Raw genomic sequence first — 227,141 nt, forward strand, 5'->3', positions numbered from 1 at the left:
CTGCAATCTTTCAACTCTGGGATCCGCTCCGTTAAGATTTCTTTGGCTTGGACCTGAGACCCTGACCCAAACCGGGCGGAGACGTCCCTGGCAGAGCACTCTCAGCCGCTTCACGTCCTCGCCGGTCCAGTTTCTCACCAGACACGATGGAACATACCAGAAGCCGGCCGAGGCAGTGAGCTGAGAACAAGCACAGATGCGGCCAAGTTCAAGCCCACTGCGTGACCCCGCCGGACGGCGGCCGGGGCAGGACCCCGGCCCGCAAGGTCCCCCCAGGTGCTGCTAAACGAGCAGGGGTGACGACACAGGCCACACGGCCCCTCACGCCACCTCCCAGTGCCCGCCGCGGACCGCGTCAAGTCAGGACCCCGCGAAGGGCTGCGCAGAGGGCAGGGCCGGGCGCCCAGAGGGGCCGGCCGGGAGCGGAGGGCTCGCAGTGGGCTCCCTGCAGGGCCCTAGGGCCGGAACGGCCCGCTCACGAGCAGAGTGGCGGAACGCAGCGCCCAGCCTCCAGCGCCGCACGCTGACCGGGACCAGCAGAGTAGCGGCCTCACGGCGATCGCACGCGCGTCCGCCTGCCCGCCCTAGGCACGCCGTGCGGGGGCGCCTGGCCGGAGAAGCAGCCCGAGGCCCTCCGAGCGGGACTCGCAGTCCCGGCGGGCCCCGCGGCGCACCAGCGCCTCGACGCCGCTCGATGCAAGGCCTGCCGGGACTTGCAGTCCAGCGCCGGCGCCTCGATGCCGCCCGTCGCGCGGCCTGCCGGGACTTGTAGTCCGGCGCCCGCGGGTCCAGGGCGCGGGGTGGACAGCGGGACTCGGAGTCCCAGGGAGCCGCGCGCCGGCCACGACGACCTCGCCGCCCTCGTCGCCGCCGCCTCCGCTGCCCCTGGGGTTTCTCGGCTACCGCCGCCGCCGCCGCCGCTACGCGGGCCAGCCCGGGCGTTCCCGGGCGGACGGAGGCTGCGGGTGGGAGCCTTCGCGGGCGCTGCGGCGCGGGCCGGGGGAGGCCGGGATGGAGCCCCCCGGAGGTGGGCGCGCTGCCGGGCGGGGCCGCGCCCGGGCGGTTGGGGCCGGGCGGGGCGGGGGCCGGGGCCGGGGCCGGGGCCGGGCGGCGCTCCCGGGGCCCTGACTGCCGCCGTCCCCACAGGGGACTGACGCGAGCGCGCCGGGGTCGCCGACGGCCGGGCGGAGCGCGGCGCGGACCATGGCGCACCTGAGGGGATTTGCCAGCCAGGTGAGGAGGGGCGGCACGGCGGCGCGGTCGGGGGTCGTTCCGCCTCCCGGGTGTCCCCGCCGCGCTCCCCGCCCTCCGCTGTCGCGGCTGCGGAGGTGACCGTGCGGCCGCCCGTCGCGCCTGCTTCGCGCTTTCCCGCACCCGCAGGTGCCAACGCTTCGCCCAGGGCGCGGCGCGGGGCGAGCGCCGGCCGGACCGTGGCGAGGCGTGGACAGGAAGCGCGTCCGCCCGCGACGGGAGCCGGTCGGGGGAAGGCGGCGGCCGGGGTCCCTGCTTCGTCTTTGACGTTTGGGCCTGCAGGTTACGTGGCGAGGATGTCGAGAGAAAAACCTGCTCACCTGTTAGAAGCGCAGGAGCAGGGCTGGCGGGGGCGCGGAGAGGGGACCCCGAGGTGGGAGGCGTCGTTTGGCCTTTTCGGGGCCCCTTTGCCATCCCGCAGGGCTGACCAGGCTGGTGTGGCCCCCGGGCCCCGTGGGCAGGAACGGTGCGGAGGTGCGAGCTCAGGCCGCAGCTGGGGTGTCGGGGGGCTTCGGGCCTCTGTTGTGCGGCGTGAGCAGCAGACACGTTGGGGCAGAGGGCCCAGGCTGCGTGGCCTACCCCGCAGCCCCTCCCGAAGAGGACCCCTGTGTTCCTCTTCCCAGGGCGGTTGGGCGTGGGCTGTCCCTGGGCTGCAGTGGCAGGTCCTTGTCACGCTCTTGCTGCTCAGGCTGGCTGCCGTGGCGGTGGGCACACCAGGAGGGGCCTGGGGGCAGGGACTTGCACCTTGCCTGCTCAGCCCTGGCTCAGGGGCTGTGTCGGGCGCTGCGTTGGCCAGGCTGTCAGCGGAGTGAGGTGGTACCCAGAGATGCTGCTGGGCCTCTAGGTCTGTCTCGGGCCAGCCTCGAAGGCGGTGGACTGTAGAGTGACAGGAGGACGCCAGCTCAGGGCCTGAGCCAGAGCCGCTGAGCCACCAGGATGGGGCTGTGCCAGGCAGCCTGGGGGAACGCGTCTCCCCAAAGCCCTGGAGGTAGGTGATGAGCTCTCTGCGACAGGAGAGTGGCCGCCTGCCCGTCAGTGGTCTGAGGGCTGCTGTGTCCAGGACTTGGGCACCTGCTCCGGCGGGCTGGGCTCTCGTGGGCTCTCGCCCGCAGCACCCTGAGGGCAGTGGAGCAGGTGTGACGTGTCACACACCGTGAGTTTCCTGGCTTCTGTTTCTAGAACCTGGTCAGCAGGAGAGGAGAGGCTGGGGTAAACGCAGCTCGCCTGGCCCGTGCAGCCTGGGCAGGACCGGACTTTGTCCTTGCTGATCCTCAGCCTTGGCTTTGGGGTCTCCTGGCAGCAGGCTGGCCCTGAGCATCCCCTGGGCTCATCCATGGCCACAGGCCTTGGGACCCGTCTGCCAGTTCTGGCCACTTTGCCTTATGTGTCCAAGCCGGTTAACTGGGTTAGGGTGTGTGTGGTCTGCAGCTGGCCTGCCTGGGGCAGCTGCTCTGGCTGTCACCCCAGGCCTGGTTCGGGTGGATTAAGTGGCCGGCGCTGCCCTGTCCTTGCAGCCCCGCTGCTGTGTCTGCGCCGCCCGGGGCTCAGCTCCGCTGTCCTCAAGTTCCTGTCTCCCCAGAGCCTGGCTCCCAGCCGGGGTCAGGGACACTGTGAGGCGGTCTCGTAGGCCTGGGCCTGGGTGATCGCCCCTCCTGCCCTGTGGTTACAAACCCTGGAGAGGGTGCTCAGGCTCAGCTGAAACGTGGCGTGAGCCTAGAGCAGCACCCTGCGGGCCCAGCACCCATGACTGGTGCTCTGCTCCGGGGAGGAGGCGCTGAGCCCGCCCAGCCCTGGCTGCCCTCACCTGGGAGCTGGCCATGTTTTCTGGACTTGGTGAGAAGTGGGCACTGAGACACTGTCATGGGGGTGGTGCCCCTCCTGGTGCGGAGACTCGGCTGGGCTTGCCTTGGGGCCGCCGCCCGCAGTGCTGGCATCCCACGTGGGTGCCAGTTGGAGTCCTGGCTGCTCCACTTCGTATCCAGCTCCCTGCTATGGCCTGGGAAAGCAGTGGAGGATGGCGCAAGGGCTTGGAGACCGGAAGATGCTCCTGGCTTCCGGGTTTGGCCTGGCCCAGCACTGGCCGTTGTGGGCATTTGGGGAGTGAAGCTGCAGATCTCTGTCTCTCTCTAACTCTGCCTTTCAAATAAATAAAAATAAATCTTAAAAAAAAAAAAGGAAAATTCTGTCTTGATGACACTCAGGGCCTTAACCCCACTCCCACCTCTACAGGTTCCCCTGTGGGGCAGCAAGCCACTAGGATCCTGGGGTATGGGGGCTGCCCTTCACCCTCGGCCGGCCGTGTTTCTGAGGTTGGTCAGCGCTTGGTGGCTGGAGCATGGTGTTCTCAGGAGCCCAGGGTCTCTGGGCAGTGGCTGGGGGACACCCAGAGTGACCCTGGCCGTGGGAGGTGCTGTGATGATGCTCCTGGGGTGGCCCAGGCTCAAACTTAAGAGGGTGGTTTATGCCGAGGACCCCTCTGCCAGCCTCTGCGACCTGGGCTGCAGACCTGGCGCCTCCCCCACCAGAGCCTGGTGACCCTGACGTCTTGCCTGCTTAAACCCGAGGACCATGTGGTCAGCGTCTGTGGAGTTGGAGTACCTGGACTCAGGCTTCTGAGAAAGGCCAGTGCTGGACTCTGCTGGTGTGACCCTGGTTCCGGGGTGGGGAAGTCCTCCAGGGGCTGTGGCTGTGATGTAGGGTCTCATCACCACAGGTTGGGTTCTGTTGTTCTTAATAGATTGTATGAATATGTTTTTAGATCTATGAGTTTATTTGAAAGGCAGGGTTACAGAGAGAGGGGGAGAAACGGGGGTCTTCCGTCCTCTGGTTCACTCCCCAGATGGCTGCCATGCCTGGGGCTGGGCTAGGCTGAAGCCAGGAGGTGGAGCTCCATCCAGATCTCTTTCGGGGTGGCAGAGGCCCAAGCACTTGGGTCATCTTCCGCTGCTTTTCCAGGCACGTTGGCAGGGAGCTAGATCGGAATTGGAGTAGTCAGGACGGGAACCCGTGTTCATAGGGGATGCTGGCGTCACAGGCGATGGCTTAACCCGCTGCACCACAGAGCCAGGCCTTAGGTGGCATTTTGTAGGAATGGTTTTGGGGTGATAGAGTCCCTGCATCCCTGCCTGCCTCCTGGGGGTGCTGACCTGCTGGTATCTTGCACAGCTGTGGACATGGTCCCAGGTGCTCTGTGTCTTTCCCTGAGGAGCTGCTGCCTTACAAGGAGAGGGAATTGTAGTTTTCTGAACAAAAAAGGTAAAAGATAAAACCAGAAAAGGACTGCCCCGTGCCTGCTGCAGGTCCCTGAGGTGTGTCCCCCGGGGAGCCTCTGCCTGTCCAGCCCCTGACCGGCGTTGCCCACCCTGTCCCTTGGGCCCTGCAGCACCCCCGCGTGGACCCCGAGGAGCTGTTCACCAAGCTGGACCGCATCGGCAAGGGCTCGTTCGGGGAGGTGTACAAGGGCATCGACAACCACACCAAGGAGGTGGTGGCCATCAAGATCATCGACCTGGAGGAGGCGGAGGACGAGATCGAGGACATCCAGCAGGAGATCACCGTGCTCAGCCAGTGCGACAGCCCCTACATCACCCGCTACTTCGGCTCCTACCTGAAGGTGGCTGGGGGGCTTGGCGCCTGCCTGGAGCACTGGCCGTGTCTGCCAAGTGCTCCACGGGGTGCGCTGCCAGGGGAGCCAGGAGGCTGCTGGGGGCTTTTCCTGTTGGGGTTCCTCGGGGGGACAGCCCTGGCTGGCTCCTCCCCACTTGCGACTGGGAGGGGTCTGTGGACTCCACACCTGGGCCTGCTTCCCGGCCACAGCCAAGAGCTAATGGGTTTCTTTTCTTTATTTTTTAAGGCAGAAATCTTCTATCTGCTGGTTCACTCCCCAAGTGGCTACAGTGCCTGGGGCTGGCCTGGGCTGGGCCATGCCAAAGCCGGGAGCTCGGAGCTTTCTCTGGGTCTCCCACAAAGATGTGGGGGCCATCTTCTGCTGCTTGTCCGGCTGTGTTAGCAGGGAGCTGGGTTGGAAGTGGAGCAGCTGGCTGCACTTGAACTGGTTGCTCATGCGGGGTGCTGGCATTGCAGGCAGTGGCTTAACCTCCACTCCACAGTGCTGGTCCCAAGAGCTAATGGCTTTCTCTGTGTTCCAGAGCACCAAGCTCTGGATTATCATGGAGTACCTTGGTGGTGGCTCCGCACTGGACCTGGTAAGGTGTGGGCCCCAATAGTGGGCGGCTTGCTGTGGGGGGTGTCACAGCTCCCGTGGGCCTCCTCTCGGTGTTTTAATGGATTTGGTGTTCGGAGGGATCCTGGTCCCTGTCGAGGAGGGTGGCAGTGCGCCCAAGTGGGTGGTCCAGCTGGGCCCCGTCCCCTGCCAGGCTTTCAGTGAAGGTACAAGCAGGCTCGCCTGCCCTGGAGGGACCTGGAGCCTCAGATGTGCACAGGGCACCCCTCTTGGAGGGGCTGGAATCGAGGCCCCGGCCTTGTGGGGGTGGGGGAGCCGAGGCCCTGCTGTCCCGTCTTCCCGTGCAGCTGAAGCCCGGCCCCCTGGAAGAGACCTCCATCGCCACGATCCTGCGGGAGATCCTGAAGGGCTTGGACTACCTGCACTCGGAGCGCAAGATCCACCGGGACATCAAAGGTCCTGTGGGGGCCGGGCTGTGGGCATGCTGCCACGGGCCTGGGTGTGGGGGCCCTGTGGTCCTGCTGCCGTGGGGGGTGGGGGGTGGGGGCCGGGCTGTGGGCGTGCTGCCACGGGCCTGGGTGTGGGGGCCCTGTGGTCCTGCTGCCGTGGGGGGTGGGGGGTGGGGGTCGTGCTGTGGGCGTGCTGCCACGGGCCTGGGTGTGGGGGCCCTGTGGTCCTGCTGCCGTGGGGGGTGGGGGGTGGGGGTCGTGCTGTGGGCGTGCTGCCACGGGCCTGGGTGTGGGGGCCCTGTGGTCCTGCTGCCGTGGGGGGTGGGGGCCGGGCTGTGGCCATCTGGGGGCTCCATTTCCAGGAAGTGCTGTCAGTGGTGCAGCTCAGAGGGTTTGTGGGACCCCACCGTGTGGCCCCCTCCTCACTGTATGCGTGAGGCTGCACCTGCCATGGGAAGGACTTGTCCAGGCTGTGAGGATGCAGCCAGCCAAGCAAGGGGCTTCCTGGCCAGCTTGGGTCAGGTTCAGGATCAGGGTCAGCTCTGCAGGAGCCTGTGGGGTGCTGCTCTGGTGGCACATTGGGTAAGCCAGTACAGAGAGGGCCCTAGAGCTTAGGCTGGGCAGTTCAGGGTCGGCTTGCTGGGCTCTTGCTGGTCATGCCCTGGAGCCCATGTTGGCATGGGTTTGAGTGTGCCAAGGAGAGCTTAGGTACCTGGGAGGGGGTCCCTGGGTCAGGCAGCCACACGCAGGACTGCCTGGGGGCACTGGGAGCTGAGGCTGACGCGCCCCTGTCCTGTGTCGAGCAGCCGCCAACGTGCTGCTGTCTGAGCAGGGCGACGTGAAACTGGCGGACTTTGGGGTGGCCGGGCAGCTCACGGACACGCAGATCAAGAGGAACACGTTTGTGGGCACGCCCTTCTGGATGGCGCCCGAGGTCATCAAACAGTCTGCCTATGACTTCAAGGTGGGTGACAGCGGCCAGGGCTGTGGGTGCCGTGGCCTCCTCGGGGTGCCGCACGCAGCAGTGGTCCTTTTGGCACCCTGTGCAGGCCGACATCTGGTCCTTGGGAATCACAGCCATCGAACTTGCCAAGGGGGAGCCCCCGAACTCCGACCTGCACCCCATGCGAGTCCTGTTCCTGATCCCCAAGAACAACCCACCCACGCTGGAGGGTGCCCACAGCAAGCCCTTCAAGGAGTTCGTGGAGGCCTGCCTCAACAAGGACCCCCGCTTCGTAAGGCCCGCCTCACCCCCTGACCCAGGCAGGCTGTGGCCTGCGCAGCTCCCAGAATGGGGGGGTGTTCACCCAGGGGGCAGCAGGATTCAGAGGTGACTCCCAGCCTCGGTGCCCATCCTGTCGTGTGCGTGGCCTCCCTGGGGCAGCGCCCAGCCTGTCACGTGTGTGGCCTCCCCGGGGCAGCGCCCAGCCTGTCACGTGTGTGGCCTCCCCAGGGCAGCGCCCAGCCTGTCACGTGTGTGGCCTCCCCAGGGTAGCGCCCAGCCTGTCACATGTGTGGCCTCCCCAGGGCAGCGCCCAGCCTGTCACGTGTGTGGCTTCCCCGGGGCAGCGCCCAGCCTGTCGTGTGCGTGGCCTCCCCAGGGCAGCGCCCAGCCTGTCACGTGTGTGGCCTCCCCGGGGCAGCACCCAGCCTGTCACGTGTGTGGCCTCCCCAGGGCAGCGCCCAGCCTGTCACGTGTGTGGCCTCCCCAGGGTAGCGCCCAGCCTGTCACATGTGTGGCCTCCCCAGGGCAGCGCCCAGCCTGTCACGTGTGTGGCCTCCCCAGGGCAGCGCCCAGCCTGTCACATGTGTGGCCTCCCCAGGGCAGCACCCAGCCTGTCACATGTGTGGCCTCCCTGGGGCAGCGCCCAGCCTGTCGTGTGCGTGGCCTCCCCAGGGCAGCGCCCAGCCTGTCACGTGTGTGGCCTCCCCAGGGCAGCGCCCAGCCTGTCACGTGTGTGGCCTCCCCAGGGTAGCGCCCAGCCTGTCACATGTGTGGCCTCCCCGGGGCAGCGCCCAGCCTGTCACGTGTGTGGCCTCCCCAGGGCAGCGCCCAGCCTGTCACATGTGTGGCCTCCCCAGGGCAGCGCCCAGCCTGTCACGTGTGTGGCCTCCCCAGGGTAGCGCCCAGCCTGTCACATGTGTGGCCTCCCCGGGGCAGCGCCCAGCCTGTCGTGTGCGTGGCCTCCCCTGGGGCAGCGCCCAGCCTGTCACGTGCGTGGCCTCCCCAGGGCAGCGCCCAGCCTGTCATGTGTGTGGCCTCCCCAGGGCAGCGCCCAGCCTGTCACATGTGTGGCCTCCCCAGGGCAGCGCCCAGCCTGTCACGTGTGTGGCCTCCCCAGGGCAGCGCCCAGCCTGTCACGTGTGTGGCTTCCCCGGGGCAGCGCCCAGCCTGTCGTGTGCGTGGCCTCCCCAGGGCAGCGCCCAGCCTGTCACGTGTGTGGCCTCCCCAGGGCAGCGCCCAGCCTGTCACGTGTGTGGCCTCCCCAGGGTAGCGCCCAGCCTGTCACGTGTGTGGCCTCCCCGGGGCAGCGCCCAGCTGTCGTGTGCGTGGCCTCCCCGGGGCAGCGCCCAGCCCGTCGTGTGCGTGGCCTCCCCAGGGCAGCGCCCAGCTGTCGTGTGCGTGGCCTCCCCGGGGCAGCGCCCAGCCTGTCGTGTGTGTGCACACTGCCCAGGCGTGGCGGTGTCTGCTGACGGGTGTCCTCACCCTGATAGCGGCCCACGGCCAAGGAGCTGCTGAAGCACAAGTTCATCACGCGCTACACCAAGAAGACCTCCTTCCTCACCGAGCTCATTGACCGCTATAAGCGCTGGAAGTCGGAGGGTCACGGCGAGGAGTCCAGCTCCGAGGACTCGGACATGTAGGGGCCCTGGGCTCTCCGGCACGGGTGGGGTCCCCCCTCGAGGTTTAGTCCCCTGGACAAAGGATGGGACGCGTGGCATCGTCTGGGTGCTGCACCCTGGACAGGGCTCCCCCAGCATCAAGAGCCTCCCAGAAACTCAACCACGGGTCCTGGGGCCCTGGGGGATCCCGCCCTCCTTGTCCTTTCCAGTGACGGGGAGGCCGAGGATGGAGAGCAGGGCCCCGTCTGGACGTTCCCCCCGACGGTCCGGCCAAGCCCGCACAGCAAGCTGCACAAGGGGACCGCCCTGCACGGCTCACACAAGGTGCGTCCTGGCCCGGCCTGGGAGGCTGGGCCCACTCAGCTCCCGTGGGCAGCAGACATGGGCTGGGTGAAGACCCTCAACCTGGGGCCTGGACAAAGAGCTCAGGGCAGAGTGGGGGTCTGAGGCCCAGGGTGGTGCTGTGCTGAAGGCGTGGAGCCCTGGGTGGGGCCTGTTCAGAGTTGACCGAGCAGCACTGGTGAACAGGGCCCTCAGCTCAGGCCACTGTAGTGTGGAGCCAACTCCTGGTGTCTTCCGTGCCACTCCACACTGTCAAACGTGGAGGGTGACCTGCCCTGTGCCTTGGCTTCCCCTCACAGCCAGCGGAGCCAGTCAAGAGGCAGCCCAGGTCCCAGTGTCTGTCCACGCTCGTCCGGCCCGTGTTTGGAGAGGTGAGGGCAGGCTGGGCCTGTGACGTGGTTCCCCTGGCGGTCTCTCCTGTTAGACCTGTGGGCGGGGCTTCCTGGGGGGAAGGACGGGAACTGCAGCCTGCCAAGGGCCTCTGGCATCCCAGGCTGACATGAACAACTTGTTTCCTGTCATGCTTTTCCGCCAAGAGTAGACACCAGCTGATCCTTCTGTAGGGAGAAGGCGTGGTTGTGGGAGGGGCATCCCAGACAGGGGGCCCAGGGGCGACTCCTGGTGGCCAAGTGATGTGTGTCCGGGTCTGCATCAGTCCCTGGATGTGATGTAGCTGGGGGCCCCCTGCCCCGGGCTGGGGTGGAGGTCCAGGAACAGCACGGCCACCCTCGGGTGTGATAGCAGCACCTGCAGTCCAGGCAGAGGGTGGCTGCCAGCCCCAGCCTGTGTCCAGTTGCGGCATGGTGCTAAGGCCTGGCCGTGTGGCGCATTTGGGAGTTTGCCGATTCACTCCCCCAAACACCTGCAGTGGCCGGGTGTAGGATGTGCTGGGGCTGGGAGCTCAGGCCAGGTCTCCCACCTGGGCCCTCACCACTGCCTCCCAGGGTCTGCATTAGGAGGAAGCTGGGGTCAGAGGCACCTTCCTCACCGGGAGGCCGAATGCCCGGGGCTGCATGCTTCTAGACCTCATGGACGGAGGCCCTCTAGTCCCCGCTCAGAACCAAGGCCCCAGACTCTTCCCTAGAAAGCAGAGGAGAGATGGAGCCTTTTTCTTTTTTAAAAAAGATTTATTTGAAAGGCAGAGTTACAGAGAGGCAGAGGGAGGGAGGGAGGGAGGGAGGGAGGGAGAGTGAGAGAGAGGTCTTTCATCTGCTGGTTCACTCCCCAAATGGCTGCAATGGCCGGAGCTGGGCCAATCTGGAGCCAGGAGCTTCTTCCAGGTCTCCCACGTGGGTGCAGGGGCCCAAGCACTTGGGCCATCTGCTACTGCTTTCCCGGCCATAGCAGCGAGCTGGATCAGAAGTGGAGCAGCCGGGACTTGAACTGGCGCCCATATGGGATGCTGGCACTGCAGGCGGAGGCTTTACTATACCACAGCACTAGCCTTGGGGTTTGAGCCTTGTGATAGAAGGAGCAGTAGGTCCCCCTGGGCAGTGTGGGGTCACAGGGCCTTGTGTGGTGCCACTGGTCGGCTCCTGGAAGGCTCCCCTGCCCTGCCCTCTGGCTGAGCACTGGCATCGGGCGTGGCTGTGCTCTCAGCTCAGAGAGAAGCACTCGCAGAGTGGCGGGGGCGTGGGGGCCCTGGAGGAGCTGGAGAACGCCTTCAGCCTGGCGGAGGAGGCCTGCCCTGGCATCTCGGACAAGCTGGTGGTGCGCCTGGTGGAGCGTGTACAGAGGTGAGAGCCGGGGCCTGCCTTGCCGTCCCCTCCCTCTACCTGTGGCTTCAGGCTGTGCACGGAGCTTCTCCCCGTCCCCAGCCCGGTGCGGCAGCCGTGCCGTGTGCTGCCCGCTGCTCCACCTGTGCGGCTCAGTCTGGGGCGCAGCCCTGAATCCTCAGGAGTCCTCGTCCCCGGGACTGTGCAGGAAGAGACACCCCGCCCAGCCCGTGCAGGCGCGGGGGCCAGGCCGCATGGACGCCAACACCCGGAGGTCAGGCCGCGAGCAGTGACGGGCTTTTCCCGGCAGGTTCTCACACAGCAGAAACCACTTGCCCTCCACCCGCTGAGGCTGCTGTGCCCAGGGAGGAGACAAGCCGTCGTGCTTCTGTGCGCCTGCGAACTACGCTGACTCAGAAGCCCCCCGTGCTGTGTCGTGACTGCAAGGACACATCAGCCTGCAGGCCCCGCGCGCTGGGTCACGTCCCCTCCTGTCCCCCGACCTGGCTGAAGCTACAGCTGCTGGACTGAGCAGCCCTCTGGCCCCTGTGGAGTGACGAGATGCGGCCACCAGGCAGCTCTGCCGTCCCCTAGCAGGGGTGCCGGCCCGGGGGCCTCATGCTGCCAGATCAGGTACTGTCTGCCTGAGTTCTTGTGTCGTCAGGACGCTGTGTTTTTTTAAGAAAACTGAACTTTTCTTGTTTCCTTAAATAGTTTTCGTAGACTATTGAGAGGCACTGCCGCTTTCAATAAAGACTGACTTGGTGACACGCCCGGGTCATCGCAGCCACGGCTGCCGCCCAGCCTCCCTCCCGAAGCCACCTGTGGCCCGGTGCGGGGCAGAGCCAGGCGGAGGGCACGTGCCGGCTGGGATCGGCCGTTTATTTGTAGTCACGTGTGCGAGAGGAGTCCACGTCGGCTTCCAGTGGCTGAGCGGTGTGAGTGCCCGTGGGTTGGAGGCCATGGGGCACTCTGGGTTCTGCGCAGGCCCTGCCTCAACCAGGCCCAGGCTTGACGTGGGACTGAGTGGGCAGAACTCTCAGCCCCTCCCAGGGATAGAAGTCCCTGCCCCGTGGCCAGCAGGCCTGAGTGCAGTGCTTGTCGGAGGCCGGCTGGAGCTGGACTGTGGGGCTGCCTGCCCCAGGATTTGTCTGAGGCCAGTCCTCAACGGGAGCCCTGCCCTGGGGAGTGGACAGGGCGGGAGGGCCGTGCTGAGACGGGCATGTGCCTGTCCTCTAGGTGCCCCAGGGGGTTTTGGTGGGGCAGAGCCTCCCCAGAGGTGGCTGTGAGCTCCCCCCATGCTGTTGGTGCTCACTGTGACTCAGTGCGGTGGCCACCTCTCTGCAGGCGTCCTCGTCCAGGCAGGGTGCAGTCAGGCCTCCCTGCCCCCAGCTGGGCTGTCCTGCACGAGGCTTGGGGGTCTCCCGGGCGAGCTGCTGGCGCTCTCGATCACTTCCATCCACCTGCAGGAGGGTGGCCTCCCAAGTGACCCGAGGCACAAGGGCCGCGTCCCTCAGCCGCCCAGAAAACCCGCCTTCCGCTGCACGGATGGAAGTGGGCTCCTGGGCACCGCTCAGCCGGGGCTGCCCGCTGAGAAGTTACCTCTCAAACGTGTACTTGCTCTCGGCTCGGAAGAAGTAGACGTGGGACTTGAACTGGAGCTTGAAGACGTAGTCTTTGTGGATGCCATCGGCCTCCCTGGGGACACTCACGCTGTAGCCCAGGAGCGGGAGGCTGGCCAGAGGGTGGTCGTCCTGAGGGCAGCACGAGGCTCAGTCTGGAGGGCTGGGGGCCGGCCCCCTCCCTGTCCCCACTGCCCCCAGCCCTCCCTGTAAGAAGTCAGCGTGTGCAGAGGGCGGCAGCGTGGGGTGTGGGGCTGAGAGACGCCTCGAGCCCCTCCCCTTCACAGCCCCCACGTGCCCAGCAGGGCCTGTACCTGGTGAGTTTTGTAGAAGAACAGGCAGAAGTTCGTGACGACGACCCAGAGCTTCTGCCAGCCACTGCTGTTCTTGAACTTGCGCAGCAGGTACCCCGAGAGCTGGTTCTGCAGCAACAGCCAGAGCCACGCGTCGGCCCCCATCTGGTTGTGTCAGCAACCCCGAGAGTGCCACCGAGGGGCCCTGAGGCCCACTGTGCTGACGCGGAAGGCCGGTGACCGGGGCGGGAGGTGCAGGCCCCCCCCGCCTGGCGTCCACCCGCCGCAGCTGTCTGCTAGCACCCTGCTCTCGCGGGGAAGTCCTAGGGCAGGTCCAGAGGTGGCGCGTGGAGGCACCAGGCTGAAAGAAGCTAAGGTTCTTTGCAGCCAGATGGGTGGGCACGAGCTGGACGGCCGGGAGAGCCCAGCCTGGGGCAGCCTCTGCCGGGGCTTCCGAGGGAGAAACACGCCTTCCACCAGCGGCTGTCCGGGGAGAGCAGGCAGCGGCCCCCTCGGCTCAGCTCTGTCCCTGGGCCCCCCAGCACCAGCACGGGCGGAGGGGTGGTTGCTCACAGCAGCCGTACCTCCACGGCAGCGCTGTGGTCGGCTCTGGACACACTTGTGTTCCGGTACCAGCACACGTGCTCCGTGGTGTTGGCCCGGTGTGGGCTCCGCCCCTCCAGGGAGCCCTGAGCGCCCAGAGCTGCTGCTTGTGACTCGTGTTCCGCGGAGACCTCGTCAGGTGGCCCTGGGGGAAGGCGGCAGTTATTAACGCCAGTGGCAGGTGCCCGGGAGCTTGGGGGAGACACCCCTGCCCCCCAGGAGCTGCACGGCAGACTCGGTCGCTTCCTCCTCCAGTAGGGAATGAGGGCTCACGGGAGCTGAGCCGCTGACGAGTCCTGGAGCAGTGGGGGTCTCCTGGGAGGGGAGCCGGCCAGGACTCACGGCATGCTTGAGTGCACAGGGTGCCAGCCGGCAGCACCGGGGCCGTGTCGCCACCGCCGCTCTGGGCTGCTTGGATCGCAGCGTTGAGGTCCTGCATCCACTTGTCCTTTTCCAGCCGGGTGCTGTGGGGGAAGGGCAGGGCTGCTCTCCTGGCCTGGGGTGCCTGTGCCACCCGCGAGTCCAGGGGTCCACTGGGGTGAGTCATGGAGTGGAAGGCTGCGGAACAGGGTCCCTGCAGGGCGGCTGGCTGGCGGTTCACTTCCCGGTGGGAGGGGCTGCCTGTGTCTCCAGGGGGCACGGTACACAGGAGGCCGTCGTGCAAGTCCTCATAGGTCAGCCGACACCCCCACCCCCGAGGAGGCAGCTGCCCCTTGGGCTCGCAGTCCGACCTGATGTCCCTGTGAGGCTCACCCCAGCTTCCCAGCTCAGGAGGGACTCGGGGGGCCTCACCTGGCCGCCACCACGACTGTCTTCCGAGCCGCGTAGATGGTGAAGCAGTGTGGGCCCGGCCACTGGCTCTCGGCCTCCTCCACCTGCAGGCAGGAGCACAGGCCCACCTCAGGGACGGGGCAGCAGCTGGCAGGGGACCGACTACCAGCAACGCTAGGTGCGGCCGCTTGGAAGTCCTGTTCTGTCCAAGCCTGCAGCGCTATGAGGGAGGCTAGAGGAGGGGCTCTGGTGTCCCGGCCATGACAGCTGCCACCCAGGGGGTGAGCTGTGGGCCGGAGGGCACCGACTACTCACCGGGGGGTCCAGCACTATCAGCTGAAAATCAAGCAAAGGAGAAATATTGAGCATTTTCATGATGCAAGATGGAAACAGGTTATTTATAAACCTGATACCAACACCTAACAAAGTTAGGCTCCAACCTGAAGGCTGGAGTCAGCTGGGAGTGATTTGGGGACACTATCCCAAAGCGGAACAGCCCCATCCAGCCTGGAAGCCTAGAAGCTGTGCCCAGGTTCTAGGAGTGCTAGGGCTCTCAACACGAGGCTGGGGCGTGGCACTGGTCTGCAGGAAGCACCTGCGCCGAGATCCGCTCGGACACGCAGGGAAGCGGTTCCTGTGCTTGAGATAACCCCCTCAGGCCGCACCTTGGCTCCCCCTGGCTCCCCAGGACCCCACAGGATGGACAGTGCCCTCTGCCTGGCCCACAGGTGCCAGCTGGGCAGGAATGCCCAGCCAGCATGAGTGACAGCGTTCCCCTAAGGTCAACCGAAATCCCAGTAGTGTATTCAGAAAAAATTTGTTCACGTGACTCCCAAGTTTTCTTGGACAAGTTCAGTGGCCAGCAAAGGACGTCCCGGAGGCGGGCAGGTCGGACGGCATGTGTGTCTACACGGCTGCCACACAGCAAAACCCAGCAGTGAGACGTGCAGGATTTGACAGGAGGGGAGAGTGACTGGAGGAGGAAAAGTCACATTTCCAAATAACATCTATCAAAACTACGGGGCCAGCGCCGTGCTGCAGCGGGTTTGAGTCCCGGCTGCTCCACTTCCGATCCTGCTCAGCTCCCTGCTGTGGCCCAGGAAACCAGCAGAGGATCACCCGAGTGCTCGGGCCCCTTCTGGCTCCTGGCTTCGGCCTGGCCCAGCTCTGGCCGTTGCAGTCATCTGGGGAATGAAGCAGTGGATGGAAGACCTCTCTCTGCTTCTGCCTCTCTGTAACCTTGACTTGCAAATAAATACAATTTTTAAGAAGTAGCCATAAGTAGAATTCCAAACAAAGCTAAGTATAGGCAAGCCGACCTAGGTGACAGGATGGGCCGTGAAGAAAGTGTGCATGGATCTGGAACAGGAGGCACTGAGTTCATACAAAGGACAGGAAAACCCTGGAGAGAACGAGGGGGGTGCCTGCGCCTGAGCCCCAGCTCCGCTCCTGCTTCCAGCCTCCTGCTCACGCGTGCCCTGGGAGGCGGCAGTGATGGCCCCTGCACCCACGTGGGAGGCGCAGATGCAGCTCCTGGGCCCAGCCTGGCCCAGCCCTGGTTGTCGGCATGAGGGAGCCGGCAGATGGACGATCGTCCTGTCTTGCTCTGTTACCCTGCTATTCAAACAAATCTTAAGGTGGGCAGAGGTGACCACGGATGAATGCTCAGATGCCCTCGTGCCATTCTAGAATATTCTAGAACCACACGCACAGCCCAGCAGCACGGGGCCTGAACTCCATAAGGAAAAGCCAGATGCAAACGTAGGAAAAGAAAGTAGGCTGTGACCTACAAGGGCTGCCTAGGGTCTTCCGCCATGGAGAGCAGGGTGTGGCCCCTGAGTGGGAGGCACCGTGGCAGGAGGCAGGAGGCGGGGGGCCTCACCGACAGTCCCAGAATTGCTCTCTGCACAGCGCACCCTCCCCCAGCTGTGGGAGAGGCATGTCAGACCAGGTCCCCACAGCATCTGTGTGCCTGTGGCTCAGATCCCACCACAGGCTGGACTTCTCTCTTTAGGACAAAAAGACTTTGGAGAGAGGCCTCGTGTCTGAGACGCTGATGGGAGGAGGAACCGGGTCTGGCTCCCCATCCACTGCTTGTCCCTGCTGCCCGCGAGAAGACAGGACATGAGAAGAAGTTGGGCAAACAGCAAAGCGGACGCGGTGCTGGGACCAGGTTGCTGACTTGGTGCACTACCATCGGTCACTAGACGCACTGGCCACACAGGACAAGGGCTGATAAGCCAGAGCACACGGGAGGAAGGATTTACAGTCCTCAGAACACATGAAGGCATCACCAGCCTGGTGGCTGTGCCGTCCCAGGTGTGTCCATGTGGGACCGGGGCCGGTGTAACACGGGGCTTGTGAGAGTTGCTCACGTCCAGAATTCTGTTCCCAGGTGCAAGAGCAAATGGACATGATGCAGTGTACTGGGGCGCTGAGATCTCTCTGAGCTTGGGAGGGGACAGGCCTCATCCTGCCTGGTGACTGACAGCCGGAGATGGGGCAGAGACCAGGAGACAAACCAGAGAAGCCAGCAGGCGCATTCCACACGGTTTCCTTTGCACTGGAATTTGGATTTGCCACTGCAGGGCCTGTGTCACTCACCAGCATGCCACGGAGCGGAAGGAGGCCCCGTATCCGGAAGTGGCTGCTCCCGGTGACACCTTTGCTTGTATACAGCAACATATCTGAGAACTGAGAGGGAAGCTGTAGATCAGCAAACTAAAAACAGTGACAAACCTCAGTTTCTGAATCTATCGAACCAGCTGAGATGCCGGCAGGTGGCCGTCAGAGCTGTCCAGCCTGCTGCAGAGCTGTGGGAGGAGAGGACTCGGACTTCACTTTTGGGCCATTTTTGGCCAGAGGTGAGCAGCAGCCACAGGAAGCAGCTGGCTTGTCGGGCCTGGGGCTCCGCGGGTGCCGCCGGTGATGGCCTAGCTTGCGTGGTTCACTGTGGAGTATGTTCCTGGGCCCAGAGATCAGGGCACAGGCAAGGAGCTGACGACAGGGAGCCTGGTGGGAACAAGGCCCTGCTGAGTGAGCTAGGCCCCCCGGCTAGTGGGAAACCCTCCTGCAGCCACGGGACGCTGCTGCTTGTCCTGTGGACAGGTGTCCGGGATGCGGGATGAGGATGGAGCTGGGCAGAGCGGCTGCGTTCTGCCTCACACCTGGAAGCCCCGTGCACCAAGGCCTCAGGGGCTGGGGTGCGGAGAGGCCGGGGCCGCCAAGTGCCGGCTCCTGGGCAGAACGCCTGGGCGCGGAGAACCTACCAGGAAGAACATCCTCTGCTGTGGTCCCTTCCTGGTGAGCTCGTGGAGGCAGCCCTCGCGGATGAGCTCCTGGGAGACAGACAGACCCGCTGAGCGCCAGGGCCGCTGAACCCCACCTCCCGCTCAGAGGTGTGCCCCGGGACGGGCAGGAGGCAGAGAAGGCCCAGCGCCCGCTGGGACCAGACCTGGGTGTGGGAGCCCCTGTGCCCACATCTCAGCTCCTCCTAACAAGGACACAGCCTAACACATGTGTGGGTGCAGAGGAGGGGCCCCCAGGCCAGTGCGCTGAGGTCAAATGAAGGGCATTTGTGATAGAAACTGAGCATCTCCCCAGGAGAGATCTGGAGACAAGCCACGTATGGAGGCTGTGGAGTTAAAAGAAGAAACTTTAGAGGCCAGGGCGGGGTGCTGTGTGTGAGAGAGACTGCGGATGGTACAGGGCTTTGTTCTGGAGCAATGGAAACGTTCTGAATTAACAGCGATGATGGCTAACCCTGGGAATGCACCAAAAATCACTGAATTATACGCTTGAAAAAAGGCTTTTTTGTGGCCGGCACTGTGGCGTGGTGGGTAAAGTCACCTGCAGTGCCAGCTTCTCTGTGGGCGCCGGTTTGAGTCCCCGCTGCTCCACTTTGATCCAGCTCCCTGCTATTGCACCTGGGCTTAAATATTTGGGCCTCTACCCACACAGGAGACCCAGAAGAAGCTCCTGGCTCCTAGCTTCAGACTAGCCCAGCTCAAGCTGTCGCTGCTATTTGGGGAGTGAACCAGCAGATGAAAGACTGCTCTCTGTGTCTCTCCTTCTGTAACTCTGCCTTATAATAAATAAATAAATCCTTATTTAAAAAAAAGACTTTATTTGAAAGTCTGAGTGACAGAGAGGGAGAAGCAGAGACAAAGGTCTTCTATGCTCTGGTTCCCTCCCCAAATGGCCACAACAGCCAGGACTTCGTCAGGCCAAAGCCAGGAGCCTGGATCTCCATCTGGGTCTCCCATGTGGGTGCAGGGACCCAAGAACTTGGGCCATCTTCTGCTGCCTCCCAGGCACCTTAGCAGGGACCCGGCTCAACAGTGGAGCAGCCAGTGGTGGCTTGACCTGCTGAGCTGGCCACAGACTGGCCCCTGAATTATACACACTCCAAAAAGGTGAACTGTATGGGAATTTTTTTTCAATAAAAAAAAAAAAAAAAAAGACAGCCAGCTTAAAAAATTTCCCAAAGCCGCAGCACTCACCCTGCCCGGAGCGGCGAGGTTCTCCATGCCGACCAGGGCCCGCTGCAGCTCCACCAGCTTCTGCAGGTTCTGGAGCCGCGCCAGGCTGTGCTGGAGCGCCGCAGTCACCTCGGAGATGGCCTGGAGGGCGTCTGCGGGAGAGGGGCAGCCCTGCAGAGCCGCCCACCACCCACCGCCCACTGCCCACCGCCCGGGACGGCACGACCGGCTCACAGCGGGGTACGGGGCTGGGGGAGGAGGGGCCTGCACTTGACAGCAAATGCCTGCTTCACAGCAGGGTTGGCTTCAGACCCTCTGGGGTGAGGGTGGGGGCCCTGCTCCACCCCAGCAGGACTCCCCCTTCGGCTTCCACCTCCTGCAGCTGCACGAGGGCCTCACCTGGCACCAGGGTCCTCAGCTGCAGCCCTGGCAAGTCTGCCAGAGAGGGGGCGCCGCCCTCCCAGCACGCAGGGGTTAGCCAGGGAAGGGCATGCACTGGCCATCGCCCCCCACAACGCACACGAGTGACCCTTCACCCGGGGGTGCAGCTGCAGGTCCTGTCTGGGTGGTCCTGAGCCCCCAGCCCGGCCATCCCTCGGCCGCACAGGTGTCAGAGCCCTTCCTCTGCATGGTCCCCAGTGCCACCCTGTTCCCACGGCACAGGGCACTGCCTGTGGCTGGCCCTGGGGGCTGCTGCTGCCTCTGCACATCCCTGGGCCTGCCTGGTGCCCCCTTGGAGCTGCCTGAGGCCAACAGAGCAGGGCGAGGCCCGTGTGCTGTCCAGGGGCGTCCTGACCAACGTGAAAGATGCCAGTGCGGGGCCTCCCGCCTTTGTCTACTTCACACCTGCAGTGTTTGCCAAGTTCAGGTTCCCAGGGATGGGCCCCTTCCCAGAAGGCACGTCTGCACGCAGGGTAGGGCGGGGTCCTAGCAGGACGGGAGCCAGGGCTGACGGGGCTGTGTGCCCCAAGCGGCTGACAAAGAACTTGGTGAGCACAGCCTGCAGGAAAGCGCTGATGAGGGGCCTGACAGGCCGCGAGGCCCAGGGACCCCTCCAATGCCCTGTGTGCCCCAGGGGTGAGGCAGGCATGACTGGAACCTGGCCCGGTGCTGTCCGTCCAGCACACCCTCCTGCCAGCACTGTGCAGCAGGCACTACTGTGGCACTGGAATCACGGTCCAGGGCTGGCGTTGTGGCACAGCTGTGGCACTGGAATCACGGTCCAGGGCTGGCGTTGTGGCACAGCGGGTTAAGCCGCCACTGTGACGCTGGCTTCCCACAGGAGCACCGGCTCAAGTTCTTGCAGCTCCGCGTCCGGTCCAGCTGCTAATGTGGCCCAGTGCTTGGCCCCGGCACCCGTGTGGAGGCCACGACGGAGTTCCAGGCTCCTGTCTTCAGCCTGGGCCAACTTGGCTACTGTGGCCATTTGAGGAACGAATCTGCAACTAGAAGACTCTGTCTCTGCCCCTCTGTAACTCTGCCATTCAAATAAATAAAATACAATCTTTGTCTTTTGTCCTTTTCCTTTTTCGTAGATAGCACTGGCTTTTACTTAAAGCTGGTGACGCTTCTTACATTAAATTTTTACACATTTAGTTGCAAGGCAGAGTGAGAGAGAGAGAGGAGAGGGGGAGGGGGAGGGGGAGGGGGAGAGAGAGAGAGAGAGGGAGAGAGGGAGAGAGGGGGAGAGGGGGAGGGGGGGGAGAGAGAGAGAGAGAGAGAGAGGTCTTCCATCTGCTAGTTCACCGCTCACCCCCCCACCCCCCTTGGCTGCAACGGCCAGAGCCGGGCCAGGCTGAAGCCAGGAGCCAGGAGCTCCACCCTTGGTCTTCCTTGTGGGTGCAGGGGCCCAGGTACATCAGCAGGAAGATGGGTCGGGAGGCAGAGCAGCTGGGACTGGAGCTGGTGCTCTGATACAGGACGCCAGTCTCGCAGGCAGCAGCCTCACCCACGTGCCACAACATGGTGCCAAGGCTTGGAGAACGAAGTGGAAGGGAGCAGGGACCCTGTGTGACCATCTTGTCTCCGGCTTACACAAAGAACCCTGATGTACACACCCGTGCCCGTGGGCGGCAGTGAAAGAACCCTGATGTACACACCCGTGCCCGTGGACAGCAGTGAGCAGGGACTGCGGGGTGTGTTTTCAACTGCCACTTTTAATGACAGCGACGCATTCACTTGTAAAATCTGAGAGCAATTTTCTGAGCTAACTTTATGCTACAACCGGAAGACATATTTGTAGGCTAAACAGGCTCAGAGTTTATTCCTGTAACAGACAGGAAAAATGACCAAGTACGTCTGTGTCCGAATCTTCTACTGGGCCCCATGGCCCAGACATTTGTGTGTTTTAGAGCCAAGTCCTCCGGGACAGACGGCCTGGGACCTGCTCCCCCGGCCACGCCGACCCCTGCACCCCCAGTTGGGGAAGCCCTACTTCTAGCCACGTGGCTTCAAGCGCGGGGCTCGGCGTCACACTCACCGCGGCAGTCGGCGTAGTCGTGGTGCCCGGGCGGGTAGTGGCTGCACAGCCGGCGCAGCAGCAGGCGCAGGTGCACCAGGCGCTGGCTGGGCTTCAGCAGGAACGCGCTGAGCGGCAGGTAGCAGACCTTCTGCAGCTCGAACTCTCTGCACACGGCCTCCAGCCTCCGACAGCGCCGGGTGGCCTGCTCCAGCGCGGCCAGGACTTCATCGTGTCTCTGGAAGCAGCTGGTGAACTCCTGTGGGTTTGGGTGACACGTGGGACAGAGGGTCCGAGAACAGGAGTCCCAGTGTGGATTTCATGCCCCATCTGCCAGTCCTGGCAGGGACAACAGGGACGATGGCTGGGCCATGTGAGGTGGAGGCGTCCTGTCCCACCGGGCTGCACCCGACCTGCGTCTCCTTCCAGCCGGGGTGGTGGCAGCCCACCTAGCACTGGCCATCGGTACGTTCACCACGCACACATCTGTTGCCTCACTTGTGAGCAGACGGAGCTGTGAGGCCACCGCCCTCCCCGGGACACAGCGAGGGAGTGCAGGGCAGGGGTTGACAGGCCACGTGGAGCCCGGCCAGGGCTCAGGGCTCACTCCAGAAACTTCACCAGTCACAGAGGCGGTGCGACCATGCCCCCTCTATCACACGTCGGGTGTGGGGAGCAACTCGGACTAGACTGTTACTGGAATTAAGACTTATTCTATGCATCTGCTCTCCCACAATATGTCGCTGAGAAGGGAGTAACAACTTCTACGCAGCTGCCTCTCGCCAACTTGAGTGATGACCTGCAGGAGCTGATCCTGCTCCTGATTGGAGGAGAGCAGCGTACTTGGCATGTGGGTAGCAGAGTTGGGATTGGTGGAAGAGGACTATAAAGGAGGAGAGAGACAACATGCACCAGGAACACCTGAGGAACATCTGAGCAGCCCCCGAGAGAGCCGGCCGGCGGTGTGCCGCTCCCCCGTGGAAGTGGGGAAGGTGGCAGGGGGAACCGCCCTTCCACGGAGGTGGAAGGGACGGTAGCCAACCCGGGAAGAACCAGCAGCAAACCCGGGGAGGGCCGAGCAGACAAAAGAACAGCGCAGGGTCCTGTGTCGTTCCTCCACGAAGACAGGGAGCACACACGTGTGAGGTCTGAGTGCTGCGCACACTTGGCACACTAAGCAGGTCCCCACCTTCTAGGTGATATGAAATCAATTTGATTTAAGGCGATGCCCTGTGTGATACAAGACAGAGAAAACCCACTTCTGTGCGTTTCTCTTTGAAATGAGCACTGGTGGTTTTGGAAGAGGTAGAACTTTCTGTCTGACCTGGCTCAGAAATGAAACAAACAGTACAGGGCGGCAGTGGTGGTGCTCCCCAGTGGGGCAGCAGGCTGGGTGGAGGTGGCACACAAGGCTGGAGCAGCTGGCCAGGAGGGCCAGGACACCGTGCCCTGGGCTGTGCAGCATGAGGGGCAGGCAAGACCAAGACCCTGAATGGCGGACGCCTCGCCTGCACTGTGCAGTGGACTGCAGGGGCGCGAGGGAGGCACATCCCGCGGAAGAGCGTGGACCCCACAAGGGAGTGACCCAGCAGCCCCGTCCCCTCACAGCTGCCGCGGGAGCCTGTCCCGAGGCGAGGGCTGCGCCAGGGCCACCCTGCTCTGAGGAACTGAGGGGAACCCGAGGGTGGCCGTCTCAGGAACCCTTTCTGGGGTGACCCTGTGGTGGGCAGCGGTTCTGAGGAGAACTCAGTCCCGAGGGTACTCTGTTCTGGGGGGTACTCTGTTCTGGGGAGTACTCTGCTCTGAGGGGAACTTGTTCTGGGGGTACTGTGTTCTGGGGGGTACTCTGTTCTGAGGTTACTCTGTTCTGGGGGGTAGTCTGTTCTGGGGAGTACTCTGTTCTGAGGGGAACTTGTTCTTGGGGTACTGTGTTCTGAGGGGTACTGTGTTCTGGGAGTACTCTGTTCTGAGGGTACTCTGTTCTGGGGGGTAGTCTGTTCTGAGGGGTACTCTGTTTTGAGAGTACTCTTTTCTGGGGGGTACTCTGTTCTGAGGGGTACTGTGTTCTGGGGGAACTTGTTCTGGGGTACTCTGTTCTGGGAGTACTCTGTTCTGAGGGTATTCTGTTCTGGGGGGTACTCTGTTCTGAGGGTACTGTGTTCTTGGAGTACTCTGTTCTGGGGTACTCTGTTCTGAGAGTACTCTGTTCTGGGGGTACTCTGCTCTGAGGGTACTCTGTTCTGGGGTAAGCTGAGCTGGGGGTACTCTGTTAGAGGGTACTCTGTTCTGAGGGGTACTGTGTTCTGAGGGTACTGTGTTCTGGGAGTACTCTGTTCTGGGGTAAGCTGAGCTGGGGGGTACTCTGTTCTGAGGGGTACTGTGTTCTGAGGGTACTGTGTTCTCGGAGTACTCTGTTCTGGGGTAAGCTGAGCTGGGGGGTACTCTGTTAGAGGGTACTGTGTTCTGAGGGTACTGTGTTCTGGGAGTACTCTGTTCTGGGGCAAGCTGAGCTGGGGGTACTCTGTTAGAGGTACTCTGATCTGAGGGAGGCCTGTTGGAGGAGTCTGGGGGAGCCTGAGGGGAAACTGGGGGAGTCCTTCTGCGGGCTCTGTGGAGTCTGTGGGAGAGTCTGTGGGGTCTGAGGACTCCGGCTGGGGGAGTCTGGGGGAATGGAGGTTCTGGGGGGTCCGTGGGGAGTCTGGTTGAGTCTGGGGTCTCTGGGGTCCGGGGAGTCGGGGGATCTGGGGGAGTCCGAGTGGGGAGGCTGTCAGCCGAGCACTGCCCAGGGCAAGCTGCTCCCTGACGCTGGTGGGCAGTGGCAGGGCGTTCTGCGACCCTGCTAGAACGCTGTGGTGAGGGCAGCGGAGCCTGCTGTGGGCCCTATTCCGGGAGTGAACATGGCCGGGCTGCCACCACGCAGACCTGTCCTACCTTTAGCTGACGCATGTTCCTGAGCAAGATGTCCCCTATGCGCTGGTGGCCGCCTTTCCCGTGAGCACTGGAGGGTCCTTCCCTGGGGAAGAACAGCGGCTGACAACCTCCCCGAGGCTATGGCGAGCACCAGGTCACCAGGGCGTGACCTGCTCTGCTGGCCACACGGGGACAAGACGCTCTGGGGTGGATGACCCCATGTCATGGCCTTCACTTCAACAAAACAACTATTGCATGTCTGGCCATTCTCTAAAAAGCTGGTAACCAGGGCCGGCACTGTGGCATACCAGGTAAAGCCGCTGCCTGTGGCCCCGGCATCCCACATGGGTGCCAATTAGAGTCCTGGCTGCTCCACTCCAGCTCTCTGCTGTGGCCTGGGAAAGCAGTAGAAGATGGCTCAAGTCCTTGGGCCCTGCACCCGCGTGGGAGACCTGGAAGAAGCTCCTGGCTTCAGATTAGCCAGGCTCCAGCTACTGCGGCCATCTGGGGAGTGAGCAGGGATGGAAGACCTCCCTCTCTGGCTCTCTGTAACTAACTCTGCCTTTCAAATAAATAAATCTTTTTTAAGATTTATTTATTTATTTATTTTTTATTTTTATTTTTTTGATAGGCAGAGTGGACAGTGAGAGACAGAGAGACAGAGAGAAAGGTCTTCCTTTGCCGTTGGTTCACCCTCCAACGGCCACCGCAGCCGGCGTGCTGCGGCCAGCGCACCGCGCTGATCCAATGGCAGGAGCCAGGAGCCAGGTGCTTTTCCTGGTCTCCCATGGGGTGCAGGGCCCAAGCACCTGGGCCATCCTCCACTGCACTCCCTGGCCACAGCAGAGAGCTGGCCTGGAAGAGGGGCAACCGGGACAGAATCCGGCGCCCCAACTGGGACTAGAACCTGGTGTGCCGGCGCCGCTAGGCGGAGGATTAGCCTAGTGAGCCGCGGCGCCGGCCGAATAAATAAATCTTTAAAAGAACATGGAGACCACGGGGCAGGCGTCTGGCACAGCCGTTAGGACACTGCTGGGGAAGCCAGCATCCTCTCTCAGAGCACCTGGGACTGCGCCTCCCTTGGCTGTGGTCCAGTCTCCTGCTTCTGCACCCGTGAGGGCAGCAGGCGACGGCCCAAGTACTCGGGTCCCTGCCACTCCCACTGGGGACCCAGATGGGCTCCTGGCTTCAGCTGTGGCCTGGCCCAGCCCTGGCTGTCGCAGGCCATTTTGGGGAATGAACCATTGGATAGAAGATGCGTGTCTGCCTCTCTGCCTTTCAGGTAAATTTTAAAACAAGTTTTAGACAGAACAGGGTTCGCCTGCTTTTAACCTGCTCCTCTCATTTTCCCTCCTGGAACAGGAATAAAGGTGAATATAGGTTACTGCTACATTTACAGCTCTCCCTACGGGATTTAAAAATAGACTTCAGCGAATCCCGGCGCTTGTGCACTCCCTTCTGAGCCTGGAGGTCGGGCGCAGGGTACGGTGGTGTTACCAGAGCGCCAGCCGCTGCTCCACCTCTCGCAGGAAGGCCCTGTGGAACTCGTAGACCGGGTCGATGCTGGAGAAGAGCAGGGCCTTCAGGAATGCAGGCATGGCGTCCTCCTTGGCCAGGGCACTGCGGAACCACTGTGGGAGAAGACCAGAGACCACGCCCCCAGGGCCTGTGACAGGGCACCGGGCAGCCACCCTCAGGCCACCGCCTACCAGGATGGCTCAGTCAGCACCCTCGATTCTGAAATACAGTAAAATATTTCAATGTTGGAAGTGTCCCATGGACACAGTCTCAGCTTTACAGCCTCACAGAAACTGGGAACTCAGTGAGAGTCCGTGGAAAACGCATATTATGGAAAAACTGTGCATGGTTTCCAAAAACATCTTGCACCAAAATAAACTTATCCCTTAACTCCCCTTTGCACCAAGTTTTTGAAACGCCCTTAGGTATAGAAAAGACGCGCATCGGAGGCCCCATGCCCGCAGGGAGACCGTCCTCAGGACAGAGCCGTGCCCGCAGTTCCTACCACAGTGAGGACCTCCAGATCCTTCAGGTAGGTGCGCTCGGTGGCAAGGAGCTCCTTCACCATGAAATAGGCCTTGTCTTCCGGCAGGCGCTGGAAGAAGCAGAGGCGGCTGTGAGCCCGTGGCTGTGGACAGGGGGTGCCGAGGTTTGCACTGCCTTTTTTTTTAAGATTTATTTATTTGAGAGGCAGAGTTACAGAGAGAGGGAGGGAGAGACAGAGACAGAGACAGAGACAGAGACAGAGAGGTCTTTCATCCACTGGTTCACTCCCCAGATGGCCACAACGGCTGGAGCTAAGCCAATCTGGAGCCAGGAGCCAAGAGATTGCTCCAGGTCCCCCACCAGCGTGCAGGGGCCCAAGCACTTGGGCCATCTTCTACTGCTGTCCCAGCCCATTAGCAGGGAGCTGGATCAGAAGAGCAGCAGCTGGGACATGAATTGGTGCCCATATGGGATGCTGGCACTGCAGGCTGAGGCCTAGCCCACTACACCACGGCACCGGCCCCTAGTACTGCTTTTTTTTTTTTTTTTTTGAAAGATTTATTTATTTATTTGAAAGTCAGAGTTACAGAGAGAGAGAGAGAAGGAGAGGCAGAGAGAAAGAGAGGTCTTCCATCTGCTGGTTCACTCCAGTTGGCTGCAACAGCCAGTGCTGCAGCCATCCAAAGCCAGGAGCTTCTTCCGTGTCTCCCACGCGGGTGCAGGGGCCCAAGCACCCAGGCCATCTTGTACTACTTTCCCAGGTCATAGCAGAGAGCTGGATTGGAAGTGGAGCAGCCAGGACTCAAACCAGCATCCATATGGGATGCCGGCACTGCAGGTGCCACAGCGCCAGCCCCTAGGGTTTTCATCCCTAACTCCTGAAGGCATTTACTTTTGAGTAAGAACTGCCACAGTGAAGCCCGTGAGTTCCTCCCTCACATCTCTACTTCATGCTCTCATTTTGGAGAAAAGAACTATTGCCCAAATATCACTGGTCATGGGATGAAATCACCATTATGATTTCTCCCGCGGGTGATGCAACCAGCGGAGACAAGAGCTGAGTGTGCAACTGGACGCTGACTCAGGAGGGCGTGAAGATGACCCAACAGCCGACGTGAACGTGGGTCAGGCACTAGGGGCTGCTCCACCGCCTGGGTGTGTGGACTCTGCCCGCCCCCAGTGCAGCAATGGGCTCCTGAGGCTCCCCTGCCTCTGCCCCAGGCGCAGCACTCCTGGCCGTGGAGGTGCTGTGCCCTGTGCCACTCACCCGCCCCTCCAGCAGGTGCACATACCCACGGCACCTCTGACCCAGCACCTGGAGTAAGTGCATAGGCACGGGTCCCTGCCCCCAGGAGCTGGTGTCTTCCCATGTGGCACAGGCTCGGCTGCAGCTGGGGACAAGGCCAAGGCAGGGAAGCCTAAGGCAGAGCAGGGCAGGTTTGGAGGCCTGCAAGCTGGGGGCAGAGTGGGCCAGCAAACAGGTCAGAGGTCAACGGGCTGGAGCAGCAGTGGGGTGGTGATGGTGGAAAAGGGTGAGCCAGGTGACAGGGGGAAGGCAGGCCACGCTGACCTTCTGGGCCTACCCCACGGTGCCGCACTGCCCCGAGACCCCTGTAGCAGTCTGGTGGCCGGCGCTGGCTAGGGTGAGTGGGAGGGCGCGCGCTGCAGAGTCCTGGTGTGGCTGTGACGTGTGGGGAGCAGGGAGGACCGGCCACAGGGTGGGGCTCAGGAGGAGGTCCTGGGTGGCTGTGACATGTGGGGTGCAGGGAGGACCGGCCACAGGGTGGGGCTCAGGAGGAAGGGCAGGAGCCAGGCTGCCACCATGAGTCCGAGGGCTCCTGAGATGGACGACAACCGTGTGGGTTAGTTCAGGACAGCATGTGGGTGAACAGTGACAGCAGTGCACTCACAGGGTGCCCTGTACAGCTGGCCTGATGCCCATGCCTCCCTGGCCTCCTCCCAGGGGTCCCAGTCCTGTCCCCAGAGTCCCGCCTTCTTCCCAGTGGTGCAGCCCCACACTTTCCCATTTCTTCTTTTTGGGCTTCATGCAACTAAAACTCACTTTTCCAAATTCAGAATCAGTATCTCTTTAAAAAGTCTTATCTCGGGGCTGGCACCGTGGCTCACTTGGTTAATCCTCTGCCTGTGGCGCCAGCATCCCATATGGGCGCCGGTTCTAGTCCCGGTTGCTCCTCTTCCAGTCCAGCTCTCTGCTGTGGCCTGGGAAAGCAGTGGAGGATGGCCCAAGTGCTTGGGCCCTGCACCTGCATGGGAGACCGGGAAGAGGCTCCTGGCTCCTGGCTCCTGGCTCCGGATTGGAGCAGCTCTAGCTATTGCGGCCATTTGGGGAGTGAACCAGCGTAAGGAAGATCTTTCTCTCTGTCTCTTTCTCTCTCACTGTCTGTAACTCTACCTGTCAAATTAAAAAAAAAAAAAAGTGTCTTATCTCTGGGGCTGGCCACTGGCATCCCATATGGGCATTGGTTCAAGTCCTGGCTGCTCCACTTTGATCCAGCTCTCTGCTATGGTCTGGGAAAGCAGTGGAAAACAGCCCAAGTGCTTGGGCCCTTGTACCCATGTGGGAGACCCAGAAGAAGTTCCTGGCTCTTGGCTTTGGATCAGCCCAGCTCTGGCCATTGCGGCCATCTGGGGAGTGAACCAGCAGATGGAAGACTCCCCACCCCCAATCTGCCTCCCTGTAACTTTCAAAATAAATAAATCTTAAAAAAATTTTTAAGATGTCTTATCTCTATGTGAGCATGGCCTGTGCACAGGGTCTGGGCAGCACCAGCCACACCCCCGGAGGCCAGGGCTCTGGGCACTCATGCCCCAGAGGCAGCCCTGGGTCTGAGGAGTCCCGGTCAGGAGATGGTGTGTGGGGCCCAGATGCACAGAAACAGTATCCCACGGAGTCCCAGCTGGCTCCTTCAATATACTCTCACCACACAACCACTGCTAGAGAGCATTCTCTCCTAGTGGGGGGCTGGCACTGCGAGGCCAGCATCCAATATGGGTGCTGGTCCCGTTCCCAGCTACACCACTTCTGACCCAGATCCCTGCTGTGTCCTGGGAAACAACAGAAGATGGCCCAAATCCTTGGCCCTTGCAACCACGTGGGAGACATGGAGGAAGCTCCTGCAACTTGGCTTCGGCCTGGCCGAGCCCTGACTGTTGTGGCCGTCTGGGGAGTGAACCAGCAGATGGAAGATCTCTCTCTCTAACTCTTTCAAACAAATAAACAAATCTTAAAAAAAAAAAAAAAGAAAAGAAAGAAATAGAAAAGACCACCAGTGGTGGCAAACGAACACAAGGGAGGGGGCCTGGGGTGGAGCCCTGTCCCTCCAGACTCACGCAGTGAGCACCAGGTAGGCCAGGTGCTGGCCAGGGAGGGCGCACTCTTGACAGTCCTCAGTCCCCACATGACCCGAGACACTTCTGTCTCCAGGACACTGTTGGTCCTCACCAGCTCTGAGACAGGGCTGGCAGCTGAGTGCTTCTGTGGGCGGGGCTGGGGTTGGGCCACGCCCACCCCCCAGCACTTGAAGAGCACAGAGAGAGAGAGAGAGAGGCGAGCTTCTCTGTGGGCCAGGGGCTCACAGGGTCAGCACAGAGGGGGCTCTGGCGGGACCCAGGGTGGCAGTGATGAGGACAGGGTTGTCCCCGCTACCCTGGGAGCCTGCACGGAGACCTGGATATGCACAGCTGGGTTCTGAGGCGGAGGTGCTCCTGGGGAAAGGGGGCAGAAGCCACAGCAGAGGCCAGGGTCCCAGCAGGAGGGGGCTGGGGCCCAAGGATGCCACGGCAACCTCCACCTGCAGTGGACCGCTGCGGTCCACAGGGGCTGTCTCCCAGCCAGGCCACACTGTCAGCCTGGGTATCCTTGGGAGTGACAAGTTGTCACCCTACAGAGCCACTGAAACAATCAACTACTTGTAAGACAGAAAGTGACACATTTTAGTTCTAAAAATAGATTTCTTCTAAGCCATTTTTGCTTTGATTCTAAAGAAACAGTGAGCCCAGGGCCAGCACTGTGGTACAGGTACAGCAGGTGAGTCTGCTGCCTGCGATACGGGCGTCCCATACGAGCTCGGCTGGGCTGCTCACACACCAGCTCCCTGCTAATACATCCTGAGAAGGCAACGGAAGATGGCCCAGGCACGTGGGCCCCTGCCACCACAATGGGACCTGGGTGGGGCTCCAGGCTCCTGGCTTCAAGCTGGCCCAGCCCCAGCCACTGTGGCCACTTGAGGATTCAATCGGCAGATGGAAGCTCTCTATCCCATCTCTCCTCTTTCTGCAACTCAGTCTTTCGAAGAAATTGAACGTTAAAAAAATTTTAAAAAAGAAACAAAGCTAAACACACCACACTGTTACAAGTTTCCAAAATAAAGGCTATTTGCATAACTGTCTTGCTGCCCAGCGCCTCCGCAGGCCCAGCCTCCCCGAGCACCTGGCCTTGGCGCTGCTGGGCTGCAGGTGGGCTCAGGGGACCCGGGGCCTCCCACACAGGCAGAGGTGAATCAGTGCAGAGGCACCACCCCTGCTGAGGCCTCTGAGAGACCTCGGGGGCCCTGCCATCTGCACACACGGCCTGGACAGAATGTGCTTTCACCTGCTTGGGCCCCCAACACCCTTCTCCCTTCTGCTGGCTGCACAGGGACCCCCTCCCCCTCCCCTCTGTGGTCCCCCAGGGCCAGCACACCCGCTCCCGCCTCACACCTCAAACACTACAGACCCTGAGTCCTTGTGCACACATGCCCACCTCCCCCATGACGTGACAGCCTGCAGGCTGGCCCCGTGTCTGCTGGGCGGCTCTCTACCTCACTCCTGCTGGTCCCATCAACTGCCTCAACTCCCACCACAAACCCAGGCCCATGCCACCCACGCCCTCCCCTGTGTCTCCAACACCGGGCCCAGCCTCCCACCAGCAAACAGCCCCTAGCACCTGATTCTGTCCCAGTACCTGCTTGTGCAGAGTGGATGCTGGGCCACGCAGGGAGGGAAGAGCAGGGGAAGCTGCTCCCCCAGGGCATGGCTAGGGCCCCACCCCCGCATGCAGGGCCCAGGACCAGGGACACTGCTCTCTGCACAAAGGAACCCCAGGGGGAGGGGGAGGCTCTCGGAAGATTCTGCAGGGAGCACCCCAGATTCTCCTGTCTACCCAGGAGGCTTCCGGGGCAGCAGTGGCCCAAGAGCCCCTGGCCGGGCCTGCCCTGCTCCCCAGCCAGTGCTGCCCAGGGAGGAGGAGGTACCGGCAGAGTGCAGCACACGCTAGCAGCAGCCCCCACGGCGGGGCGAGGGCCCACCTTGTGCCTCGGCTCATCCTCGAAGTCCATTCTAGCTCCGGCGTCGCTAAGGACAGGGCTCAGGAGGGGGGACACGCTGTGCTCAGCGGGGCCCAGAGTCACCTCGAGCGTGGGGCTCAGGCTCAGCTGGCTCTTCCGGCTGGAGGGAGACGGCTGAGGGCTGTCCGCTGCAAGGCCTGGAAGTGAACGGGTGAGGCGGGTAGATGAGAAAGCCACGTCCCTCCAGCCTTCCAGGGCACCTGCCCCTCGCAGCTTCGCTGGGACCAGCCTCAGTCTGCGCCCCGCCCCAGCCTGCACACCTGCCCCAGACGTCACTGTCAGACCAGCGCCCGCTCACCTGAGCTCATCCGTGATCACACAGTGCTCAGTTCATGACCCTGCTTTCTAGTTCCTTGGGTTTTTCGTGAATGAGGATTTTATTTTGGTTTTCTAGAATGATGCCATGGTAAGTACTAAATACTCAAGTTTTTCCTTCTTTGCTTTTGAATAGAGAAGTCCCAGATCTGCAGTTAAGTCCAAGGCAGCCAGCTGTGATCACACAACAGTGAAGGAATGTCCTTGTTTTCAGTCCCAGAGGTCAACTAACCATTAAGTGCCACATTTTAGGTATCTTGATGGCAGTTTCAGTGGCGAAGTTTAACTGTGGCTTAAAAACTCCTCAACTTGGATGCACCCACTGTTTTAACCCCGAGACCACTGTCACCTCTGGCTCTGCCCAGTCGGCCTCAGAGTGCTGGGACACAGTGGAATATGCCACACCTTCCTCCCTGGAACCCATCTGCATGCAGCAGGGTTCTCTTGCACCAAAACTTGGTTTATTTAACCCAAAACACATCAGGGCAGGCAGATTCACGGAGGGCAGCTTCCGAGAGCTCCTTAGAGAACAAACGGTGCCACAGCTACTGGTTCACAGGGCCCAGTCCAGCTGCAAGCCAGGGGCAGGAAGGAGTCCTGATTTCAACACTGCCAAATCCCGGTGCTTGGAGAGGCTCCCTGGGAGGGAAGAGGTCAGCGCTCAGCATGTCTCCTGGAAGACATGGGAGTCGCAGGTGCCGAGACCTACCCAGCATCACCATGGGCGTCACGAGCAACCTGCTTATCGCAATATGCCTCTATTACATGTAAAGTATGGACAGTGACTTTAAAATCACACAAGACCCCTGCTTCTCCCTCCTCTCCAGCACACAGCGGCCGTGACTGCTCCGGGCCAGCTGAGGTGGGGGGCTCCTGCGAGAGGGACGTGTTGGAAGACGTGCCACACGGGGCTTGTACTCTGAAATCCTGTCCTTGTCACATAAAGAACATTTAGAGAACAGGCCACAGCTACCGAGGACGTATCCTCAGCTGTGTGGTGAGGGCGAGCTGCAGCTCACTCCGCACCTGTGTCCTCCCGTGCACGCACAGGGCCACGGCACCTCATGGTCTACACAGACCTTGCCAGAGCCCTGCCCGCATCTCCAACAGGCAGGAGGTAAAATGTGAGGGAAGCTGCCCCAGCCCGTGTGGGGGGTTCTGGGGCCCCCAGGGACCTCCCATTAAACAGCCCCTCCCTCAGCAACTCACAAAGCCAGGAGACCCTCCCTACAAGAGCTGTTCTGGGTTCTGTGGAGGTTGAAACTCACCACTTAGGCACTGTCGTTGTAAATACTTCCCACAAAATAATCAAATCACAATTCAGCGAGTGGACTATAAAGTACCAAAATTCACTGTAAACATTTCATCTCATTAAATCTGTTCTAGCAAACCTTGTAATCATACCTAGTATAAATTACAGAGCAGAGGCAGCAGGCACTTGGCCTAGCTGTGAAGACTCCCATGTTCCACACTGGAGAGCCTGGGTTTGATCCCAGGCCCCGCTCCTGACTCCGGCTTCCTGCTAATGCAGACCCTGGGAGGCAACAGGTGAGGACTCAGGTGGGAGATCCAAACCGAGTTCCCTGGTTCCTGGCTTTGGCCTGGCTCAGTCCTGGCTGTTGGAGGTATTCGGAGAATGAACCAGCAGAGGGGAGACCTCTCTGTTTCTCAAATAAAATTATGCAAACACAGATCCTACATGCTAAGTGCATAAACCTGTAGGGAGAAGTTCTTTCAACCAAGTGGCAGTAAGTATGTCACTGTTGCAATCAGGAGGCCATGGGGCAGGTCCACAGCCCGCAGTCCAAGCAGGGAGGCAGCTGGGGTGGGGGCTGTGCCTGGGAAATGCAGGCTCAGTGCTCCTCCGCCTTATGACATCCTTTTGATGTGGACAATGCACATGGAACACGTGGCTAAAAGGCACATACCTGCATAATTCTAAACATGCCAAGAACCAAGCTTTAGGAGCCCCAGCTGACGTCACGGTCCAAGTCCAAGGTCCTCTACTCATGCTGGGCAGAAGGAGCCGGGGCTGCTGAGCCACAAGTGGTCCCTCTGTGAGGGTCACTCACCTCCCACTCTGTCTTCCATCACCAAGATCATGTCCCTACTTGCTGACAGGTGAGTCTTCAATTTCCAGGACTATGATTTGAACTTGAGACGGTGGCCATGCTCACCGAGCAGTGGGCTTCCCTGCACAGACTGCCCCGAGAGGATGGCCTCAGAGATCAGAGATGCCAGCACCAAGTCTCATTCTGCCCACCAGCGTGAACCTGAGACGGGCGGCCCTCCGGGGGTGCTCTTCGGTCCTGAAACGTTCTCAGTGGTCCTCCCACGATTTCTCAAAGACCAGGGTGGTGCGCTCCGGCTTACCTTCGGACACTTTTTGTTCATCTTACTGGAGCGTGAAAGACGTTAAGAGACAAACGTGATGTTTGGGGAAGTTAACTTACTTTTATTTCATACCTTTAAATTCTTTTAAAAGTCTATAATCAATAATCCTTGAAAACATTTGCCTGGTCGGTTAAGCTTCTGCTTGTGATGCCAGGATCTACTACTGGAGTGCTAGTTTTCAAGTCCTGGCTGCTCCACTTCCAATCCAGCTTCCGCTAATGTGCCCAGGAAGGTAGCAGGTGTTGGCCCAAGTCCTTGGGTCCATGCGTGGGAGGCCTGGATGGAGTTCTGGCCCTCAGCTTCAGCTTGTTGCACATCTGGCTGTGGTGGCCATCTGGGGAGTGACCCAGCAGGTGGAAGATCTCTCCCCGCTCCCTCGACCCTGTCCCCTGTCCCCCACCCCCCCATGCTCTGCCTTTCAAATAAATGCATCTTTAAACATTTTTGCCTAATGGTGGAAGAAGAATCAGCCTCTGGCAAAGTCAGGGTGAGGCTAAGGCCGACCTGCGGAGGAGAGGCAAGAAACAAGTTCTGGCTGCACTGATGAACTATTCAGCCCAGGAGAGAAGGAAAAGTCAGACTGTCCACAGCCAGGCCAGGAGTCGGCAGAGAACGGCATCCACCTTCACGAGTGAAACTGGACGCCACAAACAACTTTTATGCATTTGCCTCCACAACCAGAGTGGAGGAGCAGGCGTCTGGCTCCGAGGCTCCCACATGGAAGCACTTGGGTCCTCTCTGTGGCTCCGGCTCCTGACTCCTCTGCTTCTTGTTGATGCCCTGGGAAGCTACGGTGATGGCCCAGGTTCTTGGGTCCCTGCACCCATCTGGGAGACCTGGATGGAGTTCTTGGCTCCTGGCGTCAGCCTGGCCCTGCCTCAGCTATTGTGGACATTTGAGGTGTGAACCAGTGGATGAGAGCTCTGTCTCAAAAAAAAAAAAAAAAAAAAAAAAAAAAAAAAAAAAAGTGGGAGGTAGAAAAACGGTATCAGTGCATTTCTTGCTGCGTGTTTGTGTGAAGCTCACCTCACTGGGAAGAACCAGAGGCAAGAGTGACAACGTGGCACCAAGTCCTCTGTCCTTAGTTGTGAGCTGGTGCCCCACAGGCAGCCTCCAAAGCTGGCTGCCACCAGAGCTCCGACATGCACAGCGCTCCTAACGGAGCACTGTTTTTGCCTTTGGTTCTGAATAGCTAAGACTTTTTCTCATTTCAAACAAGGGCATACTAGCCTAGGCACAAAGTGATGCCTCAGGCCACGTGTCCAGACTGGCCATCTGCCAGGTGCCCAGCTCCGCTATTCTACTGAAAACTGATGCATTTTCTCTAAGATTCTGAGAAGCACCTATGACTTAGGAACCTTCTTACTGGGGCAACAGAGGCCATGTCCCCAAAACAAACTATTCAAATGAACTGCAAGGCTGCTGGGTGCTGGGCCTAAGGCAGCCACAGATGTGGGCAGAGAAATGCTTTGAGCTTCCTGGGGTCAAGACTGCGCTGCTCAAGTCAACATGTCCCTCTGTGCAGTGAGTGCCGGGCACTGGGAGGAGGGCGTGAGGCTCGTGTGCCCACCGGGCTCAGGAGAACCTGCAGCTCTTCCTGGAGGTGCCATTGCCACAGCCCTCTGTGCCGTGGGGCGGGCCAGGTGGGCTCGCTGCTAGCTGGCTCCCACGCTGGTCACTGGTGCTGACCACTCTGCCTACTGGGTGCCAGGAGCCTAAAATCCCCAGTTGGTCACCCACTGCCCTCCCAGAGCTGATGGCATCAGCACCCAGACAGGAGTGAGAGGAGCAGTGTCCACTCGCACCCCAGCAGGGGGTCTCACTGGAGAGTGGTGGACAGCCCCACCCAGGCAGCAGGAAACCTGTTTTTGTCAAGCGGGAAGTTAAAGTTTCGAGCTGGAGTAAGGATCAGTCCAGAATCTGAGTGACCACCACATTCCAGGTCAGGAGGTCAGGGCCTTCTGTTCGTGTGCCCTCGTGGGTGCCCTGGCCACGCCTTCCTCCTGTTCAGAATCAAGAAGCCAGCAGGGCTGCTGGGGCCCCATCTACACTCAGCACTGTGCTCAAGATGGGCGAGGCCACACCACGCCCCTATGTCTGCCACCGCCACGCTGGCCACACAGACCACGGCTGGCGAGGGCAGAAAGCACTGGAACACAGCTGGGACTGCCTCCAGCGTCTGAAACCAGACACGCGTCACGGTGCCTGCTTGCTGCCAGGAGCCAGGGAGTGGAGACGCAGGAGACAGGAGCTCTTCCAGGGATGAACTGAACTTGCAAATGCGTAAGCAGAGGCAACAAAAGCTAAAAGGCTTCTTTTAAAATTGATAGTAAATATTTCCTTATTTTATTGAATAAACAATTAAAAATACTAAATTAGTACATATTTGCAAATTTATAAATGGCTATTTCAACGGAAAGCGATTGTAAGTACCACAAACCAGACAACAAGAGTGCCTCTTTAGAGAATCAACACATTCAAATGCATAGGAAGTCCCGCCCACTCTCCTTCCTGTCCCAGTGACTGCTAACACCCACGTACCAGATGGCCCCTCGGCACGGCTGCCAGTGCCCTCTGTACCCCAGGCGCTGCATCGCAGACTGACAGAAGCCAAGGACTTGAGAACAAATACGAGCATGCTCAGAGGACATGGACCTTCCTGTCTGTGATGGATTTTCCTCCTGACGTTCCAGGGCCTTGGGGAACACGTGAGCCTTGAAGACACACGGTATGGACTGGCACGTGACAGCTAGGGACACAGGTGCTTTGTGTGTCACCTGTGACAGTGACCACAGCATGTGTGCTGTGTCATCACTGCTCCTCAGGGCTGCGGGACACCAGGGCAACTTGTATTTAAAAAGTCTATTTATGTATTTGAAAGGCAGAGTTATAGAGAGACGGAGGGAGAGACAGAGAGAGGGAGAGAGCTCTTCCATTCGCTGGTCCGATCCCTAAACGGTCACAGTGGCTGGGGTTGGGCCAGGCTGAAGCCAGGAGCCTGGAACTCTGTACAGGTCTCTCACATGGTGCAGGGGCCCCACACACTCAGGCCATCCTCTGCTGCCCAGGGCATCAGCAGGGAGCCAGATGGGAAGTGGAACAGATGGGACTTGAACCGGTGCCCACACGAGATGCTGTGTGGCAGGTGGCAGCTTAAACCACTGCACACAGTGCTGGCCTGAGAGCTTTCCTTAACCACACAGAGACACCTGTAACCCAAAGCTATGGAAAACGACTCGGCTACCATGGCGGAATGACAACAAGACAGGCTTACGGCTTTTCCATGCCTGGCCCTCGATGATCAGTGCCGACGGGAGCAGGCACGCCTAATCCAGTTCCACAAAGAACACACTGTAGTCTGCTCCATCACGCCTTGCTGCTGCAACTGTCCTGGCGCTGGACAGGAAGCCTTCATAAACTCACTGAGAGACACCTGGGCTTCACAGCTGTGCGGACAGCCTGGGCCATGCGCGCCGTCCATGTTAACAGACAAGCCTGGCAACCGTGACGTGCCTCTGGGGAGGCCACTGGGTCAACAGACAGTATACTTTGGGTAGGCGGGCTCTGGACACCAGGGGCCTGGCCCCGTCTGCACGCCCCCGCCTCCCAGCTCTGCTGACCCTGGGTGTGTGGGGCAGCTCCAGGCGGGAGGCTCCGCCCGTGCCAGACCAGGGCTTCAGGTCAGACTCAGTGCTGGGAGCTGCTGGGACCACACGTGGAGAAAGGCGGTTTACGCAGGAGACCCAGTCCCTGGATCCTCTGGGGGGCTTCAAGGGGCAGGGACTCGGGAGAAAGCCGCTGTGGATTTTTAAATGCCTTGTTTCACCGTAAAGAGCAAGCACTCAGCTGTTCAACCTGGTGGTTGGCACCTGTGTGCCATACGGATAGGAGGCGGCAGGTGGTGATGTCCCAAGTGCTGAGAGACCTGGATGGAGTTCCGGGCTCCTGGCTTTGCCTGGCCCAGTCCCACGTGTCGTGAGCATCCGGGGAGTGAACCAGCAGACAGATGCGCTCTCTCAGTCTCAAACAGTAGTAACAATAACACTAAGAACTGTGAACACTCCAGAAAAGAAAAACTGCTCAGAATTTCTCCCGAGTGTGTCAGCACCTCAACCACACATCGCAAGGCTCCCACCTTCAGCAGTGCCGCCCAGAGACCTGAGACAGGCTTGTGGACAGGAGCTGGTGCAAGTGAGGGACCTTAGACTCTGCACAGCTGCTGCCTCTGCCCCAGCTCCTCACCATGGGGCCACGGCAGGTCCACGGCACGGAAGGGGAGGGGCTCCTCTACACGCAGTGGTGAGCAGGCTGCACCGGGGCAGGCTGTGGGAGCAGGTTTTCAGCACGCGATGACAGCGGCATTGCTAACTTGCCTGACAGCTCACGCGTGGGTCGGCTGAGAAGCAGCCCACGTTCCCACACGGACCTGGGCTGAAACCTCAGGGGCCAGCAGCAACCAAACCCCGAAACAAGCGGGAACGGCAGAGGCACAGGCGGCCTGTGGTGCACAACTTTCTAAATAACCAGAAAGCTAAAGTCCATGAACAAAACCCAAAACCAATCAAAACCTATTCTACAGGAGGCCCAGCAGAGGGTGGCTGAGAACAGGATTTACTCTGCATCTGCCCCTGTTCCCACAGCCCCCGCTCCCCCAGGGCTGGCCCAGAGCTGGCTCAGCCCAGACCTGACCTGCTGCCCGACACCGCACAGCGGCACACAGCCGGCAGCCTCCAGTGAAGGAGGGGCTGCCAGGAGCCCTCCTAGGAGAGACATCGGAAATGTCCCCGATGACCCAAACCTCGAGGCACCACACCAGGGTCACCATCGACTCCCCCCCAACACAGACATGGGCAGCTGACAGGGGAGCCATGCGCCTCAGGCGTATGGAGAAGGAGGTATCACTGAGCCACTGCAAGGCCAGCCGCGAGAACGCGAGTTAGGGCGACCAGACTTGGTGACACGCAACGTGCTTAACTACAGCCTCCTGCTGGAACCCAGCCAACACGCGGGGCTCCCCTGGGCAGAGAAGGTGGGCGCTTCCCGAGAGGGCAGAAGCCGCTTTCACAGAGCGTCTGGGAAGAACACGGTGCTGCAGTACCAGCTGGGTCCATCAGGCCAAACCTCGGGGGACAGGGCTGCGGGCAGACGTTTCTCACCTGCCCCTGTGCCACAAGGACCACAGTGTGTGGCAGACATGGAGGGCCACGTCTGCCCATCTGCTCACGTGGCTGCCTGCTGCCTGACTGAGCCAGTCTCAGGTGGCATCATGTGAAAAGGCGGCACCAGCTGCCTGACAGATTCACTGTTCCCAGTCCTCATCACCCTGGGGGGCCTTGGGGACGCATCACTGTGCATTGACAGCTGTGTTGTTGGTCAGAGGGACAGGGCCTCCGGCATGGAGCCTCCAGGGCCGGTGTCCACCAGCCATGTTGCCATGACCTCCCAGGGATGCCCGCCTCTGCTGTCCACTGCAGACAGCAGCTGCTGCCGTCCTGAGCGCGCCGTACATCTGCCTCTCCAAGGCTGCTGTCCACACAGCGACCTCTGGGTCCAGGAGACACTGAGACACTTCCGGGACCACAGCACACGGTGGCTGGGCCTGCACCTGCCTCTCCCAGCCTAGGTGCTGTGGGAGCCATGCAGAGCCCATGGGTGCGGTGGCTGGCAAATCAGGCCAAGTACCTGTGCCAGGTGATGGCAGTGCAGCTCACCCCGCAGCCAGCACTGTGTCCACCAAAGGTCACCATAGAACCAGAACATTCAAAATGGACAGCACCAGAGTTCATGTGAACCAAAGCACGTGCAAAAAACAAAAACAAAAACAAAAACAAAAACACCAAAAGGCCACGCAGACGAGTCCACCGTGGGGATGGTGGGATGCCCGCCTATGCCTGTCCAGCTACACTGGACCACAGCTCTCATTCTCTGACGTTGAGCCAGGGTCTGAGAGACTGAGGACGCCCCCTCCCTGCCTGAATGCACTCGCTGTCCACGTGCAGACCCTCAGCACTGAGCTCTGGCCCTGCAGTGGGGGCGGGGGCGTCCTGCAGGAGCCCCGCGGGGTCAGGATGGGCTTCTCTCTATCTGCTCTGCTGAAGTCAGATTTTTTATATTGTTCTGCAAATCGAAAGAGACTGGTTCTCCAGCTGCGTGTGCAAGGCGGCTGCTGAAGAACAGGCTCATGTCCAGGGGGGCCTCGGCCTCCGAGTCCCAGGAGTCAGCGTCGGCGCTGCTGGAGCCCTCAGCTGTCGTGGGGGGGTAGCTGAGCTGCTCTAACTGGTCGATGATGTCAGAGAACTGCAGGGCTGAGCTGGACTCGGAGCGCACTGAGCAGGCCGGGAAGTTGACCATGGAGCTGGCCTCAGACTGATTGGCGGAACTGGGTGTGTGCAGGGACAGCCCCCCGTGCAGTGGCACGTGACTGAGGGAGCTGGCCTCGGACCGGCTGAGCCTCAGCGAGCTTGTCTGTGACGGCCCCAGCAGCCTCTGCATCAGGCTGGCCTGGGCCTTCACCTCCAACAGCTCCGAGGTGCCCGAGGGCTCTGCACTGCCACTGAAGTCGCTCTCGTCCTCAAAGTCAAAGTGGTCATCTACGTCCATGTCCACTGCCTCAGTGGAGCACCTGTCTGGGCTGGACCGGGCAGACTCCAGGTGCTGGAAGGCATCTGGACCACACAAAGGTGGGGCCGCAGCGGGCACGGCAGGAGCCAATGAGCTATACGGGAAAGCGAAGGCCTCCGAGCCTCCCGCGAAGAAAGAGATGTCTGCGGGGTCGTCATCTATGAACTCCTCAGACACCTGCAGGGGGGTGCTCGTCAGGGTGCAGCCAGAGCCCACCCCAAGGCACAGCCGCCCCCCCCGGTGCTCCCCTGAAGAGGGGCACGAGCCCGCAGCCACGTCGCCCTCGGCACTGCCAGTTCTGTGAGCAGCTCTGCACACCCCGCCGGCCTGCCCCGTGTCAAGGTCGGCGACCCCAAGCCTCTGCCCGGCAGCACCGCCGGGACCACAGCTGCTTACAACGTGACAAAACCCGACACCTGGACCAGGCTGCAGTGCGGGGGGCCCCGGGGGCTGGGCCGATGGTGCATCCAGGCCGTGGGCCGCTGCTCCACAGCTCCTCTCTGCCGCGGGACTCCTGCCCTGGGGAGCCTGGGGATCCGCCAGGGCACTGCTGCCATCCGTGAGCTCAGGCTGGGCGGGAGGGGTGACGGGGGAGGTCGGGAGCCGGCCAAAGGAGGCGCTTGCTGAAGAGAGCGAGGCAGACGTCCTCACGCCCTCGGTGAACGAGATGCTCTGGGGATCACAGTTAAGAGAAGAAAACACGGAGTAAGCGGAATTCCGAGTCACGCGAGGAGCTCCAACGCCACACACGTCTCGGCTCTGGCAAGAGATACAGTGGATGGGACTTCCCTCCAGCACAGCTGACCAACTCGGACCGCCTCCTCTTATGGCCAGAAATGTCCGCAACAGAGCAAACACCCGAGAAGGCCCTGAGCTCACGGCTTGGCTGAGCGTGAGGCAGCTCCGCCTGTGGCTCGCCCAACGTGGGGACGCCGGTGTGATGGCAGCGGGACACACAGTCACCCCCAGGCACAGGGAACACAGGGCTGCTGCCTGGGATCTTCCTTGTCGATGTCAGTGCACAGGAACCCTGGGTTTTTCGAAAATGCTTGGTGAGATGAGGCTCATGAGGACAGGAAATGCTGGAGGGGCCGTGGGGAAAAAGTCCAACAGCCACGCTGCATCCTTGCTACCCCCGCCTGACCACCGCCCCTGCTCACGGGGATATGAAGCCACCCTTGCCACACACTGAGTGCCACTGCACAGAGACACAGGTACACGTGTGCTTGACTGCCACACGGCATCAGCTAGACCCACGTATGACCCATGTATGACCCACATATGGCCAAAGAGAACCAGGCCCTGCTCTGCAGCAGATTCGTGGGCAGCTGGCGTCTGTCACACCTCACATGAGTGACAGCAGCAGGTGCGATGGCAGAAGGCACAGCAACGTCTGTAAAGTTCATCTGTCCTCAAACGCCCACCCGAGCACATTTTCCTACTCATTCCATCACAGTCAGTGTTTTCCCATGGCTTCCAAAAAGCAGTGTAAGAACACTAAAAGCTGAAATGCACTTTCTAGACTCCATACTTTGATACTACATTAGAATTTTATAAAGGAAAATGAAAAAAAAAAAAAACACATTTCCTTTGGATTCCAGTTGATTTAACAAGGAATTTTTAAACAGGAAACACACCTAGGAGAGTTGAGAAAGACACATTAAAAGCCAGCTTGGGACACAGGAGCCTGAGGACAGGGCTGGGACCTCCACGCAATGCAATGTCCACCCAGGACACAGGCCAGCATCCTGATACCCTGGAGCAGCTGGAGCCACTGCATGAAGACGGCCGTATTCTGTGTAAGAGGAAGTCGGGGGCAGCATTTAGCTCAGCAGCTAAGATGCCCTTGTCCCACAGCAGACAGCCTGGGTGCCACCGATGGCTCTGCTCCCGACTCCAGCTTCCTGCCAACAAGCACCCTGGGGGGCAGCAGGTGATGGCCCAAGTACTTGGATCCCTGCCACCACAGGAGAAGTGGATTAACTTTTCAGCTCCTGGCTTTGGCCCAGCCCTGGCCATCATGGGCGCACAGAATAAATCAGCACGGGGCGCCCTGTCACAGTGGTGTGGAGCAGCTGAGGTGCCCCTCAGACGTTCCTGCCACCTCCCGGGCAGTGTCTGTGACTGCAGATGGCTTCGGTCATGCCAATCACTTTTCACTCTTTGCCTAATGGCAGGCATCTATTTGGCTATGGCACTCTCAACAAGTTTGGCTTTTAATGGTTACAAAGAATCGCAGGAAGGAATCGGCTGAAATGGAGCTGGCAAAGCCGCAGCATGGAGTGGCTACTCGGGACAGCCCGGGGCACTGCACACAGCACTGTGGGGTGCGCCTCAGTATGCAAAGGGTGCTCTGTCCTTAGGACTCTTCCTGGAACCAGGCCTCAAACTGAGTGACACAGCCCTGTGACAACACTGCCAGATGACTTCCCCGGAGAGCACACTCACCTGTCTCGGCAGGTCTGCAGTCAAAGCACGCACAGACACCCGTGTTGCACTGTGCCTTCTGCAAAACAGAGTGAACAGTGAGCGACCAGCTCTGCCTTCCCCACACCTGCCCCACAGCAGCGGGTACAGGATGCAGGCATGGAGAAAAACGCACAAAAAACATGGCCATGACTGAGGCAGCATTACAGAAAACAAGAATTCACACCAAAAACAGATGCCCCAAAGAGGCAGGTTATGTGCCCACAGAAACAGGGTAACCATTACTGTAAGCTAAGCTATACAGACTAGACACTAGATAGCAGTATTTATATATGTGTACAACAGCTGCCTAAAGATAGTACAAACCTACAGTTTTATGTATTAGTTAAAAGTAATATATTTTTTAAAAATCTCCAAAATGAGCACAATTATAAGCAAAGGAGCAGTGCTATCCAGCTGTCTGAAAGAAATATGCAGAGAATAAATGTAAAAACCTTGCAAACGCATTTTCTTTAAAAACCTGAAACTCAAGTGTCAAAGCACATGCGTGTGCATCCGGTGCCTTTTCCCTTGGTGGTTCACACGTGTGTGCCGTGAGGCCCCCGAGCTCACCTGTCGTACCGGGCTCTCCTCACCCCTCCGTCTCTAACGTAGTCCACGAGCTGCTTCTGAGTTCTCCCACTGCACAGGAAGATTCACATTTTTAGAGAAGAATCAGTGGCAATTCACAGCATTTATCTCTGAACATTCATTCATTTATTTGAGAGGCAGAGAAGCTGCAGTCAGAAGCAGAGCAGAGACCTGAAGCAGGCCCTGCAACGTGGGCGGTCAGCGCCCCAAATGCCGCCTTAAGCATTGTGCTCACAGACTGAAGACACAGGAAGTGAGGCCGCCCATCCTAACGAACGCGTGCACCTCAAAGGTTCACTCTGGACAGCTGACATTCCCAGTGCGGTTTTATGCTGTTGTGTGACTGTCTCTGGCCCGTGAGGTTCCAAGTACGGTTTTACGCGTGCTGTGTGACTGTCTCTGGCCTGTGAGATTCTGAGTACGGTTTTACGCGTGCTGTGTGACTGACTGTCTCTGGCCCGTGAGGTTCCGAGTACGGTTTTACGCGTGCTGTGTGACTGCTTTTGTCCGTGAGGTTCCGAGTACGGTTTTACGCGTGCTGTGTGACTGTCTCTGGCCCGTGAGGTTCCGAGTACGGTTTTGCGCGTGCTGTGTGACTGTCCCAGTGGCTACACTGTCTCAGAACTGCTCTCCTGCCTGTGAGGTTCTGAGTAGGTTTTATGCCTGTGGTCTGACTGTCTGTCCCCATGGCTATGCTGTCTTGGTGCTGCTCTCCTGCCCCACAGTGCAGAGGGAGCCCGGCGTGTCCCCACCTGTATCTGAAGGAGGAGCCCCGGGTGAAGAACACGGCTTTCGCTTTGGGCTTCGGCTGGTCAGCGAGCCTGAAAAAGGCGTGGTGCTCCACACAGAGCTTCCAGAAGCTCTTGCACTCGTCTCTGGTCCCCAGCAGGAACTCCAGCGTGTCCTGGTAGGGCCCCTGCAAACGAGGTCCCAGAATCCAGTGCGCACAAGAGGCAATTCCAAAATTAAGAATTAAGAAACATGTTTCTGAGAGTTGGTTACAAAGACTTCCTGCTCCATTTACTGGAGAAAAACCAAAGCATATCTGTTCATTGCGAAAGAGGAAAATGAAGACCCTGGTACTTGGACTGGGATCTAAGATCCAACCCCACAGGGTGCAGATGGGACTGCATGAACACGACTCTAATCAGCAGTGGGCAGGGTTCTCCTGCCCTGTCCTCTCAGAACCACCTCAGTGGGCACTGCTTTCACTCACAGAGGAAGAACGTGGCCCCGTATTTGCATTCTGTGGCTGCTTGGCCTGGAGTGAACCGGTGGTGGAAGACCCTCTGCTTCTCCACCTCCCCAACAAAAGAAAACAAACAGGCTTTCAAATATCAGGTAAAGGTTTTCTTCTGATTGGTCCAAGGGCTCAAATCCCCCATGACCCACAGAGTGTCTAAGTGAACACCGCACTGCACCTCTGTCTCTTTTAAGGATTGATTTATTTTCTTTCTTTTTTTTTTTTTTTTTTGGACAGGCAGAGTTAGTGAGAGAGAGACAGAGAGAAAGGTCTTCCTTCCATTGGTTCACCCCCCCAAAAGGCCGCTATGGCCAGTGCGCTGCGCCGATCCCAAGCCAGGAGCCAGGTGCTTCCTCCTGGTCTCCCATGCAGGTGCAGGGCCCAAGCACTTGGGCCCTCCTCCACTGCACTCCTGGGCCACAGCAAAGAGCTGGACTGGAAGAGGAACAACCGGGACTAGAACCTGGCGCCCATATGGGATGCCAGCGCCTCAGGCGGAGGATTAACCAAGTGAGCCATGGCACTGGCCCCTATTTATTTATTTTGAAGGCAGAGTTACAGAGAGGGAGGGACAGACAGAGCTTTCATTTGCTGATTCACTCCCCAAAAAGCTGTAATGGCCAGGGCAGGGCCAGGCTGAAGCCGGGAGCCTAGAACTCCACCTGGGTTTCCCACATGGGTACAGGGTCCCAAGGACTTGAGCCATCTTCCACTGCCTTCCTACATGCACTCACCAGGAGCTGGTTCAGAAGCAAAACAGCCAGGGCTCAAACTGGCACCCAGTGTTTGGGATGCCAGTGTTGTAGATGGTGGCTTAACCAGCTGCACCACAATGCTGGCCCCATATTGTCATCTCTTAAGCTCTCAACCATGGTAGCCTGGCTAATCTACTGAAAAAATTATTGACTTACTTGAGAGGCAGACAGAGAGAAAGGAAAGATTTGTCCCATCTGCTGGTTCACTCCTAAAATACCTACAAGAGCTGGCACAGGGACCCAGGAACTCAAGTCTCCCACGTGGGTGGCGGGAACTCAGTTACCCAAACCACCACTTCTACCTCCCAGGACCCAGGCCAGCAGGAAGCCAGAACCAGGAGCGGTGCCTGTGCTTGAACCCAGGCACAGACACGCACACATCACCTGTTACTCCTGGCTCCCTTTGTGCAACTGTATCAAGTAACAATTTGAACATTTCTGAACAGTTGTAGGACTGGGTTCTGTTCACTTTCACTCATTTCAGGGAAGTCACGGAATTATTTCTTCAATGACCAGCAACTGAAGAAAGGAATATTTATGTCCTGACTGCCAGGGCTCAGAGGTCAGTGCTGAACCTGAGGACGCCCTTAGCCTGTTGCCACTCAGCAAGGCTCCAGATCACTCAGGAGAGCATGGCTGCCCAGAGCAAAAACAGCGGACAGCCCATGGCTCTCGGTGCCTTTGGGCCCCGCCCTGCCCTGTGGACCCTGCGAGGTGGGGAGCGTCCTGGGGGAGCCGCTGAGCTGATGCCCACAGCCCCTCCACACCCACCTTGAGTCTGTCCCTAAGCTCGTGGACATGCAGATGCTGAAGAAACGTGCAGAGCAGGGTGAAGAAAGCTAGCATTGCTATTCGAGAACTGATTCTCGTATAACTTAAGCAATGTTCAAAATAACACTTACGTGAAGAAAACTAGCATTGCTATTCGAGAACTGATTCTCGCATAACCTAAGCAATGTTCAAAATAACACTTACGTGCACCTCTGGGTGGAGTTTGATGAGGAACCGCTTCCTCCTGAAGCTTAGTTTGCGAACCTTGGACCAGTTGAACGTGTTGATCTTGGTGGTGCCCTGCAGTCAGGGAGACAGATGCTCAGCAGTGCAGCTGCGCCTGGGTGCAGACCGCCAGCCCCACCTGGTGCCTCCCACCACCTCCAGAACCACCCCCAGCTGCAACATCCACACCCAACCGGCCGTCTGACTCAGAAAGGCAAGCTGCCTTCCTCGATAGGGCCTTATTATAAAACACTTTTTCTATATAGATTTATTTATTTATTTGAAAGGCAGAGTTACAGAGAGGCAGAGAGAGAGAGAGAGAGAAAGACAGAGAGACCATCTGCTGGTTCACTTCTCAAATGGCTGCAACAGGGGAGTTGCAAGATGGTGGCATAGCGACAGGGAGGTCTGCTCCAGGCCAGGCGAACTCAGCGGGACGAGGAGAAGGTGCACTCTCGGGGTTGGGGGAGGGTCCTGCGGAGCAGCGGAAATGGCCTGGACCTGGGTGGGAGGCCAGACGCCTGGACCTGAGTGGGAAGTGCACTCGCCTGGACCTGGGTGGAGGCCAGACGCCTGGACCTGGGGGGGAAGTGCACTCGCCTGGACCTGAGTGGGAGGCATAGACGCCTGGACCTGAGTGGGAGGCATAGACGCCTGGACCTGAGTGGGAAGTGCACTCGCCTGGACCTGAGTGGGAGGTGCGCTCGCCTGGACCTGAGTGGGAGGCCAGACCCCAGGACCTGGGTGGAGGCGCGGATGCGCAGCAACGAGCACAACACAACAAAGGACCCAGCGGCCCACTCCAGTGAGCGAGGTGAGGTCAGACTGCTCGGCCTGTGCCACTGCTGATACAGCAGGGGGGACAGCCTCGTGGACTGCATCGTCCTTGAGTCTGGCCCGGAATCCTCAGGGGAGCGGGGCAACTGCTCACCCAGAGGGCAGGAAAAACAAAAAAAGCAGCAGTGTCCCTCCCGCCACCAGCACCCTGCGGCCAGCCGTGCGGGGGCTGGCGCCATCTTGGATGTAAGAGGTAGCAGCTGCTCCAGAGCTGAGCTAGCAGGGACAGTCGGTTCCAGTCGATTGGTGGGGAAGGTCTCCACCGTGTCACAGGGCAGCAACACCAGCTCCCCTGCGCCCAGCCAGCAACAGGTGGGAAGGGGGAGCCATCCCCACTGAAGGGACTCGTGCACGCACCCAGCACAACTGTGGAAGCAGTAGGGCTGTGGCTGGCGGGTACTGTGCACACGTGTGATCCAGGGGCTTTACCAGAGGGAAAAAAATGCATTTCCCACTGACTTTGAGTCTGGCTGGGAGGATGAGGCTCCATCCCTCCAGGCAGAACACACATGGGCAGCGGCTCTGGGAACCCCTCAGTGACTCTGTGTACAGGACAGGCTAGTGGGGTGCAGTGGACCGTCTTGTACTCCTTGACCATGTGAGTCATGGTACTGAGACTGTGAAAACACTGACTGTGTGAGAGGGGACAGGTGTATGCAGCTGAGGTCTGGGCAAGCTCTGGGTGCAGAGCCACTTTCCTGGAACTCCTTGGTTGTCGGGGCAGCTTATTACAGCTGGAACCGTGCTCATGGTGAGGACTGCACAGACCATTTATGCAGTTCCTACAGTGTGGGGAGCAACTCGGACTAGACTAAGTTACTGGAATTAAGACTTATTCTATGCATCTGCTTTCCCACAATATGGCGCTGAGAAGGGAAACAGCTTCTACACAGCTGCCTCCAGTTCAACCAATAAACTGTAGGACCTGCTCCTGATTGGAGGAGAGCAGCGTACTCGGCGTGTGGGTAGCAGAGTTGGGATTGGTGGAAGAGGACTATAAAGGAGGAGAGAGACAACATGCACCAGGAACATCTAAGGGGAACACCTGAGGAACATCTGAGCAGCCCCCGAGAGAGCCGGCCGGCGGTGTGCCGCTCCCCTGCGGAAGTGGGGAATGTGGCCAGGGGGAACTGCCCTTCCACGGAGGTGGAAGGGACAGTAGCCAACCCGGGAAGAACCAGCAGCAAACCCGGGGAGGGCCGAGCAGACGAAAGAACAACGCAGGGTCCTGTGTCATTCCCCCACGAAGACGGGGAGCGACACTACAGAGGCACAGATGAGTGCTGAACACGCTGGGGACTAACACCAGGACATCACTCAGCTTGGAGGAGAGGAGGTGAGGGGTGACCACACCAACAGAGGTGACCATCCCCCTCCCTCCTGTTAACAAGAGATCTACCACGCCCAACCTGGGTGTCACCCTGGATACTCACCCCACCCTGAGCACGGACCAGAGCTCCCTGGCCACGCCCACCACACACCTCTCGGTATGCACTGAAGGCACAGACATTCCACTAAGCTACAGAGGCACAGCTCAAAGATAAGAGCCATCCGAGGAAAAAATGCAACTAATTCCACAAATGTCTAAAAATAAAGGAAGAAATTCAAGAAACAACAATAGGAAGACATCATGACCTCCCCGCAAAGGACACACGCCATTTCAGGATCAGAGTGTGGAGATGAAGAGCGTGATGAAGTGCCAGAAGGGGACTCAAATCTAATCACAGGGTCACAACAGCAAACAGGAGCAAACCCCCGATCCGCAGACCAGACCTGACACGAATGCATTTTTCCCCAAGAAATTGAGATTTTACAAACAAAAATGAAATATTAGAAATGAAGAATTCAATAGATCGAATCAAAAATGCAGTGAAAAGCCTTAACAACAGACTTCGTGAGGCAGAAGAAGCAATATCCAAGTTAGAAGATAAATCTCTGAAAATTTTACAGTCATACCAAAAAAAAAAAAAAAAAAAAAAAAAAACCAAAGAAATTAGAAAACTGAAAAACAAAGTCAGAGATTTACGGGATACTATTAAACAACCCAAAACATGGGTCTTAGGAGTTCATAAAGGCATGGATTAGAAGGCCTAATTATTGAAATAAATACAGAAAACTTTCCTAATTTGAAGAAAGGGACATTCAAATACAGGAAGCACACAGAACTCCTAACTGACATGACCATAAAGATCTTCACCACAGCACATTGTAGTGAAACTCTCCACAGTAAAACACAGAAAAGATTCTAAAATGTGCACAGGAGAAACGCCAGATTACTCTCAGAGGAGCTCCAATTAGACTCACAGCTGACTTCTCATCAGAAACCCTACAGGCTAAGAGACTGGTAAGATTTAGTCCAAGTTTTTAGAGAAAAAAAAACTGTCAACACAGAATACTGTACTGTGAAAAGCTCTCATTTATACATGAGTATGATCCCAACCACAACAGCAACATTCTCCTCAGATCTAGAAAAATTGATGCTAAAATTCCTAGGGAGGCCAGCGCCGCGGCTCACTAGGCTATCCTCCGCCTAGCGGCGCCGGCACACCGGGTTCTAGTCCCGGTCGGGGCGCCGGATTCTGTCCCGGTTGCCCCTCTTCCAGGCCAGCTCTCTGCTGTGGCCAGGGAGTGCAGTGGAGGATGGCCCAGGTGCTTGGGCCCTGTACCCCATGGGAGACCAGGAAAAGCACCTGGCTCCTGGCTCCTGCCATCGGATCAGCGCGGTGCGCCGGCCGCAGCGCGCCAGCTGCGGCGGCCATTGGAGGGTGAACCAACGGCAAAGGAAGACCTTTCTCTCTGTCTCTCTCTCACTGTCCACTCTGCCTGTCAAAAAATAAAATAAAATAAAATAAAATAAAATAAAATAAAATAAAAAAAATAAAAAAAATTCCTAGGGAAACACAGGAGATCCTTACTATCTAAAGTAGTCTTAAACAACAAAAACAAAGCCAGAGGATCATAGTACCAGATTTTTTAAAAAAAGATTTATGTATTTGAAAGGCAGAGTTACAGAAAGGCAAAGGCAGAGGCAGAGGCAGAGGCAGAGAGAGAGAGAGAGAAAGGGAGGTTTCCATCCTCTGGTTCACTCCCCAGATGGCTGCAATGGTTGGAGCTGCGCCGATCTGAGCTGAGCCAGGAGCCAGGGATGCCGGCACTGCAGGCGGCAGCTTTATCTGCTACACCACAGTGCCAGTCCCAGTTTGTATTGAAATCCGGTATTATGTGGGGCTGCACTGTGGCATAGCAGGTGAAGCTGCTGTGTACAGTGCCAGTATCTCATATGGACACCGGTTCGAGTCCCAGCTGCTCCACTTCTGATCCAGCTCTCTGCTATGGCTTGGGAAAGCAGCGGAAGATGGCCCAAGTCCTTGGGCCCCTGCACCTGTGTGGGAGACCTGGAAGAAGCTCCTAGATCGGTGCAGCTTCGGCCGTTGTGGCCATCTGGAGAGTGAACTAGTAGATGGAAGATGTGTCTCTCTCCCTCCCTCTCCCCCACTCAAATAAATAAATACATATATACATAAATATTTTTTAAAAGACCTCCTACAGGGCAATGATCATCAAATCAGCCTGGTACTGGCACAAAAACAGATGTGTAGACCAATGGAACAGAATAGAAACCCCAGAAGTCAATCCACACATCTACAACCAACTTATGTTTGACAAAGGAGCTAAAACCAATCCCTGGAGTGAGGACAGTCTCTTCACCAAACAGTGCTGGGAGAACTGGATTCCACGTGCAGGAGTATGGAACAGGACCCATTACACAAAACCCATTCAACACGGATCAAAGACCTAAATCTACTACCCTATACCATCAAATTACTAGGGATCATGGGGGACACTCTGCAAGACACTGGCACAGGCAAAGCCTTCGTGGAGAAGCCCCCAGAGGCACAGGCAGCCAAAGCCAACACGGACAAATGGGATTACATCAGGCTGAGAAGCTCCTGCATTGCAAAAGAAGCACTCAGCAAAGCGAAGAGGCAACCGACAGAATGGGAGAAAATATTTGCAAAGTGTGTAGCTGATAAAGGGTTAATATCCAGAATCTATAGAGTTCAAGAAACTCAACAACAAAACAAACAACCCAGTTATGAGAAATGGGCAGGGCTGGTTCTGTGGCTAGAGGGTTGGGCCATCGTCTGTAGTGCTGGCATCCTATATGGACGCTAGTTCAAGACCTGGCTGCTCCACTTCTGATCCAGCTCTCTGCTATGGCCTAGGAAAGCAGTAGAAGATGGTCCAAGTCCTTGGGCCCCTGCACATGTGTGGGAGAACCAGAAGAAGCTCTTGGCTCCTGGCTTCAGACTGGCACAGCTCTAGCCGTTGTGACCATTTGGGAGTGAACCAGTGGATGGAAGACCCCCCTCTCTCTGCCTCTGCCTCTCTGTAACTCTGCCTTTCAAATAAATAAATAAATAAATCTTAAAACAAAGAAATGGGCGAAGGACTTTGGACAGGCATTTTTCAAGAAAAGAAATTCAAATGGCAAACAGACACATGAAAAAATGTTCAGGATCACTAGCTGTCAGGGAAATGCAAATCAAAACCACAATGAGGTTTCACCTCCCTCCCTTTAGAACGGCTCTCAGACAGAAATCAACAAACAACAGATGCTGGCGAGCATGTGGGGGAAAGGTGTTCTAATCCACTGTGGGTGGGAATGCAAACTGGTGCAGCCACCGAGGAAGAGAGTACGGAGATAACACAGAAATCTGAACACAGACCTGCCAAATGAGCCGCCATCCCACTCCTGGGAATTTACCCAAAGGGAATGAAGTCAGCATCTGAAAGAGTGGTCTGCACCCCATGTTCACTGCAGCTCAATTTACAAGAGCTAAGATAGGGAATCCACCCAGATGTCCACCAACTGAAGGCTGGATAAATAAAATATGGCATATATACACTATGTAATACTACACGGCAGTTAAAAAATGAAAGAACTCCCGTCATTTGCAACAATATGGATGCAACTGCAAACCATCATACTTAGTGAAATAAGTCAGTCCCAAAAAGACAAATCCCATACATTCTCTCTGATCTATGGTAAGTGAGAGAGTCCCTAAAAGCTAATGTATAGGCGTGACATTGGCACTTCATGATGTGATGATTTTGAACAGCCCTTGTGTTGACTGTTGAGGGATAATTTTTTTACATTTATGTTCTACTATTTGTTTATCCTTCTACTTAGTGTAGGCTGCTGAGTATAAAGTTAACTGAAAATAGCTCTTTGTAAAAAATAGGAATGGGAATGGGAAAGGGATGAGGAAGAAGGGTGGGAGTATGAGTGGGAGGGAAGCAGGGTGGAAAGAATCACTATGTTCCTAAATTTGTATATATGAAATGCTTGAGGTTTGTATTGCTTAAAAAAAAGTAAAAAAAAAAAAGTAAAAACAAAGCAAAACAATTGGCCACAATGGCCAAAGCTGGGCCAATCTGAAGCTAGGAGCCACTTCTACATCTCCCATGCAGGTGCTACAGTCCAAGCACTTGGGCCATCTTCCACTGTTTTCTCAGACCATATCAGAGAATTGGATTGGAAGTGGAGCAGCTGGGATCTGAACTGGTGCCCACATGGGATGCCAGAACTGCAGGTGACAGCTATACCTGCTATGCCACAGGACCGGCCCCTAAAATACTCTTTTATCACTGTTAATATTACACATGTTTTAAAGCCCATCTTTGCAATGAGGGTGGTCTGAGGTGTGTACCTGGGAGTCAGACTTCTCACCAAAGGAAAGCTCCAGTGAACCCCAAGGTGTTAGACTGCAAAGGAGCTAAGGACAAGAACTCCTGGTTTCAGTGGATGCTGTCAGGGCCACCTTTATGTTTTTTTTTTGTTTTTTTTTTTAAAGATTTTATTTATTTTATTTGAGAGGTAGAGTTACACACAGTGAGCAGGAGAGATAGAGAGAAAGGTCTTCCTTCCATTGGTTCACTCCCCAAATGGCTGCAACAGCTGGAGCTGTGCCGATCTGAAGCCAGGAGTCAGGATCTTCTTCCAGGTCTCCCATGTTGGTGCAGGGGCTCAAGGATCTGGGCCATCCTCCTGTGGGGAGCAACTGGGAGCAACTCGGACTAGACTAAGTTACTGGAATTAAGACTTATTCTATGCATCTGCTCTCCCACAATATGGCGCTGGGAGAGAAGAAAACAGCTTCTACACAGCTGCCTACAGTTCAGCCAATAAACTGTAGGACTTGCTCCTGATTGGAGGAGAGCAGCGTACTCGGCGTGTGGGCAGCCGAGTTAGGATTGGCAGAGGAGGACTATAAAGGAGGAGAGAGACGGCATGCACCAGGAACATCTAAGAGGAACATCTAAGGGGAACACCTGTGCAGCCCCCAGAGAGCCGGCCGGTGGTGTGCCACTCCCCTGCGGAAGTTTGGAAAGTGGCCAGGGGGAACCGCCCTTCCATGGAGGTGGAAGGGACAGTAGCCAACCCGGGAAGAACCAGCAGCAAACCCGGGGAGGGCCGAGCAGACGAAAGAACAGCGCAGGGTCCTGTGTCGTTCCTCCACGAAGAGGGGGAGCGACACCTCCACTGTTTTCCCAGGCCATAGCAGAGAGCTGGACTGGAAGTGGAACAGCCAGGACTAGAACCATATGGAATGCTGGCACTGCAGATGGAAGATTAACCTACTGCACCATGGTGCTGGCCCCAACTTTATGTTTTTTAAAGAAAGATTTCTTTCTTTGAAAGGCAGAGTAGGGGCCAGCTCTGTGGCACAGTGGGTTAATGTCCTGGCCTGAAGCGCCGGAATCTCATATGGGCGCCGGTTCAAGACCCGGCTGCTCCTCTTCCAATCCAGCTCTCTGCTAAGGCCTGGGAAAGCAGTAGAAGATGGCCCAAGTCCTTGGGTCCCTGCACGCACGTGGGAGACCTGGAAGAAGCTCCTGGCTCCTGGCTTTGGATCGGCACAGCTCTAGCCGTTGCAGCCATTTGGGGAGTGAACCATTGGATGGAAGACTTCTCTCTGCTTCTCCTCTCTCTGTGTAACTGACTTTCAAATAAATAAAAAATATTTAAAAAGAAAAGAAAAGAAAAGAAAGGCAGAGCTAGAGAGACAGAGACAGAGTGAGATTTCCCATCTGCTGCTTCATTCTCAAATAGCCACAATCATCAGGGCTGGGCCAGGCTGAAGCCAGGAGCCAGGAGCTTCTTCCAGGTCTCTCACGTGGATTCAAGGGCCCAAGCACTTGTGCCATCTTCTGCTGCCTTCCCAGGTGCATTAGTAGGGAGCTGGATCAGAAGTGGATCAGCTGGGACTCGAACAAGCATTCCAATGTGGGGTGCTGGTATCACAGGCTTAACCAGCTGTGCCACAACACTGGCCCTTTGATAATGGTTTTGATTAAAAAAAAAAAAAAAAAAGCTGTGAGAAAGGCACAGAGATCAACAATGGTGCTGGAGCACCATTGCGTCTGTCTTTGCGGGGGGCTGGGAGCAGTGACAACCAAGGGCCTTGTTTCCAGACACTGCTCTCCCCTAAAAATGCCGGGGCCCTGCAAAAGCAGCACACGGCACAAAGTGAGCCTTGGACATCAGGTGGTGCAGGGACATAAACATGGGACACTCAGGAAACAGGATGCTCAGGACACAGGGACATTCAGTATACACAGGGGACGTTCCGTATACACGGGGGACACTCAGGACACAGGGGATGCTCAGTATACACGGGGAAAGCTCAGCACATGGGGGACACTCAGTATACACGGGAGACGTTCAGTATACACTGGGGACACTCAGTATACACGGGGGATGTTCAGTATACACTGGGGACACTCAGTATACACGGGGGATGTTCAGTATACACGGAGGACACTCAGGACACAGGGGATGCTCAGTATACACGGGGAAAGCTCAGCACATGGGGGACACTCAGTATACACGGGAGACGTTCAGTATACACTGGGGACACTCAGTATACATGGGGGATGTTCAGTATACACGGGGGACACTCAGGACACAGGGGATGCTCAGTATACACGGGGAAAGCTCAGCACATGGGGGACACTCAGTATACACGGGAGACGTTCAGTATACACTGGGGACACTCAGTATACACGGGGGATGTTCAGTATACACTGGGGACACTCAGGACACAGGGGGACGCTCAGCATACATGGAGGACACTCAGGACACAGGGGGACGCTCAGCATACATGGAGGACACTCAGGACACAGGGGGACGCTCAGCATACATGGAGGACACTCAGGACACAGGGGGACGCTCAGTATACACAGGGGACATTCAGTATACACTTGGGGATGCTCAGGGCACAGGGGATGCTTAGGACGCAGGGGACGTTCCGTATACACTGGGGACACTCAGGACACAGGGGATGTTCAGTATACACGGGGAAAGCTCAGCACATGGGGGACACTCAGTATACACGGGAGACATTCAGTATACACTGGGGACACTCAGGACACAGGGGGACGCTCAGCATACATGGAGGACACTCAGGACACAGGGGGACACTCAGTATACACGGGAGACGTTCAGTATACACTTGGGGATGCTCAGGGCACAGGGGATGCTTAGGACACAGGGGGGTGCGTAGGACACAGGGGGACGCTCAGTATACACGGAGGACACTCAGTATACACTAGAGACACTCAGGACATCATGCAGAAAGCTGGATTATAAGAGAGACAGGACTTGAATTCAGGTACTTTGATATGGGTGTCCCAACCAAAGTGGTTTTTTCACCATCAGGCCAAATGCCCAGCCCACACTTCTAATCTATTCTACAAACTCCATGGTGACGGCTGCAGTGCAACACAGTTCACACCCACAATGTGGAGGATGCTCCCCGGAGAGGCCAGAGTCATAGCTGCAGACTGTAAGGGGTACCATCACTCAGTGAGCGGTGAGTAGGTGCTCGTGGCATTGGCTGGCAGCCCTGGGGGTCAGTGGGCAGCCCTGGGGGAGCAGTGGTCAGTGCTGGGGTCGGTGGGCAGCCCTGGGGCAGCAGTGGTCAGTGCTGGGGTTGGCGGGCAGCCCTGGGGCAGCAGTGGTCAGTGCTGGGGTTGGCGGGCAGCCCTGGGGCAGCAGTGGTCAGTGCTGGGGTTGGCGGGCAGCCCTGGGGCAGCAGTGGTCAGTGCTGGGGTTGGCGGGCAGCCCTGGGGCAGCAGTAGTCAGTGCTGGGGTCGGTGGGCAGCCCTGGGGCAGCAGTGGTCAGTGCTGGGGTCGGCGGGCAGCCCTGGGGCAGCAGTGGTCAATGCTGGGGTTGGCGGGCAGCCCTGGGGCAGCAGTGGTCAGTGCTGGGGTCGGCGGGCAGTCCTGGGGGAGCAGTGGTCAGCGCTGGGGTCGGTGGGCAGCCCTGGGGCAGCAGTGGTCAGTGCTGGGGTTGGTGGGCAGCCCTGGGATGAGCAGACAGTCCTGGGGTCATTGGGCAGTGCTGGGGTTGGCGGGCAGCCCTGCAGGGGCAGCTGGCTCCCAGGCAGTAAGGATAATACTGCTGATGGACAACAGCATGCATCAGACCTGCTAAACTCACCTTCCAAACCAACTCTGCAGTCATCAGAAAGAAAACTGAGCAACACAGATAAAAACATCTCCGGCCATCGCCCCAGCCTACCTGGAACACGAGGATGCCCATGTGGGAGACAGCCAGGTTAATCTTGGTCCCCTCCTTGTCGGAGGCCCTGTGAAATCTGATGCCGTACAGCTCCAGCTTTCGGGCGATCTCCAGCACCTGGAAGTCCGACTCTGCAGGCGTCTGGCCCCTGCGAGGAGGCAGTTTTGAGAGTGTCACTAAGAACTTCAGGTTTCTGAATAAACACATTAGAGATGTGATCAGGGAACCTAAACAAAACAGAACCAACCAACAGCCCACCTGGGGGGCCTTGTGCTCGGGGGGATCACAGATGAGCACACAGGCCAGGGTCTCCATGCCTCCCAGCACTGCTCCCCACCGTGACAAGGTTACACGCAAGGTGCAGTAGAGCTGAATGTCAGATCAGAGGGAAGGCCAGGACGGCACTAGCATCTCACTAGGCTCATCTTCACAGCACCCTTCCTACCACTAGGATGCAGTTCTATAAGAGTGGAATCGTGATGTCCAATAAAAATACCACTGCCAAACACCTGATCTCATCCACATAAAGGTGTCTCATGGTCGACTGGCGGGAAATGCCAAGTAGCTGTGATCCTGCCACCACACAGCCAGGCCGGTGAGGCCACATGCAGCTGCTGCGGGTGCCATCTGGGGCTGTGCTGTCAGGGCACCGTGCCCAGCACAGGAGCCCACACTGGAACCTTCCACTGAGGAAGCTGTGCCTTCGTCTCATTATAATTCCTGAGCTGAAGAGCCGCAGGACCAATCCAACTGTCTGGGTTATGCTGTACCATTCTCTCACTAAAATTTACACTTTATGAACATGATACAGACACCATTAACTTGTGCTTTAATAAATCATCGCCACCACGGGCAATGGGGAATGATCAGGACATAGGAGAGCGCTCAGGTGGGGTAAAACCACTTTCCAAGAAGCCTTAATTTGAACTTTGCCTATTTTGGTATTATTATTATTTCAAGATTTATTTACTTACATGTAAGTAATATTTATAAGTGTATTTACATATATTTAGTTATAAATATGTATTGTTTATTTACTTATTTGAAAGACAGAGAGACAGAGTCTTCTATCTGCTGGTTCACTCCCTAAATGTCCACAACAGCCAGAGCCAGGCCATACTAAAACCAGGAGCCAGGAACTTCTGAGTCTCCCATGTGGGTGCAGGGCCAAGCACTTGGGCCATCCTCTGTTGCTTTCCAAGGCCATAGCAGGGAGCTGGATGGGAAGTGGAGCAGCTGGGACTTGAATTGGCGTCCATATTGAATGCCAGTGTGTGTGTTGCAGTTGGTGGCTTTTCCTGCTATGCCTCAATGCTGGCCTCTTTGCCTATTTTTAAAGCTACCAGTGAACATGTTTTATCTGAGAGAGAGACAGACAGACGTACAGAGGGAGGGAGGGGAAAAGTAAGCACTCACTGCTTGCCACCCACTGGTTCACTCTCCAAATGCCTACAACAGCCTGGGCTGGGCCAGGAGCCAGGAGCCCCATCCAGGTCTCCCATGTGGGTGCCAGCACCCGCTGTCTCCCAGGGTCCACACTGGCGGGAAGCAGGAATCAGGAGTGGAACTGGGAACCGAAAGCAGCACTCCAGTGTGGAATGTGGACATGTCATCCACTAGTCAAATGCTCACTCCTGAATGCTGTTTTTTTTTTTTTTTTTAAGATTTATTTTTTGATTTGAAAGAGTTACAGAGAGAGGAAGAGTCAGAGTCAGAGAGAAAGAGAGAAAGAGAGAGAGAGGGGGGTGGGGGGGGATCTTCCATCTCCTGGCTCATTTCCCAGATGGCCGCAGCAGTCAGCGCTGGGCCAGGCCAAAGTCAGCAGCCAGGACCTTTATTTGGGTCTCCCACGTGAGTGCAGGGGCCCCAACACTTGGGTCCTCCTTTGCTGCTTGTCCTAGACCATCAGCAGGGAGCTGGATCAGAAGTGGAGCAGTCGCGGCCGGCGCCGCGGCTCACTAGGCTAATCCTCCGCCTAGCGGCGCCGGCACACCGGGTTCTAGTCCCGGTCGGGGCGCCGGATTCTGTCCCGGTTGCCCCTCTTCCAGGCCAGCCCTCTGCTGTGGCCCGGGAGTGCAGTGGAGGATGGCCCAGGTGCTTGGGCCCTGCACCCCATGGGAGACCAGGAGAAGCACCTGGCTCCTGGCTCCTGCCATCGGATCAGCGCGGTGCGCCGGCCGCATCGCGCTGGCCGCGGCGGCCATTGGAGGGTGAACCAACGGCAAAGGAAGACCTTTCTCTCTGTCTCTCTCTCTCTCACTGTCCACTCTGCCTGTCAAAATAAATAAATAAATAAATAAAAAAAAAAAAAAAAAAAAAGAAGTGGAGCAGTCGGGACTCTGGTGTCTCAGGTGGTGGCTTAGCTCAGTATGCCACAATGCTGACCCCACATTTTTAGATTTTTGTTTTCTATCTTACCTGAAAGACAGTGTGACAGAAACACAGAGAAAGAGATCATCCACCTGCTTGTTCATTTGCCAAGTGTTTGCAAGGGTTGGGCCAGACAAAAGCCAGGAGCTCAGAACTCCATGCAGGTCTCCCACGTGGGTAGCAGGGACCTGAGCACTCGCCATCACTGCCGCCTCCCAGGGTGTGCACTGCTGGGAAGCTGGATCAGAAGTGGAGTGCCAGGACTTGTAGCAGGCACTCCCCTGTGGGATGTGGGTGTCATCTGAGCTCAGTACCAAACGTGCCCCTGAGCATTCTAGAGACAAAGTCCGATCCCTGCAGAGCCAGCAAACGCTCAGAGGAGCCACAAAACTGGTGCTAAAGGACCAGAAACTGTATTCCTCAGGAAACCCAGGACACACTTCAGAGAAAAAACAAAGCTGTTTGTGAGAAGAGCAAGGCAATGCGTATTTGTACGGCAGCTCTGTAAGCCCACTTACGCCAGTAAACGCCAGGCACCTCCAGTTTTGGACAGCCAACTTTCAAATTCTTTTCTGCAATGTCAAAGGAGTAGTAGATTCCAGGGAACACAGTGTACGATCCTGCTCAGTCAGGACAATGTTTCCATCTTGCTGGAAATTTGCACTTGGGGCTGGTGCTGTGATATAGCAGGTAAAGTCGCCCACCTGTGGCAATGGCTTCCCATTTGGGTGCCAGTTTGAGACTTGTCTGCTCCACTTCCGATCCAGCTCTCTGCTATGGCCTGGAAAGCAGTGAAAGATGGGGCAAGTGCTTGGGCCCCTCCCCACATGGGAGACCCAGAGGAAGCTCCTGGCTTCTGATCAGCTCAGCTCTGGCTGTTGTAGCCACTTGGGGAGTGAACCAGCAGATGAAGATTCATTCTCTCTCTCTCTCTCTCTCTTTCTCTCTCTAACTCTGCCTTTCAAACAAATAAATACATCTGTGAAAAAAGAAAGAAGAATTTACACTGGGGCCAGTGTTGTGGCTCAGGGAGAGAAGGCACCACCTGTGACACTGGCACCCCGTATCAGAGTGTCAGTCTGAGTTCTCGCTGCTCTGCTTCTGATCCAGGTCCCTGATAATGCACCTGCAAAAGCAGAGGAAGATGGCCCAAGAACTTGGGGCTCTGATACCCATGTGGGAGACCCAGAAGCAGCTCCTGGCTTCAGCCTGGTCTAGACCCAGCCGATGTGGCCCTATGGCATATGAACCAGTGGACGGAAGACCTCTCTCTCTGAGTTCCAAATAAAAAATGAATCTCGAGAAAACAAAAAACTACACACAGAATGTTTACAAGAAATAAAGGATGTGTAACCACTTTTGATGACTGCGCAGACAATGTCAGCACATTAGCACCGAGGGGTCAAAAGGCAGCTGAGCTCGCTGCTTCCCGGCTCAGGCAGAATCCAGTTTCACCCTGTATAAAGCAGATGCCTGCCTGTCAGAGCTTAGAACACACACACGCAGGAGCCACGCATGCACAACGCTCAGCACACCTGGACACCCAGGAACACACGTGAACACAGGGCAGGCGCCATGCTGTGCTGTCACTTCTTCACCTCACTGCAGCACATGCGCACCTGGGTTCTGCCTGGAAACCGCCCCCCCCCCCCCCCATGCTCCTGACTGCTCAGGCCCAGGGCTGCCTCCTCCTGAGCTCTCCCGGGTGTGATCCGAGCCACCCTCCTGGCTGCCAGGTCCATACTGCCTATGTGCCACTGCTCTGTCCAGCCTTCCAGACCCAACTGCCCAGGGGGATGGGGGAGGGCTATCCAGCCCCGCTCTGTTGTCTCAGCAGTGAGGGACTTGTCCCCATGCCTGGAACAAACCCTGCCAGCAACCATCTCTGCTGCGACAGGCACGTGGCTGAGGCACCCACATCTGTGGCTCAGCCTCGTGCGCAGCCCAGCCACGGCACTCTCCCTCATGGCTGCCAGTAGCATGCAGCAGCACCCAGGGCGCAGAAGCCAAACCACCAAGTGTGAGCACACGGCTGTAGCTCAGTGCCCCACGGCCCACCAGTGGATGCCGCTGGCTGTTCCTCCACGAGGTGTGGTGGCCTCCCTGGGAGGATGCCGGCCAGCACACCTGGGGACGCAGCAGCTCCCAGGCCTGCACCCTGGGCCGAGGTGGCAGCTGTGCACCTGCAGTGCACCGGGCAGACCCTGCAGGGGCCTCTCCCACGGCTGCCTGTGTTTCCACGCTGCTGAGCCACCGTGAGGAACGGCGTGCCAAGAGCACGTGGACACTTACGTGTGCTTCCGATGCAGTTCCAGAATCTTGTCGAGGCAGCGGCCCTGGCTGGGCAGGTACTCGCTGGCCTTCAGGTGCTCTCGGGCCAGGGTTTCGTCGCAATCTCCAATCTCAGCTGTGGTGAGAGGACACGGTCAGCCATTCCAGTTCTTAACTGAAGTGAACCACAAGCATCTGCACATGCAAATGCATACATGAGAAGTAAAAAAATCCTAAATCTGTAGTAAAACAGTCCTAGAAACTTTTTTGTACTTCATTTTTCCAAGTATTTTATGCTGTTAAAGGCAAATGCAGCAGCCAAAGATGACTCCTTTGACTCTCAACGCCAGGACTCTGATGTGCAGCGCCAGACAGCTGACCGCTGAGCCCCAAGTTCAATGTGAGAATTCATTATTTCTCTGAATCATGACTTACACAAAAATTGTTCAAGATTGGCCGGCGCCGCGGCTCACTAGGCTAATCCTCCGCCTTGCGGCGCCGGCACACCGGGTTCTAGTCCCGGTCGGGGCGCCGGATTCTGTCCCGGTTGCCCCTCTTCCAGGCCAGCTCTCTGCTGTGGCCAGGGAGTGCAGTGGAGGATGGCCCAAGTGCTTGGGCCCTGCACCCCATGGGAGACCAGGAAAAGCACCTGGCTCCTGGCTCCTGCCATTGGATCAGCGCGGTGCGCCGGCCGCAGCGCTCCGGCCGCAGCGGCCATTGGAGGGTGAACCAACTGCAAAGGAAGACCTTTCTCTCTGTCTCTCTCTCTCACTGTCCACTCTGCCTGTCAAAAAAAAAAAAAAAAAAAAAAAAAATTGTTCAAGATTATCCTAACCAGAGTAATGTATTTTCAATCATTTTTTCCTTCTAGACTTCTCAAATTTTTTTCTTTAAAAAAAATCTTTATTTTATTTGAAAGACAATTACAGAGAAGCAGAGCGAACCATCTGCTGGTTCACTCCCCAAACAGCTGCAATGCCCAGGTTGAGCCATGGCCAACGCCAGGAGCTCCAACCAGGTCTCCCATGTGGGAGGCAGAGGCCCAAGCACTTAGGCCTCCCTGGCAAACTAGCAGGGAGCCGAATCAGAAGTGGAGCACCAGGGACTCGAACCAGAGGTCATTTGGGATGCTGGTGTCACAGGTGGTGGCTGGTAACCCGTTGACTCCCAGAATTCTCCGATTTCTTGAGAAATCATGATTCTCTCTAATTTCAAGTTACAAGACAGCAGTGAAGCCCAGGAACCCTAAGCAATACACCTGTTACTTTTGTCTCACGCACAGTGCAGACACCTTCCCTGCTTGGAACCACTGCAGACGGGTGGCCCACAGGCCGCCCTGGCAGGGAGCGTGTCCACAGCACCGAGGACCTTCCTGCCACAGAGGGACTGTGCTGAGCAGGCCTGTCTGAGCGGCAGCTTCCAAAGTGAGACTGGGTCGGTCCCACTAAGCCACGCTGCACGACCGAGCCACCACTCCCAAGAAGGCACTGGCAAGGCCTGTGTCCACCTGAGACATCTTGGGCCAGAGGGAAAGAGACTGAAGACAAGCCCCGCCATGTGGGATGGTGAAGCTGCAAACTCTGCTGTCTGCTGAGGGCTGGGAACAGACCAAGGAAACCAGCAACGGCCGCACACTCACGGATCCCTCCTGTGCCGAGACTGCCTGCATGGCGCTCTCCTTGTCCAAGTTCTAGACATGAGATCTCCCTGGGAGCACCTGGCCCAGTCCAGTCCAGAAGCAACGTGCACGCCTCCCAGAGTATGCTGACGGCTGGCGGCTGTGCGAGGTCTGCCCCTCTCCCCTGGCCTCCACGAGCCCTCTCCTAGCTGTGCGTCCTCATGCACTTCTGAACCGCCTCCTGCTCCCCATAAGACACTGGGGAAACGCTTTCTATCTCCTAGTTAATGCTTACCAGCCAGGAGGGCTGTGACTGCCACTGAAGGAGGCCCCGTTCAGGCCAAGGTGGCACCCAGCTGCAGCTGTGCTGTGGGTACCGGCTCTCCCGGTGGAGACGACTGGCGGAGGAGCTCCATTTACACATGTACCCCTTCCCTGAGCAGGCACACCAACCACGTACACACACACTTTACACATGTACCCCTTCTCTGACCAAGCACGCCAACCACGTACACACACACTTCACACATGTACCCCTTCTCTGACCAAGCACGCCAACCACGTACACACACACTTTACACATGTACCCCTTCCCTGACCAAGCACACCAACCATGTACACACACACTTCACACATGTACCCCTTCTCTGACCAAGCACGCCAACCACGTACACACACACTTTACACATGTACCCCTTCCCTGACCAAGCACACCAACCATGTACACACACACTTCACACATGTACCCCTTCTCTGACCAAGCACACCAACCACGTACACACACACTTTACACATGTACCCCTTCCCTGACCAAGCACACCAACCACGTACACACACACTTTACACATGTACCCCTTCCCTGACCAAGCACACCAACCACGTACACACACACTTCACACATGTACCCCTTCCCTGACCAAGCACACCAACCATGTACACACACAGTTCACACATGTACCCCTTCCCTGAGCAGGCACACCAACCATGTACACACACACTTCACACATGTACCCCTTCCCTGACCAAGCACACCAACCACGTACACACACACTTTACACATGTACCCCTTCCCTGACCAAGCACACCAACCATGTACACACACACTTTACACATGTACCCCTTCCCTGACCAGGCACACCAACCACGTACACACACACTTTACACATGTACCCCTTCCCTGACCAGGCACACCAACCACGTACACACACACTTTACACATGTACCCCTTCCCTGAGCAGGCACACCAACCATGTACACACACACTTCACACATGTACCCCTTCCCTGACCAAGCACACCAACCACGTACACACACACTTTACACATGTACCCCTTCCCTGACCAAGCACACCAACCACGTACACACACACTTCACACATGTACCCCTTCCCTGACCAAGCACACCAACCATGTACACACACACTTTACACATGTACCCCTTCTCTGACCAAGCACACCAACCACGTACACACACACTTTACACATGTACCCCTTCCCTGAGCAGGCACACCAACCACGTACACACACACTTCACACATGTACCCCTTCCCTGACCAAGCACACCAACCATGTACACACACACTTTACACATGTACCCCTTCCCTGACCAAGCACACCAACCATGTACACACACACTTTACACATGTACCCCTTCCCTGACCAAGCACACCAACCACGTACACACACACTTTACACATGTACCCCTTCCCTGAGCAGGCACACCAACCACGTACACACACACTTTACACATGTACCCCTTCCCTGACCAAGCACACCAACCATGTACACACACACTTCACACATGTACCCCTTCCCTGACCAAGCACACCAACCATGTACACACACACTTTACACATGTACCCCTTCCCTGACCAAGCACACCAACCACGTACACACACACTTTACACATGTACCCCTTCCCTGACCAAGCACACCAACCATGTACACACACACTTCACACATGTACCCCTTCCCTGAGCAGGCACACCAACCACGTACGCACACACTTTACACATGTACCCCTTCCCTGAGCAGGCACACCAACCACGTACGCACACACTTCACACATGTACCCCTTCCCTGAGCAGGCACACCAACCACGTACGCACACACTTCACACATGTACCCCTTCCCTGAGCAGGCACACCAACCATGTACACACACTTTACACATGTACCCGTTCCCTGACCAAGCACACCAACCATGTACACACACTTTACACATGTACCCCTTCCCTGACCAAGCACACCAACCATGTACACACACTTTACACATGTACCCCTTCCCTGACCAAGCACACCAACCATGTACACACACACTTTACACATGTACCCCTTCCCTGAGCAGGCACACCAACCACGTACACACACACTTTACACATGTACCCGTTCCCTGAGCAGGCACACCAACCATGTACACACACTTTACACATGTACCCCTTCCCTGAGCAGGCACACCAACCACGTACACACACACTTTACACATGTACCCCTTCCCTGACCAAGCACACCAACCATGTACACACACTTTACACATGTACCCGTTCCCTGACCAAGCACACCAACCATGTACACACACACTTTACACATGTACCCCTTCCCTGAGCAGGCACACCAACCACGTACACACACTTTACACATGTACCCCTTCCCTGAGCAGGCACACCAACCATGTACACACACACTTCACACATGTACCACTTCCCTGAGCAGGCACACCAACCACGTACGCACACACTTTACACACACGCTCCTGGTCTCACCAGGCGCACCGACCGTGCACACGCATCAGTGGGCAACCCGAGCAGCCCCCTGGTGCTGGCGCAGGGGAGGAGGTACTAACACTGCAGAAGGTGGGATGTGAGGAGAGCTGCGGTGGTGTCGGCACAGACCAGACGCTCCTCCAGGAGGTCCCTCTTGAGCTGCAGGGCAAATAAGTACCTAGGAGGGGTCAGAACAAGCAAAGGTCAGCTCTGGAGGTTCTGCAGGTGTCTCTGCAGCCCAGCTAACGGTGGGCAAGTGCGAGGCCCTCAGGAAAGGGGCAGTCACAGAGGACCTTTTCCGCCAGTGGTCCCTCAGGTCAGGCGACCGAGTCAGCTCCTCAGAGCAGCCAGGAGAGGCTCGGGGCGAGCCATGCCAGGGAGCCCTGCAGTGCTGTGGGAGCCTGTTCTCTCCTGGGACTTGCTACACACAAAGCCACTCTCCATTTTGGATAAAACAACTTAAGATGTGGCTAGAATCTGAGAAACAGGCGCCTGGAGCACCCTGCTGAGTGTGCTCCGAGAACGAAGCTGACAATATTCATGTGTTCGCTGACTCTAACAAACGACCACTGAGCCTGCCGTGGCAGGGGCTGCTCCTGAGGCGGAAACACAACGGCCCTCAGCAGAACGGGCACTCACACAAGCTGTGAAAGTTCACTACATTCTCTTAGAACTGGAGACAGGCAAACCCTTCGACTCGGTGACGCCCCTTCTGTGAGCGTTTCCTGCTCCTGTGCAGCCTCTGCAGGACTGAGAGGGAGAAACTGGACGCAGCAGAGGTGCGCGCTGACAGGAGTGGTTCCAGCCGCACGTGCGGGCACGGGCATCCACAGCGCGCCGCCCAGTGGGGAACCGCCCAGACGCCGTGGGAGCGGACAGGGCCGGGAACGCTTCTTATTCTCCATAAAGAAACGCTTATCACAAACACGCAGTTTTTAAAAACTAAAAAAGGGACCCCTATGCATTAATGAGGGGGGGGGACAGAGAACCAAAACTGACCTCCTAGAGTTCATGCCAGAACTCAGACCCAGGACCCTGATGGAGCACTGTCTGCTACCCTCCAGCTGTAGGCCACAGACACACATCCCAGTAAACATCAGGAGCCGAGTAACTGCCACTCCCGAGACACCTCTGTGAGCTTTGGGGTCGGCTGGTCAGCCTGCAAGGACGGGGGGCTGAGCTGACGTGCTCCCGGCAGCTGGCAGTCCATGGCCTTGGAGAGGGGTGCTGGCGTGCTCACAGCATCTGTGAGCCCAGCTTCTGCCCCACTGTGCGCCACAGTCCCAAACTCACACCTGGCCTTGCCTTCTACCCTGCTTCTCTGTTCTTCATTATTTATAAACCTGATACACGCTCAAGGATTAAAAATGCAAGGGAAAAAAAACTTCACAATCGTGGCCTAGAAAAAACATCATTCCCTGTTGCTGCAAAGCCTGGCTCTACTACAAAGAGCATGAGATGGGCCGGCGGTGGAGCAGCAGGTTATGCCATAGTCTGCGGTGCTGGCATGCCATATGGGCGCCAGGTGGAGTCCTGGCTGCTCCACTTATGATCCAGCTCCCTGCTATGGCCTGGAAAAGCAGTGGAAGGTGGTCCAGGTGCTTGGGCCCCTGCACCCATGTGAGAGAGCTAGAAGAAACTCCTGGCTCCTGGCTTCGGCCTTGCCTAGCCCCGGCCATTGTGGCCATTTGGGGAATAAACCGGTGCATGGAAGATATCTTTAACTCTTTCAAATAAATAAAATATTTAAAAACAAAAATAAACAAAATAAAAAGCACAAGAGAAGCTTCCTGGCCTTTGCTGCTGGTGCTGGGGGACCTGGATGTGGGACGTTCCCAAGCACACATCTGTGCTCACGTAGAGAATGCTGGGTCAGCCCCTCCATTCACGAGAAGAGTGTGTACTTATCTGACAGACAGACTCAGACAGCAGGCGCTCCTGTCCACTACCTCACTCCTGGCAACGCCCACGAAGGCTGTGGCTGGCCAGGGCCACACCCAGGCACTCTGACGTGGGAGAGGTTTAACCGCCCCTTCCTTTCTTTCTCCTGTGGATTTCACCCTGACACAGCCATGGAGACTGGAAAGCAACCGCCGGCAGCACCGCCCACCCTCCACGGGCAGCAGCGCAGTCACGCAGAGTGCAGAGGCACCATCAGCACAGACACTGGACTTTAAAGAAGTGACCGTTTCCGGGCGGAGGTGGAGTGCTATGGACACCGTGATTGCACAGGGGCCTGCAGCCATTCTCCTGGCGGGGACACCAGGCTTGCCCGTCTTTGTGGGAGTCAGTCCAGGACTAGCCTTTACCTCGTGTACTCTTCTTGCAGCTGACCAGGGTCCGGTGGGAAAAACTTCACAGCCAGGCGAAGCACCGTGTTCTTTGGCCCTACAGGAAGAAAATTTCAGACTTCGTAAATCAGGGCCGTCTCTGATTCATTCTCTTTGCCCTGTGCTAGAGCAAATCTTCCCAGATGAGATGCTAAGGAAATGCCCAGGCTGTGGCCCTGAAGGTCGGCCATACACGGGCACACTCAGACAGACTTCAGATTTGCACAAAGCAGACAGTACTCAAGGAAACCTTAAAAACAAGTAGAAAATTGCACATTAAAATTTTAAAATATATTCCTGTTTACTTTTATTTTTTAAGGATTTAGTTATTTATTTGAAATGTAGAGTTTCAAGGTTGGGGGCAGAGGGAGAGAAGAGGAGGAGAGGGAGGGAGGGAGGGAAGGAGAGAAAGGGAGAAGGATAGGAGTAGGAGAGAGAAAAAGAAATTGTCCATCCGTTGGTTCACTCCCCAGATGTCTGCCACAGCCAGGACTGGGGCAGGTTGAATTCAGGAGCCTCTTCCAGTTCTCCCACATGGGTGCAGGGGCCTAGAGACTTGGGCCATCTTGCATTGCTTTCCCAGGCAATAGCAGGGAGCTGGATCGGGAGTGGAACAGCTAGGACAGGGACCAGCACCCTAGTGGGATGCCAGCAATGGAGGAGGCAGCTTAACCTGCTATACTACAACACCAGCCCCACTGTTTATATTTTAGGATTAGAAATGATCAGCAAAAAGTTAAGGAATTTGTGGTAGTAGTAATAGTAGTAGTAGTAAAAACATACTATTTTTGAAACCCTCATACACTTTAAAAAGCAAAATGCTATCCTTACTTACTATACTGACTGAAACAACTTCCACCACAAAGAAAATAGGAGCTCTCATGCCGTGGGCCAGGGCAGCCTAAACAGCCAGGGAATGTTAGTGCGTAACAGAGCAACCTCCAGCCTCTTCTCACCGTGTGGTGATTCAGACGAGTGGACTTTAGCCTGCAAAACTACTCCCAATAAGAACTAAAATACATTACCGTATGCTCTACTCCCCCAAATTTAATAAGGAAACTAACTTACTGGTGTTTTCATAATTACAGAACAGTACTATTAAAATGCTGCTTAAAAGAGGAATCTCATCATCAGGACTGAGCCTGCATACTTATTTTTGCATGTTGGTCAAAATTAAGAGGCCCTCCTACAGCGTATCCTGTTACTTCCAGGTCTGAGGCAAGTCACCTGGAACCATCTCAGGTAAACCTGTTGCTCGGGCCAGCGCTGTGGCATAGTGCCACGTGGGCACTGGTTCGAGTCCTGGCTGCTCCACTTCCAGCCCAGCTCCCTGCTAATGTGCCTGGGAAAGCAGTAGAAGATGGCCCAAGTGCGTAGGACTCTGTTCCAATGTGGGAGACCTGGAAGAAGCTCCTGGCTCCTGGCTTTATCTTGGCCCAGCTCTGGCTGTTGCGGCCATTTGGGGAGTGAACGAGCTGATCGAGATCTCTCTCTCTCTCTCTCTCTCTGTGCCCATGCCCCACACTGTATCTGCCGGAGGTGACGACTTCGCTGCTGTCCGCAGTGGTGGCAGTGAGCATGGGATATGCCTTGAACTCAGCCTCTCAGAACAAAGCTCCTGAGTGACCAGAGGCGGAAGGGTGAGCACGGACTTACTTCGCACTTGCCTGGCGAAGGGCTTCGTGGGCTCCAGCCAGATCTAAAGGGGGTGAACAGGAGAGATGAAGTCCGTTAAGCAGCGTCTCCAACAACAAGTGCAAAAATCACCCTCCTCTCCCACGAAAGTCTAATGCTGACACACCAACCACAGGAGAGGGCTTCTGCATAAAGGGGCCGCCCGTGTCTGTGGCAGACACCACTCGCCATGCCGGCACGGTGTCTGAACCAGCAGGCGGAAGCAGGGTTCTTTAAATCAGCTTCTTCGATAAATAAATTCAGTTTGCTCCAGGTCCACTTTCAGTGAGGACATGCAAGACGCACTCAAGGTTGTTTTTGCAACTCAGGAGGAAAGGGTGTGCTTGGTCACGTTCGAACCGACAGCAAGGTCTGGGCCGGGGGTGGAGGGCACGGTGACTCGGCCAGGGGTGGGGCAGCGTGGCGGTGGTGGTGAATCCAGGCGCAGCTCTGACGACAGAGGTGGTCTGGGCACACGAGCACCACAGTTCTCTCGACAGACGGACAGCCTGCTTCCAGAACCACCCAAGGCACATACCCAGCAGCACTGGACGCGCTGAAACTCTAACCCGAAGTAGTCGCTCTCTATCAGGTTCAAGCGCGTCCACACCTGGGTCAGCAAGGTCTGGCCGTCACACTTGGGCTGTAGGAGAGGACGAGAGAGGCACGGATTCACGAAAGCGGTGGCAGGGGCTGCTTCCCACCCACAAAGGCTTCACTCCGCCTTCCAGGGTGCAAGGATTCACAAATGGTCTCAAGGCAAGGAAATGAAACTGATACCAAAGGGCCAGCGCTACACAGTGCAACAGGTAAAGCTACCGCCTGCGACGCCAGCACCCCACATTGGCGCTGGTCAGTTCCCAGGGGTTCCACTTCCTCTCCAGATCCCTGCTAATGGTGTGGGAAAAGCAGCAATGCTAAGTATCTGGGCCCCTGCCACCCACATGGGAGACTGAGATGAAGCTCCTGGCTTCAGCCTGGCCCAGGCCTGGCTGCTGCAGACATCTGGGGAGTGAACCAGTGGATGGAAGACCTCTCTGTCTCTCCATCTAACTGACTTTTAAACAAATACACCTTTAAAAAAGACTCATACCAAAACAATGCTCAGTTTTATATTTTCACTCATATTTCTTTGTACTTTTAGACTACAGAAACTGCATTTAGTTTCAGTAAACATTTTATCAAATAATTCGAACATTTACTGAAAGGCCTGGTCTCTCAGCCACTGGTTTCATGACAGCTCAGTGAACCGTTATTTACAAACGTCTCCCAAGATCTCCCTACTGCCAGGGAGGAATACACGTATGTAATACATGATGTATGTATGTATACCACCATCTTTCCCACGATGCCGTTTAAAGATACCTGATTTTCAGTGTTTTTGACCTTACTCACCAAAACCATTTCCCACAGGCTCACTCTTAGAAGTGTGTATCAGTGCCCGTGACCCAGACCACTGCTCGTGAAGTCACCACAGCCCGTGACCCGGGCCACTGCTCACGATGTCACCACTGCCCGTGACCCGGGCCACTGCTCACGATGTCACCACTGTCCGTGACCCGGGCCACTGCTCACGATGTCACCACAGCCCGTGACCCGGGCCACTGCTCGTGAAGTCACCACTGCCCGTGACCCGGGCCACTGCTCACGATGTCACCACTGCCTGTGACCCGGGCCACTGCTCACGATGTCACCACAGCCCGTGACCCGGGCCACTGCTCACGATGTCACCACAGCCCGTGACCCGGGCCACTGCTCACGATGTCACCACAGCCCGTGACCCGGGCCACTGCTCACGATGTCACCACAGCCCGTGACCCGGGCCACTGCTCACGATGTCACCACAGCCCGTGACCCGGGCCACTGCTCACGATGTCACCACAGCCCGTGACCCGGGCCACTGCTCACGATGTCACCACAGCCCGTGACCCGGGCCACTGCTCACGATGTCACCACAGCCCGTGACCCGGGCCACTGCTCACGATGTCACCACAGCCCGTGACCCGGGCCACTGCTCATGATGTCACCACCAGCTTTGTTTTCGGGTCACTTATGCCTTTCACATGCCCTTTCTGCCCTCCCACATCTCCCGTTCTTAAAATTCCCTTTCTGCTGGAAAGCACAGGAATCCTGCACTGGCTCTCTCACTGGTGCTCAACAAGTGCACTGGATGCGCCCCGGACTTGGAAGGCCCAGAGCGCTGAAGCCACGGCTGCCGCCAGGACGTGAGGCCTTGTGCTCGGCAGCAGCTCCTGGGCGGTGCTTCCCGCACAGGCTGGGGGAGCAGCAGCAAGAACGCAACAAACGAAACAGCCCGCAGCTCCCAGCGCACGTCCTCCCCGAGCTCAGACACAAAGCACATTGTTGGAAACCCACAGCGATGAAGGCACACGAGACTCTGTCTGGATGGCATTGGGGCGGAAGTGAGGCCCACAAAGGCCTCCTTTATTCTCTGTCTGCAGGCTGTGGGCAGCTCCTTCACGGCTCTGTCCCTCCTGGGCCCACTTGCAGCTCCTCGCCCAGGCACAGCTGCTCCACGCCTTCCCTGGAACAAGCTGAGCCCAGCTTTCCTTTTAGAACAGCGCACTTGACGCCCAAAGCCACCGAGAAAACTCACAGGCCACAGAAGCGCAGGAAGTCACCTGGGCGTGGCAGGGCCTCCCCTCAGCCCCCCGGACTCCGGATGTCCTGCGCCGAGGCTGCGGTTCCACACTCGGAGCTCCTGCCCCACACAGGAGAAGGTGTGGCTGCATGCCTGTTCTCAGGCAAGAGAGCCACGGGGAGCTCCGCAGGCACCACGGTCATTTCCACCGCAAGACCCGGGCAACCCAGAGCTCACGGGTCTGTGTCCGTGTTCATTCTACAGCAGCTTCTCTTCCAGCTGCTCCAGGCAACTCAAGACCCCTGCGCTGGAGCCTGCTGGCAGGGCTGGCAGACAGCTCTTCGCCCAGAGGCTGCTCGCCCTGGCCAAGGGCTTTCCGTCGTCTTGCTGCCATGTGTGGGAGCAGCCCCGTACCAGCAACACCGTAGAGACTGCCTCCCTCATCACCCAGAGTCTGTGGCTTCTCGGGGTATGGTCTCTCTCTGACAATGTGCCTGGGAAGGCAGCAGTGACAGTCCAAGTACTTGGGACCCTGGCAGCTTCAGGCCATGGCTACCTAAAACCCCCCTTTTTTTTTTTTTTTTTTTGACAGGCAGAGTGGACAGTGAGAGAGAGAGAGAGAGAGAGAAAGGTCTTCCTTTGCCGTTGGTTCACCCTCCAATGGCCGCCGCAGCCGGCGCACTGCGCTGATCTGTCAGGAGCCAGGTGCTTCTCCTGGTCTCCCATGGGGTGGAGGGCCCAAGCACCTGGGCCATCCTCCACTGCACTCCCTGGCCACAGCAGAGAGCTGGCCTGGAAGAGGGGCAACCGGGACAGAATCCGGCGCCCCAACTGGGACTAGAACCCGGTGTGCCGGCGCCGCTAGGCGGAGGATTAGCCTAGTGACCCGTGGCGCCGGCCTAAAAAACCCTTTGTCTCTGGCCTCACTGCTACCTACTGTTTCTGTCTTTAAGTCCCCAGTGAATGCTCTGGGGACTGGCACTGGTGTAGCAGTTAAGCCACCGCCTGGGATGCCAGCATCCCCATGGGAGCGTCTGGGTTCAAGGCCCAGCTCTGCTCTTCACTCCGGCTTCTTCCTAAAGCACACTCTGTGAGGCAGCAGGTGGCCCAAGTACTTGGGTCCCTGTCACCCTTCTAGGAGATCCGGATTGAGTGCCCGGCTCTTGGTTTTGCCCTGGCCCAGCTCCAGCTGTTGTGGGAATTTGGGGAGTGAACCAGCAGATAGAAGCTCTGTACCTTTCAAATAATTAAATAAAAATTGTGACAGTTACACTCAGCAGTCCTGGGTTTGTTCCGTCATCCTCCGTGGATTCCTGTGCTTGGGCTGCTCCAGGGTGGTCTCTCTGAGGCCGGCAGTGCGTGGTACACACCCACCTGTTTCAGCAGTTTTCCCACTGAACCGGCTTTAGAAAAAGCAATTGGCCTGGAAGTGCAAGGGCCTACTTGGAGCCTCTCCAGTGTGTTCTGCTGATCTGCACACACGTGCATCTCCCCAGCACGGCCACACTGTGGCCATCTGTGCAGCTTGAAGGTCTGGTAAGGGACAGTGTCAAGCTCCCAACATGCTTCTCTTCCTGAGACTGTTCTTGGCTATCCTTTGCATTTCCACATAATCTGATCAGCTTATCAATTCATGCAAAACAGCCAGCCAAGATTCTGATGGGCGGCCGCATGTCAAGTCTAGCGGGCGAGGCGTGTTGCCACCTTAGCCTGTAGAGGGCGAGGCGTGTTGCCACCTTAGCCTGTAGAGGGCGTGGAGTGTTGCCACCTTAGCCTGTAGAGGGCGTGGAGTGTTGCCACCTTAACCTGGAGAGTTTGTGGAGTGTTGCCACCTTAACCTGTAGAAGGTGTGGCGTCTTGCCACCTTAACCTGTAGAGGGTGTGGTGTATTGCCACCTTAACATGTAGAGGAAGCTGGCGCCGTGGCTCACTAGGCTAATCCTCTACCTTGCGGCGCCGGCACACGGGGTTCTAGTCCCAGTTGGGGCACCAGATTCTGTCCCGGTTGCCCCTCTTCCAGGCCAGCTCTCTGCTGTGGCCCGGGAGTGCAGTGGAGGATGGCCCAAGTGCTTGGGCCCTCCACCCCATGGGAGACCAGGAGAAGCACCTGGCTCCTGCCATCGGATCAGCGCAGTGCGCCGGCCGCAGTGCGCCGGCTGCGGCGGCCATTGGAGGGTGAACCAACAGCAAAGGAAGACCTTTCTCTCTCTCTCTCACTGTCCACTCTGCCTGTCAAAAACAAACAAACAAAAACATGTAGAAGGCATGGTGTGTTGCCACCTTAACCTGTAGAGGGTGTGGCGTGTTGCCACCTTAACCTGTAGAGGGTGTGGAGTGTTGCCACCTTAACCTGTAGAAGGTGTGGCGTGTTGCCACCTTAGCCTGTAGAGGGTGTGGCGTGTTGCCACCTTAACCTGTAGAGGGTGTGGCGTGTTGCCACCTTAGCCTGTAGAGGGTGTGGCGTGTTGCCACCTTAATGCATTAGTTTCTGATCCATGAGCACTGCCTGTCGTTCCATTTATTTAATCGTTTCTGGTTTCTTTCTTTTTCTACCTTTTATTTAATGAATACAAATTTCATGCATTTCTTAAGTACAATTTTAGGAATATAGTGATTCTTCCCACAATGCCTGCCCTCCCACCCCCATTCCCATCCCTCTTCTTCCTCCATTTCCAGTCTTATTTCATAGTAAGATCTATTTTCAGTTAACTTTATGCACAGAAGATTATGTCTATAGTAAGTAAAGAGTTCATTAATTTGTAAGATAAAAGAAAGAAAAAAGCAAAAGAAAAATTCAAAAAGGAGGAGGATGAAACTGTTTCTCAACGGTCAAGACAAGGACTGTTCAAAGTCATTGCATCTTGAAGTTAATTTCACTTTTTTTTTTTTTTTTAGGAAATAATTAACTTTAAATAAGCACCCAAGAGTGATTCATCTCTTGGGAGCACTTAGACGTAACCGTAGCTTATTAGACATAAGCATATCCCTCACTTACTACATTAGGAGAAAGCAAGTCTTTGGGAACAAGTTTCATCATTAATTAAAGAAGCATCTAAGAAAACAAGCAGTGGAGTTGGACACTTTGGCCCAACTAGAATTTATGAGACGTAAGTATATCCTCCACTTAATCCACTAAAATGGAATAAATCTCTGAAAACAAGTTTTATTGCTAACTCTCCTAATACAACTCTTTGAGGACAGAGGTTCTGCATGGGAGGCTAGTGCACAGTGACTCCTGCTGTTAATTTAACAATTAACACTCGTATGTATGACCACCCAGGGCTCTAGACATGAGCTGCCTAGGCTATGAACCCTTTTGAATCCACAAACTCCATCAGTATTTAGATAAGACCATCAACAAAGTGGAAGGTCTCTCCTCCCTTCAGGAAAAAGAACATTCTTTTTTGTTGACCACTTTGAAAACTTTTCACTGGAGTCTCACCCACAGAGGTCCTTCATGTAGGACAGTTTTTGCCACAGCGTCTTGGCTTTCCGTGCCTGAAATGCTCTCATTCTTTCAACAGTTTCATGGTTTGCAGTGCTTAAGTTTTGAGATTATGTGTTACACTATTACCTCTATGCCATAGTACTGGCCCCTTTGATGTTTTTAAGTGGACTAGTTTTCTTAATTTCATTTTAGGATTATTCATTGCTAGTATCTAGAATTAAATTGATCTTTGTATATTGACTTTGAAAGTTCTTATTAGTTCCAGCAGCTTGGGCTTCTCAGGTGGACCCCTCGAGACTTCCCGTACGTAGATGACACCGTCTCACACACAAGCCTCACCTCTCCTCTCCAATGAAGATGCCTGTTTCCCTTCTCCCCTAACTCCCTGATTGGATGAACTTCTAAACTTTACTTAGCTATTGAAAAATGACCTTTAAATTTCTATTTGAAAGGCAGAGTGACAGAGCTCTTCCATTTGCTGGGTCATTCCCACACGGCTGCACTGACCAAAGCTGGGTCAGGCCGACACCAGGAGCTCCATCTGGGTCTCCCACGTGAGTGTCAAGGGTCGAAGCATTAGGAGGTCATGACCTCTGCTTTCCCAAGCACATTAGCAGGGAGCTGGACGAGAGGCGGAGCAGCCGGGAGCTCTGATATGGGTGCCAGGATTTTACGTGGTAGCTTAACCTGCTGTGCCTCAGTGTTGGGCCCCTGCTTATTCATTGTAATTTTACTTGAAAGCAGACAGAGAGACAGAAAGAGAGCTCCGGTCTCCTGTTCAGTCCTCAGAGGCCCACAATGGCCAGTGCTGGGCCAGGCTGAAGCCAGGAGACTGGAGCTCTGTGCAGGTCTCCCACGTTGGTGACAAGGACCCAAGTACTTGAGCCATCACTCGCTACCTCCCAGGGTGCGCAAGAATCAGAAGCAGAGCTGGTGTGTGAGCCCAGGTGTGGGGTAGGACGGAGGAACCAAGTGGCATCTCAGCCACAGTGCCAAATGCCACCTGGGGGAGGTCTGAAAAACTCTTTGTACTTTCTCAAGAGTAAGACAGAGCTAGTAAAAAGGCTAATAAGTGAGGATCAAATGAAATAAAACCACGAAGTGTTTTAGAATGCGGTACACACTCAGTATTGGCCACTAGGAGTATGTAAGAAGCATATCTGAAAGAAACAATCCAGAAAGTCTGACAATAAAAGATTGGCACGGTTATACCAGGCCCACAGGAGACACAAAAAAGGCAAGGGACCCTGAATGTGACACAGAGCATGGCTGAATTCTAGGCCACAAAGGCAGCGAGTGAGAATGGAATGAACAGGCTGCTAATCAAATGGAAAACAGCAGTGGTACCAAGGTGACCATAATGTGTGTGTACAGGTGCACACAGGATGATGGTGTGTGTGTACAAGTGCACACAGGATGATGGTGTGTGTACAGGTGCACACAGGATGATGTGTGTGTACAAGTGCACACAGGATGATGGTGTGTGTACAAGTGCACACAGAATGATGGTGTGTGTACAAGTGCACAAAGAATGTGTGTGTGTGTACAAGTGCACACAGAATGATGGTGTGTGTACAAGTGCACAAAGAATGTGTGTGTGTGTACAAGAGCACAGAGGATGATGATAATGTGTGTGTACAAGTGCACACAGGATGATGGTGTACAGGTGCACACAGGATGATGTGTGTGTACAAGCACACACAGAATGATGGTGTGTGTACAAGTGCACAAAGAATGTGTGTGTGTGTACAAGAGCACAGAGGATGATGATAATGTGTGTGTACAAGTGCACACAGGATGATGGTGTGTGTGTGTACAAGTGCACACAGGATAATGATGATGTGTGTGTACAAGTGCACACAGGATGATCGTGTGTGTACAAGAGCACACAGGATGATCATGTGTGTGCACAAGTGCACACAGGATGATCATGTGTGTGTACAAGTGCACACAGGATGATGATAATGTGTGCGTGTACAAGTGCACACAGGATGATCATGTGTGTGTACAAGTGCACACAGGATATGTGTGTATACAAGAGCACACAGGATGATCATGTGTGTATGTACAAATGCACACGGGATGATCATGTGTGTGTACAAGAGCACAGAGGATGATAATGTGTGTGTACAAGTGCACACAGAATGATGATGTGTGTGTATACAAGTGCACAAAGGATGATCATTGTGTGTGCACAAGTGCACACAGGATGATGATGATGTGTATACAAGAGCACAGAGGATGATGATGTGTGTGTGTACAAGTGCACACAGGAGGATCATGTGTGTGTGTACAAGTGCAACAGGATGATGATGATGTGTATACAAGAGCACACAGGATGATCATGTGTGTGTGTACAAGTGCACACAGGATGATGTGTGTGTATACAAGTGCACACAGGATGATGTGTGTGTATACAAGTGCACACAGGATGATGGTGTGTGTACAGGTGCACACAGGATGATGGTGTGTGTACAAGAGCACACAGGATGATCGTGTGTGTGTGTACAAGAGCACACAGGATGATCATTGTGTGTACAAGAGCACACAGGATGATCATGTGTGTGTGTACAAGCGCACACAGGATGATGGTGTGTGTACAAGTGCACACAGGATGATCGTGTGTGTGTGTACAAGAGCACACAGGATGATCATTGTGTGTACAAGTGCACACAGGATGATCGTGTGTGTACAAGTGCACACACACAAATGTGAGGTAAATGCATATGACCAAATTATCAGAGATTATCTGTAGGTATAGAGAAACAGAAAACTTTTTTCTCCATATACTTCTATACCGACTGCATTTTTTTGAGTGTGTATTTATAACTTGAAAAATATGAAAAAAGCTTTCTAGGGTAGAAAATATAGAACATACAACAGAAAAATATAATTATTTTATAACCTCCTTTGACTAATTAAAAATAGCATCACCAATTTCCCAGAACAAATGAGCATTCTTGCCAGGTCTCACTGTTCTGGATGGACATGTGCCAGGGACTCAGCACAGCACCCTGGGCTCCAGGTCTCAGTGTTCTGGATGGACTTGTGCCAGGGACTCAGCACAGCACCCTGGGCTCCAGGTCTCACTGCTCTGGACTCGTGCCGGGGACTCAGCACAGCACCCTGGGCTCCAGATCTCACTGTTCTGGATGGACATGTGCTGGGCACTCAGCACAGCACCCTGGGCTCCAGATCTCACTGCTCTGGATGGACATGTGCCGGGGACTCAGCACAGCACCCTGGGCTCCAGATCTCACTGTTCTGGATGGACTTGTGCCAGGGACTCAGCACAGCACCCTGGGCTCCAGATCTCACTGCTCTGGATGGACTTGTGCCAGGGACTCAGCACAGCACCCTGGGCTCCAGATCTCACTGCTCTGGATGGACATGTGTCGGGGACTCAGCACAGCACCCTGGGCTCCAGGTCTCACTGCTCTGGATGGATTCATGCCAGGGACTCAGCACAGCACCCTGGGCTCCAGGTCTCACTGCTCTGGATGGACTTGTGCCAGGGACTCAGCACAGCACCCTGGGCTCCAGGTCTCACTGCTCTGGATGGACATGTGCCGGGGACTCAGCACAGCACCCTGGGCTCCAGGTCTCACTGTTCTGGATGGACTCGTGCCAGGGACTCAGCACAGCACCCTGGGCTCCAGGTCTCACTGCTCTGGATGGACATGTGCCGGGGACTCAGCACAGCACCCTGGGCTCCAGATCTCAGTGTTCTGGATGGATTCATGCCAGGGACTCAGCACAGCACCCTGGGCTCCAGGTCTCACTGTTCTGGATGGACTCATGCCGGGGACTCAGCACAGCACCCTGGGCTCCAGGTCTCACTGTTCTGGATGGACATGTGCCGGGGACTCAGCACAGCACCCTGGGCTCCAGGTCTCAGTGTTCTGGATGGACTCGTGCCGGGGACTCAGCACAGCACCCTAGGCTCCCAGCAAAAGCTGATGGGAGACTCAGGGGACCTGTTTTTATTTTTCATATTGACACGCTAACAAGTTAAATTTTATATGATGCTAAGACGTAACATAATCTGTAAGCTATTTCTTAATTCAATTTGCCATCTGGCCATTGAAGGCATCTGAGGCACACAGGGAGCAGATGAAGACCTGCCTCTGCCTTTCAGGAAAAAAAATGATTAAAAAAAGTGAAAACAGAATGCTTTCTTGGAAAGAAGAGAGAACTACATTTCCACCGCTCGCCGTTTAGTCTGGGTTACTCCACACGCCTGAAGACGATCAGGAACAGGATCAGCTCTCTCAGGACTGGAGATGAACTCTAGCAGAGCTAGCAGAATCTAGGGACCCGCACGGCAGGTGCAAGCTTCCACAGAGCCCCTGGGCTTGGAGAAGGAAGAGCTGCACTTGTTCTCATCAACAACCAACGAACAGAGAGCAAGAAATGGCAGCAGGCCGGCGCCGCGGCTCACTAGGCTAATCCTCTGTCTGCGGTGCTGGCACTCTGGGTTCTAGTCCCGGTTGGGACGCTGGTTCTGTCCCAGTAACTCCTCTTCAAGTCCAGCTCTCTGCTGTGGCCCGGGAGGGCAGTGGAGGATGGCCCAAGTGCGTGGGCCCTGCACCCGCATGGGAGACTAGGAGGAAGCTCCTGGCTTTGGATCGGCGCAGTGCACCGGCTGTGACGGCCATTTGGGGGGTGAACCAACAGAAGGAAGACCTTTCTCTCTGTCTCTCTCACTGTCTAACTCTGCCTGTCAAATAAAAAAAAAAAGAAGAAAGAAAGAAATGGCAGCAGCGACAGGTGCCCAGAGATGGCTACAGCCCAGTGGGGACTCAGGCAGGGGAGTGCGCCTGCCTCTTCTCAAGCCCGCCCCAGCACCATGCCCAGGGCAACCTGACCAGCCCTTGGCAAGCCTGGACCCCAGCTGGGTGTGAAAGGCCACACAGACTGGGCTGGAGGCAGGGGTCAGGATGAGCTGGGAGTCGCTCCAGGGTCAGGCTCCGTGTCTGGCAGGTAGAGGGGAGAAGGAGAGCAGGAAGAGGCACACAGAACCAGGACCAGCAGGACAACACGGAAAAGGCACCGTGACTGCGTGCTCCCCCATGGGCCAAGGAGAGAGTAATGCCACAGCATTCATGGAGGGCTGAGAACGGGCTCATCCACAACTCAGGCTCTCACACTTGTGCACACGGGGACACACACAGCAACCTGTAGATACACACCTGTGCACACGGGGACACACAGGAAGCACACAGCAACACTGCAGATACACACATGAGCACACGGGGAACACATAGGAAGCACACAGCAACACTGCATTTACACACATGAGCACACGGGGAACACATAGGAAGCACACAGCAACACTGCAGATACACACATGAGCACAAGGACACACACAGCAACACTGCAGATATACACAGGAGCATACAAGGACATACACAGGAGGTACACAGCAACACTGCAGATACACACATGAGTACAGGGACACACGCAGCAACACTGCAGATACACACGTGAGCACACAGGACACACACAGCAACACTGCATTTACACACATGAGCACACGGGACACATGCAGCAACACTGCATATACACACGTGAGCACACGAGGACACACACAGGAGGTACACAGCAACACTGCAGATACACACATGAGTACAGGGACACACGCAGCAACACTGCATTTACACACGTGAGCACACGAGGACACACATAGGAGGTACACAGCAACACTGCAGATACACACATGAGCACAAGGACACACGCAGCAACACTTTACTTACACACGTGAGCACACTGGACACACATAGCAACACTGCACTTACACGCGTGAGCACACAGGACACACCCGCAGTGTGCAGCCTGCTTACAGGCAGTTCAGGCAGGGAAGGCAGGAGAGAGCTGCAGCCGACAGTGCTTCCAAGCCCAGCAGCCCAGCAGCCCAGCTCAGCTCCCAGGAATCAAAGCTCAATAGAATCCGATTCCCTTCCTGATCAGAAGTGGGAGTGCCAGGTGAGGACGCAGGCCGGCCTTCTGGGCTGGGAGAAGTCCCAGGTATCATGGAGGCCACTGTCATCTCCTGCACGGATCGCTGATGGCCAGAGCCTTGGGGGCTCGAGAGATGGGCTTGCAAGTCAAGGTTCCTGGGCAGCAGTACTGCTTCTGGGACAGCTGAGATCCTGCAACAACTGTCACTCTGTCACAAAGCTGGGGCAATGCACACGCACCCCAACGGGGACCCACGGCGGGTGTCCCCAGCCCAGGCTGCAGCACACCAGCCTTGCTTGTGCTTGGGATATCCAGTGTGTGCACGTGTGTGTGCCGACTGCTCCCAGACAAGAGCGAACATTTCCACATCTCTGCCACATTCCTGGGCACCACAGTCAAGATCAACTTTCCAGGGAAAACTGCAGGTTTTTAAAAGTGAGGGCAGAGCCACATAATAGCTGTGTACCCAGAGACGTGCAGAGCTTTGCACAAAACCTCTGCCATTATCTCCAGACCCTAGATGCTGAGTTCTGACCTCCTTCTGAGGCCAGGGCAATGCGAGCTCTGCATTTATCCGCCAGATTTAGGACGCGCATGTGGGAACGGTGACAAACATCTGGCTGTGATACTTTCTGGAATTTCAACCGTTCCTCCCCGGCCAGGGTGGAGGCAGGAAGTTTCCACTGGAGTTGTTCACTGAAAATGTCTGCCTCCATGCAGACATATCCCCGTGTGCTCATGTGTGCAGGGAAGCGAGAGCTTCCGTGATTCTTCAGAAAAAAAGAGAAGAGCGAAAGCAAGCCCGTGCTCAACTTTTGTGTATGTCAGAGAAAAGGAGAACATGAGAATGAAAAATAACCAAGATCACGCACGCGCGCCAGACCTGAGCCCCAGTGGCCAGCCCAGGTGCAGGACTCCCCCGCCCGTGGGCACAACAGCACCTGGAGCTCCACCGTTGCCGCGCGCCAGCTTCCAGGCAGCGGGAGACACGCACCTCCCCTCGGCAGCTGCCTGGACCATGAAGGATGCGTGAGGGAAGCAAGTGTTCAGAGAAGGCCCTTGCCAGGGCGGGGCTCAATCACCCAGGGCCAGCGCCTTCCCACGCACAGACACGGCTGCCGCCGACAGCGCTGCAGCTCCGCAGTGTGTTCAGCACCCAGACAAGGCAACGTCCAGATGGTGTTAAAGAACATATAGCTCTGGGCCGGCGCTGGAGCACAGTGGTTGAGCCACCACCTGCGGCTCCGGCATCCCACATGGGTGCTGGTTCGAGTCCCAGCTGCTCCACTTCTGATCCAGCTCCCTGCTATGGCCTGGGAAAGCAGCAGAAGATGGCCCAAGTTCTGGGGCCCTGCACCCACTTGGGAGACTGGAAAAAGCTCCTGGCTTTGGATTGGCCCGCTCTAGTCATTGTGGCCACTTGGGGAGTGAACCAACAGATGGAAGACCTCTCTGTCCTTCTCTCTCTGTAATTCTTCCTTTCAAATAAATAAATAAAATCTTAAACAAATACGAAAAAGAAAGCACAAGCACAGCCCACTTGCAAGGTGGGACACAGCTTTGCAAGATGGGACCCATGAATGCACCATTCTGACGGGTGGCCACGGCTGGCTCACTGGCTGCAGACAGGAGACCCAGCACAGCAGCCTTGAGCCCATGCTGCTCTGGACTTAGGTTTGTATTAAAGCAAAAAGTAAGTATTTTTTTTTTTTAATTAATTGATTTATTTTTGATTGTTTTATTTGAAGAGCAGAGTTACAGAGGGGGCAGGGAGGCGGGGAGGTGGGGAGGGAGGGAGGGAGGGAGGGAGGGAGAGAGAGAGAGAGAGAGAGAGAGAGAGAGAGAGAGAGAAAGAATTTTCCATCTGCTGATTCACTCCCCAAAGGGCACAACAGCTTGAAGCCAGGGGCCAGGAGCCAGGAGCCTGAAGCCAGGGGCCAGGAGCCTGAAGCCAGGAGCCAGGAGCCAGGGGCCAGGGGCCAGGGGCCAGGGGCCAGGAGCCAGGAGCCAGGAGCCAGGAGCCAGGAGCCAGGGGCCAGGGGCCAGGAACCAGGAGCCAGGAGCCAGGAGCCAGGAGCCAGGGGCCAGGAGCCAGGAGCCAGGAGCCAGGAGCCAGGAGCCAGGAGCCAGGGGCCAGGAGCCAGGAGCCAGGAGCCAGGAGCAGGTCTCCCATGTGGGTGCAGGGGCCCAAGGACCTGGGTCATTCTTGAGTACTTTCCCAGGCACACTAGCAGGGAGCTGGATCAGAAGTGGAGCAGCCAGGACTCAAACAGGTGCCCACGTGGGATGTTGGTGTTGCGGGAAGCAGCTTAATCCAGTATGCTACAACGCCCCCTCCCCATTTTTTGTTTTAAAGATTTATTTATTTATTTGAAAAGGAGAGTCACAGAGAGACAGAGGCAGAGACAGAAAGAGAGAGGGAAAGGCAGAGACAGAACTTCTATCCACAGGTTCACTCCCCAGATGGATCCAACAGCTGGGCAAGGCCGAAATCAGGAGCGTGGGCGGCATCAGGGTCTCCTGCGTGGGGGCCAGGGATGCAGGGACGCGGGCGGTTTTCCACTGCTTTTCCAGAAACATTAGCAGGGAGCTGGATAGAAACGGAGCAGACAGGACTTGAACTGGAGCTCATAAGGGATGCCAGAATCGCAGGTAGCAGCTTAACCGGCTGTGCCACCATGCTCGTCCCAAAAGTATTTTTAAAATAGCTAAATGTTGGAACTGGCTCTGTGGCGTAGTGGGTGAAGCTGCCACCTGTGGCAGCATCCCAAATAAGCACCACCCCCCCCCCCCGCCCCACTGCTCTGCTTCTGATCCAGCTCCTTGCTAACGGCTAATGTGTCCGGAAAGCAGTGCAAGACGGCCCAAGCGCCAAGGGAGGTCCCGAAGAAGCTCCTCGCTCCTGGCTTCGGATCAGCCCAGCACCAGACGTTGTGGCCACCTGGGGAGTAACCCAGCAGATGGAAATGGATCTCTCTCTCCCCCCCTCTCTCTCTCCATAACTCTGCTTTTCACAGAAACAAACAAACAAACAAACAAAACAGCTAAACGTCAAATTATCCCCTAAGTTAAAAAGGTCCTTCAACTAGAAGCTTTCAGCATCATCTTGGAGGGTGGGGTCCCGTGGTCAGCTCTGCCACCATGTACTCCCGGAAGCTGCTATTCCCAAGCCCACCCCTTGGACAGACACTACTACTTCTCAAGACTCAAGTGACAACAAATCAAAAACAAAACAACAAACCTGCCCAAGCAACACCGAATCCGCGAGGTTGGAAAACACTGCTACAGCAAGCATGTCAGCCAAATCTAACTTCTGATGTTATTCATGAGCAAGGCACAGCTCCAAACACAAGTGGATTCAGTGATGCCCCTTCCCCCAGAACCTGCCTTCCAGGAGAGGGCGGCTTCCCTGAGACACACCCACTTGGCCAGGGGCCTGCCAGTGCTGGACGCCACAGCCCTGCAGCCTTGGCCCCGGTAAGGCCAGCTCAGTCCAGTCCAGAAGCAGCACCAAAACAGCACATGGTTGTGTGGGAATTATCAAATATTTGTGTGTGTATGTGTTTGAAGATTTATTTATTTGAAAGGCAGAGGAACAGAGAGAAAGAGATCTTCCATCAGTTAGTTCAGTCCTTGGTCCCAGTCTCCCATGTGGGCACAGGGCTCAAAGACCTGCGTGTCCCCAACTGAACTCCCAGGCACACTAGCAGGGAACTGGATCCGAAGTGGAGCAGCTGGGACTTGAACTGGAGCCCATAATGAATGCTGGCGTCACAGGTGGGGGCCTAAACCACTGTACTACAATGCTGGCCCCAGTGTTGGTTGTTTGAAGTTACTAAGTTTTAGGGAGGCTTGCTAGTCAGCAAAGCTGACCAGCACAGCTGAGGGGGACAAGGCACTGGGCAGCAGAGTACGACCACCTGAGCCCAACCTGCTAGGTTCTGATGCCAGTGAGGACACCCTCAGCCTTCAGGATGGCACCCATGGCGGCCTGGGCAGAGGGGTGCACGCTCAGGAAGAGTTTCTCAGGGCTGCATCTTAAGACTCATTCACAAACTGTGCTTTTCCTCTCTGTTAGGTCCTAGTTTTAGTTGCTAAAGCTCATTAAGCAGAACAAAAAAAGATCCTCTAAAAGCAGACCCTAAATAATACCATTTTAAAACTTTCTTCTGGGGCCAGTGCTGTGGCATAGTGGGTAAAGTTGCTGCCTACAGTGCCAGCATCCCATATGGGTGCTGGTTTTTTTATTTTTTTTTCAAAGATTTTTTTTTAATTTATTTGACAGGTAGAGTTACAGACAGTAAGAGAGAGACAGAGAGGTCTTCCCTCCCCAAATGGCCACTACAGCAAGTGCTGCGCCGATCCGAAGCCAGGAGCCAGGTGCTTCTTCCTGGTCTCCCACATGGGTTCAGGGGCACAAACACCTGGGCCATCCTCCACTGCCCTCCTGGGCCACAGCAGAGAGCTGGACTGGAAGAGGAGCAACTGGGACTAGAACCCAGTGTGGGTGCTGGTTTGAGTCCTGGCTGTTCCACTTCCAATCCAGCTCTCTACTACGGCCTGGGAAAAGCAGCGGAAGATGGCCCAAGTACTTGGGCCCCTGCACCCACATGGGAGACCCAGAAGAAGCTCCTGGTTCCTGGCTTTGGATCAGCCAAGCTCCAGCTGTTGTGGCCATTTGGGGAGTGAACCAGTGGATGGGAAACCTCTCTATCTTTCTGCTTCTGTCTCTCTGTAACTTTGCCTTTCAAATAAACAAATAAATCTTAAACAGGAGCGTGGCGGGGGGGGATCAGCCCAGCTCCGGCTGATACGGCCAATTGAGGATGGAGGACCTCTCTCTCTCTGTGTAACTCTGTCTTTCAAATAAATATAGGGGGCTGGCGCTGTGGCATAGTGGGTAAAGCTGCCGCCTGTAGTGCCGTCATCCCATATGAGTGCCGGTTTGAGTCCCGGCTTCTCCACTTCCTATCCAGCATTCTGCTATGGCCAGGGCAAGCAGTAGAAGATGGCCCAACCCCTTGGGCCCCTGCACCCGCATGGTAGACCTGGAAGAAGCTCCGGGCTCCTGGCTTTGGATTGGCACAGCTCAAGCCATTGCAGCCAATTGGGGAGTGAACCAGCGGATGGAAGACTCTCTCTCTGCCTCTCTTTCTCTCTCTGTGTAACTCCTTCAAGTAAAATAAATAATTCTTAAAAACAAACACACACAAATAAATAGATCTTAAAAAAAAAAAAAAACAAACCTTTCTTCTGAAATTCTGAGCCCAGACCATAGCAAAATGTGTGTGTCAGAGGGCACCAGTCCCCAGGCCTCTAAGGGGTCTCCTGTGGGAGAGGCTCGGGGTGGGGGTGTGGGTGCAGCCAGCTCTGCAGGGTTCCAGGGCTGCCTCCTCCCAACAGGATGGTCCGGTTCCACAGGTCCGGTTCCATGGGTCTCAGTCGGCAGCTCTGCTGAAGTGATCCTTGATCTCCTCTCAGATAAGACTCAACCCCCCAGCTCGCTGCATCTGACCCCACCCCAGATCCTGTGGGAGGGGTTTCTCCCCTCCAGGCATTCTACAGCCAGGCAGCCCCAGAGCCTCAGGGAGGTTCCCTTGTGTCCTCACTGCCTTGCACTGTACCCCAGCTTCTAGATGCAGCCCCCAAGCAAAAGAAACCTTGTGCTGCAGCTGGCTTTAATTCTCTTGGCCTATTTTTTTTTTTTAACATTAAGAGCAAGAAAAGCTTTTAAACATATTATTTCATTTAAACTGTATTTATTTATTGGACAGGCAGAGAGAGAGAGAGGGATCTCCCACCCACTGCATACTCCCCAGATGCTGGCAATAGCTAGGGAGTGCCAGAGCTGGCATCTGGGAGCTCAGCCCAGGGCTCCCAGGTGCAGGCAGGGACCCATTATCTGAGCCACCACTGCCGCCTCCAAGGCCTGCACGAGCGGAGCTGAAGCCGGAAATCTATCCCAGGCGCCCTGCACCCTACCAGGCCAAATGCCTGCCCCAAAGATGTAATTTTACACCAATTTGAAGAAACTAGAATAGGTAATGTATTTATGCAATACATGTGAAAATAGGTAATTTTAAAAAGAATACTGCTTCAGTATACCGTATCAGTCTAAAGGCAAAAGTGCTACTGAAGCCTGATATATATATATATATATATATATTTAATGATATGCCATTTTTTAAAAAGATTTATTTATTTGAAAGGCAGAGAGAGAGAGGGAAGACAGAGATAGAGGTCAGAGTCTGAGTCAGGTCAAAGCCAGGAGATTACTTTGGGCCTCCCATGTGGGTGCAGAGGCCCAAGCACTTGGGCCATCATTTTCTGCTTTCCCAACTGCATTCGCAGGAAGCTGGAGTGGAAGTAGAGCAGCCAGAACTCGAACAGGCGCCCATATGGGATGCCAGTGTCGCAGGCGCTGGCTTTACTTGCTATACCACAATGCCAGCCCTGATACGCAATTTTTAAATGTTCACATCCCTTTTATTTACTTACTTATTTATTAAAGATCAATTTATTTATTTCAAAGTCTGAGTTACAGAGAGAGGGAAACAGAGAGAGAGAGAGAGAGAGAGAGATTTTCCATCTGCTGGTCACTCCCCAAACGACCACAACGGCCAGGGCTGAAGCAGGCCGAGGCCAGGCGCTTCATCTGGGTCTCCCGCATGGGGGCCGAGGCCCAAGCACTCGGGTCATCTCCCGTTGCTTTCCCAGGCCACTGGCAGGGAGCTGGATCAGAAGTGGGGCAGCTGAACTTGAACCGGCACCCATACGGAATGCTGGCATCACATTACCTGTTGAGCTACAATGCCGGCCCAAAGCAGTGGAAGATGGCCCACATGTCTGGGCCCGTTACCCACGTGAGATTCAGATAAAGCTCCTGGCTTCAGCCTGCCTTAGTCCCGGCCACTGCAGCCATTTGGAGAGTGAACCAGGAGATGGAAGACCTCTCTGTCTCCCTCTCTCTGTCTGGACTCTGACTTGAAATAAATAAATCTTTTTTAAAAAATTGTTTTCATTTTATTTGAAAGGCAGAGAGAGCGAGTGAGCGAGCTTCTATCTTCCAGTTTATTCCTGTTTACTCCCTAAATACCCACAACATCCAGGGCTGGGCCAGGCTGAAGCCAGGAGCCAGGAGCTCCATCTGGACCTCTCATGTGGATGGCAGAGACCCAAGAACTTGAGCCACCACTGCAGCCTCCAGTGGCGAGCCTCAGCAGGACGCTGCACTTGAAGCGGTGCCGGGACTGCATCCCAATCAGCGTCTTCACTGCTGAGCCTAACAGCCACCCCTACATACAATTATTTCTGACAACATTATCAGTGTCATTTACGACCAGGGAATTTTCAACATAAGGAAGTTCTCACTGCTGACCCCAGTGCAACAATGCCCTGCTCTACTTGGCCGACCAGAGCTGACCACAGTGGACAACGGCGTCCCCCATGGCGGCACCCCGTGGTGCTCTTGGCCACCCTGTTAGGAGGAGGGGTGCCAAGCGGCAATGAGATCAGCATTCCCAAGGAAAGGCAGAGACTGGCACTTTCCAGACTACGGGAAGCAGCTCTGACCAGCTGTCTCCGGGGACCTCCCGTGGCCAGCAGCAAACACGCAGCCCCTCCGCCCGGCCTGGGCAGCCACGCCCGCACACCACACACCGCGCTGCTCACCTCAATGTCAAACACCTCCACGGTGCTGTCCAGCAGCTTCACTCTGACGTGCAGGTGCTTCTCCTGCATCCTGGGTGGGAGCCTCTGTCCAGGCTCAAGGGTGCTAACTCCCAAGGGGGTCTGGGTGCCCAGGCGTGTCCCTGCTGCCTGCAGGACTCTGTATGTCCCCTCTATCTCACCCATTCTCCACCAGCCGAGAGCAAAGAACACTCTGAAATGAAAGAACACACCAAGGAACTGCTACAGGTAGGTGCTAAGGCAGTGTTAAAAAATAACCAGGGATCCCCCTGAACTACTTTTGTTTAATTCCTGTTGAGTCTTAAGTTACATCAAAATAGTTAAAATCTCAGGTGGAGTATGAAATGACAAGCATCAGTAAGGGCAACAGCATCTCCTGCTGCCCCGCAGGCCAGGTACACACATGAACACAAGCGACCCCCACCAACAAGACCTCAGTAAACAGTGACATCATCACCTCCACCTAGCAGAGGCAAGGGCCCAGGCTGTGTGCCTGCCCGACTCCTGTCTCCCTCTGCTCACAGCACCACGTGGAGTGCGGCAGGCACAGCAGGGGCTGAGGCAGCTGTGCCCCTCCCTCTCACCTGTGCTGACTGTGCGGTGTAGAAGGTGACTCAGTGGGAGGAGTCTGCCAGATTGGGTGGAAGCAGCCAGGCTCGCCTTGCTGGCTCTGCACTTCCTGTGGTTTTCCCAGGGTGGAGTGGGTGCCAGCAGGGGTCTGCAGGTGATTCAGGTAGGGAACTGAGATGACTGCCTGGGTGAGGGTGCGAAGACCACCTCCTCCTCTCAACAACCTGTTATTAACTCCCACAGTCCACTTAGCAGGTGACAACCTTGAGGCTGTGCCAGGGCCACATGGCTTCCGGCACCTCCCAATCCTTGCTGTGCCAAGTGGTTGTTGCTAACAGAGCACAAGCAGGTTAAGTACCAGCTAGGATCTGTTCATACCTGTTGCTTTTTAATTATATTGTTACCTGCTGGCAATTTTCCTTATGTTTGAAAATAAACTCCAGAAACACATTTAACAGTGGTGAAATGGGCTAAAAATGCTAGATATTCAATCAACAAAGAACGCAGAACTGAGTACATTATTACGGGTTTTGCTTTATCACCTTCAGAAAGTCTCCCAGGGGCAAGTGTTCAGTGCAGTGGCTAGGATGCCCACTGCGTCCCGCTGCAGTCCCCGCTCTGCACGCGATTCCAAGCCCTGCTAACGCACCCTCTGGGAGGCGCCAGGAATGGCTCATGTAGTTGGGTCCCTGCCACCCACGTCGGAGACCCAGATTGAGTTCTGGCTCCTGGCTTTGCCCTGGCCCAGCCCTGGCTATTGTGGGCATCTGAGGAGTGAACCAGTGGATAGTAAGTCTCCTTCTGTCTCTTTCTACCCTCAAATGAATAAAATATAAAAATTTAAAATATCTTCCATTAATTTGTGGTAAGCACTCTAAGAAGTACCCTCTCTTACTTACATGCTGACCTCCCTGAGTCTCTGGTCTTTTCTTCTGTGTTATGATTATTTTGTTATCCAGACAAACCAAATCAAGAAATTTTCTTTTAAATTAAATCCAAAAAGCTTCTCAGGACTCACTGGTAAGTAATTCCTGCAGCACATGTGAGCCTACCCGGTGAACACAATCTTTCCCACAAACCCAACCTAGCAAACAAGACCACTAAACACCAGAAGGATAACATGTGCCCTGTAGCGGGTATGGAGGCACCTGTCTCCTCTCAAATCTAACCAGGGTTGGCACCAGCACCAATGAGCAGGCCACTCCTCTCACAGCCATCACCTCACACCCCTCTCACAGACATCACCTCAGCACCCCTCTCACAACCATCACCTCAGCACAGCTCACACCCATCACCTCACACCCCTCTCACAGACATCACCTCAGCACCCCTCACACCCATCACCTCAGCACAGCTCACACCCATCACCTCAGCACCCTTCTCACAGACATCACCTCAGCACCCCTCACACCCATCACCTCACACCCCTCTCACAGACATCACCTCAGCACCCCTCACACCCATCACCTCAGCACAGCTCACACCCATCACCTCAGCACCCTTCTCACAGACATCACCTCAGCACCCCTCACACCCATCACCTCACACCCCTCTCACAGACATCACCTCAGCACCCCTCTCAAACCATTACCTCAGCACCCCTCATACCCATCACCTCAGCACCCCTCTCACAACCATCACCTCAGCACCCCTCACACCCATCACCTCAGCACCCCTCTCAAACCATTACCTCAGCACCCCTCATACCCATCACCTCAGCACCCCTCTCACACCCATCACCTCACATCCCTCTCACACCCATCACCTCAGCATAGCTCACACACCTGTGACCTCAGCACAGCTCACACACCCTGTCACCTCAGCACCCCTCTCACACCCATCACCTCAGCACCCCTCTCACAGCCATCACCTCAGCACCCCTCTCACACCTACCACCTCAAAACCCCTCTCAAACCTATCACCTCAGAACCTCCTCTCTAGGCTGCAAGCTTCCCAAGGCTGGAGCTCAACTGGGACAGTAAATTTCTGCTCTTCATTTATAATATTTTGGCGTGAAAGAATATGAACAGGGACCAGAGCTGTGATGTAGTGGGGAAGGTCACCGCCTTCAGTGCTGGCATCCCACATGGGCACCGATTCAAGACCTGGGGATGTCCATTTCCAATCTAGCTCTCTGCTATGGCCTAGGAATGCAGTGGAAGATGGCCCAAGTCCTTGGGCCTCTGCACCCATGTGGGAAGAAGTTCTTGGCTCCTGGCTTCAGATAGGCACAGCTCTGGCCATTGTGGCCATCTGGGGAGTGAACCAGCGGGTGGAAGACCTCCCTCTCTCTCTGCCTCTGCCTCTCTGTAACTCTTTCAAATAAATAAATAAATCTTAAAAAAAAAAAAAAAAGAATATGAACAGTCCCATCACTGTACATTGTCCACACCACAGTGACCACACACTAGATCATGTCCCATCACACAGTGCACTGGACACACCACAGTGACCACACACTGGATCATGTCCCATCACACAATGCACTGTGCACAACACAGTGACCACACACTAGATCACGTCCCATCACGCAGCGCACTGTCCACACCACAGTGACCACACACTAGATCACATCCCATCACACAATGCACTGTGCACACCACAGTGACCACACACTAGATCACGTCCCATCACACAATGCACTGTCCACACCACAGTGACCACACACTAGATCATGTCCCATCACACAGCGCACTGTCCACACCACAGTGACCACACACTAGATCACATCCCATCACACAATGCACTGTGCACACCACAGTGACCACACACTAGATCACGTCCCATCACGCAGTGCACTGTCCACAGCACAGTGACCACACACTAGATCACATCCCATCACACAATGCACTGTCCACACCACAGTGACCACACACTAGATCACATCCCATCACAGTGCACTGTGCACACCACAGTGACCACACACTAGATCACGTCCCATCACACAGCGCACTGTCCACACCACAGTGACCACACACTAGATCATGTCCCATCACAGCGCACTGTGCACAACACAGTGACCACACACTAGATCACATCCCATCACACAATGCACTGTCCACACCACAGTGACCACACACTAGATCACGTCCCATCACGCAGTGCACTGTGCACAACACAGTGAGGACACACTGAGCAGCCAGGACTCAGACTGGTATTTCAGTGTGGGACGTGGTATTGCAGGTGATGGATTAACCCACTGCCCCATGACACTGGTGCCTCCGTGAGATTTTTTTTTATACATATGAACCTTTTTTTTAAATTTTTTAATTTTTTAAAAAAATTTTTTTGACAGGCAGAGTGGACAGTGAGAGAGAGAGAGAGAGAGAAAGGTCTTCCTTTTGCCGTTGGTTCACAATCCAATGGCTGCCGCGGCTGGCGTGCTGCAGCCGGCGCACTGCGCTGATCCGATGGCAGGAGCCAGGTGCTTCTCCTGGTCTCCCATGGGGTGCAGGGCCCAAGCACTTGGGCCATCCTCCACTGCACTCCCGGGCCACAGCAGAGAGCTGGCGTGGAAGAGGGGCAACCGGGACAGAATCCGGTGCCCCAACCGGGACTAGAACCCAGTGTGCCGGCGCCGCAAGGCGGAGGATTAGCCTAGTGAGCCACGGTGCCGGCCTCCATGAGATTTTGAGAACCATAAACGTGGGCTTTTTCACGTCAAGTCACAAACTTAAGTTTATTGAGTCATCAGTGCACAAGTAAGGAGCAAGAGTGAAGACAAGTTCCATCCATGCAAGGAGGTCTTGCCTGGAAATGCCGTGATAGCGGTCCTGCTGGCAGGGGTTTCCCAGGGCCAAGAGCGCCAGCATGGTTCTACCCCTGGAACCCGGCTGGGTACAGAGTGCAGGTTATAGTCCACTCAGCTCTACACTGGAATCACATCTTTGTTTTATAATGGAAACATAATGAAGAATATACTTTTTGGGGCTGGCGCTGTGGCGCACTAGGTTAATCTTCCACCTGTGCAGCCAGCATTCCATGTGGGCACTGGTTCTAGTCCTGGTTGCTCCTCTTCCAGTCTAGCTCTCTGCTGTGGCCTGGGAAGGCAATGGAGGATGGCCCAAGTGCTTGGACCCCTGCACCCACATGGGACACTAGGAGGAAGCACCTGGTTCCTGGTTTCAGATCAGCATAGCTCCGGCCATAGCGGCCATTTGGGGAGTGAACCAACAGAAGGAAGACCTTTCTGTCTCTCACTGTCTGTAACTCTGTCAAATAAATAAATCTTAAAAAAAAAAAAAAAGAAAGAAAGAAAATAAGAATATACTTTTCACTTCACGTCCCTTGAAACCTGAGAACATAATACAAAGGACAGACCCTTCTCTTGGCTCAAGGACACCAAGGCCCTCTCGCGGCGTGTGTGGCTCGGGGAGACTGCAGGTCTGCACCCCTCAGAGCAGCAAACTCACAGCCTCGTCCTCACAGGGCTCATAGCGCCACCTCAATGTGGCTGAAGCCAACAGATGGCTGCAAGACGCCCTTTCACGAGGCTGATCCGAAAAGACACACTCAGTTCAGGAGAAACGGACCCTGATGTGCCCAAGGGGAACCTGTCTGCTCCACAGAGTGGTAATATCACTGATAACTGCTCGCTCTGAGACCAAGAGCGAGGCTCAGACCTAAGTTTCAGACTTGCAGAAGGCTTAGAAAGCAAGGATGCTAACAAGAACGGACAGACGTGCCAGCATCACTCACGTGGGTCAGCCCTGGCCTTCAAGTCCTCGACTACTTCAGAAGCAGCGGCACAACCAGACACCTGCTGTCCGTTCAGAGGCCGCTCACCCAGCATCCTGTGCCCCAGCGACTGCTGCCTCCAGCCAGACAGCAGAGAAAAGGAAAGAAAAATGTATGTGCTGCTTGACGTAAATTATGACCTCACAGGAACTACCTTTCTTTTGTCTGTAAGTAAACACTGAAGAGGCAAGAACACGCGCTCATGCTGAGGGCCCTGGGCTGGCCGAGCACCTGAGTGAGGACTCAGGACGACACAGGATGCAAGTTCACATGTCTTCCCAGTCTGCACTCCCCAGGACACTTCTGGCCCAGGATACTACTGGCACTTGTACTGTCTGTCACAGACACGGCTCCCCTGGCTATATTCTCATTCAGAACAAAAGATGTGACGTGTCACTTCCATAGTGAGTTGAAAATTCAAGTCTGCCAATGCCTTGGGAGGCAGCGCCACATCAGCGCGGGTAGTAACTACCAGACCCTTGGTGTGGGGAGTGGACAGTGGGCAAGGGCACATGGGCACTGTGAACCTCAAGCTGCTATAAAAACTAAAATTAAACTAACCAAGAAGGCCTGCCAAGGAACATGTAGCTCAGAACTGACAGAGCCTGGACGTGGGCCTGACTGGTCACCAAGACTTGTCCCCTGCACTGGAAGGTAGGCAGTGAGCAGTCCATAAAAATTCATGAAATGCTTTTGGTTTCCTCTTTTAGGAAAATCCAAAAACCAATTTTCATGCCGACCAAGCACAGGAAGCAGGTGTGCTGCGTGTCCTTTCCCCCACCTGCGTCACGCCTGCACCCTGCGTGTGCTGCGAATGCCAGGACCTTCAAGAGCAGCCCGCACGCGCTCCCCACCCCAACGGCTGCGCCTTTTCCCAGCGCAGCAGGAGATGGATCCTCTTCAGCGGCTTTCCCTTTGTGAGCACAACCAGCAACCAGGTCTGAGCAGCAGCAGGAAGCCAAGGCCAGTGCCCCCGCGCTCTGCAAGCTAATGAGAAACAGCTGGCTGGGTAGCAGGGCCTCAGCCGCCCTCCTGGGCACTGCCAGTGAGAAGCCAGCCTCGCGCTCTGCGCCAGGGAAGAGGCTGTGCGGGACGCGGGAACCTTCCCCTCCGACACCAGGAAGGGCAGCTCAGGGTCCACCGGCAGACCCAGGGGGAACAAGGGAGCAGCCTGGGAGGGTGGAAATCTGGACTCCAATCCAGCTGTGCTACCAATAACCTCAGCCACTTCCCCGCTCCCTGCTCATCCTCTCTTTCTCAGACCTAAGAAGCCAGGATTCTGTTAAGAGGCTGCTCAGGGTGAAAACACACCGAACTGAGGTGTATTCTTTTTTTTTTTTTTTTTTTTAAGATTTATTTATTTATTTATTTGAAAGGCAGAGTTACAGAGAGGGAGAAGGAGGGGGAGGGGGAGGGGGAGGGGGAGAAAGAGGGGGAGGGGGAGAGAGAGAGAGAGAGATGTCTTCCATACGCTGGTTCACTCCCCAGATGGCTGCAACAGTTAGAGCTGAATTGATCTGAAGCCAGGAGCTTCCTCTGGGTCTCCCACTCAGGTGCAGAGGCCCAAGGACTTGGGTCATCCTCTACCGTTTTCCCAGGCCATATCAGAGACTGGATTGGAAGTAGAGTAGCTGGGACTTGAACCAGTGCCCATATGGGATGCCGGGCATGCAGGCGGCGGCTTTACCCGCGATGCCACAGTGCCAGCCACGGAGATGTATTCTCGATGCCAACTCAATTTCAGTGCTAGCAAAAGTTAAATGACCCTCCTAAACACCTGCTGTCACAGCCTTCACACTGCAGCAATGCAACGACACCTGCCCATCTGAAAGGCAGGGCGGAGGCTGTGGGACTGGGTAGCAGGGGCACACATTAGCACTCACAAGCCGCACAACTCCACCCTTGCTCCCCAGTGTTGCCTGCACAGGGAATGTCAGTATCTAGGTTCTGCTGCCAGGGATTCTGAATTCACATCAAACTTCTATTCGCTGAAAAATAAAAGTTTTGGGGCTGGCGCTGGGGCATAGTAGGTTAAGCCTTTGCCTGCAACCTGCATCCCATATGGGCGCTGGTTTGTGTCCCGGCTGCTACTCTTCTGATCCAGCTCTCTGCTATGGCCTGGGAAAGCAGTGGAGGATGACCCAAGTGCTTGGGCTCCTGTAACCGTGTGGGAGACCCAGAAGAAACTCCTGGCTTTGGATCGGTTCAGCTCTGGCCATCGCGGCCATCTGGGGGAGTGAACCAGCAGTTGGAAGACCTTTCTCTCTGTATCTCCCTCTGTCTGTAATTCTGCCTCTCAAATAAATAAATAAACCCCCTTTTTTGTAAAAAAAAAAAAAAAAAAAAAAAAAAAAAAAAAAAAAAGCTTGCTAAAATAATTAACAAAAGTTGTAAGTGCTAAAGTGAGTCCAGAAAACTAATTCTCGGTGCTTTTCTGGAGGAGGGCCACGAAGACAGCCAACTCACATCAGAGTCTTCACAGACAGAAGCGCAAGGTCTCAGCCTGGGCGCAAAGGCAGCCAGCCACACCGTGCGAACGCGTGTGCAAAGGCATGTGTGCATTTGTCTGTTTTCCTAAAAATGGAACAACCAAAGGAGAGACCAAAACCACAGAGAACAGCTTCGTCCCTGGCCATGCGTGAGGGGAGGGGCAGAGAAGACAGTACTGGAACCTGCACTTCATGTTTACGTTTGACCTGGGAACTTCATACATATCTTCACAGAGCTGGGAAGCAAAATTAGTCTTTCAGGAAAGTGAGCGCTAAAGCCCGGTTTAGAACAAATGGCCCCGAGTCCCAGACGAGCAGCCACGCCTCAAAGAACACTTCTGATGACATCAGCACCCAGGAGCCGGGTCCTGCAGAGCAGGGGCCCAGAGCCCCAGCGCGGGGCACAGCCTGCAGGCTCAAGACCTTGTTCCTCAGCAATGACAGAGACAGGGAGAAGACACCACCCGCCGAGGGCTGTGTGGGCCCAGAACCCTGTCCTCATGGGGCAGGCAGCGCATGAACGTGTTTCCTAGGTGCAGGGGAACTCTGCGTAAGCACCGGAAGATCCCATGAGACACAACTAAGAGTCATCATGCATTCATTTTATTAAAAATGTATTTATTGGCCGGCGCCGCGTCTCACTTGGCTAATCCTCCGCCTGCGGCGCCGGCACCCTGGGTTCTAGTCCTGGCCGGGGCACCGGATTCTGTCCCAGTTGCTCCTCTTCCAGTCCAGCTCTCTGCTGTGGCCAGGGAAGGCAATGGAGGATGGCCCAAGTGCTTGGGCCCTGCACCCGCAGGGGAGACCAGGAGGAAGCACCTGGCTCCTGGCTTCGGATTGGCTGCAGTGCGCGGGCCGTAGCAGCCATTTGGGGGTTGAAGCAACGGAAGGAAGACCTTTCTCTGTCTCTCTCTCTCCCTCTCACTGTCTAACTCTATCTGTCAAGAGAGGGAGAGAGGGAGAGAGGGAGAGAGGGAGAGAGGGAGAGAGGGAGAGAGGGAGAGAGGGAGAGAGAGAGGGAGGGAGGGAGGGAGGGAGGGAGGGAGAGAGGGAGGGAGGGAGGGAGAGAGGGAGGGAGGGAGGGAGAGAGGGAGAGAGGGAGGGAGGGAGGGAGTTCCCATGTGCTGGTTCACTCCTGAAGTGGCTACAACATACAGGAAGGGCCAGGCTGAAGACAGGAGCCAGGAGCTTCATGTGGGTGGCAGAGGCCAGAGTCCTTGGACCATTTTCCGAGGCTTTCCCAGGTGCATTTGCAGACAGCTAGATCAGCTGGGATTCAAACTGGCGCCTATGTGGGATGCTGGCATTGCAGCCAGTGGTTTTACCTGCTGTGCCACAGCACTGGCCCTGTGGTGGTCATGGGTAAAACAGAATCATGTCTGGGATTCACTTTAAAACAACCAGTGAACTGGAATCAGTAGAGGGTGTAAAGCTAAAAAAACTAAAACAAAAACTCCAAATAAGACTTCCCTTGGGTTCAATGCTAAGGTTGGACACGTGGGCTTTGAGATACCACTTCTATTTTTGTAAATGTTCAGGATTTTCGACAACTTCTTATGCACACAAAGATTCAAGGAGCCCTTGAAACAGCTCGCAGCTGGGGGGGGGGGTGGTCCCTAGTGCAGGAGATGCTGCTCCCCTCCCACAGGAAACCACAGCCCGCAGCAGGAAAAGCCTCAGCCCCTCTGTCTCCCCTCTGCTGAGCATGTGTTTGCCCTTTTTCCAAAAACAGTTCAGTTAAAATAAAAACTAACAATTCTAGATGCTCTCTGGAATTGTTTTCTTTCTTTCTTTCTTTTTTTTCTGACAGGCAGAGTGGATAGTGAGAGAGAGACAGAGAGAAAGTTCTTCCTTTTCTGTTGGTTCACTCCCCAGTGGCACTGCGGCTGCCGCACAGCGCTGGTCTGAAGCCAAGAGCCAGGTGCTTCTCCTGGTCTCTCATGCGGGTGCAGGGCCCAAGGACCTGGGCCATCCTCCACTGCCCTCCTGGGCCACAGCAGAGAGCTGGACTGGAAGAGGAGCAACCGGGACAGAATTCGGTGCCCCGAACGGGACTAGAACCTGGTGTGCCAGCGCCGCAGGTGGAGGATTAGCCTAGTGAGCCGCGGCGCTGGCCTGGAATTGATTTCTTGTTCAGATATTGGGACTGGTTTCCCAATGTTCGTCTTACTTTATGAGTTATAGCCAGCATTCATTGTGCTGACGATGACTGAGGCAATCACAAGATTAATAAAGTCCAGTAATTTAAACAATCTTTAGAATGACTCCCTCCTTTCCAAACACACTCCTATGAAACAATGGAAGACACACTATACACCCTCAATCCCAAATCCCTGCTGGGTCATCTGGCACTAAGCAAAAGGGCTGGGCACTGCCCCCAAAGCTAGTCTGGCTCAGGTTTCTGGGCCCTGGGCCTGCACCGGTTCCTTCTGAGGTCCGAGACACAGGCCAAGTAAACACCCCTACTTGGAACCTCCAACTGTGACTCATCAAGACTGCTGCAGCTCTCCACCCATGGGCACACAGAGCTGGAGACACGTGGATGACACCACCGGCCGCGCAGGGCCAGAGCAAGAAGGGCTTGTGGTCTGGGAGTCAAGTGCTCACTGGCAGGAGACTGATCACCAGGTGCAGGAAGCTGTAAGTGGGACAGTCAGCTCCAGGCTGGCAAAACACAACTCCCTGCCAGGGGCCGGTGCTGGGCCCTGTGGGGAAACTGCAGTCCACATCACTGATCCAGCTCCCTGCTGATGGCCTGGGGGAGGCGGCAGAAGAGGGCCCAAGTGATGGCCCCCTGCCACCCACATGGGGGACCCGGATGGAGTTCCAGGCTTTTGGCTTTGGCCTGGCCCCACCTGCTGTCTAGGGAATGAACCAGCAGAGGGAAGCTCTCGCTCTCTCTTCCTCTCTGTAATGCTGCCTTTCAAATAAATAAATATTTTCCTTCTTCTTTTAAAAAAGAAGTCTGCGCCAGACAGAAAAATCAATCATGCTGCGGCAACACGCAAGTGTGTCTTAGGTGTGTTTTCTTTCCCTAGTGGACTTATCAGACCTCCTGCTTTTCTGTGACACACCACATCTCCATGTGAAGCACACGTTTCATGTATCATGTCATGAAAGCAGAGGAAGATGACCCAAGTGCTTGGGCCCCTGCACCCGTGTGGGAGACCTGGAAGAAGCTCCTGGCTCCTGGCTTCGGGTCGGCGCAGCTCCAGCCGTTGCAGCCATCTGGGGCGTGAACCATCGAACAGAAGACTTCTCTCTCTGCCTCTCCTCTCTCTGTGTAACTCTTTCAAATAAATAAATATTTTTTTAAAAAAAAGTTTAACTGCGCTAGAGGAACAGCTAAATTCCTGTTCCTTCAGTCATGAGAAAAGGCAATAAATAAATAAAGAGTATCACAGAGATTCATTAGGTAGTAAATGAATGATATTTTTCTTGACTTATTTGTATTTCTAACACTGGTCAGCTTGCTCCATGGGTAACTTATTTTTCCCTTCACTGCTGATAAACAGTCACTCTCCACCAGTCCATCCTCCAAAAACAAGCTGCCTTGCTGCAGGTCCCGTGAGGCTTGGAGGCCACCCTGTCCTGGACAAGGCACCCACTCTGTGCCAAGAAGTCCAAGGGCTCAGAGAACCAGGCGTCTGAGAGACACAAAAGTCTCTCCCAAGACAGTGGGCAAAGATAAGGAAGACAGCATGGAGGGATATCAGAAAGTCCATGGAAAATGGAATTAAACAGTGTGTTCACTTTGGTGCAAAATGTTGAAATCCTTGTATGCAAGAAATATTCCAGGGTTCACGATGGAAGCAGGCGGGTGGCCTGGCAGGTGAAGACACCACCTGGAACACCCACATACCCATCAGAGCGCCTGGGATCTGCTTCTGACCCAGCTTCCTGCTCATGCCCCTTGGAGGAAGTCCCTGCCACTCCTGCGGAGACCAGGATGCAGGTCCTGAGTCTTGGCTTTGGCCCCAACCCTGGCTGTTGCAGGCATCTGGGCAGTGAACCAGCAGTTGGAAGATCTCTCTGTCACTCTGCCTCGCACAGGAATCTTTTCTACAAAGACAACATCTGAGTCGAGGCCCCGAGACAGCCCCAGTGCAACAGCGACCAAGCAGTGCCACAGCACGACCGCCAGGAGGCCCCTGCCAGGCGCTTGCTGATGCTGTCCCCTTGAACCCTCCTAAGGAGCTGCACAGGTGGTGCTGCTCCCGTTCTAGAGCTCCTGAGAGCTCAGGACTTGCTCGGGCCACGCCTCTCCACAAGCAGCCCCACGCCAGCCCCCAGTCCACAGGGTGTGCAGGAGGAAGCTAATCCCGAGCAAGAGACAAATGAGGATGTGGCCAGTGCCATCTGCTCACTGCAGCACAGAGAGCAGAAAATGGGAGGAAGACACTTGGGGCCGGCGCTGTGGCATGGTGGGCTAAGCCTCTGCCTGCAGCACTGGCATCCCATTAAGGGTGCTGGTTCGAGTCCCAGCTGCTCCACTTCTGATCCAGCTCTCTGCTATAGCCTGGGGAAGTAGTGGAAGATGATCCAAGTCCTTGGGCCCCTGCACCCGTGTGGAAGACTCAGAAGAAGCTCCTGGCTTCGGATGAGCTCAGCTCCAGCAAGTTACTGGCCATTTGGGGAGTGAAACCAGCAGATGGAAGATCTTTGTCTCTCTTTCAACTCTACCTCTCAAATAAAACCTTAAAAAAGAAAAAGAAAGGGGGAGGTACCACCAGCCCTCTCCCAGAGCAGCTCCCAGGCAGGACGCTGCAGTGGGGCCTTGCAGGGGAGCAGAGACAAGGAGAGGAGACGCACAGCATGTGCACAGGGGAGCAGCTAGGGAGCGGGAAAGGCTGAGTGTGGCTGGGACGGAGGCACTGAGCCAAACAGGAGAAGCAGCCTGGGACTCAGCTACAAGGAACTAGCGGCCAGCAGATTTAGCTGGGATGACACGACCAAAATTTTGAGAATCAATTGGGAAGACTGTCTAGGGAAGGCTGAGACAGGATGAAGCAAGATAGGTCGCTGCATCCCGCAGCACGGTAGGGCCTTTTCGGTCTTAAACTTTACAATGGGCAGCATCGTGGTGCAGGGGTTAAATGGTGCCTGAGACATGGCATCCCATGCTAGAGTGCTGGATCAGGTACTGGCTACCCTGCTTCCAATCCAGCTTCTTGCTGATGTTCCTGGGAGAGCAGCGGAGGAAGCTCCACTACTTGGGCCTCTGCCACCCGCATGGGAGACCAAGATGGAGTGCCTGGCTCCTGGCTTCCGTCTGGCCCAGTCCTGGCTGCTGTGGCCGCTGGGGAGTGAACCAGCAGATCCAACATATGTTTCTCTATTTTTTTCTGTTGCTCTGCCTTTCAAATAAATAAAATCTTTAAAGTAGCTATAAATTAAAACATCAGTTTAGGGGAAAACAATGCCATGACTCTAAAAAACAAACAAAACAAAACAACCATTTTGGGTGAGTGTTGTGGTGGCACTGGGTAAGCTGCTGCGTGTGCTGCCTGGAGCTCATGCCTTTCCTGCGGGCTTGCTGGTCTGAGTAGAATCCAGCTCCCTGCTGTGGCCTGGGAAGCAGCAGTGACGGCCCAAGTGCTTGGACCCCTGCACCCATGTGGGAGACACGGATGGAGATCCAGACTCCTGGCTTCGGGACATTTGGGGAGTGAACCAGAGGACGGAAGATCAATATCTCTGTCACCCTGGCCTTTCAAACAAAATCTTTAACAAAATAAAACCACATATCACTAACGTCCCCCCGTGCTGTCCATGTCCTCATGTTCTTTTACCATACCATCTATCTTTCTGGTTGAGGAATTTTTACTTATTTGAAAGGCAGAGTTAGAGATAAAGGGAGAGACAAAGATCTTCCATCTACTGGTTCACTCCCGCAAAGGCAAGGGCTGGGACAGGCCGGAGCCAGGAGCCCCATGCAGGTCTCTGCCGTGGGCGCTGTGGGCCCGAGCACTTGGCCACCCTCTGCTGATTTCCCACGTGCATTCCAGGCAGCAGCCAGGACTTGAACTGGGACTCATAAGGGATGCTGGTGGTGGCCTAACCCACCATACCAAAATGCGGGCCCCAGGGTTGCATGGCGGCAAATTTTAAAGCCCATTTTCATGGATCCAAATGGCCCAAATTCTGCATGGAGGGAAGGACAGGATCCGGGCCATCGAAACACGTGTCCCAGCTGTGGAGTCCTCCACCTAGGGACACAGGTTCCTTATCAGAGAGTATCTGTCTGTACAAGTGGGATTCCAAAAACCAAAATCCTTATCCCAGACAGTGAGCTGATCTTCAGGAAGATCAGACCAAGCCACAGAATCACCACCTGGAAATCACCGAACCCTGGGCTTTATCACGCCAAGTTACCTGGGACCCCAGGTTTTCAGAGCTTCATTGCTAAGACAAAACACTGGTGTTGACAGTCAACACCTCACAAAGGACTCAGCAAGCCCTCTCAGAGCCTAGCTCCAGCCCCCGGCATCCACCTCCATGTGGGGCTTTGCCTGCACACACATAGCACTGGGTGAACCTGGGGCTGGGAGCTGATAAGAAAGTAGGCGAAGAAAACCCCCACAAAATGCCAGGGTTCCCAGCAGTAACAAAATCTACCCCCAGGGCAGGGGTCTGGCAGGGTTGCCTGGGGTTTGACCCCTCCTCTTCTGGCTCAGCTCCCTGCTGATGCCTCCCGCGGGGGACTCAGGTTCAGTTCTGGGCTCTCGGCTTTGCCCTTGCTCAGTCTGGGTTGTTGTGGGCATGCGGGGCAGGAACCAGCAGATTGAAGATAACTGTGTCTCTCATATAAACAAACATTTTAATAGTAACAATTTGAAACAAAGAAAAATCTGCTGTTTTCTTAACACAGAAGAGGTATGGGGACGACTAAGCCCTTCTTGCGCCAGGGATCTTGTTAATCGCCCCCCCCCCCCAAGGTTTATTTATTTGAAAGGCAGAGTTAGAGAGAGAGAGAGAGAGAGAGAGAGAGAGAGAGAGAGAACGAAGAAGAGAGACCTTCCATCACTGCTTTACTTGCCAAATGGCTGTGACGGACAGGCTCCCGCCAGGTCGAAGCCGGGAGCTTCACCTGGGTCTCCCACATAGGTGGTGGGGACCAAGCACTTGGGCCGTCTTCTGCTGCTTTCTCAGGCACTTCAACAGGGAGCTGTGCTGGAAGTGGAGCAGCTGGGACTCAAACCGGGGCCCACAGGGATGCCGGCGTCACAGGCCCCACTAACTACTATTGACTGTTGTTTCTCACCCATTTTACAGATAGGGAACCTGGGCATCTGCTGAGACTGGTGGCCCTGAGGACAGTGGGCCAGCAAAGGCCCGCGGTTCAGGAACTGCACACTCAGCATCTGGGAGTCCCAGGTGGAGCCAGCTACAGCGTGGGCAGTGCGAGGAGAAACCAGTGGTTCCACAGGGCAGCCAGCCTTCCCTGCCCAGAGCTGTGCAGCCTGGCCACGTCTGTCCAACACTCTAGGCCACACTCTTTTGCTTTCCAAGTGCTTTCTGGAGTCCAGGAACTCACAAACTGAAAAAACCAGCGGTGACGGGAAGCTACAGCACACTCCCGTCCGCCTGCCAAGCCCCTCCATGCGTCCCTACAGGGCCCTCTCTCAACGGTCAGGCGGAAAGCACTGGTGTGGACGGCTATGCAGCTGCCACCCAGGCCCAACACTCAGCCCTTCCCCTCGCCACCAGGCATTTCCACAGCGTGGGGGGGGGAAAGTGGGCATTCGGCCCAGTGGTTAGGATCCCACATACCGCACCAGACTGCCTGGGGTCCAGCTTCCCACAGGCCCGGCCCGAGGCAGCAGGAGAGGCTGGGTGCCCGGCACCCACCTGGGAGACCTGGACGTCCTGGCTCTGGCCAATGTGGGCTTTTGGGGAGTGAACAAGAGAACTGGACTTCTGCCTTTCCTCCCTCCCACCGCAGAAATTTCCACAGTGAAGTCCAAAAAAGCCGAGTCGGAAAAGCCAGATTTAGGCCTGGGTTAAACACTTCCACCCTCCTCACGCTGCAAGTGGAACTGGTTTCCCCGCGTGACGCCTGCCTGTGCTGCTCACAGCCGCCATCAGGACATGCGAGGCCGCGGGAAGCCGCGCGGACACGCCGCCCACGTTCAGGTGTGGTGGGAACACTAACACCTAACGCTCAGGTTCCAGTCCCGCTGCCCACTCCCCATCCAGCTCCCTGCTGGGGGCCGGGGTCAGCGCCAACCCCTGGGCCCCGCACCCGCCAGGAGACCCGGAAGCAGCTCCTGGTTCCAGGCTTCGGCCTCCCCCAGCGGGTGGAAGCCTCTCTCCGTAGACTTTCAAACAAACAAATGAATCTTTTCAAAAACTCGACTTGAAGAAAGGCTGCGACCGGCAAAGTGCGTGGCCTCCACTTGCGCTGCGGGTCTGGCGCGTTCCAAGTTCTCGCCCTCCCCCGGCCTCCACGCGGGACACGCCTGGGCTCCTCGCGCGGGTCGCGCCCAGAAGCTCCCGCCGCCTTCCCGCCGCTCCCTTCACAGCACGGGCGTGGACCCGCTCTGCTGACCGCGGCCTCAGCGCCAGCCCCGCCAAGGCCTCAGGCCTCGGGCCTCGGCCTCCGCCGCCCGCCCCGTGGGGTTCACTCTGGCCCCGGCCCGCCGCCCGCCGCCCGCCGCCCGCCCCCGGCCCGCAGACCTCGCCTCCGCGCACGGCGCCCTCACCAGCAGCGCCCGGCCTTCCCCGCGGCCGACCGCGACCTCCACGTCCAGCGCCGGCGCCGCCAGCTCCCGACGGCCCACTCCCCGCCCCCGCGCCTCTCGCCCCGCCCAGGACCCGCCCCCGCCCCGCGGACGCGCCGCCGATTGGCCCGCAGGGCTCCGGGTGGGGCCTCCCCGGCCCGCGGCCCGGACGTGCGGCAGTGAAGTCTGATTGGAGGGCACATGGAGAGGGAGCTGGGCGAAATGGAATGCAAATCCGCGCAGAGCCTCGGGGCGCGGGGCGGGGCCTCAGCTCGCCGAGGGGCGGGGCGGCCGCTCCTGGGCTGGGCCTCGGCTCCTGGGGCAGCGGTACGTGCACCTGCAGGCTCCCCACCCCCGGCCGCCAGCCGCAGTGAACACCCACTGTACTCCTGGGGCTACCGGGACTTGGGGGCCACGCAAGGATTTGGCGAGGCGTGCCGCGGCGGCCGGCTACCTGCCCCAGGGCCCGCGGCCCTCCTGCGGGCTGGGAAGCCAGCCCTGGTTCCCCAGGCAATCCCACTCTCTCCCGAGGGTGCAGAGCCGATCCCGCCAGCCAAGCGGACAATCCAGAAGCAATCGGAAGAGGGGGCGTGGTCAGCGCAGGCACTGGTCCTGGGCAGCAGGGGTCAGAAGGCTGAGATGGACAGCGAGAGGGAGACAGGGCCTGGGGCACAGGCCTCCGATTTGCACGCAGATCTCTAGGCTTCCTTTCTGTAAAGCTGTGAAGATTACTCGCCCTTCCTTTTCAGTCCCTTCCAGCTGCTGCTACCGAGAACAGGATGGCTTCCCACTACACCGGCTGACCCCCAAGCAGGCGCCCCGCGCCCCGCCGGGGGCTGGGTCTCGTGTGACCTCCTGCAGCAGCACCCTGCTCACCGCTGACCCTGCAGACGCGGTCAGGGCTGGGACCAATGAAGACTACTCACCTGTATCTGAACAACAGTGCTTTATTGATACAAAGGTTAGTTTAAATGGATACAAAATTGCCGTGTAAAGTATGTGTTTTCAAAATACATTTCTGTAAGTAGAAATTCTCGTAGTAAAAGAGCAATTATCTAGTAGCAAAGGTGTATGTTTAGGTCTGGGGAGCACAGGGGACATGGTCACTGGTCAGAGCAGCCCTCCCACCTGCGTCCTGTGGCCGCCTGTCCCACAAGCACTCACGTGACACTCAGGGACACACACAGGGTTCGACACTCAATACCTGCAAATCCTTTTTCCCCCTAGAGCTGTCTCCTGCAGAGTTAACCCCATGGATGCACTCAGAAGTCACGGAACACATTTTCTGTAAAAATGTCTCGCACAGACTCAACATCCAGCTGCGGACTCTCACAGTGATGCAGCAGGAAGGGGCAAAGCTGGGGAGAGTCAGGCCGTCACTTTCAAAGCCGAATCGTAAAGCCTCTCCGTCTCCATAAATAAAAACACTAAACCAGCATCCACTCCCTCCACAGCTATCTCCCTGCATCTGTCACTTTCTGGGTCCAATTTGTCCTTGTTAGCAGAAATTGGGGGTGGGGAGCAACCCTTGGTGTGTCCTACAGTTCACAGAGGAGGAAAAGGCGAGAAAGGTGAGGGGTGTGGCCACAGTGCCCTGAGAACAGACAGGGTATGGCTGCACCACAGGTGCCTCTGAACAGCCTACACCACAGATTTCAGATGTTGAGACAGAAACGGAACTCCAAACCACTAGCTTACTCCTCAAAAGCCCTGCTAAGGCTGGGCTCCAGTCAAAGCCAGAAGCAAGGCGCTCAGTCCAGGTCTCCCATTACCTAAGCCATCACTCTTGTCTTTTCAAAGGATCTGCATTAGCAGGAAGCTGGAGCCTGGAGCCAATCTCAGGCACTCCAGCAGGGGTTGTGGGCCACACGTGGAGATGTTTTATCACAGCGAGCAGCAAAAGACAAGGCCTAAGAACAGATGAGACCACAGCCAGCACTGGGTTCTCTCATCACAAAACCACTCAAAAAGCCAGCTGAGCAAAATCCCAATCAGGAATACCAGGCAGGTAAAACTTGGGTGTCACGGGGCTGAGCCCTTTGGGGCAGAACAAGACTGGGTTCAAGGGGACCCCAACCAAAGGAAGAGAACTCTGGGTGCTAAGCTGGGTCTTCGGCATCAGCCATGACACAAATGCACAGAAGTGCAGCATCAAACAGAAAACAGGTTTCTGTAACAAGTCAACTGCTACCTTTCCTTTAAATCTGTTAATTTAATGGAGTAAAAACCGTTTAGTGACTCTGTGTACTTAGGGATTGTAGTTGCAACATGAAGGCCAGAGCCTGTAGTTTTACTTTGGTTTTCTATAATCGCAGGTAACCAGTAGTGGCTGGTGGTGATTTCTCTATACACAGGGTTCAACACTGTGTTGAAGTCACCCTCAGAATCCAGAGATTTTAAAATTCATCACTACAAGCTTATTTTTAAAAAACTACTTAGATATGAGCATCCATCGCATTAGACAATTCTGCTCTGCTCTAACAGACCAGTGTGCAGGTGAACAAACGGCAAAGCTGGGCTTGGAAGCTGTGCGCGCGCACACAGAGGACGCGCACACAGAGAGGACGCACCCCTGAGGCTCGTCTCAGTCCAGGCCAGGCATCTCTCTCTCACCAGGCACCTGTCGCTGCCACTCAGGAACACGTGGACATCCAGACACAAATCAAGAGGGCTCATCATGTCAATGACGAGTCAGGCCAGCAAAGGAGAGAAATTCAATATTCACTATGCATGTTGGCTGAATTCTTAGAAGTCAATTCTAATTAGTGGTTAATTAAAGAAGAAAACCAGAGATCACCTCACAAAATATAAAGTGTAACATAGCAATGAGATACAAATGTTAAAAATACTTCATACAAAAGAAACCCAGGCATCAAAAATTTAAGAAAGTTAAATTCTCAGGCACAGGCACTGAGAGCCGTGCGTGGACAGGTGTCCTCCTCATGATCTCATAAGACACTCATTGCAGGGCTTATCCGGAATGTTCTGTTTCTCCAACAACGGGTTTTCTGGAAGAACAAAACAAAACACATTTAACTGCAAGTCCTGTGCCGTTTGCTGATCTGATCAAAAACAGTATTATCTTTCTGCGTAACAAAGGGCAGAAATTAAGCAAAAAGTTGGGTTACCATGGCCACAAGGTTAACTGAATCTCAATGTCATTTCTGGGCTCTCAGTGCCTGAATAGCCACAGGACACAGGTGGTGGACACCGGCCTTCTAGCCACGGGTTGCTGCTGTCCCAGTCTCCCAAGTCTCCATCAAGGCGACTTGTCCAACCAACATTCCCACTGTCCTCTGTGGCATCTCTGCTTTGATTCTGCACATGCTGTCTCAACAGCTTTCTACTCTTTAAAGAGCTAAAATTTCCAACCATGACAAATTAGTTGAATATATACTTTTCCTTATAATGCTACACAGCTTCACTGGACAGGAGTAGTGTGAAGAAATGACTGTGTTTCCCAGGAACAAGCCCTCCTCCTTTAGGGCAGCTCCAGAAAGCAAGCCATTAGCTTAGGGCCAGAAGCTACACTCAGGCTGAGAGGATAAAGGGTCAGGCCAGGGCCCGAGGTCCAGGCTGGTGGCACGAGGCCAGCCTCGGCTGGATCACATGGGCACGTCACCTCACACGTGGTGGCCGAGCGCCGCGCTGTCGCCGTCCCCGCCCTGCATCTGCAGCTGCATCTGCGCCTGCATCCTGGCAATCATCTCCTGCATGCGGCGGAGCTGGGGACACAGACAAGGCACCGTCACTGCTGCTTGCACTCTGCGTCTCTCACCGTGACTTACAGATACCTCCTTGCTTTACCAAAGCATGACAGAGCTAGTTTAATTGACAAAGAATTCTTTAAAATAATAAAACCACCAAAAACTCCATAGAAAACCAGGTAAATAATATGCAACTCAAAAAAGTCACCAATAAGCAGAAACAGTAATTACAGGAAAAAAGTAATGTACTTAATCAAAAAGGCAGAAAAGAGAAACTCATGGTACCCACTGGGAAATGGGAATGATTTGGTTTGTGAGGGCACTGGGCTCCCAGTGACAGAGACAGTGTTTACCCATCTCTGTCTCTGCTGGTTTTTGTCATCACGGTGTGTATGTGCTCAGAAGGGCCTCCAGGCAGGGCCGGTGGGTGAAGCCTCTGCCTGTGACAGAGTCCCACAGTGCAGTGCTGGCTTGCATGCCAACTGCCTGGCATCCTACTTGGCTCCCTGTTAATGTGCCTCAAAGGGCAGTGGATGGAGCTCCTGGCTCCGGCCTGGCCCGGGCTGCTGAACGCGTCTAAGAGCTCTTCCCTGGGGCCAGGCCAGGTGGTGATTTAACAGACTGGACTGCTGCCTACAATGCCTGCATCCCATATGGGCACCAGTTTGAGTCCCAGTTACACTACTTCCAATCCAACTCCCTGTTAATTCATCTGGGAAGGCAGTGGATGATGGCCCAAGTGTTTGGGCATCCCGGAACCCACATGGGAGCCCCGAAAGAAGGTCCTGGCTCCTGGCTTCAGCCTGGCCCAGCCGTGGTCATTACAGCCATTTGGAGAGTGAATCAGTGGATAGAAGATCTATCTCTACCCTTTTCTCTGTCTTAAAAAAAATCCCTTTCCTGTCCTTCCCTCTCTCCTGTCACTCTGCCTTTCAAATAAATAAATCTTAGGAGGGGGAGGAAAGAAGAAAAGCAGGGCCTCTGGGCCAGCGCCGTGGCTCACTAGGCTAATCCTCCGCCTGTGGTGCCGGCACCCCGGGTTCTAGTCCCATTCGGGGCGCCAGATTCTGTCCCAGTTGCTCCTTTTCCAGTCCAGCTCTCTGCTGTGGCCCGGGAAGACAGTGGAGGATGGCCCAGGTGCTTGGGCCCTGCACCTGCATGGAAGACCAGGAGGAAGCACCTGGCTCCTGGCTTCGGATCAGCATGGTGCCCTGGCCGCAACACGCTGGCCACAGCGGCCACTGTGGGGTGAACCAACGGAAAAAAGGAAGACCTTTCTCTCTCATCTCTCTCTCTCACTGTCCACTCTGCCTGTCAAAAAAAAAAAAAAAAAAAAAAAAAAAAAAGGCAGGGCCTCCAGCCAAGTATCAGAAAATAGTCACCAAATTTCTCTCACATTACTTTGCGGCTACATTTTTATCACTTATATATTTGATCCATACTAAACTAACTGCAGAAGCAAGCCTCTTCCTTCTAAAAGGTTTAGTGAATGATCAGTCTGCGTTCTACAAGTGACACCGCTCTGAATGCCACCATTACTGTTTACATATTTACTTCTGGACACAGAGCAACCAGAGGCTGCACACACGCAGACGGCAGCGTCGCAGTGAGTGGCTTAATCCACAGCACCACAATGCCAGCCCGTGTTTCTGATCCATCCTCCCTCCCTTCCTAGACTGACTGAAAGGCACAGTTACAGATACAGGGAGGGGAAGGAGAAGGGGAGAGAGAGGGAGAGAGGGGGAGAGAGAGGGAGAGAGAGGGAGAGAGAGGGAGAGAGAGGGAGAGAGAGGGAGAGAGAGGGAGAGAGAGGGGGAGAGAGGGGGAGAGAGGGGGAGAGGGGGAGAGGGAGGGGGAGAGAGAGAAAGGAGAGAGGAGAGACAGAGAAGGAGAACTTCCATCGCTGGTTCACTCCCTAAATGGCCAGGGCTGGGCTGGGCTGGGCTGGGCTGGGGGGAAGCCAGGAGCCAAGAGCTTCTTTGGCAGGTGCGCAGCCACTTGAGCCGTCTTTTGCATCTTTCTCAGGCCATCAGCAGGGAGCTAGACGGGAAGTGGAGCAGCTGGGACACAAGACGGTGCTCATATGCGATGCCAGAGTCACAGGTAGCAGCTTCACCTGCCGCACAACAGCAGACCCCGGCCCGTTTGCCCATTTGATAAACCAATCAGGCTTGTATCAGACACTCTAGGAGAAAACCATTCTCTCATCTTTCCATAACCAGTAAAAAAGCCATTTCTATCCAATTTTATTTTACAGGAAAAAATGTTTCCTAAGCTTATTTTTCAGCAAACACACATAACTCTGCTGGGATTTTTTGATTGTATTAAATGTAGAGATTAATTTGGAGCACTGTGATGCTGTAGCCTAGCTATAGAGTTATGCATTACAATTAAAAAAAAAAATGTTTTAGGGGAGTTGGCATCCAGCCCAGCAGCTAAAATACCCCTTGAGATGTGTGCATCCCATAAGAGCCCTGGGTTCAACTTCTGGTTCCAGCTTCCAGCTCAGGTGCGTCCTGGGAGGCAGCGCCGGTGGGCAAGACCTTCAAGCCGCTGCTTCCCACGTGCAAACATGGCCTGAGCTCCTGGCTCCCGCCTTCGGCCTGGCCCGGCGCTGCAGCTGTCGGCATGTGTGGTGCACGCCAGTGGACAAAGAGCTCTGTCTCCCAACTTAAAAAATGTCTATCTTTAAAAAACTGTTTTCAGTAGAATTTTCTAATTTCTTCCGCATATCAGTCCTAAATATTTCTTCATAAATTTCTGTTGATGGTTTCAAATGGTAGATTCGTTATATTTTCCAACTGGTTATTGTCTACATATAGAAAATTGCTTTTGAACATTTTACAGAAATTAGACATATTACTGCATTGTTTACAAGATTTTTAACTAAATTGCTACTGGAGATTAACGGAGACAATATACACGGAGTAGTGTATACATGCCATGCATGGATACATGGAGAATATACAGTGGGTATATGTAGTAACAACACAGATTGGTTTTATGGAATATATTCCTCCTCAAAATATTCAGAAGGGGCCAGCACCGTGGCTCACTAGGCAAATCCTCTGCATGCGGTGCCAGCACCCCGGGTTCTAGTCCGGGTTGGGGCACTGGATTCTGTCCTGGTTGCTCCTCTTCCAGTATAGCTCTCTGCTGTGGCCCAGGAGTGCAGTGGAGTATGGGCCAAGTGCTTGGGCCCTGCACCCGCATGGGAGGCCAGGAGGAAGTACCTGGCTCCTGGCTTCGGATTGATGCTATGCACTGGCCATAGCGGCCATTTCGGGGGTGAACCAATGGAAGGAAGACCTTTCTCTCTGTCTCTTTCTCTCACTGTCTAACTCTGTCAAATAAAAAATAAATAAATAAAATAAAACACCATTCAGGAGGGAACACTGTGCTCGGCCAGAACAACGCTGGCTCCCAGTGCTCTGCTCACCTCCGCCTCCTTCTCCAGCAGGATCTGGTCTTTACTCATGTCCTCCTTCTCCGCTTTCCTGACAAGTGCAAGAAACGACAGTCAGAACTCTGGGACAGATGTGGCTGATTGCTTCTGGCCACAGATGCCCAAAGAACATTCTACTTCAGAATTCGGAGAAATACATCTATATACATTTGTGTGTTTATCATTTTTCTAATTAAAAACATGATGAACATGAAAGGGACACAATGAAAAAAGAAAAAAAATTCAAGAGATTTTTCTTCTACTAGACTCTGTCTAGCATCTTCACCTACTCCCCCAAAATCAGAGGTGTCACCTGAACAAGTAAGTGACCCTCCACGGACACAGGTAGCAAACGCTACACTGAGAGGAGGCAGGTCTGAGCGTGGGCAGACCCCTACGCGGGCCTGACGTGGCTCCCCCAGGGCACTGCTGCCAGTGTGCAGGCAGTCTGCTCAGCTCCTTGCAGAGCCATTTTCTTAAAATCTTTCTAAATGTCTGACTCCCAAGTTAGCAACATAATAAATCATACTTCAGCATTCCCCGTATGCAAGCACAAATCAAACTGTAAGATGTATCACAGTACAGCAAGCATTCAGTAAGTGATATGTACCACTTGTGTGTTCATAAGGTCTATTCTAAGCAGAAACGTGATTCGTTTACCTATGAATCAGGTCACACAATTTCAGTATCATATAAAAGCCTATGAGGGTGGGACGAGGAAAGAGGGGGTGACAGAGGCTGTGTGAGCTTATGAGGACGATGGCTGCAGGCGCCCACTGTGGGCTCCCTGTCTGTCCCCATCCGCACACCCTGGCATGCGCCTCAAGAGGCAGGCAGTACCCAGCTCCCACCTGTGCACCTGCAGCTGCTCCTTCCAAGAACCTTCTGAGATCTACCTTTTCCCTAAAACACTTGGAGAGCATCATGTGACTACACAGTAGCAACTCTCCCGGGAGCTTTCAAGCTGCCAGCCCATGTAGCCCAGTGCCAAGCTGGGCACAGACGAGGGAAACACAACTCAGGGAAGGGGCAGTGCAAGGTGAGGACCTGCCGCCTCTCTTGAGCCTCTCGGAGCGGAAGTTCTCATAGTGAAGGTCCTGGGTCACCTCCTGCAGGTCCTGCATGTGGGTGCTGAAAGAGAGAAGGCACCAGGATGGCTTCAGGCACAGGCCACTTTTACAGGAAAAACAGCTCATCAAGCACATGCAAGAAACACTAGTGACAGAACAGGGGAGTGCACTGTGGGAGTGTGTGGTGAGGCCAAAGAGATTTTACTAGTTAAAAGGTAAATAATGGGCCAGCGCCGCGGCTCACTTGGCTAATCCTCCGCCTGCAGTGCCGGCACCCTTGGTTCTAGTCCCAGTTGGGGAGCCGGATTCTGTCCTGGTTGCCCCTCTTCCAGTCCAGCTCTCTGCTGTGGCCAGGGAAGGCAGTGGAGGATGGCCCAAGTGCTTGGGGCCTGCACCCGCATGGGAGACCAGGAGGAAGCACCTGGCTCCTGGCTTCGGATCGGTGCAGCGCACCAGCTACAACGCACAGGCTGTAGCGGCCATTTGGTGGGTGAACCAACGGAAAAGGAAGACCTTTCTCTCTGTCTCTCTCTCTCATTGTCTAACTCTGCCTGTCCAAAAAAAAAAAAAAAAAGGTAAATAATATTTGAAACAGGAACACATTTTTCTGTTAGAACCTATGGAATATACAATTCAGAGTCATGATTTCTTGAGCTTAAAATCTACACATAACTCTTGTGTGAGAACAGTCAGCATGGATGACCAAGACCACAGGTGAAGCCCTGATATTCTGATCCAACAGAAACTGAACCCAACCTTCTCTTCACCTTAGCAAACAGGTGCCCTTCTTTTCTTGTTTTCTGTGTTTTTTTCTAAAACCGAGGCCCTCGGAAATGAGCAGGCGCCGTGACGCACCCCTGCTTGCTCAGTGCTGCAAAGGCTGGCTCCCTGCCTCGCCTGCACTTGCTCCAGCACCCGCCCCGTGCAGCGAGGACGGGGCGCCGCAGGCGTCGGGCACTCTCACCTTCTTGCAGTCTTTACGTTATGTCCACTCACTAAAAACTGGTATGTATGTGGCACAGACAGCAATTTTCAGCTAATCTAAATGTTTATGGAAATAATTCTTTGAACACTTCTGATTAACGGGATATTTTAAGCAGATTCTTTCAGTCTCCACTGGAGAATCATTACAATTCATGTACACTACTATATACATGTTAGTACATGCAAAATTTATTTCTAAAGGGGAAAGTCTACTTTTGTACACTCAGGGCTATCACAGTCGCAAAAATAAATGGAAGCCTTTCAAGGCTAAAGGCAGCCCCCAGCAGGGGCTGAAGCTGACGAGCAGGGCACTGCAGGTCAGCTGGCCATGGAGCAACTGCTCAGGGCCCCGTCAGAGCTGACCACCTCTTCAGCAGAGCTGGGAGCTCTCGGATCCCAGCTGACAGCTGGGCTCCCTTCAGCAACCAAGATGTGAATCTGGAAACAGGAAGGAGTGGCTCTGCAGCGTTTACGGAGAGCCCAGCTGGGGTCCCTAACACCAAGCTGTGGCAGTACCCTTGTCTGGCGCACACGTGTACCGCACGGCGGAAGCACCCAGCTCTGTGCCGGCTCTGACAGAGGGGTGCACCGAGTGTCTTACATGAGCATCGTTCTCAGCTTCAGAAAGTCGTTGTGCTCCGGGTTTTCCACTTCCACGACACCCCACGGGTAGAGGCGACCTCGGACCTTCTTGCCCTTGGCTTCAATCAGCTGATTGGATCCAACCACAGAGAACGGGATACTGGCCTAGAAGACAGACACGCATGGGTTGACAGGATCCACATGGCTCACTGCCAACAAGTGGAACACACCACTGTGTCCTACAAGGTTTACCAAAAAGCTAAGGTACATTTCCCACATGGGACAAACTGTACAAAGAGATACTAAACATGCAATAAAAGGGCCAATCCTTAGGTGATAGCTATGTCAAAATATATTTAAAGCAAAACTACTCTTTGTAATGGAACCTTCCAGACAATCTCTCAGGTCAAGTCATTCAGGAGTTGGCCCTTTGTAACCTCTGACTTTAAACGCCCAGACAATGGAAAATAAGAGTGAGTTCTACTATGCAGTTGGAGCCAGCTCTCACCTTGAGAAGTCTAGTCTGCTCTTTGAAGTCTTCATCCTCATCTGATTCTGCATCGGGTAAGTGATAGATTTTGATGTTATGTTCTTCAATTTCATCCAAAATCTGAAAGAGTGACAGAACCAGAATCAATTTTAGCAAAATAAATATTCTTTTAACCAAACCTAAGATATAGAAATTATTCAAATTTCAATGAAGAGTCAAATTAGTCACTAAAATTACTTTCCAATGATTTTATCAAGTGCTGAAAAGGTGTTTTTATGCTTGAATTTCAAGGGCTCCTCTGTCCGGACTAACACCAGTATCCCCAGCACAGAAAAGCCCCTGCACAACAGCCAGGAGCGACACACACCCTGTGTGGAGGGCCCAGGCTGGGGGAAACACCTTGTGACTGCAAGGCAGGGTGGGGCACGCTCTGGGAGCAGAGAACAGCGAGGGCTGTGTGGAGAGCGCCCGAGCAGCAGGCCAGCCTGCTGGGGAAGCTGACCTGTCACCCAGGCAGTGGCCTACTGAGGGGCCTCCGGGGAGGAGAGCTGGGGGAGCAGGCACTCATGAGTCGGCCTGTTAAACAGCCAGCCTCCACTGCGGAGCACTCTCTGGCGCCAGGCAGGTGGGATAAGCCATCAAGGGACAAGAACACAGGAAGTGAGCGGAAAGCACCCTGCTGCAGTCTGCGCAGAGAAGAGCCCAACAGGCCTTCCGACCTTGCTGAGCCTTGAAGAGTCTGCACTGATACAGGCTGCAGGACAAGGCCTGCCCCTCCGCCGCCTGTACCCGGCGACCTGGCTTCATTCTGTTCATAGATCCTTGCTCACTCGTGGGAGAAACGGAATAGGAAGCAGGGACTCGATCTCCTGCCTGCTCGGAAAGCCACTTTCTTGGTCATAAAGACAGGACTGGCACTGGGGAGAAGGGAACTGAGGTGTGTGCAATAAGGAGACTTTTTAAAACTGGCCCAGTAAGAAGCAATGAATCAGTGAATTTAAGAGTTGTGTGGCCACTTACAGACTGACAAGCTGGGGGGACGGTCACTCACTAAGGAGAGAAGGACCCTGCGTGCACACACAGCTCACAGAAAGAGCCGGAGATGATGTCGTCATGATAGCATTAAGGATGATGACCTACAAGGATCAGGAAGGCAGGAAGGCGGCCAAAAGGCAGAGAAATGCAAGTACAGTGGCCCCAAGGCCCTGGAAGGACAAGTTCTAGGAGAACTGCCAATCACAACAAAGCCTCCCTGAGGCACCCAAGGCTAACACGGTTACCCAGCCTCTCACTACGTCCACCTGAGGAGACGCCCAGCCTCTCACTACGTCCACCTGAGGATGGAGCCCAGCCTCTCACTACGTCCACCTGAGGAGACGCCCAGCCTCTCACTACGTCCACCTGAGGATGGAGCCCAGCCTCTCACTACGTCCACCTGAGGAGACGCCCAGCCTCTCACTACGTCCACCTGAGGAGACGCCCAGCCTCTCACTACGTCCACCTGAGGATGGAGCCCAGCCTCTCACTACGTCCACCTGAGGATGGAGCCCAGCCTCTCACTACGTCCACCTGAGGAGACGCCCAGCCTCTCACTACATCCACCTGAGGAGACGCCCAGCCTCTCACTACATCCACCTGAGGAGACGCCCAGCCTCTCACTACGTCCACCTGAGGAAGGAGCCCAGCCTCTCACTACGTCCACCTGAGGAAGGAGCCCAGCCTCTCACTACGTCCACCTGGGGACGGAGCCCAACCTCTCACTATGTCCACCTGAGGACGGAGCCCAACCTCTCACTACGTCCACCTGAGGACAGAGCCCAGCCTCTCACTCACCCTTTTCTTCAGTCGCTCTCGTTCCTTCAGAGTGAGGGTGTCAGCTTTTGCAATGACAGGCACGATGTTCACTTTATTGTGTATCGCCTTCATAAATGCGACATCCAAAGGCTTCAGTCTAAAATTAATTTTAGAAGCATCATATATGTAGAAAAAGAATAGGAAGACCATATCTTTGAAAATTATCTCAATTCTTAAAATACACAGTTGGAACAAAACTCGGAAACCCAGGCATAAATCCGGTCTCCACAGTAACTATCTCCTTACCCATGTCCGAAAGGTGAAATGAAGTAAAAGCAACAGTGCACCCGGTTGTCAATGATGTGCCGCCTGTTCAGGCCGCTCTCGTCGTGCAGGTACCGCTCAAACTGCTCATCAATGTAGGAGATGATCGTCTTGAAGCTGAAAGACAAACGTCCGCCATCACTGCGGGGCACGTGAGACCTCTTTACTTCAAAGGGGAAATATTTTTCCCACTACTCCCACCAAATATGTATGATTTGATGACTCATTTTTATTTAAAAAAAATTTTTTTTATCTGAAAGGCAGTTACAGAAAGTGAGAGAGGCAGACAGAGATCTTATATCTGTTTCACTTCCAAAATGGCGGCAAGCCAGGAGCTTCATCCAGTCTCCCACATGGGTGCAGGGGCCCAAGCACTTGGGCCTTCATCTGCTGCTTTCCCAGGTACAGTATCAGGGAACTGGATGGTACGTGGAGCAGCCGTGACTTGAACCGGAGCCCATGTGGGATGATGGCACTGTAGACAGCGGCTTAACCAGCTGCACCACAACACCAGTCCCTGCTACTTCACTTTGAAGATAACAGCACAGAGTGACTCCTAGATTTGGCAAAACGGAGGCTTCTGGAAATTGTGCCAAGTGTAACTTTTCTTAAGTGCTGGAAGTCAAAAGCCTGAATACAACAGTGAAGACAGAGGGCTACCCATTTTTTCAAGGCGCATGGTTGTGGATGCAGGGCGGGGTGAGGGAGAAGTCCCTGACGCAGGAGCAAGGTGCAGGAAGGGCCTCCCTATTCCCTTTTCATCTCACACTGAGAACTGACGCTTCACGCTGAGGGGACTGAAACCCGAGGAAGCCTGTGCACTGAGGTGGTGTTGTCCTCATGAAAACCATCACTAGCAGTAGCCGCATGCGGGCTTTGCCTGCCAACCCTAACCGCCTTCACTGCCTCCCACATGGAGAGGACAGCAATGCTGGCCAGGGTTCAAGTCAAGCTGTTTTGTGACTCTGAGCTTACCAGAGTGCTCCAAGAGAAATGCTATATTCACATGTAATGCACTTTAAACTCTCTCATTGTTTTATGACACACAGCTACTCTAAGCCTCACAATCACTCACTAATCCCAATGAGAAACTAAAATACATTCGAATAAATCAGTGGAAACAGATGCCCAGCCCTTGTTCCTCTGGGGGCCACGTACCAATCCCTGCAGTTGATGGCGTCACCATAGCCGGGCGTGTCCACCACAGTAAGGCGCAGCTTTACGCCACGCTCTTCAATCTCAACAGTGGAAGCCTCGATCTGAACAGTTCTTTCAATTTTCTCTGGAAAAGAAACAGAGTGCAGCACGAGGACTGTGTCAGTGATTCTACAGTCAGCATGGGAAAAGCCAAAAGTGAGATTCAAATGCTGCCTCAGAAGGTTGAAAATGACTACATCAAAAATTCCAACTTTGGCTCCTACTTTAAAGAAAACAATTGATGAACTCACTTGAAAGTAGAATTAAAAAATACCTGTGGAAGAGCTGTGTGTCCCCACTGTGTGAGCCCACGATGAGGCTCTGGTCTTGTGTGCTTCATTCATTGCACAGCACTCGGAGTGCCTCAATGACCTTCTCCCTGGTCCTGCAGGGTTCTGCCGCTGACACAGCATTTTTAATGCATAAGCATTGCCCCTGGTCCTTCCCCTCAGGTGTGTAAGACAGGCAGAAAAACTACGTGTTCATTTTACAAAGAAAACGCATGCCAAGAGGAGGACGATCCACGGCTATGCATCTGTCAGAAGCACCTTGAGCCAAGAGCCTGGGACCCAGGGGCAGCCCACTTCCCCTGGGCAAAACTTCCCTTGTTCAAAACAGAAGAAACAAAACACGGAGCTAAGAAATAAGCTATTAACTGCGTACACGTTAGCACCTTCCCTGCAGAATTACTTCTGGGAACAGAGGACCTTTTGTTACCTGCAGCTCCTGGTATGATTCTTTCTGGGTAGAGATCAGTCAGGAATAGGCTGTTTATGAGAGTTGATTTCCCCAGACCAGATTCACCTTGAAGTCAAAATAAAAAGCTGGTCACAACCTTATGTATGACAGAGCTCACTCAGCCAAATATGCTGCACGTCTACGTGAGTCCTGGGACTGGGCCAAGGCCCCACAGGCACCACTGCGACGCTGCTGTCCCCATTTCACACAAGTGGGAACTCATCCGAGGTCTGAGAACTGTGAGGAGCAGGGCCATGTTCTGAATCTGAATCCAGCTGGGGAGACACTTCAGAACGTGTAGACTGTAGGATGAGAAAATCTCCCCAGTAGTCTTCTGCAGCATATCATCTTTGTTTTTTGACAAACAGAACGCCCTGAACGTAGGTCATCACATTTCAGCCAACACCACGATACTTTCCCATCTGCAGCACGCACAAGCGTGCCGAGGCTGCCACCTGGTGGACTCCATGGTGCTGAGAGCCCCTACTTTCCACACACACCTCGGGGCCACAGTGCTGTCAGGCCATGGCCCGCTCATTTTCTTGATGTCCCATGACAAATTCCAGGTATATGTATGAGATGACTTCAAAATGGTTTGTGGGAAACTGGAATGAAGTTTACTTTGTTGCAAAACCTTTTGAAGTCCATACATTTTCATGATTGCATTTGCCACATGCATTTTTTTTTGGACAGGCAGAGTGGACAGTGAGAGAGAGAGACAGAGAGAAAGGTCTTCCTTTGCCGTTGGTTCACCCTCCAATGGCCGCCGCGGCCGGCGTGCTGTGGCCGGCGCATCGCGCTGATCTGAAGCCAGGAGCCAGGTGCTTCTCCTGGTCTCCCATGGGGTGCAGGGCCCAAGCACTTGGGCCATCCTCCACTGCACTCCCTGGCCACAGCAGAGAGCTGGCCTGGAAGAGGGGCAACCGGGACAGAATCCGGCGCCCCGACCGGGACTAGAACCCGGTGTGCCGGCGCCGCAAGGCAGAGGATTAGCCTAGTGAGCCGTGGCGCTGGCGCATTTTTTTTTTTTTTTAAAGATTTATTTCCTTATTTGAAAGGCCAAGTGACATAGAGAGCAAACAAGACAGAGAGAGCTTCCATCTACTGGTTCACTCCCCAGATGGTTCCAACAGTCAGGGGTGAGTCAGGCCTAAGCCAGGAGTTCCATCTGGGTCTCCTATGTGGGTGGTAGGGGCCCAAGCACTCGGGTCATTCCCTGCTCTCTCCCAGTTACAGTGAGCTGGACAGAAGCAGAGTTGAAGACTTGAACTGGCATTGCGAGTGTCAACCCCCACTGTACCTAGCACAACATTGGCTCCTGAAGGCCTTTCATACTAACACAAGCATTTCATGAATGAAGAATCCCGACTGCTATAACTATGTATTCTGAATATTTGAGAAATTTAACTTCAAAAGAGACACAAAATTTCTAAAATTAGATTTTGTACTCGAAGAGTAAAAACAAACTCCCTCTGTTCATTATAGGTTCCCTGGGTAGAAATGAGCTTTGCTGAGGCCAGCACAGCATGTCTAAAAGTACTTTTGTCTAAAAGTACATCTCTGTGTGAAAAATCATTATTTCTAGGAAAAGAACAAAACAAGTGAGTTTGAAATGTGCAAATGAAATTAGGACTGTACTTGGGATGCAAGTTCTGCAGTACTAACAGAACAAAACCAGGACATGCCCAAATGTGAGTGTGAAAAACCTAAGTGCCCACTCTCCCATCCACCTACCCTTCGAGGGCCTGACACTGCAGTATAGAAACGCTGGCATTCTGTATCAGAGTGCTGGTTTGAGTCCCAGCTGCTCTTCTTCCAATCCAGCTTCCTGCTAATGGCCTGAAAAAGCAGATGGTCCAAGTGCTTGGGCCCCTGAACCCACGTCAGGGACCTGGATGGAGCTCCTGGCTCCTGGCTCCTGGCTCCTGGCTCTGGCTTGGCCAACCATTTGGAGAGTGAACCAGCAGATAGAAGATCTACTTCTCTTTTCTCCCTGTCTTTGCCAATCTGTACTTCAAATAAATAAACCTTTTCTTTTTTAAAAGCTGTCCATTGAATGAACTGCCTAGGAAGGCCCTTTATGTTTATTTAGTAGGTTTAAAGAGATTTTACCAATAGTTGTCAGTCCCTTCTGTGTGTCTGTCACTGAATCCTGAAATCAAGACAAAGTGCCGGCTTCCCTGAGGCTCTGCAGGCCGGTGTGGCGGCGCTGGGAGCAGCAGCTGCACCTCTTCCCACCCCCAGCCCAGGGCCACCTCCACAGAGCTGAGTGCCCCTGAGTACCTAGCTGCTGCTGCACTCACTGCTGTCCCCACCTGGCTCAGCTTCCAACAGGCGCTAGGAGGAGAGGAAGTCAGACACTCGAGGAGCGATGGGGATCAGTAACTCCACCACCATCCAAAAGCGCAGCAAGCACAGTGGGGTCAGCAGTCTTACGTTTGCCCAAGTGACAAAGGGGTTTTCATACACTGCCAGAACGAACGCAGCAACAGCCGTAACTGACTGGGAAGTAGTAGAGCGCACGTGACAATTCATGCCTTCAGCACTCAGAAACATGTACAGGTCATCACCCTGAAACATCATCAGGCAGATGGTCACATTTATTTTGGATTTTAATATATCCATGTGAAAACCAAGGAGCACGGTCATGAATGTAAGGAAACAAAGACCTTTGAGATCTGGTGGAATCTTTCTCCACATTAACCGATGTGAGAATGAAGCCACCTTCTCAGACACCATGGACCGAGGGTACGGTGGGGAGGCCCGCAGGGTAGGAGTACTCCACGCAGTTAGCTTTCTGGATGACTCCCACAACTCGTCATGAACCGAGTGGTGGACAGGATGCAGCGGACAGCTCACGAGGGGTGGCTTCAAGGGGAGGCCTGTCACACAGCCCACGCACTCACCTCCACCATCCACACCGCCTGTCACACGGCCCACGCACTCACCTCCACCATCCACGCCGCCTGTCACACAGCCCACGCTCTCACCTCCACCATCCATGCCACCTGGCACATAGTTCTCACCTCCACCATCTACTCCACCTGTCACACGGCCCACAGCTCTCACCTCCACCATCCACACTGCCTGTCACAGGACACACACCTCTCACCTTACACCATCCAGGCCGCCTGTTACATAGCCCACGGCTCTCACATCCAGCATCCTCACCGCCTGTCACACGGCCCACGCTCTCACCTCCACCATCCACGCTGCCTGTCACACGGCCCACGCTCTCTCCTCCACCATCCACACCGCCTGTCACACGGCCCACGCTCTCACCTCCACCATCCACGCCGCCTGTCACACGGCCCACGCACTCACCTCCACCATCCATGCCGCCTGTCACACGGCCCACGCATACCTCCACCATCCACGCCGCCTGTCACACGGCCCACGCTCTCTCCTCCACCATCCACGCCGCCTGTCACACGGCCCATGCTCTCACCTCCACCATCCACGCCGCCTGTCACACAGCCCACACACTCACCTCCACCATCCACGCCGCCTGTCACATGGCCCACACACTCACCTCCACCATCCACGCCGCCTGTCACACGGCCCACGCTCTCTCCTCCACCATCCACGCCGCCTGTCACACGGCCCACGCTCTCACCTCCACCATCCATGCCACCTGGCACATAGTTCTCACCTCCCCCATCTACTCCACCTGTCACACGGCCCACAGCTCTCACCTCCACCATCCACACTGCCTGTCACAGGACACACACCTCTCACCTTACACCATCCAGGCCGCCTGTTACATGGCCCACGGCTCTCACATCCAGCATCCTCGCCGCCTGTCACACGGCACACAGCTCTCATCTCCACCATCTAGGCCATGAGCCTCGGGGAGTACACTCACAAGGTAAGTGCAGCTGTAACTGGGAACCTACACATACACCCAAAGTGTTGCTTTATGTTCTTCGTGTGCCTAGCTTAGTTCACACTAACAACCCACCACTTTCAATTGGGTAACACACTTGCATTAATGTGTAATGTTCCTATCCTACTTTCCTGATGAATTAGGCCACCACATCACACCAATGCAGGATGACACAGGTGCTGTCACCAGCCAGTGGCACCACCCCGTGCCCTATACACCTGCACCTGGATGCCTTCTTTCACATCTCCACTCCCTCCTGACCTCGCAACCCCTAGAGACTGCTGGCCTTCCATCTGCACGCCTCCAGAAGACTGTCAGAATTCGGGAAACCTACGCCTGTCTTTCCTCAACAGTCTCACTGCCCAGCAAAGTGTGGGGCTCTCCTGACACACTGTTTCTCTTCAACTACTCATGAGAGGACAGACAACTTTAGAGTTCTTGTTACGTTCTAGCTCTCTCTACCACCAAACTCATGCTCAGCCCTCTGCAGACCTCTAAGCCAGCCTGTCAGGGTGTAATTACACGATCCTGAAACACCCATTCATTTGTGCATTTGGTTTAGTTTTTCAAAGTCCATCCTCAGAGCAACAGAAACCAGAGAGCTTCTAGGCCCCACCCAGCCCCGCCCCGCCCCCGCCCCGCCCCGCCCCCACCACTGTGTGTGCTGTCACTACGCCTGTTGGGCCTCTCGTGGAATGTCACACGAATTAACACTTAGGGCCTCTCGTGTGTCTATTTTTGACTTTTTTTTTTTTTAGATTTATTTATTCATTTGAAAGTCAGAGTTACACAGAAAGAGATGGAGAGGCAGAGAGAGAAGTCTTCCATCCACTGGTTCACTCCCAACTGGCCACAATGGCTGGAGCTGTGCTGATCCGAAGCAAGGAGCTTGGAGCTTCCTCTGGGTCTTCCCATGTGAGTGCAGGGGTCCAAGAAATTGGGCCACCTTCTACTGCTTTCCCAGGTCATAGCAGAGAGCCGGATTGGAAGTGGAACAGCCAGGACTTGAACTGGTGCCATATGGGATGCTGGCACTGCAGGCGGTGGCTTTACCCACTACACAGCGTGGGCCCCTTGTGTGTCTATTTTTAATCCATATCTTTTTGTGCTGTATGAATATGCCACAACTTGTTCACAGACTCTCCTGCTAGAGACACCTGCATGTCTTCTAGGCTGGAGCTGACAAAAGTGGCTACACGCATTCAAACAGAAGTCTCCCAGGCACATCTTGTCATGTGGCTAAATCCCTAAGGGTGAGACTGTGAGGCTGTAACTGCTGGGACAGGGTCAGGGGACTGCTGCACTGACGCTCCCATCTGCCATCAGGATGGTCCAGCTGTGGCACATCCTTGCCTGCACTCACACTGCCAGCTTCTCCCAGGGAGAACGCGGTGCTAGGCTGCTGTGGGTTCAACGTGTGTTTCCCTGGCTACTGAACACGTGGACTACAACTTGAACACGGGTTATCTGTATTTCTTCCTTCATGAAGTCTTTTGTAACGGATCACTTGTGCTAGTGAGCTGTAAAATACTTCAATAAATTCTGGATACAAATCCTTTGTCCAATGCGGCATTGAGACTGTTTCCAGTTTATGGTTTCATTTTATTTTCTTGGTTTCTAATGGAAGAAATTTAAACAATTTTTATGTCTGATTTACTAGAAGGAATATGACAAAGGATACCAATGAACAAACACCTTATCAAGAAACGGATAAGACAGCTCAACTCCATCTTGGTGGTAGCCCCAAGGAGGGGCCCGTGGTTCAGCCACCACCATGCAGCTCACTGTTCGTGCTCGGGAGCAGCACGCCTTCGAGGTGACCAGCCCCAGAATATCAAGCTGGAATCCTAGCAAGCACACCCCCACCCTGGGCCAGTGCTGGGTGAAGGCCCCGAGCAGTCTGGAAGTAGCGGGACCCCTGCTCCCTGGCCCAGGTAGGCAAAGTGAGAGGCTGGATTCCTAAGGTGGACAGGCAGGAAGGAAGGAGAGGACAGACTGGGCCACGTGGCAGGTGCAGCACACTCGGGGCTTTGTCAACATGGTGCCCACCTTTGGGCTCCAACCCCAGCTCCTGCAGTGCTTGCAATTCTGCCTTAATAAAGCTGCTCTGCCCAGTCAAAACAAAAACAAAGAAATGGCAGGGCTAGCTGGTGCCACCCCGACATCCACACGTCCAGCTCGCCAAGAGCTCCCCACGGTGAGGACAACTCATGTCTTCCAACTGTGACCACTGCTCCTCACATCCTTTCTGCTTCCCTCAAAATCATAAAAAGCTTTTACCCATTTTCTTCTACAATTTTTATAGCTTTTTCACAACCCACTTCCAGATAATTTTGCTGTACAGTGTGAGGCAGGAGCTATTTTCCCGAGGATCTAGTTGTTCCAACACTATTCATAACAAGATTAAATCTCTCCCATTAAATTACCTTGGCATCTTTGTTAAGCTACTCAATTAACGTCACGTATGCAAGTATGTGGGTCAACTCTTGGACTGTCTTGTTCAGCTGAACTCAATGCCTTCAATTACCATGCTGTTTTGGTCAGTTAGTCTTGAGATCAGACAGTCTGAGTCACCTCTTTCTAAACTGTTGTCTATTCTAGACCTTTTATGCCAGATCCAAGTGCCTGGGTTCAGGTCCTGGCTCTGTTCTGGATTCCAGCGCCCTAACACCACACTGGAAGATGGCAGCAATGGCACGTGGCAGTTCAAGTAGTTTCGTCCCTGGCATGCAAGTAATGGACCTGGATTTAGATTCCAGCCTGGCCCAGCTTGGGCTGTTGTGGGCATTTGGGGAGTGAACCAGTGGACGGGAGATGCCCGTTTCTCTGCCTTTATAATAATAGTCCCAATCTACCAACAAGTAGACTTCTCCCAACTTACTAGGTTTGCTTTACTATGTCTTGGCAGTGCTTTAGACTTTCCTATGCAGTGATCTTACATATGTTTTGGTAGATTTATCCCTAAAAAGTGTATTTTTATGTTCCTATAAACAGTAATATCTTGACGAATTCTTACTATGGGTTGGGTATGTGGTTTAGTGAACAGATGTTCATCAAGAAGCTAGCCTTCCACATCTGAGTGCCTGGATTCCATTCCTGGGTTTGGCTCCTGACTCCAGCTTCCTAATGCTGCCCCTGGGAGACAGCAGTGATGGCTCAGTAACTGGATTCCTGCCATCCCTGTGGGAAACCTGGACAGAGTTCTGGCCTAGCCCAGCTTTGCTCTATCCTGGTCCTTGAGGCCATCTGAGGAATGAACCAATAGATGGGAGCCCTGTCTCTAAAATAAACACATTTAAAAATAAATTCATGGGGCCAGAACTGTGACGTAGCAGGAAAAGCTACTGCCTGCTGCACCATATCCCATATAGGCAATGGTTTGAGTCTCCACTTCTGATCCAGCTCCCTGCTGATGCGCCTTGGAGGGCAGTGGAGGATGGTCCAAGTATTTGGGCCCCTGCATCCACATGTGAGACCTGGAAGAAGCTCCTTGCTCCAGACTTCAGACTGGCCTTGCTCTGGCCATTGTGGCCATCTGGGGAGTGAACCAGCAGATGGAAGATCTGTCTTTCCTTCTCTCTGCTTTTCAAATGAATGAATAAATCTTTTAAAAATAGGTAATATATTGCTACTAGGATGTTTCTGGCATTACCTTTTAAAGCTCACAGCCACAGTTTTTATATCCTGACCAGGCACCTTCTCCTCACTGGCAACAGGATGACGCTGGTGTAATTAACTCAGCTGGGAGACATTTCTATTCACTTGCTTTCCAAAATTCTTGTAAGATCATATCATTTCTATCTAAAATGATAACTTTAATAGCAAAGCAACCTAAGTCTAGAATTTTCTTTTTGAGAAAATTTTAAAATGAATTTGTAAAAGAAAAAGAAACACAAAAAAAGTAAAAATAATTTTAAAGAGAAAAGAATGAAGTTGGTCCTGTTAACCCTCCACCTCTGCTATCAAAGGCAGAGCCGGCAGTGGTGACTTTAACTCATCTCATTAACGCGCACGCTTCTTTGCTCAGGAAGCCACAGGCTTGTGGGTTTCACCCAGCTAGGAAGGATTTCATTAATTTTCAACATTGTCTTATTTCCCACTTCATTGCTTCCTGGTTTTTACTGTTTTCTTCCCTCTACTTACTGTGAATGTGCTATTCATTGTCAAGTTTAAAGCAGTCCCTCTGATGGCTTAATTAACTTTCTTCTTTTGCTGCCGGACACTGAAAATCACTTCCCCAGGACAACTGCAGCTGCTGCACTGCGTCCTGAGGTTACTGCCTCGCGTGCCTTGAGGTTCTGCTAGTGGGTGTGTAAAAATTCAAGATGATGCTTTTTTGAACTGATTCTTTACCACTATGACACATATTTCTTTATCTTTGGTAGCATTTCAGCAGTAGGTGGGAAGTCTACTGTTATTACTATAGCCCCCTTGGCTTTCTTATGATTGGAGTTGGATAAGTTTCCATTCTCATTTTCACCCTGCTTATATTTCTACAAAGTGTTTGGATTGTAGACAATATAAATATAAGCTCACTAGCCACTCTGATAACCTCTTCCTCTTTGTGTCAGTTATAGTAATCATTGATATGGTTTTAATTTTTTTTTTTTTTTTGACAAAGTGGACAGTGAGAGAGACAGAAAGGTCTTCCTTTTGCCGTTGGTTCACCCTCCAATGGCCACCACGGCCGGTGCGCTGCGGCTGGTGCACTGCACTGATCCGAAGCCAGGAGCCAGGTGCTTCTCCTGGTCTCCCATGCGGGTGCAGGGCCCAACAACTTGGGCCATCCTCCACTGCACTCCCGGGCCATAGCAGAGAGCTGGCCTGGAAGAGGGACAACCGGGACAGAATCCGGCGCCCTGACCGGCACTAGAACCCGGTGTGCCGGCGCCGCAAGGCAGAGGATTAGCCTATTGAGCCACGGCGCCAGCCTGATATGGTTTTATAAGGTTAAAAAATACATTTTCTTTCTTCTTTTCCTGCTTTATTTTGGATTGAATACTTTCATTCTTAAAATTTATTTTTCATTTGTTTGAAAGGCAGAGAGACAGAAATCTCTCATCTGCCAATATACTCCCCAAAATGCCTGAAAACAGCCAAGGCTGGGCCAGGCTGAAGACAGGAGCCCACAGCTCCAACCAGGTCTCCTATGTGGTGGTAGGAGCAACTAGTAGAGGCACTCACCTACACTGCCTCCTTAGATGTGCATTAGTGGGAACCAAGGCGGGTCGAGAGAGAGAGAGATCCATCTTCCATCCACTGGTCCACTCCCCAGATGGTCACAATGACCGGGACTGGGCCAGTCCAAAGCCAGGAGTTTCGACAGTGTCTCCCACGTGTGTGGCAGGGGTGAAACACTTGGGCCATCTTCTGCTGCTTTTCCCAGGCCGTTAGCAGGGAGCTGGATCAGAAGTGGAGCAGCTGGGACACAAACCGGTGCTCATATGGGATGCTGGCGATGCATCAGCTTTATCTGCTGTGCCACAAGGCCAGCCCCTCAAGCTGAGTCTTGGGCCTAGGCAACTTGATACATGATGTGCAATCCCCAAGTGGTTCCCTCACCACCATCCCAAAGACCTGCCCCTGGATGGAGTACTTCTGCACAATCTACTTTATCAAAGCTACTGGATTATAGCCAAATCCTTGTGGTTGTGCTCTGAAATCTGCACTATGCATTTCTAACTCAGCAGTCTTCATGGAAATCAGATTAAGTTCACATAAAATCTGTGGCGTTTATAATAGCTGCTATCCATCCTCCTGTCTTCTGTGCGTCCTTAACTAGTTGTTTCAGATGTATTACCAGTCAACTAGCTTGGAAGTAAACTAAAAGGTAAGAAAATCTTCTATATATTCACATATCTGTCATTTCCAGTAACTATCCATTCTTTAATGGAGGTCAAGTTCCCATCTGTGGTGCCACCATTGCAGTGTAGTGGATTAAGCCACCACTTCCCAAGCTAGCATCCCATCTGAGTGCTGACTGAGTCCTAGCTGCTCTGTATCCCATCCAGCTCCCTGTAATGGCCTGAGAAAGCAGTGGGAGAAGGCCAAAGTGCTTGGGCCCCTGCACCCATGTGGGAGACCCGGATGGAACTCTTGGTCCCTTGTGGCCCTTCTGAGGAGTGAACCAGCAGATGGAACACCTCTCTCTCGGTAACTCCACATTTAAATCAATAAATCAGTATTTTTTAAAAAAATTATTTACTTGAAAGGTGGAGTTATTGAGAGAGGGAGGGAGGGAGTGTGAGACAGAGATCTTCCATCTGCTGGTTCACTCCCTAAATGGTCGCAACCAGAGTTGAGTCAGTCTCAAAGCTAGGAACTTCTTCCAGGTCAGTCAGTGGGTGCAGGAACCCATGCACTGGGACCCTCATCCATTGTTTTCCCAGGTACATTAACAGAGAGCTGAACTGGAATTGGAGCATCTGGGACCAGAACCAGCACCCATATGGGATACTGGTGTCACAGGAGGCAGCTTAATCTGCTATGCCACAACACCAACCCCATATATCAATGTTTTTAAAAAAAGGTTTTCATCTGCAATCCTTCTCTTCTAACCTGAAGGACTTTATTTATTTACTTATTGCAGGTCTGACAGTGATAAACCCTACTGGCTTATCAGTCTGAAGAGTCTTTATTTCATCTTGATTATTTAAGTTATGAACAGAGATCTGTCTTCCATCCACCCCATTCATTCCCCAAATGGACACAACAGCTGGGGCTGGGCCAAGCAGAAATCAGCAGTCAGGAACTCTCCCTGGGCCTCCCATGTGGCTGATGGAGGCCATGCACTTGGGCCATTCTCCACGGCTTTCTCAGGTGCACCAGCAGAGACCTGCACAGGAAGCGGGATAGCCAGCACTCGCACTGGTGCTCGCGTGTGGGACGCTGATGCAGGCGCTGGCTTAGCCCGCTGCACAACACTGACCTCCTGATTCCATCTAGACCCTCATTTTTAAAAGAGATGTATGGTGACCACAGAATTCCAGGCTGAGGGCTCTACCGCTGAGGTACCTCAGCAGCACCAGTCCACTCTTCCTAATGACAAATCAGTTGTCATTCTTAACCTTTGAATCTCTGTAAATATTTTTCTTCCTTTCTTCTCACTTTTTAAAAAGAAGTTTATGCATTTATTTTAAAGGCAGAGAGACAGAGGGAGCGACTTCCACCTGTTGGTTCACTTCCCAAATGCCTGCAGCAGCCAGGGCCGGGCCAGCCAGGGCCGGGCCAGCCGGAGTCCGAACGTCAGAACTGCATCGGGTCTCCCGAGAGGGTGGCAGGACCCACGTGCTGGAGCCATCACCTGCTGCCTCCCAGGCTGTGCAGCAGCAGGAAGCTGGCGCCTCAGGGGGCGGCCTCCCTCCTGCAGCTCCGCCCGCCTGCTCACGATGTGCCTCGCCGTGTGTCTTCTCAGTCCTCAGGGACTCGGTGTTAGGAGTCTCAGTGTGCTGCTGGCTGAGCTTCCCAGATTTGTGCACTGTCTGTCCAATCACCTGCACATCAGCTGACGAGGAGGACAGCCCAGGAGGCTCGGGCCCACTCCTCCAGGCCAGGCTGGCCTTTCCCTTCTTCTGCAGTGTGTATCCAGAAAGGTTCTCCTTCCAGAACCACTTTGGTTCTTCTTTGTGTCTTCCAGTCAGTTGTCCATCACACTCACATACTCTTTTAAGAACAGGGACAGCCGGCGCCGCGGCTCACTAGGCTAATCCTCTGCCTTGTGGCGCCGGCACACCGGGTTCTAGTCCCGGTCGGGGCACCGGATTCTGTCCCGGTTGCCCCCTTCCACACCAGCTCTCTGCTGTGGCCAGGGAGTGCAGTGGAGGATGGCCCAAGTACTTGGGCCCTGCACCCCATGGGAGACCAGGATAAGTACCTGGCTCCTGCCATCGGATCAGCGCGGTGCGCCGGCCGCGGCAGCCATTGGAGGGTGAACCAACGGCAAAGGAAGACCTTTCTCTCTGTCTCTCTCTCTCACTGTCCACTCTGCCTGTCACAAAAAAAAAAAAAAAAAAAGAAGAAGAAGAAGAAGAAGAAGAAGAACAGGGACACAATCAGAGGAAAGTCCTCTGTCGCCACCTGGTTTTTCTGGAGTAGGGACCACCTTTGTGGCCTCCTTGGTCCCTAATCGTTCTTTACTGGACGTCAGATATGCTGAGGTCTTTCACAGACAATGGTTTTTGTCCTGCCAAGTAGTTAACTTATTTATGAATGAATTGGATCCTTTCAAGGGGGGCCTGGTTACAAGCTGTGGGTGGAGGGACAGGTTCACAGCAGCCAGGGTATCTAGTGTCTCCACTCCTCAGCAGGGCTAGCCGGAATCTACTGAATGCCTGGGGTGTCCAATGACACTTCTCTCCTTCGGATGGCTGGAGTTCAAAACATGTCATAGCCACGTGTGTGCTTTCTACCCCGTGTTGTCTCCAGCTGGCTCTGTGGCATCTTACCCTACACAGCTGTGGTTTGCAGTTCAAAGTCTCCAAAGGAGTCCTCAAGCATACTGCTGGGGTTTCTTCCCTTTTTAGGAGCCCTGCCCAGCACCTCAGCTTCCCTGAACTGGGAACTGTCCCCAGCTCTGAGACTCGCACTCTTGACCTACCCTGCCTCCTCCTGTTACAGCATTAGGTGAATGGCAGGAAGCTGGGGTAACTTTAAGTTCATACGATTTGCTTTCCTCATCAAGATCCTACATTGCCCGTTCACCAATATCTGAAGAGCTGTTTCAGGTATTCTGTTCCATCCTCTGGTCTCTCATGGAAGGAGGACTGGTATGGTGTTAGTCATCTACCCACCCACTGCCTGTCTTGTGAGCAGTGTCACCGGAACACAGCTGTGCCACGTGTGCATGTACTGTCAATGGCATCTTCCCACTGCAAGGGCACAGCGACTGAGCTGTGCCCAAAACTGTACTCCCCAAAAAGCCTCCACAAGTCTGTCTATCCCTGAGTTATTCTATCACGGCACAAGGTATTGCCAGTGTCTGAGTCCATAAAGTTAAGTAGCTGTGATAGGCTGCACTGGATTTGCCTCTCCTGCCCGTAACTCAAATTGGCACTATTACTATCACACAATCAGCCTGTGAACACGTAGACACTCACTGTCCCATGCCCAGGAGTCCGCACAGGAGTCACCTGTCACTCATGCACGGCCATCATCAGAGGCTTCTCCAATGCTTCCCTCGTTAAAAATTTTTACAGTTGTCAAAAATAAAATAAGCTTAACAGAATTAGTTCACCAAGTTTAACTTCTTATGGACTGTGATGAAACACAATACAAGCTACGGCCCGAGGTGATGCTATCTGACGTAACAGAAATTCCAAGCAGCCACTCAATTTCAATGGACTTTACAGGATATGTTGGGGGCCAGTGTGACCATGTGGGTGCCAGTTTGATTCCCAGCTGCTCCACTTCTGATCCAGCTCCCTGCTGATTGCTTGGGAAGAGCAGCGGAAGACAGCCCACATGCTTGGGCCCCAGCCACCCACGTAGACTTGAGGGAAGCTCCTGGCTACTGGTTTTGGCCTGGCACGGACCTGGCCATTGGGGCCATCTGGGTAATGAACCAGCAGATAGAAGCTCTCTATCTCTGTGTAACTCTTTCAAATAAATCATTTTTTTAAAAAAAGTTGAAAATTATATGGTAGAAACTGTTACTTCTTTAACATATATCACCACTGTCATTTCAGGAGTTAATACTTTTTTAAAAAATACTTTACTTATTTATTTGAAAGGCAGAGTTACAGAAAGAGAGAGGAAGAGACAGAAAGAAAGGTCTTCCATCCCCAGATGGAGCTGGGCCAATCTGAAGGCAGGAGCCAAGAGCTTCTTCTGGGTCTCCCATGTGGGTTGCAGGGGCCCAAGGACTTGGGCATCTTCCACTGCTTTCCCAGGCCACAGCAGAGAGCTGGATCAGAAGAGGAGCAGCTGGGACAAAGACCAGAACCCATGTGGGATAAAAGCGCCACAGGCGGAGGCTTAACCTACTACACCATAGCACTGTACCCAGGAGTTAATAATGTTTAAAGTGAGACTTAAGTACTATTCTAGTTAAATATGAGTTCTCTGCTAACATGTGACAATTACTGCGGAACTCTTCTATCACAACTTCCTGGGTAAGCACTGTGAGAGTGGCTCAAGGTCTCTCAGAAGGTGACAGATAACAGATCAGCTGCGGTGGCTGTCACCGTCAGGAGGCCTCACTGGAGCTGCGGAATGCAGCTCCTCTACAATCCTGTCTCAATAAAGCAGCTGGCATTCCCCCCACTGAATCAAGAGGAGGTAAAGTGGGGGCCACATATTGGTGATGACCTAATCTAGACAGTCATACACTGTCATGTGTGCAATGTCCTACTGGCTACAGGTAAACCCCATTCTCCAAAGGCCAGGATCACTAGAGTTCATCTTGGAGGCCAGCGGCCGCCTGAGTCAACACTCTCACGGAAAGGCCCGGCAGGTACAGCCCCGGCCCGCACACCAGTGTCCCATGTGGGAGCGGTTCAAGTCCTGGCTGCTCCACTTCCGATCCAGCTCCCTGCTAATGGCCTAGGAAAGCAGCAGAAGACGGCCCAAGTGTTTGGGCCCCTGCACCCACATGGGAGACCTGGAAGAAGTTCCTGGCTTCTGGCTTTGGCTTGGCTCTGTCCTGGCTGTCGCAGTCATTTGAGGAGTGGACCAGTAGATGGAAGATTGATCTCTTTTTCTCTCTCCTCTTTCTGTATAATTCTGCCTTTCAAATAAATTTTTCAAAAAAAAAGTTTCATGGTGCATAAATAAGAAAATGACAGAAAAACTGTAATTTTACTTGAGCAAAATTATCCAAAAAATACACACACAATTTTTTAAATTCCCAAGTTATCTGACTCTGCAAAAAAAGAAATTTTCCCCTTTACATCATGGTCAGGCTGAGAATGGGAGATTATCCACTCAATAACCATGAAGCTAAACACGCATGTCTTACCAACCACCATCAATGTGAACTCAAAGCCTTTCTTTACTGATTTCCGGTGAACTTGATTGGGAAGATTTGCAAATCCAACATAGCCAGGAGTTTCTGGATTTATAAACTGAGTTGGCTGTTGCTAGAATAAGATTTAAAAGAAAAGGCATTAATAAATACCTTATTATTTGCTTTTGAGATTAATAAGACCCGTGACAAACACATGTAATTAATTCTCACAAATTAAAAATATACAAGTCAATCAACACTTTCTACTACCTGTCAGAAAACTCACGTATTACTTAACAGCACTGAAAGAAAATAGAGTATATTAATCCCTCAGCACTTTATTCTCCATTCTCTCTAGCAACCCAGCAATGTGCCAAAGACACGTGCGTAACTCCTCTTAGTCAGAGTTCAAATTCTGACTCACGAAACAGTGCCACAGCTGACAGCAGACGCATGCGAACACCTGCCTAAAGAATAGCTTCCAGCCAGCCAACAGGTGTCATGCTTTAGTGAAAAGTACCAGAAAAAAGACATTTCTCAGGGCGCCGGATTCTGTCCCGGTTGCCCCTCTTCCAGGCCAGCTCTCTGCTGTGGCCCGGGAGTGCAGTGGAGGATGGCCCAGGTGCTTGGGCCCTGCACCCCATGGGAGACCAGGAAAAGCACCTGGCTCCTGGCTCCTGCCATCGGATCAGCGCGGTGCGCCGGCCGCGGCGGCCATTGGAGGGTGAACGAATGGCAAAGGAAGACCTTTCTCTCTCTCTCTCTCACTGTCCACTCTGCCTGTCAAAAAAAAGGACATTTCTCTTGCTCTACTCCTGGTCCTGCAGAAGAGAGCTCTAGTAAGGGTGAGGCAGGTGAAGTCAGAAAGGTTGAGCTTCAAAGGGCAAAAGAGGGAAGGCTGAGACCAGGGAGATCCCCACGTCTGTTACACAGACCATCAATATCCCTTGATAAAAAGACAGCAATGAGAACAGAAGAGGGAGCTAGGATAAGAAACAGAATCTAGGCAGTAACATGCTGAAAATACCAAGAAATTTAAAAAAATACATCAGTTGATTAATTAATTGAAAAAAAGACAAGATACACAATAGGATTTCCTTTGAGAGTACACCGTGTAGATGTCCATTCAAGTGCACACTGGTGTAGACACACACTGTTGTAGATGTACACCATACATAAATGCACACTCAGATGTGCACAACCTTGTAGATGCCCATTCAAGTGCACACTGGTGTAGACGCACACTCATATGTGCACACTGTTGTAGATCTACACCATACATAAATGCACACTCATATGTGCACAGTGCTGTAGATGTAGATGTACACCATACATAAATGCACACTCAGATGTGCACTGCTGTAGACACACACTCAGATGTGCACACTGGTGTAGATGTAGATCTACACCATACATAAATGAACACTCAGATGTGCACACTGGTGTAGATGTAGATGTACACCATACATAAATGAACACTCAGATGTGCACTGCTGTAGACACAGAGTCATATGTGCACACTGGTGTAGATGTACACCATACATAAATGAACACTCAGATGTGCACTGCTGTAGACACAGAGTCATATGTGCACACTGGTGTAGATGTACACCATACATAAATGCACACTCAGATGTGCTCACTGTTGTAGATCTACACCATACATAAATGCACATTCCTATATGCACACTGGTGTAGACACACACTCATATACACACACTGGCATAAAAATAATTGACCAACTGACAGAAAACAACCTCAGGAGGAAAGATTATTAATGATGTATTTAGAAAAAAATGGAAGTCTGAAAAAATTGAAGGCTCAATATTTTATAATTACAATTAATTTATAATTTTGTTTTAATGCATCAAACATATCAGCCATATTAAAGACAACTGATTGGGGCTGGCTCTGTAGCATAGCGGTAAAGTCACCACCTGCAGTGCCAGCATCCCAGATGGGTGCAGGTTCGAGTCCCGGCTGCTCCACTTCCAATCCAGCTCTCTGCTGTGGCCTGGGAAAGCAGCAGAAGATGGCCCAAGTCATTGGGCCCCTGCACCCGCGTGGGAGACCCAGAAGAAGCTCCTGGCTCCTGGCTTCAGATCAGCCCAGTTCCAGCTGTTGCAGCCATTTGGAGAGTGAACCAGTGGATAAAATACCTTTCTCTCTTGCCTCTGCCTCTCTGTAACTCTTTCAAATAATTCAATACATATTTAAAAAAAACAACTAATCATATAAATCTTACTGTAAAGCATCTGAAAAATAAAGCATTATCCGTATGCAGTAGATATATGCAATGTGTTCTTACCTTAGACATCTTCTGTGATGTTTCGTCTGTTAAAAAAAGAAAAAAAAAACGTATCATATGTGGCAGAGTTCTTAGCTTCTCAGTGTCTCAAACACTTCCTCAGAAACAGTACTCTTCATTCTCCTGTCTCCACACTGGTTTCAAACCTCAGCATATCTGAGTCCTGAATCCCTGATGACCTTGGAGGAGCTGAGGCCCCACACCCTCTGTGTCCCTGGTCTGGCCAAACAAGGGAACACAGGACTCAAGAGCCTGGAACTCTGTGGCTTTCTACTCAATAGAAGGGCTGGGCTGTCCGTACTACTCTCTCTCTGCACCACTGCCTGACCCTCAGAAAATCCAGGAAACCTACCTTGTTAACCATCAGAGCTCCCCCAGGAGAAAAAACGACCCATGAAGGAAAAGACGACCAGTGACAGAAAACGTCCCTGAGAACAGACCACAGTCTACGCGGGAGGGAGAGGGAGAGAGGGAGGGGGAAGGAGAAGGGGAAGGAGAAGGGGAGGGAGGGGGAGGGAGAAAGGGAGAAAGGGGAGGGGGAGAGAGGGAGGGAGGGGTAGAGGGAGAGGGAAAGGGAGGGAGAGGGAAAGGGAGATGGAGAGGGACTGGGGGAGAGGAGGAGAGGGATAGAGAGAGAGGGATGGGGGAGAGGGATGGGGAGAGGGATGGGGGAGAGGGAGAAGGAGAGGGGGAGGGAGGGGGAGAGGGAGGGGGAGGGGAGGAGGGGAGGAGAGGGGGAGGAGAGGGGGAGAGGGAGGGGGAGGGGGAGGGGAGGAGGGGAGGAGGGGGGAGAGGGAGGAGGGGAGGAGAGGGGGAGAGGGAGGGGGAGGGGAGGAGAGAGGGAGAGGGGCAGAGGGAGGGGGAGGGAGAGGGGGAGAGGGAGGGGGGAGAGGGGGAGAGGGAGAGATTCCGAGCTCTCTTCGCACCGCAGGGACACCAAGAGGGGACCGGCCACATCAGCCAAGGAGATCCTGACTGACAGCAGCACAGGCTGCACAGGCAGCTGCGACTGGGAGTCGTGTGAGCCCCAGCTCTCGAGACCTCTCAGGTGCACACAGAGCCTGATTCTGCCCTCTCCACAGCCAAGTGAGGACTGCAAACACCTCTTTAAAAAGCTTTTTTTTTTTTTTGCTCTTGGTACACACTTCTCCTTAGGGAAGGATACAAGGTGTGCACTTTCTAGCTCACGTTTTAGCTACCTCTTCCCTTAATTCTCTCAGGAAACTGCTACCTGCAAAAAGCCCTGTGGCGAGATCCACAGTGGGAGAACCCTCATGAAGTTGTGTCAGGAAGCTGTCCACAGCCTTGGGCAGCTTAGTCCAGACTGCCGGCCAGATTCTACAGCAATTACTCACATCTGTGGATCCGTTAGTTGGAGGGGTCACAGACAACCAACCTGCCTTAGCATATTTACTGACGGACCAAGGTGCAGTACGAACCATGACTAATGGAATGTTATACTTACCTTAACAGCTGTCTGCTCCAAAATGGGGTTTCATGAGGATTTATATTCAAGCTAAATGGTCCTATAATTTGGTAAGGAAAGCCTCCCAGCCCCCACCACCTGGGAGGCAGCAGCATGGATCCTACCCTTGTTCTCGCTCTCTCAACTCTGCGTCTCGACCGTCAAATCCACCTCTCAGAATCTGAGAGCTTCTCACAGAAACGAAGGCCACGCAGGGACTCGGGCCATGCTCTGGCTCCTGGGGCGGAATCTCTAGGTGGGTAAACAAGGAGCTCTGGTCCTCTGGATAAGCAAGGACACAAAGCACAGGGGACCTCACGCTCTCCACCTCCTGGAGAGAGGAGAGGGAAATCTCTGAGGCAGGCAGGGAGGCAGGGCTGGGAGGTTTCCAGAAGTCTCTTGCAGCCCTGCAACCCCTACATGCCACTCAGAACACCCTCTTCCATGATGCACCGGAGCCGCCTCCACCAGGAAGCCGCTGTGGGGAACCTGTGTGACTCGAGCTCCAAGGCGAAGCCAGGAAACTTTCCCAGCATGCACCACACGCGCTGAGCCCCCTGTTTGTATAATCAGTTAGGGCACCACCCCCTACCCAAGGAAGGGGGCTACTGGAGCGGGGTGATTTCCCTCATGGCACGTGTCTCTCCCCACAGGCCGTCTACATTCACTTCTGAATTTGTTCTCTCTCTAAATAGACACTGCTCTCCATCCTTGCACTTTATCTGTCTCTGCTTTGAATTCTTTTCTCCCATGGAGACAAGGACTTGGAATAAATACAGCAACCAGACCTCACAACAATTTCTCAATCATCTCGTGTGTTTATTTAATCAGGACCCAAATACGATGTAGCTACTGCCATTTTACTATGATGATTTAATACAACTTTGGAGAGTTTAGTGAATGCAAATAAGATAAAAAAAATCAACCAAGAACTTTTTGCTGATGGGAGTGAATACACAGAGAACACAAATATTCTGGTTGAAGACAGAATTCAGGATTCTCCAACTTGGGCCCTACAGGATGGCTCCCACAAAGACAGGTATGCGAAGGGCATTCTGCCATCCACACCATGGTGACCTGAGCACACACCATCAACTTCCACCAAGTGCATCCATGGAGTGGGCTTCAAGAACCATGCCCCTTAGGTACTCAGAAAGATCTGGAAGTTTGCTGCAAAGGAGACAGGGACACGCTGACACCAGCAAACATGCTGCTGGGCCATGGGGATCAGCAGCACCCCACATGGCATCTGCGCTCACCCAGCAACGCAATGATGATGAAGTCACCAATAAGCCTCACGCTCTGGTTTCCTATGCACTACAGATAATGTGGATAACAACGAACTTCTGATTAAGTTATAGACTGCACCCCCCCCCCCCCCATAAAAAGAAGAAACTGGAGTCACCATCGTGCAGCAGGTTAAGCCGCCACCTGCAATGCTGGCATCCCATGAGCACCGGTTCGAGTCCAGGCTGCACCATTTCTGACCCTGCTACCCTGCTAATGTGCCTGGGAAGGCAGAGGAAGAGGGCCCAAGTGCCTGTGGCCCTGCCACCCTTGTGAGAGACAAGTTCCTGGCTCTGACTGCAACCTGGCCCAGCCCTGTTGCTTCAGTCATCTGGGAAATGAACCAGCAGACAGAGGATTCTCTCTCTCCTCTCTCTATAATTCTTTCAAATAAGCAAATAAATCTTTAAAAAAAAGGACAAATTTAGAATATGGTAATTTAGCAGGGTATCTATGAATTAATTCAAAAGTTCCTTTTTGGAGCCATCACTGTGACGGAGTGGGTAAAGCCACCGCCTGCAGTGCCAGCATCCCATATGGGTGCCAGCTGGAGTCCCAGCTGCTCCACTTCTAATCCAGCTCTCTGCTATGGCCTGGGAAAGCAGCGGAAGACGGCCCAAGTGCTTGGGCCCCAGAACCCACATGGGAGGCCTGGAAGAAGCTCCTGGCTTCTGGCTTCAGATAGGTGCAGCTCCGGCCGTTGTGGCCATCTGGGGAGTGAACCAGCAGCTGGAAGACCTCTCTATCTCTCTTTGCCTCTCCTTTTCTCTCTGTGTAACACTGACTTTCAAATAAATAAATAAATTTTTTTTATTTGATAGGTAGAGTTATAGACAGTGAGAGAGAGAGACAGAGAGAAAGGGCTTCCTTCCGTTGGTTCATGGCCGTTACAGCCAGCGCTGCGCCAATCCGAAGCCAGGAGCCAGGTGCCTCCTCCTGGTCTCTCGTGCAGATGCAGGGGCCCGAGCACTTGGGCCATCCTCCACTGCCTTCCTGGGCCACAGCAGAGAGCTGGACTGGAAGAGGAGCAACTGCGACAAGAACCTGGTGCCCATATGGGATGCTGGTGCTGCAGGCAGAGGATTAACCAAGTGAGCCACGGCGCTGGCCCCCAAATAAATAAATAAATAAATCATACACAACAGATTTAGAAGGAGAGACATCAGGGCCTACACTGTACCTGGAATCCCTATAGAAAGGCCAAAATGGGCCGGTGCCTTGGCTCACTTGGCTAATCCTCCACCTGCGACGCCAGCACCCCGGGTTCTAGTCCCGGTTGGGGCGCTGGGTACTAGTCCTGGGTGCTCCTCTTCCAGTCCAGCTCTCTGCTGTGGCCCAGGAGGGCAGTGGAGCATGGCCCAAGTGCTTGAGTCCCTGCACCCACATGGGAGACCAGAAGGAAGCACCTGGCTCCTGGCTTTGGATTGGTGCAGCGCCGGCTGTAGCAGCCATTAGGGGAGTGAACCAAGGGAAGGAAGACCATTCTCTCTCTTTCTCACTGTCTATAACTTTCTCTCTGTCTCTCTCTCTAACTCTGCCTGTGAAAAATAAATAAATAAAAAAAAGGAAAGAAATGAAAGGCCAAAATGACCCTCAGGTTGCTGTGGGAAGATTAATGTCTGAGGCCAGACCGGGAGCGAGCACCTGGCCTGCGAGCTGCTGCCCGGCCCTGATCCCAGAGCTCTGCGGGCAGAGGCACTCCACAGCGCCTCTCCCCACCTCCAGCCCCTGGCCTCCCTGAACCCACTGGGAGGGCCCTGCGGGGCTCTGACCACCTTGCCTCAGCTGCCTAAGCTCACCCAGGTGCCCATCAGGAGCCCCTTGCTGTGTTCAGTGTGGTCAGGCTGCGCCAGAGAGAAGCGGGGACTCTGACACCTTCCTGCCAGTTTCCGCTCCTCAAGACTTACTTGGGCCAGCGCCGCAGCTCACTAGGCTAATCCTCCGCCTTGCGGCGCCAGCACACCGGGTTCTAGTCCCGGTAGGGGTGCCAGATTCTGTCCTGGTTGCCCCTCTTCCAGGCCAGCTCTCTGCTGTGGCCAGGGAGTGCAGTGGAAGATGGCCCAAGTGCTTGGGCCCTGCACCCCATGGGAGACCAGGAGAAGCACCTGGCTCCTGCCATCGGATCAGCGCAGTGCGCCGGCCGCGGCGGCCATTGGAGGGTGAACCAGCGGCAAAAGGAAGACTTTTCTCCCTGTCCACTCTGCCTGTCAAAAAAAAAAAAAAAAAAAAAAAAAAAAAAGACTTGATGCACAGGCTTAGAAAGCGAAAACACTACCGGAACAGGCTACATATTGGTGAAGACCTTGCAACTTTGTTTCAACGTTACTGATTTTCTCTTGCCACCTCTTGTTTCTGTCAGTTTTTCCTGAAACAATCTGGATCCACAACGATTTTCTAACAACTGGAAGACTTAACGCTCGTAAAATCGGAGTTGAAGAGTCGCTCTGAAAGCACCTGCGGTGTGCACAGGCTGCCCAGCATTGTGGCCAGCGCGAACCTTGGCTGCAGACCAAGTGGATCCCCCACACCTCAGAAAATCGGTCAAATAAAACTGAGTTCAACTGCACTCACCGCAGATGCCAGAGCTGTTGAAGCGCTCCTTGGAAACCAACTTTCCCGGAACAATGGGAGATGAAGAACAAAAGGACAAAACTGGATTCTTTGCAACATAAACAATTTGCTAGTGCTGTATCCATAAAGAGGAATAACTTTATTGTTGTATTTACATACCCCAATCCATAGCCACAAAATGACCCCGGGAGACCCTACCGTATTCCACAGCCCATTCTCCCAAGTGCCTGGAGTGCCCTGGCATTCTGATTCCCTGGATTTGAGCAATGTGTGTGCACAGCATCCCACAGACCCCTACCATCAAACACCTGGGACCACTCCTGGGACCACCAGCACCACGTGGCACCAACACAGACCACACAGATGCTTCACCTCCACGGTGCTGCCTTCCTGCAAGAGAATGCCTGGGGGTCCATTTCCAACGGAGACGGCAACATTACAGATGCAGCGAAACTCCCCAGGCAAAGAGGATGTTATGGAGTGTGGAAGGCGACTTCCGGCAGGGACTGCGAGCTTGCTCAACTGCTCCAGGTGTGCCTGGAGACAAGATCACAGCTCTGTCACTCACGTCCGGAGTGCAAGTCCACCTCTAGGGAGGACAGCTGGGGGTATTTGCCAATGGACCCTGGGAGGCAGCATGGTTCAAGACGGAATTCCTGTCTCCTGGCTTCATGCTGGCCCAGCACCAACCCTTGCAAGAACTCAGGGAGTGAACTAGAGGAGGGAGGAGGGGGGAGTCCTCTTCCTGTTTCCTCCTCCATCTCTCGCTAGTAAGTTCTCCTCTTGAGAAGCAAACGAGGCTTCGATCGGAAGCACAGAAAACCAGCCCAGTTCTTTAGGATGGCGCGGCTCCTTCGCAGTGTCAGCTACTACGATGCCGGGTCTTCAAGACACTCTGAGAACCCTCTCTAGGCCGGTCACCAAGCTGGACGCACACACCCCGTCGGCCGGGGGCCTCACGGCCTAGTGGACAACACCTCGCCCAGCCTGGAAGAAACCTCATCAGGGTAGCGGGGGCTCGGACCCAGCTCAGCCGGCGGGGGCGCGTGCCCGCTGGGAGGGACACGACCGGAAACGTCCAGCCCGCCGCTCGGAGTCACGGCGCGCCCGGCCCTGCCCTTTGTCTGCCGCGCGCCGGGGCCGGAGCCCCCGGGCAGGCTCGGCCGGGACCGGGGGACTCCCTCAGGATCCGGCGACCTGAGAACAGACCCCGGGAGGCCGCACCGGCCTCCACCCCCAGGACGACACAACCCGCTGGAGCGACAAGATGGCCCGGCGGACAGGACCGGCGCCAGACGCGGCCGCGCGCCCCTCCCCACGCCGCCGCGCACACCCCGGAGCCAGCAGGCGGCCGCCCAGGGGCCCGGGGCCGGGGCAGCACCCCAGCCCCTCCCAAAAGGGGCCGCCCGCGCCCGCGCCCGGCGGCGGCAGCCGCGACACACTCACCCGCCGACCGGCCGAACACCAGGTACCGACCGACCGCGCTCCGGACACGCCCAGCGCCCGCTCGCGCCCCGCCCCACGTGCGGCGGCTGCGTCAGCGCGTCGCCCCGCCCCCTTGCCAACTCCTTCCGGGACCGGCGCAGCTCCACCCCTCCCCCAAGCAGCCAGTCTCTGAGTGCGCCGGCGCGGGCTCGTCCGCGGCCCCCGCCTCTGCGCATGCTCCTTGCCCCTCCCACGGCGGTTGGCCACATAGAGCTGGGGGGCGGGGGAGAGGTCAAGCGTAGCCTCTCCTCCTTTACCAAGATGGCGGCTTGTCCCTGTTTCGCCACAGTTCCTACCTTATGAGCTTGGTTTCCTCACGCTAATAAGAGTGGAACAGGTAATGAGAGCTTCCGCCCGGTGGACAACTGGGGGGCGGCGCAGGGTGTTTCTACGGGAGCACCGGGGTGCCCACTGAGGCGGCGGTAAGGGGAGCGCGGGGTGGCCGGAGTTCGGAGCGACCCCGGGCGAGCGAGCCCTGGCTCTCGGCCTCTTCTCCAGGAAGATGGCGGCAGCACCGAGCTGCGGGCGCCGTGGAGGGGCGAGCCGGCGCCGGCGGGCGGCCGCGCGGGGCTGTTCTGGCCCCGTCCGCCGCCGTCTCGATGGTGCGGGCCTCGCCGCGATTGGCTGCGCGCTGGTCACGTGGGGCGGCCGGCCCGAGGCGGACCATCGAGTCGGCGCCGGTGCCGGGGGATGCGGGCTCTGCGCGCCGGGCCGGGGCCCCCCGCCGTCCCTGCTCCTAGTCTGAGTCCCCAGGTGAGACCGGGAGGCGCCCTCCTGCTGGCGCGACGCGGGGGCCCCGGGCTGGAGGCCGGGCGTGTCGGGGCGCTTGCCCGTGCGTGGCTCTGCTGGTCGTCCAGTCGCGCTGGGGGCGGCCCTGGCCTGGCGTTGGTTTGACGTCCGCTTGAGGTAGTCGTTTGCCTAGCAGGTAACTTAGGGCCCTGTCAGGATGGAAGTCCGGACGGGGGCTCCTGCCGGAGGAAGCCGGAAGCCGCCCGTGTGTCGGGACCTCAGCGTCCGCTTGGGGAAGTGAGCCTGGGGCAAAACCTGTCATGGGGCTATGCTTGCCTTTTTTTTTTTTTTAATATTTATTTTTTTATTTGAAAGAGTTACAGAGATGGACACAGTTCTCCCGCCCCCGATTCACCCTTCAGATGGCCACAATGGCCAAGGCTGGGTCCTGCTTCCTTCGTGTTTCCCTAAGGGTGCAGGGGTCAAGCACTTGGGCCATCTTCTGATGCTTTCCCAGGCATTAGCAGGGAACGGGATCGGAAGTGGAGCAGCCGGGATTCGAACCAGCGTCCATAAGGGATGCCAGTGTCACAGGCAGCGTCTTGACTCGCTGAGAGATGTTTCCAATACTCCGTACACCCTGCATAAACTCATTGAGCGCCTCTTACGTTGGGGTCCTTGGAAGCAGTGTTCTACAGTAGCTGGAAAGGTGTCTGGTTAGGAGTGGCTTCCAGATTCACAGTCCCGGGTCTCTGGCTCTGGAGACCTCTGAAACGGCTTTTGAAAACCAGTTAAGGGGCCGGCGCTGTGGCATGGTGGGTAAAGCCACCGCCTGCAGTGCCGGCATCCCAATGGTCACCGGTTCAACACCTGGCTGCTCCACTTCCTGTCCAGCTCTCTGCTGTGGCCTGGGAAAGCAGCAGCAGATGGCCCAAGTCCTTGGGCCCCTGCACCCGCGTGGGAGACCCAGAGGAAGCTCCTGGCTCCTGGCTTTAAATGGCCACAACTCCAGCCGTTGCAGCCATGTGGGGAGTGAACTGGTGGATGGAAGACCTCTCTCTCTCTCTCTTTCTCTGCCTCTCCTCTCTCTGTGTAACTCTTAAGTTTCAAATGAATAAATAAATCTTTAAAAAAAAAAAAAAAAAAGAAAACCGGTGAAGTCACCCACAGTGAGGACTGAGCCTTCCTGTTCCTGCTGTGGCGAGGCTGGCTTGAGTCAGCACCGCGGTGGTGCGCAGATGCGGGGCGTGTGAGGAGGGGCATCTGGGTGAGCGGCCCTCGGCCTTCCGCGCTGCCCTGGCCCCACAGCACACTGTCCCCTGAGCTCCAGGGGTCTGATGGGAGAATTGCTGGCATCCTTCAGCACCTCTGCTCTGGGTGAGTTGTTTCGGTCTTTGGAGTGCTCCGGCAGTTTAGTTCAGAAATACTGACTGGACGCTGCTGTGTGTCATGTGGGGGTGGGAGTTCCAGGGATGCAAGAGAAGAGAGAGCATAGGCCTCTCCACTCCTCAGCCTTGCTGCAGTACAGGCAGCCCCCTGCCATCCTAGAAATGCGTGCAGGGCTTTGGGTACAGCAGATGGGTGTCCCCGGTGACCACTAGGAGGATCTTCATCAAGAATGTGGTCCTTACCCTGGGGGGATTGGCACAACGGGAGACTGGCATCTGTGGGAGCAGGTTAAGAACTTGGGTCAGACTGTGCCATGAAGAACTTCAGGCCTTTGGTCCCTCTCTTCTCTGGCTTGGACAGGATTTCAGTTGATGACACTGTGTCCACTGGGGTGACATGATTTTTCACGGGGTGGACCCATTGTCCAGCAGTGCTTCCCGCCTGAAACATGGGCAGGGCTGAGTGGACACTGCTGCACCAGCGCGGTGTGCCCTGTGCCTGCCTCCCACAGGCTGTGGAGGTCTAGCACACAGCCCATCTCAGGCCAGGTTAGCAAGGCACAGACCCAGGACGCCTGGGAAGCTCCCTGACCAAGTAGAAGGGCAGCCAGAGAACCCCAGTCATCTTGTGTCCTGCCACAGTAAGCATGGGGGTCCGTGCACAGAAGCCGAGGAAACAGTGATGAGCTCCTCCCCTGGGTGCAGCACCTGTAAACGGTCACCTGTGACTCCGGGAGAAAGCCTGGCTTTCCTTGGTTTTTCTGATATGAGAGCTGGTTGCTTCACTAGGCTGAGATTCCTCGAATGCCATTGCGGCTGAGCCAGACGCTTCCCTGGAACATGTCTGCATCCTGCCCTGGCTGGTAACCACATTCCTCCTTATTACTTCTCACTGCCATTCATGGAAGTTTTTAAATTCAAGGTTAATTTATTTACTTATTATTTATTGATGATTTACATGAAAGGCAGAATTACAGAGTGGGGGGAGAGACAGAGAGATCTTCCATCCACCAGTTCACTCCCCAAATGGCCATAACCACTGGAACTGGGCCAATCTGAAGCCAGGAGCTTCATCTGGGTCTGCCACATGGGTGCGGGGGCCTGAGGACTTGGGCCATCTTCTGCTTTCCCAGTCATGTTAGCAGGGAGCTGGATCAGACATAGATTAGGTAGACACAAACCAGCATCCATATGGGATGCTGGCATTGCATGTAGCGGTTTTATCTGCTGTGCCTTAAGGCTGGCCTGTCACTAAGGTTATAACCCCAAATTCTGTACCATCTTATTTAAATTTCATTTCAAGAAATTGAGTTTTTAATATATATATTTATTTATTTGAAAGGCAGAGTTACAGAGAGAAGAAGAGATGGAGAGAGCGTCCATCCACTGGTTCACTTCCCAAATGGCTGTAACAGCTTGAACTGGTGCCCATATGGGATACCGGTGCTGCAGGCCAGGGCTTTAACCCACTGAGCCACAGCACTGACCCCAGCTGAGTCCTTTTTATGTGATAAATTCAGTGTTCACTTCAGCCATGGCCTCTGAGCCACTGCAGCCAAGACAGGGCATGGGTCTTCCTCCCGGTCTCTTCGCTCCCTGCTGCGTTGAGTCTTGGTTTCCCTGATCTGGGTCTCTGGGTTGTTATTGCTTTGATTTATTCCCGTTCACTTTTTTCTCTACGGTTTTCTTGTGGGCCTTTGAGTGCGTGAATGGGCACTCTAATTTTCCTGGGTTTTCCATTTTATTTTTTTCTCCCAAAGCTTTGTGTGTTTATTTTTTAAAAAAGATTGATTTATTTATTTGCAAGTCAGAGTTTCACAGAGAGACAAGGAGAGGTGGAGAGAGAGAGGTTTTCATCCAGTGGTTCACTCCTCAGTTGGCCACAACGGCCAGACCTGCGCAGATCCAAAGCCAGGAGCCAGGAGCTTCTTCTGGGTCTCCCACACGGGTGCAGGGGCCCAAGGACTTCGAGCCATCTTCCTCTGCTTTCCCAGGCCATAACAGAGAGCTGGATAGGAAGTGGAGCAACTGGGTCTTGAACTGGCACCCATATGGGATGCCAGTGCTTCATGCCAGGGCGTTAACCCACTGCATCACAGCACCTGCCCCATGTGTTTATTTTAAATTGTAAATTGACAGATGTTTTATGGTGTTAAAGTGTGTGCTTTATGAATGTAGTGTGGAAGATTGAAGTCAAGCTCAGAGGTGTTTCCATTACCTCAAAACTCACTCCCACCTCACGCCATTTGGTTTGGATTTCCATTTTATCCCTGGAAATATTCCTAAACTTGTCTTCTACTGAATTTTTCTCATTTCAAAGCTTTCTCTTTTTCTATTTTTTTAGAGCATTTTATTGAAACACAGTGTGCGTACCAAGAAATGCATGAGTATACAGATCAGTGAGGGTTGTTTGTCATCTCATACTCACAACCAGTGCCAAAGAGCATAACTAGTACCCCAATCCTCACCGTCCCCCTCCCAAAGAGCATAACTAGTACCCCGGGTCCTCACCATCCCCCTCCCAAAGAGCATAACTAGTACCCCAAGTCCTCACCATCCCCCTCCCAAAGAGCATAACTAGTACCCCAGGTCCTCACCGTCCCCCTCCCAAAGAGCATAACTAGTACCCAGGTCCTCACCATCCCCCTCCCAAAGAGCATAACTAGTCCCCAGGTCCTCACCGTCCCCCTCCCAAAGAGCATAACTAGTACCCCAAGTCCTCACCATCCCCCTCCCAAAGAGCATAACTAGTACCCCAGGTCCTCACCGTCCCCCTCCCAAAGAGCATAACTAGTACCCCAGGTCCTCACCGTCCCCCTCCCAAAGAGCATAACTAGTACCCCAATCCTCACCGTCCCCCTCCCAAAGAGCATAACTAGTACCCCAATCCTCACCGTCCCCCGCCCAAAGAGCATAACTAGTACCCCAATCCTCACCGTCCCCCTCCCAAAGAGCATAACTAGTACCCAAATCCTCACCGTCCCCCTCCCAAAGAGCATAACTAGTACCCCAATCCTCACCGTCCCCCGCCCAAAGAGCATAACTAGTACCCCAGGTCCTCACCGTCCCCCTCCCAAAGAGCATAACTAGTACCCCAAGTCCTCACCATCCCCCTCCCAAAGAGCGTAACTAGTACCCCAGGTCCTCACCGTCCCCCTCCCAAAGAGCGTAACTAGTACCCCAATCCTCACTGTCCCCCGCCCAAAGAGCATAACTAGTACCCCAGGTCCTCACCATCCCCCTCCCAAAGAGCATAACTAGTACCCCAGGTCCTCACCATCCCCCTCCCAAAGAGCATAACTAGTACCCCAGGTCCTCACCATCCCCCTCCCAAAGAGCATAACTAGTACCCCAGGTCCTCACCGTCCCCCTCCCAAAGAGCATAACTAGTACCCAAGTCCTCACCGTCCCCATCACAAAGAGCATAACTAGTACCCCAAGTCCTCACCATCCCCCTCCCAAAGAGCATAACTAGTCCCCAGGTCCTCACCGTCCCCCTCCCAAAGAGCATAACTAGTACCCAAATCCTCACCGTCCCCCTCCCAAAGAGCATAACTAGTACCCAGGTCCTCACCGCCCCCCTCCCAAAGAGCGTAACTAGTACCCCAATCCTCACTGTCCCCCGCCCAAAAAGCATAACTAGTACCCCAGGTCCTCACCGCCCCCCTCCCAAAGAGCATAACTAGTACCCAAATCCTCACCGTCCCCCTCCCAAAGAGCATAACTAGTACCCCAGGTCCTCACCGTCCCGCTCCCAAAGAGCATAACTAGTATCCAAGTCCTCACCGTCCCCCTCCCAAAGAGCATAACTAGTACCCCAGGTCCTCACCATCCCCCTCCCAAAGAGCATAACTAGTACCCCAAGTCCTCACCATCCCCCTCCCAAAGAGCATAACTAGTCCCCAGGTCCTCACCGCCCCCCTCCCAAAGAGCATAACTAGTACCCAGGTCCTCACCATCCCCCTCCCAAAGAGCATAACTAGTACCCAGGTCCTCACCGCCCCCCTCCCAAAGAGCATAACTAGTACCCCGGGTCCTCACCATCCCCCTCCCAAAGAGCATAACTAGTACCCCAGGTCCTCACCGTCCCCCTCCCAAAGAGCATAACTAGTACCCAGGTCCTCACCGCCCCCCTCCCAAAGAGCATAACTAGTCCCCAGGTCCTCACCGTCCCCCTCCCAAAGAGCATAACTAGTACCCAGGTCCTCACCGTCCTCCTCCCAAAGAGCATAACTAGTACCCCAATCCTCACTGTCCCCCGCCCAAAGAGCATAACTAGTCCCCAGGTCCTCACCGCCCCCCTCCCAAAGAGCATAACTAGTACCCCAATCCTCACTGTCCCCCGCCCAAAGAGCATAACTAGTACCCAGGTCCTCACCGCCCCCCTCCCAAAGAGCATAACTAGTACCCAGGTCCTCACCGCCCCCCTCCCAAAGAGCATAACTAGTCCCCAGGTCCTCACCATCCCCCTCCCAAAGAGCATAACTAGTACCCAGGTCCTCACCGCCCCCCTCCCAAAGAGCATAACTAGTCCCCAGGTCCTCACCATCCCCCTCCCAAAGAGCATAACTAGTATCCAAGTCCTCACCGTCCTCCTCCCAAAGAGCATAACTAGTACCCAGGTCCTCACCGCCCCCCTCCCAAAGAGCGTAACTAGTCCCCAGGTCCTCACCGCCCCCCTCCCAAAGAGCATAACTAGTCCCCAGGTCCTCACCACCCCCCTCCGTTTCTCCCTTTTTGCCTTGTGAAATAAGAGTATATTGTGGTACTCTTTGTAACCTGTTTGTTCTTTATCTTGAATCTCGTGTCTTCTCTGACCTTTCTGAGGATGCTGAATGTTTCTTTCTCTTGGAGTTCCTGTTGCCTCAGGCTGCTTTCTTTGGTGGGGTTTGGCTTTCCTACCAGAGCCTGTCTGTGCAGTGATGGTTTTGTGACAGGTCCACACGTCACCTGCCGTGGCCTTCACTGTGGAGGCCCAGCAGCCTTGCCAGCTCCCTGGGGCCTGGCTCCCCGTGCTCCTGGGCAAGTGAGAGGCCTCGGATCTGGGGTGAGCAGTGGGTGCTCTGTTTACATGTTTACAGTTGGAGGCACCTCAGAGCCTCATCAATTTGGACTTTATTAAGTTATGTTAACAAAAGGGGCGAATCTGGATGTGAAGCTTGGAAACACCGCCGCATTTATGTGTGCACTTATTTTTGGTTAACTATAGGTTATTATTTAAGCCATCTTCTACAAACAAGGCAAGATCAGGGCATCACGTCTCATGTGATGCCAGAAAGGAAGTGGGGGCTCTTTGTTAGAGCCATGGCCTAGGCTGGTGTTGGGGTCCCTGTTGCCTGGGGAGCAGTCCCAGGGGGGTTAGAGAACAATATGGTTGCTGTCTCCCCAAGGAGTGAGGTTGGTGTGAGGCAGATGGGGGTTAGGAGGAACTCAGTTCCTGAGCATGCTCACCCTAGCTGGGTAGCCCGGCCAAAGAGGGAGCAGACCACAGCCAGCTGCACAGACCCGGCGTGTATGTGTAATGGAGATCGGCGTAGCCAGTGTTGGAGCAGTGCCCGTGGTGAAACGCTGTCTGTAAGCCACATGTTAGGTGCACGAAGCTGCCTGGAGAAGACAGACTGTTGTGGAGCTATTTCTTGGGGGATAAAGGTGGGAGTATCGAGTTGTGTCTCACAGCAGTTTCAGGCTAAGAATGCCGATCCTCGGGCACCACAGCAAGTGCCTGTTCGCTGTTCCTGTGCTGTGTGGCTCATCCCTTTCCTTTTTTTTATTTATTTATTTATTTTTTTTTTTTGACAGGCAGAGTGGACAGTGAGAGAGAGAGACAGAGAGAAAGGTCTTCCTTTGCCGTTGGTTCACCCTCCAATGGCCGCCGCGGCCGGCGCGCTGCGGCCGGCGCACCGCGCTGATCCGATGGCAGGAGCCAGGAGCCAGGTGCTTTTCCTGGTCTCCCATGGGGTGCAGGGCCCAAGCACCCGGGCCATCCTCCACTGCACTCCCTGGCCACAGCAGAGAGCTGGCCTGGAAGAGGGGCAACCGGGACAGAATCCGGCGCCCCGACCGGGACTAGAACCCGGTGTGCCGGCGCCGCTAGGCGGAGGATTAGCCTAGTGAGCCGCGGCGCCGGCCTCATCCCTTTCCACTCCAGGTCCTGCCGGGGGATCCTCGGAAGGCTTGGTGCTGCCTGAGACCCCAGGGCTGTGGCAGCCTCGTCTGGGGCAAGCGCAGGTAGAAGCAGAAGACAGCAGATGGCAGTGAGAAGTGTCTCCACAGGCACTGCAGGTCCCCAGAGGTGGCCCATGGACAGCAGCAGGCTTGCTGCCTCTGGTACAGACTAGAGGCCCTGGGTCTCTCTGTCCAGCGTGACTGACCACACATAAAGGTGAAGCGGATTTCTGAGTCAGTTTCTCTCTTTTTTAGTAGCTCTGATAGCTAAGAACCCTTGGTCAATTCGGTTTATTGGACGTATGGTTATTAATTTTGAAAAGATGACACTTGGTGCTGGTACTACTCAGCATCCGATTTTGTGATCATTTCTTTTTTTTTTTTTTTTTTTTTTGGACAGGCAGAGTGGACAGTGAGAGAGAGAGAGAGACAGAGAGAAAGGTCTTCCTTTTGCCGTTGGTTCAACCTCCAATGGCCGCTGCAGCCGGCGCGCTGCGCTGATCCGATGGTAGGAGCCAGTTGCTTCTCCTGGTCTCCCATGGGGTGCAGGGCCCAAGGACTTGGGCCATCCTCCACTGCACTTCCCTGGAAGAGGGGCAACTGGGACAGAATCCGGCGCCCCGACCGGGACTAGAACCCGGTGTGCTGGTGCCGCAAGGCGGAGGATCAGCCTAGTGAGCCGCAGCGCCGGCCATCGATTTTGTGATCATTTCACAAGTGATAGGAAATACCTCACCTGTTAAAACTTGTGCTCACTGCTTTCCATTGTTCGGTTCTGCCCTTGTCACCAGCCGTGTCTGTTACCTGGGATGATTTTGCCCCCAAGGGAACAGGTATCTGGCAGCACTGTTTTTTCTTTGTCCTGACTTTCAGGTGCTACTGACATCGTCTTTAAGGCCTGAGAGACTCAGCATTCTGTGGTGCCTGGGACAGCACCCACCACAAGCATTGTCTGATTCCCATTGTGCTTTTAAAGGGCTTAGGACACTGCTGTCAGCAGCCCCACGTTTCAGTTGGGGAGAGCAGAGCCTGGTGGGGTGAAACCACTTGTAGGTGTGGCTTAGTTAGGGCTGTGTTGCCTCATGGACTGGTAGTGGCAGTGACAGCCACACTGTGCGCTGTGTGTGTGCTGATCTCAGCAGACGTGTGTTGTGGGTGCTCACCTGGTCCTCACGGGCATGGCCACAGCTGTGCCTGCGGATCCGCCCCTCTGACAGGAGAGATAACCAGCACAGAGAATTCAAGACTGTCATTCTTCCTGTGTATTTTATCTTTGCTCTGACTTTTAGAAATGCACATATTTAAACATTTGCTATAGACTTTCTTAGTGTTGAGTCCTGGGATGAGCATTCAGACTAGCAGTTAAGAAACATCGCACACTGGAGTCCCCGGGTGTGATGCCCAGTTTCAGTTCCTGCTCCCTGCCATTGCAGATGGCTCCAGTAACGGGGAGACCTGGGTCACATTCCAGTAAGCTAGAGGCTGGGGGCGTGCCCTCTCTCCTGCTCTCCCTCCTCCCCTGCTGTGACTCTTACTCTCTTTACGTCTTAAGTAAATAAATTTAAAAAAAAATATTTTTAAACCTCTCTTGTCCGTGCGGTTCTTTGAGATCTAGGGGTGACACTAGCCAGGCCTTTGCAGCAAGGTAGGTACCTCTGCCCCAGACACTGAAGTGACCCTGCACGTCTCGTGTTCCTGTCGGCCAGCAGCTGCTTCTCCACGAGTGTACATCCCTAGGAGGGTTCTGGAAAGGCATGAACAATCAGAGCCCCCATCCTCAAGCCGTCCAGCACCCAGGTCCCTCCTCAGCTTTCTCACTCAGCCTCTCGCTAGCCTAGCGTTTCCACCAGTGTGTGGCTGACCCATCTCCAGAGCCTCTGGCTGCCTCCGTGACAGCATGTGATGGATGTACAGGTCTTGTGGAGGGTTCTTCTCTTCAGTTCACGTGCTTTGGCCTCTCATCTGGGTTACAGGATGAGCCATTGACATAGTATACTATATTGATTTTATTTATTTGTTTAGTTATTTGAGAGAGAGAGAGGGCGAAGGAAACGCAAGCGAGCTTCCATCTGCTGGTTCACTCTCCAGATGACCACAGTGACTGGCGCTGGGCCAGGCCAAAACCAGGAGCCAGGAGCTTCCATCCGCTGGTTTACTACCCAGAAGCCCGGAAGATCACAGTGACTAGTGCTGGGCCAGGAGCTTCCAGTTTCCCACGTGACCATTCGGACCATCCTCTCCTGCTTTTTCCAGGTTGTTGGTAGGGAGTTGGATCAGAAGTAGAGCAACCGGGACAGGAACCGGCACCTATATGGGATGCCTACATCACGATGCCATCCCCTCCCTTTTTTTATTTTTTATTTTTAAATATTTTCATATGAGGCTGTCACTGTGACACAGTGGTTCAAGTCCCAGCTGTTCCAGTTGTGATGCAGCTCCCTGCCAGTGTGCCTGGGAAAGCAGCAGAGGATGGAGTAAGTCTTTGGGCCCCTTCACCCACGTGAGAGATTCAGAAGAGGCTCCTGGCTTCAGATCGGCGCAGCTCTGGCCTTTGCAGCCATTTGGGGAGTAAACCAGCAGATGGAAGACCTCTCTCTCTTTGTGTCTCTACCTCTCTGTGTAACTTTTTCAAAGAAATATTTTTATAAAGTTTTCATATACCTGAAAGGCAGAGAGAGACAGAGGTCTTCCATCTGCTGGTTCACTCCCCAAATGTCTGTAACAACCAGAGCTGAACCAGGCGAAGGCAGGGGTCCAGAACTCTAGCTGGTCTTCCCACACAAGTGGGCAGGGGCCAAGTACTTGGGTCATCATCTACTGCCTCCTGAAATGTAGCAGGGAGCTGGATCAGAGGTAGAGCACCTGGGGTGTCCCAGGTGGTGGCTTAACCTGCTGTGCCCCAACGCCTACCCCCTGTGGTGTTGGTTTTACTTGTCTCAGAGCCCCGTGTTGTAACAGGGTCCTGTTCTGGGGAGATGAACAGATAGCATGGAGTTAATTGCTAATAGGTGAGAGTTCAAACTCTTGTCCTTTCCCGTCTGGCTAATTATGATGGGCTGCAGGAATCCAGATTTGCATTATGAGCTCTGAGGGGTCTGGAGGCCAGGTCTCGCCGTCTTGCTCCTAGGTTTTTAAACTGCCGTAGGACCCGTGGCCGCAGTGAACAGCTTCACGCCTCCACCTCTTCCCAAGGGTTGCATGTCCCTGGGTTGACAGCCTGCTGAGGTCCAGGTGTGCTCAGTCTGTGTGTTCTCGTTTTCACTGTCCTTAAGGTAGCCAAGGGTTCCTGTGTGAAGCTGTCTTCTAGAGCAGCTGCTGCCTCTCTGCTTTTGCTTGGTGTCTATGCAGTGCCACCTTTATTAGCAGGATTCCTTCTCCAGACCGAGCATTTTGTCGTGGGGCCTGAGTGGGGATGGGGGCTGCCTTGGCCTTGCTCTGCCGTGGGCTCCTGGAGGAGCAGCCTGTCCTTCTGCAGACCCTGCTCGGTTTTCAGCTGAACCAGGTGCCGCTCCTGGTTCCTGTCTGGAGAGGGAAGGACTCCAGCAGCCTGTCTCTGCTGCAGAAACTGCTGGGTACCCTTCCAGGGAGGCGGTGCCACCTCGGGCCTGACCGACACTGCCCAGGGAGCTGCGTACAGTCAGCAGGGACCGGCAGGGACCTGTGAGCGACATGCTCTTCCCTCTGCTCAGGCAGCCTGGTACCGAGTGGCCGAGCTCCCTGCCCCAGGGCCACCCTGCACACCGGGGGTGAGGGTTCCTGGGTAGGGGAGCAGTCTTCTCCTGGATGCCTCCATAGCGACTGCTCGCCTCTGGGAAGCTTCACATGTAGAGGTCTGGAGGGAGCTTCCCGTTTGGCGAGGTTGCCACAACACACAGCCTTTGGGGAGCAGAGTGGCCGCAGGAAAGGGTTCCTATTCCCGAAGGACTAGACCTGCTGAGGCAGACAGAGGGAAGGAAGGGAGGAGAGAACAACAGCACAACAGTGACATGAGCTGAAATTGCTTTTCAAAGGGTTTCATGTATTTGGCACTTTTGCTGCTTTTGAGATTGGGGTGGAGGGGCCGACGCTGTGGTACAGCAGGTTAATGCCCTGGCCTGAAGCGCCAGCATCCCATATGGGTGCCAGTTCTAGTCCCGGCTGCTCCTCTTCTGATCCAGCTCTCTGCTATGGCCTGGGGTAGCAGTAGAAGATGGCCCAAGTCCGTGGGCCCCTGCACCCGCATGAGAGACCTTGAAGAAGCTCCTGGCTTCAGATTGGCGCAGCTCCGGCCATTTCGGCCAACTGGGGAGTGAACCAGCGGATGGAAGACCTCTCTCTCTGTCTCTACCTCTCTCTGTCTTTCAAATAAATAAAATAAATCTTTAAAAAAAATTAAGAGATTGGGGTGGAAGCTCAGCCAGGCCTCCCTGTTCAGTACAAAATGGATGGTCCTGATCCGCTGTGAAGTGGACTAGACCCCTTTGCTTCTTTCTCTTTAGCTTTTTTTTTTTTTTTTTTTTTTTTTTTAACAGGAAAGGATGGCGTTCTGTGCCGTTTCTTCCCATGTGCAGTTAGGAGCCCTGTTGATGCTGTGTCATGTGCGTGGAAGACACTGGAGTGCGTCTGAGCAGGATGGTTAAGCTTCCGTTCTTAGCTGTGTGTTGCTGGTGTTGGGGAGCGTATGCTGCCTCCTGGGCAGTCCTAGTGCTCCCATGTGCACCAGCCGGGTGAGCAGAGCACATCCTGGCATGTGGCTCCCATGTGCACCAGCCGGGTGAGCAGAGCACATCCTGGCATGTGGCTCCCATGTGCACCAGCCGGGTGAGCAGAGCACATCCTGGCATGTGGCTCCCATGTGCACCGGCTGGGTGAGCAGAGCACGCGTGCTGCACCACAGCTGCGCTCAAGCCGTGGCAGTGTGTCTGCTCATTGCGTGCTCAGTGTGACGTGCCTTCCTCTTCTATAAGTTTAAAATGCAATTACTGAATTATGTTTGCTATTTTGACTTTTTTTGATAAGCAGGAAATTGGGTGGTCTTACAGCATTGGCTTAATTCAGAGTGTGTGAAAGATCGATTTGAGGAATGTAATTTTTTTCTTTTGAAACAAGGCTTCTATTTGGGCACAATTGCTCATGCTTGGAGCCGACAGCTCTTGAAACCACAGTGTGTGTGGCCTTTGTTGCCTGCACAGTGAGCTCAGCAGGCTGCCCAGCTCCCAGGGCTCAGCCCAGCTAGGGTGCTCCACAGGGACTCCGCTCAGTTCACAAGGGTGCCGGAGATGGTCGTCCTCCCTGTCCCCGTGAGACTGGTGAGCACGTTCTTCTCTGAAAGATTGGCAGATGCAGAGAGAAGAGGATGGGGTGACTGGAGGAGAGTCCACAGTGAACCCTTAGTTTCCCTTTGGCCCTGTGAAGGATGCTTTTGCTCCTCGAGCAGTGTGTATGGTGTGCGGGCTCTGCCGTGGCCAGCTCAGCTGGTAGCTGCTTAGCTGTGCTGAGGTCTGTAACTGCAGACCTGGGGGAAGACAGGTTGTGTTAGTGCAGCAGTGTGTCCAGCCCTAGAGGGTGTGTGTGTGTATGCACGTACGTGCAGGAGTGTATCCAGCCCTAGAGGGTATATGTGTGTGTGTGTGTGTGTATGCAGGAGTGTGTCCAGGCCTAGAGGGTATGTGTGTGTGTGTGTGTGTGTGTGTGTATGCAGGAGTGTGTCCAGGCATAGAGGGTATATGTGTGTGTGTGTGTGTGTATGCAGGAGTGTGTCCAGGCCTAGAGGGTGTGTGTGTGCAGGAGCGCATCCAGGCATAGAGGGTGTGTGTGTGTGTGTGTGTATGTAGGTGCAGGAGTGCGTCCAGGCCTAGAGGGTGTGTGTGTGTGTGTGTGTGTGTGTATATGCAGGAGTGTGTCCAGGCCTAGAGGGTGTGTGTGTGTGTGTGTGCAGGAGCGCATCCAAGCATAGAGGGTGTGTGTGTGTGTGTGTGTATGTAGGTGCAGGAGTGTGTCCAGGCATAGAGGGTATGTGTGTGTGTGTGTGTGTGTGTATGCAGGAGCGCATCCAGGCATAGAGGGTGTGTGTGTGTGTGTGTGTGTGTGTATGCAGGAGCGCATCCAGGCATAGAGGGTGTGTGTGTGTGTGTGTGTGTGTGTATGTAGGTGCAGGAGTGCGTCCAGCCCTAGAGGGTATGTGTGTGTGTGTGTGTGTGTGTGTGTACATGCAGGAGTGCGTCCAGGCCTAGAGGGTATATGTGTGTGTGTGTGTGTGTGTGTGTATGCAGGAGTGTGTCCAGGCCTAGAGGGTGTGTGTGTGTGTGTGTGCAGGAGCGCATCCAAGCATAGAGGGTGTGTGTGTGTGTGTGTGTATGTAGGTGCAGGAGTGCGTCCAGGCCTAGAGGGTGTGTGTGTGTGTGTGTGTGTGTGTATGCAGGAGCGCATCCAGGCATAGAGGGGGTGTGTGTGTGTGTGTGTGTATGTAGGTGCAGGAGTGCGTCCAGGCCTAGAGGGTATATGTGTGTGTGTGTGTATACATGCAGGAGTGTATCCATGCGTAGAGTGTGTGTGTGTGTGTGCACATGCAGGAGTGTGTCCCGTCCTAGAGGGTGTGAGTGTGTGTGTGCAGGAGTGTATTTGTGACCCTCCATCCCTGGATTTCGCCCAGATGGGGCCCTGTGGATCTGGCTGTGCTGTGACACCTTCATCCACAGGGATGTGGTGTGTAAAGCACCTCCGTCCATTCTCCCCCAGTTGACTTGTGTAGTGTTTAGATTTTTGCAGCCGGTTGGGTAGATGGTTTTATTGAAGGTTGTTGTAGCATACTTAGAACTTGTATGCAGTAGGAGTCATCTTCCCTGTGGTTCTGCTTGTCCCACCAGTCCTGAGTAGGAGGGGTGCATGTGTGTGTGTATGTATTTTCTGCCATTAAGCCATGGCAGGGGGATGCGGTCACGCCCCTCTCCTAGGCACTCACGTCCGTCTGCTGCTCAGATTGCCCTTGGTGGTCTTTTAGAGCAGGCTGTGACTGGGGCTCAGCCCTGCTAGTGGCTGGCCCTGGCAGGGCGTCCAGTCCTTTCCCCTCTGCAGAGGGTATCTGAAGGGCTCGTGGAGCTCTGGAGGACTGCCGCAGGACCCCTGCCCTGTGGGGGTGTTCAGCCTGGGGGAGGCTCTTCCTGTGGACCACAAGGTTGAATGGATTGTGGGCTATGCAGTTGGTGGCCTCCTGGACATGCCTGAACTTGAACTTTGAAACAATGATTGAGCAGCAGATTTCAGTATCCTAAGACTTTTTTTATGTTACACTACAGAAAATGTGGACGAATGTGTGCTGATCTTAGTCATTGAGCTCATGGTCAGATGTAACTAGCACATGACATAAATTTGGGTTTTGACTTTAAACTTGGCCAATTTTATATGCTACCCTTCTATATCAATGTGTTTATTTCCAAATTAAGGTGTTTAGTCTAATTACAAAAGTAGTACATATCCTCCATAATTTTTTCTAATTGATCTTGAATTAGCAGAGGAGTTGAAATCTGGCACAACACTTCTTACCTGAACCACCTGAGAGTGAGCTGGAATCGTGAGACCTCGTCACCCTGGGATATTTTGGTGTTTACTTCAAACATCGAACTTCAGGAGTTAACATGAGAGTGTTCTGCCCTCTCTTCCTCAGACCCGCTCACGGGCCAGAAGGGCCCCGTTGTAATTCACATGCTGGTCTCCTTCTTACTGGACTGGTCTCTGCCTGACCTTGGCGCTAGAACCAGACGAGCTTCCATGCACTCATTCATCCCCCAAGGGGCCAGGCTGGATTGGGTGTGAGCAGAGAGAGCGCAATCCAGCCCTCCCAGGTGGGTAGCAGGAACCCAGTTATATGAGCCATGACCTGCTGTCTCTCAGGGCCCTCATTAGCAGGAAGCTGGTGTCAGGAGCTGGAGCTGTCACCTTAGCCATTAAGCCAAGTACCCATCCCGACACTTAGTCATTGGAGGCGGTTGTTTTGTAGCCTGTCCCCCAGGGGGAGTTGGTCTGCTTTTCTCTTCTGATTGGGTTTGGTCTTTCATCTTGGAGCAGTGTGGAGGGGATGGTGCTGAGTCCTGCGTGCAGTCAGACGGCGCAGGATTCAGTGCCTCCCTCTCCCAGTTGCACTTACTTGAGTCACTTGATTGTGCTGAAGTCTTTGCCATTATTAGGAATGTTATGGGGAGGTACTTTTGTTTTTTAAGATTTATTTGAGAGAGCTACAGAGACAGAGATTTTCTGTCAGCTGATTCACTTCCCAAATGGCCAGGGCTGGACCAGGCCAGAGCCAGGAGCTTCTTCCAGGTCTCCCACATGGGTGCAGGGGCCCAAGCACTTGGGCCATCACTGCTGCTTTTCCCAGGCCATAGCAGGGAGCTGGATCAGAAGTGGAGCGGCCAGGACACAAACCAGTACCCATATGGGATGCCAGCACTGCAGGCGGTGGCTTTACCCACTATGCCACAGCACTGGCCCCCATTTTTTTTTTTTGAAACTAAGCAATATTTTCAGTTATTTCAAATATCAAACTTTGAATTAATTTACTAACATCAACATTGATTCATGATTTCCAGTATTATTCAGCGAGTATCATCCATCATGTTTTATTTTGAAATTTTTTTATTTGACAGGTAGAGTTATAGACAGAGAGAGAGAGAAACAGAGAGAAAGGGCTTCCTTCCATTGGATCACTCCCCAAATGGCTGCCACGGTCGGTGCTGCGCTGATCTGAAGCCAGGAGCCAGGTGCCTCCTCCTGGTCTCCCATGTGAGTACAGGGGCCCAAGCACTTGGGCCATCCTCCACTGCCTTCCCGGGCCACAGCAGAGATCTGGACTGGAAGAGAAGCAATCGGGACTAGAACCCGGTGCCCATATGGGATACCGGCACCACAGGTGGAGAATTAACCAAGTGAGCCACGGTGCCAGCCTGAATTTTTTAAAGATTTATTTTATTTCTTTGAAAGAGTTACAGAGAGAGAGACAGAGAGAGGTCTTCATATGCTGGTTCGCAGCCCAGATGGCCGCAATGGCCAGAGCTGTGCCGATCTGGAGTCAGGAGCTTCCTCCGGATCTCTCACGTGGGTGCAGGGGCCCAAGGACTTGGGCCATCTTCCACTACTATCCCAGGCCATACATAGCAGAGAGCTGGATTGGAAGAGGAGCAGCTGGGACTTGAACCGGCGCCCATATGGGATGCCGGCGCTTCAGGCCAGGGCTTTAACCCATTGCGCCACAGTGCTGGCCCCTATTTTGAATTTTATGTGGTCCCAGGTGTGGCCTGTGGAGCCGTCAGGCTGCTCCTGTGCCTTCTGTCGTGTTCCCACTGTGCCCTCCTTGCTTCCTGAGGCCATTTGATGGACCTCCCCTCTGCAGACCTGGAGTCTGCCTTTTCCTCAAGGCTTGGCCTCCCCAGGCCAGCTGGTACAGAGAGGACCTTGGCCCCTTAGTGGGCAGAGCTACAGCTGTGTGCGTGCACATACACGGGCACGGGCACGTGGTTTTCTAACACACTGTCGTGTCTGTCTGTACATTGGAAAATGTGAGTTCATTCCAGCCTGGTGCCACAGGTATCAGTCTCCCCCTGTACCGATGGTAGCAGTGTTGGTCTCACAGGAAGAGCACCCTGTGTGGAGCCCATCTCCTGTCGCAAGCACTGCTGGTGACAGCACGTCAGTGCGTGTGTCAGTGTCCTACCGAGGAGTGACCACTTACTGATGCACACGTGCTGTTACTGAGAGAGAGCTTTCCTTTGCTGGGCAGGACCAGGCCACAGCTAGCAGCCTGGAGCCCCATCTGGGTTCTCATGCAGGTCCCAGATAAGCTTTTGCTGGGCCGGCGCTGTTTCACAGTGGGTTAAAGCCCTGGCCTGAAGTGCCGGCATCCCATATGGGCGCCGGTTCTAGTCCCGGCTGCTCCTCTTATGATCCAGCTCTCTGCTGTGGCCTGGCAAAGCAGTAGAAGATGGCCCAAGTCCATGGGCCCCTGCACCATCATGGGAGACCCGTAGGAGGCTCCTGGCTCCTGGCTTCGGCTTGGCACAGCCACGACCGTTGCGGCCATCTGGGGAGTGAACCAGTGGATGGAAGACCTCTCTCTCTGTCTCTACCTCTCTCTGTAACTCTGTCTTTCAAATAAGTAAAATAAATCATTTAAAAAAAAAAAAGATAAGTTGTTGCTTATCTTGTGTTTAAGTGAGGGCTGTGTGAGGACGGACATCTACTCATGTGTTTATGGACAGTTTATGTTAATTTTTGTGACTTGTGCATTCATGCATCCTAGCTGTTCAAATGCTTTTTCAGACAACAATTCTGTGTATCCCAGTTTCGTATTAGCAATTCCCTAGCTCTGATGTGGTCAGGTGAATCAGTGTCTACCTTAACTGTCTCTTCCGTCTGTCCCATCCTAAGCTTTTTCACCCCTCAGTCACAGGATCTTCAGCTCTCTCTCTGAGGCTTGACTGTATATCCTGCTCTGTGACCTGGAATCTGTTTTGGTGTATGCTATGAGGCAGCAATCAGATTTTATATCTTTAAATAAATAGATTTTTTTAGAAAGATTTATTTATTTATTTGAAAGAGTTACACAGAGAGAGAAGCAGAGGCAAAGAGAGAGAGAGAGAGAGAGAGGTCTTCCATCTGTTGGTTCACTCCCCAATTGGCCACAACGGCTGGAGCTGTGCTGATCTGGAGCCAAGAGCTTCTTCTGGGTCTCCTACATGGGTGCAGGGGCCCAAGAACTTGGACCATCCTCTACTGCTACCCCAGGCCATAGCAGAGAGCTGGATGGGAAGTGGAGCAGCCGGGACTCCAACTGGATGCCAGCACTGCAGGTGACTGCTTTACCCACTACGCCACAGTGCCAGCCCTAGATTTTTCATTCTTAGAAAACAGATAGCAGATTGGCTCGGTTCTCTGTATTAACATTCTTCCTTGCCAATTTGAAACATCACTTATGGAGAACCTGTCTCATCCATCAGTTCACCCCTTCCTTAGCCGTACCGCAGAGTGTGTACCACCGTTGTTTGTAGTATGCTTTGATTTTAAGTGGAACCTGTTTTTGTTTTTTAGGTGACTTGGGGAGTCCTGCTGGGATGTTGTGAATGCCCTGGGCTGCCAGAGCAGATGGACAGCATAGTGCTGCCTTCCACCAGGCAGTCATTCCCTGGGGTTCCGAAGGCTGGGGTCCAGAGTCCAGCGGGGCCTGCTCCCTTGGGTCTTCCAGGGAGAGACTGTTCTTGCGTATTCAGCTTCCAGCGGCTGCCCCGACAGGCCTTTCTTCCGCCTGTAGTACCCCCATTTCTGCTTGTCTTCAGGTCATCGTTGTCTTTGTGTCAGAGATAGCCTTTGCCTCTCTCTCCTTGGGCTCCACCCAGATAATCCAGGATAATCTGTTTCCAGTTTTTCGCACTGAAAAGACCTTTTCAAAATGAGATAGTGCTTAGGAGCTTGCACAGTCGTGGTGGATGCCAGCCTGTTCAGGTGTATCCTGGCTCTCACTGAGAACAAGCCTCCTGGGACAAGTTTGGGCGGAGGCCCCACGTGTGTGTGTACTCACACGTGTGTTATGTGTTAGTGTCCAACAAGTATGTGGGGGGGTGGGAGCATAAAATCTTTGTGTTGACGATTTGCTGAACTTCTCCTGTCAGTCCTAGGCTTTGTTCTAACAAAGGAGTCTCCCAGGCGGAGGTAGAGGTGTTTTCTCCTTGGGTAATTATCTACTCTGCAGCCCTTGATGCTAGTAATATCTTATTTTGATACTTACTATAATACAACCACTTTAGTGTTTCTCTAAATAGGATGTATGTTAACTTCTGGGATATGTTTGTGTAGCCGTTTTCTGATGTTGACCCTTGGGGAGTGAGGAATGGCAGGTGGATTTCATAGTCTGGGCATTTCTGAAATGTTCGTCTGTCAGTTGTGTGTGGTCACATGTCGGTCACACGTGCACGTTTAGTTGTCCTCCTCTGAGTTTGTAGAAGTGTATTTCCTAATGTGAAATCATTCTGCTCCCTGGAACAGACCCTGAGAAGTCTCGGCACTTCGTTCTGTAAGCCGGGTGACAGTTGGTGACCTCTGCTCTTGCAGCACCCACTCCCCATTGGGGAGGCACAGACCTGTGTTTGGATGGAGTGGCTCAGCTGCATGGGTGCACCGTGGTGGCTGTGGCTCCTCCACATCACATCCCTGTGGTCCCTTGACTACAGTTACTGGTCCCCTAAAGGGCTTAGAGCCCAATTAATGCAAGTGAGACACAGAAATTATTTTGGGGCTGCCCATGGGACAGAGAAGCTCTTATTTCCTTGGGAGCTGCCAAAAGCTACAATTACTGCTGTTTGTAACTTCTCACTAACAGTCCTGGGAGTGGTCATGTTGTATCATGCGGGTGTTCTTTTCCTAGTCGGATTAAGGAGACTTTATTTTTTTCATAGCTCTTTTAGAGAACTGATTTTGACTTTGAACAAATCAGCTTGCTTTTATTTTGTATTTCACCGGTTCTCTTGGTTTGTAATTCTTTCTACTTTGTTTTCATTCCCTTCTGACTTTCAGTAAGCTTCATTGTCCTTGCAGGACAGTGCACAGGTCTGGCTCACCTCTGTGTGCAGCTTTGGCAGGGTCCTGCATGCTGTGGTGAGCAGCTCTCTGCTCTTTTTCTTTCTTCAACCTTTCTGTTAGGGAAACTTGGAAACCATAAAACAGAGGGGAGTCGTGACACCTCCCGTTCCTGTCACCACACCCTTTTAATTTTTGGTTTGAGTCATCTAAATCAAATCTGTCTTCCATCACCTCCAATTAGTTGAGTGTGTGACTTTGGTGGATCAGAGGGCCAGCGCTGTGGCACAGTGAGTTAGGCCCTGGCCTGTGGTGCCGGCATCCACATGGGCATCGGTTCGAGTCCTGGCTGCTCCACTTTTGATCCAGCTCCTGCTAATGGCCTGGGAAAGCAACGGAAGATGGCCCAAGTGCTTGGACTCCTGTACCCGCGTGGGAGACTCAGATGAAGCTCCTGGCTTTGGCCTGACCCAGCCCTGGCTGTTGTGGCCATTTGGGGAAAAACCAGTGGATGGAAGATTTCTCTCTCTCTCTGTCTCTCTCTCTCTCTCTCTCTGTAATTCTTTCAAATAAATAAATCCTTAAAAAAAAAATCACAATCACAATCCTGTTGTGACACCTGACAACATCTCCTGATAGGCATTCTGTGTTGTTTTTTCAGATGTCACAGAAGTATGTATATTTTAAAGATTTGTTTATTTCAAGGGCACAGTGACAGAGAAGGGGAGAGATCTTCCATCTGCTGGTTCACTCCCCAAATGGTCCCAACAGCCAGATGTAGGCTAGGCCAAAACCAGTAACTCCACCCAGGCCTCCCACATGGGTGGCGGGTGCTCAGGTCCTTGAGCCATCTTAGGCTGTTTTCCCAGGGATCTGGATGAGAAGTGGAACAGCTAGGACTTGAACCCAAAACGGGTTGCGGGTGTCACAGTGACAGCTTAATCTGCCGTGGTGCGACGCTGGCCCCTGGGATGTTTTTATGCTCAGTTTGTTTGAGTTAGAATCCAAAGTGGTTCTCCACAGTGTGTTTGGTACAGGTGTCTCAGGTCTCCGGAAATCTGTAGTTTATTTTTCCTCTGTTTTTGTTTTCATACCATTACTTATTTAAGTTTTTTTTTTTTTTTTTTTTTTTGAAAGTCAGAGTTACACAGAAGAGGGAGGCAGGGAGAGAGAGAGAGAGGTCTTCCATCCGCTGGTTCACTCCCCAGTTGACCGTGATGGCCATAGCTGTGCTGATCCAAAACCAGGAGCCAGGAGCTTCTTCCAGGTCTCCCATGTAGGTGCAGTGGCCCAAAGACTTGGACCATCTTCTGCTTTCCCAGGTCACAGCAGAGAGCTGGATTGGAAGTGGAGCAGCTGGGTCTTGAACCAGTGCCCATATGGGATGCACCTCAGGCCAGGGCTTTAACCTGTTGCGCCACAGTGCCAGCCCCTTCACACCATTACTTCTGAGTGCGCTCAGGTGGCGGTGCTCTGGAATGTCCCGTGCTGTGTTTTGTGTCTCATCCTGGTATCTCTGTGCTACAGCTGGGTCTACACGTTTCATGGTTTTGTGTTTAGTTTGATTCTCGGCACCCCCACCAGGGATACCCTGCGGAGAGGGCATCAAGAACGTGTCAGAGGGGTGGACGCTGGTGCAGCAGCGTACTCTGCCTGTTCAAAAAAAAAAAAAAAAAAAAAGTGATTTGAGGGGCAGAGAGAGAATTCCCATCTCCCCGTTCACCCCTAGATGTTTCTAGTGGTCTGAATGGAAGCAGGGAGCTCAGTCTGTACCCCTCTGTGGTTGGCAGGAACCCCTCACTTGAGCTGTCCCCACTGCTCCCCAACGTGTGCATTAGCAGGAAGGTGGAGCTAGGAGCAGAGCCGAGGTTTGCACTGTTGTCTTAGCCAAGGTCTCCCTTGCTGATGCTTGTTGTAGGTTAGAATCCAACCACGGAGCAGGAGGAATTAAGAATTTCTTTGCTTTATCAGTGTTTAGGATGGATTGCAAGCTGCAGTTTGCGAAGGTGAAAGTATTCTGTACCTTTCCCCCTGGTGTTACAAGCTCATTGATATGTCTGGGACCATGTTGCACTTCCCCAGCTGACTGGTATGTTGTTTGGGTGTGACCCTGGGCTGTGACTTCCTTGCTTTTGCCACAGCCCAGGGTCCTATCTTGTCATGCTCTGCCCAAACCTAGGGTCAGCCCTGTTTCCCAGGATCCCAAGTTTGTCTCTGTGGAAATGAAAGTCTATAGGTATTTCCAGTTCTGAGAGTAACTTCCAGAGTTGCGACTTGAGTGTGTGTGTTTTTCTCACACTGGAAATCTAGATCGTGATATGAACTTGATCGCCCAGGACCACACCGAGGGTCATGCGGGTTCTCACGGCCTGCCTCCATGAATTCTCAGATGAACGCACCCATGTGACTCGCATCACCATGCCAAATTGGGACGTATTTTATTTATTTATTCTTTAGAGCATGTTCTCTGCCTTGGTGATTGTCAGAGCCAAGCTGTGAATCACGGTGTATTCAGATGAGCTTGGCTTCTGTCCCTCTCCTCTCCCGTCTTCATTTCCCATTTCCTTCCGTTGTTTATTCTTGGAGATGTGAACGGACGTATATACGTCTGCATTCCTGGCTCTTCTGGAAAGGGGGCACCTATGTATGGCCTGCCCATGTCCACATGCCACGTGTCAGGGGGCGCCCTGTATATGGCCCGCCCATGTCCACATGCCACGTGTCAGGGGGCGCCCTGTATATGGCCTGCCCATGCCCACAGGCCATGTGTCAGGGGTGCCCTGTGTATGGCCCGCCCATGCCCACAGGCCATGTGTCGGGGGTGCCCTGTGTATGGCCCGCCCATGTCCACATGCCACGTGTCAGGGGGCGCCCTGTGTATGGCCCGCCCATGTCCACATGCCACGTGTCAGGGGGCGCCCTGAGTATGGCCCGCCCATGTCCACATGCCACGTGTCAGGGGGCGCCCTGTGTATGGCCCGCCCATGTCCACATGCCACGTGTCAGGGGGCGCCCTGTGTATGGCCCGCCCATGTCCACATGCCACGTGTCAGGGGGCGCCCTGTATATGGCCTGCCCATGCCCACAGGCCATGTGTCAGGGGTGCCCTGTGTATGGCCCGCCCATGCCCACAGGCCATGTGTCAGGGGGTGCCCTGTGTATGGCCTGCCCATGTCCACAGGCCATGTGTCAGGGGGTGCCCTGTGTATGGCCCGCCCATGTCCACATGCCATGTGTCTCAGGGGTGCCCTGTGTATGGCCCGCCCATGCCCACAGGCCATGTGTCAGGGGGTGCCCTGTGTATGGCCCGCCCATGTCCACATGCCACGTGTCAGGGGGTGCCCTGTGTATGGCCCGCCCATGCCCACAGGCCATGTGTCTCAGTGTAGAGAGCTGCCACCTGCCTGCTGCTCTGCTCACCTGTGGTTTATTCAGCCCATCACTTGAAGGAAATTGTGTCTTCAGACTTTTTTTAGCTTTTTATTTCTCACTGTCTTGGCTCTTGGTTTTCTACACTCGTTCTTCGCCCAGCAGTGGTGGCTGCTCTTACCTGACTAGTGCTGGAGTTTGCTCCCACTCACTCGCCCCAGGCGGGTGTGTGTTGTCTGCCTGAGGCTGTGTTGCCCTGTCTTCCGCTGATGCCGACTCGGCTGTCCTCCCTTCCACGGTGTGTGCCTAGGCTGGTGGACACCCAGGGACTGTGCCGCCCCGTCTTCCGTTGATGCCGACTCGGCTGTCCTCCCTTCCACGGTGCGTGCCGGCTTTCAGCAGCAGGGTCGGTGTTCTCGCTGCTCAGCTTCTCACTTGGCAGGTGAGACCTCTTGGTCCTCCCCCAGCTGTGCATCAGTGTTTGTCTCTTGCATGGTGTCCTCACGTGAGTCCAGCGTGTCAGTTGTGTGATGCAGGAGGGAGGGAGAGACCTCTGCACTGCCATGGGTGTCGTTTGAATTCACCCCTTGCCGAATCGGCTGTCCTGTGAAAGGGTTTCCAGGAAATCTCTAAATCCAAACGTGAGGGCTGATGATCCGTGAGAGGAGACAGTCCCAGGTCCTCACCTGAGAGACAAGGAGTCAGGTCAAGTGAGGAGGGTGGCACGCCCAGGGTCACCAAGCAGGTGACACTCTTGAGGGCTGTGTGCTCCATACTAGGGATAGCAGAGAACCCAAAGACTCCATTTTTTTTTTTTGTTTCCACCACTGTAGAAAAGTATAAATTCCTATCTGAATTTGAATTGTTACAGAGTGTTTAGCCAGCTTCACATCCATTACAGAATTTTTGGTGAACAAGAGGTAAGCTAAATCTGCCTCATGGAGCTTTTCGGTGTAAATCGTAGGAAGAAAAAGGTTTTCAAGGATAAGTTGTCTTTGGTAGAGCCTCAGATGATTTAATTTCTTGTAGTTTAGTGATTGTTGTCGTAGCCCTGCAGGCAAGGCCTCCTGGCATCCGGCGCCTGTCTTGGCTGTGCGCCCGTCTCTCCCTGGAACCTGCTGTGGGGTCCCAGGTGAGGCCAAGGTGTACAGGGTGTGCTGTGAAGCATCTTGCCAGAGCTCGGGACAGCGGCCTGGTGTCCCACGACACTCACGGGCTCTGGGCACCACAGGACCACTCCCTGCCTCTCCACCTGGAAACAGTGGTCGGTTTCTCGAACACATCAGTCACAGGTGGAAGAGGCCCTAGGGAGTCCAGGGAGCACTCAGGGGGTCAGGCAAGTCCAGGGGAGCACACCCACCCTCACACTCAGGGGTCAGGCAGGTCCAGGGGAGCACCCCCTCCTCACACTCAGGTCAGGCAGGTCCAGGGGAGCACCCCCACCTCACACTCAGGGTCAGGCAGGTCCAGGGGAGCACCCCCTCCTCACACTCAGGTCAGGCAGGTCCAGGGGAGCACCCCCCCTCGTGCTTAGGCAGGTCCAGGGGAGCACCCCCTCCTCACACTCAGGTCAGGCAGGTCAGGGGAGCACCCCCCACCTCACACTCAGGTCAGGCAGGTCCAGGGGAGCACCCCCTCCTCACACTCAGGTCAGGCAGGTCCAGGGGAGCACCCCCTCCTCACACTCAGGTCAGGCAGGTCCAGGGGAGCACCCCCTCCTCACACTCAGGTCAGGCAGGTCCAGGGGAGCACCCCCTCCTCACACTCAGGTCAGGCAGGTCCAGGGGAGCACCCCCACCTCACACTCAGGGTCAGGCAGGTCCAGGGGAGCACCCCCCCACCTCACACTCAGGGGTCAGGCAGGTCCAGGGGAGCACCCCCCCACCTCACACTCGGGGTCAGGCAGGTCCAGGGAGCACCCCCTCCTCACACTCAGGTCAGGCAGGTCCAGGGGAGCACCCCCTCCTCACACTCGGGGTCAGGCAGGTCCAGGGGAGCACCCCCTCCTCACACTCAGTGGTCAGGTCCAGGGGAGCACCCCCTCCTCACACTCGGGGTCAGGCAGGTCCAGGGGAGCACCCCCTCCTCACATTCAGGTGTCAGGCAGGTCCAGGGGAGCACCCCCTCCTCGCACTCGGCCCAGGGAAGAGGTGCCTGTGCAGGTGGCTGCGGTTGTTCTGGAGTGTGTGCTGTGCTACCCCGCCTGTGCTGTTCTCCAGTGTAGCTTCCCCAACACCCAAAGGGTTCTGATGTTAATGTAAAATCTTAAACTTCCTACAGTTATCAGTCTCTCACAAAGAAACTTAAAACAACAAAAATGTTGCTTCTGACTTGGTGTTCATAATGTGATCTGTGAAGCAGCCAAAAACTTCTTCCTGTCCTGCTGTAGTCACCCTACCACTGCCTCAGCACCTCTGTGCTGTCCTGCCCTCAGCGTGCATCCCTTCATTGTATGAGGGGTGCACACCGGACCCCGCTTTTTTATTTTTTTAAGATTTATTTGTTTTATTTGAAAGTCAGAGTTACACAAAGAGAGGAGAGAGAGAGAGAGGTCTTCCATCCGATGGTTCACTCCCCAAGTGGCTGCAATGGCCAGAACTGTGCCGATCCGTAGCCAGGAGCCAGGAGCTTCCTCCAGGTCTCCCACACGGGTGCAGGGGCCTAAGCACTTGGGCCATCTTCCACTGCTTTCCCAGGCCACAACAGAGAGCTGGACAGGAAGTGGAGCAGCCGGGTCTCGAACCGGCACCCATATGGGATGCCGGCGCTTCAGGCCAGGGCGTTAACCCGCTGCGCCACAGCGCTGTGCGCCCCCGGCCCCTCCTGCATCTGATGGACCTATGCTCTCTCCTGACTCCTGTTCTACAAGTTGACCATGGAACCACTGTGCTCTTGGGGCCGCTGCAGTGCCGGCTAGCTCTGGATGCAGTCCTGCTGTCTCTCTTGTGAGTGAGTGTCCTTCCAGAGAACGCGTATTCAGACAGGTATCTGTGTCTGCAACACAGACGGCCATGTGTCAGCATGGGGCGGGGCTTCTGGCCCACACTGAGCGGGTGGAAACGCTCTGACTCGTGGTTGTCTCAGGTGTTCTTTCCTCATTCTCCATTGTTTGATGGCAGCACTAGGACCAAGGTCGCCTGCCAAGTGGGTCTGCCAGGTGCAGGCCACATCCAGAATCTCTGTCATCTTAGGTTTTCAACATTAATTTCTTTTCAGTGGAGCAGGTATTAAGAGATTTGTAAAGCTGTTACTATGTGGGACTGAGATTTTTAAGAGTTTCTCCTCTAACTGGCTTATCGATTTATTTAAGATTTATTCTATTTGAAAGGCAGAGTTAACGGAGTTGTGGTGGGGGGGATCTTCCATCTGCCAGAGCACTCCTCAAGTTGTCATAATGGCCAGAATTGGGCCAAGCCAAAGCCAAGAGCCTGGAACTCCATCCATGCTTCCCAAATGAGTGGCATGAGCCATCCTCCACTGCTTTCCCAGGTGGATTAGCAGGGAGCTGGATCAGAAATGGAGCAGCCAGTACTTAAACCAGCGCACAAATGGAATAATGGTACCTCAGGCAACGGCTTAACCTGCTAGACCACAACATTGGCTCCCCAGCATAATTTGTTTTTTAAAGATTTATTTTATTTATTTGAGAGAGTTACAGAGAGAGGTAGAGACAGAGAGAGGTTTTCCATCCTCTCGTTCACTCCCCAGATGGCTGCAACGGTCAGAGCTGCGCCAATCCGAAGCCAGGAGCCTCCTTCAGGTCTCCCATGTGGGTTTAGGGGCCCAAAGACTTGGGCCATCTTTCCCAGGCCATAGCAGAGAGCTGGATCGGAAGAGGAGCAGCCGGGACTAGAACCAGCACCCATATGGGATGCTGGCGCTTCAGGCCTAGGGCTTTAACCCGCTCCACCACAGCGCCCCCCCCCCCGCCGGCATAATTTTTTAAAGCACTTTGTCCTAGAATATTTCAGTGTGATAAATATAATATTCATGGAAAAATTTCTCTGCACTTTTACTATCTTGTACTTGATAAATTTTACATGTTTTCATTTTACTTAGACTAAGAGACAGATCTCCCATCTACTGGTTCACTTGCCAATGTGCACAACGCAACAGCCATATCTGGGCCACACCAAATTCAGGAGCCTGGAATGCAATCTGTGTCTCCAGCAATGGTGACGGGGACCCAAGTACCCATGCCACCACCTGCCTCCCACAGTGTGCACTATCAGGAACCTGGGATCAAGTGGAGCCAGAATGTCAACCCAAGCAGTTGCAGTGGGATCTTAACCGCCATACCAAACATTTAAAGGATATTTGTTTGTTGGGACCAGCACTGTGGCGCAATGGGGTTAAAGTTCCCACCTATAGTGCTGGCAACCCATATGGGCACCAGTTCGAGTCCCAGCTGCTCCATTTCCTATCCAGCTCCCTACTAATGCACCTGGGAAAGCAGCAGATGATGGCTCAAGTCCTTGGACCTCTGTACCCATGTCGGGGACCTGGAAGACCCTCTTGGCTTTGGATTGGCTCAGCTCTGGCCATTGGCAGCCATTTGGGGGCATGACTCTGTGAATGGAAGACTTCTCTCTCTGTCTCTGCCTCTCTCTGTAACTTTTAAATAAATAAAGTAAATTTTTTTTTCAAGTTTCTATTTATTTATTTGAGAGGTAGAGTTACAGACAGTGAGAGAGAGAGACAGTGAGAATGGTCTTCCTTCCATTGGTTCGCTTCCCAAATGGCTGCAATGGCTGGAGCTGCGCTGATCCAGAGCCAGGAGCCAGGAGCCAGGAGCTTCTTCCTGGTCTCCCATGTGGGTGCAGGGGCCCAAGCATTTGGGCCATCTTCTACTGCTTTCCTAAGCCACAGCAGAGAGCTGGATTGGAAGAAGAGCAGCCGGGACTAGAACTGGCATTGACGTAGGATGCTGGCGCCACAGGCAGAGGATTAACCTACTGCGCCACGGCGCCAGCCCTGTAAATCTTTTTTAAATGTTGTTTGTTTATTTGAAAGACAGAATGACAGAGAAAAAGAGATACCTTCTGTCTGCTGGTTTGTGCGCCAAATAGCTACAACAGCCAGGGCTGGGCCAGGCTGAAGCCAGGAACCAGGAGCTCCCTCCAGGTCCCCCACAGGGGTGGCCAGGACTCAAGCACTTGAGCTGTCATTGCTTGTCTCCCAGGCACAGTAGCAAAGTGGAGTCACTGGACGAGAACAGCACTCTGATACTGGGATACAGGCATCCCAAGCAGCGGCTTACCCTGCTATACCACAACACTGCTCCAGCCCTGTATTATTTTTAAATGTGGTACATCTGCAAATACAACTGGAATTTTAAAAATTTTAATTAATTAATGTGTTTATCAGAGAGATCCCATCTAAAGTTTCACTCTCCGAGTGCCTTCAGGAGCTAGGAACTCGAATCCAGGTCTCCCACGTGGGTAATGGGGACCAGACAGCTGGAGCCATCTGTGCTGCTTCCAGGAATGCGCACTAGCAGGAAGCTGAGCCTCTACTCAGACCTCGACTTCCAGGTGGGATGTGGGTGTCCCGGGCTGCATCTTACTGGCTGTGCCACATACTTGCCCCAGAACTAGGCTTTTGGGGGCCAGCATCATGGCACCATGCTTGTGATGCCAGCATTCCATGTCACAGTGCTGGTTTGAGTCCCAGCTCCTCTGCTTTCAGTCCAGCTTTCTGCTGATGAACCTGGGAAGGCAGTGGGAGATAGCCTGGTAAGTACCTGGGCTCCTGACTCCTGTGTGGGAGACCAGCATGGAGCTCCTGGCTGCTGCAGCCACAGGGGGAATGAACCAGTGGATGTAAGGTATTTGCCCACTTGCTCTCTCCCTTCCTCCCCCTTTCAAAAATAAAGAAAACAAAAACTGGCATTTTTAAGAACAAGCCCAACCAGATCTATTTTTTTTTTTAAGATTTATTTATTTATTTGAAAGTCACAGTTACACAGAGAGAAGGAGAGACAGAGAGGGAGAGAGGACTTCCATCCATTGGTTCACTTCCCAATTGGCTGCAACGGCCAGAGCTGCACTGATCCGAAGCAAGGAGCCAAGGGCTTCTTCTGAGTTTCCCATGCAGGTGCAGGGGCCCAAGGACTTGGGCCATCTTCCACTGCTTTCCCAGGCCATAGCAGAGAGCGGGATTGGAAGTAGAGCTGGGACTTGAACTGGTGCCCATATGGGATGCTGGCACTGCAGGCGGTGGCTTTACCCATTACGCCCCAGCACGCACCCCCCCTCCCCTAACCAGTGCATGCAGCCCCACTGAGGGAGTTGGATTTCAGGGCACAGAAGACCATGATGCATCGTGGTTTGGGGGGATGTTGCCCAGTGGATGTTATGACCCTCAATGCTGCACTGTTTGTTTACTCAGTCCCATACTGATAGAAATAATTCAAATTTCTAATATTTTTGATACTACAAAAATGCCACAGTAGGGGGCCCCATGTTGGGGTACCGTGGTTTGTGCCTTTGCCCTACAGTGCTGGCATCCCATGTGAGTGCCGCTTTGAGTCCCAGCCATTCCACTTTAAGTCCAGTTCCCTGCTGATGTGCCAGGGAAGGCAGCGGAAGAAGGCCCAGGTAATAAGGGCCCCTGCCACCCATATAGGAGACCTAGCTGAAGCTCCTGGCTTTGGCCATTGCAGACATTTGGGGAATGAACCACTGGGTAGAAGATTCTCCTTCTATCTCTCTTTGTTAAATAAACGATTCCTGCACATCTGTGGAAGATCGATTTGTATCTTTTGACTTTAAAAAATAATGAGTTGTCAGAGTGCATAGAAAGAAGGGTGCAAACCAGCCCCGCACCTCCCCCCCTTCCAGGTCTGTGCTGGAGAAGTTTCATGACTGCGATGAACGCCCAATTTGTATTTTTTCCTCTAATACAAATGTATTCATTATAAACAAAATAATTGTCATAAATAAGTTCAGTTTTTTCCCCTTTAATACTGTTATATAAGGAAAAGACATCCTTTGTCAGGTTGGGTTTCAGCTTTGGTTTGAAAATGGAATCACTATAGATGATATTGCTGTTCAGTAAAACGCAAGCCACATGTGTGATTTAAGTTATTCTAGTGTGCACTTTAAAATATAAAAAGAGAAAAGTGAGATTATTTTAATGTTTCACTCAATTTGTCAAATACTATCATTTGATATGTAAACAGTATTAATACTGTGTTTTGGAGTCTTCAGCATGCTGACTGTGTTTAGACAGACCGTGCATACCCATTGGGACCAGCACATCTTGTTGCCAGTAGCCACATGTCTAGTTCATAATGTCCAGCTCTGAAGAGTAGTCTGTTTTGTTTCTATGGAACTCCTTTTTTTTTTTTTTTTTTTTTTAACATGTATTTATTTATTTGAGAGGCTGAGTTGCAGAGAGAGAGAGAGAGGTCTTCCATCTGCAGGTTCACTCCCCAAATGGTCACAAACTCCTGAGCTGAGCTGATCTAAGGCCAGGATCTTCTTCCGGGTCTCCCACATGGGTGCAGAGGCCCAAGCACTTGACCGTCTTCCACTGTTTTCCCAGGCACATTAGCAGAGAGCTGGATCGGAAAAGAGCAGCTGGGACATGAACCTGCGCCCTTATGGGATGCCAGTGTTGCAGGCAGAGGCTTAAGCTACTACGCCACAGTGCTAGCCCTGTATGGAACTCCTTGAACTTCCTCTTTAGAATCTAACATTCATCCCATCCTCTTTTTTTAAAAGAAAGTTATGTGTGTTTATCTGACCCATGTTCTTGAATTAGGCTGTATGTAAATATTTACTCAGCTGTGTAACTATGTGCTGATTATTTCAGTATTTGTAAAATTAGCACAGTGGAGTAACAACATTGAAAGTGTTGGGCATCCCCAGACGGGGAGCAGGTTCGTAGGTGTCATCACCCTCGATCTTGTGACAACTTACAGAACAGGCCCCATAAGTTTACAGATGGGAGATGTAAACTTTGAGAGTGTAAGCACCTTGCCAGGGCAGCCCGAGTCGTGTCTGTTCTTGTGGGTGCCTACAGACAGAACATACCCAGAAATCCTGATCTAAGAAATAAGCCAGAATAGCACTGTCATTGAAGAAAGCACTAAATTGAGCCGGCGCCGTGGCTCAACAGGCTAATCCTCCACCTTGCGGCGCCGGCACACCGGGTTCTAGTCCCGGTCGGGGCGCCGGATTCTGTCCCGGTTACCCCTCTTCCAGGCCAGCTCTCTGCTATGGCCAGGGAGTGCAGTGGAGGATGGCCCAGGTGCTTGGGCCCTGCACCCCATGGGAGACCAGGAAAAAGCACCTGGATCCTGGCTCCTGCCATCGGATCAGCGCGGTGCGCCGGCTGCAGCGGCGGCCATTGGAGGGTGAACCAACGGCAATGGAAGACCTTTCTCTCTCTGTCTCTCTCTCTCACTGTCCACTCTGCCTGTCAAAAATAAAAAAAAAAAAAAAAAAAAAAAAAAAAAGAAGAAAGCACTAAATTACCACTTTGTCACTTGCTGAACAGAAGTGAAATCGATAGAGAACGAGGCCGGTGCAGGAAGCAGGGGCTACAGCCAAGTTGAATGTACCTTTGGTAGGCCGGCGCTGCAGCTCACTAGGCTAATCCTCCGCCTTGCGGTGCCGGCACACCGGGTTCTAGTCGCGGTCGGGGCGCCAGATTCTGTCCCGGTTGCCCCTCTTCCAGGCCAGCTCTCTGCTGTGGCCAGGGAGTGCAGTGGAGGATGGCCCAAGTCCTTGGGCCCTGCACCCCATGGGAGACCAGGATAAGTACCTGGCTCCTGCCATCGGATCAGCGCGGTGCACCGGCCGCAGCGCGCCGGCCGTGGCGGCCATTGGAGGGTGAACCAACGGCCAAAGGAAGACCTTTCTCTCTGTCTCTCTCTCTCTCACTGTCCACTCTGCCTGTCAAAAAAAGAAAAAAAAAGAAAAGAATGTACCTTTGGTAATAATTGCTACATCTGAGCCAAAGAAAGGAAGGTAGTTTTGATATGTATAAACAGTTTTATAAAGGCCACATGTAAGTGAGCTCAGTCAGACAAGGGGTTTATGCAGTAGCAACACATGACCCACATTGGGCAGCTACCAGGAGCTGGGGAATGGTTCCTTGTCCTGATGTGACCACCATGCTCAGTGAGGGAAAGTCCAGGCCCACTGCTCCTCCTGCTCACTCAGGTAGCAGGAAGTAGACGCCTCATAGCCGTCTGTCCACCCACTGGCAGTTAATTTTTGGCGTTGTTGCTGGGATGGATATTTCTGGGCTGCCCTCCTAGCCATCACAAGGGGCACTGTTCTGTCACGGGGTGCGGCTCGACCTCACAGCGCCTGTGAGTTGTGTCAAGTAAGAATCCAGATTTTCTCCCAGAGGCAACCTGTTTGCCCAGGGCCACCTGCCACAGAGTCCACCCCGACAGCTGCCCTCCGGGCCACACCTAATGGGGTGCTATCCAGGCATAGCAGGGCTCCTCCTTTCTTGCCTGCCCTCAGCACCTGCTCCCACATTGTACCACACTGCCAGAGTGCCGGCAGCCCTAAAATCTTTTCCCTCCCTACTCTGTCTTCCTCAGAGTTGGATTGGCTGTCCTTTGTCCTGAATTTTCAGTAATAATTTTATTGTAAGTTATAATTGTATATGAAACATTCTAAAAGTTGTAGAAATACTGTTTTGTTTTTTGACAGGCAGAGTTAAACAGTAAGAGAGAGAGAAAGGTCTTCCTTCCATTGGTTCACCCCCCCCAAATGGCCACTACGAAGCCAGGAGCTAGGTGCTTCCTTCTGGTCTCCCATGCGGGTGCAGGGCCCAAGCACTTGGGCCATCCTCCACTGCCTTCCTGGGCCACAGCAGAGAGCTGGACTGGAAGAGGAGCAACTGGGACAGAATCTGGTGCCCCAACCGGGACTAGAACCCAGGGTGCCAGCGCCGCAGGCAGAGGATTAGCCAAGTGAGCTGCGGTGCCAGCCAGAAATATTGTTTTATAATATGGTATTATAAAGCGTGTGTAAAGGAACACTATGAAATAAAGCTTGTATAAAATTTTTTGTTGGAAAATCCCATAGACACACAGATACCTATTGGGGTTTCAATAGTATTTGCATTTAATTTATTTTTGAAGAGGTTTTATTTATGTGAAAGGGAAAGTGACAAAAGAAGGAGAGACAGAGATCTTCCATCTGCACATTCACTCCCTGAATAGTGCAAAGACCAGAGCTGGGCCAAGACAAAGCCAGGAACCCAGAATTCCATCTCAGTCTCCCATGTGGGTACAGGGAACCAAGTACTTGGGCCGCCTCCCATGGCTTTCCCAGGCACATTAGCAGGGAGCTAGATCAGAAGTGGAGCATCTGGGGCTTGAACTGGCACCCGTGGGGGATTAACCTGCTGTGCCATAGTGCCAGCCCCGATAATTGCTGCCTTTATGAAGCCTTCCTGTAGATGGACATTGCATAAGTCACATTCATCTTTAGGTTTATGTGTAAGTTGCTGGCATTGTGGGATGGCATTTTTTTATTATTACAGCGAAGTGGGTGGCTTTCAGCCTGCAGTTGTGTCTCTGCACACTGCAGTTGTGGTTCACTTTGAGTCATTCTTCTTGCTTTTATACGCCTGGTGATATCTGCAGTACAGGACTCAGAGGCACAGTGCACAGGGCCCTGCATGGTGTTCACGTGAGCGCTTGTGTTGGGGACACCACCATCTCACTAGGGCGCTGTCCTAGTATTCCTGTGTTGTCAACAGTGGGTTAATTAGAACCTTTTGGATAGTCACATCAGGTTTGCCCCTGGTGCTAATAACATGCTGAGTTACTTTAATCATTTTACTAATACTGTATCCCCTCACATCACTGGAATAAACTTGGCTTTGTTATTACTTGTCTTTATATTTCTGGATTAGTTTGTTGGATTTCTTTAGGCTTTTGCTTTCAGACGTTCCTTTCTCCTGTTGGTCTTGTCTGGGATGCATCGCAGTACCTCTCTTCCTGTGCTGGAGACAGCCTCACAGGGCTTCCCGACAAAAGCGTAAGTTTATTTGTCGGGCAGAGAGAGACAGAAAAATATCTCCAGTCCTCTGGTTCACATCCCAGATGCCCACAGCAGCCAGGACTGGGCTAGGTTGAAGCCGGGAGCGCAGAACTCACACCGGGTTTCCCACTTCGGTGGCAGGGACCCAAGTACCTGGAGGGAGCTGGGACCCCTCCGAGCCCGGCAGTGTGATGCTGGTTGTCAGTGTGCACGCCCGCCCTGGGCTGCCTCTGTTGTGATGGTTGATTATCCAGACTTTCATTTGCAGAACTTATTTTTCTACAAATTGCCCATTTTGTTTGTTTTCAAAAGTTTTAACTTTTTTTAAAAAGTAGATTCCTTGTGTGGTTTTTCAAACTCTATTATAGCTGTATTTTTTTCTTCCTTTCAGTTTTTAATATTGCTTATTTATACTGCTTCTATTTTTTTCATTGATCATTTTGCCAGGGATGTAACTAGTCTTTCTAAAGTCTTGGCTATAGGTTTTATTCATCCTTTGTTCTGTGTGACTTTTTATTTCTTTTTTAGGTTTATTCTGTTTTTCTAATTTCAGGCCTGAATGATTAGCTTTACGAACTTTCACCTTGTTTTCCTTGCCTGATGGGATGCCTCCAGCAGCACTCTGCCCCATTGCACAGGCTTGGGTATATAACTCCTTGTTACTCAATCCCAAATACTTTTAAGTTTCTTCTGTGTCCCGTGAGTGTTTAGGAATAAGTTGTAAAATTTCCAGATATTTTGGGGCTGGCAGTACTGGGCATCCCTCCTGGGCACCAGTTTGAGTCCCGGCTGCTCCTCTTCCAATCCAGCTCTCTGCTTTGGCCTGGGAAAGCATTGGAAGATGGTCCAGTGCTGGTTCCCTGCACCCATGTAGGAGACCTGGAAGAAGCTCCTGGCTTCAGATCTGCACAGCTCTGGCCATTGTAACCATCTGGGGAGTGAGCCAGCTGATAGAAGACCTACCTCCCCTCCTCCCCCTACAGAAAGCTCTGCCTTTCAAGTAAATAAATAAATTAATTAATTTTTTTTTAATTTCCAGATATTTGAAGATTTAAGGTGACTTCTTTTTAAAAAATTTATATCAAGATTTATTTTTTTGAAAGGCAGATTGAGAGGGAGAGAGAAAAAGAGAGATATTCCATCTCCTTGCTCACTTTTCAAATGCCTGCGAGATCCAGGACTAAGCTAGGCAGAAATCAGGAACCAGGAATTCCACGTGGGTAGCAGGAACCCCTGTGCTTGGGCTATCATCTGCTGCCTCCCAGGAACCTTAATAGGAGCTGGATCAGAAAGAGTGGCTGGGACTTGAATCACACTCCCGCACAGGAGATGGGCACCCAGCGCAGCAGCTTAGTCCACTGCATCACAACACCAACCCCTGAGTGTTTATATACTCATTTAATTTATTTGAAAGGCAGAGAGACAATGAGAGATACTGAGAAACAGAGCCATTTCCTGTCCACTGGTTCACTCCGCAAATACCTGAAACATGGGTTCCAGGCCAGGCCAAAACCATGAGCCTGGAATTCAGTCCAGGTCTCCCACGTAGGTGGGAGCCATTACCTTCTGCCTCCCCAGATGTGCAGTAGCAGGAGGCTGGGACTGGGTGTGGAGGTGGGACTTGATACGTGCTGTGGGCATCCCAAACAGCAACTTAAGTGGACTTCTGACTGAGTTATGTTCAGGAAATGATGTATGTTTTTAAATGTGTATTCATTTTTATTTATTTGAAAGTAAAGTGACAGAGATCTTCCATCTGCTGGTTCATTCCCCAAATGCTGGGGCAAGGCCAGACTGAAGCCAGGAGCCCAAAACTCCAGCCGGGGGTGTCGCAGCCTCCAGCAGTCACTCCCTGTTCTGTAGGTGTTACTCTGAGTTGGCTGGAGAGAAAAGAGGGTCTGTCCAGTTTGACTGAGAGTTTGCTCAGGTACTCCGTCCTTTTGCTCCAACCTTGATGTCCTTCTGGTTTAGGACTGAAATAGCTTCTGTCCAGTAGTCCATTTACACTTGGAATTCATTTCTTTACAGTGTCTTGTGTTTTATCCACCTTGCTTTCTTATTGTTTCTCCTTTACTTCTCTTGCCTCCTCTTCTGTTTCCTTGTTTCCTCTCTTTAATAATCAGTAATACGGCCGGCGCCGTGGCTCAACAGGCTAATCCTCAGCTTTGCAGCACCAGCACACCGGGTTCTAGTCGCGGTCGGGGCGCCGGATTCTGTCCCGGTTGCCCCTCTTCCAGGCCAGCTCTCTGCTGTGGCCAGGAAGTGCAGTGGAGGATGGCCCAAGTACTTGGGCCCTTCACCCCATGGGAGACCAGGAGAAGCACCTGGCTCCTGCCATCGGATCAGCGTGGTGCGCCGGCCGCAGCGCACCAGCTGCGGCGGCCATTGGAGGGTGAACCAACGGCAAAGGAAGACCTTTCTCTCTGTCTCTCTCTGTCCACTCTGCCTGTCCAAAAAAAAAAAAAAAAAAAAAGGTAATACAATATAATGTCATCCATAAATAACAATGTGTATTATAATGAATAACGCTTCATCCAAGATTTAAACCATTGCCATTAACTCCATGGGACTTTAGTTTGAAAGTTGAAAATGTTCTTTCCTAGATTACTTTAACTTTTTTATCACTTTTTCTCAACAAGAACTAAAATTAATCCCTGTGGGAAAAGGGAATTGAAAGATAATGCATGGGATGGACATTGGTCACACTGTTAGCATTACTTGGGACTGTGTCCTATGTCAGAACACCCAGGTTCAAGTCCTGACTTCCCCTCCCAGCTTCCTGCTCATGCCCACCCTGGGGGCAGGTGATGGCTGAGGGGGTGGGTCCCTGCCACCTGCATAGAGACCAGGATTGAGTTCCTGGCTCCCCGCAGCAGCTGTTGCAGGCATTTGAGAAGTGAGCCAGCAGATGAAAGGTCCCTCCCTCCCTCCCTCCCTCTCTCTCTCTCTGCCATTCAAAGAAAAAAAAAGATACGGAGGCAAGTATTCTTGAAAATTAAAAAAAAAATGCAGTGTATGTACGTTGCTGCCTGTGTTTTAATTGTCAGCGATGAGCTGGTGACAGGGAGGAAGGCGTGTTAGCCCCTGCTCCTGGTATACCTTCTGTTGAGGGTGTGGTCCTTGAACATCATCCCTTCGGGGTGGGGGGAGGGCATATCTGTTCCAGCATTTTACCTGGAGCAGGCCCAAAGCTTACTAATAGACTGAAATGTCACAGAGTGGAATAGCCATAGAGCTCACACTTTTTTAAAAATTGATTTATTTGAAAGGCAGAGTTAGAGAGGAGGAAAGACAGGCGAGTGCCCATCCCCTGGTTCACTCCCCAAATGGCTGCAATGGCCAGGGCTGGGCCAGGCTGAAGCCAGGTTTCCCATGTGAGTGCAGGGACCAAGGACTAAGGCCATCTTCCACTGCTTTCCCAGGCCAGCAGGGAGCTGGATCAGAAGTGGAGCAGCCAGGACTCAAACCGGTACATCTGGTGACTTAGCCTGCTATGGTTCACATTTCAGCTAGTCTCCATGCTAATGCTTGCTTAGAAGAAATGCATGCTGGGATGTTTTGTATACAAATTCAGCACTTAATTTCATAGTATCTTTTGTTAACTGGTTTTTTAACCTACTCTGTCTCCTGCAACCCCAGCACTTCATAGCCTTAGGGAGGGTCCTTGACTGTGGACCTGGTGGTGCCTGCCGCCTCATCTCCCTCTCTGCCTTGCCGAGCCCTAAAAAGCAATGACACTACCTCCTCACCACAGAAAAACAGCTCGGAGGGTGCTGGAGCGGCTCCCGACTGGACTGAGCACTGCCCGGTCCTCCCACTCCCCGCGACAGCAGCGGTGTCCCCTGCCTGCAGTGGCTTCTGCCCCCAGGTGGTATCAGGAGGCGCCAGGCTGCTGGCAGCCTTCTGCTCTGCCCTCACCTCCACCTGCCCCTCCAGGCAGCTTCCAACTCCTGATTCTCTGTGTCTGTCTCCTTAAGCCTCCTCCTCTTGCTCACTCAGGCCCAGTACCTCTGGCCATTCTTTTATGGGCAGCAAGGGGCTTCTCGGTGCTACCTTCCAAAGAGATACCTCCCTGACCACTTCCTTTGTCCACTGCTGCCCACCATAAGGTGAGCCTTTGGCATCTTCAGACAGAATAACTGTGTCGTGTCCACTCTTCATATACGTCAGTGTTCCACCAGAACACACACCTGGTTGTGCCTTGTGCTAGCCAGGTGCCCCCCAGCCCCATGTCACGGCTGCAGACTGCGCTGGCTCTGCCCCCTCCCGCCCTCCCGGCTCCTGGAATGGTTTCCTGAGGCCTGGTCCCGTCCCCAGGTGTCCGCAGCAGGCTGCCGTACTGGAGCCTCCTCTGGGCCACTTCATCACAGGGGTCGCCGGCTCTGTGCACATCGCTTCCCTGGCCCTGCACCCTAACAGTGGACGCCGCGGTGCGGGGCCGCGGGCGCTCGCGCCGGTGGTTGGGGGCGGGGGGAGGCAGCCCCTCTCGCCCAGCAGTTTGCCCTTCGGAGGGGTGCGGGCGAGCCGAGGGGGTAGCGGGGCGGCGCGGGAAGCGGGGACTGCGGGCCGGGGCTGCAAACTTCGAGGCCCGAGGTGCGCGCCCACCGGAGGCGCGGCCGCCCGAGGTCCCGACGCCCCGCCGGCCAGGCCGCACAACTTTGCGAGCGGGGCAGGACTCCGGGGGCGCCGGGGCGCGGGGCGGGGCGGCTGACGTGTCCCGGCGGGATTGGAGCCGCCGCCCCATATAGCAGCGCCCGGCGCCGCCGCCCGCGTCCCGGCTTCTCCCGCGCGGCGGGCGAGCGAGCGAGCGGACGGACAGACAGGCGGACACGGTGAGCTGGCGGGGCTGGCGGGGCTGGCGGGTCGGGCCGGGCCGGGTCGGGCCGGGTCGGGCCGGCCAGGCCAGGCCAGGCCAGGGCTCGGGGCTGCCAACGTGGAGGCGGCGGGGCCGGCGCGGCTGGTCCGCACTCAGGGCGGCGCTCGGGCGCCCCCTGTCCCGGCGCGGCGGCCGCGGCCGGCTACGTGTCAACGTCGCGAGGGGCCGCCGGCCCGCAAACTTTCCCGAGCCCGCGCCGTCCTCCCGCGCCTGCGGGCTCCACGCGGCGACCCGGGCCGCGGCCGCACGGGGGAGGGGCGGCCGACCTGGGCCCAGGTCGGTGACGTTGGCGAGGCCTCCTCCCCTCCCCCTCCGCCCCGGACGCCCCTCCCCCGCCCGCGCCCGCTGGCGGGGCCGGCGGTGCCCCGGCCGGGGTCTCCTGCGGGCGGCAGGCGTGCGGGGCCGGGCTGCAGCGCCCCCTGCCCCTTCGTCCCGCGAAGTGGTGGGGGGCCGGCCGGCCCGAGGGCCACTTGGACGGGCCCCAGGGGCGCGGAGGCCACGGCTCTACGGAAAAATACCGCGTCTGGAGGCGGCGCTGCGGTCCCTTTAAGCGCGTCCCCGCCCGCGGCGCCGGGCTGCTGAGGTGGCGCCTGCGAAGTTCCTGCGCCGGCCTGGCCGCGGGGACGCCCGCCGCCGCCGCTGCCCCGCCTTCCGAGGTGGGTCGGGGGTCTCGGAAGTTGCGGAGGAAAGTTCTCTGCGAGGCTCCCGTGAGCACGGAGCGAGGCGGAGTGGGGTCTGTGGCGGGCCCTGCGTCCGGCCCCGGCGCGGCGAGGCTCCGGCGACGCGGGGCGCTGGTTGCGGTTGGGTGCGTGGACGGAGGGTGCACCGCCCAGCCGGGCTCGCGGGGCGGGAGACTGTCCGCGGCCGGAGGGGCCTGGGAGTCGCGGGTTTTGCCCTGCCTTGAGGCCGGCTCTGGACGGCCGTGCACTGTCCCCGCTGGTGCCGAGGACTGGACCGGCGTGATCCTGAGAGCCGGGTCCCAACCGCGCTTCGGGAGCCGGGCCTGGCGCCCCAGGCCCCCCGGGAGCTCCGAGGTGGGGACTCGGAAGAGGGCCAAGACCCGCGTCTTGTAGCATCTCAGCCAAGGTGGGTTCTCTAAAGCTGGGGTATTGAGTTGTCAGGAGGAGAGGACTGGGGGCTCCCGTCCCAGAACCCCAGGTTTACTTGTGGTGGCTCCTTGCGCGCTATAAGGAATGTGCTTTGAGTTCTGGGGGATGGGGTCCCGAGCAATGTGGCATGCTGGGGCAGTGGTTCCGGAGGTGTGCCAGCCCTCAGAGGTGAGAGCACACGCACCCGTCCTGGGGTGCAGGGGGACTGGCCAGCCAGAGCTCAGGGGCAGGCCGGGGGTGTGGTTGAGGCCACTCTTGGGGGTGTGCAAGTCCTGATTTTGGGAAGTGACATTCAGACAAGAAAGGCGTCAGCCTGGCGGCTCCTGAGGGGTGGGTAGGTGCAGGAGGCCCCATCCTGCTCCCAGACTGGCTGTGCACCGGCTGCCACGACATTGGTCGCGCAGAGCTGGGCTTCCCTCCTAGCCTTGCTCTGCAGTTTGCAGATTAGAACTTGTTGGTGAGGACAGTAAATAAATATTCCTAGTCCTGGGTCCCCCCTTCCCTCCGGCCTCAGGGCACAGCTGGGGCCGCGCAGTAGTTCTGGCCTCTGGCTGAGTAGTGGTTCCCCACCAGACTGGAGCTTTTAAAAAACGCCTGCCAAGGCTGAAATCCTGGAGTGCTGCCAGCCCACAAACTGTGCAAGGGAGAGGCCCTTGTAGTCCAGGGTCTGTGGATGCCACAGCCTGCCTCCCAGCTCCTGGGCACATCACCCTGCTTGGGTGGGGTGGCCCACTGTCACGACATCCACTTTTCTCTGGTTTAGGGGCACAGTTGGCCTGCCGTGTCGGTCCTACCTGTCTGGGTGACCCACACCCTTCTGCTTCACAGAGTGGCTCTTGGTCCTCCGTAGACAGCCTCTGAAGGTTCCTTTCAATCCCACGGTTTCTTAAAATTTCCTTACTTATCTGAAGGGCAGAGAGATCAAGAGCGCGCTCCTGTCCTCTGGTTCACTCCCCAAAGGCTGCAACAACCAGGCCGGGCCAGGCCAAAGCCAGGAGCCTGAAACTCCATCCAGGTGTCCCACATCGGTGGCAGGGGCCCAAGGTCTTAAGCCATCCCCCACTGTTTTCACAGGCACATTAGTAGGGAGCTGGATGAGAAGTAGAGCAGCTGGGGCTAGAATTGTGGTTCTGATACGGTGCTGGCACCGCAACGCCAGCCCCAAACTCACTAGTTTTTGACCTGGTTTCCAAATCCCTGGTGGATTAGAAGGGACTGAAGGACTTCTCCAGGATAATGAGCAGGAAGTGACCCTAGTGAGCTCCAGAGCCCCTGGCCACAGCTGCCTGCAGGTCACGTGGGGGCCAGGGGACTGGAGCACGCCGCACCCCCTCCGTCTTGTGTGGATCTTGCTTCCTGGTAGCAGTTAAGGTGTGGCTCCTGCAAGTCCTCTGAGAGTTTAGGACGGTTCCAGCTTTCCTGTAACCTACTTTGTTGGAAGCTCATGGCCACAGAGCAGAGTTTACCCTGGAGACTGGAGTTTTTCTGGTTGGGAGGTATAAGATATGTTGAAGAACTTTCTCTGATTTTCCCCTGTGTTCTCTCCCGGCCCATCCAACACAGCGAAAGCTGGCAGGCTGACAGGCGCCTCAGGACGGACTTCCTGGCTACCGACCGTTTTGCTGGTGAGTTTGTGCATCTGAGGGCTGTCCCTGCAGCCTCAAGCCCCGCCTGGCACAGGCGTCTGTAGACATGTGCCCGTCGGCTGTCACCTGGCTACCGTCTGTTCAGTCTTTTCTTCTTAAATGTGAATTAGTTTTTTCAGGAGTTCAGAGCTTGATTTTCTTGAATTCAGGGAGAGATCTTATTGTGTCATAAAAATTACACAAAAACATTCTCCTTTATGTTAAGTGACTCTTATATATTTTGCCAAGATAGTACAGATACCTGCTTGCTGTGAGAAATTGTCTGGAGAAAGTGAGTTCTCTCTCCCTGTAGTCGTGTGGGGACCGCCTGGAAATGGGGGTGCACCCCGCCTCCCTGCTGACTGCGCTGCTGCAGGCAGGAGAGCTCCTCGCCCACAGAGCCCTGCAGCTGTGCAGGCCTTGTCTGTGGGCTGCAAGTCCCCGGCCACACCTGGGGGGCGCGGGGGGGAGTAGATGAGCAGGTTTCAGGCGCGGAACCCCCTGGGTTGTGAGATACTGGTGGGCTTTATGTAGGCACCGTCAGGTGGTCCGTTTTTAAAGCATCTGGGGCGTGAGGTAAGATGACTTGAGGCAGCAGTTACCATGATCCTGATGTTGCTCTGGGAGGTGCTGGGCCAGGCTGGATGGGCTGTAACCCTGTAACCCCTGGACGTCCTGGCTTCCCCAGTGACAGGAGCCTTGGGGAGGGCCGTTGGCCAGCTGTCCTAAGACCCTCTTTTACTTGCAATTTTTTTTCCCTTTTCATCCTTTGCTGAGCGTTTGGACATCAGCTTTCCTGACGTGTTCAGCTGGTGAAAAAATAAAACCTTTGGCTTTAAAAAGTATGCAAAAACATTCTCCTTTACCTTAAGTTACTCATGTTTTGCTAAGATGGCATAGATAGCCGCTTGCTGAAGCTGAGGCTGGTGGTCTAAGGAGAGTTGAGTTGACTGTGTGCTGAACTTGTTCCTCTGCTTCCTTCCGTGCTGCAGTCACTGACCTGGACTGTGCGTGGGCAGGAGACCAGCCATGAGCTCCGTCGCAGTTCTGACCCAGGAGAGCTTTGCCGAACACCGAAGTGGGCTGGTTCCGCAGCAGATCAAAGGTGACCCCTTCCCCCCACCCACGCTTGCTCTCTGTCTCATGGCCTAGGGTGCAGTGGGAGCACCTATGACAAGGTTGAACTTCCGTGGGGGAGATTCAGAAACAGTGCAGGCCTTGGTGAGAAATGCCTGTCGAGCTCACCGCTGCACTGGGAAGCCTGCTGGAGCAGAGGGACCAGGCTGGACATCCGTGCCCTCCGCAGCAGCTGGACAGGACTCAGAGCAGCAAATGGCATTTCAGGTGTTCTGATATGCACAATACGTAAAAGGGAGCAGGCAGAAACTAATTTCAAGACATTTTATCTAATCCAGTGTGCCCAAGACATCAGTGTTTCTATATACATTTAATGTGTTTTAAAAAAAATAAACCTACAGTATTTCAATATTTCACTTTTTCCTTCAAAGTCTGATGTATGTTTACAGCTATAGGAGATTTTATTTGAATCCTTAATTTTCATCTAAACTTCTTGGTCCCAAGTACCTGGGGGCCTAGGGTCTTCTGCCCGGTGAGGTCTGAGAGAATCCAGCCACTGTTCACAGCAGCCACATCTGGGGTGGTGTGGCCCTGTGTCCCGTGGTGAACCTGGACTCAGACATAGCCTGCTTGATTCCGAAGGTCACCTCCCCACACCACACCTCGTGCCCAGGGTTCAGGTGTTGTGATTGGGCCTTGGTGTTGGTGGACTTGGCCCAGCCCTGGGGATCGGGTGTTCTCCCAGCCAGCCGTGCCCTTTCTCATGAGTCGTAGTTAGTGGGACAAAATCGTGGGCAAGTAGGGCACGATGGAAGACAGAAATGATTAGTAATTAGGGGACCTGATTTCCACAGCCTCGCTGCTGGGGGAGGGAGAAGGGGCGGCTTGCACAGCTGTTACTGCAGCGTTGCCTGCTGCAGTGCAGAGTTAGCTGCAGTTTGCCTCAGAGGCAGCTGCCCAGACAGTTCCAGGTAGCACCATCGTTGTATTTTACAAATTAATTTTTTAAAGATACTTATTTATTCTAAAGGCAGAGTGGCCGAGAGAGGGGGGGAGACAGAGAAAGAGTTCTTCCATCTGCTGATTGACTCTCCAAATGGCTTCAACAGCCAGGGCTGGGCCAGGCTGATGCCAAGAGCCCAGAACTCTATCCAGGTCTCCCACATGGGTGGCGGGGAACCAGGAACTTGCCATCTTCCCCTGCCTTCCCAGGTGCATCAGCAGGGAGCTGGATCAGAAGTGGAGCAGGTGCGATTCGAAGTGGCAGAGTATTAAGGCTCTTTAGGCCTTAATCTCTGTGCGGGGCTTGCCTCCAACGGCTCAGCCCAGCAGGGCAGTGGGGTTCACAGTGAGCTAAGCCCGGCCACAGGCAGGCCATGCAGGAGGAGGTGCGACTGTGAGGGCTGGGAAGCCCCTGGCCTCTCCAGTTCAGTGCAGAAAGGCACTATTGGGCCTTCCCTATCACTATGAATGAGAAAGAAAGGCGGGGCTTTGTTTATGATCACTTAATTATTTTAAAGGCAGAGTTAGAAGGGAGAGAGAGATCTGGTGTTTCACTCTCCAAATGGCTGCGATGGCCAGGACTGGGTTGGGCCAAAGCCAGGAGCTTCTTCCAGGTCTCCCATGTAGGTGCAGAGGCCCAAGCACTTGTGCCGTTCTCCACCACTTTCCCAGGTGCATTAGCAAGGAGCTAGGTCAGAAGTGGAACGTCTGGGACTGGAGTCAACCCGTCTGTCTGTTTCTTATTGAATCTCTTGAAGTATTTTTTGTCATATAATGCTGAGAGTGCTGTTGTCCTCTTATTCCATGCCACGGGACCAGTTGCCACTTTAAATTCAGAAGAGGAGAGCGACCCTCCAACCTACAAGGATGCCTTCCCTCCACTTCCCGAGAAAGCAGCGTGCTTGGATGGTGCCCAGGAGCCTGCAGGAGCATGGAGTAACAAGATCCGGCCCATCAAGGCCTCTGTTATCACTCAGGTAGAGAGGCCTTTTCCTCCTAGTCCACCTCCCAGTCAGTGGCCGCAGGGTCTGGTCTTCTGGTCAGGAAGATTTTTGAATGTGCAAAATGAAGAGTTTTGGGTAAGGAAAGGACTGACGGGTGTTTCAGATTAGATCAGCCCCTGCCTGCCCCCGTGCTCAGCCTGCGTCCTGAGGAGGCCTGCACAGGAGTGGGTCCTGTGTCTAATCCCTGTTCACAGCTGCTGCCCTGCCCTCGCTCTCCATCCCCCTGCATGCATCAGGAACTGGGAAGCCTTGAAGCAGTTCCATGCTTGTTCCCTCTGCTGTTGGGATTGGAAGTGTTGGCGTGAGCACCTGTGTGGCTGTGGTGGAAAATGGCCATCCATGCACCTACCAGTCCTCTTCCCTTAGCTCTGGGCTCATGGTGCCACACTTGGTCTTGCACTGCTCACCTGGCACCTAGTTGATTATGTTAAAAGTACCCTGTCCTACTTGGTGGTTTCTGCCCTGAACCAGGTAGCGGCTTGGTCTGGCTCCTGCCCTGGACATCTCCTACATTCCTCATGAGATAGCCGAGTGGCCCTGAGGCTCCCAAAACCTCACACTGACCCTTACCACAGGGTGGCCTGGGTGTCACCCCAGAATCCACCTCCCTTGCCTCTGCTCTTTCCCCACACCGCCAGGCGCAGGTGTCTCCGCCACGCTCGTGATCTGCATCCACCCAGACTCCCTGTTTGCCTGCTGCTGCCCCCTGTTCCCTGGGTAGTGGGCCTCCTGACCTCAGCCCCGCCCCTTTCTGCTCTGCCCTGGGGTTGGGGTGGGGGCTGGGCGTGGGGCAGAGCACCTGTTGATGAGCTTCCCTGGTTGTTGGTCTTCGCTGAGCAGGTATTCCATGTCCCCCTGGAGGAGAGGAAATACAAGGACATGAACCAGTTTGGTGAAGGTGAGCAAGCCAAGATCTGCCTGGAGATCATGCAGAGGACCGGGGCTCACTTGGAGCTCTCTCTGGCCAAAGACCAAGGCCTGTCCATCATGGTCTCGGGGAAGCTGGACGCTGTCATGAAAGCTCGAAAGGACATTGTCGCCAGACTGCAGACCCAGGTGGGTGTCCCCTCCTCCATCGAGGGGTGGCCGAGCTGTGTGAGGGCAGCAGCATTCAGATCCTCTGACCGTTTTAGCGGTGGGATGAGTGGGAACTGCACACGAAAGACCTGTCCCACGGCTGGAGCCGCTTACAAGGCTCTGGGCTGGCTGGGCCCTGGCACACGGCCATGGTTTCCAGCCTGCGACGCACACGTGCAGTTCAGCACCTGCTTCCAGATCATGAGTTCAAGTTAGGTTTGGGTAGACCAGCGCCCTCAGCCTTTGCAGTCCGAGGCTGCCACCTGGAAAGTATGAGAGCCACTGTAGTGAATCAGTAAATCTGCCGTACATGTGCCCAGTGGACACATGGAGAGGGCCGGTGCTGTGGTACAGTGGGTTAAAGCACCGGCTTCCCATATGGGCACCACTCATGTCCCGGCTGTGCCACTTCCCATCCAGCTCCCTGCTAATGTGCCTGGGAAAGCAGCTGAGGATGGTCACATGGTCCCCTGCACCCATATGGGAGACCCAGAAGCAGCTTCTGGCTCCTGTCTTTGGCCTGGCCCAGCCTGGTCTTTGCAGCCATCTGAGAAGTGAACCGGCAGGTGGAAGAGCCCTCTCTGTCTTTCCTTCTCTCTGTCAAGTAAATAAATCCTTTTTTAAAAAAGAAAAGAAAAACATGGAGACTCTCACTAGAATACTATAGGACAGCTGTCATCCTGCGTGGGTCTCTGTGGAAATGCCCTCCCACCTGCCACCAGGCTCTGAGCTCCAGCAGGAGCCCGTGCTGGCCTACGGGGCAGGCCTAGAGCTGAGGTCCGCTTGTGACAGGCAGCCTGAGGACAGTCCAGACCCCTGCTAGCTTCATGGGGTTGAACCTGTAGATGTCAGGAACCAACAGATGTTGCCCATGGGTCTTTGCTGCCAGTGAGCCTCTGCTGTGACTGAAGGGACTCGGGTCATGCGTGCGTCACAGGGAGGCCTTCATCCCCCGCCCTTCTGTTGGTTTGGGGGCTTTTTTTGTTTTGTTTTTTTCCTAAGAGAGAAAGGATTATTTTTTTCTTCATAAATATTTATTGGGGCCGGCGCTATAGCATGGCAGGTAAAGCCGCCATAGTGCCGCCCTCAGTGCCGGCATCCCATGTGGGCATTCCTGGCTGTTCCACTCCTGATCCAGCTCTCTGCTATAGCCTAGGAAAGCAGTAGAAGATGGCCCAAGTTCTTGGGCTCCTGCACCTGCGAGGGAAAACCTGGAGGAGGCTCCTGGCCTCAGATCGGCACAGCCCCGGCTGTTGCAGCCAATTGGGGAGTGAACTTCTGCCTCTCCTCTCTGTGTAGCTCTGACTTTCAAATAGATAAATAAATCTTTTAAAAAAAAAATGTTATTCATTTGAAAGGCAGAGCAGTAGAGAGAGCTGGCACTTCTGTCTGCTGGTTCACTCCCCAAGTAGCCACAACAGCCAAGGCTGGGTCAGGCTGAATCCAGGAGCCAGGAACTCCATCCTGGTCTCTGTGTACCTGAGCCATCTGCCACTGCCTTCCCAGGAGCATTAGCAGGGGGCTGGATCGGAAGAGCAACAAGGGCTCATCCTGTGCTCTGATGTGGGATGCTGGCATCGCAAGTGGCAGCTTGACCCACTGTGCCACTGTGCTGGCCCCTGTCCCCATTAGTTTACAGGAAATCACAGATAGTGTTTCACTGTCAAGACCTCCGGGAGGCCTCTCCTGTAGTATGAGGGTCTTCGAAAAGTTTGTGGAAAATGCATCATGAGAACTCGCGGTTTGGACTTCACCACAAACCTTTTGAAGTGCTTTCTTATCTATGTTGTGTATGTATTTCTATTAGCTATCATGCCATTAACTCAGTAAAATTAGTTTTTCAGTGTCCCGCCCAGGCTCTGCCCAGCCTGTCTAGACTTCTCGAGGCCTCACACCCATCTTTCCCAGCTGGCTCATTCACACGTCACTGTCCGTCCCTCAGAGCCTGTTCACCGTGGTCGCCAGTCTCTCGAGGCTGTCAGCATGTTGGGGAGGACGGGTGTCAGGCACGCTCTGCTGTCTCATTGCCTCCTGGGAGCCAACACAGGACCCTGGTGCTGTTGTTCCTGGTCACCTTGGTGTTTGCCAGGAACACTGTCGGCGGCGCTGTGCTCACGGTGTTGGATCTGGGGGTTGTGCATGTACTGATTCAGAGACGGATGCCTACACTGGGGGTGGCTGTGGCCTGGTGTGTCCTTTAGAAAGGTTCCTTCGCCAGGTGTCCACGGCCATGGCTGCCTTCCTGTGTTTGAGGTGGCTCTTGAGGGTTTCCTGATGCTACGCTCCTCAGGTTAGTGGCCCTGCTGTGAGCAGACCGCCTGCGTCCACCGACAGAGCCTTCACTCCCCAGTGCTGGGCCAGATTGGAGCCCTGGCGTCTTCAGTGGTGGCAGAGTGTTTAGTGTTGTTTTGAACCTGGGAATTTGGTGTTTCCTTCACAGTTGTTCTCGCCCAGGGTTTTCCCTGCAGCTTTCTATCACTGCCCACGCACCTGAGCCGCCCCTGGACCTCCCACACAGGAGAGGGGACTTGAGTGTCACGTGTTTACTCCCCAGAGACCTGTTGAGCAGGAAATGGCACCTGGGGGCTCCTGCCACTCAGTGGGAGCCTGTTACAGCCAGGACACCGGGAACGCCCTCTAGTCGCTACTTCTGATGAAGACGGGCGGTGGTAGGGGGTTTAGGTCAAAGCAGTTTGTTCTTCTGGGTTATTTGGTCATCTTGACATTGAGTTATGTTCATTTATTTCCCTTTATTTTCAACTTTTAAAACTTTGCCAACATTTGTGTGGTGGTGAAGTCGGAGCTGCAAGGAAAGGGGCACTCGGAGCTGCGCCCTTGCTGCCTGTACCCCCACACCCAGGGTCTCCTCTGCTCATGCTGCCCCGCCTCCCGGGGTCCCCTCTCCCCCGCCCCCACACCCGGGGTCCTCTCTGCCCCTGTCCCCCATTCTTGAACCAGAGACGGCTTGCTGTGAGAGCTGCTCCGCCCCCTGCACATCCCCTTTGTCTCTGGGGGAGTTGGTTGGTGGGCATCTGGGCAGCTACCAGAACCTTCTGTTGTAATCATGGCACAGTGAGGGCATGTGCCCTGCCGGCTGAGCAGGTGAGCATGTGTGACTTGGCTGTAGCCATACTCCCCTCTGGAGGAGTGACGCATTGCCTGCTCGCATCCGTGGTGTGCAGGAGCCAGGCGCATTGTTGGGTTCTTCAGCACGCAGATGGAGCTGAATATACTTCCTTTTTTTTTTTTTTTTTTTTTTTTTTTTTTTTTTTTTTTTTTGACAGGCAGAGTGGACAGTGAGAGAGACAGAGAGAAAGGTCTTCCTTTTGCCGTTGGTTCACCCTCCAATGGCCGCCGCAACCGGCGCACTGCACTGATCCGAAGCCAGGAGCCAGGTGCTTTCCCTGGTCTCCCATGGGGTGCAGGGCCCAAGCACTTGGGCCATCCTCCACTGCACTCCCGGGCCACAGCAGAGAGCTGGCCTGGAAGAGGGGCAACCGGGACAGGATCCGGCGCCCCGACCGGGACTAGAACCCGGTGTGCCGGCGCTGCAAGGCGGAGGATTAGCCTAGTGAGCCGCGGCGCCGGCCCCTGAATACACTTCTAATTTGCATTTTTCTGATAAAGAAGGTTGTGTTTCTCAGCATGAGGCCAGTAATTTTCTCTGTGAACTGAGTGTTCTTTTGCCCATCTTTTTATCAAGTTGTTCATCTTGCTCAATTTTCAGGAGTTCAGTATAACGACTAGGACTTGTTAAAAAAAGCCACCGTAAAAGTTAGAAATACGTTTCCCAACTTTTCATTTGATTTGATTTTTGTGAAAGTTTACTCTTATGTAGCGTCTCTGATTTTTTTTTTTTTTTTTTTTTTTTTTTTTATTGTGTTGGGTCATTGTCAGTTTTTTCCCACTTCTGTTTTAGGAAGTTGGTTGGTGTTTTCCTCTGGTGCTGTCACAGTGGGTCAAGGCTCTGATCCCGTCCCCACCTCCATGTGTCAGCCCCATTGGTGTGCTGCCGGCCTTGCATCTCTGTGCCTGTGGCTGGCTTCTGGCTGCTGACCACTGGTGTGTGTCTGCCTGCCTGCCTCATGGCAGTGGTTCCATGTTCTCACGCCTGTTCCTGCTGATGGCACCTCTGTTCCTCTCCTCCCCCTCCCTTCCCTGCCTCTCCCCTCCTCCCCTCTCCTCCCCCTCTTCTCCTCTCCCTGCCTCTCCCTTCCTCCCCTCCCTGCCTCTCTCCTCCTCCCCTCCCCTCCTCTCCTCCTCTACCCTTCTACTCCACTACTCCATGTCATCCCTTTTTGGGTCTCTCCTGTCTGTTATTTTCTTGTTTGTTAGCCCATGAAAACTTTATGATCAACTTCTTGTTCAAAATTTTATTAATTTTTAAAAATTAGCCTTGGCAAAGTTGACCTGTTGATTTCCGCCATCTTTTGTCTGTTACGGGACATTCTCTGCTTTTCTCTTTGTTTTTTTTGTTTGTTTGTTTTTTTGGTTTTTTGGTTTTTTTTTAAGATTTATTTATTTATTTGAAAGTTTGAGTTATACGGAGAGAGACTAGAGAGGCAGAGAGAGAGAGAGAGAGAGAGGGGTAGAGAGGTCTTCCATCCCCGATTGGCCACAACAGCCAGAGATGTGCCAATCCGAAGCCAGGAGCCAGGAGCCAGGAGCTTCCTCCGGGTCTCCCACATGGGTGCAGGGGCCCAAGGACTTGGGGCATCTTCTACTGCTTTCCCAGGTCATAACAGAGAGCTGGATTGGAAGTGGAGCAGCTGGGACTCGAACCAGTGCTCATATGGGATGCTGGTGCTTCAGGCCAGGGCATTAACCCACTGCACCACAGCACCGGCCCCTCTGCTTTACTCTTCTTATAAATTTTTCTCACTTGAGTGGCTGAGAGGACATACACCTATCCAGAGACAGACAGATGGACAGCGAGCTCCCATCCACTGGTTCACTCCCCAGAAGTCAGTGATGGTCAAGGGGCCAGAGCCAGGAGCTTAATCCAGGCTTCCCACAGGTGTGGCAGAAGTCTAATTTCTTGAGCCATCACCTGCTGTCTCCCAGGGTGCTCTCTGGCAGGAAGCTGGAGTCAGGAGTCAGGAATCAGAGCTGAGAATGGAACCTGGACACTGTGATGTGGGACCCAGGCACCTTAACTCTAGGCCAAACATCTGCTTTGCGTGTTCTCACTGCAAATGCACCTTTTCCGCCTTCTTCAGGGCTTGTGTGGAGCTGGGTCCTTTCCTTTTCCTACTGGAAATGTGTCTTTTAACTGGGTGGTTTTTTCATAAATTGAGGCCATCAGCTTCTTGATTGTCATTTTTTTTCCCTCTGTCACAAACAGCAAGAATTTAATAAACCATAGTTTCCCATGGTCTCTGGAGGTGCATTCGTACACCTCGTCTGGGCAGCCTTTGGGGCTGCTTGGTTTTCTGTGCCTCCCTGAGTGGTGGTGGTGAGTAGCAGTGTGACCCTGTGACCCACTGGAGCGTCCCTTACTCTGGTTCTGGGCAGGCCTCCCAGTGTCCTCTTGAAGCTCACACTGTCCCTGTGTCCCGACACGAGCCTGAGGTTCAGGCAGAAACGCGTGGGCGGTGCTGCAGGCAGTGCTGTGGGAAGGCAGGCTTTTCCAGAATCTCAGGGGCTTGTGTTTTCTTCTGTTCTCTCGTTCTAGGCCTCAGCAACCGTTACCATCCCTAAAGAACACCATCGCTTTGTTATTGGCAAAAATGGAGAGAAATTGCAAGACCTGGAGCTAAAAACTGCAACCAAAATCCAGATCCCACGCCCTGATGACCCCAGCAATCAGATCAAGATCACTGGCACCAAAGAGGGCATTGAGAAGGCCCGCCATGAAGTCCTGCTCATCTCTGCCGAGCAGGTGAGATCCACACGAATGCCCACCTGCTCGGCCCAGATCCTCACCTGGGCCAGCCCTGTGTGCGCGAAGAGCTCTAGGCCGTGCCTCAGCCCTGCCTTCCCTTCCCAGGACAAGCGCGCAGTGGAGAGGCTGGAGGTGGAAAAGGCCTTTCACCCCTTCATTGCCGGGCCCTACAACAGACTGGTGGGCGAGATCATGCAGGAGACGGGCACACGCATCAACATCCCTCCACCCAGCGTCAACCGCTCCGAGATTGTCTTCACTGGGGAGAAGGAGCAGTTGGCCCAAGCTGTGGCTCGCATCCGGAAGATTTATGAGGAAAAGGTGGGCAGCTTGTAGGAGGCAGGTGTCTTGGCAGCAGTGGACACAGGTTGGCTTGGGGAAGGGCTGAAGGCCCAGCTCTGCACTTGGGAGCCCGGGCCCAGGGTGAGGGCTCAGCTCGGAGCTCTTCCCAGCATTGCCTGATGTGTTAGCTCCACTTGGGCATCCTGCAGATCTGGAACTCATTCCTTAACTTGTGGGAAAGACTTGGTGTTTTCAGATCTCCAGGTTGAAGGTGCCCAACTCGGGGTGATGAGACTGATGTCCTGCAAAGGGGAGTCTCTAGGACCCCATCTGGTCGTGAGCCTCACCTGCTGGGGGTCAGCACGTGGGTGGGTCCTCTGCGGCTCACACCCCCTCCACTGGCAGTGATGTGCCACCCACTGTGCTTTCCCGAGACTGCCCTTAGCCATTAGTTTTTACTTCTTTGAGAGGCAGAGAGAGACAGAGAACCATTTCCTGGTTCACTCCCCAAATGCCTACAGTGGCCAAGGCCAGGCCCAGCTGACTCCAGGAGCAGGGAATTCAATCCAGGGCTCCCATGCGGGTGGCAGGGACCCAAACAACTAGAGCCACCACCTGCTGCCTCCCAGGGTGTGCACCAGCAGAAAGCTGGAATCGGGGGAGGAGCCAAGACTCAAACCCAGGCCCTCCAATGTGGGGTGACAGCACCCCAGACCTAGGCTGAGCGCCACCTCCACTCCTGTTGCTTAGAAAAAGAAGACCACAACCATCGCGGTGGAGGTAAAAAAGTCGCAGCACAAGTACGTCATCGGCCCGAAGGGCAACTCGCTGCAGGAGATCCTGGAGAGAACTGGAGTTTCTGTCGAGATCCCCCCTTCAGACAGCGTCTCCGAGACGGTGATTCTTCGCGGCGAGCCTGAGAAGTTGGGGCAGGCGCTGACAGAAGTGTATGCCAAGGTGACCGCCCCCGTGGAAGCTGTCCTGGGCCGAGTGTGGGGAGAGGGGCCCGGGTTTAGGATACCTGCCCCTGTACAGAGCAGTCTGCTGCTGCCTTGGGCTGCCTGAAGTGCCACCCTCAGCGGGTTTGTTCTTTCTGTCGTAGGCCAACAGCTTCACGGTCTCCTCTGTCTCTGCCCCTTCCTGGCTTCACCGTTTCATCATTGGCAAGAAAGGGCAGAACCTGGCCAAGATTACTCAGCAGATGCCAAAGGTGAGGACTCACGGTGCCCTCCGCAGACCGGCCTGCTGCGCCAGCTTCCTGGGCTGAGTGAGGAGTCTAACCAGAGAGGCCGTGTGCTACCGGGTTGAATCAGTACTTAAGAGACACATCACCCAGTGACTGTGGCTCATGACGCTCGCGTGCAGGCTGCCGCGTGTGCTGTGGTGGGGAGCGTGGGGCTCGCGTGCAGGCTGCCGCGTGTGCTGTGGTGGGGAGCGTGGGGCTCGCGTGCAGGCTGCCGCGTGTGCTGTGGTGGGGAGCGTGGGGCTCGCGTGCAGGCTGCCGCGTGTGCTGTGGTGGGGAGCGTGGGGCTCGCGTGCAGACGCTGTGTGTGCTGTGGTGGGGAGCGTGGGGCTCGCGTGCAGGCTGCCGCGTGTGCTGTGGTGGGGAGCATGGGGCTCGCGTGCAGACACTGTGTGTGCTGTGGTGGGGAGCGTGGGGCTCGCGTGCAGGCTGCCGCGTGTGCTGTGTGTTGCGTGTGCTCTTGAGGGGAGTGTGGGGCTTACATGTAGATGCCACGTGTGCCGTGGTGGGAAGAGTGAAGCTCACGTGTAGATGTCATGTGTGCTGTGGTGGGGAGCGTGCGGCTCGTGTGCAGACACTGTGTGTGCTGTGGTGGGGAGCGTGGGGCTCGCGTGCAGACGCTGTGTGTGCTGTGGTGGGGAGCGTGGGGCTCGCGTGCAGACGCTGCGTGTGCTGTGTGTTGCGTGTGCTTTGAGGGGAGTGCTCCCTGAAGGTCCTCTTGCTGACCCAGCCGGAGGCAGCCATAGTTCCAGGGAAATGCAGATGGGAAGGAGATACCATAGAACCCCCCAGAGTATTTATTTTTTTTCTTTAGACTTAGTTTCCAATTTTCTTTTTGTTCATTTTACTTTTTCCATCTTAACGCCTGGTTCACACAGATAGAATTGCTCCATGGAGCTGAGCTCCTGACCTCATGTGGACAGACGCAGGAATGTTGTAAGAGTGACTCACTCTACACTTGAGACAGCCGTCCCCTGCACGCTCGCTCTCTCCTCTCTGTCCCTCCTCCTTCCCTCTCGCTTGCTCGCTCTCTCAGGCCTTCCTCAGGTAAACAGGACGGTAGCCACGTGAGCGGTAGTGGGACCCGACTGTTCTGAGTTAGGGGTTGGGGCCTTTGCAGTCCTTGGTAACAGGAAGATTCTCAGACCACAGCATTGCAGTGGAGAGAGGGGTCTTCCGGGCACAGCCCCTTTCCATGGTGGTCTCTGTGGATGTGACCCTGCTCCCCACGGGTGTTTCTGAAGCTGCTGCCCCCAGGAGAGAGCCCAGGGCTGCTGCAGCTGTGCCACGGTGCTCTCCAGGTCTCCTCTTGTTCTGGTGTTAGGTTCACATTGAGTTCACGGAAGGGGAGGACAAGATCACTCTGGAAGGCCCCACGGAGGATGTCAGCGTGGCCCAGGAGCAGATCGAAGGCATGGTCAAAGATTTGGTACGGAGCCCTGGAGCCTGTGTTTGCCTGGGAGAGGTGGGGACAGGTGGACATGGGTCCAACAGGTCCTTTGTGAGTGAGTGGGTGCTGAGATGCAGAGGGGTGACTGGGTAGGTGCCAAGTGGTTCTGCCACAACTTTTTTTTTTTTTTAAGATTTATTTATTTATTTATTTGAAAGAGTTACATAGAGGAGAGGCAGAAAGAGAGGGCTTCCTTCCGCTGGTTCACTCCCCAATTGGCCGCAGTGGCCGGAGCTGCACCAGTCCAAAACCAGGAGTCAGGAGCTTCTTCCAGGTCTCCCACGCGGTGTAGGGGCCCAAGGGCTTTTGGCCATCTTCTACTGCTTTCCCAGGCTATAGCAGAGAGTGGAGCAGCTGGGTCTCAAACCAGCGCCCATATGGGATGCCGGCGCTTTAGGCCGGGGAGTTAACCCGCTGCACCACAGTGCCGACCCCACAACTTTATTTTAAAGGAGGGATCTTCCTGGGGGCCCCGAGGGACATCCTGAAGAATAGGAGGCACAGTGTGTCTGCTGGATTCGGGCTCTGGCTGCTGGCCGAGGACAAAGCGCTTGCCTTCTGACTGCCTTGTGCTCCTCCTCCAGGTCAACCGGATGGACTATGTGGAGATCAGCATCGACCACAAGTTCCACAGGCACCTCATTGGCAAGAGCGGGGCCAACAGTGAGTGGGGCTGGGCGGGGCACGGGAATCCCTCCACCTGGGACCACAGTTGGCTAAAGCTGTTTGGCGTATAGGTGAACTGAGTCAGCCTGGTGGGCCCTGCTGGGACCCCCGGGGCAGCCTCCTTCCTTGATGTGCAGCTTGCCGGCGAGTGGGACATCTCCAGGCTTGGCCCAGTGAGGCCCCTCTCAGCGTTCGATTCTGGGTCAGTGGGTGGGACTTGAGCTTGCAGGGGTGTCAGAAGCACACTTTGCCCAGGTGTTGGGCTTCACCCACACCCCACAGTGCCTCCCTACTCAAGGCAGCTTCACGCCCGGGGAGCACCCTGTCCCCGCATTGCTCACCCGACAAAGGCTGTGGGAGCCTGCCCTGTGTCTGGCAGCTGAGCAGTCCCTTCCCATCAAGGGTGAGTGACATGTATGCCCACCTGTGGCCTGTGTGGTGTGTCACTCCTGTGTGCTGTGGGTATTTTAGGTGGCAGGGATGAGACTCTGGCACCAAGGGACTTGGCCCAGTGCTCATTTCTGCACGCTGCTTGAAGCAGGCTCATGCCAGAAACTTGGTTTTGTGGTTTTGTTTCTCAGTCACAAGTGTGGTCCTGGTGAGGATCCCTGTTCTCTGCTCTTGGGGGCTACTGAGCCCCTGCACACCTGTGGCAGAGCAGTGCCCTCTTCTGAGCCAGTGCCTGGCCCCTGCACCACAGTGGGCAAAACGCCTGCCTCGTTCCTGGTGCTGAGGCTCCTCCAGAGTTGGGAGCTGGGAGCCCTGCATCTGTCCAGAGCAGGGGCCCCCGGGGGCCTGAAGGCTGTGAGGCTGCAGTCAGCTCTCATTTGTGTGTTGTCTTCACTTGAGGAGCTCCAGAAGGCGCCGGCACCTTGGAACTTCCCGGTGCTCTGAGACGCTGGGTGGCCCAGGTGTCATTACCTGAAGCTATGGGTAGTACCCCATGGTAGTGCTCTCAAGCCTGGGCCTGGTGAGGGTCAGAGCTGGTTCTTAGCGCAGACCACGGGAGACCAGCGAGGTTACTCTGGGCTCCAGCCCTGTCCTGCTCGACTGTGCATGTGTGCGAAGTGTGTTTCCTCTTGTGTCTCTAAGTTAACAGAATCAAAGACCAGTACAAGGTGTCCGTGCGCATCCCTCCCGACAGTGAGAAGAGCAACCTGATCCGCATTGAGGGAGACCCGCAGGGCGTGCAGCAGGCTAAGCGGGAGCTGCTGGAGCTTGCCTCTCGCATGGTGAGCCTGCTGGAGTGCGGGGCCCACCAGGCAGGCACACGGCAGCGTCGAGTCCCCGACGCCCATGCTGCTGGACTTGCTTCCTCATCCTTGCTCCCCAGCAGGGCCCCCCACGTGGTACTGGTGCAGCACAGTGCTGCGGGGGCGGGGGGGGGGGTCCCAGATGCCCAAGGACCAGCTCCCGAGATTGTGATGGATGTCTCTGGATTCTTAGTCGCTCCTCAGTTGGTTCTTCTGTGTGGCTAGGCGTGGGAATCCCTCATGCCTGGGGGTGGAGTTAGGGTTAGGTGGAAGCACCTCCTGCCCGGGGTGTCCCCACACCTCACTGCACCAGGTGCCAGCAAGTCTCCACCGTGGTGCACAGGACTCCTGGGGCACCTTTACACAGCCTGCACAGGCAGAAGTGGGGTAGGCGGACAGGCCTTCAGCACAGTGGTCAAGCTGTCACGGCCACCTCTGGAACCTGACTCCAGCCTCTTGCTGGTGTTGGCCCTTGAAGGCAGCGCTGGCTACTCAGTGATGGCGTTGCTGACACCCTGTGGAGACCTGGATTGGGTTCCCAGTTACGAGCTTAAACATGGCCCAACCATTGCCACTGTGGGTTTCTGGGGAGTGAACCCGCAGATGGGAGCTCTGCTGTCTCGTGTCTCTTTGCCTCTCAATTAAATAAAGAAATAAAAATGGCGAGGTGAGGAGCAGGGCCCAGGGTTCTGGGTCAGCGCAGCATGTGGGCCAAGCACGTCCTGATGAACCCGTACATGGGCCTTGCTGTATCTTGTGCTGAACCCTCTCTGTCACCCAGATGCCACTGTGGCCTGGAGTCCTGTTGCAGTCTGGTCAGCCGGCCGTGCTCCCCTTAGCCCCTGGCACTGTTCTGTGTCACTTCTGTCATCTTAATGAAATCTGCAGGTGGATTCCGTGCCCTGTGCTGAAACAGTCTGTTCTTTTCTTTTTTAAGATTTTGTTTATTTATTTAAAGGAGTCATGGAGAGAGAGAACGCATGCGCGTCCATCTACTAGTTCACTCTCCTGATGGCTACAGTGATCAGCACTGAGCCAGGCCAGAGCCAGGAGCTTCCTCTGGGTCTCCCACGCAGGTGCAGGGCCCCAAACACTTGGGCCGTCTTCTGGTGCTTTTTCCCAGGCCCTAAGCAGGGAGCTGGATCGGAAGCAGAGGACACTGACATTGCACATCGTGGTTTTCCCTGCTGTGCCACATGGTCACACAGGGAAGGTAGTTGGGGCATACCTTGTGTTCAGGAGGGATCTCTACCTGTGAGCAGAGTGTTTTGCCTCTCGGTAGAAGAGCGAGCTTGGGGCCAGTGCTTTGGCACAACAGGTTAATGCCCTGGCCTGAAGCAAAGCACCGGCATCCCATATGAGCACGGGTTCGAGACCTGTCTGCTCCACTTCCAATCCAGCTCTCTGCTGTGGCCTGGGAAAGCAGTAGAAGATGGCCCAAAGTCCTTCAGCCCCCACGTGGGAGACCTAGAAGAAACTCGTAGCTCCTGGCTTCAGATCGGCACAGCTCCGGCCATTGCAGCCATCTGGGGAGTAAACCATCGGATGGAAGACATCTCTCTCTCTCTCTCTCTCTCTCCCTCTCTCTCTGTGCCTCTCTTCTCTCTGTGTAACTCTGACTTTGAAATAAATAAATAAATCTTTAAAAAAAAAAAAAAAAAGGCAAGCTCACCTCTAGTTCTTGTCAGAACAGAAGAGCTGGGTAGGTTGCTAATTGCCGCTACCAAGACAGCACTGTTGATTGAAGGGTCAGTTCCATGGGAAGCATCACATGACCGCAGAGAGCAGATGTGCTGTGAGGGACACTCTTGGATGGCCTGGGGACCTGTAGCTCTTGGGGGTGCTTGCAAGGTGCACCAGGCCTCTCACTTGCTGCTGGATGGCATCTGGGCTTTCCCAGGCAGGGAAGGGGCTGGGGATGACGATAACATCTACCTTAATTATATTTGTAGGAAAATGAGCGAACCAAGGATCTAATCATTGAGCAGAGATTTCATCGCACAATCATTGGGCAGAAGGGAGAGCGGATCCGTGAAATTCGTGACAAATTCCCAGAGGTAAAGCTCTCCCAAACACATGCCACGGCCCCTCTGGAGGTGCCCTCACTCGGGAAAGTGCAGTGTTCTGGATCCAGTCCTTCCCGGTGATGGGTGTGGCCTCCTGGTGACTCGTTCTAGGTTATCATCAACTTTCCAGACCCAGCACAAAAAAGTGACATCGTTCAACTCAGAGGGCCCAAGAACGAGGTGGAGAAGTGCACCAAGTACATGCAGAAGATGGTGGCGGATCTGGTGGGGAGACGCTCCGGGCCTTGTGGCGGGCGGGGCGGCTGCTGTCCCAGCTTCGGAGTGGCAGTGCTTGTCCGGAAACAGTGTTGGCGAGGTTTAGCTGGAGCTTCCGCCTTCCCCACGGCAGGGCACCTTGCTGCCTTTTGGGTCTTTAGGTCCCTAGAGGGTCTGTCCATCCAGTGAGGAGGGAGAGAACACGAGTGGAATGGAGTCATTTGTTGACATTATTTTCTAAAAAGCTGAAATGGATAAAGGCTTGACCGTGTGGAAGAGTGATTAGCAGGGAGGCCACCAGTCGCTGCATGTTTGCACGGTTGCTCATGGGGCCTCAGTGTGGTTGCTGAGTGCCCTGAGGAGGTGGGAGGGTCTCCTGGCACTGTGACCTGCTCCTGCGTGCCTCCCCTTGGCCTAGCCAGACTTGACTGCTTCAGGTTAGACGTGCGCGGTCAGTCAGCTGTTGCCCTGGTGATGGGCCACGGCTGTGAATGCACTGCCCTCGGGGACGGAGCGGCTCGGGCTGCTCATCGTGGCTTCCTGTTTGTCTTCAAGGTGGAAAACAGCTATTCGATTTCTGTTCCGATCTTCAAGCAGTTCCACAAGAACATCATTGGCAAAGGAGGTGCAAACATCAAGAAGGTGACCAGCTTGTCCCTGAGTCGGGGCTGTCCTTGCAAGCCCTGCGCCTGTTGGGTGCAGATCGCTCCAGCCCGTGCTCCTGGGGTCTCAGTTGTGGGAGACTCTGGTTAGCTCCTCATCCGCATCTTCCCCTGTAGATTCGCGAGGAGAGCAACACCAAGATTGACCTTCCCGCAGAGAACAGCAACTCCGAGACCATCGTCATCACGGGCAAGCGTGCCAACTGTGAAGCTGCCCGCAGTCGGATCCTGTCCATCCAGAAAGACCTGGTAATCAGGGGTCTCCCAGCCAGCGCGGCACACAAAGTGACCCCGTGGCAGTCACGTGGGCGTTGTGCGTTCGTCATCTTTCTGCTCAATTTTATGCCCCGTGGAAATCAGCATCTGTGAAGGTGCTTGGTGTTGCCCTTGGTTCGTAAGAAGTGACCATGCAGTAGGCTGCGCCTGACTGACGTGTGTGCTCCGTGGATTTGTTCCCACGGCAGACACCTTGGGACCTTTGTGCTCTAGCCTGCACGCAAGGCAGCACGTGGTGGTGTGCGCTCTGTCCGAGCTGCGTCCGCCTGCACGTGGACTGCTCGTCTCTGTGCGTGCTTGGTCAGTAGTGGCCTTCAAGGGGTTTCCTGTTTCACTCATTGAATTCCTGCCTGTACTGGTGTGGCGTGTGTGACACGTGTCATCGTGAAATGAGCCTTGGCCCCTGCAAGTACTCCTTGCTCCGAAATCTCCCTTTTTCTGATGTTCAGAAGCTTGACTTTAAGTTGCGTCTCTGCCTTGTGCATGGATGCTTGCATCTAACTGATTTGTGTTTGTATTCTGTTACGTGTCCCCTAGTTCTGCTTATTACACAGATATGTAACAAATGTGATCAGATTGACTTGGTCACATTTTTTCATTGTGGTGAGATACAGGTAATAGCACCTCCCATCTTGGCTCTTCTCCATGTGCATTGGTGGCAGTGAGTGTGTTCGAAGTCCATGGCAGCCACCACCTCATCCGTCTTCAGACAGAAGTTCTGCGCCCCTCCCCTCCCAGGCCAGCTCCTGGGTCTGCCATGTTGCTCTTGGCTTTCTGTTTGTCGCATCTACTTAGTTCTCTCTTCGCTCTTTCTGTGCTTTGCTTTCGAGTTGAAAATGTTTCATCCTCTTTTTTCTGTTGCTCAGGAAGCGTCCCTCTGCCGCTTGACGCTGTCTCCAGCCTGAAACAGTGTGCCCCTTCCCCTCCCTCCGTGCTGTTGGCCACACTTTTTATCTTTGATGTGTTTTAGACCCTGTGGGGAATATTCTTTTATCACTTTTGTTATTTTTTTTTTTTAATTAGACCCTTAGCAAAATAATCTGTGAATTGAGCATCTCCAGAGCACTTCGCTCCTTCCGCAGATCTGTATTTCCAGTTCTGCTCTGTCCAGAAGGTGTGTCTGCTGCTGGTTAATTCTGCTTTGTATTTAAATGTCTAGAAGCTTCTTTAATTTTTCTTTTTTGTAAAGATTTATTTTATATATTTGAAAGGCAGAGTTTCAGGGAGAGAGAGGGAAAGGGAGACACAGAGAGAAAGGTCTTCCTCCACTGGTTCACTCCTGGGCCAGGGCCAGGGCTGGGCCAGGCAAGAGCCAGGAGCTTCATCCAGGTCTCCCACAAGGGAGCAGGGGCCTGAGCATTTGGGCCATCCTCTGCTGTTTTCCCAAGCACGTTAGCAGGGAGCTGGATCAGAAGTGGAGCAGCTGGCACTTGAACCAACACCCATGTGGGATGCTGGCACCCCAAGTAGTAGCTTTACCTGCTGTGCCATAGCACTGGCTCCTTTGCTTCTTTTTTTATTTCTTACTTGTATTTTGTTTATCTGAAAGAGAGAAAGGGAGATATACACAGAGCTCCCACTCCTGGTTTACTCCCAAAATTTCCACGGCAGCCAAGACTGGGCTGAGGCCTAAGGAGCCAGGAACTCAATTCATTTCTCCTGCGTAGGTGACAGGAACACAATTACTTGAGCACTGGCCTCTGCCTCCCAGGTTCATGATAGCAGGAAGCTGGAGTTAGAGCCGGGGCAGGTTCCAAGCTTTCCCCTCGTCTGCCGCAGGTGGTTGTCCAGGTTGCTGCTTCCACCAGGACCGAGGCTCCCACTGCCCGCAGCTTGTGCATCTGTGTCGTTTTCTTCCTGAGCTTCTTGGATGTCTTCTCATCACGCTGGGGAGATTCGGGTTGCTGTTGCTTTGTGTTTTCTGGTCACGCCAGTTCTGGGGTACAGGCTGTCCTGCCTTTCCCGGTGGCTCTCTGATTAGAATGGGGCGGGGGTGTTTTCCCTCGGGTTTCTGTGAATTCGGTGGTTTCCTGTGGTATCTGAGAGGGTTCTCTCCTCAGCGTTAGCACGTTCGGTCTTTTCCTTTGCCACATGGTTAAAAAGACAGTCTCATTCGGTGCTCGTCCACGTGGCCGGGCTGTGGCCCCTGCCCCTGCCCCTGGGTCTTCTAGGCCACAGCCCGTGTTCCTCCACTCACAGTGTGTTGCTCTGCATGCGTGTCTGGCGGGGGTATTTGCTTTGTTTAGCTGTTTGTGCATTCCGTCGACAGTTTTGAGCTTTGTCAAGTCACTCTGAAAGTTTGCTCCCAGCCCAGTGTTGTGGCACCACTGGTTAAGCTGAATCAGAGCGCCGGTTCATGTCCTAGCTGCTCTGCTTCTGAAGCAGCTCCCTGCCAACACTCCTGGGAGGGCAGCGGAAGATGGCCCCCGGGGGAGGCCTGGCTTCACCCTGGCTGTTGCAGCCATGTGGAGAGTGACCCGACACACAGAAGACCTGACTGCTGTGTGTCATTCTGCCTTTCAGATAAATGAGGCTCTGACTTCCGAGGTTAATAGACGGGATCAGAGCAGGTATTTCCCATCCCTGAGGCGAGAGCCTCTTGAGCACTGTCTGGTGTCTGGTGTCCCTCCCAGCTGCTAAGCACGGACACCGCTTCCTGTCATCGTCCCTGGGCCCCGGCTGCCAGCCGTCTCCTTGCTCTCTGTGCTGCGCAGGGGCGTGGCAACCCTTGGGCTCTCGTGTTTACTTGCTGTTTCCAGTAGGCCGTGAGTTTAGTCCCTGTTGGTTGGACGCAGAATCTTTGCTGTGATAGGAAGTTTCCCCAGAGCTGCCTGAGGAAGCGCCCCGTTCTTCCCGGCTGTGTCGGCGCTGTTTCTCTGGCCCGTTCTTGCCACACTGATGTGACTCCCTTCTTCCCGTCTGTCTGGTTTCAGGCCAACATAGCCGAGGTGGAAGTCTCCATCCCGGCCAAGCTGCACAACTCCCTCATCGGCACTAAGGGCCGCCTGATCCGCTCCATCATGGAGGAGTGCGGTGGTGTCCACATCCACTTCCCCGTGGAAGGCTCTGGCAGCGACACGGTTGTCATCAGGGGCCCTTCCTCAGACGTAGAGAAGGCCAGGAAGCAGCTGCTGCACCTGGCCGAGGAGAAGGTGAGCCCCTGGCCCTAGCGGGGGGGAGGAGGGCTGGTTAGGAGTGTCTGCTGGGAAGCCTGGGCTCTTCTCATGGCGGGAAATCCAGAGTCCTTTGGGGCACTTCAGGGACTGACTTTTTTTTTTTAATGTGACGTTGGCTTTCCATGACAGAAGGGCCTTTCACGGTCCAGGTGCCACGTGAGGGAAACTGGGGGCAGGGGGAGTAAAGTGTGACTGACAGCAAGATGAGCCCTTCTGTGGCCGCCACTGCAGTCAGAATTCTGCACTGCGTTGCTGGATTCCGTTGTCAAAACGCCCTGGAGTCTGTTTGTGTCTGTCCACCCCAGAACCCCGCAGGCTCTGTGGGGCTCGCTTTGCAGAGCCACGGAAGCGGAGCGTGGGGCGTCCTCTGGCTGTGTCTTCCGCACGCGGAGACCACCTTGGCTGCTCAGCTCCCGCACCTCTCTGCACCTTCTGGCTCTGTCAGTTCTTGGATTTTTATTCTGAGCTAACCTAAAGATCTCAGTGATTTAGGCCTTCAAGTCTTCACTGGTGTTTCATGTTGGTCCCATTGGGTTTTGTAAGCTGGCCTTGCTTGGTGAGAGTGCGCTGCACGGAGGTGCCTGCTGGCTGTGGTAGCTGCGTCTGTAAGAGTCACATCACCTGTGAGCAGAGCCCCTGTCTGCTGTCACATGGGGTGCAGGTGGGAGGGCCCAGACTCTCAGTGTCTGCTCTCCTCGAGAGTGTGTGATGTTGGCAGTCTTGGCCACCCTTGCATTTCTTTCTTTTTCTTTCTTTCTTTTTTTTTTTTTTTTTTTAATTTGACAGAGTTAGACAGTGAGAAAGAGACAGAGAGAAGGGTCTTCCTTCTGTTGGTTCAACCCCCAGATGGCCACTACGGCCAGAGCTACACCGATCCGAAGCCAGGAGCCAGGTGACAGGTGCTTCCTCCTGGTCTCCCATGTGGGTACAGGGCCCCAAGCACTTGGGCCATCCTCCACTGCCTTCCCGGGCCACAGATAGCTGGACTGGAAGAGGAGCAACCGGGACTAGAACCCGGCACCCATATGGAATCTGGCGCCGCAGGCAGAGGATTAACCACGTGAGCCACGGCGCTGGCCCCACCCTTGCATTTCTAGGCTCTGTGGTATCTTCTCCAAACTGTCGCTGTCTGTACTGTGAAGACCAGCGGCTTGGTGAATCCGGCACTGAGGACCCAGGTGCTTCGTGTTGCACTGGCAGACACTTGTCCTCTGTCCTCCCGCCTGGGAACCAGGGCCCAGGTCCAGAAGAGCCAGGCGTCTCGGGAGCAGCCTGGCCCGCTGCGTTCTTCGTGGGGTTGCAGCATCCAATCCTTGCCTGGGCCTTGGTGTCATCAAGGGCCTCGTGCTCTCGGGGGAGCTGAGGGCTTTCTGCCCCGACTGTGAGCGTGGTTGGCTTGTCTGTCTCTGAGCTGCCCCTTTCTCGCCGGCGATGACCTGCAGCACTCGGGAGGAAGAGAGGACGGGGAGGAGCAGCTGCATGAGTGGTCTGGAAGTCCCAGGCCGGGGCCCTGGCCCTTGCACCCCGCCCTCCAGCACATCTGAGCAGATCAAGAGTAGCCTGGAGGGGCTGGTGTCAAGTGGAGCAGGTAAAGCCACCACTGCTTCACTTCCGATCCAGCTCTGCTACTGCACCTGAGAAGCCAACGGATGGTGGCCCGCATGCTTGGTCCCCTGCCACTCACACTGCAGACCAGGATGGAGCTGCTGACTCCTGGTCTTTAAAAGGGAAAAAAAGGGGCTGGCTCCGTGGCTCACTTGGCTAATCCTTGGCCTGTGGTGCCGCGTCTCATATGGGCGCTGGGTTCTAGTCGCGGCTGCCCCTCTTCCAGTCCAGCTCTATGCTGTGGCCCGGGAGGGCAGTGGAGGGAGGATGGCCCAAATGTTTGGGCCCCTGAACCCACATGGGAGACTGGGAGGAGGTACCTGGCTCCTGGTTTCGGATCAGCACAGCGCCAGCTGTAGTGGCCATTTGGAAGGAACACCTTTCTCTCTGTCTCTCTCTCCCACTGTCTATAACTCTACCTGTCAAAAAAAAGGGGAAAAAAAAGAGTAGCTTGCAGAGGTTCAGGCAGGGCCAGGCTTGGTCTGTGTGAGCTTCAGCATCCTGGCACCCTCCTGCACCCCCTCCCTGCCTGGGGAGAGGTGTAGGTGCCTCTCCTGCTCTGTGGCCCAGCCGGCTGGTGCCAGGCCAGCTGCCAACAGCCACAGGATTCGTTTTTGCAGCAAACAAAGAGCTTCACGGTTGACATCCGCGCCAAGCCGGAATACCACAAGTTCCTCATTGGCAAAGGTGGTGGCAAAATCCGCAAGGTGCGTGACAGCACTGGAGCCCGCATCATCTTCCCTGCGGCCGAGGACAAGGACCAGGACCTGATCACCATCATCGGGAAGGAGGATGCCGTGCGGGAGGCTCAGAAGGAGCTGGAGGCGCTGATCGAGAGCCTGGACAACGTGGTGGAAGAGCACATGCTGGTGGACCCCAGGCACCACCGCCACTTCGTCATCCGCAGAGGCCAGGTCCTGCGGGAGATAGCTGAAGAGTACGGCGGGGTGATGGTCAGCTTCCCGCGCTCCGGCACGCAGAGCGACAAAGTCACCCTCAAGGGCGCCAAGGACTGCGTGGAGGCGGCCAAGAGGCGCATCCAGGAGATCATTGAGGACCTGGTAGGTGTCCAGGGGTCCTGGGCTGTGGCCCTCTCTGACGGTAGGGTGGGGTGGGAGTCCCCTGGAGAGGTGTCGAGGTGTGTTGCTTTCTCTAAAGCAGCCTGGGGGCTTCCTCTGTTCCTTGCCCTGAAGCTGCCGCAGGGTGAGGGTCCGTCCTCCTGCGTCTGTAGGCAGATTCTGGCCTCAGCAAGTGCCCCTGCAGTCGCACCTCCCTGACCCGCCCCGCCCCGCCCCGTGCACCTGAGCCCAGCGTCCCCCTCAGCTGTGGCATGGTGGTGCACGCCCTGATGGGAGGGAGGGAGGGAGGGCAGAAGCCGACCCCAGGATGCAACTTTGCTCTTCTTCTTCCCTGTGCGCTCAGGAGGCCCAGGTGACACTCGAGTGTGCCATACCCCAGAAGTTCCACCGGGCTGTCATGGGCCCCAAGGGCTCCAGAATCCAACAGATCACTCGGGATTACAACGTTCAAATTAAGTTCCCTGATAGAGAGGAGAACCCAGGTGGGTCCCTGCTGCCTCTGTGCAAAGGAGACTGGGGTGGGCAGACTGCTCTCCCCGCTCCCAGTGACCACACTTGGCTGGACGCCCGCCGCGTATCCCAGAACTGCTGGTCTCTAAAAGATGGGTGCTGTCACAGGAAGACAAGGTGCTGTGTTTGTGCACACGTGTGTGGAGGCTGCTGTATATATACACATGGTGTTCATGCTGTGCGTGTTTGGAGGGTGCTGGGGGGGGCTGTGTGTATGTGTGCGCATGTGCGCAGCTAGTAGGGGGCAGCCGCATGTGGGTGGCCAGGCCACAGCAGAGGAAGGAGCCTGCGACGTCTTGGCTGCAGGAGTGCTGAGTGCAGTGTGCTGTTTCTCGGCGTACCTTGTGCCTGCCCCGAGGAGCCTCCCCAGCCCTGGCAGAGCGGCCTCCTCACTCCTCACCCCATGTCCCTGAGGCCATGTCTGCGAGGTCAGGTGGCTGTGGTTAGTGACCGGCCTGAGGGCATTGTGCAGGTGTCTGGTGGGTTTCCTGGGGGAGCTGCTGTCCCTTGTCACAGAGATCCAGTCTCACGAGGTGGCACTGCACCCACTTAGGTCGTGATGGCATTTCATACCTGCACATTACACAGCACAGCATGAAGGTGCACCTTCCCCTCGCACACGTGGCTGTAATTTCTGCGTGTGTGGGTGTTTCCTGGGGACCACGTGCTCTCCCTGACCATGGCACACTGCTCACACTCAGTCCTGCTAGGTCCCAGCCAGTGCACGGCACGATGGCTTGGGGCTGTCGTGTGTACGCACTCGCCGCTCCTGTGGACCCTGGCGTCAGTCCTCCTCCACGGCTGAGTGCTGCCCAGGAGTTGGTTTTCATTCCAGTGCTGGCTGTCGTGCCCGCAGGAGCCCCTCCCACTGTTTCCCTGTGCTGCGGACGTGGCTCCTTCCTCATCCTGGCCTCTCCCCTCCTGGACCACCACGTGTCGCAGCCTGCCCTGCTCTCCCTCAGGCACCTGGCAGCTGTCCCACCGGGGCTGCTGGTGGCTGGTTTTCCGGGTGAAGGATGAGGGTCTTACTCCCCTCCCTGCCTGGTACACAGTAGGCAGCAAACATATGTTGACTTCTGCCAGTGACAGGCGCCACAGAGTTACTTGCCCTTTCTCCCTAGTTCACAGCATGGAGCCAGCCGTCCAGGAGAACGGTGAAGAGTCTGGGGAGGGGAGAGACACCAGGGAGGCAGAGCCTGGCTCTCCGCGGAGGTGCGACATCATCACCATCTCCGGCCGGAAGGAGAAGTGTGAGGCGGCCAAGGAAGCCCTAGAGGTGGGTTGGGCCCTCTGTGCCCTCCCTGGGGCTGGGTAGCTGCCCGTCCATCAGCAGTCGGTGGGCCTCAGCATTTCAGTGTGAGCACACAGCTCAGAGGACCTCCTGCAGAGGGGTCGCTGAGCGCAGTCTGTTGTCCTGGAGAGACGAGTGACAGGCAAACCGTGTGTGTCAGAGCGGGAGAGTGCCTGGTGACGCAAGTCAGCATTGTGCCAGGAGTCAGGGGTGTCTGGGGCCTGCCGCGATACGAGAGTCTGACGTGGAGGGCTGAGTCTCTCCCAGCAAGACCAAAGCCCAGTTCCTGTTGCTTTTTGATTCTTCATGATTTAAAAAGTCCGGGTGGTGTCGTCAGCCAGACATGCAGACAGAAGGTTCTAGAAATACACGGTCATTCTCTTCAGGGCCCTTCCCCTGTGAGCCTGCAGGGTCACAGGACTGCACACAGGGCCTGAGCACAACCGTCTTCCCCAGGCACTGGTTCCTGTCACCATCGAAGTAGAGGTACCCTTTGACCTCCATCGCTACATCATTGGGCAGAAGGGCAGCGGGATCCGCAAGATGATGGACGAGTTTGAGGTAGACTTAACCTGGAACTGTGGTCGGGAGTGGGTTCTGCTCGACGGTCGTCGGTCTGGTGCCCGTGGCCTGCTCCCGGGCCCGGCGTTCTTGCCAGCCCGTCACTCTGCCTCCCCTGCTCTGACACTGGTGTCACCTCCTCTGAGTGACACCGATGTCCCCTGCTCTGAGTGACATTAATACCCCCTACTCTGCTCTAACTTGAATGCTCCCCAGGTCTCCATGGTGCGTGACTGTCATTTGTCTTCCCTCTGGGTGCCCAGCCTGTGACCATGTCCTGGGTCACGGCAACATGAGCGCTGCTGTCTCCACACAGGTGAACATCCACGTTCCGGCACCTGAGCTGCAGTCTGACATCATCGCCATCACTGGCCTTGCCGCAAACCTAGACCGGGCCAAGGCGGGGCTCCTGGAGCGGGTGAAGGAGCTGCAGGCCGAGCAGGAGGACCGCGTGAGTGCGGGGGCTGCCCTCCAGGAGACCCCCTTCAGAGCCCTGGCCCTCGGCCTTGGGTGCACTTAACGCTGCTTGGGGGTTCTTGAAGACTCCAGCAGCCCAGCTGAGTGGGGTGGCTGGAGGTAATACCGAGGAGGTGCAGTTGGGGTACAGAGGGCTTGTGGTGGAGTGAGCCGGACTCCCGTGTTCACGTGCGAGTTCTCTTAACCCCAAGCTAGGAAGGACGCTACTTCAGCTTCCTCTGACCATCTGGGACAGGCAGGCCGGGAGGCCCAGCACAGGCCTCAGGCCAGGCTTTGTGCTCATCTGCAACACAAGCACAGGTGGCTGTGGCCTCCCATGGTTGGGAGGGTTGGGGCCCGCTTCCTCTCTGGCAGTGAGGAGGGGGTGTTCTGGAGCGGGTGAGTGACTTCGCCGAGGGACCCCTGGTTTTCTGTTGCATGTGAAGAGCCTGGGCACGGGGCAGCACTCGGGAACCTGCAGTACCTCGCAGGCTCTGCACTCCCCTCTCCAGCCAGGGCTGAGCTCCGGCCCCAGCCGGGGACGTCCAGACCCTGGTGCTGTGCCTCAGCCCTGGAGAACGCAGGACTTAACTCACACGTGCCAGGCAGCCAGCTCGAGGGCTCGCACTGCGCGCGCCCAGCGTGCCCTCCTGCACGTGGCTCTGACCTCCGTCCTCAGCAGGAAGACTGACTGATACGTCTGTGGCGTGATCAAGTGTACTCGAGTGGGTGCTTGGAGGTGAACGGGGCAGAACCATGGGTCAGCAGCGAGTTGGGTGTCTTGCTCTGGGACCCAGGAGGCGTTGAGTGCATGGTCAGCATGGGTGCTAGCCGCCTGCCTCACGCTCCCTCGTTTCGCTTGTAGGCCTTAAGGAGCTTTAAGCTGAGCATCACTGTAGATCCCAAATATCATCCCAAAATTATTGGGAGAAAGGGGGCCGTGATCACGCAGATCCGCTTGGAGCATGATGTGAACATCCAGTTTCCTGACAAGGATGACGGCACCCAGGTAAGAACAGCCGTCCGGTTCAGAAGGGCCATCCGTGACCTGCCCAGGGGTGCCGGAGCTGACTTCAGAGTGGCAGGTCCCCGAGGCTAGGCTGTGCAACGGGGTGGTTGAGGCCTTCTCTGTGCCATGTGTCATCCAGGCCTTGGGCAAGTTTTCTCTGTGCCTCTTGGTCACTCCTGGCAGGTGAGCCAGGGCTTCAGCTGGGTCTTTCTTGAGCTGTGCACCTGCCAGGTGACACTTGTCACCTGTCACCAGGGTCCCCTTGACAATGCTCCAAGGGATCCTAGGAGGTGAGTGGGCATGAGACAGCCTGTATCTTACATCTCAGCCCCTGGAGGAGATGCCAGCAGAGGGTAAACACTGCTGCACTTTCAGAGGGACCAGGAAAACTCCACCTGTTGTCCCCGTATCGCAGTGCCAGCCTCTCCCACCTCACACCCTGGGTCTGTCTCTTTCTGGCTGGTTCGTGCACATGCATGGTCAGACCAGCCCTCCCAGTACTCCCAGCCCCCCTCTGCCAGCTCTGATTACAGCCCCCTCTCCCAGGTGGTACCCCCCGCCCCTCTCTTCTGGCTCTGACTGTCCCAGCCCAGCTTCAGTGGCCACAGTCCTGAAGCCCAGTAGAGCACCCCTCGCTCCCACTGCCGGCAGTGGCCTCCCGGCTTTGCAGTCTTTGAGAAACACAGCTCAGAAAACCTGCTCTGCCTCCTCCCTGTGTGTTACTTTCTGGCTGCCTCTTGTGTTTCTGGCAGTTTATACCAGCACTCTGGTTTTCACTAGAAGGGTTTTGGTTTTTTGTTTTGAGAGAGACCAGGACCATAATCCAGGCCTCCTGTGTGGGTGACAAGATCCCACTCACTGCAGCGTCACTGAGCCAGGATCTGCCTTTTGCAGGCAGCTGCAGCCAGGAACCACACCCGGGCTGTCCAACGTGAGACACCTGTGTTTTAACTGGCTTTTTTAGATTTTATTTGCTTAAGAGTTAAAGAGAGAGGGAGAGACAGAGAAGTCTTCATCCACTGGTTCACTCTCCCAAGTGACTATAACGGCTGGAGCTGGGCTCATCCAAAGCCAGGTCTCCCACGTGGGTGCAGGGTCCCTAGGACTTGGGGCATCTGCTGCTGCTTTCCCAGGGCACAGCAGAGAGCTGGATCAGAAGTAGAGCAGCCGGGACTAGAACCGGCCACCCATATGTGATGCCAGCACCACAGGTGGAGGCTTATCCCAGTACGCCACAGCGCCGGCCGCTTGGCTGCCATCTTAAACATTATGTTAAGTGCTTGCTCTAAACTTTAGTCTTAAATCACTATTTAACATTTGACTGTTTTCATTGGTATTCTAATGAACCAAGAAGGGAAGAAACCACACCTTTTTTCTTTTTCTTGTAATTTTTATTTAGTTATTTTCATTTTTATTTGAAAGGCAGAGAGAGACTGATCTTAGATCTGTTGGTTCATTCCCCAAATGCCCACGCATACAGGGCTGAGCCAGGCCGAAGCCAGGAGCCTGGACCTCAATACAGGTGTCTCGTGTGAGTGGCAGGGCCTCCCAGAGCACACATCAGCAAGGAGCTGGATCAGATGTGATGGAGCTGAGACTTGAACCCAGGCTCTCCAGCAGGGGCCGTGCGTGTCCCCAGCTGTGACCTTGCTGCAGCACCACATGCCTGCCCCTCCAGTTATTCACACACAGCTTGTTCTGGGAGAACTGTGCTCCCCTGCAGACATGGTCGGGTCCAGCAGTGCCCGGGGAGGCTGTCTTCATGGACACAAGTTCTGTTAGTCCCCTGCGAGGAATTCAGTCCTGCGGATGCAGCTTCCTGCTGCACGGAGGCTGTGCGTTTCCTTCTGCATCCTGTGAGCTGTCTGCTCTGCTCCTGCAGTCCAGGTGGCGTCCACTGTGTGAGACTAGGAGGTCCGAGCCGACGGGAGTGAATGAGTGGCAGCCACAGGTGGTGGCATGCCGATCTCCTGCTGAGACTCTGGGAACCAGAGGCGTCCCCCCCCCGCCCCCACTGCCGCCTCCGCAACTCCAGCCGCCTTGAATCCCCAGCCCACGTCTGCGATGTCCCCTTGTCCCAGCCGCCTTGAAGCCCCAGCCCACGTCTGCGATGTCCCCTTGTCCCAGCCGCCTTGAAGCCCCAGCCCACGTCTGCAATGTCCCCTTGTCCCAGCTGCCTTGAAGCCCCAGCCCACGTCTGCGATGTCCCCTTGTCCCAGCCGCCTTGAAGCCCCAGCCCACGTCTGCAGTGTCCCCTTGTCCCAGTGGGTGCTGTCTCTTCCAGGCTGAAACTCACCTGTCTCTTGCCGATGTTTGGGATGAGACGGGCGCTGTGTGGTCGTTGTTAACCTGTCACTGCCAAGTCAGCCCCTTGGTGATGCCAGCTCCTGCTTTCTCCTCTGGGCTGGTCCTTGGGCCCCCAGTAGGCCTACACCTCCTCCCTGACTGTACTCGCTTCTTCCAGCCCCAGGACCAAATCACCATCACAGGGTACGAAAAAAATACTGAAGCTGCCCGGGACGCTATCTTGAAAATTGTGGGCGAACTTGAGCAGATGGTTTCCGAGGATGTCCCCCTGGACCACCGCGTCCATGCCCGCATCATCGGCGCGCGTGGCAAAGCCATCCGCAAGATCATGGATGAGTTCAAGGTGAGAGTCCCCACACTCACCGGGGACTCGCCACCTTTGTCCGTGTCCTTTTCTGTGACACACCTGAGGCAGGCACTTGGTAGAAAAGTGCCCGCCCTGGTGAGGCCCCGTGGCTGTCGCCTCCTGAGGGAAGTACATGGGTGAGGCAGTGGGCCTTGCTGTTTGCAGCCACTCACCCTCCACCACGCCCCACTCTCACTGCCACGCGGGACCAAGCGTCCAGCACGAGAACCCTGGAGCATACCGTACCCACACCATAGCAGCTGGCAGCTGTACAAAGCCAAGAGGGAGGCCAGCCTCCCATAGGCTGCAGGCGAATGCCACGCCTGGCACTGCTGGTCAGTGCAGACAATGGACCACTAGCAGGGAAAGAGGGGCAGGTTCCCCAGCGGCTTCCCCGCCCAGGAGACTGGAGCTGGGCTTGCGATGCACACAGCACGTGCCCAGCCCTTGTCCTCACAGACCTGTGGTGGTGGTGTGTTGCCCAGAGCCCTTGTTCTGACCCCTTCAGCTGACCCTGAGTGTTGTGTCCAGGTGGACATCCGTTTCCCGCAGAGTGGAGCCCCAGACCCCAACTGTGTCACTGTGACAGGGCTGCCTGAGAACGTGGAAGAAGCCATCGACCACATCCTCAACCTGGAGGAGGAATATGTGAGTGCTGGGCGCAGGCTTCCTGGAGGCCGTGAGGCAGCCAGCTGTGCTGAGACCCGGTTCTGACTGGCTAATGCCTGGCTGTGAGAACTGAGGTGGCCGCAAAGCTCTGTGTGTGTGTGTGTGTGTGTATGTGTATGTGTGTGTATGTGTATGTGTGTGTATGTGTGTGAAAGAACTAAGGTGGCAGCAAGCTGTGTGTGCAGGTGCAGGGGTTGTGTGTGAGAGCTGGGGTGGCAGCGGGTCGTGTATGCAGGTGCAGGAGGTGTGAGTGAGCTGAGGTGACAGCGGGGTCGTGTGTGCAGGTGCAGGGGGTGTGTGAACTGGGGTGGCAGTGGGGTTGTATGTGCAGGGGGTGTGAGTGAGAGCTGGGGTGACAGCGGAGCCATGCTTGGGCAGGTGCAGGGGTGAGCGGGTGGGTAGTGTGCCTGGAGAAGGCTGATGGGCATGCCGTGGGTCGGGCCTGAGCTCTGTCCCTGCCCCATCTGCTCCCGCAGCTGGCAGACGTGGTGGACAGTGAGGCGCTCCAGGTGTACATGAAGCCCCCCGCACACGAGGAGTCCAAGGCTCCGTCCAAAGGCTTTGTGGTGCGGGACGCTCCCTGGACCTCTGCCTCCAGTGAGAAGGTCAGTCATGGGTGCAGGGGTAGGGCTCACAGATGGGCTGCAGGCCCAGTCCTAGGGTGGCCGCTGTCCCAGCAGCTGCTCGCCCTGCTGAGGCCATGTCCTCTCCACAGGCCCCCGATATGAGCAGCTCTGAGGAGTTCCCCAGCTTCGGGGCTCAGGTGGCCCCCAAGACCCTCCCGTGGGGCCCCAAACGATAATGATCAAGCAGCAGAACGCTCTCCAGCCTGCTGAGCTGAACCACACGACGGTCAGCCTCGATCTGGCCCAGCGGCTGGCCCCTCCGCCGTTGTTGGCGCTCTCCCTCCCCGAGGTCTCGCAGTGAAGCCTGGCGTGGCCCGGCCCCCAGCGGCCGCCTCTCCAGCCCGTCGGCGCCCAGTGTGTTCAAGATCTGTTCTGGGACAGGCCTCTGCCGTCGCAAACACTAAACCAAGGTAATCCTGGTCCACCCAGCATGCCCGTCAGCACGCTGACCTTCATCTCCGACAGCACCACACCTGTGGCTGGGAGTCGACTTCCTGTGTCATGACCTCAGGAAATAAATGTCCTTGACTTTATAAAACCCAAGCCGTTTGCCCTCTTCCTTTGCCACCCCCTGCCTGCTGCCTGTCGCTCACTGTGGAGGGCAGGCGAGCCCCCCAGCTGCGAGCAGCCTGCTGGGCGCCGTCCCAGGAAGGAAGGCCCCGTGTGGACAGGCCACAGCACCTGGGTTCGCAGGTGGTGCTGACTCTGCCTGATTTGGGGTTCAGAAGCACCAAGGGGCTTCACCCCCACTCCCCGCTGCCTCACTCTTGGCCTAGAGGCCTGGTTGGTTGCATATACGTGTGCGTGGCCTGGGCCACTCACTGGGATAGGGCTGTGAGGTGGGGCGGCTCGGCTCGGCTCGGCTCAGCCTCTCTCCTCCGCTCCCTGCGTCTGACCTCCCGGAAACTGGATTTTCAGCTGCCGCCTTTCTACCTCAGCCGGTGTGGTCATGGGCCACACGTGTTGGTGCCACCCCAGCCACGTGGTCACGGGCCACACGTGTTGGTGCCGCCTCCGCACTCGGCTCTTGATGTGGACAGTCCTGACGACTGGCGGTTTGCTGTGGACTTGGGGCAGGTGTTGAGGGCCAAAGCCCAAGGATGCCCGCCCCTCACCCACGAGTGGTTCAGTGCCGGTCTAGAGCAGAGTACGACTCAGATGGGCCCCGGGGGCAAGGCCTGGGCTGGCTGAGGAGTACGTCTCGTGGCCCTGGGGTAGACAGGCGGTCTCTCAGCCTGGACTAGCCAGGGGCCAGAATGAGGACCGCACGCCGGCTGCCCCTGCCAGCCGCAGAGCGCCCACTCTTGTCTGGGTGAGGTTCACCACGGTGCCCCTGGCAGGCCCCGCTGAAGGGCCACCCTCCTGAGGACCGAGAACAGGTCCCTCTCCTGTTCGTACCACGGCGGTGGCCCCACTCCAGACACCCGCATTCCCAGGAAGACCATCTCGCTGCCAGTGTCTGAGTTGAGTAGCTCAGGCCTGGTCGTGTGGACTGTGCAACCCCTGCTCGCACCCAGAACCGTGTCCCCCGAGTCACAGGACAGGGGGCTGCAGGGCTTCATCGCCACAGGCTCAGGGCCCGGTACCCGGGGCTGATGACAGAAGGCAGCGTGCCTGCTTTCCCGCCTTTCCCAGCTGGGTTCCCCTGGGGATGTCGCCTCTCTTCCTCCCACTGGGTCCCATCTGACGTCTGGTTCTCCCCCCCAGCACCTGCCCCCAGAAGGGATTTTTTTTTTCACAATGCATTTTGCACATCACTCACTGCTTACCCTGGCCGGTGCACGCCCCTCCCTCGAGGTCGGGAGCCATGGTCCTGGTCTGTGTCCCTGTAGCCTCTGAGGCTGTGGGCAGAGCCCTGGGCAGGCCTGGGGAGTGTGGCTCTTCCTCTCTGTTGAATGTCTTCCATAGCTATGACCCATCCCTTGGCCTTAACTGTGGAACTTGGAGATTATATGCAAACGTGTATAAAAGCTCATGAGTATGGATGACACTGGAATTTTATATAAATTCTAAAATAAAACCCAAAACAACTGTAGCGTGCTGGGACTTGTTTTATCATGCCAGGTGTGTGTGTCCCCGTGACTCGCTCGCGTGGCAGCTGGACACCCACAGAAGTGAGCAGTGGTCCTGGCGGTTCTTGGCAGTAACTGCCCCCTCAGAAGCCGGCTCTGGGAAGATCTAGGCCCAGGGCATGAGCCAGTGCGAGTCTTGCCCTCCAGGCACGGCACAGCCGGCAGCAGCCCTGGGGTCCTGTCTCTGGGGCACGATCCGCAGCCGATGTGTGGAGCCCAAACTGCTCCAGGTTAGCCCTGGGGTCATCCCTGGGGATGCTGGACCCAGTGTCCCCTGCTGCCCAGAGTGCTCCCCTGTCTGTGGATGGCCTCACCGCTCTTAGTCAAGTCAGTCTGCCCTCAGGAAGGAACTCACATGCAGATGGCCCCACGCCAGCGAGGACTGGTTGAAGGAGACCTGGTGGCACTGTGGCAGCTGGGATAAGTCATGCCAGGGTTCCGTGGTTCCCTCCCTGTCTGTGGCCAAGGTAGTGGCTGCTGTGGATGGGAGAGGGTCATGGGAGGCGGGGAGGAGCCCTGTGACCAGGGCCGGGCCGTGGTCCACGTGCTGGCTGCCGCGTTATGTGCCTCATTGAATAAATTGACCTTCGGACTTCAGACTTAGGGCAGCGACAACCTAGAAGCAAGCATGGGTTTTGTTGGATACTTGCAGATTTGACTGGGTACCCAGCAGGTGTCTGCTCTAGACCTGTCCCACTGGTCTGGTCCACCTGCTCGAAGAGCCCTCAGCAAAGGCTAGGGGCAACACTGCTCCATGGGTTAAATGCACTGACCCGGCACGGTGGAGAGGCCCTAGTGGGCAGGGTGTTTGGCACCATACTCTCTCTGCAATCGTGAGTGCCTGGGCCCTGACTCCTGACGCCGTCTTCTATGCAGCTCTGAGTACTGGGGTCCCTGCCCCCACCCCAAGACTTGGCCATGGCTGCTGTGGGGCGCATGCATTCTAGAACAGTCCACAAGGCTCAGCCTCTGCAGTTGGCATGCCTTGAGTTGTCTAGGGGAGACTGCGACCAGGACACAGGTAGCAGGGTGCCCAGGCAGAGCCCTGGGCTGCAGGAGGCCGTGGCCTCGGAGCGTGAGGCAGGCTGGTCCCAGTGTGCCTCTGACAGTCTCCGGGAGCCCCCGGTGACTCAGACCTCAGAGAGGGGACTGGAGGCCTCCCTCCTCTACCACAGCTGTCCCCAGGAGAGCCTGTCCAGAGCAGGGAGGAAGGGAGCTCAGACTCCAGCCACAGCGCAGGGGGCTCTCATTCCCTCGTGGTGGCCTGCCCAGGAAGTGCACCCACTTCACCTTGACCTCCTCAGGCTCCAGGAGGTCGAGGACGCGTCCGATGGAGAAACCATGTGGTGAGGCCAGGCAGGCCTGGGCTCTGGCAGCTGGTCCCCAGGTGTGGGCGGGACTAGGGAGCAGCTCTCGAGACCCCTGAGCTGGCCTGGCCCATCGAGCTCCCGGAGAAGCTCAGAGGCCACCCAACCCAGAGGCCCAGCAGAGAAGGGGGGTCTCAGGGCAGGCACGAGGCCAGAAGGGTCTGTCGGTCTGGGAATAGCGTCTGTCTTCATCCCGGGAGCTGGGCAGCAGCTTGCCCACCTCTTCCCTCTGCTCCTGTACTTCTGTCCATCGTGGATGCCCAAACACAGAATAACACAGAACCTGGGCCAGGCAGGCTGATCCCCCCACCTAGCTGCACCAACGTGGGCCCCACGGCAGCTGGTGTCTTACGGCCCAGTGATGGGTTCGTACACACGGGACAAGCTCTGGACCCCCAGGACAGCTCCCCCACCGCGCCTGGGCGTCCTGTCCGTCTCTGACCGCGGCCCTCATTTGGTCGCGAGGCAGAGAGCTGATTTGAACTTACTGCTGGGGGGCTGGTGCTGCAGCATAGCCGGCAAAACCCCACCTGTGACACTGGTATCCCCTGTGGGAGCTGGTTCGAGTCCCAGCTGCTCCACTTCCTGGTCCAGCTCCCTGCTGATGGCCTGGGAAAGATGAACGACGGACCAGTGTTGCTCCCCCTCTTTGTGGAGGAACGACACAGGACCCTGCGCTGTTCTTTTGTCTGCTCGGCCCTCCCCGGGTTTGCTGCTGGTTCTTCCCGGGTTGGCTACCGTCCCTTCCACCTCCGTGGAAGGGCAGTTCCCCCTGGCCACTTTCCCCACTTCCGCAGGGGAGCGGCACACCGCCTGCCGGCTCTCTCGGGGGCTGCACAGGTGTTCCCTCAGATGTTCCTGGTGCATGTTGTCTCTCTCCTCCTTTATAGTCCTCTTCCACCAATCCCAACTCTGCTACCCACACGCCGAGTACGCTGCTCTCCTCCAATCAGGAGCAGGTCCTACAGTTTATTGGTTGAACTGGAGGCAGCTGTGTAGAAGCTGTTTCCTCCTCTCCCAGCGCCATATTGTGGGAGAGCAGATGCATAGAATAAGTCTTAATTTGAGTAACTTAGTCTAGTCCGAGTTGCTCCCCACAGATCCCCCTTTCTTTTTATTTTTGGCGTTGATACGCGCCTGTCTTCGGTGCCCCACAGCACACACACTGCTCTGCTTGCTATAGTTGCCCTCAGGTGCTTACCAGCCCTACCAATCAGGCAAACCGAATCCGGGTCCTCTCTTCGCCATGTTGTGAGGAGGTTTTTAGGCGCTGATGCATGCCTGTGTTCGGTGCCCTGCAGCGCATGCTCTGCTCTGCTAGAACTGCCTGCAGGTGCTTACAAGTCCTACCAATCAGGCAAACCGAATCCAAGCCTTCTCATTGCCGTATTGTGGGGAGACTTATTGGTGTTGATAATGTGCCTGTCTTCGGTGACCTGCAGCGGGTAAGCTACTAGCCGCCAGCAGGTGCTTATCGTCTTACTAATCAGGCAGACCGAATCCAAGCCCTCTCATTGCCGTGTTGTGGGGAGGCCTTATTTTTCTCTACCTCCGGGCATTCCTATCTCTCCTATTTTACTTCTATCTGCCAGCATTCCTATTTCTCTCATTTTACTTCTAAACTTCTATTTCTCTTATCCCCGCGGCTTCCCGGCGCCCGCCCCGAGGCTGCTTCTCAGCGCCTCGCCCCGCAGCGGCTTCCTGGTTCTGCGCGGCTTCCCGGCTTCGCGCGCTCTGCGGTCTCCATGCCCTTTGCGCCCGCACCACGGCCTCCGCGCTAGCCCCGCGTTCCCTATCTACTTGCGCCTCGTGCACTCTCCCCGTTCGTGCCCCGCGCGCTCTCTCTGCACGCGGCGGCTTCCGCGAGTCACACAGCCTAGCTCACGTTTCCACCACCGGTATTCAGTCTAAGTTCCCCGGGCTAATCTGGCGAATTCAACCTGGCTCACGTCTCTGCTTTGGTTTGGCTTCCCGTCTTTTGCTCCCCGGGCTAATCTGACGGATTCCAACCTAGCTTACGCGTCTTCGCCTCTGGTTTTAGCTTTTCGCCTTTTGCTCCCCGGGCTGACTTGACGAATCCCAAGCTAGCTTACGTCTCCACCTCAGCCTGCCCCCGCGGCTTCATCCTCCCTAACATATTTTTCTCTACCCGGTATGTTTCCTAACTTTTCTTCCAACAATATTCCCCTCTCATTTCTCCTGGCTTCTCCCCACAGTCCGTATCCAAGTCTGTTTGTTCTAGCTTTCACTTTCGCTTTTAATCTCCTAGCTTCCCCACCATAGTCCACATCCGAGTCTATGTTTCCTCCAGCTTTCACTTTCGCTTTCAATCCTAACTTCTTCCGGCACTTTTTCCGTCCGGCTTTTCCCTAGGCTCTTTGCTAGTCTCTCTCTCCAGTATTTTCCCACTTCTTCCTGTTTCTTCCCTCCTAGGTTTCCTATCCGAGTCACGGCACCATTATGTCGCTCCCCCTCTTCATGGAGGAACGACACTAAACCCTGCCTAGGCTTCATATCCGAGTCACGGCACCATTATGTCGCTCCCCCTCTTCGTGGAGGAACGACACAGGACCCTGCGCTGTTCTTTCGTCTGCTCGGCCCTCCCCGGGTTTGCTGCTGGTTCTTCCCGGGTTGGCTGCCGTCCCTTCCACCTCCGTGGAGGGGCGGCTCCCCCTGCCACTTTCCCCACTTCCACGGGGGAGCGGCACACCGCCAGCCGGCTCTCTCGGGGGCTGCACAGGTGTTCCTTCAGATAGATGTTCCCCTTAGATGTTCCTGGTGCATGTTGTCTCTCTCCTCCTTTATAGTCCTCTTCCACCAATCCCAACTCTGCTACCCACACGCCGAGTACGCTGCTCTCCTCCAATCAGGAGCAGGTCCTACAGTTTATTGGTTGAACTGGAGGCAGCTGTGTAGAAGCTGTTTCCTCCTCTCCCAGCGCCATATTGTGGGAGAGCAGATGCATAGAATAAGTCTTAATTCCAGTAACAGTCTAATCTGAGTTGCTCCCCACAGACCAGGTGCTTGGACAGATTTAATGGACTCATTGGAAGCTGAGAACAAGGAGAACCAGATGGGACCAGAGAAGTGTGGTCATGTCGAGGGCCCCACACTAACTTGAGAACCAGAGGGACAGGGAAGGAAAGGAACGGTTTTTGAAGAAAAAAGGCTATTAATTTCCAAACCTAATGAGAGAAATCTATCCAGAGCTCAGGCAGGACAGAGAAACCACACTAAGGAAAATCAAGGGACAGCAGTGGACGTTGCTGTGAACAGAGAGAAACCTGGGATTGGCACTGTGGCGCAGCAGGTAAAGCCGCCACTGGCAGTGCCGGCCTCCCATATGGGCGCCAGTTCGAATCCCGGCTGCTCCACTTCCAATCCCGCTCTGCTGTGGCCTGGGAAAGTAGTGGAAGATGGCCCAAGTGCTTGGGCCCCTGCACCCGCCTGGGAGACCTGGCAAAGTTCCTGGCTCCTGGCCCCGGCTGTTTCTGCCATTCGGGGAGTGACCCAGCAGGTGGAGGACCTCTCTGTCTCCTTGACTCCACCCAGCAGTCGAGCCTCTGGCTGAGACTCTGCCTCCCATACCAGAGGGCTGGGCTTCGATGGCCGACTCCAGCTTCCTGCTGCTGCAGACCCCGTGAGGCAGTGGCGATGACGCCAGCCGCATGGGAGACCTGGACTGAACCCCTGCCTTCGGCCTGGCCGAGCCCCAGCTGCTGTGGACATTTGGGGAGTGAGCCAGTGGGTGACAGGTAGCTTGCTTTCTGTCTCTCAAGTACATTTTTTTAAAAGATTTATGTATTTTATTTGAAAGGCAGAGCTAGAGAGGAGGGAGACACAGAGAGATTCCCCCAAACAGCTGCTATGGCCAGAGCTGGGCTGATTCGAAGCCAGGAGCCAGGAGCCGCTTCTGGGTCTCCTGTACAGGTGCAGGGGCCCAAGGACTTGGCTATCCTCTGCTGGATCAGAAGTGGAGCAGCCAGGAATTGAACCGGTGTCTATATGGGATGCCGGTGCTGCAGGTAGCAGCTTAACCTGCATTGCCACAGAACCGACCCCTTAAGTACATTTTTAAAAAGCAACAAGAGGAGGCCGGCGCCGTGGCTCACTGGGCTAATCCTCCGCCTTGCGGCGCTGGCACACCAGGTTCTAGTCCTGGTCGGGGCGCCGGATTCTGTCCCGGTTGCCCCTCTTCCAGGCCAGCTCTCTGCTGTGGCCAGGGAGTGCAGTGGAGGATGGCCCAAGTGCTTGGGCCCTGCACCCCATGGGAGACCAGGAGAAGCACCTGGCTCCTGCCATAGGATCAGCGCGGTGCGCCGGCCGCAGCGGCCATTGGAGGGTGAACCAATGGCAAAAAGGAAGACCTTTCTCTCTGTCTCTCTCTCTCACTGTCCACTCTGCCTGTCAAAAAAAAAAAAAAAAAAAAGATTAAAAAAAAAAAAAGCAACAAGAGGAAAGACAATGGGAACAGTGGCCTACAGACAACGCACT

General features: G+C 54.9%; 4 protein-coding genes and 1 long non-coding RNA gene across 22 annotated transcripts; 3 read left to right on the forward strand and 2 right to left on the reverse strand.

Annotated features, from left to right (window-relative positions):
• Window positions 1–806: 806 nt before the first annotated feature.
• On the forward strand, window positions 807–11,554 carry STK25 (serine/threonine kinase 25). 2 transcript variants are annotated; one of them, XM_051829382.2, is made up of 12 exons: window positions 807–965; window positions 1,147–1,233; window positions 4,634–4,864; window positions 5,400–5,456; window positions 5,782–5,890; window positions 6,690–6,847; window positions 6,933–7,118; window positions 8,599–8,744; window positions 8,937–9,051; window positions 9,369–9,440; window positions 10,669–10,805; window positions 11,095–11,554. In XM_051829382.2, the coding sequence occupies exons 2-12, from the start codon at window positions 1,204–1,206 to the stop codon at window positions 11,132–11,134; spliced, it is 1,281 nt and encodes a 426-aa protein (XP_051685342.1). In that variant the 5' UTR covers window positions 807–965; window positions 1,147–1,203; the 3' UTR covers window positions 11,135–11,554. The 2 variants fall into 2 exon arrangements, with proteins under 2 accessions (XP_051685342.1, XP_051685343.1); XM_051829383.2 differs by having other exon boundaries at window positions 853–1,027.
• Window positions 11,555–11,649: 95 nt separating this feature from the next.
• On the reverse strand, window positions 11,650–106,401 carry FARP2 (FERM, ARH/RhoGEF and pleckstrin domain protein 2). Of its 7 annotated transcripts, none has more exons than XM_070069924.1 (28): window positions 106,304–106,401; window positions 89,785–89,995; window positions 70,641–70,745; window positions 70,085–70,127; window positions 68,408–68,486; window positions 66,179–66,276; window positions 61,742–61,856; window positions 57,080–57,227; window positions 46,632–46,727; window positions 44,411–44,574; window positions 43,641–43,709; window positions 43,050–43,107; window positions 41,018–41,273; window positions 31,233–31,408; window positions 25,946–26,035; window positions 25,420–25,553; window positions 23,944–24,025; window positions 21,034–21,271; window positions 18,576–18,706; window positions 17,343–17,411; window positions 16,678–16,767; window positions 14,389–14,409; window positions 14,095–14,177; window positions 13,645–13,766; window positions 13,284–13,447; window positions 12,721–12,828; window positions 12,387–12,538; window positions 11,650–12,247 (listed from the first exon to the last, which is right to left on the reverse strand). In XM_070069924.1, the coding sequence occupies exons 2-28, from the start codon at window positions 89,965–89,967 to the stop codon at window positions 12,157–12,159; spliced, it is 3,165 nt and encodes a 1,054-aa protein (XP_069926025.1). In that variant the 5' UTR covers window positions 89,968–89,995; window positions 106,304–106,401; the 3' UTR covers window positions 11,650–12,156. The 7 variants fall into 7 exon arrangements, with proteins under 7 accessions (XP_069926025.1, XP_069926026.1, XP_069926023.1 ...); XM_070069922.1 differs by having other exon boundaries at window positions 12,018–12,247; window positions 13,576–13,766; XM_070069923.1 differs by having other exon boundaries at window positions 12,018–12,247; window positions 13,576–13,766; window positions 106,278–106,381.
• LOC138848897 (uncharacterized) lies at window positions 15,712–18,193 on the forward strand. The gene is made up of 2 exons (XR_011387029.1): window positions 15,712–16,392; window positions 16,469–18,193. It is a non-coding gene; the product is annotated as an uncharacterized lncRNA (long non-coding RNA).
• An 849-nt stretch (window positions 106,402–107,250) lies between the features above and the next one.
• Window positions 107,251–145,209, reverse strand: SEPTIN2 (septin 2). Of its 3 annotated transcripts, none has more exons than XM_008252170.4 (13): window positions 144,893–145,209; window positions 137,789–137,814; window positions 135,493–135,613; window positions 120,632–120,718; window positions 119,876–119,999; window positions 118,700–118,834; window positions 118,433–118,550; window positions 116,618–116,719; window positions 116,129–116,274; window positions 114,521–114,604; window positions 113,468–113,525; window positions 109,944–110,046; window positions 107,251–109,329 (listed from the first exon to the last, which is right to left on the reverse strand). In XM_008252170.4, exons 2-12 carry the CDS (start codon window positions 137,795–137,797, stop codon window positions 109,945–109,947), a joined length of 1,086 nt encoding a protein of 361 aa, XP_008250392.1. In that variant the 5' UTR covers window positions 137,798–137,814; window positions 144,893–145,209; the 3' UTR covers window positions 107,251–109,329; window position 109,944. The 3 variants fall into 3 exon arrangements, with proteins under 3 accessions (XP_008250392.1, XP_008250393.1, XP_069926029.1); XM_008252171.4 differs by lacking the exon at window positions 144,893–145,209 and adding an exon at window positions 144,558–144,666; XM_070069928.1 differs by lacking the exon at window positions 144,893–145,209 and adding an exon at window positions 143,112–143,221.
• On the forward strand, window positions 144,659–219,751 carry HDLBP (high density lipoprotein binding protein). 9 transcript variants are annotated; one of them, XM_070069920.1, is made up of 29 exons: window positions 145,271–145,349; window positions 160,521–160,698; window positions 161,500–161,635; window positions 187,354–187,415; window positions 188,408–188,520; window positions 190,314–190,471; window positions 191,339–191,554; window positions 197,250–197,456; window positions 197,565–197,780; window positions 198,492–198,698; window positions 198,844–198,951; window positions 200,309–200,413; window positions 201,019–201,097; window positions 202,193–202,332; window positions 204,306–204,410; window positions 204,531–204,644; window positions 205,191–205,277; window positions 205,415–205,546; window positions 208,507–208,725; window positions 210,975–211,415; window positions 211,777–211,915; window positions 213,065–213,219; window positions 213,691–213,795; window positions 214,112–214,246; window positions 215,117–215,260; window positions 217,725–217,910; window positions 218,445–218,561; window positions 219,059–219,187; window positions 219,298–219,751. In XM_070069920.1, exons 5-29 carry the CDS (start codon window positions 188,445–188,447, stop codon window positions 219,382–219,384), a joined length of 3,807 nt encoding a protein of 1,268 aa, XP_069926021.1. In that variant the 5' UTR covers window positions 145,271–145,349; window positions 160,521–160,698; window positions 161,500–161,635; window positions 187,354–187,415; window positions 188,408–188,444; the 3' UTR covers window positions 219,385–219,751. The 9 variants fall into 9 exon arrangements, with proteins under 9 accessions (XP_008250394.1, XP_069926019.1, XP_002723639.1 ...); XM_070069918.1 differs by lacking the exons at window positions 145,271–145,349; window positions 160,521–160,698 and adding an exon at window positions 144,767–144,933; XM_070069919.1 differs by lacking the exon at window positions 160,521–160,698 and having other exon boundaries at window positions 145,237–145,349.
• The last annotated feature ends 7,390 nt before the right edge of the window (window positions 219,752–227,141 follow it).

Source organism: Oryctolagus cuniculus, chromosome 3 (assembly GCF_964237555.1).
Source record: "Oryctolagus cuniculus chromosome 3, mOryCun1.1, whole genome shotgun sequence".
Lineage (NCBI taxonomy): Eukaryota > Metazoa > Chordata > Mammalia > Lagomorpha > Leporidae > Oryctolagus > Oryctolagus cuniculus.

Coding starts and splice junctions, on each gene's coding strand:
- SEPTIN2 (XM_008252170.4), bottom strand. Junction 114,605..116,128: donor AAGCTGAGAACGATGCTCAT/GTAAGACACTCG, acceptor TCTCTCTTTCAG/CACCCACATGCAGGACCTGC. Junction 110,047..113,467: donor TGCTGGAGAAGGAGGCGGAG/GTGAGCAGAGCA, acceptor CTGTGTCCCCAG/CTCCGCCGCATGCAGGAGAT.
- FARP2 (XM_070069922.1), bottom strand. CDS start 89,967: ATGGGTGAGATAGAGGGGACATACAGAGTCCTGCAGGCAGCAGGGACA. Junction 66,277..68,407: donor CTGCAAGAAGAGTACACGAG/GTAAAGGCTAGT, acceptor GACCCCTCCTAG/GTACTTATTTGCCCTGCAGC. Junction 13,767..14,094: donor ACAGTCGTGGTGGCGGCCAG/GTGAGGCCCCCC, acceptor CTTCCCCCACAG/CACCCGGCTGGAAAAGGACA.
- STK25 (XM_051829382.2), top strand. CDS start 1,204: ATGGCGCACCTGAGGGGATTTGCCAGCCAG. Junction 1,234..4,633: donor TGAGGGGATTTGCCAGCCAG/GTGAGGAGGGGC, acceptor TGGGCCCTGCAG/CACCCCCGCGTGGACCCCGA. Junction 8,745..8,936: donor AGCTCCGAGGACTCGGACAT/GTAGGGGCCCTG, acceptor TGTCCTTTCCAG/TGACGGGGAGGCCGAGGATG.
- HDLBP (XM_008252172.4), top strand. CDS start 188,445: ATGAGCTCCGTCGCAGTTCTGACCCAGGAGAGCTTTGCCGAACACCGA. Junction 201,098..202,192: donor TGGCAAGAGCGGGGCCAACA/GTGAGTGGGGCT, acceptor TGTGTCTCTAAG/TTAACAGAATCAAAGACCAG. Junction 218,562..219,058: donor TCAACCTGGAGGAGGAATAT/GTGAGTGCTGGG, acceptor CTGCTCCCGCAG/CTGGCAGACGTGGTGGACAG.